Source organism: Eleutherodactylus coqui, chromosome 1, assembly GCF_035609145.1.
Source record: "Eleutherodactylus coqui strain aEleCoq1 chromosome 1, aEleCoq1.hap1, whole genome shotgun sequence".
In the NCBI taxonomy this organism is placed as follows: Eukaryota; Metazoa; Chordata; class Amphibia; order Anura; family Eleutherodactylidae; genus Eleutherodactylus; species Eleutherodactylus coqui.
This window is the reverse complement of record NC_089837.1, coordinates 537,672,258-537,960,615: the sequence shown is the minus strand read 5'-3', so window position 1 is coordinate 537,960,615 and position 288,358 is coordinate 537,672,258. Positions and strand designations below refer to the sequence as shown.

The 288,358-nt window shown below is 48.5% G+C and overlaps 3 protein-coding genes and 1 long non-coding RNA gene across 13 annotated transcripts in view; all 4 read left to right on the top strand.

Annotated features, from left to right (window-relative positions):
• LOC136592449 (zinc finger protein 773-like) overlaps positions 1-70,033 on the top strand; it is a 107,929-nt gene extending 37,896 nt beyond the window's left edge. Inside the window, exons 4-9 of the mRNA XM_066588601.1 lie at positions 27,494-27,617; positions 40,021-40,112; positions 40,196-40,271; positions 40,367-40,458; positions 40,609-40,705; positions 66,699-70,033. Of these exons, the coding sequence (XP_066444698.1) occupies positions 27,494-27,617; positions 40,021-40,112; positions 40,196-40,271; positions 40,367-40,458; positions 40,609-40,705; positions 66,699-67,555 (1,338 nt within the window). The 3' untranslated portion in view covers positions 67,556-70,033. The remainder of the gene's footprint in view (positions 1-27,493; positions 27,618-40,020; positions 40,113-40,195; positions 40,272-40,366; positions 40,459-40,608; positions 40,706-66,698) is intronic.
• Positions 70,034-78,975: 8,942 nt separating this feature from the next.
• Positions 78,976-84,483, top strand: LOC136592428 (uncharacterized). Of its 2 annotated transcripts, XR_010788098.1 has the most exons (3): positions 78,976-79,735; positions 82,106-82,150; positions 83,128-84,483. XR_010788098.1 is itself a non-coding variant. In XM_066588600.1 (2 exons), exons 1-2 carry the CDS (start codon positions 79,495-79,497, stop codon positions 83,068-83,070), a joined length of 1,206 nt encoding a protein of 401 aa, XP_066444697.1. In that variant the 5' UTR covers positions 78,976-79,494; the 3' UTR covers positions 83,071-84,483. The 2 variants fall into 2 exon arrangements, 1 of the variants encoding a protein (XP_066444697.1); XM_066588600.1 differs by having other exon boundaries at positions 82,106-84,483.
• Positions 84,484-140,976: 56,493 nt separating this feature from the next.
• On the top strand, positions 140,977-239,129 carry LOC136592316 (zinc finger protein 585B-like). 9 transcript variants are annotated; one of them, XM_066588591.1, is made up of 7 exons: positions 140,977-141,091; positions 177,644-177,766; positions 177,838-177,945; positions 178,017-178,128; positions 183,124-183,215; positions 183,760-183,856; positions 237,294-239,129. In XM_066588591.1, exons 2-7 carry the CDS (start codon positions 177,695-177,697, stop codon positions 238,286-238,288), a joined length of 1,476 nt encoding a protein of 491 aa, XP_066444688.1. In that variant the 5' UTR covers positions 140,977-141,091; positions 177,644-177,694; the 3' UTR covers positions 238,289-239,129. The 9 variants fall into 9 exon arrangements, with proteins under 9 accessions (XP_066444688.1, XP_066444687.1, XP_066444689.1 ...); XM_066588590.1 differs by having other exon boundaries at positions 183,082-183,215; XM_066588592.1 differs by lacking the exons at positions 140,977-141,091; positions 177,644-177,766 and having other exon boundaries at positions 177,917-177,945; positions 178,017-178,556; positions 183,082-183,215.
• Positions 239,130-244,330: 5,201 nt separating this feature from the next.
• LOC136592476 (uncharacterized) lies at positions 244,331-268,886 on the top strand. The gene is made up of 2 exons (XR_010788100.1): positions 244,331-244,569; positions 268,173-268,886. It is a non-coding gene; the product is annotated as an uncharacterized lncRNA (long non-coding RNA).
• Positions 268,887-288,358: the final 19,472 nt, after the last annotated feature.

The window sequence follows — 288,358 nt, the reverse complement described above, 5'->3', positions numbered from 1 at the left end:
CCTCAAAGGCCTGCAGTTAGCCTCCAACACCAACCAGTGGGGTTCTACTGGCCACTTTGCCACTGGACACCCGTACATGCACCAGTCCATCCGTAAACACCCCCAGCATGGCTTTTGGTTGCCTCATGCACCACCCGCCATCTTGACTGCACAGTCAATATGAACCAAACAAGTTCACCAACTTGCCTCACAGACTTCCTCTGCCTGATCCTCTGTTGCCCTCCAAGGCAACTGCAATTCTTCAGCCTCCTGGCCCTTTAACTGTTGCTTAAGCAGCAACCGCACACTCGGCCTACTAGCCCCCTTAAATGCCGCTCGAGCAGCAACCACACACTTGGCCTCCTGGCCCTTTAAATGCTGCATGCAGCAGCACTGCTTCCAGCAGACATCCACTTCAGGTGCGCCACTCTGGATCGTGCTCGCATCCTCCACCATATGTGGCAAGTTGGGGTCTGCTTGCCACAGGATCACCCAATTTGGGATACCGGATTGGTCACCTTATACAAAATATGCTCCAGAGATGTGGATTCTCTTTAGTTCTGGCTCCTGACAGCCTTTATTTTACAGCACACAACAACAAAATTATATACAGTCCACAAAAGCATGGGGTTCACAACCCACAGGGTTCTTCCACTAACCCCTCCTTGGGCTTCTGGAGGGCATCTCTTCCTCCTTCAGACCAGGTGACAAACCCAACAGGTCCACACTGGACCTCTGCTTACAGCCTGTCCTGCACTGTATAGCTGTAACTTCCCCCCTGCTTTCTGAAAATTTTGTACTTTCAATAAAAATATACAAATCGTGTTTATCTACTTTTACCACCTAAATGAAGTACACCATGTGTCGAGAAAACAATGTCAAAATGACTTGGATATGCAAATCTCGTAAAGAGTTATTCTCTGTTAAAGGAACACATGCTAGGTTTCCAAAATTTGGCTTGGTCCTTAAGGGGTTCATATGCAAACCAGAAGATCTCCCTTGCCTGTAACCATGGCCCTCAGACAAGCTGGCATCTTTACAAATGGGGATTTCCCATAAAATTAATAATAAACAAAGAGGGCAAAAAATATATAGTTCGTAATATGGAGTTGGGAAAAGAGGTCCTCAAAAATTGGGATGTCTCTGGGGACCTGGACCTGGGGGTCTTCCGGGGTTCCAGGCCTCCGGAAAAAGCCTATGGTGGTAACAACTGAAGAAAAGATAATTGATGATGTTTATCTTCTCCCTTTTGTTACTTCAGAACTCTTATTAAAAATATACGAGGCTGCTGGACTTTGAGAGCCTATCCCCCCCCCCCCCCCCGCGACTGAGGGCAGGTGCTATGCATTATGTGTCTTCACACTGTTTTCTTTCAAAATATGTTTATTAGTTTTCAGAAACAGAAACAACATTGCATTGTTGAATATAACCAACAAAGTGGAATAATTTGACTAATGTTAAACCGGCAGGAGGCGCGGGAGGCCACCGGAAGGGATCCCAGCTGAAAATATTAATCAGGGGGTATGGAACACATAATCCATGTGAAAATTACTAACCTCGGGGTGTGGTCAACCCGACCCCAATTCTCCGTCTCCCAATACTCGGGGGTATCCCCTTTTCTGCCGTCACGGTTGGTTATTGCTGGGCTTTCCGATGTCCCCCACGCCCCCACTGTCTACAGTGAAACTATTTAAGCATTTCCAAATTATAAGAAAGTAGCAATGCAGGTTTTATGTATGTACTATCAGTTACAAATATAAACTAAAATTATAGTCCTAGGGAAAATACCAGGACGAACGGGGGGGGGGGGGAGCGGATAGAGGCATGGTAGGGGGAAGAGCAAGAAGGGAAGGGGGGAGAAGAGGGGGGAAGGAGAGTAGGGGGGGGAGAGTGGGTATGGTCTTCCACCACCTCTTTACAACATTATGCATGTAAGCGCGACAGGGGGTCAGGCCCATAGGCAGGTTGTGCCCGAGCTAGGTTCTCTTTTCTACCTCGGGTCCCCCAGTACATTAGTGTTCATAATGAGCCATTAGTCAGCCATGTGCAGAAGAAGGGAGATCCCTTAAAGTCTATTCAGACAGTCCAAATATCGCCTGTGGTCGCTCGTGTGACGCCGAGCTCCGAGTCTGAACTCCTAAGTTCTTCCATGTGTTTGGTATGTTCCATTACCTCTATCCAAGTCGATCTGCGGAGCTCGCCCCTTTGTCTCCAATGTTGTGAGATGATGAGGCGCATAGCCACAATAAAATGTCTTAAGAGACCTTTTTTGATTCTCGATATAGTGCCTGGCAACATGGAGAGAAGGGCTATTTCGGGGTCTAGACAAGGTTAGACCTGCACATTTTATTGTATAACTCGGCAAAGCGAGGCTATCAATGGACAGGACCACCAAATGTGTAACATGGAACCCACCTCCAGACCGCATCTCCAGCATTCCTCCGGCACGTCAGGAAAGATTCTAATAATCTAATAGTTAAGTTCCTGGGCTTTGGTTGATATGGACATCTTGTGAGAAAGCTTATATGCTTTGTTCCAGAGCTCTTCGGAGAACTGCTTCCCGATTGTCTCCTCCCACCTCGTCTCCCACTGCGCACGCGAATCCTTCTGCCTACCATCGAGCAACAATCCATACAGCAGAGATACCGCGTGGGTTGGGGGGTTAGGTGCTGTACATATTTCCTCAAACGGGGTTAGGTTTGAGTTTAGCTGCCTGGGAACCCTAAGCGAGCTTAAGTAGTTCCTAATTTGTAAATATTGCATCCAAGCTTCCGGTTTAATTCTATCATTTCCTATGATATAGTTCAGTGGGCGCATGCCTCCCGGTTCCCACACCTCTCATGTAAGAGGTTTAGGATTATCCGGGAGAATGGACAGTGTCTTTGCCGTTAATGTGGCCGTGAGTTGGGGGTTTCCCATTAGAGGCGTCGGGGCCGGGTACACCCACTATCTTACTGTTTCTGGTGACTCGCCTCCACGCTCTTATTAGGTGTAATGCCAGGAAGGACGCCCCCCAACCCCTCCAATCTACATTTCCTGGGATCCAGAAGGCTCCCTCCAAGTTCAGGTTATTTTGTTCTAGTTCCAGTGTCACCCATGTTTTTTTATCTGAATGGTGGAATATGTCTAATATGCATTTTCCTATCGCTGCCTTATGATAGAGTTCGAGAACCGGTAGGCCCGTTCCTCCGGATGACCTAGAGCGGGTTAAGGTCTTGTAGCTAATTCTGGGTTTTTGGTTCTTCCATACAAATTTTACTAACGCCTTTTGTAGTATGTTGAAGAAGCTCCTGGGGATATTATATGGCGTGGTCTGGAAGACGTACAAGATCCTGGGCAACAGATTCATTTTAAGGGAGCTGATCCTTCCAAACCACGATAAGTACAAATTAGACCAGCCTCCCATTTCTATTTCGAATAATGATAATAACGGTCTATAATTTAGATTAAAGATGTCTTGTGGATCAGCCGGGATGTGTATGCCCAGATATTTTATTGCGTCATTCCTCCAAGTGTATGGGAGAGACCCGCTCATCTGATTAGCCTCAGGAGTTGACAAGGATTAGGATTTCAGATTTTTGGGGATTGATTTCGAAATTACTGAGATTCCCGTATCTAGTGAGTTCCCTTTTAATCTCTGGAATCGAGGTGCTAGGACTCGAGACGTACAGTAGTAAGTCATCCGCAAAGATGGATAGTTTGTGCTCTCTGCCCCCCCCCCCCCCCACTAACCCCCGGATATCTGGGTTTCTCCTCAGGGCTTCCGCCAGAGGCTCCATCGCAAGTATGTATAAGAGAGGGGACAGCCCTGCCTAGTGCCATTCCATATCTCGAGGGGTGCTGACAGGAGGCTGTTAACCCTGATCCGTGCAGAGGGGGAGCTGTAAAGGGACATTATCCAGGAAAGGACCCTCGGGCCAAGACCCACCCCCCTCAGTACTGATTCCAGGAAGGTCCATTTCACCCTATCAAAGTCCTTCTCCGCATCCAACGCTAAAAGGCACAGTGGGGTATCGAAGTGCCGTGCTTTATTGATTAAGGAGATAGTTTTGATAGTATTGTCGCTGGCTTCCCTACCAGGGACAAACCCGACTTGGTCTACGTGTATAAGGGACAGGATGAGGGGGTTTAATCTGTTTGCCAAGATTTTTGAGAACATTTTTAGGTCACTGTTTATGAGGGAGATGGGTCTGTAGCTTTTGCATGACCGAGGGTCCTTCCCTGGCTTCAAAATTACCGCAATATTGGCCTGCAAGGCCTGGGGAGGGAATGGGCACCCCTGAGATACTGCGTTAAACGCGGCCAACATGCTTTCTGCTAACTGGTCCCCAAAAGTTTTATAGAATCTCGGTGTGAAGCCATCAGGGCCAGGGCTTTTCCCCAGTTTCAGGTCTCGTATGACCTGGGATAGTTCCCCGGGAGAAAGGTCCGCCTCGAGGGATTCCACCTCTGCTTGAGAAATAGTTCTGTGTATGTTTTGTTGTAGATATTGTGCTGTTTGTTCCCTGTGAGTGGGCTCCTCCGATTCTTCAGGGCTAGGGATATTGTAAAGATCGGAGTAATAAGCCCTGAAAACTTCCAATATCTCACTCGGTGCATGGACCTCGCTCCCGGAGGAATACCAGATGGACATGATATTCGTCTGGGGGACTCGGGGGCTTAGATCCCTTGCAAGCCACCTCCCGCTCTTGTTACCATACTCATAGCAGCCCGCCCTGAATCTGTGTCTGATGTGAAGGGTGTTCTGGTCCAGTATGGCTAGGATTTTATGTCTGATGTCTATAATTTCTGCTAATAGTATCTCTGACTTCTGGGCTTTATTGACCGTCTCGCGAGTCTCTAGTTCCAGAAACAACTGCTTAAGATTGTGAGATCTTTCTTTTTTAAGCCTCGCTCCGTGGGCCATGAACACCCCTCTCAAGGTACATTTTAGGGCCTCCCACTTAATTGGTGCAGGGGTCGGGTCGGTTGCATGGGCCTCCAGAAAAGCCTATTGTCCTTTTTATGTCGGCTAGGCATGGTGGATCCTTGAGGAGATTGTCATTAAGTTTCCAATTAAACCCTCTATAGTCCTGTCTAGTGGGTTTAAGTTCCCCTAGTATAGGGGCATGATCTGACCAAATGAAATGTCCTATAGAACATTTAGGGGACCCATCTAGGAGCTTATGCGATACAAAGATATAGTCAATTCTGCTGTATGTATTGTATACCCGTGAGTGGCAGCTATAATTCCTGTCGGCCGGGTGAAGAGATCTCCACAGGTCGACTAGGTGTAAACTCACCAGCATCTTCTTAAGTCTGCGGATGGTCGAGTGGGAGATCGAGGAACGCCCTGAGGAGGTATCTAGGAGTGGGTCCAAGGGAACATTAAAGTTGCCACCGGCCACGATCATCGAGTTCTCTGCAAAGTCTGACAGTCTCCGAAGAGCTCTGGAGCTGAAGGACACCTGCCCCTGGTTAGGGAAATAAAAATTAGCGAGGGTGTACATGTCGTTTTGCAGTTTTAGTTTTTAGGAATATATATCTCCCTTCGTCGTCTATTTCTGTTTCTAGGGCTTGAGGTTTTAATGATCTATGGAATGCTATGGAGACCCCTCCTACTTTGCGGTCTGGATGAGGGGCATGGTACCAGTATGGGTAGTATCGGTTGTGGCAACTGGGGGTATTTGCAGTAGTGAAATGGGTTTCCTGAAAGAAAATTATCATTACTCTCTTCTTATGCAGGCTGTGTAGAATTTGATTTCTCTTACTAGGGCTGTTTAGGCCTCTAGCGTTGTAGGAACTCACTGTTAATGACGCCATCTTGCTTAATTAGGGGGGACATCGCCGGAACCCACGGGTAGTAGACCCCTGGAGTTGGCGGAGGAAGACCGTGAGCGGGTAGAGGACGGGGGAAGAGGAAGAAAGGGAAGACGTAGAGGGTGAGAGAGAAAAAAGATGGGCGAAACAAATGCAACATGTTGAGGGAGGTCTTAGGCCAAGAAGGCCCCGCCTCCTGTGTGAATTCACGTAGCAAGTAAGGCTACGGATATAACTATTTTTAGTGCAGCGACTCGTGCTGCAGGCCTAGGTTGGGGGAGCCTGTACCAGGGCATGGCTTACAGCGCCCCCCCAAACCCCGACTTCTAAGTCTGAACCCGTCTTAGGGTTTTGTTTCAATATGGCGTCCACAGACAACGACGAGATAATTCCGTCGATAGCAGTTAGGTAGATGGTGTAAGAGGTAGGGCCCTCAGGGTATTTGGAATCTCCTATCCTCTAATCAATGCTTCCCTGAGGGGCCGACCAGGTGCCAGGCTTCTTTTGGGGGCAGCCGGTCCGGGGCCCTGACTTTTGGCCAGTCGGGTAATGCAATCATAGGGAGTTGAAATTTGGCTAGGAACCTCGGAAGGTCCCCAAGGCCCCTGAAGATAGCTGTGTTTCCGTCTCTTCCTGCTTGCAGCTGAAAGAGGTATCCCCAATGGTATGGGATGTTTTTCTCTTTAAGGGCGATCAGCACTGGTCGCAGGGCTCTCCTTAGTTGAAGTGTCCTTCTTGACAAGTCCTGTAGTACCAGAAGAGGGCTGTCTTTGTAGGTAATCGGGCCCGTCTCCCTGATTTTCCATAAGAGTTCCTCCTTCTCTTTGTAGAAGTGGATCCTACATATGACATCCCGTGGCCTAGCCGGGTCTGCACTTTTAGGGCTTAGGGCTCTGTGGATCCTATCTAACTCAACCAGGTTGTCTTCTTGTCTGTTGAGTTTATCGCCGAAGCTCTTGATTGCCCACTGTTCTAAGCGTACCGATTCTACTTCCTCGCTTAGGCCACGAATACGGATGTTATTTCTTCTATTACGATTTTCTATGTCGTCCAGATAAGTATGCTGGCAATCTGCGAGGAGTGGTCTAGCAGGATGTTATGATGTTCAGTGAGCTGTGACTGGAGTTCGGTCTGAGCTTCTTCTGTGTCAGCGACTCTATGGCCAATATGCTTTATTTCAGTTTGTAGTGCTTCTACGGCTTGCATTTGTGAGCTCGTCGCTTTTGTAAGTAAGGCGTCTATTTCACTTCTAGTGGGGATGCTTTTTAGGTGGGCTTTCCAATCCCATGCATCGTTGTCTTCCTCGTCGTCCTCATCTGTGCATGATGTGGAGGTAGGACATACATATGCTTGTGGGTTATGCCCCCTTGTGGGTTTTGTTGCGGCGTAGTTCAAGGTATTTCTAGGGCTCCCGCGCTGGATAACTCTTCGGCCGTCGCTAGGTAGGGTTTCTTGTGGGGACTTCTCTCCGCGGTCTGCTTGTGGTGGGGATCGGGGGTGAACCTCTTCTTCTAGGTCCTGCATATCATGAGGTGCGTGCTCTTTCCCCTCCCCCACCTTTGAGATCGTGCACTTGCCTCCCCGCTCTGTGTCTGTACTTGCTGCCTGCTGGAGAGCCCTCTATAGCCTGGTAGCCATCCCTGTCCCTTTGTCAGCCAGGCTGTGGGCCGCTTTCTGCCCTGAAGGATCTGGGGGAATTTGCCTCTAATGCTCCTGACAGGGAGCTTATTCTTTATTATGGCGCCGGTGGTGGTGGGCGGAGCCTGACTCAGCTGGCTTCTTGCTGGTTTAGGCTGCCTTTGTGGCTGTAGGCTGAGTACCTCCGGTCCCTGGTGTCTGCCGAGCTGCTGTGGGTGGCCTGAGGTGAGCTGGACTGCCGAGCGGTCGCTCCTGTAGCTCCGGCGCCGAGCGGAGATGAAGCTCCTCCCCCTTTCCGGAGCGGCAGCGCCATCTTGGATGCCTCCTGAGCCGTCGGCCGCCGCAGGATATGGTCTAGAAAAGCGTCCAGGGGCCCCATATCTTCTCCTGTGGGTGCCTCCTTGTCTCCTGACTTCTTCAGACGGCCCATAGTAGGTATTTGGTGTCCGTGGGTGCCGGTTGAAGCGTTGATTATTCGGGGTCTAGTGGGAGCCTTCAGCCTATGCTTCCTATCTCCTCGTGCCCTAGGCCATGCCCCCTCGTCTTCACACTGTTTTATTTGTTTTTCTTTGGGTTCAATTGTTCAATGTTGTTGTATGCTCTAAATGCGATAATTGTGCCTGCCCCACACTTTACATCAGTATACCCAGTAGGTAAGTGGCAATAAATATTTTTTCCTTCGATTCAAGGAGCCTTAATTTGCCCTTTAGGAGAAGAGCCATTTGGAGGGAGGTGTTGAAGTTTGGAAGGGATATAGTGTGTATACAGGAGTCGCATTTCAAAGCCTGTGCACCTCCCATCATGAAACATGCTAATTTTTCTACATTCACAACCAATGCAGATAAGAAAAAGGCTGGAGTAATTATTGCCATAAGGGAAACGTTGAGTTTCACTGTCGAAAACCAAATTTTAGACCCTAAAGGCCGCTATTTTAGCTTAGCATGCACCATTAACTCATTCCCTGTGATTTTAGCAAATATTTATGCCCTGAACACCAAACAAAATCATGGAAAACGTGCAGAGGCTTTCCAGAGGCGATGTGATTGTTTGCGGGGTTTTCAACATCACCCATGATGGCGAGTTAGATAACACAGGTACTAGCAATAGACATCTGCCTTCCCTCGGCCCTTGGCTACAAAAGGAAGCACTCTGACACTTTTGCTGTAATTTTCCTTTTACTCGGCCCACTACAGGTCTTTCTCTAGGATAGACTTATGTCTTGTTAATAGATCATTACTTACTGCTATATCGGTCTCTAAGCTAGGAACAGCCCCGTGGTCCGATCACGCTTCCTGTGTACCTCCCTTTCACTGGGTCCCCAATTCCAACGTCCCAAAACCTTGAAGATGAATACATTTCTTTTGAAAATTCCCAAATACAGATATATATCTAAGGCAAAATTAAAAATTATTTTAAGTGGAATGCTATTCCCGGATCAAACCCTACCTGGCAGGTCTGGTTGGGTCTCTCATTATGAGAAGCATATTCATCAATTAGGGGCAAGATTTAAAAAGGAGAAGTCAATTGAAAATGACGATCTCGAACAAAATCCAAACAGCAAAAATGACCTGAGAAGAACCCCCTCAGATCATGCACATAAACAACTTTTCCATCTCAGGGGAAAACTGCACCAGTCCCTCTTTAGCGAGTATGAAGGGGAGCTAACTAAGCTCAAGACAAATATGTACGCAACAGTGGGTAAACCATTAAAAATGCTAGCTAGACAAGTGTAGAAGAGAGACTCAAAAACTAAGATTCCTTATCTGTGGGACCCCAGGTAACAGGATTACCTAGGGTCCCACAGAGCTTCAGAGCTTACTATAATAACCTTTTATAATTAAAAAAAAGACCCTAATATCCCACATCCAACACCAGAAAACTTGGAGGACTTCTTCCGCCAGATTCCTTTACAGACTATATCTAAAGAAAACAATAAGTTGTTGGAGGCCCCTTTTTCATCAACGGAGTTAGACTCGGTAATAAAATCTTTGAAACCCCTAAAGGCCCCTGGTCCTGCAGGGTTTGCAAATGAATATTTTAAAACCTTCACAGAACAACTATCGCCACTCCTACTAGAAACATTAAATTTAGATGCAGAAATGGGGTAACTGCTAGAGGTGTGTCTACTAGCCGCAGTGGTAACCTTTTCAAAACCCGGGAAAAGAAACAACCTCCCCGAGTAATTTTCGCATAATCTCCCTGTTAAATTCGGACGCTAAAATGTATGTTAAATTATTAGCCAATCGCCTTCTGACTATTCTCCCTGGGGTTGTTCATTCTGACCCAAGTTGGATTTAGAAAGGGCAGACAAGCTAATAATAGAAATCTGATGGATTAATTGCAGCAAGAACTAGTTTCATACAAATCTCAGTACTTATCTTGGTTGAGTAAAATCACAATTGATAAGGTGATGACACTCCCTAAGCTTCGGTATGTTTTTAGATCGCTCTAGGTTGTGATACCTATCAAATTGCAGAGACAAGTTACCAATTTCATTTGGGAGGGAAAGAGACCCAGAATAGCACTAAATATTCTAGCTCTGAGAATGGGTAAGGGCGGAGTTGGGGCGCCAAAAATAGAAGCGTATCAAAAGGCTGCTATCCTAAATCAGAAAAGACGTTGGTCGTCTTCAGTTAGAGATATGGACTGGTTGATAATCGAGGAAGGTTTGATAAAAAGGAGATCCTTGGGGGCGTTATTATGAGCCCATATTCTTGGAAAAGTTTCCACTTTCAATATTAAATATGCTATTGTTCAATAGTTTTTATTGAAAAGTATATTTGACATGTTATCACTCGAAACACAACATGGATTGAGAATAACTTGACATGCTAAATGTCAAGGGAAGGGGGTAAACTAGGAAAGGGGATAGGTAGAGGTTAGAGGATCCAATCGATTCTACATATATCTTGTTAGTTATAGATTCAAGTGCATTTATCCTAAAATTATTTCTGAAACTTGAGGTTATGTGCATCACCGGAATCAATCCACGTTTATTCATCATGATTGATTCAAGTGGCTCACCCAAATGGTCCTAAGGCTTAAAGTTATCTAATTGAAAATGATCCATCCAGGGCCCCCAGGTCTCCGTGAACTGCTCCACTTTATTATTCCTATATGCAAATATTTTTTCGCATATACAGTGTTCCCATAACAGTTGAGTAATGTCTGTTAGCATGGGAATACGGTTCGTTTGCCAATTCCTTGCTATCAGTAATTTGAGTTACTAACTTCCTAATTTTGGTTGGGATGTCTCTTGCACCTATCAAAAGAATTGCCAATTCTGGCAAGGAGGGAATTTCGCAAACCAAATGTTCTTTTAAAAAGAACTCCTGCCATGTTGCTTGTATTATAGGACAAACTCCAGAAGATGTGCAGAAGAGATCCCCACCCCCACATCCTTTCCGGCTTCTATCAGAGATATCCAGAAATAAATTAGAGAGCCTGACAGGAGATCTATACCATCTTGTGAGCATCTTACTGTGGACTTCCATTAGAGTAGCACACGAAGAGGGCTTTTTTTGCCCACCTGTGTGCTGTATTCCACTGCTCCATTGGAAAGGAATGTCCCAGTTCCTTTTCCCAATTCAAAAGAAAATCTTGTATATAATCTTGAGTTTTAATTTGTAAGGTGGTAAGGGGAGGGTCAAATAAGAGCCTATAAAGATATAGTGGTAATGAAAGTTTCAAAGTTGGGAGAGACATCCACACTCTAGAAATCTGGGAATATAGGAGGAAATCTCTATTCAAAAGGCCATATTCTGATTGTAAATCTTTTAAGATTTTCATCACTTCACCGTTAGCTAGGTCCGACAATAAATTGATACCTCTGATTTTCCAGCTGGATGTGTATAGGTTATCCAACCAAAACTCCAGAATATTTAATGGAATAGGAACACATTTCCTACAGGCATGGTCTTTGGATGCCTGTAGTAAAAGCCGCCAGGTGTTTATTGCTATTTGAATCGTAGCATTCTTCGAGGGCACTACATTGGGGTCCAAACTAGTTGCTAACAAATTATGAAGCAATTGGGTTTTTTTGCCTAGTGCACATTGCTCTAGATTTTTTGGCCAACTGATCCTTGGTTGTGGGACGCACCATGCTCTTATCTGTGAAATAATATTCCCTTTATAATATGCTTATATGCTTCAATGTTAAAGACTCCCATACCACCGTGTCTTCTGGATGGATGCCGCTACTCTTGGGCTCTTGTTTCCCCAGATAAATGACATTAGTTGCTTTTGTAGGCTTTTAAGTAACCTGGGGGGACATTTAGTTGTAATAGTGCGAAATCAATATAAAATTTTGGGAAGGCTCATCATCTTATAGAGGACGATTCTCCCAGTCCAGGAGAATTCTATCTTGTTGTAATTTATTAAGACAGTCCCTTATTTTGTCTGTTAGAGGGGAGTAATGTTAAGATTTATTATGTCTTTTACTGGGTATGTAACTGTTATTCCCAGGTATTGGGTTCCCAGTGACTCCCATCCATATGGGAATTCTTTCTTAATTTGGGACTGGAGTTTAGCAGAAATGTTTGCAGTTAATATTTTAGATTTTGTTGGGTTTATTTTGTAATATGAAATCTTGCCGAAATGTGTTAAGAGCTCAGATGCTGCCCTAAGGGACTTCAGGGGAGAAGTTAGCATTAGAATTATATCGTCAGCAAATAAGCTGATTTTATGCTGTCTGGAAGATAGAGGGACACCTCTGATGTTACTCTCCATACGAATTGCTTCAGCTAAAGCTCCATGGTCAATAAAAATAAAGTGGGGGACAGGGGGCATCCCTGTCTAGTCCCATTTGTGATTTCAAATGAGCTGGACATGACTCCATTTAATAAAATTTTTGCAGATGGGGATCCATACAGCACTTCGATAGCCCCCAGGATTTCTTCATCAAACCCCAGCCTCCTCAGTACCGAATGCATATCCCCAGTGGATTCTGTCGAATGCCTTCTCCGCGTCCAAAGTGCGGAGCAGACAAGGCATTTGAGAGGCCTCCACTGCCCCCATCACATCCAGCAATCTTCTGGTAGCGCCCGATGTTTGCCTCCATTTAACAAAACCCATTTGGTCGCTGTGGATAAGGTCAGGGGTAATTTCTAGTAGTCATAAATCCCAAATTTTTGCATAGAGTTTAGTATCATTATTAAGTAGTGATATCAGTCTGAAATTAGCAGGGGAAGCTGTGTCTTTGCCGGGTTTAGGTATTTGTTGCTATGTTAGCTTAAAGCATTTCTGGGGGGGGGGGGGGGTATCCTTTTTACATAGCTTCAGTGAGTAGATTTGTCATGTGGGAGGCTAACTAGGTCTTAAAGATTTTGAAATACTCAGAGAATCTATCCGGATCCGGAGCTTTGTCGTTTATGAAGTTAATAATGACATGTAGGGTTCCTTGTAGAGAGATCTGAGCATTTAATTTTTCCAGTTGTTTTTTTGTTTCATTTTGCAAGCTGAATGGAGGAGATAAACTGGTTTATCTCAGGTTTGCTGGGCTGCAGAAGGGAGAGATCCCCATTCAAATTGTACAGTGATTTGTATAATTTTCTAAATATCTCCACTATTTCTTTCGGGTTAGAGGTCTTCCTACCCGAGGTTGTATCAATCATGAAGGGAATCCTGGTTTTGGATCTTTTTTGGTTTACTCTATTAGCCATCAGTTGGGTGAATTTGTTATTACCAATATAAAAGGAAGACTTTAAGCTTTTTAAGTTTTTCTCATGTCTGTGTATGAGGATATTGCATACTTTGAGTCTCATGTCTACAAGTGTATTATGCAGGGTAGTAGATGGTGCGTCTTGTAGATCTTTCTCTACACTCGCTAGCTCTAATGAGGTATGTTTAAGCAGTTTATCTGTTTTTCTTTTATAAATGGATCATCACCCCTCTAATGACAGTTTTATGCACATTCCAGAGAACAAATCGGCACATTCCTCGGGAGTCATTAAATTTAAAGTATTCCTTTAATGCTTCTCTGACTTTCATTTGGAATTTTGGCTCCTTCATTAAGAAGGTATTATTTTTCCAGTTTCCAAATGTGGGAGCCTATGGGCCAAGTTTCAATTGAAGTGTGATTGGGGCATGGGCACGTCTGACCATGACGTTTCTCCAGTTCTTGCTTCTTGTACTCTTTTGAGGACCAGGAAATCCACCAGGAACATGTCGATTCTAGAGAACGATTTATGACGAAAAGAGTAGAAAGTGTATTCTTTGGAATTGACATTCAGGCATCTAAAGGTATCAAACAACTCTGCTCTATGCATCCAAGAAAACAAAGTCGGGCCCCCTCCCCCTGCCCAGGAAACTCGTATTCAAAGTTTCATCTGCTATTGCATTAAAATCCCCAAAGGGACAAAAGGTTTCAATAATGACTTATGAAAAACCCTATGAACCCTATGTAGCTGGCAAATCAAGTTCATAAACAAGTGGATTTACTACCAGCGTGATGACAAAGGGACCCACATAACGCGGAACCTTCAAAGTGAGATTTCTAGAAGACAGATATACCTTCTGTCCCATCCTGTAATGTTCAGATACTGACAGACTCCTCCCACTACGCAACTACCCATTTCTCCCAGGTTCTTCTGTACTACTTTCCATACCCCCTGCAGCGCATCTGTGGCCACATCAGCTGCAGGACAGGCCGACTGAGTAGAAATAGCTGTAAGAAAGCGAGGATGCTGATCATGTACGCAAAGGAATGGAGATACCTCAGTGGAAGAACAAGTACGGTTGTTTAGTGCAAACTCTGCCAACGGCAGGAATTCTGCCCACTGATGAGCCTTCTCGCTAGCAAAGAACCGTAAATATTGCACTAAATCCTGGTTCTTCTGCTCTGTCTGACCATTAGTTTGCGGGTGGAATGCTGACGAGAAGGAAAGCAACGTTCTCAGGTTTCTACAGAAGGCTCGCCAAAATTGCGCAACAAACTGAACACCACGATCAGATACAATGTTCTCAGGAACCCCATGTAGACGAATGATTTCTTTTACAACAATCTTAATGATAAAATTCTATCGCAGAAGGTAGCTTCTTTAACGCCACGAAATGTGGCATCTTTGAGAAATAGTCTACAACAAATAGGATAGTGGTGAACTTCTGAGACTCAGGTAGATCGGTGATAAAATCTACCGATCAATGCAACCACGGATGAAAAGGCATCGGTAACAGTCTCAGAGGCCCCTCCGGACGACGTCGCTGACAGGGCATCCCTTAACAAAGTCGCGGATCTCCAGAGACATGCCTGGCCACCAGTAGTGTCTAGTACAAAGATACAGAGTCCCCTGAACCCCCGGATGGCCTGCGAGAACAGATGAGTGAGACTCAGTATATACGGTAATGGGATGCCATAACCCCTCAAGATGGTGACGCCACTCTTCTAGAGACCACTTCATAGCCAATAACCCATGATTATCCACATCGTAGTTACGTTCCGCTGAACTGAACTTCCACGAGAAGAATGCACATGGACTATACCCAGGTCTCCCACTGACTTTGTGAGACAATACAGCCCCCGCCCCCTACCTCTGATGCATTGACCTCAATGAAGAACGGTCACCGTGCGTCAGGCTGTACTAGCACCGGGGCAGCAGTAAACACCCTTTTGAGATGGCTAACCGCTTCTAGGACCTCAGGCGGGCATCTTACCCAGTCGTCACCCTTCTTGGTAAGATCGGTCAGGGGTTGAGCAATAACAGAATAATTCTTAATGAATCTGTGGTAGAAATTTGCGAAACCTAAAAACCACTGGAGAGCTTTCAGGTTATCTGGTCTGACCCATTGGGAGATTGCTGCCACTTTATCAGACTCCATTTGAATCTCTGTAGGTGAAATCACATAACCAAGGAAAGACACTTGTTTAGTACCAAAAATGCATTTCTCCAACTTGACAAAAAGTTGGTACTCACGCAAACGGGTCAGAACCAGCCTCAGGTGCCGCACATTTGAGTCTGTCTGGGGAGTACACCAGAATGTCATCGAGATATATGACCAAAAATACCCCAGGAAGTCGTGGAAAACCGCGTTCATAAATCCCTGGAACTCAGCGGGGGCCTGCCAGATTCTCTAGCCTTACGGGCCTGACAGCGTCAGAAAGACCCAACAAGAACACATCTTTAAGGGCGCTATCATTCCAAGAGGTTTCATCTGCATACAGTCTAAATTTAGAGCAATAGTCCTCTACCCGCTGCTGCCCCTGACGTAGAGACATGAGATGAGATACCGCCAACCCCGCACGGTCCGGCTCATCAAAAATAAAGAATATATATTAAAAAAAATACCTCCAAGTTCCTGAAAAAGCAAATCAACTGACTGCAAAATTTAGCTCCTCTTCCCTGAAAATATCTCAGGAAGAGGACACTTGGGCTCGGGAATAGAAGCGGCGGTAGAAACATGCACTAACTCCCGCTACTCCTGGGCCACCGTATGACCAGACAGGTCTTGGATCACGACCACTAAATCCTGCAACTGACTTGCGAGGGTGCTCATGGCCTCCATTGTAGAGCAATTTTAAGGGCCAGTTATTATGTTACAGTATACTATCCTTGATAAGCCAGCCCGGGTGCCCTAGATCTCACCCACAAACCCTGTCCCTGCCTGCTTGCCTCCAATCCTGGTTAACCCCAGGTGGGAAACTGGGCGTTGGTCCCTACTGTCACTAGAGACTGAAAAGAAACGCTGGCATACCTGGATAGAAAGGGTAGAATACCAACAGTAAAGGCAGATGAAAATAGCTAACACGAACAATACTAAGCAGAGCTGAGGCAGATGGAAAAACCTGGCGGACAATAGCAAAGTATAGCAAACAACATGACAGAGGCAGGAGACCAACAGAGGCAGACTAGCTAGCACACTTAGGGAAACCAGTAACTGGCAGTGATTGCAAGTCTCTGCCCGACCTTTAAACAAAAACCTCCGCGCAGGGGCGGAGAGAGGGAGACAGCCAACTCCCAACAGAACATAATAAAAGGGAGCTCGTGCACGGCAGCTGCACTCACAGGTGCACGCGTGTACGGTGCCACGCGCCACCAACACCACGCCGGCCGGGCACCCGCGCCCCCGGCAGCCAGACAACAAGCCAGGGGAACGTACCCCAACAGCGGGACCTCGCACACCACTGCCCCGGGAGGACCAGCAACTGCCCCATGGTAACAGATTGGTGACACTTTCTTGCTTGCCAGCATGGTAGTTTGTGAGAAGTCAGAATAATAATAATATTTATTTGTATAGCGCCAACTTATTCCGCAGCGCTTTCTAGCATGGGATAAATGCAAACAATACAACAATTACAATGTGAGGTACAATCAATTTGAAACAATTAGGTTGGGGGTGGTACAGGAGGTACAAGGGGGAAGCGAGGCATGGGCAACACAGGCAGTAGGGGATTTCATGTGGAAATCAGTTTTTAAAAAGCAAACTGGGTGGGGCGGTAAGGAGGTGCAGAGGTATAGGTTGTATGTGGAAGGTGTGAGGAGGCATAGGGAGGGGCAGGGACTAGGTCACGGGATTTGGTATGCTTCCCTGAAGAGGTGTGTTTTTAAGGCACGTCTGAAATTTTGTGCATTTGGAATTGTCCAGATGCCTTGGGGTAAAGCATTCCAGTGAATGGGTGCTGCTCTAGTGAAGTCCTGGAGACGAGCATGTGAGGATTATATTAGAGAGGTGTTTAGTCTGAGTGTGTTAGCGGATCGGAGTGAGCAGGCTGGGTGATGTATGGACAGGAGGAAGGCAATGTATGGTGGCGCGGCACCATGCAAAGCTTTGTGGGTGGGGTTGAGGAGTTTAAATTTAGTTCTGCAGTGTATGGGCAGCCAGTGCAGCAACTGGCATAGTGCAGAGGCGTCTGAGTAATGGCTGGATAGAAAAATGAATCTAGCTGCCGCATTTAGTATGGATTGGAGTGGACCGAGTATGGTGCGGGGAAGACCGATGAGTAGCGAGTTGCAGTAGCTAAGTCGGGAGTGGATGAGGACGACCACGAGTGTTTATAGTGTGTCCGCGGTGAGGAATGGCCATGTTTTAGCAATATTTCTGAGGTGCATGTGACATGTTTGGGCCATAGATTGGATTTGGGGAGTAAAGGAGAGGTCAGAGTCCAATGTGACCCCAAGGCAGCGGCATGCGGTCTGGGGCTTATGATGGTGCCAGACACTGGAATTGAAATGTTGAAGGGAGGTCGATTGGAAGGCGGAAAGACTAGGTCAGTTTCAGAGAGGTTAAGCTTAAAGGGGTTGTCCCGCGAAAGCAAGTGGGGTTATACACTTCTGTATGGCCATATTAATGCACTTTGTAATATACATCGTGCATTAAATATGAGCCATACAGAATTTATACACTTACCTGCTCCGGTGCTGGCGTCCTCGTCGACATGGCGCCGACTAACGCGGTCTTCTTCCTTTAGACGCGTTTCCGCTGTGCGGTCTTCTGCTTTGTTCAATGGAGCCGCTCCGGCGTGCTCGCACCGCCGAGGTCTTCTGCGCATGCGCAGACCAGCTCTCCGGCGCGAGCACGCCGGAGCGGCTCCATTGAACAAAGCAGAAGACCGCACAGCGCAAGCACGTCTAAAGGAAGGAGAAGACCGCGTCAGTCGGCGCTATGGCGACGAGGATGCCAGCACCGGAGCAGGTAAGTGTATAACTTCTGTATGGCTCATATTTAATGCACGATGTATATTACAAAGTGCATTAATATGGCCATACAGAAGTGTATAACCCCACTTGCTTCCGCGGGACAACCCCTTTAAGAAAAAGAGAGGACATAGTATTAAAGACAGCAGACACGCAGTCGGCGATATTTTGGAGGAATGGTCCAGAGATCTCACGAGAGGAGGTGTATAGTTGGGTGTCATCAGCATAGAGGCTGAAGGCTGAATTGGAGGCTGAATTTGTGGATGGTTTGTCCAATTGGGGCTGTATAGATAGAGCAGAGAGGGGACCAAGGACCAAGCCCTGGGGGACCCCAACAGTAAGAGGAAGTGGAGAGTAGATAGGGCCAGCAAATGAGACACTAAAAGAGTGGTCAAAGAGGTAGGAGAAGAACCAGGACAGAGCAGTGTCCTTTAGACCAATAGAGTGGAGCATAGTGAGAAGGACGTCATGGGCGACAGTGTCAAATGCAGCAGACAGATCAAGGAGAATTAGTAGGGAGTAGTCACCCCTTGACTTTGCCGCCATCAGGTCATTTGATACTTTTGTGAGGGCACTTTTGGTCGAGTGTAGAGAGTGTAAACCAGACTGAAAGGGGTCAAGGAGTGCGATGTCAGAGAGAAAGCGTGTAAGGTGGGAGTAGACAAGGCGTTCTAGTAATTTAGAGATGGAGAGGTTTGACACTGGTCGGTAGTTGGCAGCAACAGTCGGGTCCAGGGTTGGTTTTTTAAGCAGAAGAGGATATGATGAAGTGTTTAAATGAGGAGGGGAAAGTGCCAGAGGTTAGGGAGAGGTTGCAAATTGTGGTGAGGTGAGTAATGAGAGCTAGGGAAAGGGATCAGAGGAGGGTGGTGTGGTAGTGTTCAGCTGCCAGGTTAGGGCAGGAGAGGAAAGAGATAGGGGACAGGGAGGACTGAATGGTCTCAGCAAACTGTTGGGTTCGGACAGACTAGAGATTTCTAAAGGAGCGATTGATAGGAGGGTCAGGAGAGATGCTAGGATGTCTGATGGAGAAAGAAAGGAGGTTGTGATCTGAGAGTGGAAGGGGGAAGTTAGTAAAGTTAAAGGCAGAGCAAAGATGGAGGAAGATTAAATCGAGAGTGTTCCCACTCACAGAGATGGCGGAGTCAGAGATTAGTGATAGGACGAGAGAGAAGGTAAACCTTAAAAGCCAGGAGGCAGTTGAGGAGCTGGGGTCTTTAGTAGGAATGTTGAAATCGCTAAAGATGAGGGTTTGAATTTTATAGGATAGTAATTGGGGGAGCCAGGCCATGAGGTGGTCTTGGAAGAGGCAGGTGGGACCGGATGGCCGGTAAATAACTGTGATGTGCAGGGGCAGTGGGTGGGCTTCGAATGACTGGAAGGTAAGCAAGGGAGCTGAGGGAATGACTTGGAAGGTACATTTGGGCGAGATGATGATGCCTACTCCTCCGTCGTGCCTGTCATCTGATCTGGGGGTGTGAAAAAACTGCAGGCCATCATAGGACAATGCATCGGGGGAGGTGGAATCGGACTACTGTATCCAGGTTTCGGTGAGGGCAAGCAGGTTAAAGTATTTGGTGGTGAAGAGGTCATGGATAGTTGGGAATTTGTTGCATGCGGGTTGGAATTCCAAAGGGCACATTTGAATGGGGCATTTTGGCAGAGAGCAGTACATCGCGGGCCTGGGTTTGGGGATATGTCTCCTGCGACTAGGAGTAGCAAGGTAGCGAGGGTAAGCACGTGGTTAGGGGATTTGTGCGGGTGGTCACGGTGTTTCTTGGTGGTATGGGGGGTTGGAGGCGTCTAAGAAAGTTCAAAAGTGCATGGGAGCCATGCATGGGTGAGGAGAGGAGGAAGGGGCTGATGTGGATGGAGTGAGTTCAGGCTGGGCGTTGAAAGAAAGTGTTAAGTCTTGATTGAAGGACAGTGATGGAGATCAGTGCAAAGAGGAGAGTATTATCCTCTAGACTATGAATGGTTGTGGATTTTACCTGTCTCCTGCTCTTTCGAACTGCGCTGTAAAACTGCATCATTCAACAGCATAAGACACTTATTTCTGTACACTTAGTACTGGACACATCAGGCGAGGCAGCGCCATTCAAGGCAAAGAGGCTATAACTGGCAAGAGTACAATTATATGTTTCCAAATGGTTGGGGAGCTCTTTAAGGTTCCTTGATATCTTTACTAGGTCATCTTCAATGTGGTGGAAGTGCACTCTGGCTATCACCTCCCTGGGAATATTTTCTGGAATATTTTTAGGTTTAGGGAGTCTATGAATTCTATCCAGGATGTGCTTCTCTGGTTTAGAATTTGGTAAGAGAGATATTATGAGTTCTTGCATGAATTTATTGAGCTCTTCTGGTCTCACTGCTTCCAGAATCCCTCTGAACTTAATATTATCACACCTTTTGTAGTCTTCCAAATCAGCCATTTTTTGTTTAAGAAGTTCGAAGTCTTCCTTCAACTTGTAATGTGCATTTATCAGCTCATTGTGCGAGACTGTTATTTCACAGGTCTTGTTCTCTAAATGATCCATTCTGTCACCTAAATTCACTATGGTAGAGCTGACTCTGGTGTTAGGTTCTGTGAGGTCATTTTTCAGACAGCCTCTGAGTGCTAGCATTATGTCTCTTAGCTTCGCTTCTAGTGTGACTGAAGCTATTATGTGAGGGTTCTTCCCTTCTGGGTCTGCTTTTTTTCTGGGCTGGATCTAGGGAATACTGTAGAAGTGCCCTCATCTTCCTGTGCTGATTGAGTGAGAGAAGATGGCGTTGTGCTGCCTGACCCCTCCCCTTCTTCAGTGTGCTTGTAGAGGCCATCTTTCCTCTCCCCTGCTCTTGATGATCTGTGGCTGTCAGCTCCTATGAGGGTGCCTGTGACCGCGTCCACACCCGGCCACTGCCTCCTCCATCTCCTGCTCCTCTGCTGTGCCGCGCGCTAAGAAGAACTCAGTCAGACGTCTGGGACCTGGTTTGGTCTGCCTCCGCCGTGACATTGCTGGGTACAGTCGCTTTTGTGAAGAGTTGCAGCCTTCTGGAGTCACTGTAAGTTGCTTGGGGTGGTTTTCAGAAGCAGAGCCCCTCAGTAGACGTCCGCCATCAGTGCCGTCCAGGCCACGCCCCCCCCCCCCCCCATTTTAAATATTCTGTGACGTCCCCCACAGTACGGGCTTCTCTGAATGCATGGAAATACCTGATCAAAAATCTTGGCCCATTCCCTCAATTAAATAGTCCTCTCATCCCCATAGAAATACTGGAGTTCTTCATTAAGGATCTGAGTCTGAGTTCTTGGAAATCAAGAGGGTTACATCATTTAGATGATATCGTAGAAGGCGAGGCTATAATACCCTTTGAGGTTCTCAGGGAAATATTCAACTTTCCAGAAGGTGAAAGCCTAAGATACTACAGGATTAGATCTTTCCTCCTCTCAACAACTGTTAGTAGAATCACAATCCCCATAATAGTCTCTAAGTTTCTGAAAGCAGACTTTCCAATAAGCAAATCCCAGATAGGAGCGGTGTATGACTGTCTGACTGATAACTATTTAATGAGCAAAAAAATCCATATCCTAAACTGGGAAAAAGACCTGAAAGCAGTCATAGACGAGGGAATTTGGGAAGCAGCATTTAAACTCTCGACAACATCAACTAGAGGCTATGGAATTCTCGAGGTCTATATTAGGAATTTTACTACGTGGACCCCTCAAACTAATAATTTTAAAAAATACCTTTTATTAGAATTAAATGAAAAAACCGGCGGCATGTCAGTCCTGGTGGTGGGCTGACAGCAGGACTGACATGCCGCCGTTTTTTTCATTTATTTTCTTTCAGTCATCATAGGCTCTAACTTGAATACCTTATTACTAGGCATCCTTATAGGCAGCATAGGTTTATCTTTACAACCATGCTTTTCAGTTTTGGAGTGCTTGAAATAGCAGTTTAGGGAGCTTATTGAACGGCGCAATTCTGTAATCGGAATATATCATTCCGGCTAGACTCCATCTAGGAGAATAGAATTGTTCTAAATTCCACACTAGTTCCGGCTAGTGTTGGTGTGGGATTTTCAAAATAATAGCCTCATTGGAATATATATTTCTCTGATTACGACCATAGGCTAACAACTTGGTCGTATCTGTCAGACCAAAACAGATCTTTTTTTCTGTTTGCATGTATCCTATGTCCTTTTATTGCTAAGGTCATTTTGGATACTGGGAGGCTAAATAACCAACTCTCTATCCTAACTAAGCCACCACAAAGTCTACCCCTGGGAATTGATATACCGAACCCCTGAAGAACCCACGGTGTGGAGGAAACGCGTTGGGTTATGTAATATATTTGGTCTCGCACATGTCATGGTTTTATCACCAAAATGACACCTGCGTAACAAATCGTGATACATTTCAGACAAATTTGTCACTTTTGAAGACCAAGCTGGATTGACCTTTTTAAGCCAGCGCACTTGGTCTTTATCTGTTGATTTGAGTGGCATCAACTGAGTCTAGATTTTTTTCTTACTTATCTAGTTAATGTGTGTTTGTTCTTCCTCTTTTTAATTAATTCTAATAAAAGGTATTTTTTAAAATTATTAGTTTGAGGGGTCCACGTAGTAAATTTCTCGACACTAGCCAGTTGGACTAACGCTGCCTCTGTAAGTTCGAGGTCTATATTAAAATTGTTACAAGATGGTATTTAACTTCGGTGTCTCTCAATAATAAGAGGCCTATGCGAGTGCGACGACTGCTGGAGGGGTTGCAGCTGTAAGTACTCCCTGCTTCACATTTTCTGGGAATGCCCATGTTTATCTACCTATTGAAAATAACTATTTCTCATGATTCAAAAAATTTGAAGTCTTAATATCACCAATTGTCCTGAGATCGCCCTCCTTCTTTTACACCTGGAAGGGATACACGACCCACTTAGGTGATATATTATATTTAATGTCTGCATCTTTCCTAACAATAGAAAAACGTGCAGCCTCTGAGAATAGAAGACCTCTGTGATTTACTGACCTCGCACATCAATGGAAGAATTGATGGCAACTCGATCTAATAATTTGCCGAAATATCAAAAAAATGGGGAACATTTGGCTTTCAAAATACAGCCAATAGTCCTATGGAGAGCAAATTGTGGTTATTCTTGTTCATTTGTTGTTTATGTAATGTTGATGATTCTGTAATAAAAAGAAAAACCTTTTTTGGACACAATTTAAACAATATCTCGTATCTACCATGTAACTGGCATTTGCATGCCTGAAGCACTTGTGTTCTTCATGATTTGTCCTGAACAAAATAAAAATGTTCTAAAGAAAAGTGACACTTCGATACAATATACTGCACTACGTAAGTGCAGTTTATTATTTAAGAGATCGGACAATCAAAGCTTCAAGTCCCCTTGTAGGACGAAAAAAATGGTGTTGAATGTTTTCATATGTAAAACACCATTCCCCTCTTCCTCCTAAAAATATAAATGACCTGCACTATAAAACTTATTTATCCCATACACTAATCACCATAAAAATAAAAAAAATCCCAGAATTGTTTTTGATCAAAAAGTCATTTGCACCCCAAAATGGTATTAATGAAAACATCAACAATCAACGATCCTGCAAATATGAAGCCCTTACACACCTCCAGTGACAGAAAAGTAAAATGGTTATGGCTCACTGAATATAATGATGCAAGAATTTTTTCTTCTATGAAAAAAATGCTTTTATTGGGCTCAAGTAGTAAAATCTTAAAAATAAAGTCTATATAAATCTGGTATCACCGTAAGCATACTGGCCCACAGAATAAGGTTGACATGTCAATTATACCGCATGGTGAATGACCTAAGGATAAATATAAAGCAATGTCCACCTCAATTCCCATAATATGCAATGTAAAGCTATCAAAAAGTTGTCTGTATCCTAAAAAGGGAACCGATGAAAGTTTCAGTTCATCTTGAAAAAACAAGTCCTAACGCAGCACCGCAAATGGAAAAATAAAAAGTTACAGCTCTTGGAATATGGCGATGGAAGATTCCTTTACTGAGCAAAAGTAGTAAACTATTTAAAAACGCCTCCATAAATTTGGTATCGCTGTAATCGTACTGACCCGCAAAATAAAGGGAACATGTTATTTATACCGTGCGGTAAAAATGAAGTCTGCGCCACAACAGAATTGCTTTGTTCTCATTCCTCCTTTCCTGATTTCCTCTGCACAGCTTATATACTAACCTTGTTATAAACTGACCTGTCTGTAAGACTCCAAACAAAACTACCACCACTTATACCCATAGAAGATGTCCCTAAAGAGTGTAGTTTCCAAACTGGATTCCACTGTTTTGGGTACTATAGAGGCTCTGCAAATGTGACGTGGTATCCAAAAATTATTTCAGCAAAATTTGCATTCGTCCCCTTCTGAACTCCACCATGCACCCAAACAAGAGTTTACATCGACCTGTGAGACATTTCTGTATTTGGAGGAAATTGGGTAACAGATTTTGTGATGCTTTTTCACTTATGGCCCTTGGGAAAATAAAGACAATGAGGACTAATCTATGTGTTTTTATTCTAGCCCAATACTAACAAATACTGCCAAACACTGTGGTGAGAGAACACTCACTTCACCCCTTGATATATTTCTGAGGGGTCTGGTTTCCAAGATCAGAGTCACTGTGGGGGAATTTCAGTAGCTCTGCAGTTGTAACATGGTGGCCAAAAATTATTCCAGCAAAATCTGAGTACCAAAAGCCAAATGACGCTCTTTCCCTTGTGAACCCCGCCAGTGCCAAAATGGCAGATAATATCCACCTATGGGGCATTTCTCTTCTTGGACAAAAATTGGATAGCAAATCGTGGGGTGATTTATTTTTTATCTGTTGTTGCCCTTTGTGAAAATTGAACATTTGAGCCAAACCTATATGTTTTAGGAACAAATGTAAAGTCCTGTGGGGGTCAAATCACTCAATATACCGCTTTATGAAATCCTTGAGGGGTATAGTTTACAAAATGGCGTCTTTTGAGGGCTGTTTCTTATGTCTAGGCAGCTTAAAACCTCTGCAAGCCTCAAATGGTTCCTGGAAAATGTCCCAATAAAATGGAGGCCCCCAAATCCACAAGGCGCTCCTTCATTTCTGAGGTCTGAGCCATACTACACACTGGAGTCACATGTGGATATATACTATAGTCCTATGTAGAAAAAAAAAACATTCCCTCCAACATACAGTCCCATGTAAATAACATCACTCCCCTCCCTGCATACAAGTGTACCATGTTTCCCCGAAAATAAGACAGTGTCTTATATTAATTTTTGCTCAAAAAGATTTAAGTTTTTTACATATATAGCTGCCTGGACACTATTTAAATTGACTTTTTTTAAATTAACTGTAAGCAACACTTAATTTTGGAGTAGGGCTTATATTTCAAGCATCCTCAAAAATCCTGGAAAATTATGCTATGTCTTATTTTCAGGGAAACAGGTACACGGTCTCTCCACCTCCTTCCACAATATCATTTCCCCATCCGCAGCTTATTGCTGTTGTAGACACTGGAGCCCGGTGCACAGCGCATCTGATAGTAAGGTAAAACAGCTGATTGCTGCTGACACTGCGTGCCCCAGCTGCTGTGGCAATCATTCATCCAAGGAAAGGTAGAAGTAAGATGAAAGTTAGTGGAGAAGATGTGGAGCCACTCATAGATGGCCTAGTAAGAAATTCCAACAAATGCATCCTTCGGTGTAATTCGCACCAATTACTCTGCATGAATAAATGTGGATCATTCTGTGCAGAACAAACATATTAATATTTAGTCTCAAACTAGTAACTAGATCCAATAATGGCAGACTGTGACAACAGCAAGTGCGCTACAGCTGGAATAGTAGGTCTCTCTATCCGTTTAGTCTGCACCTCTCGGACACTTTATGGATCTCCATGCAGTCCTGTTTTGTACGGCTTCTCTCAGTTCGGTTGTTTGCCTGTTGGTGTTGGCTTTGATAGTAGCAAGCCAGCACATTCTTTGGCGGCCCAGTCTTCTCTTGCCGCTGACCACTTTTTAGTATAATTGATGTTTCTAATAAATTAGCTTGCACTATGTGGCCGAAGTATGAGAGTCTCTGTTTTATAATGTTGCCCTCCAATGAAAGCTTTGGTTTCATGCAGTCTGGGACTGTTTTGTTTTGTGATCTTGATGGTCCAAGGAATTCATAGGAGCAGCACCAATTTTTTAAAGGCATCAATCTTCCTCCGGTCCGTATACTTCAGTGTCCAACTTTTGCAGGTGTAAGTTGTGATTGGGAAGATAATTGCATTGACGATCCGGCATTTCGTTGCAATGCTTATGTCTTTGTTTTTGCAGATACACGTATCATTGCGCTCCGCCCTAGCGTTATTTGTTTCATTTCGGGTCCCGATTCTCCATTGTGGTTGATTTTCGATCAGAGGAAGTCTTGAACTGTTATGATTTGTTCATTTTTGGTTTTGATTTTTCCTGTGCCGTTTCCCGCTGTTGTCTTGATCTTAGTTGTCTTGATAATCAAAAGTGCAGGCCGCTTCTTCACATCCTTCTGTAATGTTTTAGTATCAGTTGTCTAAGATCTTCCTGATTTTCTGCCAGCATTGTTGTATCGTCTGCAAATCCTGGATTGTTGATGTTTCCTCCACCGATCTTGACTTTGATGCTGGATTCATCTAAATTGCATTGCCTCAAGATCGCCTCTGCATAGAGGTTGAACAATGCAGAGCCTTGGCGTACGCCTTTACCGATTCTGAACCATTCCACGTTACCGTTGGAGGTCCCGACGTGGCCTCTTGGTTCGCATATAACAACTGTATGAGTTGCCCTAGATTTCCTGGGACTCCCTTATGTCTTATGGAACCTTTACACAGGCCAACAGTTGTCTAAACATTTGCACAAGTGCTGACATCACTGCTAAAGTTCTCAGCACTTGTGCAAAGTGTTTACACAGACTTGCCGCTGGATTGTGGGCTTCGTATTCGCTTCTCCCTAAGCGCTTCACCCCCTGTAGGAAGCGCTAAGCGTGGAGCGTTTACACAGGATGAGAAGCCCGCTATCCAACAATGTTCAAACGGAAAGACAAGTGAGCGATTTTAAATTTATTTTTTTCTTCGCATTCACTCTGATTTTCACTCAAATTTGTTTGTTTGAACGATTGTTGAGCGATAATCGTTACTTGCAAGTGGGCCTTTATGCATGGCCACAGCTTGTCATGCTCAGTGCATTTGCAGGTTTTGCTGTATTTGATAAAGCATACGTACGCCTCCTTCTGGTAAACCGGGCCTTTTTCATAATCCATTGGAGATATACAAGTCATACTACAACAGAAATGTGGAATAACCCACTAAATTATGGTCTGCTCTGTCGCCGAGTGTGCGCTAATTACACTATGGAAGCCAGGATAGAGCAACAATTCCATGCTTAACCCTGAATTTCTTGAGTTTGTATCTGTTTATCAGGTTCCCATAAGGTGTCAGGATGTCACAGTCTATTTCTCCTTGGAGGAGTGGGAGTACTTAGAGGGGCACCGAGATCTGTACAAAGACATCATGATGGAAGAGCACCGGCCTCTTATAATATCAGGTAAGAAAACACACAGACACACACACAGGCGAATGCACACAGCCAGAGACAGACACACACAGATAGACACACACACACAGGCAAACATACAGACACATATACACAGACAAAAACAGACCCACACACATATACACAGACAGACATACATACAGACACCTATACACACACACAGACTCATAAACACGCAAACAGAGACAGACAGACAGACACACATATACACACAGACAGAAACAGAGACACACATGGATAGACAGACAGACATTTACAGACAGATATGGACAAACAGACGGACAGACAGTCACAGACAGATACACAGAAACACACAGGCAGAGAGACACAGATAGACAAACCCAGACTGACAAACAGACAACCAGACTGACAAAGACAGACACACACAGATAGATAGAAACACACACAAACCACAGACAGACACACACACATACACACAGATAAATATATACAGACAAAGAAAACACACAGACGCATATACACACACAGACACCTATACATAGACAGACAGACACACTTACATACACAGACAGAAACACACACAGATGGACAGACACACACAGACAGATACAGACACATACATACATTGACAGAGAGAAACAGACAAACCCAGACAGACAGACATACACACAGACACGCATATACACACACAGACAGACACAAATACCCAGACAGACAGACACACAGACAGAGTGAGACAGGCAGATGCAGACAAACAGACACATACAGGCAGACACACAAAGACAGTAGAAGCAGAAAGCAAAAATGGCAAGAGAACGCAAAATAAATTTACTATCAGAGGTATACATACCTATAATCAATACTATAACCACATTAAATAATGCAAGGTTCTTGGTATATATTTTGATCAAATTACATTGGCCCATGTACCAACGTCCAGGTGACCAAGCTCAGATGGGTCCTAACTAGAGATGAGCGAGCACCAAAATGCTCGGGTGCTCGTTACTCGAGTCAAACTTCCCGCGATGCTCGACGGTTCGTTTCGAGTAACGAACCCCATTGAAGTCAATGGGCGGCTCAAGCATTTTTGTATATCGCCGATGCTCGCTAAGGTTTTCATTTGTGAAAATCTGGGAAATTTAAGAAAGTGATGGGACCGACACAGAAACGGATAGGGCAGGCGAGGGGCTACATGTTGGTCTGCATCTCAAGGTCCCAGGTCCCACTATTAAGCCACAATAGCGGCAAGAGTGCCCCCCCCAACAATTTTTACTTCTGACAAACCCTCATTAGCAAGGCATACCTTAGCTAAGCACCACACTACCTCCAACAAAGCGCAAGCACTGCCTGCGGGACACTCCACTGCCACTTCTCCTGGGTTACATGGTGCCCAACCCCCCCGCACGACCCAGTGTCCACAGCGCACACCAAAGTGTCCCTGCGCAGCCTTCAGCTGCCCTCATGCCACACGCTGGCCTCATAGCCACACCACCCTCATGTCTATTTATAAGTGTGTCTGCTATGAGGAGGAACTGCAGGCACACACTGCAGAGGGTTGGCAGGGCCAGGCAGTGACCCTCTTTAAAAGGGGCGGGGCGATAGCCCACAATGTTGTACAGAAGCAATGAGAACTCCAATCCTGTGCCACCTCCGTCAGGAGCTGCAAACGTGGGCATAGCAATGGGGAATCCATGTGCCACACAGTATTCATTCTGTCAAGGTGTCGCATAGCTCAATCCACACTGCAAGGGGAAAGCCGTCAGCGCTCTGCCCCCTACCCAAGTCAGTCAGTGCCTTTGTGCCAGACAGGTTAAACACCACGATGGGAACTAAGTGGGAACCAACAGCATAGGTGGGTCCTAGGAAGCCCAAGACATGAACAAAAAATTGATCTGAGCGGCCAAACATGGCAGACTTGCACCGCGCCCACTGCATAGGCCTCGGCCCCCAGCTTCAACAATCCTAGGCAGGAAGTGGACTTTCACTGCACCCAGGACATAGGCCTCTGCACAAACCCTCAGCAATAGCGTGCCTACAGCGGACTCCAATGCTAGCGTAGCTGTGCACGTCTCATTTGCGCTGTATTGCTCCTGTAGTTTGTCCCAATGCAGTGCCCCGGATAGTGGAGCTAATGTCAGATTAAATACAGCTGGGCTTCGGCCCACACTGCATGCCCCAGTCAGACCGGGGTTCTTTATAAGTAGACACAGGCAGGTACAACTCCGTGTGGACCGACAGCATGGGTGGGTCCCAGGAAGCCACCGGCGTTACATAAATAAATCCCATTGCATTGCCCAGCTGTTACGATCGTATGGGCAGGCAAAGCACGGGACCCACACGATCGTGACCAAAGGGGACGCACACGGGTATCACCAGGGTCACATGGGACTCACACCGGTTTCAGGCAACTGACCCTGTGCTACAAGGGAGGATGACAGTGGCCCTACCTAAGCGGGGACATTGCCCCAATAAGGGCAGCCCAGCGGTCTTCGGATCTGGGCCCTAGCTGATCCTAGGAGCCACGCACCAGAACAGGATGCATTCACATGCCACATGACAGACCCAGAATACACTGCATACAACATGCAACCACTAGTAACAGATAGGAAGCTGAATATAAATACCAGGTATTAGTTGACATGTCGTACAAGATGTTGAAAGCTAGCAGGCCACTTCACGGCTCCTGGTTATACTGCTAGTCCCTACACTAACCAGGAGTCCAGCAGAACCGGACACCGTTCACACCGCACGCTGCAACAGGACATTACATAGATTGCCGGTCACACAGCAAACTAACACAAAACAGAATGACAGAATTTAAACGTACAAACGGACATGAACCAGATCACACTGCAAACCTCACCAGACAAGCATTCATGACTGCTCACCTGAGGGGCCATACAGACTGACCAGGGCTGGGTTTATATGTGAGCACAGATCCAGGGGATTGGCTAGCAGAAAGTTCAACACCCAGCCAGCTCAATCATTAACCCTGAGAGTGCTGTGCTGCTGGAATCACAATAGTACAACATGTCTCAGCAGCACACGTAACACCAGCACAGCTGAGGTAACGTCAGATTAAATGCAGGTGGGCTTCGGCCCACACTGCATGCCCCAGTCTGACCGGTGTTTTTAATACATAGACACAGGCAGATACAAATCCCTAATGTGAAGTCCGTGTGGACCCAAAGCATGGGTGGCTCTCTGGAACCCACCGGCGGTACATAAATTTATCCCATTGCAGTGCCCTGCTCAGCAGAGCTAACGTCACATACAATACAGGTGTGCTTCGGCCCACAGTGCATGCCCCAGTCAGACTGGTAATATGTACCTTAACAGTAACCGCGTTGATGGGAATGTGGTGGCGACTGCAGACCTAGTAGCTTGGTTTTATTTAGTTGGTTTTCGGAATGTGGCCAGGATTAAGTGGGCCATGGGGGGGGGGGCTCTCTTGTTGTGTCGTTAAAGGTGAAATTCTTGGACTGCCACCAGACGGACCAATGCAAAGGTATTTGCCAAGAATGTTTTCATTATTGGAGGAGGAGGGGGATGTTTTTGAGGCACTACGTGCCCTCTCCACGTGTCCGTGGTTATATGGACCTTAACAGTAACCGCGTTGGTGGGAAATGGCCTCGCCACCATCATGTCTTTGGGAAGCCTCCGTTTCCACACCCCAGTGACATAGCATTAGCAGCGGTATAGGCAGAGCCCAGAATTAGTAACATTTCAGCGGTAGCATTAGGGACAGACCCCAGTAACATATCACTAGCAGCAGTATAGGGGGAGCACATTTTTAGTTCCATTTCAGTAATAGTAGCACTCAAGACAGTCCCCAGTAACAATTCCAAAGCAGCAGTATAGGGGGAGCACAGTCTTAGTTCCATTTCAGTAATAGTAGCACTCAAGACAGGCCCCAGTAACAATTCCGAAGCAGCAGTATAGGGGGAGCACAGTCTTAGTTCCATTTCAGTAATAGTAGCAGTCTAGACAGACCCCAGTAACAATTCCAAAGCAGCAGTATAGGGGGAGCACAGTCTTAGTTCCATTTCAGTAATAGTAGCACTCAAGACAGGCCCCAGTAACAATTCCGAAGCAGCAGTATAGGGGGAGCACAGTCTTAGTTCCATTTCAGTAATAGTAGCAGTCTAGACAGACCCCAGTAACAATTCCGAAGCAGCAGTATAGGGGGAGCACAGTATTAGTTCCATTTCAGTAGTAGTAGCAGTCAAGACAGGCCACAGTAACATTCCCCTTGCAGCAGTTTAGGGAGATAACAGTCTCTTTTTTACATTTCAGTAGTTGCAGTATAGACAAGGCCCCAGTTACATTTATGTAGCAAAAGTGTAGGCCAACCCCACACACCTTGCAGTACCATGAGTGCAGGCGAAGCCCATAAAAATTACTAGGATTACACTGTAGGTGAGGGCCCAAATAAATTGGTGTACCAACAGTACTAATGTACCTCAGAAAAATTGCCCATGCCCAACCAAGAGGGCAGGTGAAACTTGTTAATCACTTAGCTTACTGTGGCTTAATTTGTAACTAGGCCTGGAGGCAGCCCAGTTAAAATAAAAATTGGTTCAGGTGCAAATTTCAACGCTTTAATGAGAATTGAAACGTATAAACATTGTTTACAAAAGTCATATGACTGAGCCTTGTGGGCCAAAGAAAAATTGCCCGTTCGGCGTGATTACGTGAGGTTTCAGGAGGAGGAGGATGAATATAATACACAGATTGATGAAGCTAAAAGGTCCCCGTTTTTTATGGTGATAGAGAACGATGCTTCCATCCGCGGGTGCAGCCTACGTATTGTTTAGGTACCGCTGCTGTCCGCTGGTGGAGAAGAGAAGTCTGGGCGAATCCAGGCTTTGTTCATCCTTTCAGCGTGTATAGCCGGAGGAGGAGGAGGATCCTGAAAGTGATCTTCCTAGTGAGGACAGCCATGTGTTGCATTGGTACCCTCAGCAGTGGGCCCTGCTGTCTCTTCCCCCTCCTCCTCATGCTCCTCCCCCTCCTCCTCCAAAACGCGCTGAGATAGACATGAGGGTGCTCTGACTATCCAGCGACATACTGTCTTCCCCCGCAAAGTGTCTGCCTTTATGCTTTGCAGGGAACTTCTCAAGAGGCATAGCAGAGGAATGGTGACGCTAATGATTGCAGCATCGCCGCTCACCATCTGGGTAGACTCCTCAAAGTTTCCAAGGACCTGGCAGATGTCTGCCAACCAGGCCCACTCTTCTGTAAAGAATTGAGGAGGCTGACTCCCACTACGCCGCCTATGTTGGAGTTGGTATTCCACTATAGCTCTACGCTGCTCATAGAGCCTGGCCAACATGTGGAGCGTAGAGTTCCACCTTGTGGGCACGTCGCACAGCAGTCGGTGCACTGGTAGATTAAACCAATGTTGCAGGGTCCGCAGGGTGGCAGCGTCCTTGGTGGACTTGCGGAAATGTGCGCTGACCCGGCGCACCTTTCCGAGCAGGTCTGACAAGCGTGGGTAGCTTTTCAGAAACCGCTGAACCACCAAATTAAAGACGTGGGCCAGGCATGGCACGTGCGTGAGGCTGCCGAGCTGCAGAGCCGCCACCAGGTTACGGCCGTTGTCACACACGACCATGCCCGGTTGGAGGCTCAGCAGCGAAAGCCAGCGGTTGGTCTGCTCTGTCAGACCCTGCAGCAGTTCGTGGGCCGTGTGCCTCTTCTCTCCTAAGCTGAGTAGTTTCAGCACGGCCTGCTGACGCTTGCCCACCGCTGTACTGCCACGCCGCGTGACACCGACTGCTGGCGTCGTGCTGCTGCTGCTGACACATCTTGATTGCAAGACAGAGGTTGCGTAGGAGGAGGAGCAGGGATACCAGCACCGATCTGGGGCCCGCAATTCTGGGGGTGGGTAGGACGTGAGCGGTCCCAGGCTCTGACTCTGTCCCAGCCTCCACTAAATTCACCCAATGTGCCGTCAGGGAGATGTAGTGGCCCTGCCCGCCTGTGCTTGTCCACGTGTCCGTAGTTAAGTGGACCTTGGCAGTAACCGCGTTGGTGAGGGCGCGTACAATGTTGCGGGAGACGTGGTTGTGCAGGGCTGGGACGGCACATCGGGAAAAGTAGTGGCGACTGGGAACAGAGTAGCGCGGGGCCGCCGCCGCCATCATGTTTTTGAAAGCCTCCGTTTCCACAAGCCTATACGGCAGCATCTCCAGGCTGATCAATTTGGCTATGTGCACGTTTAACGCTTGAGCGTGCGGGTGTGTGGCGGCATACTTGCGCTTGCGCTCAAACAGTTGCGCTAGCGACGGCTGGACGCTGCGCTGAAAGACATTGCTGGATGGGGCCGAGGACAGCGGAGGTGAGGGTGTGGGTGCAGGCCGGGAGACGGTCGTGCCTGTGTCCTGAGAGGGGGGTTGGATCTCAGTGGCAGGTTGGGGCACACGGGTGAGGCAGTGGTGCAAACCGGAGGCGGTGAACGGCCTTCGTCCCACCTGATAGACAACTGTGTCTCATCGTCATCATCCTCCTCACCCACTGAAAGCTCTTGAGAAGTCCCCAGCCTCATCCCCCGGACCCTGGGAACTTTCCAAAGGTTGGGCATCGGTCACGACAAACTCCTCAGGTGGGAGAGGAACGATTGCTGCCCAATCTGGGCAGGGGCCCGAGAACAGTTCCTGGGAGTCTGCCTGCTCCTCAGAATGTGTCATTTTCATGGAGTGAGGAGGCTGGGAGGAAGGAGGAGCAGCAGCCAGAGGATTCAGAGTTGCAGCTGTGGACGGCGGAGAAGACTGGGTGGTCGATAGATTGCTGGATGCCCTTTCTGTCATCCACGACAGGACCTGCTCACACTGCTCAGTTTCTAATAAAGGTCTACCGCGTGGACCCATTAATTGTGAGATGAATCTGGGGACGCCAGAAACGTGCCTCTCTCCTAATCCCGCAGCAGTCGGCTGCGATACACCTGGACCAGGAGCTCGGCCTGTGCCCACACCCTGACTTGGGCCTCCGCATCCTCGCCCCTGTCCTCTAGGCCTACCCCTACCCCTCAGCATGGTGTATTACGAGTAGAGCAGAAACAGAACGCTGTAATTAAATGTGCCGCTTATTGGCCTGTGGTTGGAGGCTGACTTTGCTTACGAAGCACACAGCAGAGCCAGGAAACAATTATGCGCAAGCCTGTAGTGAGACCTAGGTGCGTATGACTGAGCTACTGGAATTCACAGCGCAGAACCAGTCAAGTGGCCAAAGGCCAGTGGCAGACCTTAAGTATTTAGCTTCAATTGTTTAAAATGGTGAGGTGAAAAACCAGACAGACACCGTATGCAGCGTATATATGTATACTGTTTCCCTCTGGCGGGATGACGGCGATCATGTAACGGACACAGCAGAGCCAGGATCAATTATGCGCAAGCCTGCTGTAACGCTTAGCTGGGTATTAATTAGCGACTACTACCCCCAGCAGACACGCAGTAAACTGAAGACGGTCACAGGCAGCCCAAATATAGTATTTTTCCCCAATTTTTTTGAAAAAGCCCACTGCCTATATAGCCAGTATACCTCTTTCCCTGTACCACTGTCCCTGCCTCACCAGTACTGCCCCTATACTCTGTAAAATGACTGCAGACTGAGGCCGCTATGGTCTGCACGCCCGATATATTAAAAAAAAAAAAAATTGTGCAACACTACTAAAAGCAGCCTCAACAGTACTGCACACGGTCAGATGTGGCCCTAAGAAGGACCGTTGGGGTTCTTGAAGACTAAAATAACACCTAACACTCTCCCTATAGCAGCTACAGCAAGACAGCACTTTCCCTGATCTCTCTCAGCGTGCATCTGTGGCGAGCCGCGGGAGGGGCCGATTTATATACTCGGGTGACACCTGATCTCCCCAGCCACTCACTGCAGGGGGGTGGGATAGGGCTGGAACGTCACAGGAGGAAGTTGTAATGCCTTCCCTGTGTTTCTATTGGCCAGAAAAGCGCGCAAATTTCTCAGGGAAGGAAATGTAATGGAGTCGAGCACCGCGTGGTGCTCATCTCGAGTAACGAGCATCTCGAACACCCTAATTCTCGAACGAGCACGCTCGCTCATCTCTAGTCCTAATGCTAATACCAGGTGGTAAATCTCAACCTGAGCGAGCATTGCCTTTAGCGAGTATCTCCCCCGCTCGAGACTGCAGGTTCGGGTGCCGGCAGCGGGCACGGAGCTGCGGGGAGGAACGGAGGGAAGATCTCTCTCTCCCTCCCCCCCCCCCCCCCCCCCGCTCCCTCCTGCTGACAGCCGCTACTCACCGCTCCCCCGCGCTGGCACCCGAACCTTCTGTCTCGAGCGGGGGAGATGCTCGCTAAAGGCAATGCTCGAGCAATTGCCTTTAGCGAGTATACTCGCTCATCTCTAGTTAGGACCCATCTGAGAGCGCGGTCACCTGGGCATTGGTAGATGGGCCAATGTAATTTGATCAAATTATATACGAAGAACTTTGCATTATTTAATGTGGTTAGAGTATTGATTATAGATATGTGTACCTCTGATACTAAATTTATTTTGCGTGCTGTTGTCATTTTTGGTTTCTGCATGGTCACAGAACAGGAGACCCCACGGACACGATGATAATGGTGGATCATACCTGTACATAGCCTTGTGTGCCGCAGCGTGCTAAGGCAGCAGATATGCAGTCCTAAGCTGTCTCTCATGAACAGAAGGTTGCAAGTTCAATCCCTGCCTGGTTCAGGTAGCCGACTCAGCCTTCCATCCTTCCGAGGGCGGTAAAATGAGTACCCAGCTTGGTGGGAGGTATTAAATAAATTACCTGAAAGCGCTGCAGAATACGTTGGTGCTTTACAAGTAACAAGATTTATTTATTTTTATTTTTACTGGTATGAGAAGGCTCAAAGGCAGAATTGGAGAGTTTTCTGCAAGAACTAAACATTAATACTTATAATTTGAAGTTCATCACCTTCCAACATCGGTAGGTTCATAAAAGAGTATTTAGACCTGCAAATTAGAGTAGTTACAGATAGATGTGTAACACATATTACAGTTGTTACTTGCCTAGTAGTGAGAATGTAATTTATGTAACTGAGTGTCCATGCAAGAAACAATATATAAGAAGGACTTCTAGATTTTTGGAAAAAAGGGTTGCAGAGCATATTTATAATATTAGGGCGTTTGATAATCCCAGTTTTTTTTACACCATTTTAAAGATCACCATTAAAGGGAATTAAGGTTTTTAGCTATCCATGCTCCATATGGAGGGGAATTTGTAGACAAAATGTTGAGAATGGGTTTAGAAGATATGAGTTTGAATCTCAGGCCCCAAAGGTACTTAAAGGAGATGTCCCGAGGCAGCAAGTGGGGTTATACACTTCTGTATGGCCATAATAATGCACTTTGTAATGTACATTGTGCATTAATTATGAGCCATACAGAAGTTATAAGAAGTTTTATACTTACCTGCTCCGTTGCTAGCGTCCTCGTCTCCATGGTGCCGACTAATTTTTGGCCTCCGATGGCCAAATTAGCCGCGCTTGCGCAGTCCGGGTCTTCAGCTTTCTTCTATGGAGCCGCTCGTGCCAGAGAGGGGCTCCGTGTAGCTCCGCCCCGTCACGTGCCGATTCCAGCCAATCAGGAGGCTGGAATCGGCAGTGGACCGCACAGAAGAGCTGCGGTCCACGAAGGTAGAAGATCCCGGCGGCCATCTTCAGCGGTAAGTATTGAAGTCACCGGACCGCCGGGATTCAGGTAAGCGCTGTGCGGGTGGTTTTTTTAACCCCTGCATCGGGGTTGTCTCGCGCCGAACGGGGGGGGGGGTTAAAAAAAAAAAAACCCGTTTCGGCGCGGGACATCTCCTTTAAAGAGTACTCGCATTTTCTGCTTCATAGATTATAAGTGCTTTGTGGGGCCATCTTCAGCTGCCGGAAGAAGCCGAAAATAACTGACAGAGCAAGAGCGTTCTGAAGGGAAAAATACTACTATTTTTCAATATTCATTTAGAAATATTTGTTTTTTATGAGTTTTCTTTTTCAGGCTGATTTTTTTTATTATTATTACTTTTTTTCCAATTATGTCAAGGAGTTAGATATGTTTATTTGCAGTATATGTGCGCATATGTTTACATATTTGACATGCATATTTCCTCATAGTTTAGCTCTGACTAAACTTGTATATAGCATCTAAAAACACTATCTGCTCCTTACATGAACTCCAACCCCCAATCGTTCTTATTTAAAAGGTCTAAGAATTCCTTTAACCCTTTCCAATCCACTGTCTGACGACATTCTGATTGAAGGCTGTACACAGCTCCATTGTCAGAAGACGTCCGGCAGGGTATTCTTACTGTATATTACTGGCCGCTCTGTTGTCCGGGGGCCTCTCCAGCATGTCCCATACCGCAGTACTGGCTCTAACCAGCAGACGGCGACATTGTATAATGGCAGAAAGCGAAAGCCCCCTAGGAAACTCTGAATCCAAAATTGGATTGCAAAGGGTTAACGCTACATGTGAACCTTCACAAATATTTAAAATGTTCTCTATATATCTAATATGAAATTACTGACTTTGAAAACCACAATGTATAAGTTAGGTAGCTGGAGGCAAAGCTGGTACCAATTGCAGTCTCTCTAGTTTGTAGATAAAAATCATTCCCATAGTTAAAGTAATTATTTGTTAGTATTCTGTGAATAGCTTTAATCTTCTGCTGACTGTTAGGCATCCGTGGATCCAGAAACAGGTTTTTATAAGGCGTATTAGTATACAGTGAGCTTACATGTATATTTCTATAAAGTTTTCACAAGATTTCTATGCCAATTCCTGAGCCTGAGGCATCCTGGTATTCACCCTTTAACCCCACCAATGAGGATGTGGACTTGGCTACTCCGTTAAACAGATACATTTGGTTACATACAAACTCCAACTATCAGCATCCTTGAGGATATCTAATCCTTCCACATGTCTCGTCTTAAAACTCTCATTTAAAATCACTTCTTAAAGCGGTTGTTGTTTTTTGCTGTACCTACCGAACAGAAAAAGAATTTGAAGCAAAATACATTCTCGCTGTCAAGGAAGTGAGAGGAAAATTGTTTTATTTGGTGGAATGGAAGAGTATGGGGGGAATTCTCGAAAAGAATTCCTAGGAACCTTTTCAAAAACAGGGAAGCATTGTTCTTTTCAGATCAAAAAGGAGGCTTATGGGGGCACTGTTACAATCTGCGTCAGGGACCACTGTTTCGAGCCCTCCGGTGGCTGCGACATGCAGACTTCTCTTCTCCTTCACAAACGCCAAGCTTCAATATCTGCTTTAGCTATGAATCTGATCTGGAGGGCAAGCGCTTGGCTGCATTCTTATAGAGCCAGTGTGCACTTCACTAATACCCCCCCCCCCCCCCCCCCATCAATAGCGTGTTACCCATGGATAACTTCTGTCTGCTGCCTTTCTTGACCTCTGGCCTGCCCATCCGTACTGAAGCTGTTCTCCATGACCCGATCTTTGGCATTATTCCATTGCTGAAATGCTCCATCTACCTCAACCCAGACTGTCTGACTGTATTCACACTGTCTGATACTGTACCTAGGCTTAAAGTAGTGTCAGCTTCCAGAATACTGAAACCACTTCCTTAGTAACATTCTGGGGACCCCACTGCGAAGCCTACTTCCCAACTGGTGGGATTAAAGGGTGGGAAGGGTTACAACAATTGTCTCCTCTGGATTTGGCTCAAAACCAAACTAATCCGTGACCAATCTACATCTGCTGATCCTGATAATATCTTATTCTTCTAGGAAGCCTCCAATCCTGGCTTCATGTAGATGTGTCACATACCACCTAACATTGTACAGATAAGTACCCCTTTGTAGCACTAGGATTCCTTAATGGCAGCACCCCCTGCAGGATTATGCAGAAATTGTTTAGAATGTTTGAAGCATTGCTTTGGCCTCCAAATTGGAGGCTTATAGGTCTGACAGATCTTGTGCGGACACCACGGGACACTTCAGGGCTCTTGTGGAAGCTGGGCCTCACAGGTCGGAACTGTTTAATCAGTTGACGCCTGTTGCCTAATAGGTCCATGCATCTTACTGCAAAGGAGCATGGGGGTTCTCCATCTCTTTAAAGGAGCTGTCCACTAACTGGACCAAACCACTTCAGTAGGGCAGGCTGAACTGAAATATACTTACTCCTCCATGGCTACTGGATCCAGTGCTGTATCCCCGCTGTTGTCTCAGAGATTGTTGGGACCGATGTGAGCTCCTTGATGCCAGGAGCACGGGAACATGACTCATTGGCTGGAGTAGTCACCTGATTCCCTGTGACATCATCTCTCATAACAATCACTGGGACGCAGCGCAGCTGCAGAACTGGATCCTGGTAGCCACAAAGGGCCAAGTATATTTCAGTTTATTATTTTAGTATAACCTGCTATATGGCTCATGTATCTATCACTGTACCCCTCCACAGATGGATTCAGGAGGAGAAACCCACCAGAGAGATGTCCCCATCCTTCGTATTTCCAGGACTGTCCAGAGGAAGATGTCCCGGAGAACCAGCAGGTAGATGGTGCTGAGGTCTTACCAGAATCTGACCATAAAACGATGGAACCAAAGAACATGTTACATCCTTCTTCTCTGTTTAGGGTGATAATTTGATGGAGATTAAGGTTGAGGTTAAAGATGAAGCAGAAGAGCCGGATAGAAGGGCTGATCAGCAGTGTAAGGAGGGGAGACGGTCATTGGGGTCACCTAGATGCTCCCATCATCTGTTCACCACATGCTTATATCTATTACATTACTGCGTGTCTCTACAGATGGACTTATGGAAAGAAACCCACCAGAGAGATGTCCCAGCTGTCTGTATTCCCAGGGCTGTCCAGAGGAAGATGTCCTGGAGACCCAGCAGGTAGATGGTGCTGAGCCCTGTAGTACGGCTATGTAGGGGTGGGGAGCCCTTTGGTCCCACAGTCATAGACTTTGGCAGTCTCTTGGGTGATTTGTTAGACTTTCCGTCTCTCCACCATATTGTACTTAATTGTTCCATATGACACATCAGGGTGAAGATGTGACGGATATTAAAGTGGAGGTAGAAGAAGAGAGGATGAGGGTTGATCACCCGTGGAAGAGTGAAGTGGAGGAGGAAGTTCCTACAGGTATGCAATTATTAACTTGATGGTTTCTTAACCCCCTTATTCACCATTAGAGATGAGCGAGCACACTCGTCTGAGCTTGATGCTCGTTTGAGTATTAGGGTACTCGAGACGAACACCACGCGGTACTCGAGTCAATTGCATTTCCTTCCCCGCGTGCTTAGCGCCATTTTCTAGCCAATAAACATGCGGTGAAGGCATTACCACTTCCTGCTGTGACGTGCCAGGGTAAGGGTCTAGGAAGTGGACGCGGGCGAAGTGAATCACAGCCGGCTGCTGAGGGATTAGGAGAGAGCAAGTTTCTGGCCTCCCCAGCTTCATATGACATTTTGTGGGTCCGTGTGGTAGACCTTTATTACAAACAGAGCAGTGCGAGCGGGTCCTGACGTGAATGGCAGAAAATGCGTCCAGCAATGTATCGACCACCCCGTCTCCTACGCAGTCCACTACTCTCAGCCTAGGGACTGCAACCCTGAATCCTCTGGCTGCTCCTGCTTCCTCCTAGCCTCCTCAGTTTAATGAAAATGACATATTCTGAGCAGGCAGACTCCCAGGAACTGTTTTCAGGTCCCTGCACTGTGTGGGAAAAAACTGTTCCTCTCTCACCTGAGGAGTTTGTCGTGACCAATGCCCAACCTTTGGAAAGTTCCCAGAGTCCGGGTGATGAGGCTGGGAACTTCCGGCAACTGTCTCAAGAGCTTATAGTAAGGGCAGTAAGTCCGAGGGAGGAGCGCACAGAGGATTTGGAGGAAGAGTTGCTGGACGATCGGGTGACTGACCTCGCCTGGTTTGCTAAGGCTACTGAGGACAGGGCAGCAGCAGTACAGGTTGGAAGAGGCAGTGGAGTGGCCAGGGGTAGAGGCAGGGCCAGAGCGAAGAATCCCCCAACTGTTTCCCAAAGCACCCCCTTGTGGCAAGCGTCTGTGTCACACCAAGATCAGCCGGGGAGCCATCACTACCAGCCTGACCACCACCAGCATGCGCAGGCATATGATAGCCAAGCACCCCACAAGGTGGGACGAAGGCCATTCACCGCCTCCGGGTCACACCACTGTCTTTTCCCCCTGTGCCTCAACCTGGCACACAGATCCAATCCCCCTCCCAGGACGCTGGCACAAGCGTCTCCCACCCTTACCCACACCCTCACCTCCACCGTCCTCCATTCCATCCAGCAATGTCTCTCAGCACAGCGTTCAGCTGTCGCTGACACAAACGTTGGAGCGAAAGCGGAAATACACCGTCTCCCACCCGCATGCACAAGCTTTAAACGTGCACATTGCCAAATTAATCTACCTGGAGATGCTGCAGTACAGGCTTGTGGAAACGGAGGCCTTCAAAAACATGATGGTGGCGGCGGTCCCACGCTGCTCGGTCCCCAGTTGTCACTATTTTTCCCGATGTGCCTTCCCAGCCCTACACCAGCACGTCTCCCGCAACATTATACGTGCCCTCACCAATGCGGTTACGGGGAAGGTCCACTTCACCACGGACACGTGGACAAGTACTGGCGGGCAGGACCACTATATCTCCCTGACAGCACATTGGGTGAACTTGGCGGAGGTTGGGACCGAGTCAAAGCCTGGGACCGCTCACGTCCTACCCACCCCCAGAATTGCGGGCCCCAGCTCGGTGCTGGTATCTGCGGCGGTGTATGCTTCCTCCACTAAACCACCGTCCTCCTCCTCTTCCTCCTCCTACGCAACCTCTGTCTCGCAATCAAGATGTGTCAGCAGCAGCACGTCGCCAGCAGTCGGTGTCACGCGGCGTGGCAGCACAGTGGTTGGCAAGCGTCAGCAAGCCATGCTGAAACTAATCAGCTTAGGTGACAAGAGGCACACGGCCCCTGAGCTGTTGCACGGTATGACAGAGCAGACCGACCTCTGGCTTTCGCCGCTGAGCCTCCAACCGGGCATAGTCGTGTGTGACAACGGCCGTAACCTGGTGGCAGCTCGGCAGCCTCACACACGTGCGATGCCTGGCCCACGTCTTTAATCTTGTGGTTCAGCGGTTTCTGAAAAACTACCCCCACTTGTCTGACCCGCTCGGAAAGGTGCGCCACGTCTGCGCACATTTTCGCAAGTCCACCAAGGACGCTGCCACCCTGAGGACCCTGCAACGTCTGTTTCAGCTGCCAGAGCACCGACTGCTGTGCGACGTGCCCACACGCTGGAATTCTACGGTGCACATATTGGCCAGGCTGTACGAGCAGCGTAGAGCAATAGTGGAATACCAGCTGCAACATGGGTGGCAGAGGGGTAGTCAGCCTGCGCAATTCTTTCATGAGGAGTGGGCATGGATGACGGATATCTGCCAGGTTCTTGGAAACTTTGAGAAGTCTACCCAGATGGTGAGCGGCGATGCGGCCCTAATTAGCATTACCATCCTACTACTGTGCCTGCTGAGAAGTTCGCTGCTAAGCATAAAGGCCGATGCTTTGTGGTTGGAACAGGAGACGGGGGATGACAGTATGTCGCTTGCTAGCCCACCCCCATGTCTATATCTCAGTGCGTTTTGGAGGAGGGGGAGGAGGAGGGGGAAGAGACAGCTGGCCACACTACAGAGGGTACCTATGCTGCTTGCCTCTCATCTGTTCGGCGTGTATGGGCTGAAGAGGCGGTAGATCCTGAAAGTCATCCTCCTAGTGAGGACAGCTATGCGTTGCGTACTGATACCCTGGCACACATGGCTGACTTCATGTTAGGCTGCCTTTCCTGTGACCCTTGCGTTAGATGCATACTGGGTGTACACCCTTCTAGACCCACGGTATAAGGAGAACTTTTCCACTCTCATTCCCGAAGAGGAAAGGGGTATGAGAGTGATGCAATACCACAGGACCCTGGTGGAAAAAGTGATGCAAAACTTCCCATCTGACAGCGCTAGTGGCAGAAGACGCAGTTCCGAGGGCCAACTAGCAGGGGAGGCGCTGGGATCGGGCAGCATGTCCAGAGCATGCAGGGCCTTTGCCAGCTTTATGGCTCCCCAGCAAGACTGTGTCACCACTCCCCAGTCAAGGCTGAGTCGGAGGAAGCACTGTAAAAAGATGGTGAGGGAGAACGTAGCCGATCGTACCACTATCCTCCATGATGCCTCTGCTCCATACAACTTTTGGGTGTCAAAGCTGGACACGTGGCATGAACTTGTGCTGTACACCCTGGAAGTGCTGGCCTGCCCTGCCGCTAGTGTCTTGTCAGAGAGGGTGTTTAGTGCAGCTGGGGAAATCATCACAGATAAGCGTACCCGCCTGTCAACTGCCAGTGCCGACATGCTTACACTCATAAAGATGAACAAAGGCTGGATTTCCCCAGACTTTTCTTCTCCACCAACGGAAAGCAGCGGAACCTAATGATTCTTTTCACTGCAACAGGAGAAAAATGCATCCTCTATCACCACAAAAAAAGGGGGAATTAGCTTCGTCAATCACTCTCGAATATTATTACTCCTACTCCTCCTCCTAAAACAGCATGTCATCACGCTGAACTGCCAATTTTTCTGTGGCCCAAAAGGCCCTGTTTAAAAGGTTTTTTTTTCAACTTTTCAAAGTTTCAAAAGTATTTATACTTTAACAGAAACCTATTTTTTTTCACAGGGCTGTCTCCAGGCTCTGTTACAAATTAAGCAACAGCGAGCTGTATCTTTAAAAAATGTTTATGGGTTTCACCTGCCCTCGCGGTTGAGCAATTTTTCAGGGGTACACTTGTACTCTTGGTACACCAATTTTTCAGGCCCTTGCTTATACTATTATCTAACTATTTTTTCCGTCCTTCGCCTACAGTCTTGGTAACCAAATTTTTTCAGGTGTTTGCCTACGCTCTTGCTACAGAAATATTACAGGGGTCCGCCTGTACACTTGGTACTGAAAGGTTTGAGGGGTTCACAGAAATGTTACACGGGTTAGCCTATACTCTTGCTACAGAAATGTTACTGGGGTCTGCCTATACTCTTGCTACAGAAATGTTACAGGGGTCCTGATCCCAAATGTACGATTTCCACCAAGCCTGGACCTGGTCCATTTTCAGTAGTGAAAAATTAATGAAGTAACTAGCCTCTACCACCTGATAGAGAATTTCCGCCTGCTGACTTTGGCCCAATTCAAAGCTAGGTTTAATCCCTCTCCCTCCGAAAACTACCGGGTTAATCAAGTTTTTCATTTTATGAGCTCACTCCAGCTAGCTCGGGTTCTCCCGGATATAACCATCTTTGAGAGATTATGCTTACGAGACCCTATGAAAAAGGGCATTTCTGGTTTATAGTATCCTGAATGACCCGACAGGAGATGGCAAACTACCTTATATGGAAAAATGGGAGAAAGACCTGGATATTAATATGTCAATAGAAAGATGGGCCATTGTTGCGAAACAATATCTAAAGGCAGTCACCAGGCAACTTTAATGGAAACCTCCTCAAAAATTTTGCATCGGACCCATTTAGTACCGGCAAGACTACATAAAATTTATCCAACCTCTTCACCCTTGTGTTTTAGTGGGTGTGCAGAAGAAGGATCCCAATTACACATTTGGCGGACCTGCCCGGTAGTGGCTAGGCTCTGGTCACAAGTACACAGGTTACTACACAGACTATTTATAGGCACACTTCAAAAATCCCCCTCAGTGTTTCTCCTAGGTGACCGCCAACCAGGAGTTAGATATTGAGCACATAGATTAATTCAAATCATTTGTATGGCAGCTAGAATTCATATTGTGGCCAGATGGAAACAACAGAACCTATCCTTCCAGGATGTGATGAATAGAATTTCGCAGATTGCATTATATGAGAGATTGCATGCCATAGGGTCAGACTCGCTAGAAAGCTTCGGGAAAGTTTGGGGACCTTGGATAAAACTGGTAAACATTCCGGGATTCCGACATATTCTCCAATCGACCTAAATTATTAGAGTACCCTAATTATGATAAAGATACGTCGAGTGAAGTAAACCAATCAGTTTTACGAGAAAATGTTTTATAACATAAGACGACAATGTGTGAATCTGGTTAAATTTTTATTGTTATAAGTGATAAAGTTAAATACAGTGAATATTCAAATCCCTGGATAAAATAAATAAAACCTGAAACTAATAAGAAGGCGATCACAAGAGAATAACTATTTCTGAACTATATGTACAGGTGTTTTGTTACCATATTGAATGCAAATTCAAATGTTGTGCCCCCTGCGAGGGGATCCATGCTGTAAAAAAAAGATATACGTATCACTAAATGCTTCTTTAATAAAAGTTATTTGAAACTAAATGTTACAGGGGTCCGTCTATACTCTTGCTACATAAATGTTACAGGGGTCTGCCTATACTTTTGCTACAGAAATGTTACAGGGGTCCGCCTATACTTTTGCTACAGAAATGTTACAGGGGTCCGCCTATACACTTGCTACTGAAAGGTTTGAGGGGTTCACCTCTTGCAACAGAAAAGTTTCAGTGGTCTGCCTATACTGTGGGTGCACAAAGGTTTCCCATTGTGGTGTTCAGCTGCCTGACACATACACAGACTGAAGTGTGTGGGGACACATGGATTTCCCGTAGCTATTTAACTCACGGCACCTTGGGTCACACAAGGTGGAGGCTGGGACCGAGCCTGACCCAGGGCCCGCTAACGTACTTCCCACACAGAGTATTGTGGGTCCTACTTCGGTCATGGTTTCTCGGACTTATTATGCCACCTCTTCCTCCTGCTTGGGGTCTGGGGTACAGTGGTGGGCAACATGTATTTTCTGCCGTGTTACCACAGTTATCTGAGACAGTGGTTTGGGCCAAACAAAAGGAGTGTTACTGCATTAATGTGATGTTCACACCTGCACTAGCATCCGAGTCTGCTTGAGGCCCACGATTACTGAGGGTTTGGGCAGAGGCCAAGGTCCTGGGGAGGAAGAGTCAACTGTTCCAGGTTGGCCTGCGGAACTTTTGTGGTTCATCCAGTCTTTGGAGTGATGAAAGCAATCGTAACTGATTTAAAGGGACGTTCACAGCTGTACTAGCATCCGAGTCCGCTTTAGGGTGTGAGCTGAGGTCCTTGGCGGGGTGAAACTGCCTTGTTTGGGTTCTCTGATTTCTTTATATGTAATACCGTCTTTGAGTTTCATGGGCTCACCTATGCTGTGGGTGCACAAATACTTCCCATTGCGTTGTTTTACCTGTCTGGCAGAAATACACTGACTGACTTGGCTAGGGAGCAGATGGCTTTTCCATTGCGGTGTTTTACCTATCTGGCACAAATACACTGAGTGACTAGGGCCGATGTGTGGACTGAGGTCCTGGGCAGGGTGAAACTCTGCCATCTTTGGGCACTCTCTTTTCTTCCAGTTTAATTTTGTCCCTGGGTTAGAGGGGCTCGCGTATACTGTGGGTGCACAAAGGCTTCCCCATTGCATTAAGCTATATGATACATACAAAGAATGAATTGGGCAGAAATGTGGGCCGAGGCAGAGTTGCTTGGCGGGGTGAAACTCTGCAATGTTTGGGCATTCTGATTTCTTCATCTGTAATACTTTCCTTGGGTTCCAGGGGCTCGCCTATGCTGTGGGTGCACAAAGACCCATTGCGTTGTCTTACCTCTCTGGCACAAATACACTGAATGACTAGGGCAGAAATGTGGGCCGAGGCCCTTGGCGGGGTGAAACTCTGCCATGTTTGGGCACTCTGTTTTCCTCATGTGTAATACCATCTTTTAGTTTGTTGGGCTCGCCTATGCTGTGGGTGCACAAAGACTTCCCATTGCATTGTTTTACCTGTCTGGCACAAATACACTGACTGACTAGGGCAGAAATGTGGGCCGGGGCCGAGGCCTTTGGCGGGGTGAAACTCTGCCGTGTTTGGCACTCTGATTTCCTCATGTGTTATACCATCTTTGTGCACCGACGGCTTAGGCGAGCCCAAGGAACTCAAAGACTTCCCATTGCGGTGTTCAGCTATCTGATGCCTACACAGAATGAATTGTGTGGGGACACATGGATTTCCCATTGCTATGTAACTCGCGGCACCTTGGGTCACACAAGGTGGAGGCTGGGACTGAGCCTGACCCAGGGCCCGCTCACGTGCTTCCCACACAGAGTATTGCTGCATTGTGGAGATGTGTAGAAGTGCTGGCACCTGAGTCCCCTTTATGCCCACGTTTGCGGCTCCTGACAATTTTGTGACGGAGGTGGTACGGGATTGGAATGATGATCGTACGTCAGTTTATCATCAATTCTCAACAGCATTGTGGGCTATCGCCCGCACTTTGACCCATTCCCGCTGCAGGGCGTAAGTTTACGTCCTGGGAGCGGGGTACTTCCCGCAACAGGGCGTAAACTTACGTCCTGGAGATAGCGCGGGATCACATATGATCCAGCGCTGTCCCGCAGCGGGAGCCGGCTGTCAGTCACAGCCGGCGTCTCGCTGCAACAGCGGGGGGACATCGGAGATGCGCCCGCCACTGTTAACCCCTTCCCTGCCGCGATCTAAGTAGATCGCGGCAGGGAAAGAGTTCACAGAGGGAGTGCGGCTCCCTCTGTGTCTCCGGCCGGAACTCGCGATGTCATCGCGAGAGCCCGGCCTGTCACCATGGCAACAGGACGCCAGACACTGGCGTCCTGTATTGCCTATGCCTGAGATCGCTGTATGAGCGATAAGGCATGGGAGAGCAGTAGCTCTGCCATGCTTTATGACAGCGATCATCAAGGCAGTGGTTAAAGTCCCTCAGAGGGACACAAACAGTGTAAAAAAAAGAAAGATTTAAAAAATGAATTAAAAAAATGTAAAAAAAAAGAGAGTAAAAAAACAATTTTTTATGCTTTTTCTCAGATTAGCATAAAAAAAGTTAAAAAAAAATAAAACCCCACATATTTGGTATTGTCGCGTCCGTAACGATGCGTACAATAAGTTGCACATGCTTTTGACTGTGCACGGAAAAAACGCTTAAAAAAAAGCTAAAAAACTGAGGCAAAATGCTCATTTTTAGCATTTTGCCTCACTAAAAACGCAATAAAAGTGATCAAAAAAGCCGTATGTACGCCAAAATGGTACCAATAAAATCCACAGCTCGTCTCGCAAAAAATAAGCCCTCATAGAGCTCTGTACATCAAAAAATAAAAAAGTTACGGGACTTTGAATGCAGCAATTTAGAATAGAAAAAAGATTTCCAAAAAAAAGGGTTTTTATTGCAGAAAAGTGGGAAAACCTAAAAAAAATGTTAGAATTTTGGTATCGTTGTAACCGTACTGGTCTGTAGAAAAAATGGAAAGTCTCATTTATGCTGCATGATTAACGGTGTAAAAAAAAATGTAAAAAATCTATGGCAGAATTGATGCGTTTTCTCTCTCTGCTATCATTAAAAAAAAAAAAAAAATTTTACAATATAGTCTATGTACCCAAAAATGACGCCGATAAAAACTACAGTTCGCCACGCAAAAAACAAGCCCTCATACGGCCGCGTCGACGGAAAAATAAAAAAGTTATGGCTTTTGATAAACGGAGAAGAAAATCCGCCAAAAATTGTTGTGTCCTTAAGCCCAAAATAGGCCATGTCATGAAGGGGTTAAAAGAGGGTCGCTGCCTTGCCCTGCCAACCCTCGGCAGTATGTGCCTCTGGTTCCTCCTCATCCACTACGCTCTTAGAAATAGACATGAGGGTGTTGTGGCTATGAAGCGAGCGTGTGACATGAGGCCAGCTGAACCAGCGCAGGGAAAATTTTGTGTGCGCTGTGGATGCAGGGTCCTGCGGAGGGTTGGACAGCAATGCCAGCATGTAACCCAGGCAAAGAGGCAGCGGTATCACCCGCAGGCAGTGATTGTTCTTGGTTGCAAGTAGTGTGGTGCTTAGCTAAGATGTGCCAGTGTGTGTGCCTTGCTAATGAGGGTTTGTCCCAAGTAAATTGCTAGGGGGGTGACTGCCAGGCTCTTGCTCCCATTTTGGCTTAATAGTGAGACCTGGGAGCCTATGATGCAGCCATGCATGCTGCCCCTGCCATTCCCTATCTGTTTCTGTGGTGTTTTCATGACTTTCTGATGTTTTCTGGTGTTTCACAAGTCATCACCTATTTGGAGCATCGGTCCCATACAAAAATGCTTGAGTCCCCCATTGACTTCAATGGGGTTCATTACTCGAAACGTGCTCTCGAGCATTACAAAAAGTTCGACTCGAGCAACGAGCACCCGAGCATGTTGGTGCTCGCTCATCTCTAGTCACCATCCATACATGTTTTTACTGCAGTCACTAAGGGTTTTAAAAGGCTAGTCCACTGTAAAAACATGGTGACCTGGTCTAAGGCTGCCATTTAAGTCCAAGACTGAAAAAAGCCATGGCTGATAACCAGGCTTCAGCTCTAATGACTTGGAGTGAAGAAACCTCCAATTCTCCGCAGGAAACTTCTTGCATGCTTTGGTCACCATCGACTGCTGCATGTAAGTAGATTACAAGGGGAAGAGGCCTCCCATCACCAATTGGCTCCCTATGATGTGATTGCGGGGTGGCATTAGGCTGCCAGACTAAGGCCTCCTAATCTGCCATACAAGCCAACCTGTTAGACCTTGCAGTGTAGTTATAAGAGCGATCCAGTAATTGCATCTTCAAGCCCTCTTTAGGGACAAAGCATATGCATGTGTGTGTAGATAGATAAAGGGTTAAGGTTTGGTTGCTCCTTAGCACTCCATTGTATTAACAGGCGGTGATACACTTTATCAGAGGGAGCCGTGAATGTATAGACATCCTCTCCCGGCTGTTCTTTGGATCATTATATTAGGCTTGGTATTGGTTATTGGGGCTAAGCAGCGGTGATGAACAGCGGCACCAATTTATGACATCTAAGAATACTCTAACCACTTCAGTACTGATAGCAGCGAGCTCTGACACTGTACATGCCAGGCTGATGCTATATACTGACAACATGTGGCCTAATCCAAGCTATGTAATAATGTTAGGACTCCTTTGCCTGTGAATGCAGTACGACGTTACTGGGAACCTATAGATGGCCCTTACTGGTAAACTGGAGGCAAACTGTCTAAAATCTTCTTATACTATTCCGTGGTTAGGACAGTGAAGGCATCTGATTCCCCAGCTGATGCTTCTCTTATTGGAATGCCCCTACCACAATACCCATTGTTGAGTGTCTCAGACTCTTATTCAGACGCTTATCTCTGACCGGTTTGTTCTCTGATTGTGGCTGTCACCATAGGGGATCAGTCAGTGCAGCTCGTACATGAAGGACATGGATGGCATTGTGCAGTAAGTCATTTTGAAGGAAAAAGTTAAATAAATATCTTTTTGAGATAGTCAGCGGTAATAAAATTGCATTTTGGTAACTTTATATTGAGGTTTTATTTGGTTGAACCGTTAAAAATCCTCAGCAATAACATCAGAGAAGAAAACTCCTTGTTCTGGATTTAAAGAGCTTCTAAACTTTTATGTTTTTCCATAAATCATTAGTACAATTTACTCCTGAGGTAATGCTATCCACATAACATGTCCCTAGTTGGACATGATGGCTAAAAGTCCATGGGACGTTTCGTACCCGGGGGATAATTATCAGGGGGTGTCCTCTTTCGGGAAATAACTAATTTGCAAATAAACTCAAAGAACAAATGTTTCTCAGCGGGTCCCAATCTACATCAAGATGTTAACAAGTGAAGGGTCTGCACAACCAGAACATCATAGGAAATGGATAGAAGGTGAAAGCCCCGGGAAGTAAGTCAGAGCCTTCCCTGCCATAAACCATGTTTCCTACCACGCAGCCAGCCATGTGCTCATGAAACTACAGAACTCCATATTGGCTCAGATTAGTCCCATCCATGTTTGTATGTCCAGAACGGTAGATATCTGCTCTGGATCTTATCCGGAGATTCCTGAGATGTAACAGAAGTAAAATTAAGAACTGTTACTTCTCTCTTTTTTGCATGTAATTAGTCATCTGTCTCTGACGTCACCTGAAAGAGGGTTATGGGGGTCTGGATGGGATCCTTACAGAGGCCTAATACCAAGAAATAGTGCCTGACGCTAGGTATACAGCCCGGACATGTCCAGGTTTCAGTAGATCTCCCAGGATTGATTAGTAAGAGGTCTCTTACTTTTTGCTATACGGGCTATCTTATGTCCCATTTCTTTGTGTTTTTTGTACTTTTTATAAGCTCTGCACTATTCCTACTATTAGCTTAAATCTTTAGTAATTTTCTTCTTTGTATGTTCTAAAGAATCTGTAGCTTTTCATGGTGTTTAACCCTTTACGTCCCGGAGAGCAGTGTGTTTAGGACTCATTACCCGTTCTGATGAGTAGTGGCACCACATCTGAGTTGTGGACTGTGCACTGTGTAATTTATGCTGCATTTATATCCAGGAAATCCAGGATTGAGTGGAAATACACTAAATGGTTGTCTGCCTTATAGTTGGCAATCCTCCAATCTTTGAGAAGGAATAAAGAAAAACAAACTTACTAACATATCCATTAGAGGTTCTGCACTGTTTCACTTGTCTGGAAAGCTGTTTCCAGTTCAGAAACACCTTTTCTTCAGCAACCCACATATATAAAATGGCCAAGATGAGAGTTATTTGACTTCAAACTGCACAGACATCTGTCTAGGATGATTTAGTGATCTTGCATTGAGCAGGAGTTTGGACCCGATGACCTGGAGGTCCCTGCCATCTCCACCATTCTAGGATTCTATGGACCCGATGACCTGGAGGTCTCTTCCATCTCCACTATTCTAGGATTCTACAGCCCTGATGAGCACAGAGGTCCTATCCATCATCACCATTCTAGGATTCTACGGACCCGATGACTGCATAGGTCCCTTCCATCTCCACCATTCTAGCATTCTACAGACCCGATGACCCCAGAGGTCCCTTCCATCTCCACCATTCTAGGATTCTATGGACCTAATGACTGCAAAGGTCTCTTCCATCTCAAACATTTTAAGATTCCACGGACCTGATGGCCCCAAAGGTCCCTTCCATCTCCATCATTCTAGGATTCTGTATACCCGATGACCCCTGAGGTCCATTCCATCTTCACCATTCTAGGATTCTACGGACCTGAAGACCACAGAGGTCCCTTTCAAATCAACTATTCTAGGATTGTACTGATTTGATGACCCCAGAGGCCCTTTCCACCATTCTTGGATTCTATGGACCTGATAACCCTAGAACTCCCTTCCATCTTCACCATTCTAGGATTCTATGGACCCAATGACTGCAAAGGTCCCTTCCGCCTCCACCATTCTAGGATTCTGTGGACCCGATGACCCCAGGGGTCCCTTCCATCTCCACCATTCTAGGATTCAATGAACCCGAAGACCCCAGAGGCCCCTTTCATCTCAATTATTCTAGGATTCTACGGACCTGATGACCCCAGAAGTCCCTTCCATATCCACCATTCTAGGATTCTATGGACCTGATGACGCCGGAGGTCTATTCCATATCCACCATTCTAGGATTCTATAGACCCCATAACCCCAGAGATCCCTTCCATCTCCACCATTCTAGGATTCTATAGACCCAATGACTCAAGAGATCCTTACCATCTCCACCATTCTAGAATTCTATGGACCCGATGGCCCCAGAGGTCCCTTTTATCTCAACTATTCTAGGATTCTACGAACCTGATGACCCCAGAGGTCCCTTCCATCTCCACCATTCTAGGATTCTATGGACCCAATGACCCCAGAGATCCCTACCATCTCCACCATTCTAGGATCCTGTGGACCCGATGACTGTAAAGGTCCCTTCCATCTCCACCATTCTAGGATTCAATGAACCCGATGACCCCAGAGGTCCCTTCCTTCCTCACCATTCTAGGATTCTATGGACCCGATGACTCCAGAGGTCCCTTCTATCTCTACCATTGTAGGATTCTATGGACCCGATGACTGCAAAGGTCCCTTTCATCTCCACCATTCCAGGATTCTATTGACCCAATGGCCCCAGAGGTCCCTTTCCTCTCAACTATTCTAGGATTCTACGGACCAAATGACCCCAGAGGTGCCTTCCATCTCCAACATTCTAGGATTCTACAGACCCGATGACCCCAGAGGTCCCTTTCATCTCAACTATTCTAGGATTCTACAGACCTGATGACCCCAGAGGTCCCTTCCATATCCAGCATTCTCAGATTCTATGGACCCGATAACTCCAGAAGTCCCTTCCATCTCCACCATTCTAGGATTCTATGGACCCGATGACTGCAAAGGTCCCTTCTATCTCCACCATTCTAGGATTCGACAGCCCCGATGACCCCAGAGGTCCTGTCCATCATCCCCATTCTATGATTCTACGGACCTGATGACCCCAGAGGTCCCTTCCATCTCCACCATTCTAGGATTCTATGGACCGGATGACTGCAAAGGTCTCTTCCATCTCCAATATTTTAGGATTCCACTGACCTGATGGTCCCAAAGGTCCCTTCTAGAGATGAGCAAGCATACTCGTCCGAGCTTGATGCTCGTTCGATATTATGGTACTCGAGATGCTCGTTACTCGAGGTGAGCACCACGCGGTGCTCTAGTCAATTCCATTTCCTTCCCTGAAAGTTTTGCGCCATTTTCTGGCCAATAGACATGCAGGGAAGGCATTACAACTTCCTCCTGTGACGTGCCAGCCCTATCCCACCCACCTGCAGTGAGTGGCTGGTGAGATCAAGTGACCGCCGAGTATATAAAGTGGGCCCGCCCGCGGCTCGCCTCAGACACACGCTGGCATAGATTAGCGAAGGTGTGGCTACTGCTATACGGAGAGTGTTAGGCTACTGTTTGCGTCTGCAAGAACCCCAACGGTCCTTCTTAGGGCCACATCTGACCTAGTGCATTACTGTTGTGGCTGCTGGTAGCAGTTTTGCACATTTTTTTTTTATATCGGGCGTGCAGGCTATAGCGTTCTCAGGCTGCAGTCTGTACTACATAGTATAGGGAGAGTGGTGGTGAGGCCGGGACAGTGGTAGTGTAGAATCCTGTCTACAAGAACCCCAACGGTCCTTCTTAGGGCTACCTGTGACTGTGTGCATTTAACTCCGTGGCTGCTGGGAGTTGTAGTACCTCACTTTTGCACAGCTAGGCCTGCTTGCAGGCTTGTGTATAATTTTTTTTTCTGGCAGCAGTTTGCGTAACCTAAGAGCTGTCTGCCTCCAACTGCACGCCAATAAATCAAAAAATTTTTACACCGCTCTGTGTGTGCTGTCAACTGCACGCATAGCGTACGGTGACAGCCCCCGATAGAGGGAAAGTCAGATACACGCTATATAGCCTGCATTGCACTTAAAAAAAAACAAAAAACTTCTTACGGCTACCTGTGACTGTGTGCATTTCACTGCATGGCCTGTGGGAGTTGAGGTGCATCACTATTGCATATTGCACAGCTAGGCCTTCTTGCAGCCTTCCGTATAATTTTATTTCTGGCGGCAGTTTGCATAATGTAAGTGCTGTCTGCCTCCAACTGCATGCCAACAAATCAAAAATTTTATACACCGCTCTGTGTGTGCCGTCAACTGCACGCACAGCGTGTCAGATACACGCTATATAGCCTGCATTGCATTTCAAAAAATTTGGGGGGGGGGGGGAGAATCCTTCTTACGGTTACCTGTGACTGTGTGCATTTCACTGCGAGGCCTGTGGGAGTTTAGGTGCATCACTATTGCATGTTGCACAGCTAGGCCTGCTTGCAGCCTTCCGTAGAATTGTATTTCTGGCTGCAGTTTGCGTAATGTAAGCGCTGTCTGCCTCCAACTGCACACCAATAAATCAAAAAATTTTTACACCGCTCAGTGTCTGCTCTATTCTTAATCCACCATGCTGAGGGGTAGGGCTAGAGGATGTGGATGTGGGCGAGGACGCGGAGTTCCAAGTGAGGGTGTGGGCAAAGGCCGAGTTCCTGGTCCAGGTGCATCGCAGCCGGCTGCTGCGGGATTAGGAGAGAGGCAAGTTTCTGGGGTCCCCAGCTTCATATCACAATTTTTGGGTCCACGTCGTAGACCTTTATTACAAAATGAGCAGTGTGAGCAGGTCCTGTCGTGGATGGCAGAAAGTGCATCCAGCAATGTATCAACCACCCAGTCTTCTACGCCGTTCACTGCTGCAACTCTGAATCCTCTCGCTGCTGCTCTTCCTTCCTCCCAGCCTCCTCACTCCATGAAAATGACACATTCTGATGAGCAGGCAGACTCCCAGGAACTGTTCTCGGGCCCCTGCCCTGATTGCAAAAAATGGTTCCTCTCCCACCTGAGGAGTTTGTCGTGACCGATGCCCAACCTTTGGAAAGTTCCCGGGGCCCGGGTGATGAGGCTGGGAACTTCCGGCAACTGTCTCAAGAGCTTTCAGTGGGTGAGGAGGACGATGAATATGAGACACAGTTGTCTATTAGTGAGGCAGTAGTAAGGGCAGTAAGTCCGAGGGAGGAGTGCACAGAGGATTCGGAGGAAGAGCCGCTGGACGATGAGGTGACTGACCCCACCTGGTTTGATAAGCCAACTGAGGACAGGTCTTCAGAGGGGGAGGCAATTGCAGCCACAGGACAGGTTGGAAGAGGCAGTGGGGTGGCCAGGGGTAGAGGCAGGGCCAGAGCAAATAATCCCCCAACTGTTTCCCAAAGCACCCCCTCGCGCCAAGCCACCATGCAGAGGCCAAGGTGCTCAAAGGTGTGGCAATTTTTCACTGAGAGCGCGGACGACCGACGAACAGTGGTGTGCAACCTTTGTCGCTCCAAGATCACCCTTTTGGTATTTTAAAGAAAATGGACCGTTTCGGAACTTGGGACCCAACTAAGGAAGGCCATGAGGCGAGGGTATAAAAAGTTCAGCCATTCATCGGATGGCACCCCTATAATTGGTCTGAGGACCACTAAATGAATTGTAAATCAACAGGTGCAAGTTCCACTAGTGTGGGGGGGGGGGACCTCTGTTTAATGGCTCTGGGAGTAGATTTTTGGGACCAATCTTTGGTGACATAGTGAGGGATAGCCTCCTGACGCCGGGAAGGTTCAATTTCTTCAAAGGAGGAGGTGGTGCTTATGTTGCTATCTTTGTTTATATGTAGATTGGTTTGGAAGCTCCACATATAGAGAATTTTGTCTTCTCTTAGTATTGCAGTGATTGGCGATAATTTCTTGCATTCTGGCATGGTGATTTGTGAAAAGTTAGAATATAGTTTGATATTTACAAATGGTTGGGGAAGCTCTTTATGATTCCTTAATATTTTCCTTAAATCATCTTTTATATGGTAGAAATGCGCTCTGGCTATCACATCCCTGGGGATATTTTCTGGAATGTTCCTAGGTTTAGGAAGACTATGGATTCTATTCAGGATGTGCTCTTCTGGTTAAGAATTTGGTAGAAGGGGTTTCATTAGGTTTTGTACAAATTTATTGAGCTCCTCTGACCTCACAGCTTCTGGTATCCCCCTAAATTAAATATTATTACGCCTATTGTGGTATTCCAGATCCGCCATTTTTCATTTGAGCAACTCAAAATCTTCCTCTAATTTATAATGGGTGCTTATTAGCTCATTGTGCGAGCTTGTAATTTCTCTGGTCTTGTTTTCTAGGTGATCCACTTTATCACCTAGGTTTGTTATAGCAGAAATGACTCTGTGATGTCATATTTCAAAGAGCCTCTAAGTGCTAGGACCATGTCTCTTATGAAGACCTGAGAGGCTGCTTGGCTGGTGCACTCAATGTTAAGTATGGGGTCTGTAGTGTCTCCTGCTGCACTTATAATGTGAGAAGATGGGTTATGTGTGCTTTCTTCCCTTCTGGGTCTTCTTTTTTCTGGGCTAATTCTTGTGGAGACTGTGGGATTTTCCCCATTTCCCTGTGCTGACTGAGGGGTGTTGAGCTTCCTGGCCTCTCCCCCTTCTTCTTTGTGCTGAGCGAGGCCATCTTCCCTTTCTCCTGCTCCTGAGAGTTTGCACCTGTCAGCTCCTGTGGGGGCGGCTGTGTGTGCTGACTGTGTTGCCTATGTTGGGAAGGCGAGGGGTAGGGGGAAGCCCACTTACCACTTCTTCTAGGAGCAGGGACCCCCCCCCTCCACCTCTATCTCCTCACCGCATTAATCTCTGCCTGCGGTGTCCTCCATTGCCTGCTCCTTCACCTCTGCTGTGCCACGCGCCAGGAAGAAATCAGTCAAGCACTTGGGACCCCATCTCGTCTGCCTCCTTCGTGTCATCGCTGGATACCGCTGCTCTCCCAGCACCTTTTAAGCTGTAGTGCAGTCCTCTGGTGTTGCTTGGGGTAGATTATAATAGCAAAGCTTCTTAGCAAATGTCCGCCATCAATGCCATCCAAACCACACACCCCGCAATGAAGTAATTATTGTAGGGGACTTTAATTACCCGGGTATAATATGGGAAGATGAAACCTGCAAATCTCACCAGGGTGATAAGTTCTTTAGAGCAATTAAAGACAACTACATTTTCCAACTTGTGCAGGAGCCGACTAGAGGAAGGCCCACCCTGGACTTAGCATTAACAAACAAACCGGACCGAATCATGGGGGTCCAAATTGAGGGACACTTGGGAAATAGTGACCGCAATCTAATTAATTTCCAGCTTTCATTCAATAAGAAACCTTATCAGGGAGCGACAAAAAAACTAAACTTTAGTAAAGCAAAATTTGATCAGCTCAGAACTACTATCGGTAACATTAATTGGGACAGCGTCCTCAAGAATAAAAGCACAAACGACAAATGGGAGAAGTTTAAAAACATCCTAATTACCTCATGTGAGCAGTTCATACCCTTTAAAAATAAAAGAACTACAAGTAGAAGGAAAGCAATGTGGCTTGACAAGACTGTAAGGGCAATAAATGAAAAAAAAAAGCGTTTAAACTACTAAAACAAGAAGGCAGCAAAGAAGCGCTAAAATCACACAGGGAAAAAAAAACTAAATATGTAAAAAAAAAGATCAAATTGCTAAAGAAGAGGCAGAAAGACTAATCGCCAAAGATGAAATATAAAGCAATAATAAAACGTAACTATTCTTCAATTATATTAACAGCAGATATTCAGTAAGACAGGTTTGGGGTTAACAGACACCGGGCAAGAAATATTACCTGGCTGCAGACCAGCCGTATAAGTCACAGAAACAGACCAACAGGGGGAGACAGGCCTACTGGTAAGGTAACAGAAAGCATCCCAACGTACTCTAGAAGGTGATCAGTCTCCGCCTGGTTGGTCCGCCTCCAGTGACTTTTGTCACGGCTGCTTGTCGGTCCACAACCCCGAGTCCCATCTGTGGTGCCAGCTGTTATAAATTGGTACTGAATGTACCCAATGAATATCTGCCCCCTTCTGAATGACAGTTCGGCTGAATGACACTTCCTTTATTGTAACAGGCTGAATGAGGTTATATAGATGGTATGCATAGCTCATACAAGCCTGTCGCTAATTAGTTATTGCCTTTATATGGGTTTCTTCCTCCCGGAGCTTGACCTCATCATCTTGGAATCCTGGACAAGTGACGCGCCATCTTGAGTATACTGTTTGAAGCACGGTTGGAGGGAGAGCGAGTTAGTCAGCATTCCAGCAGGCAGCGTTTGTTAGCAAGTGTAGAAAAAGCACATATTGCAATAGGCATTTTACATAGATAATTACAATCTATTACTGGCGCATTGACAATGTGGTTCCAACATACAAAAAGGGGTCAAGAGGAGAACCTTAGAACTACAGGCCAGTAAGTCTCACTTCAATAATTGGAAAAATATTTGAAGGGTTTATGAGAGATGCCATCCTAGAATACCTCAAGGAAAACAACAGTATAACCCCTCATCCGCAAGGGTTCATGAGCTGTCGATCATGTCAGACCAATCTGATCCGCTTCTACGATGAAGTAAGTTCTAGGCTGGACCTAGGAGAATCTATTGATCTCATATATCTGGATTTCTCTAAAGCATCTGACACTGTGCCGCATAATAAGCTGATATATAAAATGAGACAGCTCAGTCAGGGCGAAAACATGTGTATCTGGGTAAATAACTGGCTCGGAAATAGAGAGAGCAGAAGGGGGTAATAAATGGATCGTATTCTGATTGGGCCACCATTGTTAGTGGGGGCCACAGGGTTCAGTATTAGACCTCATCCTGTTCAATATATTTATTAACACCTTCCTGCTTCAGGATGTACATTTACGCCCTGGAGCATCAGGGTATGTATGCAGAGAGGTCGCGGGGCGACCTCTCTGCATACAGCCAGGCGTCAGCTGTTTATTACAGCTCACACCCGTGGGCAATAGCCGTGATCACTATTAACCCTTTAAATGCCAGCATTTAAATCCCCCAAACATCTCGAGGGTCCCGCACCTCCCCCCCCCCCCCCCTGCGTGCGGTGAGAGCAGGGGAGCCGTGCATGTGTCATGTCAGCCAGGGGCCTTCTGAAAGGCCCCAGGGCTGCCTTGAGAGACTGCCTATCAAGCCATCCCCGTGGAGTGGCTTGATAGGCTGTCTGTGAAATTGCAGTATGACGTAATGCTGCAGCATTACGTCATACTGCAGGAGCAATCAAAGCATCGCATATTGTAGTCCCCCAGGGGGACTTTAAAGTAAAGTAAAAAAACAAGATCAATAAAGTTTTTTTAGTTGTAAAAAAAAAAAGTAATAAAAGTTTAAATCACCCCCCCCTTTTGCCCTATCTATAATTTAAAAAAATCTAAATAATAAAATAAAAGTACATATCTGGTATCGCTGCTTCCGTAAAAGTCTGCTCTATCAAAGTAGCACATTATTTACCAGGCACGGTGAACGTCGTCCGAAAAAAATAAATAACGCCAGAAATGAACTTTTTCAGTCACCCTGTCTCCCAGAAAAAACGCAATAAAAGGCAATCAAAAACTCTTATGTATTCCAAATTAGTACTAATGGAAACTTCAGGACATCCTGCAAAAAATGAGCCCTTTTTTAACTACATCGACGGAAAAATTAAAAAGTTATTGCGCGCACAAAATGACGGCAGAAAATAAATGAAAAAAATTAAATGTCTTTGAAAAAAAAACTATACAAGTTTGGTATCGTAGTAATCGTACTGACCCATAGAATAAAAATTATCATGTCGTTTTTGTTGCAGTTTGTGCGCCGTAGAAACACGACGCACTCAAAGATGGCGGAATGTCATTTTTTTTTTTCATTTTACTCCACTTAGAATTTTTTTTACGTTTTTCAGTACATTATATGGTACTTTAAATAGCACCATTGAAAACTACAACTCGTCCCGCAAAAAACAGGCCCTCAAACAGCGACGTCGATGGATAAATAAAGTAGTTACGATTATTTTAATGGGGGGAGGAAAAAACAAAAATGGAAAAAAAAGGGGGCCGCGTCATTAAGGGGTTAATGACCTGATAGAGGGACTGCACAGTAAAATATTAATATTTGCAGATGATTCGAAATTATATAAGATAATTAATGTAACGGAGGACAATATGCGGCTACAAAAGGACCTAGATAAGCCGGGGGCTTGGGGGGGAAATGGGAAATTAATTTCAATGTTGATAAATGTAAGGTTATGCACATGGACAGGAGAAATGGATGTCACCAATATACACCAAATGGGGTAGAGCTAGGGAAAAGTGACATGGAACCTATCCTAGGTAGACCTAGGGGTACTACTGGATTATAGATTTAACTGGAGTAACCAATGCCAGTCAGCTTCTGCCAAAGAAATAAAGTCTTGGTATGCAATAAATAAGGGATAGGGGCGAGGGACGAGAACATTATTCTCCCACTATATAAGAGCGCTTGTCAGGCCTCACATGGAATACTGTGTACAGTGCTTGACTGCTCAGGAAAGATGTTGCAACACTTGAGGGGGTTCAAGGGATTCAAAGAAGGGCGACTAAGTGAATAAACGGAATGAGAGGACTGGAATACCCAGAGAGGAGATCAAAGTTGGAATTATCTACCCTGGAAAAAAAGAAGGTTAAGGGGCGACCCAATACCTCTGTATAAATACATAAGGAAACGATACAAGGATCTCTCCCATGATCTGTTTATACCCAGGACTGCGACGGTAACAAGAGGGCATCCGCTATGTCTAGAAGAAAGCAGTTTCATCACCAACACAGAAGGGGTTCTTTACTATAAGAGCAGTGAGACTGTGGAACTCTCTGCCTGAGGACGTGGTGATGTCAAAAGCCATAGAGGAGTTTAAGAGCGGACTAGATGCCTTCCTAGAGAGCTATGATATTACAGGATTTAGACATTAGGTGATCAGCGGGGTTGTTGATCTCAAATGACTGATCCAGGAATTACTCTGGCTGCCATTGTGGAGTCAGGAAGGAGTCGAAACAGGTTGAACTAGATAGACATTGTCTTCATTCAGCCTAACATACTGTTACCCTTTTCTCCCTCCTTGAGGCTAAAAATTCATCATATTTCTAGGCTTTGTCCTAGGCTGTGCCTTGACAAGCCTCTCATACAATGTTTTTTTCTGACAATTTGCAAAGGAAGTTGCCAGCAAGTGCATGTCCAGGGAGCTTTGAGTGCTTAAGACCATGTCCTGCCACTGGGTATACACTCGAGTGTAAAATTTCCCTACAGTCTTTTCCTTCTCTTATGTCATGTCTGTCAATGTTGCTGACTGCTCAAGTAACCTTGTCTCAGCCCATACTTTGAGAGTCACAACAAAGAAGGGGCAGTCTTATCAAACTGCTCCAGCATCATAGTCTTGAGCGCTACATGCCAGGGCATCAATGCTATCTCAGTGATTTTAGCCATTTCAGGTCCCACCTTTTGCTTCTATCAAATTCTCACCAAATTATAGGTAGATTGGATAGTATGCATCATTCTAGCAAATGGAACAGAATGTTGTTCATGTTCAGGCAATTGATGGCACATTATCAGCTGATCATTGGGCTTCCAGGGGGCATATTCAGTAATGTAGTGTACTTGAGGGCAAGATTGACCCCCTGGAAGGACAGGTGCGATAACTGCTTGAAAGTCAGACAACAAGCGGCATCTGACATTCCAGTCACTAGGTGCTTTTGTGAAAAAAGTTTCCACTTCAGCTGCATCCTGCATCTCCCTCTTCCTTCTGCCCCTTGCACTTCACCGTCTTCCTGCAGTCCAGGGTTGACTGAGGGAGGGTATTGTGTGTCTCCTGGTTATCACAGGATCTAGTTCTGGAGCTTTTGGGTTTGTGTGTGTAAGGCCCCACAAAAGGGGCATGCTTGTCTGCAGCCAGGGTTTTGTTGCCCACAATGTTCACGTCTACCCCCCTGGTTCATTTGTTACTGCAGTATATTGAGAAGGTGGGGCACTCCATTACCAGGGAGATCAGAGAGTCCGTGTTAGTCTCTTTAGTCAGAAGCTGTGTGGACATTCCATTGTAGTGTTCATTCTTCATACCTTTTCCACATTCATACTCCTTATATCCGCTGTACATCACTTCTTCTGCCACATTCTTCAATTTAGTTGACATGTCTGTGATTCCAGAGTCACTAAGCCACTCTTGTTCATTCTGAATTCTTTCTCATCTGCACACATCCAGACAGCCTTCAGACCCCATTCCAGCTCTTTTTAACATTTTCTGACATTCTCTGACTGCTTTGTTACCTTCTCTTTTCTTAACTAACTCTTGCTGTTTTCCAAGCAATACCCTGTCCACCATTTCATAGAATCATAGAATGGTAGAGTTGAAAGGAACCTTGGGGTCATCTGGTCCAACCCCCTGCTCAGTGCAGGATCACTAAATCATCCCAGACAGATATTTGTCCGGCCTCTGAAGACTTCCATTGAAGGAGAACTCCCCACTTCCCGTGGCAACCTGTTCCACTCATTGATTACCCTCACTGTCTAATATTTAATCTGTGTATCCTCCCTTTCAGTTTCATCCCATTGCTTCTAGTCTTTCTTTGTGCAAATGAGAATAGGGCTGATCCCTCTGCACTGTGACAGCCCAGATAGACAGCTATTAAGTCTCCTCTCAGCCTTCTCTTCTGTAAGCTAAACATTTCCAGATCCTTTAACAGTTCCTCATAGGACCTGATTTGTAGGCCACTCACACTCTTGGTAACTCTTCTCTGAACTTCCGCCAGTTTGTTGGTCTTTTTTAAAGTGGGGTGCCCAGAACTGGCTACAGTATTCCAGATGAGGTCTGACTAAGGAAGAGTAGAGGGGGATAATTACCTCATGTGATCTAGACTCTATGCTTCTCTTAATACATCCCAGAATTGTGTTTGCCTTTTTGGCTGCTGCGTCACATTGTTGACTCATGTTCAGTCTATGATCTATTAGTATACGCAAGTCTTTTTTCACATGTGCTACAGCTTAGCCCAATTCCTCCCATTCTGTATGTGCTTTTTTCATGTAGGACTTTGCATTACTCTTTGTTAAGTACCATTCTGTTAGTTGCTGCCAACTGTTCAAGCTTTTCTAGATGTTTTTGAATTCTCTCTCTCTTCCCATATGAGTTCCCATATCATTGAGCAGTCAGCGACCAATCTTTATGCCATGGTCCTGTATTTAGCAGTCCATTTGATCAACTGTAAAACAGGCGACAAAGCTGTAAAATGTTAAGAAATCAGTGACCTGTCCTTATGGCACAATCCTGTCATAAAAAAAGAAAAAAAAAAACTGTCCGTTTGGCCAACCATAGGACAGACGACACAGCTCTAAAGCTTACAAATTGTGGACAATCTAATTTAAACAGCAATATACACCATTATTCTTATTTGGCTTTTGTGATAGGATCACACACTCTAGATTCCAGTTCACCATTTAACACACAAAATGACTACACACACTAAAGGCACAGCACTGCATATAAAATCATTTGAACAATCAATGCTCTACTTTCCCCTTTTTGTCATTGCCACACTCAAACATAGTAACACACACCAATCTACCATTTAGCATTCTCTCTTACCACACGACATCTGTCTGGTTCTTGGACCTGGGCATTGTATCACGACAGTTGTGACCTTCCTTAGCAGCGTTCAGGGAACCCCAATATATTCAGAGAGGGATGGACAAAAGTTGTAAGAATAATCTTCTTTTCGTTATTGGAGCTCCTTAGTCTGTTGTTCCAGAAAGGAGAGAAGATACCACCAGGGATCACTGTCTTTAGAAGAGATCCTCAGAGTCCCTATTCGGGAACCAATTTACTCTTATGATATGCCTCAGGTAACCAAATTATTTTAAATAGGTTAATTTGAGCTCAGAGTAGCCAATAGATGATACGCCAGATAGTGTGTAAGACCATCTACCTTTAATAATATCAGGAAAAGGTCTATATAGTAATTTAAACAAAGGAAGGTATGACCTTCAGATACATTACAACCTTTTTGTGTACTGATAGATCATTCTCATGGGGAATGTTTTTTATTTAAACAGAAGTGGGAAGGAGATTAGCAGACATGCTCAGTAGAGATTTTGCCACTTGGCACAATTAGCAACAGACTGTTGAATTTTCTCTTTTGGTCTTTCTTGTTCATCCTGTTTACTTTCAGAGGTCTCTAGATAAGCAAAGAAAATAAATTAACACACTCTTTGTGTATGGGGGATGGTTGCTGACCCAAGCAAGTTCAAAGAGTAAAACACAACACCAACTCGAGGTGAGATACAATTTCCTTCAGACTCCTCCATCTTAGACCTACACAGCCGAACAACTGAAAATACGCATACAAAATGGAGAACATCTCCATCATCTCCCACAGGGGGCACACACAAAATTTTTGCTAATCAGTCGGCTAATCATGATGAATAACTCTGCTCCCAATCAATACGTATTATATAGAATAGTGTTTCTCAACTCCAGTCCTCAGGGCCCCCCGGCAGGTCATGTTTCTGTCAGGATACCTGTTTATTATTCATTGAGATGTTATAATAGTCATTTAGAATATGGACAATGCTTGTGCAGTAGCGTGGTGTGAAGCAGATTGTAAATGTTCCCATACATGCACAGTCTTCAGATATTCTGAGCATATATGGAGGTGCAGTGACAACACGTACATGTGCAGCTAGCCCTGAAGGACCCTGGAGACTATGCTAGTGATTTGTTCTATCACAGGTGATGGTTTGATTATTTTTTAGCAGTACATTTTGATTGGCTGTAACTTTGTCTACACCCACTGTTTGTTATATAATTGTGTCTTTTATCTGTATACACTGCTTGAAAAAATCTATACCTTGCTATCTGTGGTGTACGGTTTTAGCCTGGAATAAAGATGGCCATCTTGGAAATGCTGACATCCTTCTGCCTGCTTTTGTTGTGGATGGATTGGCTCCCTTGCATGCTTTTATTTTGGAGAGTTGTTTTTTTTTTAACTTTCATGGTGATCCAATCTCTCAGATCCATGATTATTAGGAAGCAGGTATTCCACACTAATTACCGTACATATAGAGACAGCTCAGTGATGGTTACCTGGACCAGAGGCCTCTTCTTTGGGTCTACCTTTCTGGTATTTGCTAGGAGCCTTATTTTCCTTAGTTGAATGCTGGAATCCTTTTTGTAGTCTTGGAAACCTTTATCCCAGGTTCTAACTGATAACATTACTCAATATATTCCAGTACATCCTAAAGATACTTTATAAGATTCAGATCTGGTGACTTCGGCCATTAGGTTATATACAGGCTCATTGTCCTGTCCACAAGTTCAGCCTTAGATGTGTTCTTTTGTGTCATGGCACATTATCTTGATAAAGGTAGGTGGTGGTCATAATTAGTTTGTATTAAAGTGATGTTCAATTAGTATTGAAGGATCAAATGTTCCGGCACAGGATGGACCTGACTGCAAGAGAAGGTTGTACTTCCAAATTGTTCAGTTTTATCCACTCATGTAATAAAAGTGGTTACTGAGTGTTGGTCCGAATCCTGAATGTTGTCAGTGATAGATGCTACAGTGTTGTACTAAGCTTTATAAGGCTGGAGTCAGTCAGGAAGTGTTTGGTGTTTTTTCTTCAGTTTTTTTTAACCAAAGCTTGGAGTAGATTCATAAGAAAGACACATCTGGCCTTAGCTCAAAATGCAGGTGTATTTCAAGCTAAATAGTTATGTTATAAATTAATCTACTTTGGGATTAGAGAATAAAACGAGAAATTAATTTTTTTTCTCAACAGAAAATCCCAGTGGGACCTCTGAGGGAAACTGTATGTTATCGGTTAATAATGAAATAGAAGATGAAGATATCGTGCAGCGCTCTACAGGAGAAAACCTCATTACCCTTAATGTACCTCCAGGACATCACAGTACAGATCCATCATATAATCCCTCCCAGAAAGGAGCTAAAAGATATCAGTGCGGTGAATGTGGAAAGCAATTTACACAAAGCTCAAATCTTTTTGCACACAGAAGAATTCACACTGGAGAAAAGCCATTTTCATGTTCCGAGTGTGGGAAATGCTTTACAAATAAATCAGATGTCGTTGCACATAAGAGAATTCACACAGGAGAGAAGCCATATTCATGTTCAGAATGTGGAAAAAGTTTTACATCAAAATCAAATCTTGTTATACATCAGAGAAGTCACACAGGGGAAAAGCCGTATTCATGTTCACTATGTGGAAAGTGCTTCACTCGTAAATCAGGCCTTGATCAACATGAGAGAAGACACACAGGGGAGAAGCAGTATTCATGTTCAGCATGTGGGAAGTGCTTTACAGATAAGCCAAATCTTGTTAAACATGAGAGAATTCACACAGGAGAGAAACCATTTTCATGTTCTGAATGTGGAAAATGTTTTACAAATAAATCACATCTTGTTATACATGAGAGAAGTCACACAGGGGAGAAGCCGTTTTCATGTTTAGAATGTGGGAAGTGTTACATAGATAAATCAAATCTTGTTATACATCGGAGAAGTCACACAGGAGAGAAGCCGTATTCATGTTCAGAATGTGGGAAAGGTTTTACAAATAAATCAACTCTTCTTAAACATGAGAGAAGTCACACAGTGGGGAAGCCGTTTACATGTTAAGTTTTTGGGAAATACTCTAAAGTTAATCAGATCTTGTGACAAATTGAAAAAAACACAGGTACTACATATATACTGGTATAACCAAGTGCAATCTGTGCTACACACCTGAAAACAGTAAGCCTAAAAAAGAAGAGATAGTCTATCATATAAGCAGTTAAATAGAAATAGGACTAGTATAGAAAATATATGCAAATACATTTTTTATTGAAATACACCAAAGGAAATAGTGGTAAAAGCACAAACATTGAAAGAAATATTACAAAGTTGTGTGTGTGTGACAATATATATAACTACCGACTGCACAATGCAAATGCAGAGAAATATATGCAAGAATTACAATCCAAAAAAGGGTGGCAAATAATAGTAATAACACTAAGAGCCAGCACACCTGAGCATAATTTAATACCGTATTACATGCACGTTATACGCTGTGAATGGAGTTAATGAAGGTATATTGTTTTGCATTGATCCATTCACATGTGGGTATACTCATACATATAATATGTGCATAAAAAACGCATCATGATCTCTTTTACAACATAAATAGAGCCTTATATTTCTCTGTGGGTGCGTAATAAACGCAGATATATGCCGACTCACGCAGCAGTAAAATGCTGCATTGCACAAAGCGTTTTACCACATGCTCGTGTGAGCCGGCTTAGAAAAGTCAATATCTTATAGAACATCAAATAGCATCCATTGAAATCATAAATATTTTACCGCTCACAAAAAGAGTGAGGCGGGAATATAACCCACACGTATCTCCACCTGTCAGGCCGTCCTCGGGGAATCAGATCATGTTATGTTTTCTTTTTATAAAGACCATAACAGTATAATAATTAAAGGGGTTGTCCCGCGAAAGCAAGTGGGGTTATACACTTCTGTATGGCCATATTAATGCACTTTGTAATGTACATTGTGCATTAATTATGAGCCATACAGAAGTTATTCACTTACCTGTTCCGTTGCTAGCGTCCTCGTCTCCATGGTGCCGTCTAATTTCAGCGTCTAATCGCCTGATTAGACGCGCTTGCGCAGTCCGGTCTTCTCCCTGGTGAATGGGGCCGCTCGTGCCGGAGAGCTGGTCCTCGTAGCTCTGCCCCGTCACGTGTGCCGATTCCAGCCAATCAGGAGGCTGGAATCGGCAATGGACCGCACAGAGCCCACGGTGCACGATGGGAGAAGACCCACGGTGCATCGTGGGTGAAGATCCCAGCGGCCATCTTAGTAAGGTAAGGAAGAAGTCGCCGCAGCGCGGGGATTCGGGTAAGTACTAAACGTTTTTTTTTTTTAACACATGCATTGGGGTTTGTCTCGCGCCGAATGGGGGCCTATTGAATAAAAAAAAAAACCGTTTCGGCGCGGGACAACCCCTTTAACCCAACAAAGAAGGAAAGAGAAAACACAAGCCCACTGACATAATTCAGAAAAAGTACGCCCTCTCCGAGCTTCCTCCAGGTCCACCCCTTCCACTAGGTTACATCTTATTTATATTTCTCCGAAGATTCCGTGACCATGTGCAAAACTTATCAAATTCATATGGGATGTATTCCAAGAGAATGAACTGTTCTAAGCTGCAAGTTGACTACCCAAGTGAGGGGATTCATATTGGGGATTGCTCTGGGAAAAAGAGATTTAAGTATTGGCTTACTGATCTTCTTCCATAGAATAGAAATATCACTGAATATACGCATCAGACCTGAGAAAAAAACAAGCAAACATAGTAGATCTGAGACATCACCAAACACGCACAAGACAGCTGAAAGATTGCTGAGCGCACACGGGAGACCGCAGGTATTGCTGAGCGCACACGCAGGAGACTGGAGGTATCGCTGAGCACACACGCAGGAGACTGGAGGTATCGCTGAGCACACACGCAGGAGACTGGAGGTATCGCTGAGCAGTGCACAGGCTTCGATGGTTTGTTAAGGACTTAACAAAACGTTTTTACAAACACTTCAAAATATTGTCCCAGTATCTCACAAGTTTTGGTTAGCATTGTAAAAGATGGAATGAGTCACCCTAATCCCTTCTACATTTGGGTCATCAGATCTAACTATCAGAGAATCCGATTTTGTTACACATCACACAAGTGACAAGCCATATTCATGTTCGGAATATGGGGAATATTTTACAACTGAATCAAATCTTATTACACATCAGATTCGCACAGCTGAAAAGTTGTATCCGTGAACATTATGTCAATATGTTCTAGCAGGTTCGATGATGAATATGGGAATTACTTTACAGATAAATCATCGATCGTTACGCGGAAGAGAATTAACTCAGGAGAGAAGTCATTTTCCTGATCACAATGTCGGACATATTACTGTATATTGAGGTAAAACAGTTTGTACACCATGATTTGTATTTTTATAAAATTTAACCTCAAATTGATTAAAATGAATCTTGATATGAAACAAAGTTTAAGAATTTTTGAGCTTAAACATATCCCCCAGTGATGTGAGGATTGCCTGGGACATTCTGAAGGTATATCTTCTAAAGGTGACCATAAACATTAGATGTATGTTTAATTATGTAACATTTATGGGTGCCTCACAACTTGCTCCCTATGAAATATGTTGCATATGATAAACATTGGGCAATTAGATTTTAACAATTGCTTCTCTAAAGGCCCATTTAGACACAATGATTATCACTCAAAATTCGCTCAAGAGCAATCTTTTGAGCGTTACTCCTTGTGTGCATTTACACAGCATGATTATCGCTCAAAATTCACTCAAACAGCAGTTTCAGTGAGAGTTTTGAGCGTTCACTTTGCATAGGCTCTTAAATAGCTAATTAACTACTTAAGAGCTTATTAGTGTGTAAATGAAGGTTCCCACTGTATACAGAAGATAGCAGGAACACTGTCTTCTGTATACAGCTGCTATGTTCTTGAAGCGCTCAGCTGGTATACAGCTGAGCACTCCGAGCGGGGTATGCAGAAGACAGCTGGAGCGCTGTCTTCTGTATACAGCCGCTGTATCCAGCTGAGTGCTCTGGGCGGGGTATGTAGAACATAGCTGGAGCGCTGTCTTCTGTATACACCTGCTGTGCTCTCAGAGCGTTCAGCCAATATACAGCTGAACACTCCGAGCAGGGTATGTAGAAGACAGCTGTCTTCTGTATACAGCATCTTTTGTTCTCAGAGCTTCCAGCTGGTATCCTGCTGGGAAGTCCCAGCTGAAAGGATACCAGCTGGGACTTTGGCTTAGCTTTGTTAAATAAGGACATGGTATAATCTGTCAAATGTTGTTCATCAGAGGTTGTCTACCTAATTTTAGGACATTCTGAGGACCAGATGTTTTTTTATTTATTATATGTAAAACCATAGAATTTAAAAAGGGTGCACTTAGTTTTTTTTTCCTGGATGAATGCAAGAGCAGAAAACTAGTGGCTTGACGCAGCACTCCACACTTGAATAATCTGTTCAATTATATAGAAATTTTTCCAATTAATAAAACAGACAATCAGCATTCTAAAACACGTTTGGGTGCAAAACCCCTTCATCAGTTCAGCTGGATTAAATACTATCTCACAGAATGGACTTATTAAAAGAAATTATTTTTAAAGTACCGTATATACCGGCATATAAGGCGACGGGGCGTATAAGACGACCCCCCAACTGTCACCTTATACGCCGGTATTCAGTGGAGAAAAAAAAAAAATTTTTATTACTCACCTCCCCCGGCGTCCTGTCGCGCTCCGGCAGGATGTCGCTCGCTCCGGCAGGCTGTCGCTCGCTCCTCGTCCCCGCTGCAGCATAGCTTTCTGAATGTGGGGCTTGAAATCCCCGCTTCCAGAAAGCTAATACACACGCCGGCAGCCATGACATCATTGAATGGCTGTGATTGGCTAAAGCACACGTGGCTTCAGCCAATCACACTATTCAATGACATCATTGAATGGGTGTGATTGCTAACACGTGCGCCTTCAGCCAATCACAGCCATTCAATGATGTCATTGAATAGTGTGATTGGCTGAAGCCACGTGTGCTTTAGCCAATCACAGCCATTCAATGCTGTCATGGCTGCCGGCGTGTGTATTAGCTTTCTGGAAGCGGGGATTTCAAGCCCCGCATTCAGAAAGCTATGCTGCGGCGGGGACGAGGAGCGAGCGACAGCCTGCCGGAGCGAGCGACATCCTGCCGGAGCGCGACAGGACGCCGTGGGAGGTGAGTAATAAATTTATTTTTTTTTACACTTTTTTTTTTTTGTATTACCGGCGCATAAGACGACCCCCGACTGCAGAGCAGATTTTTCGGGGTTCAAAAGTCGTCTTATACGCCGGTATATACGGTATATTAAAACCATGCACACATAGGTCACAAGCTCCGTGGAGCATAGACAAACCTAGACAACACTCTCACAAATAGTCAAGAAAAAAAGAAATCTCTCATCGATGTATGGACCCTATGGTTCTAAATGGGACCAATATCACAACTGAAATATGGAGGAAGCGCCAGAGAAAAGATGGATTCCAAAAATCAACAAATAAAATTGTAATTCAAAAAAGAAAAACATATATATAAAAATATTTAAAAAATTCCTTTTATCTCACCTGGTACAGACTCCTGGTGTATAATACCAGTTGTCTCACCTTTGTAAGAGTCCCTGTGGTTCTGTGTCCGATGTTATACACTTTTCAAGAAGACAGCTGCTGGAAATTTTCAGGGGTTCACCAAAATGAATGTACCCCCATATATGATACAAAAAAAGAACATTAGTTTAGTAAAGGTTTCCTGCGCTCACAGAACCCACTTTTCCCACAGATAGCACAATGCATGCACTTTCGAGCGGAGAAAACTTACTTTGGAGGAGGGGGTTATGATATCCACTATTCCCCCTTCTGTTTCCAATATGTCCACCAAGAATTATCCTCAGTCAGGGGATATTTTCTCTTTTTTTCTTTATTGCATATAAGTTGTTTGTTACAATCCAAATAAAACAATGGCAGCGCGTTTCGGTATCCAGTGGTACCCTTATCAAGCCATATACATGTTAAAACAATACATATATAGAGAGAGATTTACCTGTTAGTAACCCGGTGTCGCTCATTCTGGCTCCCGTAATGAGAGGGAGTGGTTAGCTATCGGCGCGTCATCATCGTCATCACGTGTGACGCTAAATACGTCATCATGTTAAGGCGTATGTCATTATCGTCATTGTGTGTGACGCTAAATACATCATCATGTTAGGGCGTATGTCATTACGTTGCGTGGTTCCCATGGTTACTGGGAGCATCAATCCGTCTCTGCATCATCCCGTTCCTCTAGAAACGGCCTTTCTTAAGCGTGTGCGTTTCATTATGGAACGCAACATCATATCACATGATGGCGCGTCATCCCGCTACATTCAACATGTGATCCCATCTTTTCGCCGGATACAGGTGTATTCTCTATATCTCCTTTTTAATAAAAATTACCTCCTTACAAGAAAAATTTCAAACTATACTACACGTGATGTTAGTTAAGTGGTTCGCACATAACTTATTATAAGCATATATTTTGCTTTATCATGTTAATCCACTGATAAAAACACTATATAGTTATAAGGAATCAAACTGTGGATTTTCATATAATTTACACTGAACTCCCTCCCTTCCCATTAATATTACATAGCTCTTAATGTTTAAATAAATAGAGATGTGAATAGAATACAATAGTATATTAAATTTTCTCTAGAATTTCATTTAAACCCCCTGCTTTTAAAGCCCTAATCTAAAAATCCAATACATTTCCCTATTTTTTAAAACTGAAAATAACCCTCTCTATTGGTGTCATTTTTAATAATGTAAAATCTTTGTTATGATATTTTTTTTAATGTTTAGACACGCTATGATTAATAAATCCATTCTTAATATTTGTCCGGTGTTTGTTCAGTCTTGTCCTCAAAGCGTTAATAGTGCGGCCCACATATTTGAGTCCGCAAGGGCATTCTATTAAATAAATTAAATAAGTCGTGCTACAATTCAAAAAAAATTTTAAAACAAGGTGCCCGACCTTCTCCCATATCTATTTCTTTCCTGCCGTGCATTATATTTTTGCAACATTTGCACTTAGAAATCCCACATCTATATGATCCTCGTAAAGGTTTTTTTACCAAAAAGTTCCCTTTCTCATTTATTCTTGGTGGTTTTATGGCATTGGAGTGTGGACGAGAAGGGGCCAAATCATCATTTATAGTCTTGTTTCTTCTGAAAGTAATAATGGGGTTTGATGATAAAGTGGTCTTCAAAAAGGGGTCCTCCTTAACAATATTCCAGTGTTTTTTTATAATAGTTTTTATTTCTTTATGTTGAGAATTAAATTTCGTTATAAACCTAGATTCATTTGATTGGTTTCTCTTTTTTTCTTCCAATTATACTGTTTTAGTTGTATTCTGAAGTGCTTTTTGGTATGCAGCCTCTATAAGGTGTAGAGGGTACTGTTTTTTTCTTTAAAGTGTTTTTTTTTTTAAATTAAAGCCTGTTCTTTATATGTCTCTATGTCTGTACAATTTCGTTTGATTCGGGCAAATTGACCATAGGGAATGTTGGTCTTCCAGCTCCTTGTGTGGCAACTTTTAAAATTTACATAACTATTAGTATCAGTTTGTTTTTTTTAAATGTTTGGGTATTGATTTTTCCTTCCCTAATATTTATTTCCACATCTAAAAAAATGGCCTTAAAAGGATCATATTCTCCTATAAACTCCAAACCCCAATTATTCATATTTAATTCTTGTATAAAATTCATTAGTCCCTTTTCCTCTCCTTTCCATATTAAAAAAACATCATCTATGTATCTACAGTAAAATTTTATGTTGGGTGTTAAAATATTTTTCTCAAAACCCCCCATAAATAAATTGGCGTAAGCCGGGGCAAATCTTGTGCCCATAGCGGTCCCTTTTCTTTGGATGTAAAATTGATTTTTATATATAAAATAATTATTATTTAAAATGAACTGTATTCCATCTAAAATAAAAAATTTTTGTCTCTTGCATTTCTATATCGGTCAATAAAAATTGTTTTACTGACTCTCTTCCTTTCTTGTGGGGGATATTCAAATAAAGTGATTTTACATCGAGCGTACAAAGGATACAATCTTCCTCCAACTCTATCAAGTTTAATAGATTTTAAAAAATGCCCCGTATCTTTTATATAGGCTGGAAGTTTGACCACTAGCCTTTGTTATATGTGGTCTATGTACTCTGACAGTGCACTAGTTATTGATCCTACTCCCGCTATTATTGGACGCTCTGGTGGCAATAATCGGTTCTTATGCACCTTTGGTAAAAAATTAAAATAGGGGACCTCGGGTTGGTGTACTAATATAAAATTCCTCTCTTTTTTACTTAAACAATTTTGTTCCAGAGCTTTATTAACCATAATACACAATGATTTTGAAATCTGGTTAGTTGCATTGTGGTCTAGTTTGCCATAGTATTCCTCGTCATTCAGAATTCGTAGGGCTTCCTTCTCATAATAGTCTGTGTCCATGACTATGCCACCCCCTTTGTTTGCCTTTTTGATGATAATATTCTTATTTTCTGCCAGAGTCTTCAAGGTGTTTTTTTGTTGTTTCAGTTCAAAATTTACATGCCTATGCTGTGTTTCACATAATTTAGTAACACCGCATAGTACTTTCTGATAAAAAGTTTCTAAAAAATTCCCTTTACTTTCTATGGGATAAAATATACTTTTTACAGTTTTAAAAAATAGGGAAATGTATTGGATTTTTAGATTAGGGCTTTAAAAGCAGGGGGTTTAAATGAAATTCTAGAGAAAATTTAATATAATATTGTATTCTATTCACATCTCTATTTATTTAAACATTAAGAGCTATGTAATATTAATGGGAAGGGAGGGAGTTCAGTGTAAATTATATGAAAATCCACAGTTTGATTCCTTATAACTATATAGTGTTTTTATCAGTGGATTAACATGATAAAGCAAAATATATGATTATAATAAGTTATGTGCGAACCACTTAACTAACATCACGTGTAGTATAGTTTGAAATTTTTCTTGTAAGGAGGTAATTTTTATTAAAAAGGAGATATAGAGAATACACCTGTATCCGGCGAAAAGATGGGATCACATGTTGAATGTAGCGGGATGACGCGCCATCATGTGATATGATGTTGCGTTCCATAATGAAACGCACACGCTTAAGAAAGGCCGTTTCTAGAGGAACGGGATGACGCAGAGACGGATTGATGCTCCCAGCAACCATGGGAACCACGCAACGTAATGACATACGCCCTAACATGATGATGTATTTAGCGTCACACACAATGACGATAATGACATACGCCTTAACATGATGACGTATTTAGCGTCACACGTGATGACGATGATGACGCGCCGATAGCTAACCACTCCCTCTCATTACGGGAGCCAGAATGAGCGACACCGGGTTACTAACAGGTAAATCTCTCTCTATATATGTATTGTTTTAACATGTATATGGCTTGATAAGGGTACCACTGGATACCGAAACGCGCTGCCATTGTTTTATTTGGATTGTAACGAACAACTTATATGAAATAAAGAGAAAATATCCCCTGACTGAGGATAATTCTTGGTGGACATATTGTAAACAGGAGGGGGAATAGTGGATATCATAACCCCCTCCCCCAAAGTAAGTTTTCTCCACTTGAAAGTGCATGCATTGTGCTATCTGTGGGGAAAAAGGGTTCTGTGAGCGCAGGAAACCTTTACTAAACTAATGTTCTTTTTAATATCACAACTGACACTCTTGTGTATGGTCTCAGGTTGATAGACTCACAAAGTGATGCCTGAAAGCTCGAAATGTTAAGCTCTACTCGCTCTACCAACTTAAAGGGGTTGTCTCGAGGAAGCAGAGAAATTGTTTTTTTGCCCAGTCCCCCTAATTAAGCATACATTACTAAGCCCCCCTGTAAATGACTTTTCTAGCTGGTTTGTACTTACAGTTCCAGCGTTTCAGCAACTTATAAAAAGTTTCCCCAAGATGACCGCCTGCTCTTTTCCCATTGCTTGCTGTAGCCCGACGTGCGCGCTCCCGAGACGCTACCAGCTGTGTCTCCCTGACGCCCCGCAGCCGCCGACCGGACCCCGGGATTGAACGCGGCCGACCAGTCACCCACCGCCAGGCAGCAGGTAACCGGCGCTAGGCCCCGGCTCCCCCGCAATAGGCCCCGGCTCCCCCGCGCTAGCCCCGGCTCCCCAGCGCTACGCCCCGGCTCCCCAGCGGTAGGCCCCAGGGCCCAGCGGTAGGCCCCGGGGCCACAGCGGTAGGCTCCGGGGCCACAGCGGTAGGCCCGGGGCCAAAGCGGCAGTCAGTCACGCGTCACCCCCGTCAGTCCGTCACCCATCACTTACCTGGGCGGCTGGGCTGGGCTGGGCGGCTCTGCTGGGCGGCTCTGCACCTTCCTCTAAGAGAGGATGGTAGCAGAATGGCCGCTCCAGCGCGCTCCCGAGAAGATACAGCTCGTCTGCGCATGCGCAGAAGAGCTGTAGCGGCGAGCACACTGAAGCGACTCGTGCTCAGAGCAGAAGACCGGACTGCGCAAGCGCGTCTAAAAAACCGAGCCGCCAGCGAATTTAGACGGAACCATGGAGATGAGGACGCTAGCAACGGAGCAGGTAAGTGAATAACTTCTGTATGGCTCATAATTAATGCACGATGTATATTACAAAGTGCATTAATGTGGCCATACAGAAGTGTATAACCCCACTTGCTGCCGCGGGACAACCCCTTTAAGCTTGTACCCTATCTGTGCATGGTTTTAATATACTTTGGATTAAATACTAAAACTAAACAATAAAATCCTCCCTGTTTTCTGCCCACAGCTCTTATCCCTTTATGCCCTGTCCTGTACTCTTCAGATGCCAATTTTTTCTTCCTGTGTTTTCCCATCTTGTTCTTTCCACTTGCTTCATCTAGTTGCTGAACAAGCCTTACGGCTGCTTTCGCCGCTGCCACCTATTACTCCACTGTTGTTCATTCGCCCCTCCCTCTCTGGACACCCTTCCTATCCCCTTTGTAGTGTCTTGTTTTCCCCACATACGTTTATCATCTACCTGCAGCCGTATGTTAAATCTGTCCAGCAGTGGTTCTTTTTTTCTTGCTGTTCTGCATCTCTTTTTCATGTCTTCCACCATCCCATTTTTCTTTCACTCTAGGAACCCCAGTATCATCCTTCACAGGGAGGACCTCTCCCTGTTCAGGTCTCTAACTGATAAGTTCACTTACATTTTCATCCTCTATGTGTGTGTATGTGTATATGTATACAAGGATCTGATCTTCCTCCGTCTCTGCTCTGCCTTCCACTTCACTAACTCCCCTCTTCCGCTATCATAACCTCCTCTCCTTCTCTGTCAAGCTCCCTAACATCTCTCCAGACCCACGTACCATACTTACAGGAACCTTCAGGTCGTTCACACCCAGGAGAGTCCCTACAGTCCTCTCTGTCTCCTATCGCTCTCCTCTCCTGCCCCAACCTGGCTGCTGCACATTACAACACCGCTCTCAAACATACACTGGATGAAGCCGCATCTAGATAGCAGCAAAGCTTACTGGCGAAGATGCTGAGGACTGGAGGGGAGGGGTCAGGAAGAAAGGAAGTGACCAGGGGTTAGGGGTGGAGTTAGCAGGGTTAGAGGAAGAAGAAGGAAGAGGAAGATCATTCTGGACCGGGAGAAGAAGAGTGAAGACGGACCCAGAACAGCTGAAGAATGGAGGAGCTAATGCGGATGATCAAGGACGTGGTGGCCAGCCAGGGCACAAGCTGGCTCGTGAAGATGGCTGAAGACCTTTCGGGGACGACAGCGGCGGAAGAAGGAGCGAGCACCAGCCAGCCGGTTTTGCCCAGCAGCGAGGAGCCACGTGGAAGACCAACCCGGAGAAGAAACCCGCCAGCGCGACTGAGCCCCAGCCCGGTGGCGAAGAGAGGCGGACGTAACAGCAGCCCAAGACCGGAGCGACTCGGAGGGAACAGCGCCGTGCGGTCTCAGCGCGGTAGGGAGGAGGTGGAACCAGCAGAACGCATGGGAGTCGGTGAGCCAGAGGTAGCGGAGAGGACAACACTTACCCGTGGAGGTACGGCAGCGTCCAGGTCGGGTAAGTCCAGCACGGGAGGAGGTATCCCCGCGGCTGACGGCAGTACAAGGAGCGAGGTCCCAAGGAGCGAGGTCCCGGAGCGCACGCCACGTGCAGCAGCAGGCGCGCGTAGGGTTCCGCGCACAGGATATAGATCCGGCCGCGGAGATGCAGCGACCGTTAGGAGGGAGATGCCAGAGAGTGCATCTCCCTCATCGTGCGCCGCGAGTAGCGGGGGGGAGAGTGGGGGGGGAGGGAGGGGAACCGAAAAAGGCCAGTCAAACAGAGGGCAGAATATTCGCCACCAGCACTTAGGGGGGGATAGGGGGGGGGCAGCGACCAGAATAGAGGAGGTGGACGATTTTCGCGCTACAGCGCGGAAGGGGCGATCATTTCATCGCTCAAAAGCAGCGACAGTTCGCACCACAGCGCGGTATGGGGCGGGCGCCGGGAGCGAAAAATCAGCGTATTTTCGCCCACCAGCGCGGAGCAGGCCGGCAGACAGCGAAGAAGAGGCGGCGAATTTTCGCGCCATAGCGCGGGGGGGCCGGGGGCCTCCAACTGTGTCTTCAGTCAGGCGCAGGGAGTTCAGGGTTTCATCCAGCAGCAGTGTAGAGAGGGACTCCCCGGAGCATTGCGCAGCGCGCAATAGCTTAAGCCGCCCCCATCATAGCAGCGGTAGAGTTATAGGGCAGGATAGGTGCAGGCAGTTAGAGGGGGCAAGTAGCAGGCGTACAGCTAGGGCGCGCGAGGAGCGCAGCTGCTCATCATCTTCAGCAGGAGGAGAGGAGACGAGGAGGAGCAGATTCGTACGGGGTGATCAGGCAGAAGCGGTGACTTGGAGGGAAGGGCAGAGCAACCGAGAGGTGGAGATGCAGGTCATGAGGAATTTGTTTTCACGGTCACCGGCTTCTTCTGCAGATATCAGACAAGGAGAGCGCGGGAGCAGACCGGGTAACAGGATGTCAGCCTGCGGGGCTACAATGTCAAGGAGCCCGAGGAGCCGGCGTGTCCCCCAAGAAAGTGGCACGGCACGATACGCACGGGAGTACCAACAAACATCACTGCCCGCCCCTAACGTTCCCTTGGCTATGCCGGAGGTCAACGAGGCGGGTGAGTCGTTTCAGTTAAATAAAGTTTGGGATAATGTGTCCGGCACGAGCCGGAAGGATGAATTTATGGTGGCTCTCAGAGCCTTGGTGGATAAATATGATATGGATAAAGGGCTTCTAGTGTCCTATGATAAACCGGGGAGGGCGGCCTCGCCCGAGGTTGGTGGTCCAGCACAAGGACAAAGGTGCCTGCCCTCGGTGGCAGGGGTGAGTGAGGGTCTGAAATTAGCAGACTCGCTGTTTTGTGGAGTAGCCCCGTTGGATGCGGGGCTGGAGAACGAAGTGGTATCAAAAATTATAAATGGTAACTATGTGGATATATGGTCGCTGTTATCAGTCGAACACGTGTCAGTTGACAGGGAAAGGTTCACTGAACGTGGGAGCGAGAAAAAACCCAAAGTAGCCAAAACATTTGGGAATTGGCTACAGGCCTTTTTGATTTTGGCTCATGTAGTGTGCAAGCAGCAGCCGCAGAAGGGCCCGGAATTGCTCGTGTACATCAACACGATCCACAGTGCATATAAGTTGCACGGGGGATCGGCTTGGTGGCGATACGACGAAGATTTTCGTCGCAGAATTTCGGGTTCACAGCAGATCAGTTGGGCGTCAAAGGCGACAGACGTTTGGATCCAGTTGATCCTGGCGCAGAAACCCGTAAAACATAGCTTTCAAGGATCGGCCGCAGGAGCCAGCGGACAGCAGGCTGCTGCGGCCCCAAAACCGTCCGGTTCTTGCTGGGCCTTCAACGAAGGCCACTGCCGTTTTTACGCATCGTGCAAATTTCGGCACGAATGCTCGGTCTGCGGAGGTTCGCACACGGCGTTGCGTTGTTTCCGACGCCAACGAGCGACGGGAGTTCCCGGCACAGGGGCGAACGCCGGTGAGCGTCCAGTACCTGGAGCCGTGGCTCGACCGGTACCCACGGAGACTGGAAGCAAACCTGCTTAGAGCGGGGTTTGCTGAAGGTTTCTTTATCCCGCATTCCCCAGTTTCGTCGGCGTCTTTTTGCCAGAATTTAAAGTCCGCTCGCGATAATAAGCAGTTGGTGATGGAGAAGTTGCTGAAGGAGGTAGAATTGGGTCGAATGGCGGGCCCATTTCGGGAACCGCCTTTCGTGAACTTGCGGGTTTCCCCTTTGGGACTGGTACCGAAGAAGGAAGCTGGCAAGTTCAGACTTATCCATCACCTATCCTATCCGTCGGGTGAATCAGTCAACGACGGAATATCAAAAGAGCAAGCGGCGGTGTCATATGCGTCTTTCGACTGCGCGGTTGCATTAGTTAGACAGGCAGGTAAAGGCGCTTGGTTGGCAAAGGCCGATATTGAATCGGCTTTCCGGCTCCTGCCGGTGCATCCGCAGTGTTTTCATCTGCTGGGATGCAGCATCGAGGACCAGTTTTTTGTTGACATGTGCCTACCGATGGGTTGCTCTATCTCCTGTTATTATTTTGAGGTTTTTAGTTCATTCTTGGAATGGATGTTAAGAGTGGAGACGGGCATCTCATCGGTATCGCATTATTTGGATGATTTTCTTTTTGTTGGTCAGGCAAATTCGACGGCCTGCGAGTTTTTACTTTCGTCGTTTCGTAGTTTGATGAGAAAAGCCGGGGTCCCCTTGTCGGATGAGAAGACGGTTGGCCCCGCATCGAGGCTCGGTTTTTTAGGCATAGAAATCGACACGGAGGAAATGACTTTCCACTTGCCGGATGAAAAAGTGGCGCGTTTGCGCCAAGTCGTGGAGTTGGTGGGCAGTTCTCGGAAGGTTACACTGCACCAACTTCAAGTATTGTTAGGGTTGTTGAATTTCGCGTGCAGGGTCATTCCGATGGGGCGAGCCTTTTCCCGGCGGTTGTCACTAGCAACGAAAGGGGTAAAGGAACCCCATCATTTTGTCAGGGTGACAAAAGGGATGAGATCAGACCTGCACATATGGAGAGTTTTTCTGAGTTCATTTAACGGTCAAGTAATATGTCTGGAGGAGGAGAAGCAGAACGAAGAGATCGGCTTGGTATCGGATGCAGCTGGTTCTTATGGATTCGGAGTAATATTGGGTGATCAATGGTGTTGTGCTGCATGGCCGGATACATGGATTGAAAGAAAATGGATAAAGAACACAGCGTTATTGGAGATTTTCCCTTTGGTGGTGGCAATGGAAATATGGGGCCAGAGGTTGGCCAACGGTAATATTTGCTTTTGGTCAGATAATCAATCGGTGGTGCAAATGGTCAACAAGCAATCGTCATCCTCAACGTTGGTGCTGGCAGCATTACGCCATTTGATCTTACGGTGTTTACAGCACAATGTTAAGTTTAAAGCGAGACATGTACCAGGATATTTGAATGCTACTGCTGATGCTCTTTCTCGTTTTCAGATGTCACATTTCAGGGAGCTGCACCCGACGGCGGAGGTCGAGGGGGTATGTTGCCCTGCTTTCTTGTGGGAAGTGATAGAGGAGAGCTGTTAGCTCTCGTTAAAGCGTCAGTAACAAGTACCACATGGAACCGATATAACAAAGTATGGAAAGAATGGTTAGCAGCGGCGGGTGGAATTTTTCCAACAGAAGAAAGAGCAAGGGCGGTGACATTAGATGTCCTGTCCGCGATGCGTAAAAGCGGGTCTTCAGCGGATGCGGCGAAAAAACGACTATCGGCCATAGCATTTTTGTTGCGCTTACACGGGACAAGAGACGTGACGAAGGACTTCGTTTTTGGGCAAATAATAAAAGGGTGGAAGAAGGACAGGGTGACCAAGGACGGCAGGCGCCCTATCACGTTCGAGTTATTAAATGCTATTCTCAACGTGGTGGAGTCGGTCTGCACGGATGCTTCCGAAGCAGAGCTTTTTCGCGCGGCTTTTTCCATCGCCTTTTTTGCCGCATTACGCATCGGGGAGTTAGTATCGGCGTGCAAGTCAAAGCCCGGGGGGCTGTTTTTCTCAGACGTGGTAATTGACAAAGACTGTATTAAGATAGGTGTCAGAAGATCAAAGACAGACATATACGGGATGGGAGAATGGATTAGAGTGGGAAAATTGGGGACAAAGTGGTGCCCGGTGTTACTGGTAAAGGAGTTCGCCAAGAGACACTGTGGGACTGGTCCGTTTTTGTGCCATGCGTCGGGTTTTCCCCTAACTAAATACCAATTTACGGCGGTCATGCGGAATAGCATTAGAATGCTAGGCCTTAACCCCTCGGAATTCGGATCACATTCGTTTAGGATCGGAGCTGCGACGTCCGCTTTTGCGTGTGGCATGGGTATCGAGGGGGTTAAGAAGGTGGGTCGTTGGAAATCAGATGCTTATCGGTCATATGTTCGGCCAAATCTGAGAGTTCTATAATATTGTTTATGGTGTTGCGATTTCTGCTTTGGTTTTGTTCTTTTATTTTATCCACAGTGTCGGATTGGACAGTATGGGTGGTGGGCCACTCCTATGTATACTGGGCGGAAAAGAGAGCCAGAAATAGGCCCATTGGCGTGAATTTAGGCCTTAATGTGCCAGTGCGTTGGCTTGGTATTAGAGGATTACAATGGCCCAGGCTGCTCCAGGAGGTTTTAAAAATCAGCAGCTGGAAGAATGACAGAGTGATATTAGTTATTCACGCTGGTGGAAATGACCTTGGGAAGATAAAGGTGGCGGAGTTGATAGCATTGATGAAAGCGGACATTTTTCGTTTCAAGGAATTTTTTAAGAGGGTCATAATTGTTTGGTCAGACATCGTGGCCAGAAGAATTTGGAGAGAAGCAAGAGATAATGAAGCCATCGAGAGAGTAAGGAAGACCGTCAATTTTAGGATATCAAAGCATGTGCGAGCGTTAGGTGGGATAGCAATACGTCATTGGGAGCTGGAGAGAAGAGAGCGCGGGATGATGCGAGGTGACGGAGTGCATCTTAGCGACATAGGGCTAGATACCTTTTTATCTAGGTTGCAGGATGGGGTAGAGTCGGCTCTTTTGCTGGCATGTGGGGGGCGGAGTGCAGCATAGTAATATGCTGCATCCTTCGTGGCGGAATTTGAGGACTTCCATGCCAGCAAGAAATGGAAGGGCTTTTTCAGGCCGAGAGGGGCCTTCTTACGCCTCAGTTTTACGACGTTAGAATCGGACATTTTTATTTTTTGGCATGGAAGGAGAAAAATAGAGGATTCGTTAAAAGGTTTTATACAGTTTAATAAAGGCTGTGGCCTACCCACAATATGCCAGCATATAGTCGTATGGTGTCTTTGTTTAATGGGGAACGGGGGTTAATGGGTAAGTCCCTCCAGTCTAGATAGCAGCAAAGCTTACTGGCGAAGATGCTGAGGACTGGAGGGGAGGGGTCAGGAAGAAAGGAAGTGACCAGGGGTTAGGGGTGGAGTTAGCAGGGTTAGAGGAAGAAGAAGGAAGAGGAAGATCATTCTGGACCGGGAGAAGAAGAGTGAAGACGCCCGCCCACCCGCCCTCTGAGCTGAGGGGGGGGGATGAAGAGAATTATTAGAGGGGTGATGGGATTAATGTTACAGGAAGTTGTCACAGCCGGTAGGCGGAATTTGAGGACTTCCATGCCAGCAAGAAATGGAAGGGCTTTTTCAGGCCGAGAGGGGCCTTCTTACGCCTCAGTTTTACGACGTTAGAATCGGACATTTTTATTTTTTGGCATGGAAGGAGAAAAATAGAGGATTCGTTAAAAGGTTTTATACAGTTTAATAAAGGCTGTGGCCTACCCACAATATGCCAGCATATAGTCGTATGGTGTCTTTGTTTAATGGGGAACGGGGGTTAATGGGTAAGTCCCTCCAGTCCCTCTTGACCCAAGCCATCCGATGCAGACTGCAACAACCCTGGCTCATGCCTCAAGCGCGTTTCATCTGGCGGTGCTCGAGAAGGGCTGAACGGCTCTGGAGAAAGTCGAAAATGTCCGTGGACTTTCTCCACTACAAATGCATGCCCAGAACCTACAACCTCGCCCTCCACCACACCAAACAAGTCTACTGCACCTGTTGTCTCCTCACTATCGCACAACCCTAAACGGCTCTTTGATACTTTTCACTCCCTTCTCAGCCCTGAACCGCAGCCCCCAGTGACGGATCTCAGTGCTGAAGAGCTGTCTGCGTACTTCAAAAAGAAACTTGATGACATCCATCAGGAAATAACTTCCCAATTCCTCCGGTCCCTCTCCCTAGTGGTTATCTCCCATCTCACCACTATTTTCAACCTCTCTCTGACCTCTGGCATCTTTCCCTCTTCTTTCAAACACGCCATCATATCCCCACTGCTAAAGAAGCCGACTCTGGACGTGACTGATGCTGCCAACCACCGACCCATCTCTAATCTCCCCTTCATCTCCAAACTATTGGAATGCCTGGTTTACTTCCGCCTTGTAAGCTATCTATCACAGAACTCTCTCCTCGACCCCCTACAGTTTGGCTTACGACCCCTAAACTCGGCAGAAACTGCCCTTACAAAGGTGTCAAATGAACTCTTGACAGCCAAATTGAGGGGCGATTACTCCCTACTGATCCTTCTCGATCTCTCTGCAGCATTCGATACTGTTGATCACAAACTCCTCTTCAGTATGCTTCGCTCCATCGGCCTAAAGGACACTGCTCTCTCCTGGTTCTCCTACCTATCTGCCCGCTCCTTCAGCATCTCCATTACTGGCTCTACCTCCCCTCCTCCTTGCTGTTGGGGTCCCCCAGGGCTCGGTCCTCTGCCCCCTCCTTTTCTCCATCTACACAGCCCCTATTGGACAGACCATCAGAAGTTTTGTCATCCAATACCACCTGTTTGCTGATGACACCCAGCTATACACCTCTTCCCGTGAAATCTCTGCACATTTCCTCCAAAACATCACCGACTGTCTGTCCGCTGTCTCTAACACCATGTCCTCTCTCTACCTAAAACTAAAGCTCTCTAAAACTGACCTACTGGTATTTCTACGCTCTACTAACCGCCCTCATCCTGACATCTCCATCTCAGTGTGTGGTGCCACCATAACTCCTAGACAACATGCCCGCTGCCTTGGGGTCATATTCGACTCTGATCTATCATTTACCCCCTACATCCTATAACCCTCTGTTATCAGTATGTAAATCAATGTTTCTCATAATTACCATTCTATACAAATGTTCTGGTATCCCATTGAATGATTAAAAGGGTTGTCCTGCCGCCCAAAGGGATTTTTAATTCCATTAATGCCCTGTAGAGTAACAGCATCATACAATCCAGCATCACACATAAAAATCCATATTCTGCTCACCTTGTTATTCATTATCTTTTCCTTGTAAACTGACCTGAAAAGTCATTCAAAGATGGCGCCACTGAGGTAGTTCCCATGATGCACTGCTCTCTCTCCTCCTCAGCGTGCGCGCTCCTGATGATGCCAGTCACATGACCTTTTCCTTGTCTCCCTTGTCTTCTTGAGTGGATTTGTCTTTTGACATTTTATTAATCCCGGTTATAATTTTAGATAACTTGTGAATAAAGAGTACACATTGGCATGATCTATCTGTGTTCTCATATATGGAGGTGTTAAAGTGTGGTAATGTCCACCTAATGTCCTATGGGCTATTGGATGGGTCATGCAGCTCTAGATTTGGAGTGGTGGTTTTTGGTGAGGTAGTGTCGGGGAGTCATGGATGCAGCTGGCTAATGACACTGGAACTATGGTGCTGGTGCGCGATTAGTGCATGCGCAATGATGAGTGACGGGGGCCATTTTTTGTAGCCGCGACTTGGGTAGTTTTATTCTCTAGTGGCTAGAGGTGCAGGCATTGGCGCATGCGCAGTCTGCATAGATGAACGCCAGGCATGACAGGTATGATTACACACCTTGCTCTATGACTCTCCTCATTGATGATTGATCCCAGCTGCCACCGGACCCATGGCCCCTCAGGATAGGTTCGTGTCATGGTGTAGGTGTGGTTTATGTCAGATCTATGTATGTGATTGGTGGTGGGTTTAATATATATTGTAGCTCTCAGCCAGTATTGTATATGCTTGACAAAGACCATGCTAACAGTTGAAACGTTGCTGTGCTGTGGAGCTTATGCTCAGAATAAATGCTTTGATCAGATGATCTTTGTGTGAGTATAGATTGAATTGAATACCTCAACTGCTGCTTTGGCTCTGCGTTATATGGACTGTTAAACTTTGGATCCTGCTATACGGATCTCTGGCCAGAGCGTGCAGTACTGTGTGAAGAGCCTGCTCTCCCTGACTGGGATTTGACTGTGGTGCCGCTGTATTATTGGTGAAAGGAAGACCAGCGTCATTATGGGAGACGCACGCTGTGATGGGGAGAGCGATATCAGGCTATGAGTGATGGCTGACATCGCTCTCTCCATCCGTGCTGTGACAGCTATAGCAGGAGATTCCTTCATCTCCCCGGCATGTCCCCTCATCACTGGACACTGACAAGCCTATGTGTCGGAACCCCCAGAATCCCGCCGGCGGCAAATAGTCTATGTGACAGAACCCTCCCCTAGCAACAAGTCTATGTGACACCACCCTACACCAACAAGTCTATGTGACAGAACCCCCACCCCGGCAAATGACAAATCTCTGTGACAGCATTCCACCCAGCGACAGGTCGATGTGACAGCACCCCACAGTGACAAGTCTATGTGACAGAACCCCAACGCCGGCGACAAGTCTATGTGACTGAATTCCCCCCAGTGAAAAGCCTATCTTGCAGAATCTTCCCCCAGCGACAAGCCTATGTGGCAGCACCCCAAAGTGACAAGTTTATGTAACAGAACCCCCACCCTCGGCAGCAAGTCTACGTCACAGAACCCCCACCCCCAGCAACAAGTCTATGTGACAGAACCCCCAGAATCCCGCCAGCGGCAAGTCTATGTGACAGAAACCCCAGAATCCCGCCAGCAACAAGTCTATGTGGCACCACCCTACAGCGACAAGTCTATGTGACAGAACCCCCACCCCAGCAAATGACAAATTTATGTGACAGCATTCCACCCAGCGACAGGTTTATGTGACAGCACCCCACAGTGACAAGTCTATGCAACAGAACCCCCACCCCCGGCAACAAGTCTACGTGACAGAACCCCCACCCCCAGCGACAAGTCTATGTGACAGAATCCCCTCCCGTGGCGACAAGTCTATGTGACAGAACACCCGGCGACAAGTATAATGTGACAGAACCCCCACCCCTGCTGACAAATCTGTGACAGAACCCCAGAAACTCCCAACCACAGTGACAAGTCTATGTGAAAGCACCCCACAACGACAAGTCTATGTGACAGAAACCCCCCAGCGTCAAGTCTATGTGACAGCACCCCCCAGCAACAAGTCTATGTGACAGCACCCCACAATGACAAGTCTATGTGGCAGCAACCCACAGCGACAAGTCTATGTAACAGAACCCCGCAACGACAAGTCTATGTGACAGAAACCCCCCAGCGTCAAGTCTATGTGACAGCACACCCCCCCCCCTCCCAGTTACAAGTCTATGCGAGAGAATCCCACAGCGACAAGTCTATGTGACAGAACCCCCAGGTGAAATGTCTATGTGACAGCACTCCACAGCGACAAGTCTATGTGACAGAACCCCCTTCAGCAACAAGTCTATGTGACAGCACTCCACAGCGACAAGTCTATGTGACAGAACCCCCTTCAGCGACAAGTCTATGTGACAGAACCCCCATCCCGGTGACAAGTCTATGTGACAGCACCCCCAAGCAAAAAGTCTTTCTATGTGACAGCACCCCATCAGCGAAAAGGCAAAGTGACAGACCCTCCCCCCAGCAACAAATCTATGTGACAGCATTCCACCCAGCGACAGGTCTATGTGACAGAACCCCCAGCAACAAGTCTATGTGACACCACCCTACAGCGACAAGTCTATGTGACAGAACCCCCACCCCGGCAAATGACAAATTTATGTGACAGCATTCCACCCAGCCACAGGTCTATGTGACAGCACCCCACAGTGACAAGTCTATGTAACAGAACCCCCGCCCCCGGCAACAAGTCTATGTAACAGAACCCCCACCCCCGGCAACAAGTCTATGTGACAGAACCCACACCCCCAGCGACAAGTCTATGTGACAGAACCCCCACCTCTGGCGACAAATCTATGTGACAGAACCCCCGGCGACAAGTATAATGTGACAGAACCCCCACCCCTCCTGACAAATCTGTGACAGAAACCCCAGAAACCCCCAACCACAGCGACAAGTCTATGTGACAGAAACCTCCCAGTGACAAGTCTATGTGACAGCACCCCACAGCGACAAGTCTATGTGACAGCACCCCACAATGACAAGTCTATGTGACAGCACACCCCACAGCGACAAGTCTATGTGACAGCACACCCCACAGCGACAAGTCTATGTGACACAAACCCCAGAACAACCCCACCACCCCCCTGGTGACAAGTCTATGTAACAGAGTCCCACAGCGACAAGTCTATGTGACAGAAACCCCTCCCCCAGTGACAAGTCTATGTGACAGCAACCCACAGCGACAAGTCTATGTGACACAAACTCCCGAACCCCCCACCACCCCTGGTGACAAGTCTATAAAATAAAATCTTGTTACTTGTATAGCACCAACTTATCCCGCAGCGCTTTCAGGTCATTATTATTTATTATCCCCCCCACCAAGCTGGGTTCTCATTTTACCGACCTCAGAAGGCTGAGTCAACCTTGAGCTGGCTACCTGATTCATGTGGGGATTGAACTTACAAACTTTCGGTTGTGGGCAAGAGCTTTCACTCTGCACCACATGAGGCTCTATAAGTCTATGTAACAGAACCCCCCTGGCGACAAGTCTATGTGACAGAACTTCCCTAGGCAACAAGTCTATGTGACAGCACTCCACAGCAGCAAGTCTATGTGACAGAACCCCCATCCTGGTGACAAGTCTATGTGACAGCACTCCCTAGCAAAAAGTCTTTCTATGTGACAGCACCCCATCAGCGAAAAGTCTAAGTGACAGACCCTCCCCCCGGCAACAAATCTATGTGACATCATTACACCCAGCGACAGGTCTATGTGACAGCACCCCACAGTGACAAGTCTATGTGACAGAGCCCCCACCTCCGGCGACAAGTCTATGTGACAGCACCCCCCTAGCAAAAAGTTTTTCCATGTGACAGCATCCCATCAGCGAAACGTCTAAGTGACCTACCCTCCCCCCGGCAACAAATCTATGTGACAGCATTCCACCCAGCGACAGGTCTATGTGACAGAAACCCCACAGTGACAAGTCTGTGTGACACAAACCCCAGAACCCCCCCAGCAACAAGTCTATGTGACAGAACCCATCCCAGTGACAAGTCTATGTAACATTATCCCACAGCGACAAGTCTATGTGACACAAACCCCAGAACCCCCCCAGCAACAAGTCTATGTGACAGAATCCCACAGCGACAAGACTATGTGACAGAACCCCCCCCCCCCCCCCCAGCAACAAGTCAATGTGATAGAACCCCCCTGGCGACATGTCTATGTGAGAGAACCCCCCTAGCAAAAGGTCTTTCTATGTGACAGCACCCCATCAGCGAAAAGTCTAAGTGACAGAACCCCCGGCGACAAGTCTTTGTGACAGAACCCCCACTCCCGGTGACAAGTATATGTGACAGAAACTGCAACCCCGTGACAAGTCTATGTGACAGAAGCCCTAGAAACCCCCCCAGCAACAAGTCTATGTGACAGAACCTCCCCAGCGATACAGTGTCAAAGGCTTTAGAGAAGTCCAGATATACGAGATCAATAGACTCTCCCAGGTCCAGCCTAGAACTTACTTCATCGTAGAAGCTGATCAGATTGGTCTGACATGATCGACCCTTCATGAACCCATGCTGGTGAGGAGTTATTCCGTTGTTCTCCTTGAGGTATTCCAGGATGGCGTCTCTCAGAAACCCCTCGAATATTTTTCCAACTACTGAAGTAAGACTTACCGACCTGTAGTTACCAGACTCACTTTTGGTCCCCTTTTTGTAAATTGGACCACGTTACAATCCCGGTCTTGATAGTATTCACAAATATTCGATATAGCGGCCTAGCTATCACATCACTTAGTTCCTTTGGTATCCTTGGGTGTATTCCATCTGGGCCTGGTGATTTATCGATTTTAATCTTCTTTAACCTGTTCCGCACCTCCTCCTACGTTATGTATGAGATATTTTGTGAGGGGTTAATTTTATTCCCCTGCATCTCATCTGGCATTTCCTTTTCGTTTGTGAAAACGCTTGAAAAGAAACTATTTAGTAGATTTGCCTTCCCTCCATCATCTACAATGATTTCTCCTGCAGTATTTGTTACAGGGCCAGCGCTCTCCCTGCAAATCCTTTTACTATGTTAACCCCTTCATGACATGGCCTATTTTGGGCTTAAGGACGCAACGTTTTTTGGCGGATTTTCTTCTCCATTTTTCAAAAGCCATAACTTTTTTATTTTTCCGTCGACGCGGCCGTATGAGGGCTTGTTTTTTGCGTGGCGAACTGTAGTTTTTATCGGTGCCATTTTTGGGTACATTGACTATATTGTAAAACTTTTATTATTTTTTTTTAGGATAGCATGGAGAGAAAATGCATCAGTTCTGCCATAGATTTTTTTTTTTTTTTTTTACAGCGTTAATCATGCAGCATAAATGACACAATCCATTTTTTCTGTGGGTTGGTACAGTTACAACAATACCAAAATTCTTACATTTTTTTTAGGTTTTTCCATTTTTCTGCAATAAAAACCCTTTTTTGGAAATCTTTTTTTGCATTCGCTGCATTCAAAGTCCTGTAACTTTTTTATTTTTCTATGTACGGAGCTCTGTGAGGGCTTATTTTTTGCGAGAAGAGCTGTAGTTTTAATTGTTACCATTTTGCGGTACATATGGCTTTTTGATCACTTTTATTGCTAAAAATTAGCATTTTGCCTCAGTTTTTAAGCGTTTTTTTTAAATGCTTTTTTCCGTGCACCGTCAAAAGCATGTGCAACTTATTGTATGCATCGTTACAGACCCGACAATACCAAATATGTGTTTTTGTTTTTTTTATGCTAATATGAGGAAAAGCATAAAAAGGTTTTTTTTTTACTTTTTTTTTTACATTTTTCTTTTTTATTCATTTTTTAAATCTTTTTTTTACACAATGTGAGTCCCTCTGAGGGACTTGCAGCACAGCACTCATGATCGCTGTGATAAGGTATGGCAGGGCTACTGCCCTGCCATGCCTTATCGCTTAAACAGCGATCATAGGCTATGGCACTACAAGATGCCAGTCTCTGGTGTCCTGTTGCCATGACAACAGGCTGGGCTCTCTGCGATTATATCACGAGAGCCCTATGATGTCACACTGTTAACCCCTTCCCTGCCGCGATATATGTAGATTGCGCCAGGGAAGGGGTTAACAGTGGGGGGCGCATCTCCGATGCACCCCCGCTGTTGCAGCGGGAGGCCGGCTGTGACTGACAGCGGCTCCCGCTGCGGGATAGCGCGAGTTCATAAGTGATCTCTCGCTATCCCCAGGATGTAAGTTTACACCCTGTTGACGGAAGTACACCGCTGCCAGGACGTCAATTTGTCGCCCTGGAGCATTAAGGGGTTAATATAGTTGAAAAATAGCTTCGGGTTGTTTTTGCTCTCTTTGGCGATCAGTCTTTCCGCCTCCTCCTTAGCAGTTTTGATCTTATCTTTGCATATTTTGTTTTTTCCCTGTATGATTTTAGCGCTTCTTCGCTGCCTTCTTGAACGCTTTTTTTTTTTCATTTATTGCCCCCTTACCGTCTTGTCGAGCCACAATGGTTTCCTTTTACTCTAAGTTCTTTTATTTATAAAGGGAATGAACTGCTCACATGAGGTGATTAGGATGTTTTTAAACTCCTCCCATTTGTCGTCTGTACTGATATTTTTGAGGATGTTGTCCCAATTAATGTTACCGATAGTAGTTCTAAGCTGATCAAATTTTGCTTTACTAAAGTTTAGTTTCTTTGTCGCTCCCTGATAAGGCTTCTTATTGAATGACAGCTGGAAGTTAATTATATTGTGGTCGCTGTTCCCCAAGTGCTCCTCAACCTGTCCCCTCTTTTTTCGATCCGGTTTGTTAGTTAGTACTAAGTCCAGAATGGCCCTCCCTCTTCTTGGTTCCCGCACAAGTTGGGTAAGATAGTTACCTTCAATTACTCTCAAGAACTTATCACCCTTGTGAGATTTGCAGGTTTCGTTTTCCCATATTATATCTGTTATCTGTTATATGTTACTATGTTACTATGTATCTCTGTACTGACCCCTGATATATCCATACATAGTTATTAGAGAGCCCCTTGTTATAGTCCTGGGTATAATAGATGATGGAGAGATGTCTGTACTGACTGTGATATATCTATACATAGTTGTTAGAGCGCCCCCTTGTTACAGTCCTCGGTATAATAGATGATGGGAGAGATCTCTGTACTGACCCCTGATATATCTATACATAGTTATTAGAGCGCCCCCTTGTTACAGTCCAGGGTATAACAGATAATGGGAGGGATCTCTGTACTGACCCCTGATATATCCATACATAGTTATTAGAGTGCCCCCTTGTTACAGTCCAGGGTATAACAGATAATGGGAGGGATCTCTGTACTGACCCCTGATATATTATACATAGTTATTAGAGCGCCCCCTTGTTACAGTCCTGGGTATAATGGATGATGGGAGAGATCTCTGTACTGACCCCTGATATATTATACATAGTTATTAGAGCGCCCCCTTGTTACAGTCCTGCGTATAATAGATGATGGGAGAGATCTCTGTACTGACCCCTGATATATCTATACATAGTTATTAGAGCGCCCCCTTGTTACAGTCCTGCGTATAATAGATGATGGGAGAGATCTCTGTACTGACCCCTGATATATCTATACATAGTTATTAGAGCGCCCCCTTGTTACAGTCCTGGGTATAATAGATGATGGGAGAGATCTTTGTAGCTCTATTTTATTAGAAAAATCAAAAACATAACAAAACAAGCCTTTTGGACAAAGCCAAGAAAACAACAGAAATGTCCAAGACAACATAAACAGGTTTGCTTCAAACTGTATCCATCGGACCTCCAGTATGCGCCCACTTCAGACATCCTTGTAAGCCAGATCTTTTCCGGTTACAGACCTTTTGTTCGGACTCCAGGTGTTCTTCAGGTATTTACCGTTAGTCCAGAAACAGAATGGAAAAGGATTAGAGATGAGCGAGCATACTTGTCCGAGCTTGATGCTCGCTCGAGTATTAGGGTACTCGAGATGCTCGTTACTCGAGGCGAGCACCACTCGATGTTCGAGTCAATAATATTTCCTTCCCTGAAAGTTTTGCGCCATTTTCTGGTCAATAGAAACGCAGGGAAGGCATTACAACTTCCCCCTGTGACGTTCCAGCCCTATCCCACCCCCCTGCAGTGAGTGGCTGGCGAGATCAAGTGACCCCCGAGTATTTAAAGTGGGGCCGCCCGCGTCTCGCCACAGTCACACACTGGGAGAGATCAGGGACAGTGCTGCTGCTGCTATAGAGAAAGTGTTAGTGTAGGATCCTGTGTACAAGAACCCCAACGGTCCTTCTTAGGGCCACATCTGACCGTGTGCATTAGTGTTGTGGCTGCTGGTAGCAGTTTTGCAAATTTTTCTTTTTTTTTGTATATTGGGCGTGCAGCCCCATTACATCTTTAGCGTTCTCAGGCTGCAGTCTGTACTACATAGTATAGGGACAGCGTTGCTGAGATAGGGAGAGTGGTAGTGTAGGATCCTGTGTACAAGAAACCCAACGGTCCTTCTTAGGGCTACCTGCGACCGTGTGCATTTTACAGGTTGTCTGATGGGAGTTGTGGTCCATCACTATTGCACAGCTGGGCCAGTTTGCAGCCTTCCGTATAAATTTTTTCTGGCTGCAGTAGCATTACATAACCGCTGTCAGCCTCCAACTGTACGACAATAATTCCAAAATTTTTTACACCGCTCTGTGTCTGCCGTCAACTTCACGCACAGCGCACGGCGACAGCCCCTGATAGAGGGAAAGTCATATACACGTTATATAGCTGGTATTCTTTTTCAAAAATTTTTTTAAATAAAAGCTCTTTCTTACGGCTACCTGTGACCGTGTGCATTATACAGGTTTTCTGAGGGGAGCTGTAGTCCATCACTATTGCACTTAGGCCTGTTTGCGGCCTTCCTGACAATTTTTTCCTGCCAGGAGTTTGCCTTACTATACCGCTCTCAGCGACAAAGACTACACACATAATTCCAAGATTATTTACACCGGCCTGTGTCTGCAGTGAATTAGAGACGCACAGTATACGGCCAACACAGCTACTTATAGAGGGAAAGTGATATACACACTATATAGCCTGTATTCTTTGACCAAAAAAAAGAAAAAGCTCCTTCTTAGGGTAACCGCTGACCGTTTAAATTTTACTGGGTGTCTGGTGGGAGTTTTAGTCCATCACTATTGCACTTAGGCCTGTTTGCGGCCTTCCTGACTATTTTTTTTCTGCCTGGAGTTTGCCTTATTATACCGGCCAGTGTTTGCAGTGAATTTGACGCACAGCATACGGCCAACACAGGTACTTATGGAGGGAAAGTGATATACACAGTATATAGCCTGTCTTCTTTTTTGAAAAAAACCCAAAAAGCTCCTTCGTTGGGCTACCTCTGACCGTCTGCATTTTACTGGGTGCCTGGTGGGAGTTTTGGTGCATCACTATTGCATTGCTAGGCCTGTTTGCGGCCTTCCTTCCATTTTTTCCAGCCTGGAGTTAGCGTTACGATTCCGCTCTTTGCGTGAAAGTGTACGCATATAATTCCATAATTATTTACAGCGGTCTGTCTCTGCTCTATTCGTAATCCACCATGCTGAGGGGTAGGGGTCGAGGATGTGGACGCGGGCGAGGATGCGGAGTTCCAAGTGAGGGTGTGGGCACAGGCCGAGTTCCTGGTCCAGGTGTATCCCAGCCGGCTGCTGCAGGATTAGGAGAGAGGCAAGTTTCTGGGGTCCCCAGCTTCATATCATAATTTATGGGTCCACGTGGTAGACCTTTATTGCAAACAGAGCAGTGTGAGCAGGTCCTGTCGTGGATGGCAGAAAATGCATCCAGCAATGTATCGGGCACTGAGTCTTCTATGCAGTCCACTGCTAAAAATCTGAATCCTCTGGCTGCTGCTCCTCCTTCCTCACAGCCTATACTGCTGCTACAAAAATGGTACTGGGGTCTGCATATGCTTCTGCTACATAAATGTTACAGAGGTCTGCTGATACTGCTGCTACAGAAATGTTACAGGGGTCTGCGTATACTGCTGCTACAGAAATGTTACTGGGGTCTGCCTATACTTCCACTACAGAAATGTTACAGGGGTCTGCCTATACTGCAGCTACAAAAATGTTACAGGGGTCTGCCTATACTGCTGCTACAGAAATGTTCCTGGGGTCTGTTTATACCTTTGCTACAGGAATGTTACAGCAGTCTGTCTATACTATGGGTGCACTAAGTCTTCCCATCGCGGTGTTTTACCTATGTGGCACAAATAATACAGTGACTGACTAGGCCAGAATTGCTGACCGGGGCCAAGTTGCTTGGCGGGGCAAAACTCTCCCATGGTTTGGCACTCCGATTTCTTCCTGTGTAATACCATCTTTGTGCACTTACAGCATAGGCTAGGCCAAGGAACTCAAAGACTGCCCCTTCCAGTGTTAAACTATCTATGTTGCGACACATGGATTTCCCATTGCTATGTAACTCAGGGCACCTTGGGTCACAAAGGTGGAGGCTTGGAACCGAGCCTGACCCTGGGCCCGCTAATGCGCTTCCCACACAGACTATTGCGGGTCCTAGTCATGGTGTCTTGGGCTTGTAATGCCACCTCCTCCTCCTGCTTGGGGTCAGGGGATCAGCACTGGGCATCATGTATTTTCTCCCGTGTTACCACAGTTATCTGAGACACTGGTTTGGGCCAAAGGAGAGGAACGTAACTGCATTAATGAGACCTTCACAGCTGTACTAGCATCGTAGTCTGCTTTATGCCCACGATTGCTGAGGGGGTGTGCAGAGGCCTATGTCCTCGGCACAGTGAAAGTCTGGCATGTTTGGGCACTATCATTTCTTCATGTTTATTACTGTCTTTGGGTTCCTTCGGCTCGCCTACGCTGTGGGTGCACAAAGACCTCCCATAGCAGTGATTTACCTGTCCCCTGACTTGGGTAGGGTGCATAGTGCAGATGGCTTTCCCCTTGCGTTGTCGATGAGCTATCCGACACCTAGACAGAATGAATACTGTGTGGACACATGGACTTCCCATTGCTATGTCAGTCGCGGCACCTTGGGTCTCACAAGGTGTTTGCCAGGACCGAGCTTGGCCAAGGGCCCGCTCACATCCTTCTCACACAGGCTACAGCTGGTCCTGGTCCTGGTTTCTTGGCCTTGTAAGGCCACCTCCTCCTCTTGCTTGGGGTCAGGTGGTCAGCAATGCGCATCATGTATTTTTTCTCGTGTTACCACAGTTAACTGGGAAACTTGTTTGGGCCAAAGGAGAGGAGCGTAACTGCATTAATGTTACTGGGTTCTGCCTATACTTCAGCTGCAGAAATGTTACAGGGGTCTGCCTATACTTCAGCTGCTACACAAATGTTACAGGGGTCTGCCTATACTGCTGCTACACAAATGTTACAGGGGTCTGCCTATACTTCAGCTGCAGAAATATTACCGGGGGCTGCCTATACTTCAGCTGCAGAAATGTTACAGGGGTCTGCCTATACTACTGCTACACAAATGTTACAGGGGTCTGCCTATACTGCTGCTACACAAATGTTACTGGGTTCTGTCTATACTGTTACTACTGAAATATTACTGGGGTCTCCCTAGACTTCTGCAACATAACTGTTACTGGGGTCAGCTTATTCCTCTGCTACAGGAATATTACAGGGGTCTGTGTATACTATGGGTGCACTAAGTTTTCCCATCGTGGTGTTCTACCTATCTGGCCCAAAAAAAACACTGACTGACTAGGGCATGGAGTGTGGGCCGAGGCCAACATGTATTTTCTTTCACGTTACCACAGCTATTCGGGGAACTGCAATGGGATTTCTTTATGTACCTTCTCTGGGTTCCTGGGACCCACCCATGCTGTGGGTGCACACAGACTTCCCATAGCGGAGTTGTACCTGCCTGGCACTTTTAAAGAAAACCAGACTGACTAGGGCATGGAGTGTGGGCCGAAGCCAACATGCATTTTCTCTCACGTTACCACAGCTATCTGGGGCACTACATTGGGACAAACAAGAGGAGCGATACAGCGCTAATGAGACGTTCACAGCTACGCTAGCATCGGAGTCCGCTCTATGCCCGCGATTGCTGAGGGTTTGTGCAGAGGCCTATGTACTCGGCGCAGTGAAAGTCTGCCATGTTTGGGCACTCTGATTTCTTTATGTGTACTGTCTTTAAGTTCCTTGGACCCACCCATGCTGTGGGTGCACACAGACTTTCCATAGAGATGCTTTATCTGTCTGTCCTCAAAAGACTGACAGACTCGGGTAGGGTGCAGAGGGCAGATGGTTTACCCCTTGCGTTGTCGATGAGGTATCTGACACCCAAACAGAATAAGTAGTGAGTGGACACATAGATTCCCCATTGCTATGTCACTCGCAGCACCTTGGGCCACACAAGGTGTTTGCTGGGACAGAGGCTGGCCAAGGGCCTGCTCACATCCTTTCAGCACAGATTACAGCAGGTCCTGGTCATGGTTTCTTGGCCTTGTGAGGCCACCTCCTCCTCCTGCTTGGGGTCAGGGGGTCAGTATTGCACATCATGTATTTTCTCTCGTGTTACCACAGTTATCTGAGAAACTCGTTTGGGCCACAGGAGAGGAGCATAACTGCATTAATGAGAGCTTCACAGGTATACTAGCATCGAAGTCCGCTTCCTGCCTACGATTGCTGAAGCTGTTGGCCGAGGCCTATGTCCCGGGGGAACTGCAACGGCGCCAGGTTGGGCCTGTGGAACTTTTTCCTGGCTAATGCAGTCTTTGGAGCGGTGAAAGAAAACGTAACGGATTTAATGAGACCTTCACAGGTGTACTAGCATCGAAGTCCGCTTCATGCCTACGATTGTTGAAGCTGTGGCCAGAGGCCTATGTCCTCGGCACAGTGTAAGTCTGCCATGTTTGGCCACTCTGATTTCTTTATTGTTCATGTCTTGAGTTGCCTAGGACCCACCTATGCTGTTGGTGCACACAGACTTCCCATCGCGGTGTTTGACCTTTCTGGCACAAAGACACTGACTGACTTGTGTAGGGGGCAGAGTGCAGATGGCTTTCCCCCTGCAGTGTCGATTGAGCTATCTGACACCTAGACAGAATGAATACTGTGTGGGCACATGGATTCCCCATAGCTATGTAACTCATGCCCACGTTTGCAGCTCCTGACGGAGTTTGGCACTTTATTGGAATGAAGATCGAACGTCAATTTCTCATCGATTCTGTACAGCATTGTGGGCTATCGCCCCGCCCCTTTTAAAGAGGGTCGCTGCCTAGCCCTGCCAACCCTCTGCAGTGTGTGCCTCTGGTTCCTCCTCATGGCAGACGCACTTATAAATAGACATGAGGGTGGTGTGGCTATGCAGCCAGCGTGTGGCATGAGGGCAGCTGAAGGCTGCTCAGGGACACTTTTGTGTGCGCTGCGGACGCAGGGTCGTGCGGGGGGGGGGGGGGGAGGGGGGGGTTGGGCAGCATGTAACCCAGGAGAAGAGGCAGTGGTGTGACCCGCAGGCAGTGCTTGTGCTTGGTTGGAGGTAGTGTGGTGCTTAGCTAAGGTGTGCCTTGCTAATGAGGGTTTGTCCGAAGTAAAAATTGTTAGGGGGGGGGCTCACTCTTGCCGCTATTGTGGCTTAATAGTGGGACCTGGGAACCTGAGATGCAGCCCAGCATGTTGCCCATCACCTGCCCTATCCGTATCTGTGTCGTTTCCATCACTTTTGAAGATTTGCACAAATGAAAACCTTAGCGAGCATCAGCGATATACAAAAATGCTCGAGTCGCCCATTGACTTCAATGGGGTTCATTACTCGAAACTAACCCTCGAGCATCGCGGAAAGTTCGACTCGAGCAACGAGCACATTTTGGTGCTCGCTCATCTCTAAAAAGGATGCAATTACTAAGAAGGTCATACTTCACCAAGACCGATGCTGCACAAAGATTCTTTACAGAAACTGTAGCAGGAGCTGCACCGACCCATCTCTCTTACACCGTGAATATATACATAATTTGTGATCATTATACTCTCCAGAATACACTTTACCATACATAATATGTCCTTTTTTTCCCTCTCTCCTCCCCCTTTCCCGCTCTCTCCCCATGTGGCCTAAATATAAAACCTAAAAACAAAACCATATCTCAAAAAGAAAACATAACCCAAATACCCACATACAGACATAATGCACAGAAATATAATCCTTTTTCTCTCTTTTTTTTTTAATTATTTTTTCCTTTTTTTTTAAATTTATCTTATTTTTTAAATTTTTTTAACTTTCTTCTTCTTAATTTATACTAATACCATATCTCATACCCTACATACCACACACCTTATACCATTTAGAAACTCAAGTTCAGTGCCTACAAGCCCTCTTTTCTTCCTCTATTTAATAAAACAAAAAGCTATCAAGTGAACAGAAAAAATTAGCCCATCACCGGGTAAGGAGACCCCGGGCTTGGGCACTCCAAAAGAAAGACCCCTCCATAGGCAAGAGGCCCTGAGTGCATCCAACCTGTTGTACTCCAAAGAACGCACCTTCACCAGGTCACCGAGGATGTCCCTACACACCACATCCACAGGGAGGATTTTTTGACGCGTCGAAACTAAACACCGCGCGTGCCACGTGTAGTACCTGTGAGGGCATGTGTATATATTGCGATATGTTTTTATATCTTTATACCTGAGTGCAAATTCTATGCAAATGCCAATACAAAAAAACTTAATATGTATTCTTAAAAAATCAAATCAGATATGTCAAGGCTTTTGCAAGGCAGATAAGGATGTGTCTTGGAAGTCACAAAGAGGAACAAGATACGACGGTGATATGTTTTGGCAGTTTTCCCAGGCAGGAACTTGCGACATCTTGCTCAAAGGACTGAGGAGAAAAGCAAAAGTGCCTGATGTGGATAAGGACATGTGATTGATGCAGCTGCTTGTTTGATCAATATTGCTCTGAACAGTATAACGGTCATATATGGTTATAATATATATATATCTGGACCAATGAGATGCTATATGCTTTGTGATGCAACAGGAGGGTATAAAGCCCTGTGTAAGCCAGTAAAGTTACCGCCATTACTCCCGTACAGGGAAGCATGTGTGTGGTGTTTTTCCTTTACCGTCGACCACGGGACATTAGGATGGGCTTTAATTGATACTGTACTGATTGATTACCTTGACAGTACCTAACCACTAGACTAACTAGATATAATGTGCACCTGTCCCTTCCACCCAGATCTCTAAATGCCCCATAGGCCCACTCAGGATAGGAGAGGACAGCCAGCCTAGGCCAACTGATGGAAGCCCCTACCCTTCTGTAGACCTCTGTATTAAAGGTACACTAAAGTAAGAAATGCTCCATAGTCTCCACTACAGAGCCGCACTCCTCCCAGAGACAGTTCCTTTATTCCACCTTTCTGTACTTCCAGTTATCCCTCACATACAACTTACCATGGAAGGATTCCAGGCCAAATCCCAAAACTTCAATGGGACCCTTACTAAATTTAACAAAACTAACCCTACCTCTAGGTCCTGACCTGGGCAGTCCCTGAGGGCCAGTGGCTTTTGGAAGCGGGTGACCAGAACCCTATTGTCAAGGAACCAAACTGAGTCCTAATCTCCTCAGCCCCCAAGCCCCAGCAACGGATAACCTTCAGAACCGACGCAACGTAAGCCGGGAGATGTCCATGGGTTGAATGAAAATCTTTCACATGCCCTCCTGTCTCCCCTTCCTGGAACAAAGGCTGAAACCATGCCTTAGAGGAGACTACCCACAAAGGAGCCCTTCCTGTATTCCAGAAGTTTGCTATATTGGTTTTAATAAAGGTATTCACTAGGAATACCACGGGGTTGACCATACACAACCCCCCTAGTCTCCTTGTGTGGTATGTGACCTCCCGCTTTACTAGGTTCAGTCAGTTTCCCCACAACAGCTGGAAGAACAGACTATAGACTCGTGTCCAGAGAGGCTCCGGCAAGATACATACACTGCCCAAGTAGATTAACAACGGGAGCAGGAAAGTCTTGATAAGGCTAACCCTTTCTCTCAGGGACAAAGACCATCCCTTCCACTGGTCAACCTTCTGACTGGCATCTTTCAGTTTACCGTCCCAATTTCTCCCTGGGTAATCACCCTGGCCAAATTGGATGCCTAAAACTTTTGCAAATTCTTGAGGCTCCGGGAGAGTGTCCAGGAGACTGAAATCAGGATCTCCTCCCCCCAGCCAGAGACTTTCACACTTGTCCCAATTGACTCGGGATCTGGAAGCCTCCGAATACCTAACCACGTCCGACATCACCCATTCTGCCTCCTCCTTGGACGGAACAAAGACAGTGACATCGTCAGCATAGGCCACCGCCCTAAATGCAGACTCTGGCCCCTCCAGGCCCATCCTGACCTCCACCAATGGCCTGCCACTCAACTGCTGTAAAAAGGGTCAATTGTGAACACATATAGCAACTGGCTCAAAGGACAACCCTGGCAGACACCGGACCCCACCCCAAAGGGGTGCCTGACCCAACTGTTCACCAGCGAGAAACTCTCAGCCCCTGCATACAAAGCTTTAAGCCAATCAATAAACCCCATTGGTAAACCGTATCTCAGAAGGACTGACTAGAGGTACTCATGGTCAACCCTATCAAAGGCCTTGGCCTGATCCAAGGACAGCAAGAACCCTTTCCAAATACCGGCCCTACCCTGTTCCACAGCCTCCCGGACACCCAGTACAGCACCCAGTACAGCACTAAAAGTACTTTGGCCAGGAACAGAGCAGTGCTGGTCCCCAGAAAATAGTTCGGGTGCAAAATGCACCAACCTGTTAAAAATTATTTTTGCAAGAACCTTCCGGTCCATATTGAGAAGCGCTATGGGACGCCAATTCTCAATCCAGGATGGATCTTTATCCTTTGACAAAATGATCAGGGCTGACCTTCCCATTGACTCTGGCAGAATGCTCGAGGATAGACATTCATTAAATATCTCAGTCAACAGGGGAGCCAACAGCTCCTTAAAGGTCTTATAAAACTCGGATGTTAGGCCATCCGGACCTGGCGTTTTCTTGATCGCAAGCCCATCAAAGGCCAGTCTCACTTCTTCTTCCCTGATCGGTTCTGTCAAAATGTCAAGCGACGACGCCACCCTCTGCTCAGGGATGGTATCAGTCAGGAAAGAAGACATCTTGACCCGATCTAGATCTTTTCTTGCCAAAAGGTGTGAGTAGAAAGATCTGATGACCTCCAGGATCCCTGAACTGGACCTTTTCAGAGATCCTGTACTATCAACCAGACCCATTACCAACCTACTATTCACTGATAACTTACAGTTTCTGTAAGGGTCTGGCGAGCGGAATTTCCCGAAATCCCTCTCAAAAACTAAAGCTGTGTGCCTATCATACTGACATCCCTTCAGCAAGGCTTTCACCCTGGAGGCTTGATATAAACGGTACTGGGTCAAACTTCTGAGGTTTGAGAGCTCACGGAAATATTTTGCAACCCGTTTCTTGAAGGTCTCCCACCACTCTGACTTACTGTTACAAAGGCCCATCCGTGGAAGCTGGCTCTGCAGAAAATCCTCAAAGGACTGTCTTATTTCCACCTCCTCCAGGAGTGCCGAATTTAACTTCCATAAACCTCTTCCCATCCGAGGGGTTTCTGAAACATTCAGAGAAAACATAATTAAACAGTGATTGGAGAATTCCACCTCCACCACCAGAACTGGTGAGGAGACAGCCTCCTCCTTTAAATAAAACCTATCTATTCTAGATCTACAACTACCTCGATAATAAGTGAACCCCATGTCGCCTGTGGTGTGCTGAACGTGGACATCCACCAGGCGAGCCTCAATCACTATATTATTCAAAGCGACGCTGTCGTAAGCCAACTTGTCTCTGGCACCTCCCCTATCACAGAGCCTCGAGACATTATTGAAGTCCCCGCCAAAGATCACCAGTCGACTCGTAAAAAGAAAGGGCTTGATCCTTATGAAGAGGTTCTTCCTCTCGTTCTTGCTCTGAGGACCATAAATATTTATGAGCCGAAGCTCTTGACCTGTCATGAGGACGTCCGAGACCAAGCACCTCCCCATTTCCACCTCAATTACCCGTCTGCATTCAACCTTTGCGGTTTTAAAAAGAACCGCCACCCCGCTATATGGCTCGGCCGCAAGAGACCAATAGGAAGGCCCATATGTCCACTCCCTCTTTGCTTTATGGATACTGGTCAGGTCTGTTAGCCTGGTATCTTGCACAAACAAAATATCAGCTTCATTCCAGGTGAAAAAATCAAAGGCCATAAAGCAAGCCATATCAGAATTAATGCTAGCGACATTAATGGTCACCAACGTCAACGGGGTGAGTGCTGCCATCAAGGGTGATTGAGTTGGACAGCTCTCTTCTTTACATTACCCGATTCTCCACAAGAATTGCTCCTCGTCCTCTCTCGCCAGTCGCCTGACCTCTTCCTCCAAATTGCTGCCCCTTATGTCCTCAGGGGTTGTTACTGGCCCTTGGGAAACAGGGACCAGCGTCATCCTACTGGATTCTCTCCCTTCCCCTGCCTCCTTTCGGGACATCTACTGTCTGGTTTTACTCACTCTTCCACCTTTTTCCATCACCAGACCCCGGCCCCCCTACTTCCGTCCACCCCCTCTCCAGCTGAGGCCCCGCTGCCCCGGGGTACCACAGACGGATCAGGAGCAACATTAACACGGGCACACTGAGGACAGCGACTAAAGGGGTCTCCTAGGACACCACACAGGTGGCAGCGAATGTCCATACACGAGGCGGCATGGTGACCCTCTCCCCCACACAATGTACACATCAGTTTGGTACATGCCGCACTGAAATGTGACAGACCTTCGGCTGCCCCTTGTAAAAGGCCAGGATCCTATCTCTTCCCAAGAAAGCAGAGGAGGGAATGTGGGTGACAGAATTTCCGGACCGCCTCAATTTCACCAGGAAAGTGCAGGTTCCAGACCAGATGCCGTACTCGTCACTGTTCTTTGTGGGGTTGCCCTGCACCTCCCCGTAGCGAGATATCCAGCTCATGATGTCAATGAACGACAGTGACTCATTACGGGTTAAAACGGTCACTGACTTCACCGTGTCCTGGCGGGACATGGGAATCACCTCAAAATCCCGCCAGTTGGGCCTAGTCTGAACCAGCTCATAATTTGACCAGAAAACTTCAAGACCGTCTGACCGAACAAAGCTGATATCAAACTCCGAGGTGCCAAAAGGATGGATCAGGGCAAAGATGTCATATGCCCTGAAGCCCATATTCAGCAGGAGCTCAACCACCTTCCCCCATTTTGTGCATGTATCTCTGCTACCTATATGCCGAAGACGAACTACATTCCTTCTGGCCCCCGGTGGGCCGCTTGTTGGGAGCGACCAATTTCCTCTATTCTCTCGGAAGGCCCCAAGTCCATGACGTTGGATGCAGAATTCGAGGTTAATCTGCTCACCCTCTATATTGGCCGTCCTTTCTCCCCGCCTCTGGGCCTCCAAGAGATGTCGCTGTAAACTTCTCTTCCCCAGCCCCATGGGGAAAAGGACTCTCTGCCCCCTAGTAACTGCTCCAGCATAACTTTTCGGGCCAGCCACCACCAGGAGGGGAGATGGATCAGACACAGCCCCCACCGCACCCCCCACCACTGCAACATCAGCCCTGGCCTGTTTCTGGGCACCAGTCCTATTATCTGTAGATAATGCAGCATCTCCACCAAAACCATCTGAAGACACAGCACCACCAATCATAATGCCAGATGGGGGGGGGGGGGGAGCAGTCATCCGCACAGCATCCCTTTCTGGACAAACTGCCCACCCATCCCTAGACTCCTGCTTTTGTACCTCGGCGGAGGTGGTGACCAGGTTTTGAGCCTCCCCCCCACAATCTGGGATCAACTACACCCTGCATGGACCCCTCTCACACCTGGAGACGCCACTATAGCTGTCTCATCCTCCTTACTGTCAGACACTGAGGTTACTGCTAACTCCTTCCCAGAGAGGTTCCTCATGCTGTCCAATCTCTCTTGGTTGCTCGGTCTTTCTGTAAATCCACCAGCATTCTGTAAAATGTACTCTTTTCTTGTGGAATGAAGCTTGATGGCCTCTCTCACCTTCCCCATCTCTTCTGATATAGTGACACGGTCCTTTCTCCTTGTAGCAGTCTCGGCCCGAGCCTTTAATGATTTCAGCTCCATCTGCAGCTTTTTAAGCTTCTGACCGCATGCCTCAAATTCATTTGTACATAGACGAATTCTGGTACTATACTTGTTGGTGGTCTCCCCGTCGGGCGCTCACCCCACCCCTTGTACTGGATAAGGGAATCGCCACCATCCCGTCCTTGGGAAGACTCACCTTTCTTTCCAGGATGGCCTGCACTCTCCATGGAGTCTTGCTGCATCAGCCTCTGGGATCTTCTAAGTCTCTCTCCTCCTGAGACCAGTAACACACCGTCATTCCCCGCTGGTCTCACCCGGGGAACGGTGGAGGATGTGCTAGGTTGCACACTCATGGAGGCCCTCTCACCTCTCCAGGGAGAGGGAAAGGGCTCCAGACACGTCTGCTCAGTAGCTCCGCTCTGCTCAGACTGCAAGGCTCCACCTACTCCCAACCTACTCCAGCCCCCTTGTTACAGTCCTGAGTAGAATAGATGATGGGAGAGATCTCTGTACTGACCCCTGATGTATCTTTACAAAGTTATTAGAGCGCCCCCTTGTTATCGCTTCTCAGCCATCTTTTACTAAACTAAAAAACCCCAGTTTTGATAGCCTCTCTGGGTATTGTAGTCCACCCATTCCATTTTTTATTTTAGTTGCCCGTCTTTGTGCCCTCTCAAGCTCTGATATATCCTTTCATCTCGGTGTTCATCAGTGGTTTCCCATTTAGTGTGTAATGGCGACATGCATTTCCTTTGCCCATGTGTAAAACTTTACATTTATTGGAGTTAACCCCTTAATGACACGGCCTATTTTGGGCTTAAGGACGCAACGGTTTTTGGCGGATTTTCATCTCCATTTTTCAAAAGACATAACTTTTTTAATTTTTGTGCTGTCGCGGCCGTATTAGGACTTTTTTTGTGTGACGAATTGTAGTTTTTGATGGTGCTTTTTTTGGGTACATATACTATAAAACTTGTAAAACTTTTATAATTTTTTTTATCATAACAGGGAGAGAAAATACATCATTTCTGCCATAAATTTTTTGTTTTTTTTTTACAGCGTTAATCATGCAGCATACCAGAATTCTTATATTTTTTAGGTTTTTCCACTTCTGCAATAAAAACCCTTTTTTTGGAAGTTTTTTTTCCCTATATCGCTGCATTCAAAGTCCTGTAACTTTTTACTTTTCTATGTATGGAGCTCTGTGAGGGCTTATTTTTTGCGAGAGCTGTAGTTTTTATTGGTACCATTTTGCAGCCTTTTTGATCACTTTTGTTGCATTTTTTGGGAGGCAAAATGCAAAAAATTTGCATTTTGCCTCTATTTTTTAACCTTTTTTGCCGTACAAAATAAAAAGCATGTTCAACTTTTTGTACACATCGTTACGGATACGTCAATACCAAATATGTGCCATTTTACTATTTTTTTACTTTTTTTCACTTTTTAAAAATTTTTTGTACACTTTTACTAGCTTTTTTTTACACCATCTATGTCCCTCTGAATTAAAGCACAGCACTGATGATCGCTGTGATGAGGCATGGCAGGACAGAAGTCCTGCCATGCCTTATTGCTTATACAGCGATCCCAGGCACTGGCAACACAGGACGCCAGTATCTGGCATCCTGTTGCCAATGCAACAGGCCAGGCTCTCTGCAATTATATCGCGAAAGCCCGGCAACTTCACAGAGGGTTAACAGTGGGGGCGCATCTCTAATGCACCCCCGCTGCTGCAAGGGGAGGCCGGCTATCACTGACAGACGGTTCCCGCTGCAGGATAGCGCAAGATCGATCATGATCTCGCGCTATTCCTATGACATAAGGGTACGTCATTTTGCGGGAGGTACCCTGCTCCCATGACATACCCTTACGTCATGGGGGGGAAGGGGTTAAAGCTCATTTGCTCCAGTTTTCAGTATTAATCTTTTTACTATTTATATAGTTGAACAGTTTAGGGTTAGTTTTACTCTCTTTGCAGTAAGTCTCGCTGTCTCCATCTTTGCTGCTTTTATCAGATTTCTACATATATTTCTTTTTCTTTATAGATTTTTATAGATTCTTAATTGTCTTCTTGTTTTGGTAGTTTAAACGCTTTCTATTTATTGTTTATTGCCCCCTTTTAAATCTTTATTAAGGCCGCCTGCAGACGGTCAGGTCGGATCTGGCTGCGAGAATTCTCGCAACGGGACCCGACCCGAGCGTCTGCAGAGAGCAGCGCGTACTCACCTGCTCCCGTACTCACCTGCTCCCATACTCACCTGCTCGCAGAGCCCTGCACAGAAATAAAGCATGCTGTGATTTGTTTGCCGCGCGAGATTTTGCGCAGCCAAATCGCAGCCGTCTGCATAGGATTGTGTTTGTTAGCGCAATCCTATGGCAGCTTCTAGGGGTGGAAATTCCACAGGAAATCCCGCCGCGGAATTTCTGCCCGTCTGCAGGCGGCCTAAGCCATATTGTTTTTCTCCTATTACTAACCCATTTTGTGGATTGTGTATCTTTTTGTTTTAGTGCTGTGCTGTTTAATTCATTTCTATTTTTTTAATTTGTGGTTTTATCCTCATTCATTAAGAAACGGTTCTTTTATTCCATATTAGAGTATTGTTTTCATTTTAATTTTGGCTTTAGTTCGGACATGTGCCTAATGGTTGTATTTTTATTCTTTGTTCTGCATACCGTATTACTCACTCTTTCATTTACTGTTAATATCTTTGTTTTGCTACAAATATTTTTTAGTTCACTGTCTAATTTTATATTGTTGTGTCTATACCTCATACTTTTTATTTATCTATGTATATAAAGACGAAAGCCCTCGCTGACTCACTGACTGACTCGCCACTAATTTTCTCACTTCCCGATGTCATAGAAACATGAAATTTGGCACGAGCATTAATTATGTCATAAATAGGAAAAGCTAATGGGTCCCAACTTGATTATTCAAGTCTAAGCGCAAAAGCATTAGCGCCCAAATTTTACGTACGGAATCTAATTCTCTCACTTCCTTTATATAAAGGAAACGTTGCATGGTTACCTCCACGTGGTGTTTCCTGGGTAAGGCTGCATTCCCACGAACGTATATCGGCTCGGTTTTCACGCCGAGCCGATATACGTCGTCCTCATGTGCAGGGGGGGGGGGAGGATGGAAGAGCCAGGAGCAGGAACTGAGCTCCCGCCCCCTCTCTGCCTCCTCTCCACCCCTCTGCACTATTTGCAATGAAAGGAGGTGGGGCGGGGCTAAGTTATGAGAATTAGCCCCGCCCCCGTTCCACCTCTCCCTATTGCAAATAGTGCAGAGGGGTGGAGAGGAGGCAGAGAGGGGGCGGGAGCTCAGTTCCTGCTCCTGGCTCTTCCATCCTCCCCCCCTGCACATGAGGACGACGTATATCGGCTCGAAGTGAAACCCGAGCCGATATACGTTTGTGGGAATGCACTCTAACACAAAGAACCATGCAAAATGGTGAACATATGTTTTTCCGGTATCTCTAAAGTAACGACGACTTCAGAAGATTTTCCGTGTGAACACCAGATAAACACCAGTACCAAATTAACTCGGGCGAAGCCGGGTATATCAGCTAGTATATATATATATATATATGTATATATATTTTTTTTGTTTGTTTGTTTGTTTTTTTTTTCTTCTTTCTACCCGTCTCCTTCACTAAACAGTCATTATAAAAGTTAAAACTTAGTTTTTATAATGACTGTTTCTGCAACCCCTGAATGAAATTGCTTTTTTTCACTTGCATGTGTTAAAGGTTTACAATGCAGAATTCACATGGACGTATTCAGATATCCTCCTCATGTGTATATAGGGTCCATTTAGATAGGACGAATGCCGGGCAAACAACGCCCTACACTTGTCCCTGCACATACTCATTCCTGTGGTCTTGCACTGGAGCTAGTATCGTTGGCTCGCTCACAGAGTGGCCAGCAGGGGGCTTGGGCGACTGCAGAAGATTTCAGTTCTCACTCACCCCCGCCCCTCTCTATTCAGTTAACAAAGTGGCTGTTCAATACTGACCGCTGCTATTTTCACTGAACAATCATCTTTCAGGATTGAATGCAGCATAAACGATGAACGATGAGTTTAACTATGACAGTGCAGTGTAATTAGTAGCCGTTCAATATTGAACAGCCACTATGTTAACTGAATGGAGAGGGGCGGGGGGGGGGAGAGCGAGAACTGAAATCTGCTCCTGCAGCCGCCCTGCTGTGAGCCGGTGATACTAGTTCCTGCAGCAGCATTGCAGCGAGTACATGCGGGGTGACGAGCGTCGGGCATCATTTGCATGACATTCATCCCATCTAAATGGGGCTTAAGAGAAAGAAAGGGGTAAAATGGTTATACAGGAAGTTACAAATCTAAATGGACTTCACCTGCCCTCAGCAATCACTGCATATATTCTGAATGTCCTTATCTGACAGGGTCACTCCAAACAAAATCCATATTGTTACATAAATAGTAAAGGCTCCAAGAATAGAAACAGCCGTGCCATTTATTGCTTAATGCCCCAATGGGAACAAGCCAGAGATACAATTCGAAGTTCCTGGGTCCAAATACAAAATTTGTAAAAAGGGTTCTGCACCTACCATGTGCCATTTATAATGCTGGCGACTGTTTTGTGGCAGAGGCTTTATGGCTAGCTTGGGCACCAAGACCTGAGTGTAGCTGCTACTTCTGCACTCTCTATAGCTACATCGCTGGTACAGTCAGCTTGATGATATTGTGGGAAAGAACTGTTTATTGCTGTAATTATATATATATTAATTTGATAGATTGTTTCTATAATTATTCTTCACAATATTGTGAAATAATACACCAAACATGATACAAAATGAGAACATTACATTAAAGGGGTTGTCCCGCGAAAGCAAGTGGGGTTATACACTTCTGTATGGCCATATAAATGCACCTTGTAATATACATTGTGCATTAAATATTGGCCATAGAGAAGTTATACACTTACCCCCTCCGGTGTTGGCGTCCCCCTCTCCATGGCGCCGACCAAAGCCTTCTTCTGCCTGGATTAGGCGCGCTTGCGCAGTCTGCTTCTTCTGTCCTGCTGAAGGGGCTGCTCCGGCGTGCTCGCGCCGCAGAGGTCTTCTGCGCATGCGCAGACCAGCTGTGCGGCGCGAGCACGCCGGAGCGGCCCCATTCGACGGGACAGAGAGGCAGACTGCGCAAGCGCGTCTAATCCAGGCAGAAGAAGGCTTTGGTCGGCGCCATGGAGAGGGGGACGCCAACACCGGAGGGGGTAAGTATATAACTTCTGTATGGCCAATATTTAATGCACGATGTATATTACAAGGTGCATTTATCTGGCCATACAGAAGTGCTTAACCCCACTTGCTTTCGCGGGACAACCCCTTTAATACATAACAGTGAACTATCCATATTACTATATGCTACATATACTAAACTACCATACAATGTTATGGAATGACATTAAAACATAGGCTGTGCAGTATGTCAGCGGCTTACCTGCAATGCTGGATACCTAGGTATTCAACAAAGTCCGATGAAGGTGAAGTGTGGATAACCTGCCCGTTATTACACTCTTGTTAGTACACCTTTTTATGAAGATAACAATAGGGAGAGTTAACCCCTTAGTGACCAAGCCTGTTTGCGCCTTAAAGGGGTTTTCCCGCGAAACAAAGTGGGTCTATACACTTCTGTATGGCCATATTAATGCACTTTGTAATGTACATTGTGCATTAATTATGAGCCATACAGAAGTTATAAGAAATTTTTCACTTACTTGTTCCGTTGCTAGTGTCCTCGTTTCCATGGAGCCGCCTAATTTTCAGCGTCTAATCGCCAAATTAGATGCGCTTGCGCAGTCCGGGTCTTCTTCTTTTCTCAATGGGGCTCCGTGTAGCTCCGTGTAGCTCTGCCCCGTCACGTGCCGATTCCAGCCAATCAGGAGGCTGGAATCGGCAATGGACCGCACAGAAGCCCTGCGGTCCACCGAGGGAGAAGATCCCGGCGGCCATCTTCACCGGGTAAGTAAGAAGTCACCGGAGCGCGGGGATTCAGGTAAGCGCTGTCCTGTGTTCTTGTTTAACCCCTGCATCGGGGTTGTCTCGCGCCGAACGGGGGGGCTGTTGAAAAAAAAAACAACCCGTTTCGGCGCGGGACAACCCCTTGCAAATCTGACATGTCACTTTAACATGGAAAAACACCAGAAAATTCTGATTGCAATAGTCTGTATTTGCATAACTAGATATATTGGCTGCAATCTTGATCGAAAAGCATACTGTATATGGATGTCAGTTGTTATATCTTGTACACTATTATTGAAAAATCTTACTAATAAAAAGATTTAAAAAAAAAAAAAAAAAAGAAAAACACCAGAAAGGTTTTGCATATCCAAGCAATTCTGACATTGTTTTTTCGCCACATGTTGTACTTCATTTAGACGGAAAAAAAAGACCGATAGAATTTGTGTTTATTTATTAAAAGCGCCAAAATTGGGAAAATTTTGAAAAAAATCGTCATTTTTTCACATTTCCAACTGCAATATCTCAAATATGTGCAAACATAATATAGAAATTTTTGCTAAGATATATATTTCCATCCGTTTACTTTATTTTGGGTGCATATTGGAAAAACTTTTTTTTTTTTTTAACCATTTAGGAGACGTACAAATTTAACATTACTTTTCAGCATTTTGAGGAAAACTTTGTTTTCCTATACCAAGCCAAGATTCCAAAGGTTCATAGGAGTCAAAATGATAGATACCCCCACAAGTGACCCCATTTTAAAAACTACACCCCTTATCGTATTCACTGAGGGGTGTCATTAGTATTTTAACCCCACAGGTTTTTTTCAGGAGTCAATGCAATTTAGAAGAGAAAAACTAAAATTTCATATTTTTGCAAATATGTCATTTTAAAGACAGGACTTTTTTCTATAATACACATGAAAATGAGGATTTGCACCCCCAAAATGTATACCCCTGTTTGTCCTGTGCTCAGAAACATACCCATTGTGGCCCTAGTATTACGTCTGTATACACAAAGGAGCAACCGGTGGCTTTCGGAACAGAAATTTTGCTTGAAGGAGATTTAGACCCTATTGCACACTTGTAGAGCCATTGAGTGACCAAAACGATGGAGAACCCCCAAAAGTGACCCTATTTTGAAAAGTAAACCCCTTAACGAATTTATCTAAGGATACGATGACTTTTTTGACTTCACAGTTTTTGAATGAATCTAAGCCAAGCCGAAGGAAAAAAATTACGATTTTCACTTTTTGGGTAATTCTGTCATTTTAAAAGCAGTTTTTTTGTACAGCACATAAATGAATGAAGACTCGCATCCCAAAATGGATCCCCCTGTTTGTCCCGTGCTCAGAAACATACCCATTGTGGCCCTAATCTTACGTCTGGATGCACAATGGGGCCCAAAATGAAAGGAGCAACCGGTGGCTTTCGGAACAGAAATTTTGCTTGAAGGAGATTTAGTCCCCATTGCCCACTTGTAGAGCCATTGAGTGACCAAAACGATGGAGAACCCCCACAAATGACCCCATTTTGAAAAGTAGACCCCTTAACGAATTTATCTAGGGGTACGATGACTTTTTTGACTTCACAGTTTTTGAATGAATCTAAGCCAAGCAGAAGGAAAAAAATATGATTTTCATTTTTTTGGCAATTGTGTCAATTTAAAGACAGGTTTTTTTGTACAGTGTACATAGGAATGAAGACGTTCACCCCAAAATGGATACCCCCGTTTGTTCTGTGTTCAGAAACATACCCATTGTGGCCCTAATCTACTTACAGGACACATGGCAAAGCCTATAATGGAAGGAACACCCGTTGGATTTCAGGGTACAACTGAATAAATTCCAGGCCGCATTGCCCACTTGTAAAGCCATTGAGCGGCCAAAGCGACAGAGAACCCCCACAAATGACCCCATTTTGAAAACTAGACCCCTTAACAAATTCATCTAGGGGTGTACTGCATGTTTTGACCCCACAGTATTTGAATGAATCTAAGCAAAGCAAAAGGAAAAAATTACGATTTTCATTTTTTGTCAATTTTGTCAATTTAAAAACAGTTTTTTTGTACAGTGTACATAGGAATGAAGACTTTCACCCCAAAATGGATACCCCCGTTTGTCCCGAGTTCAGAAACATACCCATTGTGGCCCTACTCTACTTACAGGACGTATGGCTAGGCCCATAATGGAGGGAATGCCCGCTGGATTTCAGGGCAGAACTGAATAAATTCCAGGCCCCATTGCCCACTTATACAGAAAAAAAATTGACTTCCTAAAAATAATCCCCCCCCCCCACATTTTTTGGCATTCCCTAAATATTAGATAAAAGTAATAATATAAACTGCGTTTTATGTCCGAAGACAGGGGTAATTACGGAGGCTGGTTGGGATGGGCACATGGGGCAAGAAAACCGGGTATCCCCCCTCCTTTCTCGCTTTTTTGGGGGTATTTCGTGACCTCAGCGGCAGGGATGGGGTGTAAAAAGTGGCGCTGTGAGGCTTTGTAATCTTGCTGCGGCGCGACTGTCTCACACAGAAGGCGCTAAACAAGCTGCTCCTGGAACTGCATGAAGGCGAGCGTTCCCGGGGCTTCTTGTAAATTACGGATTACAGGTAGCGATCCAAATAACGCCGGGCTCTCATGGCCGTATGCAGAATCCGCTTACGGAGGCCCGCAGCGGATCCCAGCTGTGACCCTGCGTACGGCCACGTAATGTACTGCGCATAACTGCCTACTCACACAGGCGGTCATGCGCAGTACACTGTTTTTTGTTTATATTTGCCGTGCCGTCGCTTAAAGGGGATGTCTCGCGGCAGCAAGTGGGGTTCAGCACTTCTGTATGGCCACATTAATGCACTTTGTAATGTACATCGTGCATTAAATATGAGCCATACAGAAGTTATTCACTTACCTGTTCCGTTGCTAGCGTCCTCGTCTCCATGGTTCCGTCTAAAATCGCCGGCGGCTTGCTTTTTTAGACACGCTTGCGCAGTCCTTTCTTCTGGTCTGAGCACGAGCCGCTTCAGCGTGCTCGCTGCTACAGCTCTTCTGCGCATGCGCAGACGAGCTGTAACTTCTCGGGAGCGCGCTGGAGCGGCCATTCTGTACCATCCTCTGTTAGAGGAAGGTGCAGAGCTGCCCAGCTGTCCGGAGAAGCCGCCCAGCTGTCCCGCCGTCCAGGTAAGTGATGGGCCGGGGGGGCTGCCGCTGCCACTGCGACAGGGGCGGGCTGCGCCGGGGGGCCGCTGCGATGGGGGGGGGGCCTGCCACTGTGATGGGGGGGCTGCCGCTGCGATGGGGGGGCTGTCACTGCGATGGGGGGGCTGCCGCTGCGCCGGGGGCGGGCTGCGCCGGAGGGGCTGCCGCTGTGATGGGGGGGGCTGCCGCTGCGATGGGGGGGGGCTGCCGCTGCGATGGGGGGGCTGTCGCTGCGATGGGGGGCTGCCGCTGCGATGGGGGGGCTGCCGCTGCGATGGGGGGGCTGCCGCTGCGATGGGGGGGCTGTCGCTGCGATGGGGGGGGCTGCCGCTGCGATGGGGGGGCTGTCGCTGCGATGGGGGGGGGGCTGTCGCTGCGATGGGGGGGCTGCCGCTGCGATGGGGGGGGCTGCCGCTGTGCCGGGGGGGGGGGGGCTGCGCCGATTACCTGCTGCCTGGCGGTGGGTGACTGGTCGGCCGTGTTCACTCCAGGGGTCCGGTCGGCGGCTGCGTGGCGTCTGGTTGTCAGGGAGACGCAGCTGGTAGCGTCTCAGGAGCCCGCACGTCGGGCTACAGCAAGCGATGGGAAAAGAGCTGGCGGCCATCTTGGGAAAATTTTTATAAGTTGCTGAAACGCTGGAACGGTAAGTAGAAACCAGCTAGAAAAGTCATTTACGGAGGGGCTTAGTAATGTTTGCTTAATTAGGGGGACTGGGCAAAAAAAAAAAATCCACTCCTGCCTCGAGACATCTCCTTTAAAGATGACCCGGGTACCCGCAGCCCGTATACAATGTGTTTGCACATAGAGCACAATGGGCTCTAGGTTGCGGATATCCGCGGTAAAATATAGTATACCGTGTCCTGTTTCTGCGAGTGGATTCCGTAATTCCGACCCGCTAATTGGGGGGAATTGTGTAATCCAATGCATGTGATTGATCCGTGGATTACCGCTGATCAAGTGCATGCAGAACCCATAATTTCTCTCCGGTCATGCGTGACCGGCTTAATGTTATATCGCTAATTTATCACGTGACCGGGGACCACTCAACGAGGCCACCGGTCACTGCTCCAGGCTCTCGGGCACCGTTGGTCGCTGGGAGCAAGGAGATTTAAAATTTCCTGGGCTCCCCAGCTCCTGCGAATGTGTCCGGTGTTTTGCCGGCGGTCGCATGCGCAGAATCCGGGAAAGTTCACGGAAGATCGCGTTGGGGTGCAAATATGAAGGCCTCCGTTAAAAAGTTTCATCTCCTCTCACCGATTGCATCAGTGAGGAGAGATGAACCTTCACCTTTTTTTTACTTTTACGTGATCGCCATTATCCATTGGATAACGGCGAACACGTGATCAGGAACCGCTCACCGCGGCTCTCCGTGAAATCTCCAGGCTCTCGACTAAGTTTTGTAGCCAGGAGCAGAGAGATTTTAAAATACGCTGGCAATCCACAGCTTTTGCGCATGCGTCCGCCACTTTGGCGATGGGCATGTGCGCAGAAGCTGGGGTAAGGTCCACGGATCAACATCCCACCAGGAAACAAATCCGGGACCTTGGGTACGTAATTTCATCCCCTCTTACGGATACGATCCGTAAGGTGAGATGAAACTTTAAGTTTTTAAAGTTTTTTTAACTTTTAACTGTTTTTTTTTTTTTTTTACTTTTTAACTTTCCATGATCAGTGTTATCAGTGTCCCCGCTGACCTACAGGAGCCAGGAGCCAGGAGATTTTACATTTCCTGGGCCGCCAGGCCTTCTGCGCATGCGGCTGACGTAATGCCGCCTGGCGCGCATGCGCAGAAGACCGGCTTCTGGGCCCGGAGCATCGGGAGAGCGGGGAGCAGTGCAGCGGACCTGGGTGAGTAATTTCAGCTGCCCTGATGGATCCGATCCATCAGGGCAGCTGAATCTTTAATTTTTTTAACTTTTATGCGATCGGCGCTATCGATTGGATAGCGCCGATTGCATTGCCGGGGAAGGGGGGGGGGTGTCCCCGCAGCCTGGGATGACAGCTCCATGCTGTCGGCTACCTGCGGACACCGACAGCATGGAGCTGTCACGTCCAGAGCCTGAGGGCCTTTATTCTCTGCAGGACACGTTTTTACGTCCTCAGAGAATAAAGCCCACTTCGGGAGGACGTAAAAAGACTATGGGCTGGTCGTTAAGGGGTTAATCCACACTCCAAAACTCCATACCGGAAATTCATCAGTTTTTTTTAAATACACGGACCGCCAGAATCGCAAGTGAGGCACTGTAATGCTGCCAGCCCTCGGCTCTATTGGCTTTTCTTATTATTTGTTAAAGGGGCTGTCCCACTGTGACACATTAATGTAATGACTTCTGCATGGCCATTACACAGCACTTTGTAATATACATTGTGCATTGTATATGAGCCATACAGAAGATATATACTTACCTACAGGGGTGCCCCGCCAGTGTTGGCAATTCCATTGTTCTATGATCCGACTATTGCATTCTCCTATCTTCTGCATTTATTGGGCATGCGCAGATTTGGTCCCAGGTCTGGGGACGAGCCTTTAAATCTTCGTGCATGCACAGTAGCGCTGCTCAAGCCGTGCATGCATGTCTGTTACTTTGCACATGCACAGAAGTACCTACAGGCTTGGGAACATGCGGTGATCCGGCAGGAGGGTGAAGCCAATCTGGCAGGAGGGTGAGTATAACACTTGGGGGGGCAGTTTGGGGGTGCTGTCACATAAAACTTGGCAGAGGGGGAGTGCTGCCACATAAAACTTGGGGGGCATTTTGGGGGTGCTGCCGCATAACACTTGGCGGAGGGGCTGTTCACATAACACTTGGCAGGGGGGTGTTCTGACACATAGACTTGTCGCCAGGGTGTGTGTGCTGTCACATAGACTTGTCACGGGGGGAATTCTGTCACATAGACTTATCGCTGCCGGGTGCTGTCACATAGACTTGTCACTGGGGAGGGGTGCTGTCACATAGACTTGTCACTGGGGAGGGGGCTGTCACATAGACTTGTCGCTGGTGGGGGATTTCTGTCAAATAGACTTGTCGCTGGGGGGGTGGCTGTCACATAGACTTGTCGTCCGGGGGGATTTCTGTCACATAGACTTGTCACTAGGGGGGGTGCTGTTGCATAGACTTATCGCTGCCAGGTGCTGTCACATAGACTTGTCACTGGTGGGGGATTTCTGTTAAATAGACTTGTCGCTGGGGGGTGCTGTCACATAGACTTGTCCTGGGGGATTTCTGTCACATAGACTTGTCACTAGGGGGGTGCTATTGCATAGACTTATTGCTGCCGGGTGCTGTCACATAGACTTGTCACTGGTGGGGGATTTCTGTTAAATAGACTTGTCGCTGGGGGGTTGCTGTCACAAAGACTTGTCGCTGGGGGGTGCTGTTACATAGACTTGTCGTCCGGGGGGATTTCTGTCACATAGACTTGTCACTAGAGGGGTGCTGTTGCATAGACTTGTTGCTGTGGGGTGCTGTTACATACACTTGTCACCAGAAAGACTTCTGACACATAGACTTGTCACCGGGGGGTGGGTTGCTGTCAGATAGACTTGTCACTGGGGTGGTGCTTTCACATAGACTTGTTGCTTGGGGGTTTCTGTCACATAGACTTGTTGCTGGGGGGTGCTGTCACATAGACCTGTTGGCAGGGGTGTATGTGCTGTCACATAGATTTGTCACTTGGGGGGTTTGGGGGTTGTTCTGTCACATAGACTTGTCACTGTGAGGTACTGTCGCAATGACTTGTTGCTTGGGGAAGGGATATCTATCACATAGACTTGTCGCTGGAAGGGATTTCTGTTACATAGAGTTGTTGCTGCGGGGATACTGTTACAATGACTTCTCAGTGTGGGGTGCTGTCACATAGACTTGTCACCGGGGGGGGGGGGGGGGCTGTCACATAGACTTGTCGCTGGCGGGGTATTTTATGTCAAATAGACTTGTCACTGGGGGGTTGCTGTCACAATGACTTGTTGCTGGGGGATTTCTGTCACATAGACTTGTCGTCCGGGGGATTTCTGTCACAAAGACCTGTGACTGGGGGGGGGGGGGGGTGGTCACATAGAGTTGTTGCTGCGGAGATGCTGTTACAATGACTTCGCAGCGCGGGGTGCTGTCACATAGACTTGTCACTTCTGGATTGGGGGTGTGCTGTCACATAGACTTGTCGCTGTGGGATGCTGTCACATAGACTTGTCACTGAGGGGTTGCTGTCACATAGACTTGTTGCCGGGGGGATTTCTGTCACAAAGGCTTGTCGTCAAGGTAAAAGAGGGAGTGTTGTCACAGTAATTTGTTACGCTAGGGGGTGGACAGGGGGCTGTCACAGTAATTTATCACAAGCAGTGTAATCCTGTCTGTACAGGGGGGGGAGGAGGTGAGCTATGACTATTGTGAATGGTGGCTCCTGTGTTATCTATATATTGGTGTCTCCTCTCAGTGTAATCCTGCCTGTGCAGGGAGGGGAGGAGGTGAGCTGTGACTATTGTGAATGGTGGGCCCTGTGTTATCTATATACAGGTGTCTCCTCTCAGTGTAATCCTGCCTGTGCAGGGAGGGGAGGAGGGGAGCTGTGACTATTGTGAATGGTGGCTCCTGCGTTATCTATATATAGGTGTCTCCTCTCAGTGTAATCCTGCCTGTGCAGGGAGGGGAGGAGGTGAGCTGTGACTATTGTAAATGGTGGGCCCTGTGTTATCTATATATTGGTGTCTCCTCTCAGTGTAATCCTGCCTGTGCAGGGAGGTGAGGAGGTGAGCTGTGACTATTGTGAATGGTGGGTCCTGTGTTATCTATATATAGGTGTCACTGTACTTGTGAGGGGAGGGGCAGAGGGGTGGTGTCACTGTTTTTGTGGCAGGGTGTGCTGTCACTCTACTTGTGGGGGGAGAGTGGCGGTGCCGTCACTGTACACTTGGGGGGAGGTGCTGTCACTGTACATGTGGGGGGAGGGTTGGGGTGCTGTCACTGTACATGTGGGGGGAGGGGCAGTACTGTCACTGTACGTGTGGGGGGAGTGGCGGTGCTGTCACTGTACATGTGGGGGGAGGGGCAGTGCTGTCACTAAACATGTGGGGGGAGGGGCAGTGCTGTCATTGTACATTTGGTAGGAGGGGCGGTGCTGTCACTGTACATGTGGGGGGTGTCAGGGCTCGGGGTCCAGGAAACTGGAAGTCCCTGAAAATACCCGCAACCCCTGTCCCTGCCTACTTGCCCCCCTGGGCTAAGCCCCAGGGCGACAACTGGGTGACAGTCCCTACGCTCCCTACCCTATTTTGGGGGTTCTCCCCTCAGGCGAGTTATCACGAAACCCACTTTCTGGTATTCTGTGCCAGAGGTGTGGGGTCGGAGGTCAAAATAAAGCTTGCAGCCTTCTCTGAACACAAAAAACTGACTTCTCTCCCCGGAAAAGAAGTCAGGAGGTGTTGCTCGGGGTTCAGAAACCGTACCAGGAGTGGCAGGGAGCTGCATCATATTAGAAGCCCCTCGCTGCTCCTGATGCTGCAGGCGAGCAGTCAGGTCCTGGACCAGGTCCGTCAGAATCTGTACCTGGTTGGCTAAGGCCGCCACAGCCTCCATAGCGGGGTTCAAGGTTGCTGGTCGGATGTAGGGATCTGACTTCCGTTCGGCCAGTGTTACTGTCAGGGCTCGGGGTCCAGGAAACTGGAAGTCCCTGACAATACCCGCAACCCCTGTCCCTGCCTACTTGCCCCCCTGGACTAAGCCCCAGGGCGACAACTGGGCGACGGTCCCTACACTCACTAAGGAAGGGGGACACTGGGACTAACAAACAGACAGACACTGGAACAAACAACAGCAAGGAGCGTCAGACAATCCGGGTCAGCAATGAGAGGGTACGCGGTACAAGAGGGTCAGGCAAAGGCAACCTCAGGTCAAAAGGCAGAGGGTCAGTATCAGGAGTCAGGAGTCAGGAGTCAGGAGTCAGGAGTCAGGAGTCAGGAGTCAGGAGTCAGGTGTCAGGTGTCAGGTGTCAGGTGTCAGGTGTCAGGTGTCAGGAGTCAGGAGTCAGGAGTCAGGAATACGCAGTACGCTGGTGTAGCAGGAAATCCAAACTAACAGTGGCACTGGTTAGCAGACACCAGCAGGTTTAAATGCTGTCAGAGCTCCCGCCCCAGCAGCTGATTGGGGCGGGGAGCCTGACAGCAGCTGAGAGCACCCAGCAGCACTGGGGAACCCGCCCCAAGCCCTGCAGGAGGCAGGAGAGGAGACACATGTCTGGTTGCCATGATACTTAGGACGCGACGCGGGGCAACACCCACCGCGTCCCTGGCAACCCGGCGGCGAGGTGGAGCTCGGCGGCCAGGGGAGGTGACGAGGACCAGGGCCCCCCTGCACCGCACAGCAGCCGCACGTGTGACAGAACCGGCGGTGTGGGCATGACGGACCCGCGAACCGCCAGTCCTTACAGGGGGAGGGTTGAGGTGCTGTCACTGTACGTGTGGGGGAAGGGACAGTGCTTTCACTGTACATGTGGGGGGAGGGGCAGTGGTGTGACTGTACATGTGGGGGGAGGGGCAGTGCTGTCACTAAACATGTGGGGGGAGGGGCTGTGCTGTCACTGTACATGTGGGGGAGGGGCAGTGCTGTCACTGTACATGTGGGGGAGGGGCAGTGCTGTCACTGTACATGTGGGGGAGGGGCAGTGCTGTCACTGTGCATGTGGGGGGAGGGGCGGTGCTGTCACTGTACATGTGGGGGGAGGGGCGGTGCTGTCACTGTACATGTGTGTGGGAGGGGCAGTGCTGTCACTAAACATGTGGGAGGAGGGGCGGTGCTGTCACTGTACATGTGTATGGGAGCATGTTTGGTGTTACTTTCACTTTTAATTACTTTCAATGGTAGAGCATCACAATCTCCTGCTAGAGCTGTGACAGCTGCAGCAGGAGATTCATTTATCTCCCCGGCATGTCCCCTCATCACTGGACACTGGGACATCATTGTCACATCCCTGTCAGTGTCCAGTGATAAGGGGACATGCCGGGGAGATGAAGGAAATTCTAGCAGGAGATCGCACTGCTCTCCCATTGCTGTGAATGGGGCCAGCGCGGCTGCAGTGAGATCATGGGACCCACACGGATGGAGAGATCGATGTCAGCCATCACTCACAGCCCGACATCGCTCTCCCCAGCACAGCCTGACATCGCTCTCCCCATCACAGCATGCGTCTCCCATAATGACGCCAGTCTTCTAGTCATGTGAACGGCGTCATCGGGAGCGCGCATGCTGAGGAGGAGAGAGAGCAGTGCATCATGGGAACTGCCTCGCGGCGCCATCTTTGAATGACTTTTCAGGTCAGTTTACAAGGAGAAGATAAGGAATAACACGGTGAGCAGTGAGCTGGAAATATGGTTTTCTCCAGCAGGCTTTAGGGTATTCTGTAGCTTCCTAATTGTGTAAACAAACAGTATGTGCACTCTGGCCAAATTAGACGTAAGGTATCAGTCTCATGTCCAAAATGGCTCTGAACAGAAACGCCAGGATGCCTCATTTATTGAAACACATAATACCTGCCCTTTATGGGCGTTTAACAGATTACATCAGTAACATATATATATTCTTATTCGCTGGGTTATATAGAATTCCCCGCCTCCCCCTCCCCACACCTCTCTCAAGTCCAGTGTACATAGGAGCCTTTGTCTTAACAACATGCGGTCAAAACTGAAAGTATCTCTTTGTTGGAGAAGTTTCTGTGTGGGGGATGGGAAAGGGCTGGAAAAACACCCAGTATTGAATACAGGTATACATGTAGTACTAGGACTTTTAACTCTTAGAGGCTGCTTGTGGAACTTATGTATTAAGCTAACATTATACCACACATCTTTCACCATGCCATTGTCCTGCAACTACCATGATGAGATTGTGTGGCCATTAACCTCCACAGAGTTAAACGTCATTACAGTAGCGTAATACATTTGGTTTATACAAATCAATAGACATTTTATACTAACTAATTATCATGTCTACTACAATCCCCCCTTGAAATGTCTATTCTCTAACTTTCCCTAGTAATTCCACAATCCTCTGCGGGTGATCCTCCTTGGGGTCCCAAATCTAGGCAGGCCCATCGAGCATACCAAGGTAAGCTCTCTAAGCCAACCACGGGTTCTTCACAGCCCTTGCGACTGGACCACAGCTAGCCTGGGTACCCCGTAGTCACCGACTCGTAATTCCAAGGAGGGTGGTCTAACCCTATAACTGGAGCGCGTTGTAGGTTGGTTTTAGAGTCTTCAAGGGGGTGTAGGACTTGTCCACTCCGTCTGGGGATGCATCCAGTAAACTCATTGTAGGAGCGGCTTTTTCAACAGCAGTTTCACAGGTCTTTTTGACACAGGGGACAACACAGCAAGCTAAAATAGAAAAGATAATCAGTACACATAGAACAGCAATGCCTATCTGGACCAAAATTTTCTGCCACCCGCTCATCCATGAAAAGTACTGGTCCCAAGGGTCAGTTATCCCTGAGTTTCTTTTTAATTCTTCCGATAGTGCGGTCAACTTTTTAATGGCAACTGTGACTTTACCCGTGGGTCCTGTATTGTCTGGGATGTAGGTACAACAAGTCTCCCTTATCATCTTACAGACACCCCCCTTCTCAGCTAAAATCATGTCTAAAGCCATTCTATTTTGAAAAGTCATAGTCAAGGCAGGTCCTAATTGGTCAGCTAGTCCGTGTAAGGCATCTCTGGTGTAATTTATAAATCGCTGCTGATTGTAATAAATATAATTAATCCAGTCAACGTTTTTATTTACCGTAATGATTGGGAAAATGGACTCGAATCCAGCTTTAACTTGGTCCCTAGCTTTATACTCATCAGGTACCCCCCTTGGCTGTCCTATGGCGTCAATGTACACGTGTAAATCGAAACTACCGCCAGGAGCCTCTCTTCTCACTCTATGGTAACTATTGGGGGTAACCTCATTATCCTCAACATTATCTGACAGGATGTGGAGGGGCATAAGGGCTTTTGCTAAGGCACACTCCCCTGTCCAATTACCTTCCAGATGGGTCCTCAACCTCATGTCTCCACAAAGCCAGTAAACGTCTCCTAAGGACTGGACCTGATTCTGCGTCCATTCCCCTCCCAGTGTACTGTAGGAGGAGCAATACCCGTTGGTAAAGTTCCCCAAAAATCTCCCCCCCCCCCCTTGTCTGTTTGCATAGCAGGTGTAGTTTTCGGGGTAGATTGTAATACTCTCCCCGGGGCGAGGCACTTGGGTGATTATGGGGTATTCCCTTTTCCACTTCTCACAGCACTACCACACACGTAACAGTTAGACTTGTTGCTCTTGTTGGCGTTGTACCTCATCCACTCTAACCAGAGATTCTGGTCAGAGTAGCCAGTCTCTACTGTCATGACGTCTTCAAAGGTAGGGTCAGCTATGGCCATCATGTTCATCAACGTCTTTATTTTGGGGCACAGGGGGTTAAATATAGGCACGGGACTAGGAGAAGGCCTACATTCGAGAGCATCTACCATATCCCTTATTTTAAACTTCCCTAAGGGATCTGTCCTCCCGTACCGGTATGTCCCCAAACAATAAGTCCCCTCGTCTCCCGGGCTTGGATTTTCTATGGTTAGTGTAAGAACCATATTAAAGCCAAGCAGCATACTAAGTTCAACCTTCCGATTCCCACTATCCTTATTATTCTTAAGGAGGGTCATACGACTAATTAGGGATTTCCCGCTCTTATCTTTCTTATTTAAGGCACTTCGCGGTTTGTAGGACCAGTCTGTTCCTGTGTTCCATCCCACTGATCCCCAATAGCGACAGTCTTCTCCCCAGACGTTATCAGTGACACAAATATATTGAATTCCCCGGATGTACAAGTCATATAGCCAGCTGGACCGGGCTGAATCCGGCCCATGGTGGGGTTTTGTTTCTAGACACGGGACCACAGTACAATAGTCGAAGGAATATGTGGCCACCTGAGTGTTGGATGAGTTATACCAAAAGGTAACAGTACCCTCATATTCCTCCGACCAAGGATTCCAGTTGCCACCCTCCTCTCTCGTGATTACTGCTCGAGACCCACCTCCCACTCTGACGAGTCGCAACCACAATAATGTCCACAGCATGACTAGACCTGGTCTCCCAGATCTGGAGCTTTCTTACAGTGGGAAGCGTGGATCCAGGTGGGTCTTCCGGCTAGTTTCACAGCTGTGGCAGTAGTCAGAAGCACCTGGTAGGGACCATCAAATCGAGGCTCGAGGGAGTGCTTCCTGAGGAACTTCTTGACATACACCCAATCCCCAGGCTTCAAGGTATGGGTCCCGGTGTCCAATTCTGGATCTGGAATGGAAGAGAACACCTGTGCATGGACCTTGGTTAGTTCTTTGGCAAGGGAAGTCACATACTTAGTCAACACATCAGATTGCAGTTGTAACTGTTGGGTGTAGTAACAACCAAACCTTGGGGCTGACCCAAACAGGATCTCATAGGGGGATAGTGCGTGATCCCCCCTGGGTGTATATCTCACACTAAATAGGGCTATTGGGAGACAGTCTGTCCAGGGTAGCCCTGTTTCCTGCGTCATTTTGAGCATTTTGCTCTTTAGTGTGCCATTAAGTCTCTCTACCTTTCCACTACTCTGGGGGTGGTAAGGTGTGTGGAACAGCAGACTGCTACCAAGGGCCTGCCAAATTTCTTTGGTGACGTTGGCAGTGAACGCTGGACCTTGGTCACTTTCGATGACCTCTGGGATTCCGAACCTGCAAACGAGTTCTGAGAGTAGTTTCTTAGCAGTAGTCCTTGCAGTCATATTGCTCACTGCGTATGCTTCTGGCCAGCCGGAGAAGACATCTACCACTACTAGGGCGTATTCGTATTGCCCACTCTTTGGCATTTGGATGTGGTCAATCTGGATCCGTTGAAAGGGATACACGGGTCTAGCGAGGTGTTTTGCAGGAACCTTCTCCATACGCCCTGGGTTACATTCTGCAGAAGTAATGCACGATTTACAGTATCGGTCAGTCAGAACTGAGATTCCAGGGGCCACGTAGTACTTCTGAATAAGGGCGTTCATCAGCATTTTGGATAAGTGCGTGGGTCCATGAGCCCATTGTACCACTGCCGGGTACAAAGATCTTGGAAGACAGGGTTTCCTTGAGATTTGATACAGCCCTCTTCTGTCTTTGGTAGCCCCCTTATCTTCCCAGATTTTCAGCTCTTCTTGCGTAACTCTCACCTGTGCTTCTGAGAGACTTCTTACATCTGGGGTGGTAGACACTTCTGGTCCCGTCTGAGCGACCATTTCCATTGGCTGATCCTCCACCCGAGTCTCACTTCCTTTGTCTGGACCTGCTGCTGCTTCTTTAGCTGCCTTGTCAGCTAGATAGTTCCCTCTAGCTTCTGGTGAATTTAACTTTCCGTGAGCCTTGACCTTTAGCACAGCCACTTGGGTAGGTAGAAGTAGCGCATCCATCAGTTCTCCGATAGTCTCATGATGTTTCACTGGAGTACCAGCTGTCGTCAGGAATCCCCTGGTTTTCCATATTAGTCCAAAGTCGTGTGCCACTCCAAGACCATACCTGGAGTCCGTGTAGATATTTGCAGTCTTCCCTTTGGCCAATTTACAGGCTGAAATCAGGGCTTGCAGTTCTGCTTCTTGTGCAGACATCGTTGGAGGCAATCTCTGAGCTTGGAGGATGGTGTCTTCCGTAGTGATTGCATACCCCGTGTGAAACCTTCCCTTGCTGTCCGCGTACCTGGAACCGTCAATAAAAATTGTAAGTTTGGGATTCTGCAGTGGGGTATCTAGGACAGTAGGTAGGTGTGAGGTTTGTTGTTTCATGAGCTCAAAGCAATCATGTTCGGGCACCCCCGGATCATTTATTTCTTTTTCCTCTTCTGACTCTACACCCCCCTCAGGAAGTGGGAGGAGAGTGGAGGGGTTAAGTATATGGCATCGGCGTAGAGTCACATTATCCGGCAGGAGGAGCGAACATTGCAGTCTGAGGTGTCTTGCTGCTGAAAGATGTTTTGGTTGCGTTTGATTGAGGAGCTTGGACAATCAAAGGGTGTCCCAAAACAAGGTCCGAAGTTTTGTCCAACAGGACCTGAGCAGCAAAAACAGCGCTTAGGCAGGAGGGCCCTCCACGGGCTACTGTGTCTAGCTGTGCAGAGTAGTAGCCAACTGGCCTCATTCTGGGGCTGTGAGATTGGGCAAGGACACCCGTCGCATGTCCCTGCCGTTCGCTGACAAAAAGGTGGAAGTCCTTGTTATAGTCCGGCAGGCCCAATGCAGGGGCTGTGGAGATGGCTGTCTTCAAAAGATAGAAACTTTCAAGCGCCTCGGGTCCTAGAAGAAATGGATCCGTCTTTAAAGCATCATACAGAGGTTGCATCAGTAGAGAGGCTTCTGGGATCCATGATCTGCAGTAGGAGATTAGGCCAAGGAAAGCCTGTAACGCCCGCGCGGAGTTTGGCACTTGTATCCTCTGGACTGCCAGTATCCGTTCGTGGGTGAGGTGCCTGGCCCCCTGCGTGATGCAGTGACCAAGGAAAACCACCGAAGGGGAGCACCACTGGAGCTTGGATAGAGATGCTTTGCAACCTTGGTCGGCCAGGAAGTAAAGCAGGCTTTCCGACGCCGCTTCAGCTGTGGGGAGGTCATCGGCGCACAGCAAGAAGTCATCAACATATTGTAGGAGAACCACCGTAGTGTGTTCAGATTGCCATGGTGCGAGGATAGACGCAATGGCTTTCGCGAACTGACTTGGAGAATTCTGGGCCCCCTGAGGCATCACGGTCCATGTATATTGCCGGCCATCATGGGTGAAGGCGAAGAGAAATTGGCAGGATGGGTCCAACGGGATGCTGAAGAAGGCATTTGCAAGATCCACGACTGTGAAGTATGTGGCGGTGGGCGGTACCCCCGCCAACAGGGTATGTGGATTAGGCACAAGAGGTGTGTCCAAAATGGTGGCCTCGTTCACTGCTCGGAGGTCCTGCACCATACGGTATTTCACCGGCATCCCCTTGGGTGTCTTCTTCTTTACTGGAAACAATGGGGTGTTGCAGGGAGATTCACAGGGTATGAGTGCCCCATTTTCCAAGAGTGCCTTCACTTGCCCTGCGATAGCCTGTGAGACAGCAAGCTTAAGTGGATATTGCGGCCGACCTGGGAGGCTGGCTCCAGGTTTCAGTTTAACTACCACAGGGGGCACTCGGAGTTTACCGATGTCTTCCGGGCCTTTGGACCACAGTTTATCTGAAATTCGCTGGAGGACATCGGCCGGCACTGTATTAGGGTTTTCCGTACTGACTGCAAGGAGTAAAGGTTCTGATGCCAGAATCATCGTATCTTCTTCCGACAAAGGGGATGACACCTTTATTCCTCCATCCTCGGTATAGGTGATGGTGGCTTGCAACTTGGATAGCAGGTCTGCTCCCAGCAGGTTCAGCGGAGATGTCTTGTGGATCACAAACCGTGCTAACACATTAGGGAGAGAGACAATCTGTAGGGGTTTTGAAAGGCGGTGAGAGGTAGGACGTCCTTCTATGCCCATGGTCAAGATTTCGACATTGTCCAGCAGGGTCTTGAAAGGGAAATCAGCTTCCTTAATCACACTTCTGGCTGCACCTGTTTCCAGGAGGAAGGTAGTGGGACGGCCTGCAACGGAGAGGGTAACTTGGGCTTGTGGACCCGGCAGATCAATGTTGGTATCCCGCTGAGACATGGCCATAATGGACGCAGGCTTGCCACTGTCCTATTGTAGAAGGTCAGTGGCTGGAGGAGGTGGGGGAGGAAGTTGCTCTCTGGTACTTTGGCCGGAACGTCGCCTTCTTGGGGCGCGGCAGTCACGGCGGAGATGTCCAGGGCGACCACAATTGTAACATGTACGCAGGTCTGGTTGTCCAGGCTGTGGCACCCGAAACCTCTGCAGGGATGGGTCCTCTGACAGCATTGCCAGTGAGTGTCCTTTTCCTTCTAGTCCCTTTGCTACCAGTAACAGCATATCCATGGACAGCGTCTTGTATTCCGGACGAGATGTGATGAGACCTTTCCGTATGGGTTCACGAAGTCCCGACACAAAGGCAGATGAAAGCATTTGGGCATGCGCTTTGGTTTGCGTGGAGAAGCCTAGGTCATTAAATAACTGAATCAGGCGAGTGTGGTACTTCTCCACAGATTTCCCCTTTTCCTGGGTGACGTCTTGGATGGTGGTCGCTTGATCTGCAAGACGAACCTGGGCCCACACCTTGATCTGTTCACAGAACTGAATACCGGATTCATATGTAATGTCGCTCTCCACCTTCAGTGGGTCCAGGTGCTTTTCAATCACTGGCCAGTAGGTGTCTCCTGCTTTAACTTCAGTAAGGGCCTGGAGGTCCTTCCAGGTAGCACTAAAATTCTTCTGAATTTGCACCAGTCTCCGGTAAAAAGGCATCGGCTGTCTCTCCGGGTCAGGGAGACTGGTGTTAAGGGTGGATGCTTGAGTAGGAGTAAAAGAAACGTACAACACAGGAGCATAAGCTGGAGGCCGGACTCCTGCGGACTTGGGAGGCTGTTGGCTGTGGGCTAAACATGCGGGCCCTGGCATCCGGGCCCGCTGGTCACCATTTGCGTTAATGAAGTGTTCAAGGTGGTCCTGCGCACTTCGGATATCTCTCTGTACTCCTTGGAACTCCCCCAGGAGGCTACGGGTTACATTAGCACTAGAGGGGGATGGATCTGCCCATGGATGGAGTCCGTAGCCAGGGGCAAGGCTCGGGCAACCATCTTCCCCTAACATCATGAGGGGAAGGCTGCCAGAATTGAACTGGTTAGCTGGTTCAACAGTGCCTTCTAGGGATAGAAGCACAGCACTGGATGGCACATGAAAAAAGCCATCTGCATGCAACACTGGATACAGGGACGTCAGAGAATTAGGATTCCCGAGTGTAGCAAGATGGCCGCCGGAGGAGGAAGGGGCAGGGCCTGGGGCGGCAGCACTTCCAGGTGAGGCAAAATGGCCGCTGGAGGAAGGGGCGGGGCCAGGTGAGGCAAGATGGCCACCAGAGGAAGGGGCGGGGCCAGGTGAGGCAAGATGGCCGCTGGAGGAGGAAGGGGCAGGGCCAGGGGCGGCAGCACTTCCAGGTGAGGCAAGATGGCTGCTGGAGGAGGAAGGGGTGGGGCCAGGTCCTGTCCCGGATGGGGAGGGACCGGAAGTGATGTTACCGACACTAGAAGTGGGCACAAAGGAGGAAGTAACATCACGGTAGGGGCGGGGCGCCCCACAATTACTGCAGACCTCACGCCATGTGGGATTTTGAACATTACAAACAAGGCAAGTCCAGCAGGGATGGCCGCCATCATAGGGAGGGGGTGTAGTGGACACAAAGGCATTACATTGTTCATGATACAAGTAATACACATCCCCCCCCCCTCCTTCACCTCCTTCTCCACCCAATTCTGCTCGTGTATCCCTTTTGCTACCCTATACCACGCCTCAGCAGACTGCAGCACCCCCCTGTCTGCCAGAGCCCCCTTTTTGTCCCTCAAAACTTTCCTCCATTGTTCTGGCTGTAATCTACCACCCCTAATCTTCTCCTATCCTGCAACTTTCCTGATCCTCTCCCATTGTTCAGCAAACTCTGCTCCCTCCCTTTTCAGCAACCAAATCACAAGCTCTATGGCCCTTGTCCTTGCTCACTTTGTTCCCCATTCTCTAAACAACCTGCGTCTATGCCTAACCTTCTCAATCTGCTCAACTCTATTCTACCTACCAAGTCTATCCTATCCGAAGTTTCTGGACACAGTAGTGTTCCTCTTGTAAAATCTGCTTTCTTCAAATCCTTCCAATATAACCCCTCTTTCCCACTCAGATCACAATGCACATTAATTCTATAACACCGAACAGACGGTACAGACGGGATTACTGGAGAATACCCACAACGGCTCAAGGTATATGGCTCACCTACCTTTGCAACAGCCCACTCTCCACTAGTAATCCCCAACAGCACTCCCTGCACACAGTTTGGACAGGACATTTAGCTATACACAGAGACTGACGATTATATTCAGTGACCAAAGACCTCAACAATATCCGGAGACGTCAGCCGTCACAAAGCACGGCTATAATTCCCACGTATCCCTCCCTTTGTACAAGAGCATATACCGTGCTCAATCATACAAATGAATACGCGTATTTTAAATTTACCTGCCCGCTCTCCAAGCGTATTAGAGCAAACGTGCCCTATTACCTAGGGGAGGGCGGCCCTTGGGTGTTGCACCCTCAAAGCGTATAGGAACACAGACTATGTCCGGCTATACACTCAAGTCCGCCCCTCTACACACAAAAGGTTAATCCTCACAGAATTTGTCTCTTGGTCTTAGATACACAGTCTTTAACCGTCTCAGACACAACAGCCACAGCATACAGAATACGCCTAGACAGGTAACATGGTGGTTTTCGGGTAGACAGAACTAGAGTTATTACCTGCCTTTCAGTGAAGGTCTAGTCTGGATAAGATACAGGCAGATTAACAGTTAGAAATCAGCTTGACACAGGTAGATAAAGCAATCTTACCGTGTTCTGTAGATTTTTGGGCCCCTGAGTTCCGCGTGTTATCTGCCGGTCTCTATACGTTCCAGACTCTGACTTCACAGATCCACCTGCCCACCCAGGGATGCCAATTGAGCTGGAAATATGGTTTTCTCCAGCAGGCTTTAGGGTATTCTGTAGCTTCCTGGTTGTGTAAAAAAAACAGTATGCGCACACTGGCCAAATTAGACGTAAGGTATCAGTCTCATGTCCAAAATGGCTCTGAACAGAAAAGCCCAGGAAGCCTCATTTATTGAAACACATAATACCTGCCCTTTATGGGCGTTTAACAGATTACATCAGTAACATATATATATTCTTATTCGCTGGGTTATATAGAATTCCCCGCCTCCCCCTCCCACACCTCTCTCAAGTCCAGTGTACATAGGAGCCTTTGTCTTAACAACATGCGGTTAAAACTGAAAGTATCTCTTTGTTGGAGAAGTTTCTGTGTGGGGGATGGGAAAGGGCTGGAAAAACACCCAGTATTGAATACAGGTATACATGTAGTACTAGGACTTTTAACTCTTAGAGGCTGCTTGTGGAACTTATGTATTAAGCTAACATTATACCACACATCTTTCACCATGCCATTGTCCAGCAACTACCATGATGAGATTGTGTGGCCATTAACCTCCACAGAGTTAAAAGTCATTACAGTAGCGTAATACATTTGGTTTATACAAAGACATTTTATACTAACTAATTATCATGTCTACTACAGCAGCATATGGATTTTTATGTGTGATGCTGGATTGTATGATGCTGTTACTCTACAGGGCATTAATAGGAAAAAAAATCCCTTTGGGCGGCAGAACAACCCCTTTAATCATTCAATGGGATACCATAATATTTGTATAGTATGGTAATTATGAGAAACATCGATTTACATACTGATCACAGAGGGTCATTCGCACAGAAAATGTCGTCTTTCTTGAACAAACGGAGAAATCTCGTGTAGTATTTTACGTCTTTACTTGGTTTCTACACTGTTTTCTGTTTGGTGGCCGGAACAGCAGCTTCTAGTCCCTCTCATGAGGCAGTTTCCAATGGCCTTGGATCGCCCTGGGGTCCGGTGGGATGGGGGGAGTGTTAGGGAGGGGGTAGGTGAAGTGGATATGTTTGTTACAAGAGACTGACCAGGAGCCGTTTTGCCTTATGGTCGGGGTTCCCTGCCCCTTGCTGGCTCTCCGTTCACCGCTAGTCTGCCCAGGATTCCCCTCAGTTCCTCTTTTAGGTGCCATTCTGTATACCTAAAGGGGATTATTATTGTGGATATTTCCGCCCCTGAGAAGTGGGAGGTGAGAAATCCCTTCCATTTTTCAGTGTGTTTTTCACCACTATCCTTGTGCCTCTCTACGTCTTTTCTTTCCAAGCTCATTATGTGAGTTGGGCCACCACTTCTGCCACCTTGTAGAGCGTCTGTGAGAGACAGTGTTGTAGGATTGTACATTTGGCAGCTGGGAGGAACGTATGTACGAAGGGTGGGATGGGTGGTTCAGTCATGCCTGTCATCTCTTGCTGTTCGGTATGAAACAGTAGGGGGAGCCTCTTTACACCTATTTGTATCTTCCATTTATATAGGATGTATTGTGTGGGGGAAATTATCTAGGACCCCATTATTGTATGGTATCACCTTTAAATTCTACAGTCTCAGATATTCATTTTCTCAGCCACAAACACAACATTAACAGATATGCCCCTTAGACATTGCAATAACTCAGAATAACTAACAAAGTAATAAAACCCCACCTGGTGACTAGTCAGGAGATGGGTGAAGTACAGATATAAGATTGATAAGAGAGAGAGAGCTACAGATTGATAACCAATAAATTTACCTTAAAATAAAGCCATAAAAAGTAAACACACAAATAGCTGAATCATTATGAAATGTTAGATGTTTAGACACGTATAAGGAAATAACAGAATGGCTGAAGGATGGAAAATGTTAGGTATCATGATGGACTTTGATTGAACATGTGGCATTATTGAATGATGTAAACTAAATATGTAATGTTTGGCTCAGAATCAACGTCACTTTAATTATATGATAGGTCTATAAAAGACCTCTTGTAATGTCAATAAAATCGAAGTAGATGAATTGTACACTCAATGCAGCTGTGCATATTGTCTCTCTTCCTACCGATCGGTATTACTTAAACAATGATGAGTACTCATTACAATTTGGACGCCGGATGACATACTAAACGGAGTTTTTCCCTAACAAACTTGGTGCCGAAAGCCCTTATCAAGGCAGAGATCTTTCCCCTTGGACCCCGGACCTAGCAGTGAGGAGCAAGGATACCAGGAAACCACAGATTTAAAAACAGCGCTGAAACAAGGTAAGAGATTTTTATCTTACCATACAATCTGTGCTTTTCTGTAAATTCTCCTCTTTCCGTCCGGAGCCGAGTGGGTAAGTGTTTTTATCTCTTTTAAAAGCCTGATTTTCAAAGAACCTGTAAAAGGGATCTGGTATGTCATTTTGGCGGGTGAGAATGTTGCGTCCCATGTTTTATGTTTTATAATGATTCCCCTCAGCATATACTAGAGCGCTGCTAAGCTTACTACTGTACTTTGTCCTCTTAATTTGGGTGTGTATGATTACGGAATCCTGTAGACAGGAAAAGCGCTTTGTTACAAAGATCCCCTTTAAACTGCGCCTTGGGAAATAAAATAGCAAAAAGGCTATTTTATATAGACTATATATATATATTTATATATATTTTGGTTGGAGAAACACCCTTCTTAGGTAAAGGGTAGGAATTAAGGCCAGAGGAATAGAAAGCGGGAGGAAGTACAGGCAAAAATGCTCTCACTTCCCTGAATAGCTTACATGGCCATATGCCATGCTCAAAGTCTGTGCCAAGGAGGCCACATTTCAGGCGCTTGACCAGTCGGTCAGGATTTGTTGCCGTAGCTGGGATGTTAAACAGGCCTCTCTCCATACCTCGCTCTCTACATGTTTGTGTAGTGTGTTCCAGTTTTGAGTGTGCTTGGTCTTTAAGTCGTCGCTTTGTATGACTTTTTTCCAGTGTGTAAAGACTTTGTGTGTACCTGGCTCATTGGATTTGCCTCTAATGGTTTTCTGTATTGTTTATAGTGATGGTGCCGTATGCATCTGCTCAGTGAAGGTCGCATTGGCCTCTCTTGTTATGTTAGCTGACCTGCTCTTACAGAAGGAAAGGGCCTGTTTCATTTGTGAGAATTGTGTTGGAGGTAGGTTGAATTAATGTTGTAGTTCTAGTTGGGTGAGCCATCTTCGCTCTGTCATGCATGAAGTGGACAATATGGTTTGGGCCATTCACGTGCCATGTCTTGTATACCTTGTCCTCCTGTCCCCTGCAGAAGTATGGGTGACCTATCAGGGGCACATTCCTAGATATGAAGAAGGGGAGGCCGTAGGATCCCTCCATGTAATTATGGTGTCTCTTAGTAGCTGGGATTTCTTTATGCCTGCTGGGAGGGTTGCATAGCCTGTATGCAGGCAAGGTCCCAGTGTGCCGCTAAGTTGGATTCAATTTCTCTGCAGGAATACACAACAGTCTTCTTTATCTAGCCTATGTGGCGGGTTAGGCAAGCTACATCGTAACTTCTTATATTTGGAAAATGTATTCCTTCCTTAAGTTCCTCACCTTTGTCCAGCATTAGCTTCTTGAGTGAGATGCGGGGTGTTCTGCCTGCCCAGATAAATTTAGTGAATTCCGAGTGTAAGTGGGTCACGTCTCGGTGTTTGAACAGTAGGGGGATCGTTCACATTGGATATACTAGTTTTGAAAAGCTCTAATACAGGAAAGCAATACGTCATTAGTCACGAGGTTTAATCTCATTGGGTTAGAAAAACATTAAGAATGGTGCTTTGTTGAACAATCAGCGCAGCGAGAATAAATATGTGAAATGTCCTTCAAATGACTATTCTCTCTTGTGCGTTTGGATGATCGCAGCGTCTTATCAGCACGATTTGCTCTTTTCCCAAAGCTCAGGACATGGGGGAGTTTTTTCTGATAGCGGCTGTACCAGGCAAATGTTCTCGGATGAATAGAAAGAAATAAACAAATCATTAGACATTGCACCGAATATCCTGCTGTAAAGTTATTTTTGCAAATTTATTGTTTCACTACACACAAGCTTATTTACATCTTATAATGCTCCATTTTGTATCTAGCGGCCATTTTGAGACAGATTCTTCCATTTTATGGACCTGTACCTTCTCACTGTGATGTGAGAAATACCTGTGATGCCCCTTCATAAAAGGGAGGGGGGAGGGCTGCTCCTTATCTCCTCCCTTGGATTCCTTAGTCCAGCCAGAGATATTGATAGTCTATTCTAGTTGCGTTTCCTGTAAATCACGTGTTCACATAGCGACATACACCTGGGGTGTAAACATATGTTAACCCCTTAACGACTGCCCCATCAGGAAACTACGTCCTCAGAAAGTGGGCTTTAATCCTAGAGGACGTAGTTTTATGCATTCTCTTAGGATTAATGCCCACTTGCCTGAGGACGTGACAGCTCTATGCTATCGGTGCCCGCAGGTAGCCGACAGCATGGAGCTGTCATCCCAGGATGTGGGCAGTCCAATGGATAGCGCCGATCGCAAAAAAGTAAAGAAAACTGTGTAAAAAGTTAGATATTCAGCTGCCCTGCTGGATCGGATCCATCAGGGCAGCTAAAAATCCTCACCCGCCTTCTCCCCGCTGCCGGCTGAAGATGTGGTCCTCCCGGACCCGCCGCCGGCCTTCTGCGCATGCGCGCCAGACGATGACATCACGCGCACGCGCAGAAGCCCGGGTGTCCCCGGCAAATTTAAAAACTCCTGGCTCCCGGCTCCTGAAGGTAGCCGGGAACCAGGAGGTGTTACCGGGGACCGCTATCGCCGCTATCCATTGGATAGCGACAATCGTGAAAAAGTTAAAGAAAGTTAAAAAAAAGTAAAGTTTCACCTCCCCTCATGGATCGGATCCATGAGGGGAGGTGAAAATACTCACCTCGGGTCCTCTGCGATGTCCCGGGACACGAAGTGCCCGTCTGCGCATGCGCGCCTGATGATTGACATCGGACGCGTGCACAGAGGGGCTCGAGCCCCGGGAAATTTAAAATCCCTCTGCTCTGGGCTGCCATGTGTAGCTCGGAGCAGAGGGATGTCACTGGGGACATGATCACTGTCATCCAATGGATGACAGTGATCATGTAAAGTAAAAAAAAGTGTAAAAAGTAAAAAAAAAAGGGTAAAAAGTAAAAAAAAAAGTAAAAAGTTTTAAAAAGTTAAAAAAGCTTGCGTTTCATCTCCCCCCACGGATCATATCTGTGAGGGAGGATGAAATGACGCACCTAAGGCCCGCGGGTTTGTCTGCGGACCTTACCCCAGCTTCTGCGCACGCCGCCGTCGCCACAATGGCAGGCGCATGCGCAAAAGCTGTGATAATTTAAAATCTCCCTGCTCCTGGCTATAAAACTCAGCCAAGAGCCTGGAGATTTCACGGAGAGCCGCGGTGAGCGGTTCCTGATCACATGATCACAGCTATCCAATGGATAATGTCGATCACGTAAAAGTAAAAAAAGGGCGAAGGTTCATCTCCCCTCACCGATGCGATCGATGAAAGGAGATGAAACTTTTTACCGGAGGCCTCCGTATTTGCACCCCGACGCGATCTTCCTCCGTGAACTTTCCCGGATTCTGCACACGCGACTGCCGGCAAAACACCGGACACATGCGCAGGAGTCGGGGAGCCCAGGAAACTTAAAATCACCGTTGGTCGCCGAGAGCCTGGAGCGGTGACGGGTGGCCTCGTTGAGCGGTCGCCGGTCACGTGAAAAAAAGGTAGCGATCTAACTTTGGCCGGTCTCACATGACCGGATAGGAATTACGGATTCCGCATGCATCTGATCCGTGGTAATACGCAGATCAATCGCATTGGATTACACAATTGCGCTCACATTAGCGGGTTGGAATTACGTAATCCACTCGCAGAAAAGAGAACGCAGCAGGTTCTATTTTACCGCGGATATCTGCAACATAAAGCCCATTGTGCTCCATGGTCGTGGATATACCCGCAGCCCATATGCAACTACGTTGTAAACGGGCTGCGGGTACCCGTGTCATCGCTAAGCGACGGTGCGGGAAATGCAAACAAAAAAAATGACCGCCCGTGTGAGTAGGAAGTTATGCGCAGTACATTACGCGGCCGTATGCCGGGTCACAGCCGAGCTCACAGCTGGGATCCGCTGCGGGCCCCCGCAAGCGGATTCCACCTACGGCTGCGTGAGCCCGGCGTTATTCAGACCGCTACCTGTAATACGCAATTTACAAGAAGCCCCGGGAACGCTCGCCTTCATGCAGTTCCAGGAGTACCTTGTTGAGCGCCTTCTGTGTGAGACCGCCGCACCTCATCGAGCTTACGGAGACTCACGGAACGCCACTTTTTACACCCCATACCCGCCACTGAGGTCAAGAAATGACCCCCAAAAAGCATGAGAGGAGGGGGGATACCGGTTTTATTGCCCCATGTACCCATCCCAACCAGCCTCCGTAATTACCCCTGTCTTTGGAAATACTACACAGTTCACATTATTACTTTTATCTAAGATTTAGGGAACGCAAAAAGGGCGCGGAGGGGTAGGGGTGTGTGTGTGTGTGTGTGTGTGTGGGGGGATATTTTTTAAGGTGTCAATTTTTATTCCGTACAAGTGGGCAATGGGGCCTGGGATTTATTCAGTTGTGCCCTGCAATCCAACGGGTGTTCCCTCCATTCTGGGCCTAGCCATGTGTCCTGTAAGTAGATTAGGGCCACAATGGGTATGTTTTTGAACACGGGACAAACGGGGGGATCCATTTTGGGGTGAAAGTCTTCATTCCTATGTACACTGTACAAAAAGACCAGTTTTTAAATTGACAAAATTGCCAAAAAAATGAAAATCGTTATTTTTTCCTTCTGCTTTGCTTAGATTTATTCAAATACTGTGGGGTCAAAATACGCAGTACACCCCTAGATGAACACGTTAAGGGGTCTAGTTTTTAAAATGGGGTCATTTGTGGGGGTTCTTTATCGTTTTGGATGCTCAATGGCTCTATAAGTGGGCAATGGGGCCTGGAATTTATTCCGTTGTACCCTGAAATCCAATGGGTGCTTCTTCTATTATAGGCCTAGCCATGTGTCCTTTAAGTAGACTAGGGCCACAAGGGTTATGGTTCTGAACACAGGACAAACGGGGGGATCCATTTTGGGGTGAACGTCTTCATTCCTATGTACACTGTACAAAAAAAACTGTTTTTAAATTGATACAACTGCCAAAAAAATGAAAATTGTAATTTTTTTCCTACTGCTTTGCTTAGATTTATTCCAAAATTGTAGAGTAAAAATACACAGTACACCCCTAGATGAATTCGTTCAGGGTTCTAGTTTTCAAAATGGGGTCATTTGTGGGGGTTCTCTGTCGTTTTGGCCGCTCAAGGGCTTTACAAGTGGGCAATGGGGACTAAATCACCTTCATGCTAAATTTCTGTTCTGAAAGCCACCGACTACTCCTTTCATTTTGGGCCCCGTTGTGCATCGAGACAAAAGATTAGGGCCACAATGGGTATGTCTCTGAACACGGGAGAAATGGGGGTATCTATTTTTGGGTGCAAGTCTTCATTCATGTGTGTGCTGTACAAAGAAAGCAGTTTTTAAAATGACAGAATTGCCAAAAAAACGAAAATCACAATTTTTTCCTTTTGCTTTGCGTGAATTCATTCAAAAACTATGAGGTCAAAATACGCAGTACACCCCTAGATAAATTCGTTAAGGGGTCTAGTTTTCAAAATTGGGTCATTTGTGGGGGTTCTCTTTGGTTTTGGCCGCTCAAGAGCTCTACAAAGGTGCTATGGGGCCTAAAACGCCTTCAAGGAAAATTTATATAAAGACACCGACTACTCCTTTCATTTTGGATCCCGTTGTGCATCCAGACATGAGATTAGGGCCACAATGGGTATGTCTCTGAACACGGGAGAAACGGGGGTATCCATTTTGGGGTGTAAATCCTCATTTTCTTGGGCACTATAGGAAAAAAATATGTCTTTAAAATGACATATTTGCAAAAATATGAAATTTTATTTTTTCTCCTCTAAATTTAATTAATTCCTGAAAAAAAACTGTGGGGTCAAAATACCCCTGACACCCCTCAGTGAATACATTAAGGGGTGTGGTTTTTAAAATGGGGTCATTTGGGGGGGGGGTATCTATTATTCTGACACTAATGAGCCTTTGCAAACTTGGCTTGGTGCAGGAAAACAAAGTGTTCCTCAAAATGCTGAAAAGTAATGTTAAATTTGTACGTCCTCTAAATGGTTAAAAAAACACAAACGTTTTTCAAATGTGCATCCAGAATAAAGTAAACAGATGGAAATATATATCTTATCAAAAATTTGTACAGTATGTTCGGACATATTTGAGATATTACAGTTGAAAATGTGAAAAAATGACAATTTTTTCAAAATTTTCCCAATTTTGGTACTTTTAATAAATATACACAAATTCTATTGGTCTCTTTTTACAACCAAAATGAAGTACAACATGTGGGAAAAAACATGTCAGAATCACTTGGATATGTAAAGCCTTTACGGAGTTATGCTACGTTGAACGATGCATGTCAGATTTCCAAAATTTGGCTCCGTCACTAAGGCGCAAACAGGCTTCGTCACTAAGGGGTTAATCATCAGCGTCGTTACATACTAGGCCAATCAGGAGTTGTTGTGATGTTGGGCGCGGTATGCATGTAATTGGTGCGTCACATTCAGTATAACTGTAGTGTACTTGCTTACAATAAACCAGAAGGGTATGGGGGTCACGGGGAGCATCCGTGAGTCCAAATATGAAGCTTCTCATCATAACCGATCTGGAGCAGACCAGTGAAATCCACACATCTACAGGATTACTTGGTTTCTCCTGCTGGGAACAATCACACAGAGCTGATACTGGGGAGCCAACAAGCAAAACCCAGAAACACGGAGGAAGACGAGGCATGGCTAACAGCCAGAAGGACAGTCCTCCCTCCAGCAGAGGGCGCTGCACAACCCACAAGAACTGCCTACAAAGAGGAACATCTTCCCCTCCTCTTCAGGCTTGAATCCCGCCCACCCAGTCACATGACAATGAGGTCATCACAGGTCCTGCAGCTCTAGGAGTGCATACAGAGCTGAAGCGGATCAGCTGTTCTCTCTGTTATCAGCCAGTGTCAAAGCATATATATATATATATATATACGCACACACACAACAGTACGGTAAGCTGACATCGGGGGCTGTTCTCTCTGTTATCAGCCGGTATTAGAGGATATATATATACAGCAGTACAGTAAGCTGACATCAGGGGTTGTTCTCTCTGTTATCAGCCAGTATCAGAGGACATAAATATATACACACACACAGCAGTACAGTAAGCTTACATCAGGGTATCAGGGTTGTTCTCTGTTATCAGCCGGTATCAGACGATTATTTTTATAGATATATATATATACATATACACATACACACACAGCAGTACGGTAATCTGACGTCGGGGGTTGTTCTCTCTGTTATCAGCCGGTATCAGAGTATGTGTGTATGTGTATATGTATATATATATACACATACAGCAGTACAGTAGGCTGACATCAGGGGTTGTTCTCTCTGTTATCAGGCGGTATTAGAGGATATATATATATGCAGCAGTACAGTTAGCTGACATCTGGTGATGTACGGTGGTGTGTAGTGTGTGAGCTGGGTGATGTACGGACAGGAGGAGGTGATGTACGGTGGTGTGTAGTGTGCGGGCTGGGTGATGTACGGACAGGAGGAGGTGATGTACGGTGGTGTGTAGTGTGCGGGCTGGGAGATGTATGGACAGGAGGAGGTGATGTACAGTGGTGTGTAGTGTGCGGGCTGGGTGATGTACGGACAGGAGGAGGTGATGTACGGTGGTGTGTAGTGTGCGGGCTGGGTGATGTACGGTGGTGTGTAGTGTGCGGGCTGGGTGATGTACGGTGGTGTGTAGTGTGCGGGCTGGGTGATGTACGGACAGGAGGAGGTGATGTACGGTGGTGTGTAGTGTGCGGGCTGGGTGATGTACAGACAGGAGGAGGTGATGTACGCTGGTGTGTAGTGTGCGGGCTGGGTGATGTACGGTGGTGTGTAGTGTGCGGGCTGGGTGATGTACGGTGGTGTGTAGTGTGCGGGCTGGGTGATGTATGGACAGGAGGAGGTGATGTACGGTGGTGTGTAGTGTGTGGGCTGGGTGATGTACAGACAGGAGGAGGTGATGTACGGTGGTGTGTAGTGTGCGGGCTGGGTGATGTACGGTGGTGTGTAGTGTGTGGGCTGGGTGATGTACGGACAGGAGGAGGTGATGTACGGTGGTGTGTAGTGTGTGGGCTGGGTGATGTACGGACAGGAGGAGGTGATGTACGGCGGTGTGTAGTGTGCGGGCTGGGTGATGTACGGACAGGAGGAGGTGATGTACGGTGGTGTGTAGTGTGCGGGCTGGGTGATGTACGGTGGTGTGTAGTGTGCGGGCTGGGTGATGTACGGACAGGAGGAGGTGATGTACGGTGGTGTGTAGTGTGTGGGCTGGGTGATGTACGGACAGGAGGAGGTGATGTACGGTGGTGTGTAGTGTGCGGGCTGGGTGATGTACGGTGGTGTGTAGTGTGTGGGCTGGGTGATGTACGGTGGTGTGTAATGTGCGGGCTGGGTGATGTACGGACAGGAGGAGGTGATGTACGGTGGTGTGTAGTGTAGGCGCTGGGTGATGTACGGTGGTGTGTAGTGTGCGGGCTGGGTGATGTACGGACAGGAGGAGGTGATGTACGGTGGTGTGTAGTGTGCGGGCTGGGTGATGTACGGACAGGAGGAGGTGATGTACGGTGGTGTGTAGTGTGCGGGCTGGGTGATGTACGGTGGTGTGTAGTGTAGGCGCTGGGTGATGTACGGTGGTGTGTAGTGTGCGGGCTGGGTGATGTACGGACAGGAGGAGGTGATGTACGGTGGTGTGTAGTGTGCGGGCTGGGTGATGTACGGTGGTGTGTAGTGTGTGGGCTGGGTGATGTACGGACAGGAGGAGGTGATGTATGGTGGTGTGTAGTGTGCGGGCTGGGTGATGTACGGACAGGAGGAGGTGATGTACGGTGGTGTGTAGTGTGCGGGCTGGGTGATGTACGGACAGGAGAAGGTGATGTACGGTGGTGTGTAGTGTGTGGGCTGGGTGATGTACGGTGGTGTGTAGTGTGCGGGCTGGGTGATGTACGGACAGGAGGAGGTGATGTACGGTGGTGTGTAGTGTGCGGGCTGGGTGATGTACGGACAGGAGGAGGTGATGTACGGTGGTGTGTAGTGTGTGGGCTGGGTGATGTACGGTGGTGTGTAGTGTGGGGGCTGGGTGATGTACGGACAGGAGGAGGTGATGTACGGTGGTGTGTAGTATGCGGGCTGGGTGATATACGGTGGTGTGTAGTGTGCGGGCTGGGTGATGTATGGACAGGAGGAGGTGATGTACGGTGGTGTGTAGTGTGCGGGCTGGGTGATGTACGGACAGGAGGAGGTGATGTACGGTGGAGTGTAGTGTGCGGTCTGGGTGATGTACGGACAGGAGGAGGTGATGTACGGTGGTGTGTAGTGTGCGGGCTGGGTGATGTATGGACAGGAGGAGGTGATGTACGGTGGTGTGTAGTGTGCGGGCTGGGTGATGTACGGACAGGAGGAGGTGATGTACGGTGGAGTGTAGTGTGCGGTCTGGGTGATGTACGGACAGGAGGAGGTGATGTACGGTGGTGGGTAGTGTGTGGGCTGGGTGATGTACGGTGGTGTGTAGTGTGCGGGCTGGGTGATGTACGGACAGGAGGAGGTGATGTACGGTGGTGTGTAGTATGCGGGCTGGGTGATATACGGTGGTGTGTAGTGTGCGGGCTGGGTGATGTATGGACAGGAGGAGGTGATGTACGGTGGTGTGTAGTGTGCGGGCTGGGTGATGTACGGTGGTGTGTAGTGTGCGGGCTGGGTGATGTAGGGACAGGAGGAGGTGATGTACGGTGGTGTGTAGTGTGCGGGCTGGGTGATGTACGGTGGTGTGTAGTGTGTGGGCTGGGTGATGTACGGACAGGAGGAGGTGATGTACGGTGGTGTGTAGTGTGCGGGCTGGGTGATGTACGGTGGTGTGTAGTGTGTGGGCTGGGTGATGTATAGACAGGAGGAGGTGATGTACGGTGGTGTGTAGTGTGCGGGCTGGGTGATGTACGGACAGGAGGAGGTGATGTACGGGGGTGTGGAGTGTGCGGGCTGGGTGATGTAGGGACAGGAGGAGGTGATGTACGGTGGTGTGTAGTGTGCGGGCTGGGTGATGTACGGTGGTGTGTAGTGTGCGGGCTGGGTGATGTACGGACAGGAGGAGGTGATGTACGGGGGTGTGGAGTGTGCGGGCTGGGTGATGTAGGGACAGGAGGAGGTGATGTACGGTGGTGTGTAGTGTGCGGGCTGGGTGATGTACGGTGGTGTGTAGTGGGCGGGCTGGGTGATGTACGGACAGGAGGAGGTGATGTACGGTGGTGTGTAGTGTGCGGGCTGGGTGATGTACGGTGGTGTGTAGTGTGCGGGCTGGGTGATGTACGGACAGGAGGAGGTGATGTACGGGGGTGTGGAGTGTGCGGGCTGGGTGATGTAGGGACAGGAGGAGGTGATGTACGGTGTTGTGTAGTGCGCGGGCTGGGTGATGTACGGACAGGAGGAGGTGATGTACGGTGGTGTGTAGTGTGTGGGCTGGGTGATGTACGGACAGGAGGAGGTGATGTACGGTGGTGTGTAGTGTGCGGGCTGGGTGATGTATGGACAGGAGGAGGTGATGTACGGTGGTGGGTAGTGTGCGGGCTGGGTGATGTACGGTGGTGTGTAGTGGGCGGGCTGGGTGATGTACGGACAGGAGGAGGTGATGTACGGTGGTGTGTAGTGTGCGGGCTGGGTGATGTACAGACAGGAGGAGGTGATATACGGCGGTGTGTAGTGTGTGGGCTGAGTGATGTACGGACAGGAGGAGGGGATGTATGGTGGTGTGGAGTGTGTGAGCTGGGTGATGTACAGACAGGAGGAGGTGATGTACGGTGGTGTGTAGTGTGCGGGCTGGGTGATGTACGGACAGGAGGAGGTGATGTACGGTGGTGTGTAGTGTGCGGGCTGGGTGATGTACGGACAGGAGGAGGTGATGTACGGTGGTGTGTAGTGTGTGGGCTGGGTGATATACGGACAGGAGGAGGTGATGTACGGTGGTGTGTAGTGTGTGGGCTGGGTGATGTACGGTGGTGTGTAGTGTGCGGGCTGGGTGATGTACGGACAGGAGGAGGTGATGTACGGTGGTGTGTAGTGTGCGGGCTGGGTGATGTACGGTGGTGTGTAGTGTGCGGGCTGGGTGATGTACGGACAGGAGGAGGTGATGTACGGTGGTGTGTAGTGTGCGGGCTGGGTGATGTACGGTGGTGTGTAGTGTGCGGGCTGGGTGATGTATGGACAGGAGGAGGTGATGTACGGTGGTGTGTAGTGTGTGGGCTGGGTGATGTACAGACAGGAGGAGGTGATATACGGTGGTGTGTAGTGTGCGGGCTGGGTGATGTACGGTGGTGTGTAGTGTGTGGGCTGGGTGATGTACGTACAGGAGGAGGTGATGTACGGTGGTGTGTAGTGTGCGGGCTGGGTGATGTACGGTGGTGTGTAGTGTGTGGGCTGGGTGATGTACGGACAGGAGGAGGTGATGTACGGTGGTGTGTAGTGTAGGCGCTGGGTGATGTACGGTGGTGTGTAGTGTGCGGGCTGGGTGATGTACGGACAGGAGGAGGTGATGTACGGTGGTGTGTAGTGTGCGGGCTGGGTGATGTACAGACAGGAGGAGGTGATGTACGGTGGTGTGTAGTGTGCGGGCTGGATGATGTACGGTGGTGTGTAGTGTAGGCGCTGGGTGATGTACGGTGGTGTGTAGTGTGCGGGCTGGGTGATGTACGGACAGGAGGAGGTGATGTACAGTGGTGTGTAGTGTGTGGGCTGGGTGATGCACGGACAGGAGGAGGTGATGTACAGTGGTGTGTAGTGTGTGGGCTGGGTGATGCACGGACAGGAGGAGGTGATGTACAGTGGTGTGTAGTGTGTGGGCTGGGTGATGTACGGTGGTGTGTAGTGTGCGGGCTGGGTGATGTACGGACAGGAGGAGGTGATGTACAGTGGTGTGTAGTGTGTGGGCTGGGTGATGTACGGACAGGAGGAGGTGATGTACGGTGGTGTGTAGTGTGTGGGCTGGGTGATGTACGGTGGTGTGTAGTGTGCGGGCTGGGTGATGTACGGACAGGAGGAGGTGATGTACGGTGGTGTGTAGTGTGCGGGCTGGGTGATGTACGGTGGTGTGTAGTGTGCGGGCTGGGTGATGTACGGACAGGAGGAGGTGATGTACGGTGGTGTGTAGTGTGTGGGCTGGGTGATGTACGGACAGGAGGAGGTGATGTATGGTGGTGTGTAGTGTGCGGGCTGGGTGATGTACGGACAGGAGGAGGTGATGTACGGTGGTGTGTAGTGTGCGGGCTGGGTGATGTACAGACAGGAGGAGGTGATGTACGGTGGTGTGTAGTGTGCGGGCTGGGTGATGTACGGTGGTGTGTAGTGTAGGCGCTGGGTGATGTACGGTGGTGTGTAGTGTGCGGGCTGGGTGATGTACGGACAGGAGGAGGTGATGTACGGTGGTGTGTAGTGTGCGGGCTGGGTGATGTACGGTGGTGTGTAGTGTGTGGGCTGGGTGATGTACGGACAGGAGGAGGTGATGTATGGTGGTGTGTAGTGTGCGGGCTGGGTGATGTACGGACAGGAGGAGGTGATGTACGGTGGTGTGTAGTGTGCGGGCTGGGTGATGTACGGACAGGAGGAGGTGATGTACGGTGGTGTGTAGTATGCAGGCTGGGTGATATACGGTGGTGTGTAGTGTGCGGGCTGGGTGATGTACGGTGGTGTGTAGTGTGCGGGCTGGGTGATGTAGGGACAGGAGGAGGTGATGTACGGTGGTGTGTAGTGTGCGGGCTGGGTGATGTACGGTGGTGTGTAGTGTGTGGGCTGGGTGATGTATAGACAGGAGGAGGTGATGTACGGTGGTGTGTAGTGTGCGGGCTGGGTGATGTACGGACAGGAGGAGGTGATGTACGGGGGTGTGGAGTGTGCGGGATGGGTGATGTAGGGACAGGAGGAGGTGATGTACGGTGGTGTGTAGTGTGCGGGCTGGGTGATGTACGGTGGTGTGTAGTGTGCGGGCTGGGTGATGTACGGACAGGAGGAGGTGATGTACGGTGGTGTGTAGTGTGTGGGCTGGGTGATGTACGGACAGGAGGAGGTGATGTACGGTGGTGTGTAGTGTGCGGGCTGGGTGATGTACGGACAGGAGGAGGTGATGTACGGTGGTGTGTAGTGTGCGGGCTGGGTGATGTATGGACAGGAGGAGGTGATGTACGGTGGTGGGTAGTGTGCGGGCTGGGTGATGTACGGTGGTGTGTAGTGGGCGGGCTGGGTGATGTACGGACAGGAGGAGGTGATGTACGGTGGTGTGTAGTGTGCGGGCTGGGTGATGTACAGACAGGAGGAGGTGATATACGGCGGTGTGTAGTGTGTGGGCTGGGTGATGTACGGACAGGAGGAGGGGATGTATGGTGGTGTGGAGTGTATGAGCTGGGTGATGTACAGACAGGAGGAGGTGATGTACGGTGGTGTGTAGTGTGCGGGCTGGGTGATGTACGGACAGGAGGAGGTGATGTACGGTGGTGTGTAGTGTGCGGGCTGGGTGATGTACGGACAGGAGGAGGTGATGTACGGTGGTGTGTAGTGTGCGGGCTGGGTGATGTACGGTGGTGTGTAGTGTGCGGGCTGGGTGATGTACGGTGGTGTATAGTGTGTGGGCTGGGTGATGTACGGACAGGAGGAGGTGATGTACGGTGGTGTGTAGTGTGTGGGCTGGGTGATGTACGGTGGTGTGTAGTGTGCGGGCTGGGTGATGTACGGACAGGAGGAGGTGATGTACGGTGGTGTGTAGTGTGCGGGCTGGGTGATGTACAGACAGGAGGAGGTGATATACGGTGGTGTGTAGTGTGCGGGCTGGGTGATGTACGGTGGTGTGTAGTGTGTGGGCTGGGTGATGTATGGACAGGAGGAGGTGATGTACGGTGGTGTGTAGTGTGTGGGCTGGGTGATGTACAGACAGGAGGAGGTGATATACGGTGGTGTGTAGTGTGCGGGCTGGGTGATGTACGGTGGTGTGTAGTGTGTGGGCTGGGTGATGTACGGACAGGAGGAGGTGATGTACGGTGGTGTGTAGTGTGCGGGCTGGGTGATGTACGGTGGTGTGTAGTGTGTGGGCTGGGTGATGTACGGACAGGAGGAGGTGATGTACGGTGGTGTGTAGTGTAGGCGCTGGGTGATGTACGGTGGTGTGTAGTGTGCGGGCTGGGTGATGTACGGACAGGAGGAGGTGATGTACAGTGGTGTGTAGTGTGTGGGCTGGGTGATGCACGGACAGGAGGAGGTGATGTACAGTGGTGTGTAGTGTGTGGGCTGGGTGATGTACGGTGGTGTGTAGTGTGCGGGCTGGGTGATGTACGGACAGGAGGAGGTGATGTACAGTGGTGTGTAGTGTGTGGGCTGGGTGATGTACGGACAGGAGGAGGTGATGTACGGTGGTGTGTAGTGTGCGGGCTGGGTGATGTACGGTGGTGTGTAGTGTGCGGGCTGGGTGATGTACGGACAGGAGGAGGTGATGTACGGTGGTGTGTAGTGTGCGGGCTGGGTGATGTACGGTGGTGTGTAGTGTGCGGGCTGGGTGATGTACGGACAGGAGGAGGTGATGTACGGTGGTGTGTAGTGTGTGGGCTGGGTGATGTACGGACAGGAGGAGGTGATGTATGGTGGTGTGTAGTGTGCGGGCTGGGTGATGTACGGACAGGAGGAGGTGATGTACGGTGGTGTGTAGTGTGCGGGCTGGGTGATGTACGGACAGGAGAAGGTGATGTACGGTGGTGTGTAGTGTGTGGGCTGGGTGATGTACGGTGGTGTGTAGTGTGCGAGCTGGGTGATGTACGGACAGGAGGAGGTGATGTACGGTGGTGTGTAGTGTGTGGGCTGGGTGATGTACGGTGGTGTGTGGTGTGCGGGCTGGGTGATGTACGGACAGGAGGAGGTGATGTACGGTGGTGTGTAGTATGCAGGCTGGGTGATATACGGTGGTGTGTAGTGTGCGGGCTGGGTGATGTATGGACAGGAGGAGGTGATGTACGGTGGTGTGTAGTGTGCGGGCTGGGTGATGTACGGTGGTGTGTAGTGTGCGGGCTGGGTGATGTACGGACAGGAGGAGGTGATGTACAGACAGGAGGAGGTGATGTATGGTGGTGTGTAGTGTGCGGGCTGGGTGATGTACGGACAGGAGGAGGTGATGTACGGTGGTGTGTAGTATGCGGGCTGGGTGATATACGGTGGTGTGTAGTGTGCGGGCTGGGTGATGTATGGACAGGAGGAGGTGATGTACAGTGGTGTGTAGTGTGCGGGCTGGGTGATGTACGGTGGTGTGTAGTGTGCGGGCTGGGTGATGTAGGGACAGGAGGAGGTGATGTACGGTGGTGTGTAGTGTGCGGGCTGGGTGATGTACGGTGGTGTGTAGTGTGCGGGCTGGGTGATGTACGGACAGGAGGAGGTGATGTACGGTGGTGTGTAGTGTGTGGGCTGGGTGATGTACGGACAGGAGGAGGTGATGTACGGTGGTGTGTAGTGTGCGGGCTGGGTGATGTACGGACAGGAGGAGGTGATGTACGGTGGTGTGTAGTGTGCGGGCTGGGTGATGTATGGACAGGAGGAGGTGATGTACGGTGGTGGGTAGTGTGCGGGCTGGGTGATGTACGGTGGTGTGTAGTGGGCGGGCTGGGTGATGTACGGACAGGAGGAGGTGATGTACAGTGGTGTGTAGTGTGTGGGCTGGGTGATGTACGGCGGTATGTAGTGTGCGGGCTGGGTGATGTACGGACAGGAGGAGGTGATGTACGGTGGTGTGTAGTATGCGGGCTGGGTGATGTACGGTGGTGTGTAGTGTGCGGGCTGGGTGATGTACAGACAGGAGGAGGTGATGTACGGTGGTGTGTAGTGTGCGGGCTGGGTGATGTACGGTGGTGTGTAGTGTGCGGGCTGGGTGATGTACGGACAGGAGGAGGTGATGTACGGTGGTGTGTAGTGTGCGGGCTGGGTGATGTACGGCGGTGTGTAGTGTGCGGGCTGGGTGATGTACAGACAGGAGGAGGTGTTGTACTGTGGTGTGTAGTGTGCGGGCTGGGTGATGTACGGCGGTGTGTAGTGTAGGCGCTGGGTGATGTACGGCGGTGTGTAGTGGGCGGGCTGGGTGATGTACGGACAGGAGGAGGTGATGTACGGTGGTGTGTAGTGTGCGGGCTGGGTGATGTACGGACAGGAGGAGGTGATGTACGGTGGTGTGGAGTGTGCGGGCTGGGTGATGTACAGACAGGAGGAGGTGATGTACGGTGGTGTGTAGTATGCGGGCTGGGTGATGTACGGCGGTGTGTAGTGTGCGGGCTGGGTGATGTACAGACAGGAGGAGGTGATGTACGGTGGTGTGTAGTATGCGGGCTGGGTGATGTACGGCGGTGTGCAGTGTGCGGGCTGGGTGATGTACGGACAGGAGGAGGTGGTGTACGATGGTGTGTAGTGTGCGGGCTGAGTGATGTACGGACAGGAGGAGGTGATGTACGGTGGTGTGTAGTGTGCGGGCTGGGTGATGTACGATGGTGTGTAGTGTGCGGGCTGGGTGATGTACGGTGGTGTGTAGTGTGCGGGCTGGGTGATGTACGGTGGTGTGTAGTGTGCGGGCTGGGTGATGTACGGACAAGAGGAGGTGATGTACGGTGGTGTGTAGTGTGCGGGCTGGGTGATGTACGGTGGTGTGTAGTGTGCGGGCTGGGTGATGTACGGTGGTGTGGAGTGTGCGGGCTGGGTGATGTACGGACAGGAGGAGGTGATGTACGGTGGTGTGTAGTGTGTGGGCTGGGTGATGTACAGACAGGAGGAGGTGATGTACGGTGGTGTGTAGTGTGCGGGCTGGGTGATGTACGGACAGGAGGAGGTGATGTACGGTGGTGTGTAGTGTGCGGGCTGGGTGATGTACAGACAGGAGGAGATGATGTACGGTGGTGTGTAGTATGCGGGCTGGGCGATGTACGGTGGTGTGGAGTGTGCGGGCTGGGTGATGTACGGACAGGAGGAGGTGATGTACGGTGGTGTGTAGTGTGCGGGCTGGGTGATGTACGGCGGTGTGTAGTGTGCGGGCTGGGTGATGTACAGACAGGAGGAGGTGTTGTACTGTGGTGTGTAGTGTGCGGGCTGGGTGATGTACGGCGGTGTGTAGTGTAGGCGCTGGGTGATGTACGGCGGTGTGTAGTGGGCGGGCTGGGTGATGTACGGACAGGAGGAGGTGATGTACGGTGGTGTGTAGTGTGCGGGCTGGGTGATGTACGGACAGGAGGAGGTGTTGTACTGTGGTGTGTAGTGTGCGGGCTGGGTGATGTACGGCGGTGTGTAGTGTAGGCGCTGGGTGATGTACGGCGGTGTGTAGTGGGCGGGCTGGGTGATGTACGGACAGGAGGAGGTGATGTACGGTGGTGTGTAGTGTGCGGGCTGGGTGATGTACGGACAGGAGGAGGTGATGTACGGTGGTGTGGAGTGTGCGGGCTGGGTGATGTACAGACAGGAGGAGGTGATGTACGGTGGTGTGTAGTATGCGGGCTGGGTGATGTACGGCGGTGTGTAGTGTGCGGGCTGGGTGATGTACAGACAGGAGGAGGTGATGTACGGTGGTGTGTAGTATGCGGGCTGGGTGATGTACGGCGGTGTGCAGTGTGCGGGCTGGGTGATGTACGGACAGGAGGAGGTGGTGTACGATGGTGTGTAGTGTGCGGGCTGGGTGATGTACAGACAGGAGGAGGTGATGTACGGTGGTGTGGAGTGTGCGGGCTGAGTGATGTACGGACAGGAGGAGGTGATGTACGGTGGTGTGTAGTGTGCGGGCTGGGTGATGTACGATGGTGTGTAGTGTGCGGGCTGGGTGATGTACGGTGGTGTGTAGTGTAGGCGCTGGGTGATGTACGGTGGTGTGTAGTGTGCGGGCTGGGTGATGTACGGACAAGAGGAGGTGATGTACGGTGGTGTGTAGTGTGCGGGCTGGGTGATGTACGGTGGTGTGTAGTGTGCGGGCTGGGTGATGTACGGTGGTGTGGAGTGTGCGGGCTGGGTGATGTACGGACAGGAGGAGGTGATGTACGGTGGTGTGTAGTGTGTGGGCTGGGTGATGTACAGACAGGAGGAGGTGATGTACGGTTGTGTGTAGTGTGCGGGCTGGGTGATGTACGGACAGGAGGAGGTGATGTACGGTGGTGTGTAGTGTGCGGGCTGGGTGATGTACAGACAGGAGGAGATGATGTACGGTGGTGTGTAGTATGCGGGCTGGGTGATGTACGGTGGTGTGGAGTGTGCGGGCTGGGTGATGTACGGACAGGAGGAGGTGATGTACGGTGGTGTGTAGTATGCGGGCTGGGTGATGTACGGCGGTGTGCAGTGTGCGGGCTGGGTGATGTACGGGGGTGTGGAGTGTGTGGGCTGGGTGATGTACGGACAGGAGGAGGTGATGTACGGTGGTGTGTAGTGTGCGGGCTGGGTGATGTATGGTGGTGTGTAGTGTAGGCGCTGGGTGATGTACGGTGGTGTGTAGTGTGCGGGCTGGGTGATGTACGGTGGTGTGTAGTGTGCGGGCTGGGTGATGTACGGACAGGAGGAGGTGATGTACGGTAGTGTGTAGTGGGCGGGCTGGGTGATGTACGGACAGGAGGAGGTGATGTACGGTGGTGTGTAGTGTGTGGGCTGGGTGATGTACGGTGGTGTGTAGTGTGCGGGCTGGGTGATGTACGGTGGTGTGTAGTGTGCGGGCTGGGTGATGTATGGACAGGAGGAGGTGATGTACGGAGGTGTGTAGTGTGTGGGCTGGGTGATGTATGGTGGTGTGTAGTGTGCTGGCTGGGTGATGTACGGTGGTGTGTAGTGTGCGGGCTGGGTGATGTACGGTGGTGTGTAGTGTGCGGGCTGGGTGATGTACGGTGGTGTGTAGTGTGCGGGCTGGGTGATGTACGGTGGTGTGTAGTGTGCGGGCTGGGTGATGTACGGACAGGAGGAGGTGTACGGTGGTGTGTAGTGTGCGGGCTGGGTGATGTACGGACAGGAGGAGGTGATGTACGGTGGTGTGTAGTGTGTGGGCTGGGTGATGTACAGTGGTGTGTAGTGTGCGGGCTGGGTGATGTACGTTGGTGTGTAGTGTAGGCGCTGGGTGATGTACGGTGGTGTGCAGTGTACGGGCTGGGTGATGTACGGTGGTATGTAGTGTGCGGGCTGGGTGATGTACGGACAGGAGGAGGTGATGTACGGTGGTGTGTAGTGTGTGGGCTGGGTGATGTACGGACAGGAGGAGGTGATGTATGGTGGTGTGTAGTGTGTGGGCTGGGTGATGTACGGACAGGAGGAGGTGATGTACGGTGGTGTGTAGTGTGCGGGCTGGGTGATGGTACGGACTGGAGGAGGTGATGTACGGTGGTGTGTAGTGTGCGGGCTGGGTGATGTATGGACAGGAGGAGGTGATGTACGGTGGTGTGTAGTGTGTGGGCTGGGTGATGTACTGACAGGAGGAGGTGATGTACGGTGGTGTGTAGTGTGCGGGCTGGGTGATGTACTGACAGGAGGAGGTGATGTACGGTGGTGTGTAGTGTGCGGGCTGGGTGATGTACTGACAGGAGGAGGTGATGTACGGTGGTGTGTAGTGTGCGGGCTGGGTGATGTACTGACAGGAGGAGGTGATGTACGGTGGTGTGTAGTGTGCGGGCTGGGTGATGTATGGACAGGAGGAGGTGATGTACGGCGGTGTGTAGTGTGCGGGCTGGGTGATGTACTGACAGGAGGAGGTGATGTACGGTGGTGTGTAGTGTGTGGGCTGGGTGATGTACTGACAGGAGGAGGTGATGTACGGTGGTGTGTAGTGTGCGGGCTGGGTGATGTACTGACAGGAGGAGGTGATGTACGGTGGTGTGTAGTGTGCGGGCTGGGTGATGTATGGACAGGAGGAGGTGATGTACGGCGGTGTGTAGTGTGCGGGCTGGGTGATGTACTGACAGGAGGAGGTGATGTACGGTGGTGTGTAGTGTGCGGGCTGGGTGATGTACGGTGGTGTGTAGTGTGCGGGCTGGGTGATATATGGACAGGAGGAAGTGATGTACGGTGGTGTGTAGTGTGCGGGCTGGGTGATGTACGGTGGTGTGTAGTGTGCGGGCTGGGTGATGTACGGACAGGAGGAGGTGATGTACGGTGGTGTGTAGTGTGCGGGCTGGGTGATGTACGGACAGGAGGAGGTGATGTACGGTGGTGTGTAGTATGCGGGCTGGGTGATGTACGGCGGTGTGCAGTGTGCGGGCTGGGTGATGTACGGGGGTGTGGAGTGTGTGGGCTGGGTGATGTACGGACAGGAGGAGGTGATGTACGGTGGTGTGTAGTGTGCGGGCTGGGTGATGTATGGTGGTGTGTAGTGTAGGCGCTGGGTGATGTACGGTGGTGTGTAGTGTGCGGGCTGGGTGATGTACGGTGGTGTGTAGTGTGCGGGCTGGGTGATGTACGGACAGGAGGAGGTGATGTACGGTAGTGTGTAGTGGGCGGGCTGGGTGATGTACGGACAGGAGGAGGTGATGTACGGTGGTGTGTAGTGTGTGGGCTGGGTGATGTACGGTGGTGTGTGGGCTGGGTGATGTACGGTGGTGTGTAGTGTGCGGGCTGGGTGATGTACGGTGGTGTGTAGTGTGCGGGCTGGGTGATGTATGGACAGGAGGAGGTGATGTACGGAGGTGTGTAGTGTGTGGGCTGGGTGATGTACGGTGGTGTGTAGTGTGCTGGCTGGGTGATGTACGGTGGTGTGTAGTGTGCGGGCTGGGTGATGTACGGTGGTGTGTAGTGTGCGGGCTGGGTGATGTACGGTGGTGTGTAGTGTGCGGGCTGGGTGATGTACGGTGGTGTGTAGTGTGCGGGCTGGGTGATGTACGGACAGGAGGAGGTGATGTACGGTGGTGTGTAGTGTGCGGGCTGGGTGATGTATGGACAGGAGGAGGTGATGTACGGTGGTGTGTAGTGTGTGGGCTGGGTGATGTACGGTGGTGTGTAGTGTGCGGGCTGGGTGATGTACGTTGGTGTGTAGTGTAGGCGCTGGGTGATGTACGGTGGTGTGCAGTGTACGGGCTGGGTGATGTACGGTGGTATGTAGTGTGCGGGCTGGGTGATGTACGGACAGGAGGAGGTGATGTACGGTGGTGTGTAGTGTGTGGGCTGGGTGATGTACGGACAGGAGGAGGTGATGTACGGTGGTATGTAGTGTGCGGGCTGGGTGATGGTACGGACTGGAGGAGGTGATGTACGGTGGTGTGTAGTGTGCGGGCTGGGTGATGTATGGACAGGAGGAGGTGATGTACGGCGGTGTGTAGTGTGCGGGCTGGGTGATGTACTGACAGGAGGAGGTGATGTACGGTGGTGTGTAGTGTGCGGGCTGGGTGATGTACGGTGGTGTGTAGTGTGCGGGCTGGGTGATATATGGACAGGAGGAGGTGATGTACGGTGGTGTGTAGTGTGCGGGCTGGGTGATGTACGGACAGGAGGAGGTGATGTACGGTGGTGGGTAGTGTGCGGGCTAGGTGATGTACGGCCCTGTGTAGTGTGCGGGCTGGGTGATGTACGGTGGTGTGTAGTGTAGGCGCTGGGTGATGTACGGTGGTGTGTAGTGTGCGGGCTGGGTGATGTACGGTGGTGTGTAGTGTAGGCGCTGGGTGATGTACGGTGGTGTGTAGTGTGCGGGCTGGGTGATGTACGGTGGTGTGTAGTGTGCGGGCTGGGTGATGTACGGACAGGAGGAGGTGATGTACGGTGGTGTGTAGTGTGCGGGTGGGTGATGTACGGCGGTGTGTAGTGTGCGGGCTGGGTGATGTACGGTGGTGTGTAGTGTGGGGGGTGGGTGATGTACGGTCTTGTGTAGTGTGCGGGCTGGGTGATGTACGGACAGGAGGAGGTGATGTACGGTGGTGTGTAGTGTGTGGGCTGGGTGATGTACGGTGGTGTGTAGTGTAGCCGCTGGGTGATGTACGGTGGTGTGTAGTGTGCGGGCTGGGTGATGTACGGTGGTGTGTAGTGTGCGGGCTGGGTGATGTACGGACAGGAGGAGGTGATGTACGGTGGTGTGTAGTGTGCGGGCTGGGTGATGTACGGTGGTGTGTAGTGTGCGGGCTGGGTGATGTATGGACAGGAGGAGGTGATGCACGCTGGTGTGTAGTGTGTGGGCTGGGTGATGTACGGACAGGAGGAGGTGATGTACGGTGGTGTGTAGTGTGCGGGCTGGGTGATGTACGGACAGGAGGAGGTGATGTACGGTGATGTGTAGTGTGCGGGCTGGGTGATGTACGATGGTGTGTAGTGTGCGGGCTGGGTGATGTACAATGGTGTGTAGTATGCGGGCTGGGTGATGTACGGTGGTGTGTAGTGTGCGGGCTGGGTGATGTACGGTGGTGTGTAGTGTGCGGGCTGGGTGATGTATGGACAGGAGGAGGTGATGTACGCTGGTGTGTAGTGTGCGGGCTGGGTGATGTACGGACAGGAGGAGGTGATGTACGGTGGTGTGTAGTGTGCGGGCTGGGTGATGTACGATGGTGTGTAGTATGCGGGCTGGGTGATGTACGGTGGTGTGTAGTGTGCGGGCTGGGTGATGTATGGACAGGAGGAGGTGATGTACGCTGGTGTGTAGTGTGCGGGCTGGGTGATGTACGGACAGGAGGAGGTGATGTACGGTGGTGTGTAGTATGCGGGCTGGGTGATGTACGGTGGTGTGTAGTGTGCGGGCTGGGTGATGTACGGACAGGAGGCGGTGCTGTACGCTGGTGTGTAGTGTGCGGGCTGGGTGATGTATGGACAGGAGGAGGTGATGTACGCTGGTGTGTAGTGTGCGGGCTGGGTGATGTATGGACAGGAGGAGGTGATGTACGCTGGTGTGTAGTGTGCGGGCTGGGTGATGTACGGACAGGAGGAGGTGATGTACGGTGGTGGGTAGTGTGTGGGCTGGGTGATGTACGGACAGGAGGAGGTGATGTACGGTGGTGTGTAGTGTGCGGGCTGGGTGATGTACGGACAGGAGGAGGTGATGTACGGTGATGTGTAGTGTGCGGGCTGGGTGATGTACGATGGTGTGTAGTGTGCGGGCTGGGTGATGTACAATGGTGTGTAGTATGCGGGCTGGGTGATGTACGGTGGTGTGTAGTGTGCGGGCTGGGTGATGTATGGACAGGAGGAGGTGATGTACGCTGGTGTGTAGTGTGCGGGCTGGGTGATGTACGGACAGGAGGAGGTGATGTACGGTGGTGTGTAGTGTGCGGGCTGGGTGATGTACGATGGTGTGTAGTATGCGGGCTGGGTGATGTACGGTGGTGTGTAGTGTGCGGGCTGGGTGATGTATGGACAGGAGGAGGTGATGTACGCTGGTGTGTAGTGTTCGGGCTGGGTGATGTACGGTTGTGTGTAGTATGCGGGCTGGGTGATGTACGGTGGTGTGTAGTGTGCGGGCTGGGTGATGTACGGACAGGAGGCGGTGCTGTACGCTGGTGTGTAGTGTGCGGGCTGGGTGATGTATGGACAGGAGGAGGTGATGTACGCTGGTGTGTAGTGTGCGGGCTGGGTGATGTACGGACCGGAGGCGGTGATGTACGGTGTAGTGTGTAGTGTGCGGGCTGGGTGATGTACGGACAGGAGGAGGTGATGTACGGTGATGTGTAGTGTGCGGGCTGGGTGATGTACGGACAGGAGGAGGTGATGTACGGTGGTGTGTAGTGTGCGGGCTGGGTGATGTACGGACAGGAGGAGGTGATGTACGGTGGTGTGTAGTGTGCGGGCTGGGTGATGTACGGTGGTGTGTAGTGTGCGGGCTGGATGATGTATGGACAGGAGGAGGTGATGTACGGTGATGTGTAGTGTGCGGGCTGTGTGATGTACGGTGGTGTGTAGTGTGCGGGCTGGGTGATGTACGGACAGGAGGAGGTGATGTACGGTGATGTGTAGTGTGCGGGCTGGGTGATGTACGGACAGGAGGAGGTGATGTACGGTGGTGTGTAGTGTGCGGGCTGGGTGATGTACGGACAGGAGGAGGTGATGTACGGTGGTGGGTAGTGTGCGGGCTGGGTGATGTACAGTGGTGTGTAGTGTGTGGGCTGGGTGATGTACGGACAGGAGGAGGTGATGTACGGTGGTGGGTAGTGTGCGGGCTGGGTGATGTACGGCGGTGTGTAGTGTGCGGGCTGGGTGATGTACGGACAGGAGGAGGTGATGTACGGTGGTGGGTAGTGTGCGGGCTGGGTGATGTACGGCGGTGTGTAGTGTGCGGGCTGGGTGATGTACGGACAGGAGGAGGTGATGTACGGTGGTGGGTAGTGTGTGGGCTGGGTGATGTACGGACAGGATGAGGTGATGTACGGTGGTGTGTAGTGTGCGGGCTGGGTGATGTACGGACAGGAGGCGGTGATGTACGGTGTGGTGTGTAGTGTGCGGGCTGGGTGATGTACAGTGGTGTGTAGTGTGTGGGCTGGGTGATGTACGGACAGGAGGAGGTGATGTACGGTAGTGTGTAGTGTGCGGGCTGGGTGATGTACGGTGGTGTGGAGTGTGCGGGCTGGGTGATGTACGAACAGGAGGAGGTGATGTACGGTGGTGTGTAGTGTGTGGGCTGGGTGATGTACAGACAGGAGGAGGTGATGTACGGTGGTGTGTAGTGTGCGGGCTGGGTGATGTACGGACAGGAGGAGGTGATGTATGGTGGTGTGTAGTGTGCGGGCTGGGTGATGTACAGACAGGAGGAGTTGATGTACGGTGGTGTGTAGTGTGTGGGCTGGGTGATGTACGGCGGTGTGTAGTGTGCGGGCTGGGTGATGTACAGACAGTAGGAGGTGATGTACAGTGGTGTGTAGTGTGCGGGCTGGGTGATGTACGGACAGGAGGAGGTGATGTACAGTGGTGTGTAGTGTGCGGGCTGGGTGATGTACAGACAGGAGGAGGTGATGTACGGTGGTGTGCAGTGTGCGGGCTGGGTGATGTACAGACAGGAGGAGTTGATGTACGGTGGTGTGTAGTGTGTGGGCTGGGTGATGTACGGCGGTGTGTAGTGTGCGGGCTGGGTGATGTACAGACAGTAGGAGGTGATGTACAGTGGTGTGTAGTGTGCGGGCTGGGTGATGTACGATGGTGTGTAGTATGCGGGCTGGGTGATGTACGGTGGTGTGTAGTGTGCGGGCTGGGTGATGTATGGACAGGAGGAGGTGATGTACGCTGGTGTGTAGTGTGCGGGCTGGGTGATGTACGGACAGGAGGAGGTGATGTACGGTGGTGTGTAGTATGCGGGCTGGGTGATGTACGGTGGTGTGTAGTGTGCGGGCTGGGTGATGTACGGACAGGAGGCGGTGCTGTACGCTGGTGTGTAGTGTGCGGGCTGGGTGATGTATGGAAAGGAGGAGGTGATGTACGGTGGTGTGTAGTGTGCGGGCTGGGTGATGTACGGACAGGAGGAGGTGATGTACGGTGGTGTGTAGTATGCGGGCTGGGTGATGTACGGTGGTGTGTAGTGTGCGGGCTGGGTGATGTACGGACAGGAGGCGGTGATGTACGGTGTGGTGTGTAGTGTGCGGGCTGGGTGATGTACATACAGGAGGAGGTGATGTACGGTGGTGTGTAGTGTGCGGGCTGGGTGATGTACATACAGGAGGAGGTGATGTACGGTGGTGTGTAGTGTGCGGGCTGGGTGATGTACGGACAGGAGGAGGTGATGTACGGTGGTGGGTAGTGTGTGGGCTGGGTGATGTACGGACAGGAGGAGGTGATGTACGGTGGTGTGTAGTGTGCGGGCTGGGTGATGTACGGACAGGAGGAGGTGATGTACGGTGATGTGTAGTGTGCGGGCTGGGTGATGTACGATGGTGTGTAGTGTGCGGGCTGGGTGATGTACAATGGTGTGTAGTATGCGGGCTGGGTGATGTACGGTGGTGTGTAGTGTGCGGGCTGGGTGATGTATGGACAGGAGGAGGTGATGTACGGTGGTGTGTAGTGTGCGGGCTGGGTGATGTACGGACAGGAGGAGGTGATGTACGGTGGTGTGTAGTGTGCGGGCTGGGTGATGTACGATGGTGTGTAGTATGCGGGCTGGGTGATGTACGGTGGTGTGTAGTGTGCGGGCTGGGTGATGTATGGACAGGAGGAGGTGATGTACGCTGGTGTGTAGTGTGCGGGCTGGGTGATGTACGGACAGGAGGAGGTGATGTACGGTGATGTGTAGTGTGCGGGCTGGGTGATGTACGGACAGGAGGAGGTGATGTACGGTGGTGTGTAGTGTGCGGGCTGGGTGATGTACGGACAGGAGGAGGTGATGTACGGTGGTGTGTAGTGTGCGGGCTGGGTGATGTACGGTGGTGTGTAGTGTGCGGGCTGGATGATGTATGGACAGGAGGAGGTGATGTACGGTGATGTGTAGTGTGCGGGCTGTGTGATGTACGGTGGTGTGTAGTGTGCGGGCTGGGTGATGTACGGACAGGAGGAGGTGATGTATGGTGGTGTGTAGTGTGCGGGCTGGGTGATGTACGGACAGGAGGAGGTGATGTACGGTGGTGGGTAGTGTGCGGGCTGGGTGATGTACAGTGGTGTGTAGTGTGTGGGCTGGGTGATGTACGGACAGGAGGAGGTGATGTACGGTGGTGGGTAGTGTGCGGGCTGGGTGATGTACGGCGGTGTGTAGTGTGCGGGCTGGGTGATGTACGGACAGGAGGAGGTGATGTACGGTGGTGGGTAGTGTGCGGGCTGGGTGATGTACGGCGGTGTGTAGTGTGCGGGCTGGGTGATGTACGGACAGGAGGAGGTGATGTACGGTGGTGGGTAGTGTGTGGGCTGGGTGATGTACGGACAGGATGAGGTGATGTACGGTGGTGTGTAGTGTGCGGGCTGGGTGATGTACGGACAGGAGGCGGTGATGTACGGTGTGGTGTGTAGTGTGCGGGCTGGGTGATGTACGGTGGTGTGTAGTGTGTGGGCTGGGTGATGTACAGTGGTGTGTAGTGTGTGGGCTGGGTGATGTACAGACAGGAGGAGGTGATGTACGGTGGTGTGTAGTGTGCGGGCTGGGTGATGTACGGACAGGAGGAGGTGATGTACGGTGGTGTGTAGTGTGTGGGCTGGGTGATGTACAGACAGGAGGAGGTGATGTACGGTGGTGTGTAGTGTGCGGGCTGGGTGATATATGGACCGGAGGAGGTGATGTACGGCGGTGTGTAGTGTGTGGGCTGGGTGATGTACGGTGGTGTGTAGTGTGCGGGCTGGGTGATGTATGGACAGGAGGAGGTGATGTACAGTGGTGTGTAGTGTGCGGGCTGTGTGATGTACAGACAGGAGGAGGTGATGTACGGTGGTGTGTAGTGTGCGGGCTGTGTGATGTACAGACAGGAGGAGGTGGTGTACGATGGTGTGTAGTGTGCGGGCTGGGTGATGTACAGTGGTGTGTAGTGTGCGGGCTGTGTGATGTACAGACAGGAGGAGGTGATGTACGGTGCTGTGTAGTGTGCGGGCTGGGTGATGTACGGACAGGAGGAGGTGATGTACGGTGGTGTGTAGTGTGCGGGCTGGGTGATGTACAGACAGGAGGAGGTGATGTACGGTAGTGTGTAGTGTACGGGCTGGGTGATGTACGGTGGTGTGTAGTGTGCGGGCTGGGTGATGTACGAACAGGAGGAGGTGATGTACGGTGGTGTGTAGTGTGCGGGCTGGGTGATGTACAGTGGTGTGTAGTGTGTGGGCTGGGTGATGTACGGACAGGAGGAGGTGATGTACGGTGGTGTGTAGTGTGTGGGCTGGGTGATGTACAGACAGGAGGAGGTGATGTACGGTGGTGTGTAGTGTGCGGGCTGGGTGATGTACGGACAGGAGGAGGTGATGTATGGTGGTGTGTAGTGTGCGGGCTGGGTGATGTACGAACAGGAGGAGGTGATGTACGGTGGTGTGTAGTGTGCGGGCTGGGTGATGTACAGACAGGAGGAGGTGATGTACGGTGGTGTGTAGTGTGTGGGCTGGGTGATGTACGGCGGTGTGTAGTGTGCGGGCTGGGTGATGTACAGACAGTAGGAGGTGATGTACAGTGGTGTGTAGTGTGCGGGCTGGGTGATGTACGGACAGGAGGAGGTGATGTACGGTGGTGTGTAGTGTGCGGGCTGGGTGATGTACGGACAGGAGGAGGTGATGTACGGTGGTGTGTAGTGTGCGGCTGGGTGATGTACGGACAGGAGGAGGTGATGTACGGTGGTGTGTAGTGTGCTGGCTGGGTGATGTACGGACAGGAGGAGGTGATGTACGATGGTGTGTAGTGTGCGGGCTGGGTGATGTACGGTGGTGTGTAGTGTGCGGGCTGGGTAATGTACGGTGGTGTGTAGTGTGTGGGCTGGGTGATGTACAGACAGGAGGAGGTGATGTACGGTGGTGTGTAGTGTGCGGGCTGGGTAATGTACGGTGGTGTGTAGTGTGCGGGCTGGGTGATGTACGGACAGGAGGAGGTGATGTACGGTGGTGTGTAGTGTGCGGGCTGGGTGATGTACAGACAGGAGGAGGTGATGTACGGTGGTGTGTAGTGTGTGGGCTGGGTGATGTACGGACAGGAGGAGGTGATGTATGGTGGTGGGTAGTGTGCGGGCTGGGTGATGTACAGACAGGAGGAGGTGATGTACGGTGGTGTGTAGTGTGCGGGCTGGGTGATGTACGGTGGTGTGTAGTGTGCGGGCTGGGTGATGTACGGACAGGAGGAGGTGATGTACAGTGATGTGTAGTGTGCGGGCTGGGTGATGTACGGTGGTGTGTAGTGTGCGGGCTGGGTGATGTACGGACAGGAGGAGGTGATGTACGGTGGTGTGTAGTGTGCGGGCTGGGTGATGTACGGACAGGAGGAGGTGATGTACGGTGGTGTGTAGTGTGCGGGCTGGGTGATGTACGGACAGGAGGAGGTGATGTACGGTGGTGGGTAGTGTGCGGGCTGGGTGATGTACGGCGGTGTGTAGTGTAGGCGCTGGGTGATGTACGGCGGTGTGTAGTGTAGGCGCTGGGTGATGTACGGTGGTGTGTAGTGTGTGGGCTGGGTGATGTACGGTGGTATGTAGTGTAGGCGCTGGGTGATGTACGGTGGTGTGTAGTGTAGGCGCTGGGTGATGTACGGACAGGAGGAGGTGATGTACGGTGGTGTGTAGTGGGCGGGCTGGGTGATGTACGGACAGGATGAGGTGATGTACGGTGGTGTGTAGTGTGTGGGCTGGGTGATGTACGGACAGGAGGAGGTAATGTACGGCGGTGTGTAGTGTAGGCGCTGGGTGATGTACGGTGGTGTGTAGTGTGCGGGCTGGGTGATATATGGACAGGAGGAAGTGATGTACGGTGGTGTGTAGTGTGCGGGCTGGGTGATGTACGGACAGGAGGAGGTGATGTACGGTGGTGTGTAGTGTGCGGGCTGGGTGATATATGGACAGGAGGAAGTGATGTACGGTGGTGTGTAGTGTGTGGGCTGGGTGATGTATGGTGGTGTGTAGTGTGCGGGCTGGGTGATGTACATACAGGAGGAGGTGATGTACGGTGGTGTGTAGTGTGCGGGCTGGGTGATATATGGACAGGAGGAAGTGATGTACGGTGGTGTGTAGTGTGCGGGCTGGGTGATGTATGGACAGCAGGAGCTTATGTACGGTGGTGTGTGGTGTGTGGGCTGGGTGATGTATGGACAGGAGGAGGTGATGTACGGTGGTGTGTAGTGTGCGGGCTGGGTGATGTACGGACAGGAGGAAGTAATGTACGGCGGTGTGTAGTGTAGGCGCTGGGTGATGTACGGTGGTGTGTAGTGTGCGGGCTGGGTGATGTACGGTGGTGTGTAGTGTGCGGGCTGGGTGATGTACGGTGTTGTGTAGTGTGCGGGCTGGGTGATGTACGGACAGGAGGAGGTGATGTACGATGGTGTGTAGTGTGCGGGCTGGGTGATGTACGATGGTGTGCAGTGTACGGGCTGGGTGATGTACGGTGGTGTGTAGTGTACGGGCTGGGTGATGTACGGACAGGAGGAGGTGATGTACGGTGGTGTGTAGTGTGTGAGCTGGGTGATGTACGGACAGGAGGAGGTGATGTCTGGTGGTGTGTAGTGTGCGGGCTGGGTGATGTACGGACAGGAGGAGGTGATGTACAGTGATGTGTAGTGTGCGGGCTGGGTGATGTACGGTGGTGTGTAGTGTGCGGGCTGGGTGATGTACGGACAGGAGGAGTTGATGTACGCTGGTGTGTAGTGTGCGGGCTGGGTGATGTACAGACAGGAGGAGGTGTTGTACGGTGGTGTGTAGTGTGCGGGCTGTGTGATGTACAGACAGGAGGAGGTGGTGTACGATGGTGTGTAGTGTGCGGGCTGGGTGATGTATGGACAGGAGGAGGTGATGTACAGTGGTGTGTAGTGTGCGGGCTGTGTGATGTACAGACAGGAGGAGGTGATGTACGGTGGTGTGTAGTGTGCGGGCTGTGTGATGTACAGACAGGAGGAGGTGGTGTACGATGGTGTGTAGTGTGCGGGCTGGGTGATGTACAGTGGTGTGTAGTGTGCGGGCTGTGTGATGTACAGACAGGAGGAGGTGATGTACGGTGCTGTGTAGTGTGCGGGCTGGGTGATGTACGGACAGGAGGAGGTGATGTACGGTGGTGTGTAGTGTGCGGGCTGTGTGATGTACAGACAGGAGGAGGTGGTGTACGATGGTGTGTAGTGTGCGGGCTGGGTGATATACGGACAGGAGGAGGTGATGTACGGTGCTGTGTAGTGTGCGGGCTGTGTGATGTACAGACAGGAGGAGGTGGTGTACGATGGTGTGTAGTGTGCGGGCTGGGTGATATATGGACCGGAGGAGGTGATGTACGGTGCTGTGTAGTGTGCGGGCTGGGTGATGTACAGTGGTGTGTAGTGTGCGGGCTGTGTGATGTACAGACAGGAGGAGGTGATGTACGGTGGTGTGTAGTGTGCGGGCTGGGTGATGTACGGACAGGAGGAGGTGTTGTACGGTGGTGGGTAGTGTGCGGGCTGGGTGATGTACGGTGGTGTGTAGTGTGCGGGCTGGGTGATGTACGGACAGGAGGAGGTGATGTACGGTGGGGTGTAGTGTGCGGGCTGAGTGATGTACGGACAGGAGGAGGTGATGTACGGTGGTGTGTAGTGTGCGGGCTGGGTGATGTATATACAGGAGGAGGTGATGTACAGTGGTGTGCAGTGTGCGGGCTGGGTGATGTACGGACAGGAGGAGCTGATGTACGATGGTGGGTAGTGTGCGGGCTGGGTGATGTACGGACAGGAGGAGGTGATGTACGGTGGTGGGTAGTGTGTGGGCTGGGTGATGTACGGACAGGATGAGGTGATGTACGGTGGTGTGTAGTGTGCGGGCTGGGTGATGTACGGACAGGAGGCGGTGATGTATGGTGGTGTGTAGTGTAGGCGCTATGTACGGTGGTGTGCAGTGTGGGCGCTGGGTGATGTACGGTGGTGTGTAGTGTGCGGGCTGGGTGATGTACGGTGGTGTGTAGTGTGTGGGCTGGGTGATGTACAGTGGTGTGTAGTGTGTGGGCTGGGTGATGTACGGACAGGAGGAGGTGATGTACGGTAGTGTGTAGTGTGCGGGCTGGGTGATGTACGGTGGTGTGGAGTGTGCGGGCTGGGTGATGTACAGTGGTGTGTAGTGTGTGGGCTGGGTGATGTACGGACAGGAGGAGGTGGTGTACGGTGGTGTGTAGTGTGTGGGCTGGGTGATGTACAGACAGGAGGAGGTGATGTACGGTGGTGTGTAGTGTGCGGGCTGGGTGATGTACGGACAGGAGGAGGTGATGTATGGTGGTGTGTAGTGTGCGGGCTGGGTGATGTACGAACAGGAGGAGGTGATGTACGGTGGTGTGTAGTGTGCGGGCTGGGTGATGTACGGACAGGAGGAGGTGATGTATGGTGGTGTGTAGTGTGCGGGCTGGGTGATGTACAGTGGTGTGTAGTGTGTGGGCTGGGTGATGTACAGACAGTAGGAGGTGATGTACAGTGGTGTGCAGTGTGCGGGCTGGGTGATGTATGGACAGGAGGAGGTGATGTACGGTGGTGGGTAGTGTGCGGGCTGGGTGATGTATGGACAGGAGGAGGTGATGTACGGTGGTGGGTAGTGTGGGGGCTGGGTGATGTACGGACAGGAGGAGGTGATGTACGGACAGGAGGAGGTGATGTACGGTGGTGTGTAGTGTGCGGGCTGGGTGATGTATGGACAGGAGGAGGTGATGTACGGTGGTGGGTAGTGTGCGGGCTGGGTGATGTACGGACAGGAGGAGGTGATGTACGGTGGTGTGTAGTGTGCGGGCTGGGTGATGTACGGACAGGAGGAGGTGATGTACGGTGGTGTGTAATGTGCGGGCTGGGTGATGTACGGACAGGAGGAGGTGATGTACGGTGGTGTGTAGTGTGCGGGCTGGGTGATGTACGGTGGTGTGTAGTGTGCGGGCTGGGTGATGTACGGTGGTGTGTAGTGTGCGGGCTGGGTAATGTACGGTGGTGTGTAGTGTGTGGGCTGGGTGATGTACAGACAGGAGGAGGTGATGTACGGTAGTGTGTGGTGTGCGGGCTGGGTGATGTACGGACAGGAGGAGGTGATGTACGGTGGTGTGTAGTGTGCGGGCTGGGTGATGTACGGTGGTGTGTAGTGTGTGGGCTGGGTGATGTACGGACAGGAGGAGGTGATGTATGGTGGTGGGTAGTGTGCGGGCTGGGTGATGTACAGACAGGAGGAGGTGATGTACGGTGGTGTGTAGTGTGCGGGCTGGGTGATGTACGGACAGGAGGAGGTGATGTACAGTGATGTGTAGTGTGCGGGCTGGGTGATGTACGGTGGTGTGTAGTGTGCGGGCTGGGTGATGTACGGACAGGAGGAGGTGATGTACGGTGGTGTGTAGTGTGCGGGCTGGGTGATGTACGGACAGGAGGAGGTGATGTACGGTGGTGTGTAGTGTGCGGGCTGGGTGATGTACGGACAGGAGGAGGTGATGTACGGTGGTGTGTAGTGTAGGCGCTGGGTGATGTACGGCGGTGTGTAGTGTAGGCGCTGGGTGATGTACGGCGGTGTGTAGTGTAGGCGCTGGGTGATGTACGGCGGTGTGTAGTGTAGGCGCTGGGTGATGTACAGTGGTGTGTAGTGTGTGGGCTGGGTGATGTACGGCGGTGTGTAGTGTAGGCGCTGGGTGATGTACGGTGGTGTGTAGTGGGCGGGCTGGGTGATGTACGGACAGGATGAGGTGATGTACGGTGGTGTGTAGTGTGTGGGCTGGGTGATGTACGGTGGTGTGTAGTGTGCGGGCTGGGTGATGTACAGTGGTGTGTAGTATGCGGACTGTGTGATGTACGGACAGGAGGAGGTGATGTACGGTGGTGTGTAATTTGCGGGCTGGGTGATGTACGGTGGTGTGTAGTGTGTGGGCTGGGTGATGTGCAGACAGGAGGAGGTGTTGTACGGTGGTGTGTAGTGTGCGGGCTGGGTGATGTACGGTGGTGTGTAGTGTACGGGCTGGGTGATGTACGGTGGTGTGTAGTGTACGGGCTGGGTGATGTACGGACAGGAGGAGGTGATGTACGGTGGTGTGTAGTGTGCGGGCTGGGTGATGTACGGACAGGAGGAGGTGATGTACGGTGGTGTGTAGTGTGTGGGCTGGGTGATGTACGGTGGTGTGTAGTGTGTGAGCTTGGTGATGTACGGACAGGAGGAGGTGATGTACGGTGATGTGTAGTGTACGGGCTGGGTGATGTACGGACAGGAGGAGGTGATGTACGGTGGTGTGTAGTGTGCGGGCTGGGTGATGTACGGACAGGAGGAGGTGATGTACAGTGATGTGTAGTGTGCGGGCTGGGTGATGTACGGTGGTGTGTAGTGTGCGGGCTGGGTGATGTATGGAGAAGAAGAGGTGATGTACGGTGGTGTGTAGTGTGCGGGCTGGGTGATGTACGGTGCTGTGTAGTGTGTGGGCTGCGTGATGTACGGACAGGAGGAGGTGATATACGGTGGTGTGTAGTGTGCGGGCTGGGTGATGTACGGTGCTGTGTAGTGTGTGGGCTGCGTGGGGTACAGACAGGAGGAGGTGATATACGGTGGTGTGTAGTGTGCGGGCTGGGTGATGTACGGACAGGAGGAGGTGATGTACGATGGTGTGTAGTGTGCGGGCTGGGTGATGTACAGACAGCAGGAGGTGATGTACGGTGATGTGTAGTGTGCTGGCTGGGTGATGTACGATGGTGTGTAGTGTGCGGGCTGGGTGATGTACAATGGTGTGTAGTATGCGGGCTGGGTGATGTACGGTGGTGTGTAGTATGCGGGCTGGGTGATGTATGGACAGGAGGAGGTGATGTACGCTGGTGTGTAGTGTGCGGGCTGGGTGATGTACGGACAGGAGGAGGTGATGTACGGTGGTGTGTAGTGTGCGGGCTGGGTGATGTACGGTGGTGTGTAGTGTGCGGGCTGGGTGATGTACGGACAGGAGGCGGTGCTGTACGCTGGTGTGTAGTGTGCGGGCTGGGTGATGTATGGACAGGAGGAGGTGATGTACGCTGGTGTGTAGTGTGCGGGCTGGGTGATGTACGGACAGGAGGAGGTGATGTACGATGGTGTGTAGTGTGCGGGCTGGGTGATGTACGGTGGTGTGTAGTGTGCGGGCTGGGTGATGTACGGACAGGAGGAGGTGATGTACGGTGGTGTGTAGTGTGCGGCTGGGTGATGTACGGACAGGAGGAGGTGATGTACGGTGGTGTGTAGTGTGCTGGCTGGGTGATGTACGGACAGGAGGAGGTGATGTACGATGGTGTGTAGTGTGCGGGCTGGGTGATGTACGGTGGTGTGTAGTGTGCGGGCTGGGTAATGTACGGTGGTGTGTAGTGTGTGGGCTGGGTGATGTACAGACAGGAGGAGGTGATGTACGGTGGTGTGTAGTGTGCGGGCTGGGTGATGTACGGACAGGAGGAGGTGATGTACGGTGGTGTGTAGTGTGTGGGCTGGGTGATGTACGGACAGGAGGAGGTGATGTACGGTGGTGTGTAGTGTGCGGGCTGGGTGATGTACGGACAGGAGGAGGTGATGTATGGTGGTGTGTAGTGTGCGGGCTGGGTGATGTACAGACAGGAGGAGGTGATGTACGGTAGTGTGTGGTGTGCGGGCTGGGTGATGTACGGACAGGAGGAGGTGATGTATGGTGGTGTGTAGTGTGCGGGCTGGGTGATGTACAGACAGGAGGAGGTGATGTACGGTAGTGTGTGGTGTGCGGGCTGGGTGATGTACGGACAGGAGGAGGTGATGTACGGTGGTGTGTAGTGTGCGGGCTGGGTGATGTACGGTGGTGTGTAGTGTGTGGGCTGGGTGATGTACGGACAGGAGGAGGTGATGTATGGTGGTGGGTAGTGTGCGGGCTGGGTGATGTACAGACAGGAGGAGGTGATGTACGGTGGTGTGTAGTGTGCGGGCTGGGTGATGTACGGACAGGAGGAGGTGATGTACAGTGATGTGTAGTGTGCGGGCTGGGTGATGTACGGTGGTGTGTAGTGTGCGGGCTGGGTGATGTACGGACAGGAGGAGGTGATGTACGGTGGTGTGTAGTGTGCGGGCTGGGTGATGTACGGACAGGAGGAGGTGATGTACGGTGGTGGGTAGTGTGCGGGCTGGGTGATGTACGGCGGTGTGTAGTGTAGGCGCTGGGTGATGTACGGCGGTGTGTAGTGTAGGCGCTGGGTGATGTACGGCGGTGTGTAGTGTAGGCGCTGGGTGATGTACGGTGGTGTGTAGTGTGTGGGCTGGGTGATGTACGGCGGTGTGTAGTGTAGGCGCTGGGTGATGGACGGTGGTGTGTAGTGGGCGGGCTGGGTGATGTACGGACAGGATGAGGTGATGTACGGTGGTGTGTAGTGTGTGGGCTGGGTGATGTACAGTGGTGTGTAGTATGCGGACTGTGTGATGTACGGACAGGAGGAGGTGATGTACGGTGGTGTGTAATTTGCGGGCTGGGTGATGTACAGTGGTGTGCAGTGTGTGGGCTGGGTGATGTGCAGACAGGAGGAGGTGTTGTACGGTGGTGTGTAGTGTGCGGGCTGGGTGATGTACGGTGGTGTGTAGTGTACGGGCTGGGTGATGTACGGTGGTGTGTAGTGTACGGGCTGGGTGATGTACGGACAGGAGGAGGTGATGTACGGTGGTGTGTAGTGTGCGGGCTGGGTGATGTACGGACAGGAGGAGGTGATGTACGGTGGTGTGTAGGGTGCGGGCTGGGTGATGTACGGACAGGAGAAGGTGATGTACGGTGGTGTGTAGTGTGTGGGCTGGGTGATGTACGGTGATGTACGGTGGTGTGTAGTGTGCGGGCTGGGTGATGTACGGACAGGAGGAGGTGATGTACGGTGGTGTGTAGTGTGTGAGCTGGGTGATGTACGGACAGGAGGAGGTGATGTACGGTGGTGTGTAGTGTGCGGGCTGGGTGATGTACGGACAGGAGGAGGTGATGTACAGTGATGTGTAGTGTGCGGGCTGGGTGATGTACGGTGGTGTGTAGTGTGCGGGCTGGGTGATGTATGGAGAAGAAGAGGTGATGTACGGTGGTGTGTAGTGTGCCGGCTGGGTGATGTACGGTGCTGTGTAGTGTGTGGGCTGCGTGATGTACGGACAGGAGGAGGTGATATACGGTGGTGTGTAGAGTGCGGGCTGGGTGATGTACGGTGCTGTGTAGTGTGTGGGCTGCGTGATGTACAGACAGGAGGAGGTGATATACGGTGGTGTGTAGTGTGCGGGCTGGGTGATGTACGGACAGGAGGAGGTGATGTACGATGGTGTGTAGTGTGCGGGCTGGGTGATGTACAGACAGCAGGAGGTGATGTACGGTGATGTGTAGTGTGCGGGCTGGGTGATGTACGATGGTGTGTAGTGTGCGGGCTGGGTGATGTACAATGGTGTGTAGTATGCGGGCTGGGTGATGTACGGTGGTGTGTAGTGTGCGGGCTGGGTGATGTATGGACAGGAGGAGGTGATGTACGGTGCTGTGTAGTGTGCGGGCTGGGTGATGTACGATGGTGTGTAGTGTGCGGGCTGGGTGATATATGGACAGGAGGAGGTGATGTACGGTGCTGTGTAGTGTGCGGGCTGGGTGATGTACGGTGGTGTGTAGTGTGCGGGCTGGGTGATGTACGGACAGGAGGAGGTGATGTACGGTGGTGTGTAGTGTGCGGGCTGGGTGATGTACGGACAGGAGGAGGTGATGTACGCTGGTGTGTAGTGTGCGGGCTGGGTGATGTACGGACAGGAGGAGGTGATGTACGGTGGTGTGTAGTGTGCGGGCTGGGTGATGTACGGTGGTGTGTAGTGTGCGGGCTGGGTGATGTATGGACAGGAGGAGGTGATGTACGCTGGTGTGTAGTGTGCGGGCTGGGTGATGTACGGACAGGAGGCGGTGATGTACGGTGTGGTGTGTAGTGTGCGGGCTGGGTGATGTACGGACAGGAGGAGGTGATGTACGGTGGTGTGTTGTGTGCGGGCTGGGTGATGTACGATGGTGTGTAGTGTGCGGGCTGTGTGATATATGGACAGGAGGAGGTGATGTACGGTGCTGTGTAGTGTGCGGGCTGGGTGATGTACGGTGGTGTGTAGTGTGCGGGCTGGGTGATGTACGGACAGGAGGAGGTGATGTACGGTGGTGTGTAGTGTGCGGGCTGGGTGATGTACGGACAGGAGGAGGTGATGTACGCTGGTGTGTAGTGTGCGGGCTGGGTGATGTACGGACAGGAGGAGGTGATGTACGGTGGTGTGTAGTGTGCGGGCTGGGTGATGTACGGACAGGAGGCGATGCTGTACGCTGGTGTGTAGTGTGCGGGCTGGGTGATGTATGGACAGGAGGAGGTGATGTACGCTGGTGTGTAGTGTGCGGGCTGGGTGATGTACGGACAGGAGGCGGTGATGTACGGTGTGGTGTGTAGTGTGCGGGCTGGGTGATGTACGGACAGGAGGAGGTGATGTACGGTGATGTGTAGTGTGCGGGCTGGGTGATGTATGGAGAAGAGGAGGTGATGTACGTTGGTGTGTAGTGTGCGGGCTGGGTGATGTACGGACAGGAGGAGGTGATGTACGGTGGTGTGTAGTGTGCGGGCTGGGTGATGTACGGTGGTGTGTAGTGTGCGGGCTGGATGATGTATGGACAGGAGGAGGTGATGTACGGTGATGTGTAGTGTGCGGGCTGTGTGATGTACGGTGGTGTGTAGTGTGCGGGCTGGGTGATGTACGGACAGGAGGAGGTGATGTATGGTGGTGTGTAGTGTGCGGGCTGGGTGATGTACGGACAGGAGGAGGTGATGTACGGTGGTGGGTAGTGTGCGGGCTGGGTGATGTATAGTGGTGTGTAGTGTGCGGGCTGGGTGATGTACGGACAGGAGGAGGTGATGTACGGTGGTGGGTAGTGTGTGGGCTGGGTGATGTACGGACAGGATGAGGTGATGTACGGTGGTGTGTAGTGTGCGGGCTGGGTGATGTACGGCGGTGTGTAGTGTGCGGGCTGGGTGATGTACGGACAGGAGGAGGTGATGTACGGTGGTGGGTAGTGTGTGGGCTGGGTGATGTACGGACAGGATGAGGTGATGTACGGTGGTGTGTAGTGTGCGGGCTGGGTGATGTATGGACAGGAGGCGGTGATGTACGGTGTGGTGTGTAGTGTGCGGGCTGGGTGATGTACGGTGGTGTGTAGTGTGTGGGCTGGGTGATGTACAGTGGTGTGTAGTGTGTGGGCTGGGTGATGTACGGACAGGAGGAGGTGATGTACGGTAGTGTGTAGTGTGCGGGCTGGGTGATGTACGGTGGTGTGGAGTGTGCGGGCTGGGTGATGTACGAACAGGAGGAGGTGATGTACGGTGGTGTGTAGTGTGCGGGCTGGGTGATGTACAGTGGTGTGTAGTGTGTGGGCTGTGTGATGTATGGACAGGAGGAGGTGGTGTGTAGTGTGTGGGCTGGGTGATGTACAGACAGGAGGAGGTGATGTACGGTGGTGTGTAGTGTGCGGGCTGGGTGATGTACGGACAGGAGGAGGTGATGTATGGTGGTGTGTAGTGTGCGGGCTGGGTGATGTACAGACAGGAGGAGTTGATGTACGGTGGTGTGTAGTGTGTGGGCTGGGTGATGTACGAACAGGAGGAGGTGATGTACGGTGGTGTGTACTGTGCGGGCTGGGTGATGTACAGACAGGAGGAGGTTATGTACGGTGGTGTGTGGTGTGTGGGCTGGGTGATATATGGACAGGAGGAGGTGATGTACGGTGGTGTGTAGTGTGTGGGCTGGGTGATGTACGGACAGGAGGAGGTGATGTACGGTGGTGTGCAGTGTGCGGGCTGGGTGATGTACAGACAGGAGGAGGTTATGTACGGTGGTGTGTAGTGTGCGGGCTGGGTGATGTACGGTGGTGTGGCGTGTGCGGGGTGGGTGATGTACGGACAGGAGGAGGTGATGTACGGCGGTGTGTAGTGTAGGCGCTGGGTGATGTACGGTGGTGTGTAGTGTGCGGGCTGGGTGATGTACGGTGTTGTGTAGTGTGCGGGCTGGGTGATGTACGGACAGGAGGAGGTGATGTACGATGGTGTGCAGTGTACGGGCTGGGTGATGTACGGTGGTGTGTAGTGTACGGGCTGGGTGATGTACGGACAGGAGGAGGTGATGTACGGTGGTGTGTAGTGTGTGAGCTGGGTGATGTACGGACAGGAGGAGGTGATGTCTGGTGGTGTGTAGTGTGTGGGCTGGGTGATGTACGGTGGTGTGTAGTGTGCGGGCTGGGTGATATACGGACAGGAGGAGTTGATGTACGCTGGTGTGTAGTGTGCGGGCTGGGTGATGTACGGACAGGAGGAGGTGATGTACGGTGGTGTGTAGTGTGCGGGCTGGGTGATGTACAGACAGGAGGAGGTGTTGTACGGTGGTGTGTAGTGTGCGGGCTGTGTGATGTACAGACAGGAGGAGGTGATGTACGGTAGTGTGTAGTGTGCGGGCTGGGTGATGTACGGTGGTGTGGAGTGTGCGGGCTGTGTGATGTACAGACAGGAGGAGGTGGTGTATGATGGTGTGTAGTGTGCGGGCTGGGTGATGTACAGTGGTGTGTAGTGTGCGGGCTGTGTGATGTACAGACAGGAGGAGGTGATGTACGGTGCTGTGTAGTGTGCGGGCTGTGTGATGTACAGACAGGAGGAGGTGATGTACGGTGGTGTGTAGTGTGCGGGCTGGGTGATGTACGGACAGGAGGAGGTGATGTACGGTGGTGTGTAGTGTGCGGGCTGGGTGATGTACGGACAGGAGGAGGTGATGTACGGTGGTGTGTAGTGTGCGGGCTGGGTGATGTACGGTGGTGAGTAGTGTGCGGGCTGGGTGATGTACGGTGCTGAGTAGTGTGCGGGCTGGGTGATGTACGGTGGTGTGTAGTGTGCGGGCTGGGTGATGTACGGTGGTGTGTAGTGTGCGGGCTGGGTGATGTACGGACAGCAGGAGGTGATGTACAGAGGATTGGTACCCTGCAGAGCCTTGTCGCTGATGAGTTTGCAGTGACCGGCATGGGGCAGAGGTATCTGATAGGCAGATGATTCTGGCTGCCGCATTTAGTATGGAGGGGATATTCTGGTGTACGGAGGCCGATCAGTAGCGCGCTGCGGTAGTTGAGTCAGGAGTGGATGAGGGCGACAACGAGTGTCCTTAGCGTGTCCATGGTGATGAACGGACAGATTTTAGCAATATTCTTGAGGTGCAGGTGACATGTTTGGGCCACAGGTTGGATGTGGGGTGTAAAGGAGAGGTCAGAGTCTAATGTGACCCCAAGGCAGCGGGCGTGCTATCTGGGGGTTATGGTGGTGCCAGATACCGATATGGAGATGTTGGGGTAGGTTGGCTGGTTGAGGGCAGAAAGACAAGGGTGTCAGTTTTGAGAGGTTAAGTCTGAGGAAGAGGGAGGACATGGTGTTAGAGACAGCGAACAGTCAGTAGGGATTTGGAGGAAAAGTGCAGAGAGGTTGTATTGGAGGCGAAACCTGCGGATTGTTTGTCCAATTGGGGCTGTGTAGCTAGAGAAAAGAATCCCAGAACCATAGAGTGTTCGAGATGGAAGGGACCACCTTGTGCAGGATCACTAGCTCATCCCAGACAGATGTCTGTCCGCCTCTGAAGACTTCCATTGAAGGAGAACTCACCACCTCCCATGGCAACCTGTTCCACTCATTGATCCCCTCACTGTCTAATATCTAATCTGTGTCTCCTCCCTTTCAGTTTCATCCCTTCTAGTCTTTCCTTGTACAGATGAGAATAGGGCTGATCCCTCTGCACTGACAGCCCTTCAGATATTTGTAGACAGCTATTAAAGGAGATGTCCCGCGCCGAAACGGGTTTTTTTTTTTTTAACCCCCCCCCCCGTTCGGCGCGAGACAACCCCGATGCAGGGGTTAAAAAAACCACCCGCACAGCGCTTACCTGAATCCCGGCGGTCCGGTGACTTCAATACTTACCGCTGAAGATGGCCGCCGGGATCTTCTACCTTCGTGGACCGCAGCTCTTCTGTGCGGTCCACTGCCGATTCCAGCCTCCTGATTGGCTGGAATCGGCACGTGACGGGGCGGAGCTACACGGAGCCCCTCTCTGGCACGAGCGGCTCCATAGAAGAAAGCTGAAGACCCGGACTGCGCAAGCGCGGCTAATTTGGCCATCGGAGGCCAAAAATTAGTCGGCTCCATGGAGACGAGGACGCCAGCAACGGAGCAGGTAAGTATAAAACTTTTTATAACTTCTGTATGGCTCATAATTAATGCACAATGTATATTACAAAGTGCATTATTATGGCCATACAGAAGTGTATAGACCCACTTGCTGCCTCGGGACATCTCCTTTAAGTCTCCTCTCAGCCTTCTCTTCTGCTAAACATTCCCAGATCCTTTACCCGTTCCTCATAGGACATGATTTGCAGACCGCTCACCATCTTGGTAACTCTTCTCTGAACTTGCTCCAGTCTGTGGATGTCTTTTTTAAAGTGGGGTGCCCAGAACAGGACACAGTATTCCAGATGAGGTCTGACTAAGGAAGAGTAGAGGGGATAATGACCTCACGGGATCTAGACTCTGTGCTTCTCTTCATACATCCCAGAATTGTGTTTGCCTTTTTGGCTGCGGCATCACATTGTTGACTCATGTTCAGTCTATGATCTATTAGTATACCCAAGTCTTTTTCACATGTGCTGCTGCTTAGCCCAATTTCTCCCATTCTGTATGTGCTTTCTTCATTTTTCTTGCCCAGATGTAGGACTTTGCATTTCTCCTTGTTAAACACCATTCTGTTAGTCGCCGCCCACTGTGCAAGCTTTTCTAGATCTTTCTGAATCCTCTCTCTCTCTCCCCTAGTGTTGGCTATCCCTCCTAGCTTTGCGTCGTCGGCACATTTGCTCACTTTCCCCTCACTTCCCTCCCCCAGATCATATATAACAATGTTGACCAACACTGGGCCCAGGACAGAGCCTTGTGGTCCCCACTTGATACATTCTTCCACTTGGATGTGCAGCCATTTATGACCACTCTTTGAGTACGATCACTCAGCCAGTTGTGAATCCACCTAACAGTTGCCTTGTCAATCCCAGATTTGGTCATTTATTTCAATAAGTCTGGTATGAGATACTTTGTCAGATGCTTTACTAAAGCCAAGATATACTATATCCACCGCATTTCCCTGATCAACCCAGTCGGGGATTCTGTCATAGAAGGAAATTAGATTCATCTGCCATCATAGAAGGGGGCCAACAGTGAGGAGAAGAGGAGGGGGCCAAGGACTGAGCTGTGGAGGACCCTAACAGCAAGGGGGGAAAGGAGGGGAGGGGGCCAAGGACTGAGCTGTGGAGGACCCTAACAGCAAGGGGGGAAAGGAGGGGAGGGGGCCAAGGACTGAGCTGTGGAGGACCCTAACAGCGAGGGGGGAAAGGAGGGGAGGGGGCCAAGGACTGAGCCCTGCGGGACACCAACAGGAGCACAGAGGAAATAGAACCAGAGAAGGAGAAACTGAAAGAGCGATTGGAGAGGTGGGAGAAGAACCAGGAGAGAAGAGTGTCCTTTAGACCAATAGAGTCCTACATAGGAAGGAGGAGGTCATGGGCGACAGTGTCAAATGCAGCGAAGAGATGGAAGAGGATTAGTAGGGAGTAGTCACCTATAGACTTTGCCATTATCTGGTCATTTGATACTTTTGTGAGGGCGGTTTCAGTGAAGTGGAGGGTGCAGAAGCCGGACTGGAGGGGGTCGAGGAGCGAGTTGTCAGAGAGAAAGCGTGTGAGGCGGGGGTAGACCAGGCGTTCTAGTAATTTGGAGATAAAGGGGAGGCTGGAGACGGGTCGGTAGTTGGCAGCATCAGTCGGGTCAAAGTGTTAGTTTTTTTTAGCAGCAGGGATATAATGAAGTGTTTGTATGAGGGGAAGGTGCCGGAGGTCAGGAGAGGTGGCAGATGGTGAAGTGGGTAATGACATCCAAAGAGAGGCAGCGGAGGAGGCGCGAGGGGAGAGAGTTGCTGGCACAGGTGAAGGGGCAAGTGATGGATGTCACTAATGATCTTCTCCTTTCCCCATAGAGACGCCTGCGGTACTACATCCCCATCATCCATCTCCTGAATGACCCCAAGATGGACGGCACGGAGATGAGCGGAAGGATATTAGCCGTCACCTGGGAGATCATCTACCTGCTGACCGGAGAGGTGAACTTCCCTCCATTCCTCCCATCTGTCTTGTATTTGTGCCATCCCTGAGCGTCTCCCTCCATCCACAGGAGTACACAGCAGTGAAGAAGACAGCGACTCCCATCATCCATCCTCACAAACTGATCCAGAAGCTTCTAGAACTCACCAACAAGATGACGGAGCTGCTGACAGGAGAGGTGACTGCGGGGAATGTGGGGGGACATTCTAGCGGGGGGCTCTGGCTGATGACTGGATATTGTGTTGTCAGGTTCCTATAAGGTGTCAGGATGTGGCCGTCTATTTCTCCATGGAGGAGTGGGAGTATGTAGAGGGCCGGCGGGATGTGTACGCGGCCGCCATGCTGGAGGCGGGGTCACCAGGTAAGAGGAGTGGGAGTATGTAGAGGGCCGGCGGGATGTGTACGGGGCCGCCATGCTGGAGGTGGGGTCACCAGGTAAGAGGAGTGGGAGGATGTAGAGGGATGTGTACGCGGCCGCCATGCTGGAGGCGGGGTCACCAGGTAAGAGGAGTGGGAGTATGTAGAGGGCCGGCGGGATGTGTACGCGGCCGCCATGCTGGAGGCGGGGTCACCAGGTAAGAGGAGTGGGAGTATGTAGAGGGCCGGCGGGATGTGTACGCGGCCGCCATGCTGGAGGCGGGGTCACCAGGTAAGAGGAGTGGGAGTATGTAGAGGGATGTGTACGGGGCCGCCATGCTGGAGGCGGGGTCACCAGGTAAGATGAGTGGGAGTATGTAGAGGGCCGGCGGGATGTGTACGCGGCCGCCATGCTGGAGGCGGGGTCACCAGGTGAGAGGAGTGGGAGTATGTAGAGGGATGTGTACGCGGCCGCCATGCTGGAGGCGGGGTCACCAGGTGAGAGGAGTGGGAGTATGTAGAGGGATGTGTACGCGGCCGCCATGCTGGAGGCGGGGTCACCAGGTAAGAGGAGTGGGAGTATGTAGAGGGATGTGTACGGGGCCGCCATGCTGGAGGCTGGGTCACCAGGTAAGAGGAGTGGGAGTATGTAGAGGGATGTGTACGGGGCCGCCATGCTGGAGGCGGGGTCACCAGGTAAGAGGAGTGGGAGTATGTAGAGGGATGTGTACGGGGCCGCCATGCTGGAGGCGGGGTCACCAGGTAAGAGGAGTGGGAGTATGTAGAGGGCCGGCAGGATGTGTACGCGGCCGCCATGCTGGAGGCGGGGTCACCAGGTAAGAGGAGTGGGAGTATGTAGAGGGATGTGTACGCGGCCGCCATGCTGGAGGCGGGGTCACCAGGTAAGAGGAGTGGGAGTATGTAGAGGGATGTGTACGGGGCCGCCATGCTGGAGGCGGGGTCACCAGGTAAGAGGAGTGGGAGTATGTAGAGGGATGTGTACGGGGCCGCCATGCTGGAGGTGGGGTCACCAGGTAAGGGGAGTGGGAGTATGTAGAGGGATGTGTACGGGGCCGCCATGCTGGAGGCGGGGTCACCAGGTAAGAGGAGTGGGAGTATGTAGAGGGCCGGCAGGATGTGTACGCGGCCGCCATGCTGGAGGCGGGGTCACCAGGTAAGAGGAGTGGGAGTATGTAGAGGGATGTGTACGCGGCCGCCATGCTGGAGGCGGGGTCACCAGGTAAGAGGAGTGGGAGGATGTAGAGGGATGTGTTCGCGGCCGCCATGCTGGAGGCGGGGCCACCAGGTAAGAGGAGTGGGAGGATGTAGAGGGTCGGCGGGATGTGTACGCGGCCTCCATGCTGGAGGCGGGGTCACCAGGTAAGAGGAGTGGGAGGATGTAGAGGAATGTGTACGCGGCCGCCATGCTGGAGGCGGGGTCACCAGGTAAGAGGAGTGGGAGGATGTAGAGGGATCTGTACGGGGCCGCCATGCTGGAGGCGGGGTCACCAGGTAAGAGGAGTGGGAGTATGTAGAGGGATGTGTACGGGGCCGCCATGCTGGAGGTGGGGTCACCAGGTAAGGGGAGTGGGAGTATGTAGAGGGATGTGTACGGGGCCGCCATGCTGGAGGCGGGGTCACCAGGTAAGAGGAGTGGGAGTATGTAGAGGGCCGGCAGGATGTGTACGCGGCCGCCATGCTGGAGGCGGGGTCACCAGGTAAGAGGAGTGGGAGTATGTAGAGGGATGTGTACGCGGCCGCCATGCTGGAGGCGGGGTCACCAGGTAAGAGGAGTGGGAGGATGTAGAGGGATGTGTTCGCGGCCGCCATGCTGGAGGCGGGGCCACCAGGTAAGAGGAGTGGGAGGATGTAGAGGGTCGGCGGGATGTGTACGCGGCCTCCATGCTGGAGGCGGGGTCACCAGGTAAGAGGAGTGGGAGGATGTAGAGGGATGTGTACGCGGCCGCCATGCTGGAGGCGGGGTCACCAGGTAAGAGGAGTGGGAGTATGTAGAGGGCCGGCGGGATGTGTACGCGGCCTCCATGCTGGAGGCGGGGTCACCAGGTAAGAGGAGTGGGAGGATGTAGAGGAATGTGTACGCGGCCGCCATGCTGGAGGCGGGGTCACCAGGTAAGAGGAGTGGCAGGATGTAGAGGGATGTGTACGCGGCCGCCATGCTGGAGGCGGGGTCACTAGGTAAGAGGAGTGGGAGTATGTAGAGGGCTGGCGGGATGTGTGCGTGGCCGCCATGATGGAGGCGGGGTCAACAGGTAAGAGGAGTGGGAGGATGTAGAGGGCTGGCGAGATGTGTACATGGCCGCCATAATTGAGGAGCACTGGCCTCTCGCATCACCGGGTAAGAGGAGACATATATACAATCAGTAAAGGGATCCTGTTCCTCCCAACTGCACCACAAAGTAAGTTATGTGGTCGGGTGGGGATGGATTTTTCTATTCTGCCCGATCACCCAATCCCGCGCTGTCGCCCGCTGAAATTTAAAAGCAGCTCTTAATTCTGACCCTCTTCTTGTCATGCCTGCCCCCTCCCAAGACTCCGAAGTTTGTGCCACGTGTGGACTTCAGCAGGTGACGGCAGAGGCTAAACTAGAAGCTCTTGGGCCATGATGCACAATCTGTAACTGGGCCCCCTACCTGCCATGTGCTGTTTGTAATATTGATGTCGTCTTATGTGATGGAGGGGCTCCAGGGCCCGGTAGTGACTGCTACTACTGCAGCCCCTATAGTTGCCCCCTGGCTGACGGCATAAGATAAGGAGAGTGGGTGAGTACTAAAATACATCTGGCTCCTCTTCATCATACTTGGTGGTTCCTGTAATGGCTGGAATGCCTCACATTTTAATGGCCTCAGAATAGAATCGTTTCACCCCTCCGTTGGCGCTCAAACTCAGGAACTCCATGCAGCGGCTCTTCCTGCTGAGCTCTTCAGCCCCTGGACGGCTCCCCTGCTGGTCCTTGTTCCTGCTTTTGTTTCCCTGATCGGCTCCTCCTATTCTTGCATGATTATTGTGTTCCTCCATACTGCAGACTGATGTACCCAGCATGCGGGATAAACAATATATTATGGTAAATCTGAGTTTTAGAGACATGTTTTTTTATTAAGAATATGGGGAAATGTGGGTGGGGGACGGGGAGGGCTTACACTTTTACTCCCTTTTGTTCTAATAAGGCTTGTTCCTTTAGTGCTCAAAGGGGACTTGAGCTTGTGATCGTATGCACAGGCAGGATTACACTGAGAGGTGATGCCTATATACAGATATAAAAGGATTCCCTATTCACAATAGTCACAGCTCACCTCCTCCCCTCCCTGTACAGACAGGATTACACTGAGAGGAGACATAGATAGATAGATAGATAGATAGATAGATAGATAGATAGATAGATAGATAGATAGATAACACAGGACCACCATTCACAATAGTCACAGCTCCCCTCCTCCCCTCCATGCACAGGCAGGATTACACTGAGAGGTGATGCCTATATACAGATATAAAAGGATTCCCCATTCACAATAGTCACAGCTCACCTCCTCCCCTCCCTGCACATTCACCACTAAGCCTAATAATAGTTTGACACTTCCTGTTTTGTAGGGTAAACTTCCCAGCTGTCATCTCATTATCATCACAGGCAGGATTACACTGAGGAGACACCTATATATACAGATAACACAGGATCCACCATTCTCAATAGTCACAGCTCCCCTCCTCCCCTCCCTGTACAGACAGGATTACACTGAAAGGAGACACCTATATATAGATAACACAGGAGCCACCATTCACAATAGTCACAGCTCACCTCCTCCCCTCCCTGTACAGACAGGATTAAACTAAGAGGTGATATCTATATACAGAAAACACAGAATTCCCCATTTACAATAGTCACCGCTCACCTCCTCCCCTTCCTGCACAGGTCACAGAACATGTCTAGAACAGTCTCCCATGCAAGTCAATGGGCCCGCTTCTCTCGATTGTGTGACTGGCCCATGAAGCAGCTGTAAAGTAGATCTTCTAAATTCTCTATATGCATATCAGGCAAAATGGCCACCCCCGTAGTCACGTAGCGGCAAGGCGAACGCCCCCCATAGTTATTGCCTACGTTTTTTATTCTGCTGGGGTGGCCATCATCCCTGTCAATCTGAACATTAAAAATAGATAAGAAAAATCTACTATTTCTCTATCTGGGTTTCTGTTGGGGATTTGGTCACTTTAAGGCTGAGGTTAGCAGATTGGTGGCTACTTTCCACGGGGGAAGGATTGCAGTTGGTCGAATAGAGAGCTGGAGGAAGAGGTAAGAAGACGGTTCAAGAGGTGGAGCGGTAGCTGGTGGATGCATGGTGTAACTGTCCTAAGAGGCCCGTGAATCGAGGAGCATGGGGGGTGGATGTTCCTGTTTCCATACGACGGGGGAGGCCGTCTGTCCTGATACTCCTATGGTATCTGCAGTTCAGGTTTCTACCCCAAAGCATAGTTACACAGCAGCACTCAATAAAAAGGCCAAGCGTCTTACGACAATCCAAGCCACAGGGATGTCACGCCTCAGCCGGCTGGATCCAAGCCTAGTCCATAAAGTAAGAGGCGCATCAGCGGCAGATCTTTGCATAAAAGGGAACTGTAATCCATTATGGTTCCAATAGCATACATAAATGGAATTCCCAGCAGTACAGCAGGGGCGACGTGTCAATCCATGCCGGACCTTTCTCAAGCTTAATGGCGCCTCTTACTTTATGGACTATCAGGTTTCTACCCCAGATGACCCGTCTAAATACATAAATGTCCTTGGCTCCTCCATCTGAGGAAGGAATGGAAGCGGAGTCTCTGTAAGAGGCAGCGGCTCCAGGCCGGGAATGTCCGTACGGGACTGGCTGTATTATCAGGAGATTGTTGGTGAGGAGCAGAAGATTGTTACTTAGTCCTGATGCACTGAGACGTGTCTGATATGTAGATCTACAGGAGCTCACGTATCCATCACTGTGTGGCTCCACAGATGGAGCCGGGAGGAGAAACCCACCAGAGAGATGTCCCCATCCTTCGTATTCCCAGGACTGTCCAGAGGAAGATGTTCCGGAGAACCAGCAGGTAGTACGGCTATATAGGGGCGGAGAGCTCTGTGCTCCTGTTTTATATTGGGAGGGGGGGGAAGGGTGGAGCTTTTACTCCTGCTCTATATGGGGGTGGAGCTTTTACTCCTGCTGTATATAGGGGTGGGTGGGGCTTTGTTCTCCATATCGGGTGAGAACTCAACACTTTACTCTTGCTCTATAAAGGAGGGTGGAGCTCTGTGCTCCTTCTCTATATAAGGGGTGGGGCTCTGTGCTCCTTCTATATATAAGGGGTGGAGCTCTGTGCTCCTTCTCTATATAAGGGGTGGAGCTCTGTGCTCCTTCTATATATAAGGGGCGGGGCTCTGTGCTCCTCTATATAAGGGGTGGAGCTCTGTGCTCCTATATATAAGGGGTGGAGCTCTGTGCTCCTTCTATATATAAGGGGTGGAGCTCTGTGCTCCTATATAAGGGGTGGAGCTCTGTGCTCCTATATATAAGGGGTGGAGCTCTGTGCTCCTCTATATAAGGGGTGGAGCTCTGTGCTATATTTTACTTAATTATCCCATATGACACATCAGGGTGAAGATGTGATGGATATTAAAGTGGAGGTAGAAGAAGAGAGGATAAGGGGCGATCACCTGTGGAAGAGTGAAGTGGAGGAGCATGTTCCCACAGGTAGGTAATAGCTGGGAGGTTCCTTAAGGTTTGGTTGCTCCTTAGCACTCCATTGTATTAACAGGCGGTGATACACTTTATCAGAGGGAGCCGTGAATGTATAGACATCCTCTCCCGGCTGTTCTTTGGATCATTATATTAGGCTTGGTATTGGTTTTTGGGGCTAAGCAGCGGTGATGAACAGCGGCACCAATTTATGACATCTAAGAATACTCTAACCACTTCAGTACTGATAGCAGCGAGCTCTGACACTGTACATGCCCGGGGTACATGTGGGGATCTGAGGTTTACCATTTAAAGTGAAACTGTTAGCTCAAACCTGCAGGCATGATGTTCTAGAGCAGATGGTGCTTAACGGGAACGAGCATGATGATCCTTCTGCAGGCTTGGTGTTCTAGAGCAGATGGTGCTTAAAGGGAACCCGCATGAGGATCCTTCTGCAGGCATGATGTTCTAGAGCAGATGGTGCTTAAAAGGAACCCGCATGAGGATCCTTCTGCAGGCTTGGTGTTCTAGAGCAGATGGTGCTTAACGGGAACGAGCATGATGATCCTTCTGCAGGCATGGTGTTCTAGAGCAGATGGTGCTTAAAGGGAACCCGCATGAGGATCCTTCTGCAGGCTTGGTGTTCTAAAGCAGATGGTGCTTAACGGGAACGAGCATGATGATCCTTCTGCAGGCATGGTGTTCTAGAGCAGATGGTGCTTAACGGGAACCAGCATGATGATCCTTCTGCAGGCTTGGTGTTCTAGAGCAGATGGTGCTTAACGGGAACCAGCATGATGATCCTTCTGCAGGCATGATGTTCTAGAGCAGATGGTGCTTAAAGGGAACCCGCATGAGGATCCTTCTGCAGGCTTGGTGTTCTAGAGCTGATGGTACTTAATGGGAACCCGCATGAGGATCCTTCTGCAGGCATGGTGTTCTAGAGCAGATGGTGCTTAACAGGAACCAGCATGATGATCCTTCTGCAGGCATGATGTTCTAGAGCAGATGGTGCTTAAAGGGAACCCGCATGAGGATCCTTCTGCAGGCTTGGTGTTCTAGAGCTGATGGTACTTAATGGGAACCCGCATGAGGATCCTTCTGCAGGCATGGTGTTCTAGAGCAGATGGTGCTTAACGGGAACCAGCATGATGATCCTTCTGCAGGCATGATGTTCTAGAGCAGATGGTGCTTAAAGGGAACCCGCATGAGGATCCTTCTGCAGGCTTGGTGTTCTAGAGCAGATGGTGCTTAACGGGAACGAGCATGATGATCCTTCTGCAGGCATGGTGTTCTAGAGCAGATGGTGCTTAAAGGGAACCCGCATGAGGATCCTTCTGCAGGCTTGGTGTTCTAAAGCAGATGGTGCTTAACGGGAACGAGCATGATGATCCTTCTGCAGGCATGGTGTTCTAGAGCAGATGGTGCTTAAAGGGAACCCGCATGAGGATCCTTCTGCAGGCTTGGTGTTCTAAAGCAGATGGTGCTTAACGGGAACGAGCATGATGATCCTTCTGCAGGCATGGTGTTCTAGAGCAGATGGTGCTTAACGGGAACCAGCATGATGATCCTTCTGCAGGCTTGGTGTTCTAGAGCAGATGGTGCTTAACGGGAACCAGCATGGTGATCCTTCTGCAGGCATGATGTTCTAGAGCAGATGGTGCTTAAAGGGAACCCGCATGAGGATCCTTCTGCAGGCTTGGTGTTCTAGAGCTGATGGTACTTAATGGGAACCCGCATGAGGATCCTTCTGCAGGCTTGGTGTTCTAGAGCAGATGGTGCTTAACGGGAACCAGCATGATGATCCTTCTGCAGGCATGGTGTTCTAGAGCAGATGGTGCTTAAAGGGAACCCGCATGAGGATCCTTCTGCAGGCTTGGTGTTCTAAAGCAGATGGTGCTTAACGGGAACGAGCATGATGATCCTTCTGCAGGCATGGTGTTCTAGAGCAGATGGTGCTTAACGGGAACCAGCATGATGATCCTTCTGCAGGCTTGGTGTTCTAGAGCAGATGGTGCTTAACGGGAACCAGCATGGTGATCCTTCTGCAGGCATGATGTTCTAGAGCAGATGGTGCTTAAAGGGAACCCGCATGAGGATCCTTCTGCAGGCTTGGTGTTCTAGAGCTGATGGTACTTAATGGGAACCCGCATGAGGATCCTTCTGCAGGCTTGGTGTTCTAGAGCAGATGGTGCTTAACGGGAACCAGCATGATGATCCTTCTGCAGGCATGGTGTTCTAGAGCAGATGGTGCTTAAAGGGAACCCGCATGAGGATCCTTCTGCAGGCTTGGTGTTCTAGAGCAGATGGTGCTTAAAGGGAATCCGCATGAGGATCCTTCTGCAGGCTTGGTGTTCTAGAGCAGATGGTGCTTAAAGGGAACCCGCATGAGGATCCTTCTGCAGGCTTGGTGTTCTAGAGCAGATGGTGCTTAAAGGGAACCCGCATGAGGATCCTTCTGCAGGCTTGGTGTTCTAAAGCAGATGGTGCTTAAAGGGAACCCGCATGAGGATCCTTCTGCAGGCTTGGTGTTCTAGAGCTGATGGTACTTAATGGGAACCCGCATGAGGATCCTTCTGCAGGCTTGGTGTTCTAGAGCAGATGGTGCTTAACGGGAACCAGCATGATGATCCTTCTGCAGGCATGGTGTTCTAGAGCAGATGGTGCTTAAAGGGAACCCGCATGAGGATCCTTCTGCAGGCTTGGTGTTCTAGAGCTGATGGTACTTAATGGGAACCCGCATGATGATCCTTCTGCAGGCATGGTGTTCTAGAGCAGATGGTGCTTAAAGGGAACCCGCATGAGGATCCTTCTGCAGGCTTGGTGTTCTAGAGCAGATGGTGCTTAACGGGAACCCGCATGAGGATCCTTCTGCAGGCATGGTGTTCTAGAGCAGATGGTGCTTAAAGGGAACCCGCATGAGAATCCTTCTGCAGGCTTGGTGTTCTAAAGCAGAGGGTGCTTAACGGGAACGAGCATGATGATCCTTCTGCAGGCATGGTGTTCTAGAGCAGATGGTGCTTAACGGGAACCAGCATGATGATCCTTCTGCAGGCTTGGTGTTCTAGAGCAGATGGTGCTTAACGGGAACCAGCATGGTGATCCTTCTGCAGGCATGATGTTCTAGAGCAGATGGTGCTTAAAGGGAACCCGCATGAGGATCCTTCTGCAGGCTTGGTGTTCTAGAGCTGATGGTACTTAATGGGAACCCGCATGAGGATCCTTCTGCAGGCATGGTGTTCTAGAGCAGATGGTGCTTAACGGGAACCAGCATGATGATCCTTCTGCAGGCATGATGTTCTAGAGCAGATGGTGCTTAAAGGGAACCCGCATGAGGATCCTTCTGCAGGCTTGGTGTTCTAGAGCAGATGGTGCTTAACGGGAACCAGCATGATGATCCTTCTGCAGGCATGATGTTCTAGAGCAGATGGTGCTTAAAGGGAACCCGCATGAGGATCCTTCTGCAGGCTTGGTGTTCTAGAGCAGATGGTGCTTAAAGGGAACCCGCATGAGGATCCTTCTGCAGGCTTGGTGTTCTAGAGCAGATGGTGCTTAAAGGGAACCCGCATGAGGATCCTTCTGCAGGCTTGGTGTTCTAGAGCAGATGGTGCTTAAAGGGAATCCGCATGAGGATCCTTCTGCAGGCTTGGTGTTCTAGAGCAGATGGTGCTTAAAGGGAACCCGCATGAGGATCCTTCTGCAGGCTTGGTGTTCTAGAGCAGATGGTGCTTAAAGGGAACCCGCATGAGGATCCTTCTGCAGGCATGATGTTCTAAAGCAGATGGTGCTTAAAGGGAACCCGCATGAGGATCCTTCTGCAGGCTTGGTGTTCTAGAGCTGATGGTACTTAATGGGAACCCGCATGAGGATCCTTCTGCAGGCTTGGTGTTCTAGAGCAGATGGTGCTTAACGGGAACCAGCATGATGATCCTTCTGCAGGCATGGTGTTCTAGAGCAGATGGTGCTTAAAGGGAACCCGCATGAGGATCCTTCTGCAGGCTTGTTGTTCTAGAGCTGATGGTACTTAATGGGAACCCGCATGATGATCCTTCTGCAGGCATGGTGTTCTAGAGCAGATGGTGCTTAAAGGGAACCCGCATGAGGATCCTTCTGCAGGCTTGGTGTTCTAGAGCAGATGGTGCTTAACTGGAACCCGCATGAGGATCCTTCTGCAGGCATGGTGTTCTAGAGCAGATGGTGCTTAAAGGGAACCCGCATGAGAATCCTTCTGCAGGCTTGGTGTTCTAAAGCAGATGGTGCTTAACGGGAACGAGCATGATGATCCTTCTGCAGGCATGGTGTTCTAGAGCAGATGGTGCTTAACGGGAACCAGCATGATGATCCTTCTGCAGGCTTGGTGTTCTAGAGCAGATGGTGCTTAACGGGAACCAGCATGGTGATCCTTCTGCAGGCATGATGTTCTAGAGCAGATGGTGCTTAAAGGGAACCCGCATGAGGATCCTTCTGCAGGCTTGGTGTTCTAGAGCTGATGGTACTTAATGGGAACCCGCATGAGGATCCTTCTGCAGGCATGGTGTTCTAGAGCAGATGGTGCTTAACGGGAACCAGCATGATGATCCTTCTGCAGGCATGATGTTCTAGAGCAGATGGTGCTTAAAGGGAACCCGCATGAGGATCCTTCTGCAGGCTTGGTGTTCTAGAGCAGATGGTGCTTAACGGGAACCAGCATGATGATCCTTCTGCAGGCATGATGTTCTAGAGCAGATGGTGCTTAAAGGGAACCCGCATGAGGATCCTTCTGCAGGCTTGGTGTTCTAGAGCAGATGGTGCTTAAAGGGAACCCGCATGAGGATCCTTCTGCAGGCTTGGTGTTGTAGAGCAGATGGTGCTTAAAGGGAACCCGCATGAGGATCCTTCTGCAGGCTTGGTGTTCTAGAGCAGATGGTGCTTAAAGGGAACCCGCATGAGGATCCTTCTGCAGGCATGATGTTCTAAAGCAGATGGTGCTTAAAGGGAACCCGCATGAGGATCCTTCTGCAGGCTTGGTGTTCTAGAGCAGATGGTGCTTAACGGGAACCAGCATGATGATCCTTCTGCAGGCATGGTGTTCTAGAGCAGATGGTGCTTAAAGGGAACCCGCATGAGGATCCTTCTGCAGGCTTGGTGTTCTAGAGCTGATGGTACTTAATGGGAACCCGCATGATGATCCTTCTGCAGGCATGGTGTTCTAGAGCAGATGGTGCTTAAAGGGAACCCGCATGAGGATCCTTCTGCAGGCTTGGTGTTCTAGAGCAGATGGTGCTTAACGGGAACCCGCATGAGGATCCTTCTGCAGGCTTGGTGTTCTAGAGCAGGGGGCGCCCAGCAGAACCATATATAGATTTATGGGGAAAGATTCAGTAGAATTTTATTCATTTACAGCTCTGCTCATTCTGAGGTGAACAGTCCAAGGGGCGGAGCCATCAGTAACTGCCAGACTTCAGTACATGTACAGTCATACACAGCTGGATTCAGTAAGGACAGATACACAGATGGCCCCCTGGACTGTGTATTTTTTATTTTTTGTACAAATGAAAGCCCCCCGGGACATGTTTTACCGCTTAGGCGGCATCCTCATTGGGTTTGGGCTCAAACGCTATTATTGAGCTGGTAATGGCAAGTTACTGCACTGCTACAAGATCTAGGGGAACCTACCTGGGAGTTCTAACCGCTTCCAATAAAGGTTATATTGTCTTACAGCTCTGACTCTGTACATACCTCGGTGAGTCCTAACTGATGCCTGTGAATGCTGTGCGACGCTAGTGAGAACCTATAGGCGGCCCCCTTGCTGGGGACTTGGAGACAAAGGATATGTGCTTTGTTATTTTCCCTTACGCCCATGACGGCCGCCCTGAGCGAGCCCACCCCCTCTCCGGACAGAAAACTGGAAGCTCCCAGATCTCTGCTCTTTCAAGGATTCCTCCGGATCTCTAAGGCCGGCATCACACCAATGTATTTTCGCATGCAATCCGCAGTGAATAGAACCGATTGATTTCATTTAATTTGTGCAAAAAAAACCAAAAATCACACTACGCTCTATGTTCCTGGGCTTTGGCGCAGGGAAAGAACACATTTTTAACAAATCACACTAATTGCCTTTTCCAGTGAATTGGAGCATAGTGGCCTTTTTTGTTTACAGTACAGTAAAACGCGCGTGCGAACACACGGTAAGTGCACTTGGCCCGTGTGACAGCAGTCTAAAGATCTGGATTGCAGGGCTTCGCTCTCAACTCGATGGCGTGAGAGGTTGCTTGTCCTGGTGTAACACTTGGAAAGCCTGGAATCCTCCTCTTATCGTGAAGGTAGTCCCTGTGTTGGTGCCCCTGAACTGAAGGTTTGCTGTATGTGACCTCCTGTTCCATCTGGCGCTTACATCAGCGGATGGAGGTCAGGTATGTACTGATCTGGGTGACTCCTAGCATTACCACTGGGCATTCTAAGGGGATCTCCAGCCAGTCCTTAGTGGAATAACCTTGCATAAGTAAGGCATTGGATTCCACCTACCTTAACCCCACAAGAACAGATATTATAAGGGTGAATATCTAAATGCTCGGTATCCAGGCTAAGCCTTGGTCTGCAGCTGAGCAGCCTCGGTGCTTGTGGTCTGCGGCTGAGCAGCCTCGGCGCTTGTGGTCTGCAGCTGAGCAGCCTTGGTGCTTGTGGTCTGCGGCTGAGCAGCCTCAGCGCTTGTGGTCTGCGGCTGAGCAGCCTCAGCGCTTGTGGTCTGCGGCTGAGCAGCCTCTTGGCTGATGGCTTGTACCATTTGCATATGGTCTCTGTCTAGCCTGTTGTATAGTGTATGCCTTTTGGGCTTGTTCTGACCTCTATAGCCTCTGGGCTTTTTGCTTAGTGGGCTGAGCTGCTGGCCTGCGGGCTTCAGTAGAAAGTTCAGTAAATTAAATCTCTTTACTCATCCTACACTTTTCAGTAAGGTCCTTAGTAAAGAATACATTTGGAAGGCTGAGGTAAGACTATTCTAATGATTGCATAAGAACAGGATGGGGAGCAGCTTGGTGGGATGATACATATGATTGGATACAAGGCTTGAAGGGTACAACTTATTTATAAGAAACAGACCTAATAAGGGGAGGTGTTGTGTTGTATGTTAGGAGAACATTCATCTCCACAGAGAGTCAAGCTTCAGAGCTGGGAGTTCTGTAGGAACTGTTTGGGTGAGAATACAAGGAGAGAACAACAGAAAGGACACCATTGTAGGCATTTACTATAGGCCAACGGGACAAGCAGAAGATATGGAGGAACTCTTTCTACATCAGATGGCCAAGCTCTCAAAGAAGCCCAACATAGTGATCATGGGAGATTTTACCCATCCAGACATTTGTTGGGAATCTCTCAGGTAAAAGTTATGGATCCAACAGATTCTTATCCGCTCTTGGTGACAACTTTATCTTCCAGAAGGTAGAAGAGAAAACAAGGAGATCTGCTATCTTGGACCTAATTCTTACCAACAGGGAGGAAATGGTTGAGGCAGTAAGGGTGGCTGGGACCTTAGGAGGCAGTGATCATGATATCCTTGGGTGTTGGATAACAAGGGGAGGAAGACCTGAGAAGACTCAGACCGCAAGGGTGGATTTCAGAGAGGCAGATTTCACTGAACTCAGAAAGAGGAAGAATCCAATGGCTGGATGTTCTTAAGGACAGAAATGTCCAAGAAGGTCGGGAAATATTGTGGAATGAGATTCTCAAAGCACAATCATTACCAATGCCTAAAAGATGGAAGAATGGATGGATGAACACAGAACTTGTACACATGTTAAAAACGAAGAAAAATATGTTTATCAAATGGAAAGAAACTGTAGGACAAGTGTCAGAGAAGCTAAAGCTAATAATCAATTGAGACAACAGAGTCTAAAAGCAATAAAAATGGATTTGGGGATCAAAAGCAAAAGAAAAGTCAAAGATGCTTAGGGTTACCAGGTAACCCACATTAAGGATGGCTTGCTCCTCACCTAGATACTCCGATGCCTATCACAGCTGTTATCATAGAAGTGTGAGTATTCTCTTATCCTGGGGGGCTACCATTGGAATTAACTGACTACCACTCAGAGCGGGACATTCCTTACTTGTTAAGGAGAGATTGGCAGGGTGTACCTTCACCCTTGTGAATGCATACCTACCAAACTCTAACTAGTTGGCTGCCCTAGAAGACGTGCTAGCATAGTTAGCTGAGTTTTCGGCGGCTACCCTGTCAGCAGGAGATTTGCACCTAGCACCAGATCTCCTTTTCAGATGTCTTGAGGGGGTGATCCCACTTGGCCTTCTCCTATCTCCGTTGTGTTAAATACCTCCTGCAGCCACATCAGTTAATGGATGTTTGGCGGGAGGACTACACTTATTATTCCTCAGTTTATAATGTCTCTCTTAGATCTACTTCTCTACTATTAATTCCATCACATATGCAGATACAATTTGGCATTCCCCTCCCCCGCACCCTTCAGAGACCGGAGTGTATTCGCCCCTCGGCCCCTGAATACAATACTTGGAGTCTGGCCTGCTAAGTGTCACTGGAGTCAGCAAGCGCCGTGGACAGACCTATTTTAGAGGCCTTAAAATCAATGCCTTCTAGTAAGGCTTCTGGTCCAGGGAGCCTATAGGAAGTACCCAGAGATGCTCCTCAGCCCATGGACTTCAGCACTGAACTCCATTGCCGGGGGATGCCCCCCCCTCTTGAGATAACGAGTGCCCAGATTACAGTTATACAGAAACAAGGCAGAGACCCCTCTCTTTGCTCGAATTATCGTCCAATCTCCCTACTAAATGTAGACCTCAAACTGTTTCTGAAGGTGCCAGTAATGCGCCTTTTGCTACTGCTACCAGAGTTGGCACTGTGATCCGGCCGGGTTTGTTCCCTTTAGAGAGACACCCGCGACAACACAAAAGTGCTGAATTCAATAGACTATGCTAAAACAAGATGTATCCGTTTTTGCCTACTATCCACCGATGCTAAGAAGGCTTTTAACCAGGGGTTTGACCTTCTCTTTGCAGTACTAAGGCATATCGGCCTCTGCCCAGTCATGAGGACTTGGATACAGTCCCTGTTTTGGGCCCTCACTGCTTCTACTCAAGTCAATGGTATCTTCTCAGCCCTGTTCTCCATAGGTAATGATACCCCCCTACTCTTTGCCTTATCCCTGAAGCCTTTTTATTAAGGACTATTAGAGCCAATTCAAGCATTACTGGCCTTCAGATGACAAAACAGGAAGTCCAAATAGGGACTTATGCAGACAACCCTTCCTAGCTTAATGAAAGAATTTAGAGATCTGCCAACATTTCTGAATTTTAAAATAAATTTCCAGAAATCTGAGGCATTAAAAGTATCCCTACCCCAAACAGTGCGGGGCCCTCTCCTCCTGATTCCAGTTGAAGTGGTCCCAGGATGCCATGAAATATTTTGGCTTCCGGATCCCTAGGGACATAGAGGAGCTGTATACATCCAACGATGTCACAATTCTCCAGAATGTACGAGATTACTTTACTCGCTGGTCCAAGGGCCTGTACACATGGTTCAGGCACTGTGCTGTCTATAAAATGAATGTCTTACTCCACATTTTATGGAAGCCTCCCGATTAAAATCCCAGGAAGCTTTTTAAGGCACAGTTAACTCACTCAATTCTCTTCCTATCTAAATCTCATGGAGGGGGGGGGGGGGGATTCCCTCCATTGAACATGTCTTTACCCTCTCCTTCCTGGGTACCTGTCCCATCCCACCTATACTACAATCATACCCCACAATTGGACGTACGCTTTCCCCATACAGGTGCCTGTTCCCTCGGAGGGATACATCACCCTCTACTGCCTTCCCTATGTTGGGAAACCCCAAATTCCTTGCAAGCCTCTCCACCGTAATGTTTCAAACTTGGTGCTTCGCTTGTGAATACCCCCTGTACGTTTTCTATCCGGTTTGGACTGGCTGTCTGGGAGGAGTTGTCTGCCCTGGCCCCCGCGGGTTTGGGGAAGCACACAGCACATTTCCTGAGTTTCTTCCCACCAGCGAGAGATTTCTGCAGACCACTCATGGCATTTGAGAAAGCCTGTTTGGGATCAGACCCCAAGACTTTTAAGACTTTAACAGGTAAGTATCCGCTAAGAGTCCCTAAGTACCAGCCGCCCCTCTCCTGCAAAACTAAACCATGAGATCCAATGACTCAAATAAATGCAGAGAAAGACAGCAACTCATTGAGACCACGAGGACTAATTATCCCCAACCCTCTTGTGTCTGATTCCAAATTGGTTGTATATTAGGTGGTTACGAGCTCAGACAGAAGCAGACACCAATCTCTTGTAGTATCACCATTCTCTAATTATATTGCCAAGATGACGCAACAACAGAAATCTACACCCTTAACCCTTACCAATCCACTATTTGACGTCTTCCAACATTCGGATTGAAGCCTGTACAGCTCCGATGTCGGAAGATGTCCGGCTGGGTATTCTTATGGTATATTACTGGCCGCTCTGTTGACAGGAGCCTCTCCGGCATGTGTCACATACTGCAGTACTGGCTCTAGCCAGCAGATGACGCCATTGCATAATGGCAGAAAGCGAAAAACCCCTAGGAAACGCTGATTCCAAAATTGGATTGCAAAGGGTTAATGTTCTTGATGGGTTACTATTTTAATGACTAACGTATGTTTATGCCTTATGGTGTGTGTTACTATTAAGTGTTTTTTAGTTGTTTTTTTTCCCCCAGTAAGAGAAGCCACATATTTTGTAGATATGATACCTTTTGATAGCTAGCAGAAATACATGATGTTACAGCGAGCTTTCGGCTGGTTATCGACCCTTCATCAGGCTTCTTTTTAAGAAAAAGAAGCAGCAAAACTTAGCAGAGACAATGAAACTGATACCAAATGGTGGCTCGTCTAAGGAATGCGAAGGACGGGCCAGAACAGCTCCTTATCAGAATTTAGGCCTCTTTCCCATGAGAAAGGCGTGTAGGAGGTAAATACAAGACTCTTGCACATACAAGCATACAATATTGAACAAGTTAACCATTTAGCTGCTGCTATTTGATGATGATTATCCGTTCAGTCTCATCCGACCTTCGGTCGCTCTATGGATCAATGTTCTCCACACATTCCTGTCTTTCACGGCTTCTTTCAGTTCGGTGATTGACATGTTGGCGGTCGCCTTCATTGTATCTCGCCACCTTGTTCTTTGTCGTCCTGATCTTCTCTTCTCACTGCCCTTGCCAAGCATCAGTCCTGTGTCCAGTGAGTTCGCGGGCATCACGTGGCCACAAAGGGAGCCGCTGTTTGATGATTTTGCCCTCTAGTGATATTTTCGGTTAGGCGCGATCTAGCTCTACATTGTTCGTTGTCATGGCGGTCCGGTATCCGCACCATTCTCCTCCAGCACCAGAGCTCAAACGCTTTTCCTTCTGTCCGTCTTCCTGAGCGTCCAGCTCTCGCAGCCATACGTCATTATGGGAGAGACAGTTGTATTGACCAGTCTGGTGGTTGTTGCAATGCTAGTATCCTTGCTTTTCCAGATCTTTTCCATTCCTTGCATTGCATTCCCACCAGGTGTAATCCGTTTATTGATCTCAGGTCCAGATTGGCCGATGCAATCGATTGTGGATCCGAGGAAGATGAGATCTCGGACCGACTCGACTTCTTCTTGTTAATCTTTGTTCCCTGTACCGTTGCCCACCGCAGTCATGACTTTCGTCTTCTTGCTGTTGAGGTGCAGTCCCATGCATTCGCTTCCCTTCTGCACTCGTTGGATAAGGTATTCCAGGTCCTTTCACTTTCCCCAAGCAGGGTGGTGTCATCTGCAGATCCGAGGTTGCTGACGTTTCTGCTCCGATTTTTACTCTGATTTCTGATTCGTCCCGATTGCGTCGCCTCCAATCCGTGTTTCCGTGTTGTTGTAAAGCGACCTTATAAGCTGTTGAATATGTTCTGGGACAGCCATGTGCTTCAGACACTTCCAAAGCTTGTCATGTTCTACGCAGTCCCATGCCTTTCTGTAGTTGATGAATCACATGTACACGTCCTGACGATACCCCCGGGTCTTCTCCATGATCCAGCGCTGGTTTGTGGTTTGATCACTGGTGCCACGTCCTTTGCAGAAGCCAGCTTGAACGTCTGTCAGTTCCCATTCAACAATTGTCGCAATGCATTTTTGTATGATCTTTAAAAAAATCGGAACATACTTGAGCATCACTTTTTTTTTTCTTTCTTTGGAAGTGTGATGAAGACAGATGTTGTCCAGTTTTTGGGCCATGATTGGAACTCCAAGGACTGCTGCTTTTTTTTTTTACTTTTTATTATTTATTTATTTTTTCATTGCCCAGTCTAAGGGACTCACAAGCGTGACAGCAATCTAAGCAAAATATTCATTGTAAGGACTGTGGATGTGGAACCACTGAGTCGACCTACCGGGTAGGTGATGATCAATGGTTGACAGCCGACCTCAGCGTGGGAGGTGAGATACCGGATGTGTGAACTACGTACGCAGATGAAACTAGGAAAAGTATCTTGCCCTGAACTAATAAACAGGAGAGGGAAACCCCACTACCCCCATAGCATCCCCAGCAGTAACAGTACCCACCACAATAACATCCCCGGGAGCAACAGTGCTCCCTCGTACCCTAAAAGCATGCGCAGCAGCAACGGTGCCCCCCTCCCCCCAAAGCATGCCCAGCAGCAACGGTGCCCCCCCAAAAGCATGCCCAGCAGCAACAGTGCCCCCTCGTACCCTAAAAGCATGCCCAGCAGCAACGGTGCCCCCCTCCCCCAAAAGCATGCCCAGCAGCAACGGTGCCCCCCTCTCCGAATAGCATGTCTAGCAGCAATTGTGCCCCCCATAACGTCCCCAGCAGCAACAGTGCCCCTCTAATAGTATTCCCCAGCAACAATAGTACTCACCACAATAACATCCCCAGGAGCAACAGTGCCCCCTCCCCCCAATATATAGCAGAAATTTGGGAGCACGGATATAGAGTGAAACAAATCTTCCCCTTTATTATGTTAAGTGCTTTACATCATCAGGTGCTCGGAGTACACGTTTGAGCTCAAGCAGAGCCTCGTTCACCTCCTACAAAACGTCACTACCTGCTCATTTAAATATAAAATCAATTAAAAACAGCTAATTATTAACCCTTAATGAACTGGTGCATCAATGCTGTAATGTTCTTGAACGGATTGTCATCGCAATTTTCATCCACCGTGATGAGCCGCGTGGTATGCACGATGTATTGCTGACCTTGTGGTTATATACATCGTTGGATAGGTAAACTGATGGTTTTTTCTACTACCTTTAGCAGAGAATTTCTTTTTATTTTTTCCTTTCTGGTTTTCATTTTACATACAGTAAACTTTGGTCAGAATTCGCAGAGTGTTTTCGTATTCTTACAAGATAACACAAGTAATGTGACCTTTAAGCATGTATTTTCTACTAGGTTCATGACCTTGTACCATTCTTTGCTGCGTATAGAGGACAGTTCATTGCCTGGGGTCATCGGGCATTTTAAGCTCAGACCGAAATGGTTGTAGCATTTGAACTGATCTTATATCCTTCATTGCAACACGAGATTTAACCGAAACTATCTTGTTTGATAGAACTCAACAATTAAATGACAGGACAACTGACACATTGGGATACCTAAGCGGATAGAGGTGCGAACCAGGGTGAGGGGGGGGGGGACTCTGTCTTCTGGTGGTTGGGGTTCAAAAGTGATCTGTATTCCGAAGAGTTCTGAAACTCCCGCCAGTGAAACCATGTCTTCGTGAATTTTTCCTGAGAGCCTCTGAGTGTAGCCGTGAGGTCCTCCATTTCCATAATCCCCAGTATCTTGTTGAACCACATTGTCACCGAAGGCGGTGTGGTCTGTCGCCAGAGACTTGGTGCACAGGATCTCGCCGCACAAACCAGATGGCAAACCACGGATTTATTGTAGGGGGATCTCGTGTTGCAATAGGAAGAAAGCGGGCGTTTTGGGAATAGATGGTGTGTAAATTTGGAGGTAATTCGCCACACCTCCACCCAGAAGCTCGCCAGCACTGGACAGTCCCAGAAAATGTGTGAGAGTCCCCTGTTTGGTGCCACATCTCCAACATAGAGGGGAGACCGATGGAAAAATTTTTGTGTAGTCGGGAGGGCACCTTGTACCATCGTGACAATAGTTTATAGCCAGATTCCTTAGTTCTACTGGATATGGATGTGGAGTGTGTAAGTGTGACAATTTTTTCCCTTTCCCTCGGGGAGAGGGTGATTTCGAGGTCGTCTTCCCATTTCTGGAGAAAGTCCGGGGGTTGATATCCGGGTTGGGAGTTGAGTATGTCATATATTAGTGATGGGGTATGTCTGGAGGGGCCTTCTGTGCTGCATATTAACTCAAATTGGGTTTTCGGTCGGGTGAAAGTGCTAGGAAGTGTCTTAATTGAATTGTCTCCCAGAACGGTATGGGGGTAGGATCTCGGGTCCCTGCGAGGGACTCCATCGTCAGCCATTGGTCATCCAATACAAACTGAGCAGCCAGAAATCTGCCTTGTTGGAACCAGAGGCGGAATATTTTGCTCTCGTTTCCCGGGGGGAACGCTGGGTTAACCAAAACTGGGAACATAAGTGATGGTTTGGGTGCAATTTCCGTCCTAGTGAGTACTTTGATTGCTGTCGCCATTGTTGGGCCAATTGTGGGGTGTTGGGCCAATTCCGGAGGGGTCGGTTCCTGTATCCAGAGGAGTAACTGCAGAGATATGGGCGAGGCGGCTTGTTCTATGATGATCCATTGTTTCAAGGCTTCATGTCTGTGCCAATCAACAATGTGTGCCAAATGAACCGCTTGGTGGTTTTGTGGGAAGCTTGGGAGACGCATTCCCCCTTCTGCCTTGGGTCTTGTTAAGGTGTTACGGGGTATGCGGGTTGGTTTACTCGCCCAGACAAATTTGGTCATGAGAGAGAGTAGGTGATGAAAAAATTGTCTGGGTATGCGGATGGGGAGCGCCTGAAGTATGTAGAGCACTCTGGGGAGGATATTCATTTTGAATATTGCGCATCTCCTGAACCAGGAAAAAAGGCCCTTCGTCCACGAGTTCAGGTCTGTCCTGCTTTTGCTCAGGAGTGTTGGGAAGTTAGCTGTGTACAAGTCACTAGTCTCTGGGGTGAGGTTAATGCCAAGATACTGAATTTGTCTTTCAGTCCAGGGGAAATGGAATGAGCTCTAAGTTCATTAACTAGGGATTGAGGGAGGGATATATTGAGGGCTGCAGATTTGTGGTAGTTGATTTTAAAATTTGAGAGGTCGGAGTACTGTTTGATTTCGAATAACAGGTTAGGAAGTGAGATTCGGGGGTTGGTTATAAAGAATAAAAGGTCGTCTGCGTATGCTGAGATCTTGTACTCATTGTTATTTAGTTTAATTCCAGTCACGTTTGGGTTTTCGCGAATATGGCACAGGAGAGGTTCCAAACAGAGGATGAAAATGAAAGGTGATAGTGGGCACCCTTGTCTTGTACCGTTCGCGATGGTGAAGGGAAATGAGATCTGACCGTTAACTCTAACATACGCCCTGGGGGATGAGTAGAGGCTTGTAATCCATTGCATCATCTTAGGGCCCAGACCCCAATGGGACATAGTGGCAAATAGAAAATCCCAGTCTACCATGTCAAACGCTTTATCTGCGTCTGTAGACAGTAGGGCGACGGGAATGGCTGATTTTTTTTAGGTTGGTGGATCAGGTTGATAGCTTTTGTCGTGTTGTCTCTTGCTTCTCTAAGTGGAACACATCCAACCTGGTCCCCGTTGATTGTGCGTTGCAGGAGAGGGGAAATCCTGTTTGCCAGTATTTTTGCGACCAGCTTCAGATCTACATTTAGTAGAGAGATGGGGCGGTAACTCTGGCATTGCGACGGGTCTTTACCTTCTTTAGGGATTACCACGATGTGGGCCGCTAGGGTGTCTTTGGGCATTTCTTTTTCTTTGGTGAGGGAGTTAAAGGCTCGTAAAAAGTGCAGGGGTCAAGGTCTCCGAGTATTTTTTGTAATATGACAGGGTAAGGCAATCAGGGCCTGGGGATTTTCCTGCGTGGGTTTCTGATAGGGCGGCTGTTAATTCGTCCTGTGTGATTGGGGCTTCCATTATTTCTGTAATCTCTTGTGGGAACATTTGGATTTTCGATTGTCGGAGGTAGTCTAGTTTTTTTGCTTTCCGTGCGGTCCTGTCGTGTTCTGATATCGAAGGTGTTAAGTTGTAGAGGGTTTGGTAATAGTCACGAAATGCTTCAGTTATCTGTTGCGGTAAGTGCAAGGTGTTGCCGGGAGGCGGAGGAGATGTGGGGGATGTAAGTTTTAGCTCTAGTTGTGCGGAGGGCTCGGGTACGGCTGGGTTTGTTTCCGAACTCGTAAAAGTGACGCCTACATTTTGCAAGGGTCCCCTTCGCCTGGGCCAGGCAGAGCGCCCCCACACGTTCCCTAAGTTGTACTAGTTCTGCCCTGATGGTATTATCCTGGTTGGCTTTGTGTAGTAATTAGAGTACCTGGATGCGGTCTAGCAGCCCCCGAAGTAGTGCTGCTCTTTCTTTTTTGAGGCGGGAACCCAGCCCAATACGGACTCCCCGGATTACACATTTATGGGCCTCCCAAACTGTCAGCGGGTTGGTGTCTTGGGTATAATTGTTCTCAAAGTATTTTTCCAGGGCCCTTTGTATCTCCCCTGATGTCTCTGATCCTTGGATGAGAGACTCATTGAGTCGCCAATGCCAGGTTCTGTCATGGATTGTGGGGAGAGACAGGGATAAAGTAATGTGTGTGTGGTCAGATAAGGTGATGTTGTCAATTTCCGCAGACCTCACCATGGGGAAGGTCGAGTGGTGCAACAAGAAGTAGTCTATCCTTGAGTATGAGTTGTGTGGGGCAGAGAAGTATGTATAATCTCTGGTGTTGGGGTGTAAGACCCTCCAGATATCTGTTGATGTTTATGAAGTGTCTTCCTGATCCTCCGGAGTGCAGCTAGTGTAAGGCAGCTACTTCCCCTGGATTGGTCTATGTGCGGGTCGAGGGGTATGTTGAAATCTCCTCCCAGTATCAGGGTGCCCCCCTTGAATTCCTCCAGGGTCCTTTCTAGAAAGGTCACCTGGTTGGAATTGAAGAAGTACATAGTGGCCAAGGTGACTGGAGTACTGGCAAGCTTACCTTTGAAGAAGATGCTTCTTCCCTCTGGGTCGGATCTCATTGCCGAGTGTTCCCATGGGATTGAGCTGGCAATCCGGGATCGAGACTCCTCTTGACTTGGAATTCGTACTGTGGTAGGCGCGGGGGAATCTGGCGTCTGAAAGTCTAGGCGTTGCTCTTGCGCAGAAGTGGGTCTCCTGTATGAAGGCTACCTGCGCCCTTTTCCAGAGGAGATGGAGAATGGAGGACCTCTTTTTGGGGATGTTGAGGCCCTGTACATTAAAGGGGTTGTCCCGCGAAAGCAAGTGGGGTTATACACTTCTGTATGGCCATATAAATGCATTTTGTAATATACATCGTGCATTAAATATTGGCCATACAGAAGTTATACACTTACCCCCTCTGGTGCTGGCGTCCCCGTCTCCATGGCGCCGACCGAAGCCTTCTTCTGCCTGGATTAGACACGCTTGCGCAGTCTGCCCTCTTCTGTCCCGCTCCGGCGTGCTCGCGCCGCAGAGGTCTTCTGCGCATGCGCAGAAGACCTCTGCGGCGCGAGCACACGGGAGGGGCCCCTTCAGCGGGACAGAAGAAGCAGACTGCGCAAGCGCGTCTAATCCAGGCAGAAGAAGGCTTCGGTCGGCGCCATGGAGACGGGGACGCCAACACCAGAGGGAGTAAGTATATAACTTCTGTATGGCCAATATTTAATGCACGATGTATATTACAAAGTGCATTTATATGGCCATACAGAAGTGCTGAACCCCACTTGCTTTCGCGGGACAACCCCTTTAAGAGAGACAGCAGTAAGATTTGAGGAGTCTGGAGGCATTTTCCCTGTTCTGTGGTCTGAAGGCCGGGGATTATTAGTACAGAGGTTGAGTCCGGAGAAGGATCTGGGGTGGGAAAGGTGAGGACAGGGAGCTATGAAACACAAGGGATGTACTCACAGGGGGGTAGACGGAAAAACAGAAAACTATATGATATTACAATATCAATCAGAGAGCCTGTGTCCCCACAAAAAAAGGGGGGGGGGGAATGAGGTCTCTGACACCCTACTGGGGGAAACGTAGAAAGGCACAGAAAAGTGAACAGTTACAGGTCTCGTAGCCGCGGCGCCAAAGGGTCTTGGGAGCCGGGTGCTATCGGTTCTGGTCTGAGGAAGCGTCCGCGAGCCGTCTTGCTGTAACTTGTATGTCTTGAACCTGTTAAAGACAAGTTGTCGTGGCTAGAGGGGGGGGAGGGAACGGAAAGATAGAGGGAAGAGAGAGAGTCAGATGAGCAGGCACAAGTAAGAGGGGAGAGAAGATGAGTCTTTCTATTCTGTTCCTCCATTTTGGGAAAACGGGTGAGATTCTGAGTCTCGGACGAAGCTGAGGGAGGGTCCTGGTCTTGTGTGGCACACCATGGAAAATGGCAACTGGGTAGCGTCCTGGATGTTGGGACCCTTTAGTGGGAACAATGCTTCGTCTTGGTCTCGGAGCAACCGTGTGGTGGGGTTGAAACTGAGGCGCAACTATTGGATCATGGAGAATCCCAGTCTCTCACGTTAGGAGGGGTCATTTCTGTGGGCATGGTCCAGTCCGATATCGGGATCGGTGGTACATCTAGGAACTTGAATACTCCTTCTAAGTCCGTCGGGGAGCGAACCGTATGGAGACTGTGTTTTCGCAGAATCAGATGAAAGGGGTGACTCCATTGTATGTTGCGCCCGCCTTGCCTGCAGCCTCTAGCAGAGGTCGAATCAGTGTCCGACTGTTGAGAGTCAGTCTGGACACATCGGGTAAGATGGTTCTTTCCGCCCGTTGTATCTGATCGGGCCGTGTTCCCAGGCCATACGTAGAATTTCTTCTTTCTGTCTGTAAAAGTGTACCCGACATATCACGTCTCTCGGAGAGTTCGGGTTCCGGGCTCTGCCGCCTTGCAGGCGTTGGACTCTGTCTAGTTCGATCGTCTTGTTGTCAGGGCGTTGTAGCAGCTTATTAAAGATAGTGGTCACGTGGTCGTATAGGTCTTCTGGTGGGATATCTTTGGAGAGGCTTCTCAATTTGAGGTTGTTGCAGCGGCCTCTGTTTTCGGTATCATCAAGGTGGAAGGTTAAGTCTCTGATTTGTCTCTGCTGCTTTTCAACCGTGAGCGCCAATTGTTGGAAGTCTGTTTCTGGTGCCCTCTCGTTTTGCTCCAGGGGAAGTGACCCGTTCAGTTAGATCCTGTACCGAATGGGTGACTATGTTGATTGCCGTCACATGTTTTTCTTCTATGTGTCTGAGTTGCGGCTCGAGGTCTATATTGGTGGGCAGGGCTCGGATCATCACCCACATAGCCTGCAACATCTGGGAGTCATCTAGTGGTGGGGTATAGATATCAGGGGGTTCTCCCAGAAAGTGTGCTACTGGAGCATTGGTGTCTGAAGCAGATGGATAAGAGCAGTGGGACCTTGCCATAGGCGTTGTAGTGGAGAAGGTGGGGGATGTAGGTCCTCTAGCTTCTTGACTTTCTGTGACCCGTGTACTGCCTTCAGGCAGATGCTGAGCTGTCACCTGACTGCTGTGGCTGCTGCTCGTAGGGGTTCTGGGGAGGTTCCTTGTAGTAACTGAGTTCAAGTGTCCTTTTTGGGGGATCATTGTGGGGGTCTGGGGGTGTTGGTGTACCCCCTTTTTTTTTTTTTTTTTAGGGCTCTGTCCCCCTCACTGCCCCGTGCCTGCTGTTGGTCCCCTGGTGGTAGGGGCAGGGCTCCCAAGACTCCTGTATGAGGGGGTGTCTGATCTTTGCAGAGGTCTGGCGCCATAGTGCGGCAGCTGTGCGAGGTGTCCTCCGTCCCCCTTTCCCCCGGTTGCCGGCATCCCACTGAGCCCTCTGCCTGTTGTGGGTCGCCCCCCCGGTGCCATGCGTCTCTCAGGGTCTTGGAGTGTGGCGCTTGCGTCTCCGCTCTCGGCGGGCGCCCTCTCCACGTGGAGATCCAGCGCCATGTTGGGTGTGCACAGCGGGACGTCGGCGCCCCTTCTGTCTCCCGCGTACCTGCTCTCCGGTGTCTCTCCCGCCTGCTTCCGGGCCCCTTCATCAGCAGCCTGTCTGCTTGAGCGCAGGAGCAGGGTGCCTGGGTTCTCTGTGCAGGCTGGCGCCTGTTCCGTGCGGTGTCCCGGCGCCATGCTGTAGGTGCTGTGCGGGGTGTCAGGCACGCTCAAACCTGTTAGATAGCGGCTCAGCGAGTGAGTCTCTCTTTCTTCTTCCCCCTCTCCTCATGCCGGTAAGATGAATGGAATGCTCTTTTTGGCTGCGGAGCGCCGGACACTGCGACTTGACTCCCCCGTGCCTAGGCCACGCCACAGCAGAGAACTTCTCCCGATTTTATGTCAAGATAAAATCACCAATAAAATTCTGGAGAACGGCACTAGTAGCTAAAAAACAAAAGCTAGGAAATATTCTACTAACATCACTAATACCCCGTTGGCATACAAAGGATTTGTCAAATGTGGCAATCCTAGATGTAACACCTGTCATCTAGCGAAAAAATGCAGTATATTTAAGAATAGCTCTAATACTAAAGAATTTGACATGAAGAACTACATTAATTGCGATTCGATGAATGTGGATTATGGAATTCCTGTACTGTGTGATAAACACTATGTGGGGTGTACAATAAGAAGGCTAAGAAGCCGTACAGCGGGCATGTGAGACCTATTAGTACTGGTCATTCGGGAGTTCAACACCTTTTAGAAGAACACAAAGGAAATATTGGTATCCTAATTAATTCTGGCATTAAAAGGGTAAACAATAAAGGAAAACCGACCGTTTCTGGATATTAATAGGCATGAGTGAGTATACTCCCTAAAGCACTGCTCGCTCGAGTAATGTGCCTTAGCCGAGTATCTCCCTGCTCGTCCCTGAAGATTCGGGGTCCGCCGCAGGTGACAGGTGAGTTGTGGCGGGGAGCAGGGGGGAGAGAGGGAGAGAGAGATCTCCCCTCCGTTCCTCCCCGCTCTCCCCCGCAGCTCCCCGCCCCGCGGCGGCCCCCGAATCTTTCGGGACGAGCGGGGAGATACTCGGCTAAGGCACATTACTCGAGCGAGCAGTGCCTTAGCGGATATACTCGCTCATCCCTAGATATTAACATTAGATATGAGATTCCCAAAAGGTTTAAACAGCAAACAGATCTATTCTATATGAACTATTTCTGTTGTTCTTACGAGGTGTCGAATTATTGCTGAACCCTTTGTATAACTATTCCAATGATCCATATTTATTCTGCAGTATGATGGACGGTGTCACTGATAGAATGAACTTCTACAAACTAGATCTAATATAAATACGTATTATACAATTACCGATTTAGAGAATGACCTTCATCCATTATAATTCTGTATTTCTGTAGCTTGAATTGTAATGATATGTATATTCTATTCCTTTGTACAATTATTTCATACTGATGGATTCTATGGGAATCTATGGCATAATATGGCTGTTGTAGAGGAACATTACAGCATTGATGCACCAGTTCATTAAGGGTTAATAATTAGCTGTTTTTAATTGATTTTATATTTTAATGAGCAGGTAGTGACGTTTTGTAGGAGGTGAACGAGGCTCTGCTTGAGCTCAAACGCGTACTCCGAGCACCTGAACATAATAAAGGGGAAGATTTGTTTCACTATATATCCGTGCTCCCAAATTTCTGCTATATATTAGGGGGGGGGGGGCACTGTTGCTGCTGAGAATGCTATTGGAGGGGAACTTTTGTTCCTGGGCATGCTATTGGGGGGGGCACTTTTGTTCCTGGGCATGCTATTGGGGGGACACTTTTGCTGCTGGGCATGCTATTGGGGGGGGCACTTTTGCTGCTGGGCATGCTATTGGGGGGGCACTTTTGCTGCTGGGCATGCTTTTGGAGGGGTGGGCACTGTTGTTCCTGGGCATGCTATTGGGGGGACACTTTTGCTGCTGGGCATGCTATTGGGGGGACACTTTTGCTGCTGGGCATGCTATTGGGGGGGCACTTTTGCTGCTGGGCATGCTATTGGGGGGGGCACTTTTGCTGCTGGGCATGCTTTTGGAGGGGTGGGCACTGTTGTTCCTGGGCATGCTATTGGGGGGACACTTTTGCTGCTGGGCATGCTATTGGGGGGACACTTTTGCTGCTGGGCATGCTATTGGGGGGGCACTTTTGCTGCTGGGCATGCTATTGGGGGGGCACTTTTGCTGCTGGGCATGCTTTTGGAGGGGTGGGCACTGTTGTTCCTGGGCATGCTATTGGGGGGGCACTTTTGCTGCTGGGCATGCTATTGGGGGGGCACTTTTGCTGCTGGGCATGCTTTTGGAGGGGTAGGCACTGTTGTTCCTGGGGATGCTATGGTGGGGGGCACTGTTGCTCCTGGGGATGCTATGGGGGGGAGGGGGCACTGTTTCTGCTGGGGACGCTATGGGGGGCACAGTTAGGAGGGGAGTGCTGACCACATGGGGGTACCTTCAACCCTCATGTGGTGTAGAGAATGGAGGCTGAAGAATCCTGATGCCCCTATCCCAGGGGCCTTCATTGAGAGTGAGATCTGAGGGGAGAGAAGAGTCCGCCATGCAGAGATCTAATTGCTGAATCAAATGAGTGTTTGCGGAGTGATCCTAGCCCCATCCTCCTCCAGAGGGTTCCCCTTCTCTGAGCAGTACCTTACAGATAACAGGAACTGCAGGAGCGGTGTCATCCTTTGTCTTCTCCCTGACCTCAGTCTACTGTCCGTGCAGCTCATTACACACCAGTGCAGGCAGCTGTCAAATTACAAGTGAAGCTTTTCCAGCCCTTGTCCATTCCCGGGGACTGAGGTACTAAAGTTGATGTGCGTGTGTAGACTTCCTTCATTTCTTCACCAAGGATCATCCCAGTGTGTAAGGAACAGTCTACCACACGTGTACAGGTAACCGCTGTCCCAGTGCTACTCGGGCCGAGACTGCGTGTGTCCCACCGGGAGAAATCCGGTAAGGGCCACCGTGACAAGTGCCAACTCTTCCCCAACAGCTCCTCACTGCGAGCCTCATGTATAGATGTCCGCTGGGACGCTGAAAAAAAAGAAATGGCCTTAGATAAGGAATCTCTAAGAAAAAAAAACTTAAGGTAGAAAAGGCTCTCAAACAGGATCTTGTAGAGAACTGAGAAGATGAAGGGCGTTCCTGCCTTTAAAGACCTCTGGGGGTTTCTAAGGATGGAGGCGCCCTTCTCTGTCAGCAGTGAGGTGCAGTTACCTGTCCTCAGAGGATGGAGGCGCCCTTCTCTGTCAGCAGTGAGTTGTAGTTACCTGTCCTCAGGATGGAGGCGCCCTTCTCTGTCAGCAGTGAGTTGTAGTTACCTGTCCTCAGGATGGAGGCGCCCTTCTCTGTCAGCAGTGAGTTGTAGTTACCTGCTCTCAGAGGATGGAGGCGCCCTTCTCTGTCAGCAGTGAGTTGTAGTTACCTGTCCTCAGAATGGAGGCGCCCTTCTCTGTCAGCAGTGAGTTGTAGTTACCTGTCCTCAGGATGGAGGCGCCCTTCTCTGTCAGCAGTGAGTTGTAGTTACCTGTCCTCAGGATGGAGGCGCCCTTCTCTGTCAGCAGTGAGGTGCAGTTACCTGTCCTCAGAGGATGGAGGCGCCCTTCTCTGTCAGCAGTGAGTTGTAGTTACCTGTCCTCAGGATGGAGGCGCCCTTCTCTGTCAGCAGTGAGTTGTAGTTACCTGTCCTCAGGATGGAGGCGCCCTTCTCTGTCAGCAGTGAGTTGTAGTTACCTGTCCTCAGGATGGAGGCGCCCTTCTCTGTCAGCAGTGAGTTGTAGTTACCTGCTCTCAGAGGATGGAGGCGCCCTTCTCTGTCAGCAGTGAGTTGTAGTTACCTGTCCTCAGGATGGAGGCGCCCTTCTCTGTCAGCAGTGAGTTGTAGTTACCTGTCCTCAGGATGGAGGCGCCCTTCTCTGTCAGCAGTGAGTTGTAGTTACCTGTCCTCAGGATGGAGGCGCCCTTCTCTGTCAGCAGTGAGGTGCAGTTACCTGTCCTCAGGATGGAGGCGCCCTTCTCTGTCAGCAGTGAGGTGCAGTTACCTGTCCTCAGGATGGAGGCGCCCTTCTCTGTCAGCAGTGAGTTGTAGTTACCTGTCCTCAGGATGGAGGCGCCCTTCTCTGTCAGCAGTGAGGTGCAGTTACCTGTCCTCAGGATGGAGGCGCCCTTCTCTGTCAGCAGTGAGGTGCAGTTACCTGTCCTCAGGATGGAGGCGCCCTTCTCTGTCAGCAGTGAGTTGTAGTTACCTGCTCTCAGAGGATGGAGGCGCCCTTCTCTGTCAGCAGTGAGTTGTAGTTACCTGTCCTCAGAATGGAGGCGCCCTTCTCTGTCAGCAGTGAGTTGAAGTTACCTGTCCTCAGAATGGAGGCGCCCTTCTCTGTCAGCAGTGAGTTGTAGTTACCTGTCCTCAGGATGGAGGCGCCCTTCTCTGTCAGCAGTGAGGTGCAGTTACCTGTCCTCAGGATGGAGGCGCCCTTCTCTGTCAGCAGTGAGGTGCAGTTACCTGTCCTCAGGATGGAGGCGCCCTTCTCTGTCAGCAGTGAGTTGTAGTTACCTGTCCTCAGGATGGAGGCGCCCTTCTCTGTCAGCAGTAAATTGTAGTTACCTGCTCTCAGAGGATGGAGGCGCCCTTCTCTGTCAGCAGTGAGTTGTAGTTACCTGTCCTCAGGATGGAGGCGCCCTTCTCTGTCAGCAGTGAGTTGTAGTTACCTGTCCTCAGGATGGAGGCGCCCTTCTCTGTCAGCAGTGAGTTGTAGTTACCTGTCCTCAGGATGGAGGCGCCCTTCTCTGTCAGCAGTGAGGTGCAGTTACCTGTCCTCAGGATGGAGGCGCCCTTCTCTGTCAGCAGTGAGTTGTAGTTACCTGTCCTCAGGATGGAGGCGCCCTTCTCTGTCAGCAGTGAGGTGCAGTTACCTGTCCTCAGGATGGAGGCGCCCTTCTCTGTCAGCAGTGAGGTGCAGTTACCTGTCCTCAGGATGGAGGCGCCCTTCTCTGTCAGCAGTGAGTTGTAGTTACCTGCTCTCAGAGGATGGAGGCGCCCTTCTCTGTCAGCAGTGAGGTGCAGTTACCTGTCCTCAGAATGGAGGCGCCCTTCTCTGTCAGCAGTGAGTTGAAGTTACCTGTCCTCAGAATGGAGGCGCCCTTCTCTGTCAGCAGTGAGTTGTAGTTACCTGTCCTCAGAGGATGGAGGCGCCCTTCTCTGTCAGCAATGAGGTGCAGCTACCTGTCCTCAGGATGGAGGCGCCCTTCTCTGTCAGCAGTGAGGTGCAGTTACCTGTCCTCAGAATGGAGGCGCCCTTCTCTGTCAGCAGTGAGGTGCAGTTACCTGTCCTCAGAGGATGGAGGCACCCTTCTCTGTCAGCAGTGAGTTGTAGTTACCTGTCCTCAGGATGGAGGCGCCCTTCTCTGTCAGCAGTGAGTTGTAGTTACCTGTCCTCAGGATGGAGGCGCCCTTCTCTGTCAGCAGTGAGGTGCAGTTACCTGTCCTCAGGATGGAGGCGCCCTTCTCTGTCAGCAGTGAGGTGCAGTTACCTGTCCTCAGGATGGAGGCGCCCTTCTCTGTCAGCAGTGAGTTGTAGTTACCTGTCCTCAGGATGGAGGCGCCCTTCTCTGTCAGCAGTGAGGTGCACTTACCTGTCCTCAGAATGGAGGCGCCCTTCTCTGTCAGCAGTGAGATGCACTTACCTGTCCTCAGGATGGAGGCGCCCTTCTCTGTCAGCAGTGAGTTGTAGTTACCTGCTCTCAGAGGATGGAGGCGCCCTTCTCTGTCAGCAGTGAGTTGTAGTTACCTGTCCTCAGAATGGAGGCGCCCTTCTCTGTCAGCAGTGAGTTGTAGTTACCTGTCCTCAGGATGGAGGCGCCCTTCTCTGTCAGCAGTGAGTTGTAGTTACCTGTCCTCAGGATGGAGGCGCCCTTCTCTGTCAGCAGTGAGGTGCAGTTACCTGTCCTCAGGATGGAGGCGCCCTTCTCTGTCAGCAGTGAGGTGCAGTTACCTGTCCTCAGGATGGAGGCGCCCTTCTCTGTCAGCAGTGAGTTGTAGTTACCTGTCCTCAGAATGGAGGCGCCCTTCTCTGTCAGCAGTGAGTTGCAGTTACCTGTCCTCAGGATGGAGGCGCCCTTCTCTGTCAGCAGTGAGTTGTAGTTACCTGCTCTCAGAGGATGGAGGCGCCCTTCTCTGTCAGCAGTGAGTTGTAGTTACCTGTCCTCAGAGGATGGAGGCGCCCTTCTCTGTCAGCAGTGAGTTGTAGTTACCTGTCCTCAGAATGGAGGCGCCCTTCTCTGTCAGCAGTGAGTTGCAGTTACCTGTCCTCAGGATGGAGGCGCCCTTCTCTGTCAGCAGTGAGTTGCAGTTACCTGTCCTCAGGATGGAGGCGCCCTTCTCTGTCAGCAGTGAGGTGCAGTTACCTGTCCTCAGGATGGAGGCGCCCTTCTCTGTCAGCAGTGAGTTGTAGTTACCTGCTCTCAGAGGATGGAGGCGCCCTTCTCTGTCAGCAGTGAGTTGTAGTTACCTGTCCTCAGAGGATGGAGGCGCCCTTCTCTGTCAGCAGTGAGGTGTAGTTACCTGTCCTCAGGATGGAGGCGCCCTTCTCTATCAGCAGTGAGTTGTAGTTACCTGTCCTCAGGATGGAGGCGCCCTTCTCTATCAGCAGTGAGTTGTAGTTACCTGCTCTCAGAGGATGGAGGCGCCCTTCTCTGTCAGCAGTGAGTTGTAGTTACCTGTCCTCAGGATGGAGGCGCCCTTCTCTATCAGCAGTGAGTTGTACTTACCTGTCCTCAGGATGGAGGCGCCCTTCTCTGTCAGCAGTGAGGTGCAGTTACCTGTCCTCAGGATGGAGGCGCCCTTCTCTGTCAGCAGTGAGGTGCAGTTACCTGTCCTCAGGATGGAGGCGCCCTTCTCTGTCAGCAGTGAGGTGTAGTTACCTGCTCTCAGAGGATGGAGGCGCCCTTCTCTGTCAGCAGTGAGTTGTAGTTACCTGTCCTCAGCATAGAGGCTCCCTTCTCTGTCAGCAGTGAGTTGTAGTTACCTGTCCTCAGGATGGAGGCGCCCTTCTCTGTCAGCAGTAAATTGTAGTTACCTGCTCTCAGAGGATGGAGGCGCCCTTCTCTGTCAGCAGTGAGTTGTAGTTACCTGTCCTCAGGATGGAGGCGCCCTTCTCTGTTAGCAGTGAGGTGCAGTTACCTGTCCTCAGGATGGAGGCGCCCTTCTCTGTCAGCAGTGAGTTGTAGTTACCTGTCCTCAGGATGGAGGCGCCTTTCTCTGTCAGCAGTGAATTGTAGTTACCTGCTCTCAGAGGATGGAGGCGCCCTTCTCTGTCAGCAGTGAGTTGTAGTTACCTGTCCTCAGGATGGAGGCGCCCTTCTCTGTCAGCAGTGAATTGTAGTTACCTGCTCTCAGAGGATGGAGGCGCCCTTCTCTGTCAGCAGTGAGGTGCAGTTACCTGTCCTCAGGATGGAGGCGCCCTTCTCTGTCAGCAGTGAGTTGTAGTTACCTGCTCTCAGAGGATGGAGGCGCCCTTCTCTGTCAGCAGTGAGTTGTAGTTACCTGTCCTCAGGATGGAGGCGCCCTTCTCTGTCAGCAGTGAGTTGTAGTTACCTGTCCTCAGAGGATGGAGGCGCCCTTCTCTGTCAGCAGTGAGTTGTAGTTACCTGTCCTCAGGATGGAGGCGCCCTTCTCTGTCAGCAGTGAGTTGTAGTTACCTGTCCTCAGGATGGAGGCGCCCTTCTCTGTCAGCAGTGAGTTGTAGTTACCTGTCCTCAGGATGGAGGCGCCCTTCTCTGTCAGCAGTGAGTTGTAGTTACCTGTCCTCAGGATGGAGGCGCCCTTCTCTGTCAGCAGTGAGTTGTAGTTACCTGTCCTCAGAGGATCGAGGCGCCCTTCTCTGTCAGCAGTGAGTTGTAGTTACCTGTCCTCAGAGGATGGAGGCGCCCTTCTCTGTCAGCAGTGAGTTGTAGTTACCTGTCCTCAGGATGGAGGCGCCCTTCTCTGTCAGCAGTGAGTTGTAGTTACCTGTCCTCAGGATGGAGGCGCCCTTCTCTGTCAGCAGTGAGTTGTAGTTACCTGTCCTCAGGATGGAGGCGCCCTTCTCTGTCAGCAGTGAGTTGCAGTTACCTGTCCTCAGGATGGAGGCGCCCTTCTCTGTCAGCAGTGAGTTGCAGTTACCTGTCCTTAGAATGGAGGCGCCCTTCTCTGTCAGCAGTGAGGTGCAGTTACCTGTCCTCAGGATGGAGGCGCCCTTCTCTGTCAGCAGTGAGTTGTAGTTACCTGTCCTCAGAATGGAGGCGCCCTTCTCTGTCAGCAGTGAGTTGTAGTTACCTGTCCTCAGAATGGAGACGCCCTTCTCTGTCAGCAGTGAGTTGTAGTTACCTGCTCTCAGAGGATGGAGGCGCCCTTCTCTGTCAGCAGTGAGTTGCAGTTACCTGTCCTCAGGATGGTGGCGCCCTTCTCTGTCAGCAGTGAGTTGTAGTTACCTGTCCTCAGGATGGAGGCGCCCTTCTCTGTCAGCAGTGAGGTGCAGTTACCTGTCCTCAGGATGGAGGCGCCCTTCTCTGTCAGCAGTGAGGTGCAGTTACCTGTCCTCAGGATGGAGGCGCCCTTCTCTGTCAGCAGTGAGTTGTAGTTACCTGTCCTCAGGATGGAGGCGCCCTTCTCTGTCAGCAGTGAGTTGTAGTTACCTGTCCTCAGGATGGAGGCGCCCTTCTCTGTCAGCAGTGAGGTGCAGTTACCTGTCCTCAGGATGGAGGCGCCCTTCTCTGTCAGCAGTGAGTTGCAGTTACCTGTCCTCAGGATGGAGGCGCCCTTCTCTGTCAGCAGTGAGTTGTAGTTACCTGTCCTCAGGATGGAGGCGCCCTTCTCTGTCAGCAGTGAGTTGTAGTTACCTGTCCTCAGGATGGAGGCGCCCTTCTCTGTCAGCAGTGAGTTGCAGTTACCTGTCCTCAGAATGGAGGCGCCCTTCTCTGTCAGCAGTGAGTTGCAGTTACCTGTCCTCAGGATGGAGGCGCCCTTCTCTGTCAGCAGTGAGTTGTAGTTACCTGTCCTCAGAATGGAGGCGCCCTTCTCTGTCAGCAGTGAGTTGCAGTTACCTGTCCTCAGGATGGAGGCGCCCTTCTCTGTCAGCAGTGAGTTGTAGTTACCTGCTCTCAGAGGATGGAGGCGCCCTTCTCTGTCAGCAGTGAGTTGTAGTTACCTGTCCTCAGAGGATGGAGGCGCCCTTCTCTGTCAGCAGTGAGTTGTAGTTACCTGTCCTCAGAATGGAGGCGCCCTTCTCTGTCAGCAGTGAGTTGCAGTTACCTGTCCTCAGGATGGAGGCGCCCTTCTCTGTCAGCAGTGAGTTGCAGTTACCTGTCCTCAGGATGGAGGCGCCCTTCTCTGTCAGCAGTGAGGTGCAGTTACCTGTCCTCAGGATGGAGGCGCCCTTCTCTGTCAGCAGTGAGTTGTAGTTACCTGCTCTCAGAGGATGGAGGCGCCCTTCTCTGTCAGCAGTGAGTTGTAGTTACCTGTCCTCAGAGGATGGAGGCGCCCTTCTCTGTCAGCAGTGAGTTGTAGTTACCTGTCCTCAGGATGGAGGCGCCCTTCTCTATCAGCAGTGAGTTGTAGTTACCTGCTCTCAGAGGATGGAGGCGCCCTTCTCTGTCAGCAGTGAGTTGTAGTTACCTGTCCTCAGAATGGAGGCGCCCTTCTCTGTCAGCAGTGAGGTGTAGTTACCTGTCCTCAGGATGGAGGCGCCCTTCTCTGTCAGCAGTGAGGTGTAGTTACCTGTCCTCAGGATGGAGGCGCCCTTCTCTGTCAGCAGTGAGTAGTAGTTACCTGTCCTCTGGATGGAGGCGCCCTTCTCTGTCAGCAGTGAGGTGCAGTTACCTGTCCTCAGGATGGAGGCGCCCTTCTCTGTCAGCAGTGAGTTGTAGTTACCTGTCCTCAGAATGGAGGCGCCCTTCTCTGTCAGCAGTGAGGTGCACTTACCTGCTCTCAGAGGATGGAGGCGCCCTTCTCTGTCAGCAGTGAGTTGTAGTTACCTGTCCTCAGGATTGAGGCGCCCTTCTCTGTCAGCAGTGAGTTGTAGTTACCTGTCCTCAGGATGGAGGCGCCCTTCTCTGTCAGCAGTGAGGTGCAGTTACCTGCTCTCAGAGGATGGAGGCGCCCTTCTCTGTCAGCAGTGAGTTGTAGTTACCTGTCCTCAGAATGGAGGCGCCCTTCTCTGTCAGCAGTGAGTTGTAGTTACCTGTCCTCAGGATGGAGGCGCCCTTCTCTGTCAGCAGTGAGTTGTAGTTACCTGTCCTCAGGATGGAGGCGCCCTTCTCTGTCAGCAGTGAGGTGCAGTTACCTGTCCTCAGGATGGAGGCGCCCTTCTCTGTCAGCAGTGAGGTGCAGTTACCTGTCCTCAGGATGGAGGCGCCCTTCTCTGTCAGCAGTGAGGTGCAGTTACCTGTCCTCAGGATGGAGGCGCCCTTCTCTGTCAGCAGTGAGGTGCAGTTACCTGTCCTCAGGATGGAGGCGCCCTTCTCTGTCAGCAGTGAGGTGTAGTTACCTGCTCTCAGAGGATGGAGGCGCCCTTCTCTGTCAGCAGTGAGTTGCAGTTACCTGTCCTCAGAATGGAGGCGCCCTTCTCTGTCAGCAGTGAGGTGTAGTTACCTGTCCTCAGGATGGAGGCGCCCTTCTCTGTCAGCAGTGAGTTGTAGTTACCTGTCCTCTGGATGGAGGCGCCCTTCTCTGTCAGCAGTGAGTTGCAGTTACCTGTCCTCAGAATGGAGGCGCCCTTCTCTGTCAGCAGTGAGGTGTAGTTACCTGTCCTCAGGATGGAGGCGCCCTTCTCTGTCAGCAGTGAGTTGTAGTTACCTGTCCTCAGGATGGAGGCGCCCTTCTCTGTCAGCAGTGAGTTGTAGTTACCTGTCCTCAGGATGGAGGCGCCCTTCTCTGTCAGCAGTGAGGTGCAGTTACCTGTCCTCAGGATGGAGGCGCCCTTCTCTGTCAGCAGTGAGGTGTAGTTACCTGTCCTCAGGATGGAGGCGCCCTTCTCTGTCAGCAGTGAGTTGTAGTTACCTTCTCTCAGAGGATGGAGGCGCCCTTCTCTGTCAGCAGTGAGGTGCAGTTACCTGTCCTCAGGATGGAGGCGCCCTTCTCTGTCAGCAGTGAGGTGCAGTTACCTGTCCTCAGGATGGAGGCGCCCTTCTCTGTCAGCAGTGAGGTGCAGTTACCTGTCCTCAGGATGGAGGCGCCCTTCTCTGTCAGCAGTGAGGTGCAGTTACCTGTCCTCAGGATGGAGGCGCCCTTCTCTGTCAGCAGTGAGGTGCAGTTACCTGTCCTCAGGATGGAGGCGCCCTTCTCTGTCAGCAGTGAGGTGCAGTTACCTGCTCTCAGAGGATGGAGGCGCCCTTCTCTGTCAGCAGTGAGGTGCAGTTACCTGCTCTCAGAGGATGGAGGCGCCCTTCTCTGTCAGCAGTGAGTTGTAGTTACCTGTCCTCAGAATGGAGGCGCCCTTCTCTGTCAGCAGTGAGTTGTAGTTACCTGTCCTCAGGATGGAGGCGGCCTTCTCTGTCAGCAGTGAGTTGTAGTTACCTGTCCTCAGGATGGAGGCGCCCTTCTCTGTCAGCAGTGAGGTGCAGTTACCTGTCCTCAGGATGGAGGCGCCCTTCTCTGTCAGCAGTGAGGTGCAGTTACCTGTCCTCAGGATGGAGGCGCCCTTCTCTGTCAGCAGTGAGGTGCAGTTACCTGTCCTCAGGATGGAGGCGCCCTTCTCTGTCAGCAGTGAGTTGTAGTTACCTGTCCTCAGGATGGAGGCGCCCTTCTCTGTCAGCAGTGAGTTGTAGTTACCTGTCCTCAGAGGATGGAGGCGCCCTTCTCTGTCAGCAGTGAGGTGCAGTTACCTGTCCTCAGGATGGAGGCGCCCTTCTCTGTCAGCAGTGAGGTGCAGTTACCTGTCCTCAGGATGGAGGCGCCCTTCTCTGTCAGCAGTGAGTTGTAGTTACCTGCTCTCAGAGGATGGAGGCGCCCTTCTCTGTCAGCAGTGAGGTGCAGTTACCTGCTCTCAGAGGATGGAGGCGCCCTTCTCTGTCAGCAGTGAGGTGCAGTTACCTGCTCTCAGAGGATGGAGGCGCCCTTCTCTGTCAGCAGTGAGTTGTAGTTACCTGTCCTCAGGATGGAGGCGCCCTTCTCTGTCAGCAGTGAGTTGTAGTTACCTGTCCTCAGAATGGAGGCGCCCTTCTCTGTCAGCAGTGAGTTGTAGTTACCTGTCCTCAGGATGGAGGCGCCCTTCTCTGTCAGCAGTGAGTTGTAGTTACCTGTCCTCAGAGGATGGAGGCGCCCTTCTCTGTCAGCAGTGAGTTGTAGTTACCTGTCCTCAGGATGGAGGCGCCCTTCTCTGTCAGCAGTGAGGTGCAGTTACCTGTCCTCAGGATGGAGGCGCCCTTCTCTGTCAGCAGTGAGTTGTAGTTACCTGCTCTCAGAGGATGGAGGCGCCCTTCTCTGTCAGCAGTGAGGTGCAGTTACCTGCTCTCAGAGGATGGAGGCGCCCTTCTCTGTCAGCAGTGAGGTGCAGTTACCTGCTCTCAGAGGATGGAGGCGCCCTTCTCTGTCAGCAGTGAGTTGTAGTTACCTGTCCTCAGGATGGAGGCGCCCTTCTCTGTCAGCAGTGAGTTGTAGTTACCTGTCCTCAGGATGGAGGCGCCCTTCTCTGTCAGCAGTGAGGTGCAGTTACCTGTCCTCAGAATGGAGGCGCCCTTCTCTGTCAGCAGTGAGTTGTAGTTACCTGTCCTCAGGATGGAGGCGCCCTTCTCTGTCAGCAGTGAGTTGTAGTTACCTGTCCTCAGAGGATGGAGGCGCCCTTCTCTGTCAGCAGTGAGTTGTAGTTACCTGTCCTCAGGATGGAGGCGCCCTTCTCTGTCAGCAGTGAGGTGCAGTTACCTGTCCTCAGAGGATGGAGGCGCCCTTCTCTGTCAGCAGTGAGTTGTAGTTACCTGTCCTCAGGATGGAGGCGCCCTTCTCTGTCAGCAGTGAGGTGCAGTTACCTGTCCTCAGAGGATGGAGGCGCCCTTCTCTGTCAGCAGTGAGGTGCAGTTACCTGTCCTCAGGATGGAGGCGCCCTTCTCTATCAGCAGTGAGGTGCAGTTACCTGCTCTCAGAGGATGGAGGCGCCCTTCTCTGTCAGCAGTGAGTTGTAGTTACCTGCTCTCAGAGGATGGAGGCGCCCTTCTCTGTCAGCAGTGAGGTGCAGTTACCTGCTCTCAGAGGATGGAGGCGCCCTTCTCTGTCAGCAGTGAGGTGCAGTTACCTGTCCTCAGGATGGAGGCGCCCTTCTCTGTCAGCAGTGAGTTGTAGTTACCTGCTCTCAGAGGATGGAGGCGCCCTTCTCTGTCAGCAGTGAGGTGCAGTTACCTGCTCTCAGAGGATGGAGGCGCCCTTCTCTGTCAGCAGTGAGGTGTAGTTACCTGTCCTCAGAATGGAGGCCCCCTTCTCTGTCAGCAGTGAGTTGTAGTTACCTGCTCTCAGAGGATGGAGGCGCCCTTCTCTGTCAGCAGTGAGTTGTAGTTACCTGCTCTCAGAGGATGGAGGCGCCCTTCTCTGTCAGCAGTGAGGTGCAGTTACCTGTCCTCAGGATGGAGGCGCCCTTCTCTGTCAGCAGTGAGGTGCAGTTACCTGTCCTCAGGATGGAGGCGCCCTTCTCTGTCAGCAGTGAGGTGCAGTTACCTGTCCTCAGGATGGAGGCGCCCTTCTCTGTCAGCAGTGAGGTGTAGTTACCTGTCCTCAGGATGGAGGCGCCCTTCTCTGTCAGCAGTGAGGTGCAGTTACCTGTCCTCAGGATGGAGGCGCCCTTCTCTGTCAGCAGTGAGGTGCAGTTACCTGCTCTCAGAGGATGGAGGCGCCCTTCTCTGTCAGCAGTGAGGTGTGATGGCTCTGTTCAGGTTTCAGTGGATCTCCTTGCTGGATCTCTCGTCAGGCTAATTTGTAAAAGCTCTCTTAATATTCCTTTTATTTTCATTACTAATTTGTCTGAATTGTAGATCATTATCTTGTTTTTGTATTAAGGGGTGCAGGTCTTGTAGGCGCTACAGCAGCCACAGCCTGAAGAACGGTGTGGACATGGTGACTTCTTCTCGTTTAATGGTGTGGTGACCCTGTGTATTTTGGATTTGTGGTCTCTTAGGGTGTGATTTATGTTCAATTTGCATACTGAAAGGAGGATGAGAAACGAGTGTGTTTGTGCAGTTACATAAACTTGTCGCTGTGTGGGGGTGCTGTCACATGGACTTGTCGCCACGGGAGGGGATTCTGTCACATGGACTTGCCGCGGGGAGGGGGGGTTGGTGCTGTCACAAAGCCTTGTTGCGGGGGTAGGGGGGGGGGGGACTGTCACATAGACTTGTCATTGTGGGGGTGCTGTGACATAGACTTGTCGCGTGTGTGTATGTGCAGTCACATAGACTTGTCACTGTGGGGGGGGGGGGGCGCTGTCGTCGCACAGACTTGCCGCTGTGGGGGGGGGGCGCTGTCGTCGCACAGACTTGTCGCTGTGGGCGGGGGGGGGGGGGGGCGCTGTCGTCGCACAGACTTGTCGCTGTGGGGGGGGGGGGCGCTGTCGTCGCACAGACTTGTCGCTGTGGGGGGGGGCTGTCGTCGCACAGACTTGTCGCTGTGGGGGGGGGGGGCGCTGTCGTCGCACAGACTTGTCGCTGTGGGGGGGGGGCGCTGTCGTCGCACAGACTTGTCGCTGTGGGGGGGGGGCGCTGTCGTCGCACAGACTTGTCGCTGTGGGGGGGCGGGCGCTGTCGTCGCACAGACTTGTCGCTGTGGGGGGGGGGCGCTGTCGTCGCACAGACTTGTCGCTGTGGGGGTGGGGGGTGGGCGCTGTCGTCACACAGACTTGTCGCTGTGGGGGGGGGCGCGCTGTTGTCGCACAGACTTGTCGCTGTGGGGGGGGGCGCTGTCGTCGCACAGACTTGTCGCTGTGGGGGGGGGGCGCTGTCGTTGCACAGACTTGTCGCTGTGGGGGGGGGGGCGCTGTCGTCGCACAGACTTGTCGTGGGGGGGGGCGCTGTCGTCGCACAGACTTGTCGCTGTGGGGGGGGGGCGCTGTCGTCGCACAGACTTGTCGCTGTGGGGGGGGGGCGCTGTCGTCGCACAGACTTGTCGCTGTGGGGGGGGGGCGCGCTGTCGTCGCACAGACTTGTCGCTGTGGGGGGGGGGCGCTGTCGTCGCACAGACTTGTCGCTGTGGGGGGGGGGCGCTGTCGTCGCACAGACTTGTCGCTTGGTGAAGAGGGGAAGGGGAGGTTGTCAGTACTTTACACAATGCTTGTGCAGGGAGGAAAGGAGGTGAGCTGTGTCTGTTGTGAATGGTGGGTCCTGTTTTATCCATATTTAGGTGCTGTCATTGTACCTGTGGGGGGGGGGGCACTGTGGGGGGGCGCACTGTGTGGGCAGGAATGTTTGGTGTTACTTTCACTTTGAGTTACTTTCAATGGCAGAGGATCGCAATCTTCAGCCATCGAAAGTAATGATAAAGATTACAATCTCCTGCTACTGCTGTGACAGGTGAAGCAGAAGATTCCTTCATCTCCTGGCATGTCCCCTCATCACTGGACACTGGGACATCATTGTCACAGTGTCCAGGGAACAGGCCGGGCGGCTGCTGGCTCCATTAAAAGCAATGTGCGTCTCCCACAATGACGCCGGTCTTTAAGTCATGTGACCGGTGTTATTGGGAGCACACACATTGAGGAGAGAAAGAGCAAGGCATCATGGGAACGCCCCGTGCGGCGCCATTTTTGAATGATTTTACAGGTCAGCTTTCCTAGGAGAGAAAAGGAGTAAAAAGATTAGCACAGTGTTTTTTATGTGTAAAGCTGTATTTTATGATGCTTTTACTTTACAGGGCATTAATGACTTTGGGCAGCGGGACAACCCCTTTAAGTCTCATCTCAACCTTCTCTTCTGCAAGCTAAATACTCCCAGATCCTTTAACCGTTCCTCATAGGACATGATTTGCAGACCGCTCACCATCTTGGTAACTCTTCTCTGAACTTGCTACCGTTTGTCAATGTCTTTTTTAAAGTGGGGTGCCCAGAACTGGACCCAGTATTCCAGATGAGGTCTGACTAAGGAAGAGTAGAGGGGGATAATGACCTCACGTGATCTAGACTCTATGCTTCTCTTAATACATCCCCGAATTGGGTTTGTTATTTTGGCTGCTGCATCACATTGTTGACTCATGTTCAGTCTGTGATCTATTAGTATACCCAAGTCGCTGTAAGCCAGAAGATTGCTAGGTTTAGTAATTTAGTAAGTTTTACACTGGCTGTGTTTCCACAAAAATAAACCCTAGCTAGATTGCATTAAAAAAAAAGCAATACATCGGTCCAGAACCTCCCGATGCTCTCCTGAGCTCATTGTACTTGCTTCAGTCTTTGGCCACCGACAGAAGATCGCTTCCTGGTTACAGAATTCCTAAATCCCGCCTCTAGGAAGTGATGGCTCTGATTGGCTGAGCACCATTCAAGGACCAATGCGATGGCTTTTCATTGGTTCATCGAGCACTACATTGACTTGCTGACCAGCGCTTGAGAACTAGTCACAACCATTGCATTTTGGGGGCGGGAATTATGAATTGGCTGAGCCATGGCATTGATTGGCCAATTCCTAAATTTTTCCTCCAACGCGATGGTTGTGATTGTCTGACCAGAGCTGGAGAATCAATTAATGCAGTGCTTGATGAACCAATCACAGCCATCGCATTGGCTCATCGAGTGCTGTATTGATTGGTTCCTGAGCGCTGCTCAGACAATCGGAGCCATCACTTGCTGGAAGTGAGATTTATGGATCCCGTAACCAGGAAGTGATCTTCTGTCGGCAGCCGAGGACTGAAGCAGGTACGCTGGAGCTCCGGAGAGCAGCAGTATGTGTTCAGAATGTACAAGGAGGAAAAATGTCCAGTGTACCTGCAGAAGCCGAGCAATGGAAGCCTGTTACCCAAAGAAGCAAGAGGATCAGGAACCGCTACTAGGTACTCACGCAGGAGAACCACAAGGAGATACAGCAAGAAATCACTTTATGCACAAAGAACCCTGTAGTAAAAACATTGAATCCTCCTGAATGGAAAAAAAGTGTTGTTATGAAGAGGAGGAGAGTGGTGGTTGTAGGGGATTCCCTAATGAGAGGAACAGGAGCCGCTGTCTGCAGACCCGATGACCTCACGAGAGGTGTTCTATCTTCCAGGTACACAAATCACAGATGTGTCTGATAGGCTGTCAAGACTTTTCAGTCCTACAGAACACCACCCATTCCTACTAATACATGCAGGGACAAATGAAACTCCAAAAAAGGACATGGCAACTATCTGCAGAGACTTTGAAGACCTCAGAAGAAGGTGAAGGAACTAGGAGATCGGGTGGTCTTCTCATCCATCCTGCTAGTGGATGGCCATGGAATAAGAAGATGGAGCAGGATTCTAGAGGTGAACAACTGGCTACGTCAATGGTGCCATAAGCAAAGATTTGGATTCCTAGACCACGAAGTGAATTACCTATATGATGGACTGCTTGATAGACGGGTTGCACCTTACAGACAGGTAAGCATATATTTGGCTACACTTATCAGGAGAGCTTTAAACTAGAACAATATGGGAAGGGAAGTGAAAGGCCAGGTAAAAATGTATATAACCTTGTAGAAGTGCAAAAAAGAACAAAGACAAGAAATTCGGAAGGCAAGTAGAGGAGCAAGAGACCCCGATCACAAACTAACATGTTTCTACACAAATGCACAGAGGATGGGAAACAAGGAGAATTGGAGCTCTTAACACAGGAAGAGAAATGATGTCATAGGCATCACGGAAACTTGGTGGGATGATACACATGATTGGATACAAGGCTTGAAGGATACAATGTATTTATAAGATACAGACCTAATAAAAGGGGAGGAGGTGTTGTGTTGTATGTTAGGAGAACATTCATCTCCACAGAGATTCAAGCTTCACAGCTGGGAGTTCTGTAGAAACTGTTTGGGTAAGGCCGCCTGCACATGGGCGGAAATCCAGCGGGATTTCCGCCGCTGAAAGTCTGCATAGGAGTGCATTACAATACGCACTCCTATGCAGACGGCCGCCGGCTCCGGTCTGCGCATGCGTCGGCTGCACCGCAGCTGGCACATGAAAGAGCTGGGGCCGCCAGGCGCGGGTGAGCACGCGCTCGTCTCTCCAGGCTCTCGGGTCGGGTCCCGCGGCGAGAATTCTCGCTGCCGGATCCGACCCGCTCGTCTGCAGGCGGCCTAAGAATACAAGGAGAGAACAACAGAAAGGACACCATTGTAGGCATTTACTATAGGCTGCCGGGACAATAACATTCTATGAGAGATTCAGTGCATTTCACCCTATCATAAACCTGACATTAGACTACTCGTATGCAGAAATCAACTTTTTGGACAAGACCATAAAAATTTTAAACCACTCAATACAGTCGCGTCGATACCGAAAACCAATTGATCGGCCCACATACCTCAGATGGGACAGTTTCCATCCCAGACACATCCAAAAGTGTATTGTCTACACCCAGGCCATCAGATACAACTGCATCTGCTCCAATCTACCAGACCGAGAGGGACATCTATACAATCTTAAAAGGAAATTTTTGAATCAGGGCTACAGTCTCCTCTCAATTGATGACCAAATCACCAGAGCCACCAGGAGCCCCGGGAATCGTCAGAGCCACCAGGGGCCCCGGGAATCGGCAGAGCCACCAGGGGCCCCGGGAATCAACCACTCCAATACACAGAAAAGGAAGGAAATGGTTGTGTACCTCCTAGTAGTGACCTACAATTCCTAGCTAGAGGTACTAAGGAAAACCACAAAGAAACTCCATCGTACCTACACAAGGAGGATCATCTGACCACCATATTCCCGGACCCTCAACGTCCAAGTCTGAGGAGCCTAATAATAATCATGAGTGTATTGTCCTCCGATACACAAATAGGAACTTATCCCTGTAATGTAAGGAGCTGTAAGACCTGCTGACATGTACGGACCGCGGACAGGATGCATAACCCCAACACACAGCAGGACTATAAGATCCATGTAATGTAAGGAGCTGTAAGACCTGCTGAACCACCAAATTAAAGATGTGGGCCAGGCATGGCACATGCGTGAGGCTGCCGAGCTGCAGAGCCACCACCAGGTTACGGCCGTTGTCACACACGACCATGCCCGTTGGAGGCTCAGCGGCAAAAGCCAGCGGTCGGTCTGCTCTGTCAGACCCTGCAACAGTTCGTGGGCCGTACGCCTCTTCTCTCCTAAGCTGATTAGTTTCAGCACGGCCTGCTGACGCCCACTGCGCCGCGCGACACCGACTGCTGGTGACGTGCTGCTGACACATCTTAATTGCGAGGTAGAGGTTGCAGAGGAGGAGGAGGGGGAAGGTTTAGTGGAGGGGGCATACACCGCCGCAGATACCAGCACCGAGCTGGGGCCCGCTATTCTGGGGGTGGGTAGGATGTGAGCGGTCCCAGGCTCTGACTCTGTCCCAGCCTCCACTAAATTTACCAAATGTGCCGTCAGGGAGATATAGTGGCCCTGCCCGCCTGTGCTTGTCCACATGTCCGTTGTTAAGTGGACCTTCCCAGTAACCGCGTTGGTGAGGGCCCGTACAATGTTGCAGGAGATGTGGTCGTGCAGGGCTGGGACGGCACTTCGTGAAAAATAGTGGCGACTGGGGACCGAGTAGGGACCTAAGAAGGACTGTTGGGGTTCTTGAAGCCTAAAATACTCCTAACACTCTCCCTATAGCAGCTCCACCAAGATACCACTTTCCCTCCTCTATGTCAGAATGCATCTGTGGCGAGCCGTGGGAGGGGCCGATTTATATACTCGGGTGACACCTGATCTCGCCAGCCACTCACTGCAGGGGGGTGGTATAGGGCTTGAACGTCGCAGGGGGAAGTTGTAATGCCTTCCCTGTCTTTCAATTGGCCAGAAAAGCGCGCTAACATCTCAGAGATGAAAGTGAAAGTAACCCGAACATCGCGTGGTACTCGTTACGAGTAACGAGCATCTCGAACACGCTAATACTCGAACACGCTAATACTCGGACGAGTACGTTCGCTCATCTCTAGTGGTAACATACTACTGAGTGGTTTAATTACTAGCAGCCAGGAGGATTGCTGTCTCTCCCGAATATCAGGAGTAAATGACAAATTAGTACCTAATGGAGTGATTGAGCCAAGGCATAGTCTCTCCGGCCAGTAGATTCAGTCGAGACCTCTCTACACCGTTCAGCAAGCCGCATAAACCTACACAGACTCCCATCTGGATGCTATTAAGCACCCACAACCTAGGAATAATCTATGGCGCCTCTTTACCGCCAGCACACTATTCTGCTATATCGGGGGTGTTTATTCCTATTGTGTCACCAGGATAATTGAAACGGCCTGTCTGATAGAGAAGCACTGACTGACCTCACCGTACAGGGTGGCTATTCGGAGGCTAGCTTTCATTAGATTACTCGTTCCATGTGTTGTATGTTAGGTGCGCCCTATGGTGGGTTATGCTTTAGGGATTTACTATTAAACGTTATATGTTATTGAGTCTAAACTGTGAAGGGCTCCAATGTTTCATCTGGCCCTCTCGCCATGATTCTAGCTGCCTTGCTCCCATACTTGAACAAGCGAGCCTCTTTCTGCATATATGACAATTGTTCCCGTTTTTGTAACCAGGTTTCGTAGGATTCTTTCGCCGTTACCCATTTCTGTTTATGTTGTTCCTTTGGCCTATCCTGAAACTGAGTGTATCCGTCCTGCAGCTGCGTGCTGAAGCCATTTATGTTGTCAGTGAGATTACATATGCAATTAGCCTACCTCTGATAATGGCTTTAGCCGTGTCCCAAAGTAATTGGGGGTTGTTGGAGTGTATTGTCAGACATGTATTGCAACCACCAGCCTCGTAGTGACGAGCGGAAAGTACCATCCTCAATTAGAAATAAAGGGAATCTCCAAGTGTAGTCTGTGCCCCTGGGGGTCTTGTCATACAGTGATAACGGTACTGGGGCATGGTCTGGAATCAGCACGTCCCCTATGTCAATTGTATCTAGGCTTTGTAGTGTGAGTTCTCGTCCCTCGGGTTCCGCTCTCACCAAACATCTCTGAGTTGAGATACATTGATAACATTTTGTAGGCCAGAGTCTCGGTGTCTAGGCGTCCTGCCCTTAATGCTACGTCAGTCTTCGATTGTCTGAACCACTGAATTGAAGTCACCCCCTACCATGTTATAAAGTCATTGTATCGTTAATATCTTGTCGGACAGGTCTGTAAAAATAGTTTGTTATTAATATTAGGTCCATATACATTGTATATACTAAATTCTTCTAACCACATAACCCTGCCGCTAGAATCCTGCCACTGCTCCTGTCCGTTAGACCCAAACCCCTTTTAATGAGTTCATTACTCTCGCCTTTGAGTGGACTGCTGGCGACTCGTACACCTCCCCTACCCATAAGCTTCGCATGGGGTAATAGTCAGCTTCTGCCAGATGTGTTTTAGGTGGCGTATAATTAATGTCCGTTTTTGTGGCGATCCGAGTCCCTTCACATTCCATGAGATGATTTACCTATCTATATATTATGCTTTGTGAATATTAAATATCACCAGTAGTTCCACCGCCTAATATCTAAGTGTCCCTTCCGTCGCGCTTAGTGCGGCATAGAGATTTAACCCCTTAGTGAAGGCCCTATAGTGTTTTTTTTACGTCCTGCTGTTGCAGGACGTGTATGGAGGGAGGTAGCGCCGCTATCTCCTCCATACAGCACAAGCGTCAGCTGTTTATTACAGCTGACACCCGCGGGTAATAGCCGTGACCGGCCGTTAGGCTATTAACCCTTTAAATACTGCTGTCAATTCTGACCGGCATTTAAATCCCTCGAACAATGTTTGGGGGTCCCGTACAGCCCCCCGCGAGGGAGCTGTGCAGGTGTCATGGCAGCCGGGGGCCTTCTGAAAAGCCCCAGTGTTGCCTTAGCAGACTCCCTATCAAGCCATCCCCGTGGGGTGGCTTGATATACTGCCTGTCAAAAAGCAGTATGACATAATGCTATAGCATTACGTCATACTACAGGAGCGATCAAAGCATCTCTGGTTGTGGTCCCCCAGGGGGACTAAAGGAAAGTGTAAAAATAAGATCAATAAAGTTTTAGTAATTATTAAAAAAAAAAAAGTAATAGAAGACCTTTTGCCATATTTGCAATAAAAAATCTAAATAATAACGCAAAAATACGTGTTTGGTATCACTGCATCCATAAAAGTCCGATCTATCAAAGTAATGTATTATTTACCCTGCATGGTGAATGTGGTCCAAAAAAAAAATAAAGAACGCCCCAAATGCACTTTTTTGGTCACCCAATCCCCGAGAAAAAATGTCAATTGAATTTAAAAATGGTACCTATGGAAACGTCAGGACATACCGCAAAAAAGCAGCCCTCACACAGCTATGTCGACAGAAAAATAAAAAAGTTTTTGTGCGCAGAAAATGGACACAGAAAATAATTTTAAAATATTAAATATCTTTAAAAAAAAATACAAGTAGTACAGCAAAGAAAGACTCTACAAGTTTGGTGTTGCAGGAATCGTAACGACCCATAGAATAAAGTTATCAGGTCATTTTTGTTGCAGTTTGTGCGCCGTAGAAACAGGACGCACCGAAAGATGGTGGAATGTCGTTTTTTTTTAATGCTGCAGGGTTCCTGCGGCACTGCTCCTTAGGTGTAGCAGAAGGGCCCGGGGTGTCTTCTTGCCAGCTCCTTTCGTCTCATGTTGTGGGGCAGGTGGGGGGGTATGCTCTCCTCGTCGATTCGGTGAGCTTCTGGACATAAGACTGCTGCCATCTTTTTGGAATATCTCCAGTGTAGCCGGATACAAAAGTCTAAACTTTTGCTGCTTTGTATACAATGCTGTGCAAATTGGCGAGAATGCCTTCCTGTTGGGTTGGACCTCAGAGGAATAGTCAGCAAAAATCAATGTTCTCTGCCCGTCGATCTCCAGCACATTTTTGCAACCCTTTAAGTTTCATAAAATTTGGTCTTCTTTATCTGTGTAGTCTGGATATCGCACAGTTGTTGGTCTGGCGCATCAGGGCAGGAGTATCTGGTGCGGTCCGGTTGTCAGCCCCCAGTCGGTGCACTCACTCAATTTTACAGTTATGGGAAATCCCAAGAGCATTAGGGATCGTGATCTCGCACAACTGACGTAAGTCTTTCTGTAAATTGGTTTCTGGAACCCCAATGATGCGTAGGTTGTTCCGTCTGGATCTGTTTTCTAGATCTTCCAAACGGTCCCAAAAATGTGTCCCAATTTTTGTGCATTAATTTTTCTACACATTTGGATGTAGAGTTGTGCTAGGAGGACAAGATTTCCATCTCGTACTCTATGGACTCTATACGGGTACCATGTTGGGCCCCCGTATCTTGCAATTCACGTAGTGAGCTGCTACTGTAATCGCTGAAGTCTCTTGAATGTCAGGGGAGATTAATTTTTCCACCTCTATTGCCAAAGTTTTGTAATCCATGACTGTTTCACTCATTATGAGGTTATCAGGTTAAGATGTTGTGAGAGATGTAGAAGGGGCAGCCGGCAGGGGCAATCTTTAGGCACTGTCTCCTTATCTGGTATTGACTTTATAGATGCTTTTGTATTCGCTTCTGCTTGCTTTCCTTTAGTGCGACCCATCTTGATGACAAAGTCCTCCATATATTGAAGTGATCGAGTGTGCATATATATATATATATATATATATATATATATATATATATATATATACACTACCGTTCAAAAGTTTGGGGTCACATTGAAATGTCCTTATTTTTGAAGGAAAAGCACTGTACTTTTCAATGAAGATAACTTTAAACTAGTCCTAACTTTAAACAAATGCACTCTATACATTGCTAATGTGGTAAATGACTATTCTAGCTGCAAATGTCTGTTTTTTTGTGCAATATCTACAAAGGTGTATAGAGGCCCATTTCCAGCAACTATCACTCCAGTGTTCTAATGGTACAATGTGTTTGCTCATTGGCTCAGAAGGCTAATTGATGATTAGAAAACCCTTGTGCAATCATGTTCACACATCTGAAAACAGTCTAGCTCGTTACAGAAGCTACAAAACTGACCTTCCTGTGAGCAGATTGAGTTTCTGGAGCATCACATTTGTGGGGTCAATTAAACGCTCAAAATGGCCAGAAAAAGAGAACTTTCATCTGAAACTCAACAGTCTATTCTTGTTCTTAGAAATGAAGGCTATTCCATGCGAGAAATTGCTAAGAAATTGAAGATTTCCTACAACGGTGTGTACTACTCCCTTCAGAGGACAGCACAAACAGGCTCTAACCAGAGTAGAAAAAGAAGTGGGAGGCCGCGTTGCACAACTAAGCAAGAAGATAAGCACATTAGAGTCTCTAGTTTGAGAAACAGACGCCTCACAGGTACCCAACTGGCATCTTCATTAAATAGTACCCGCAAAACACCAGTGTCAACATCTACAGTGAAGAGGCGGCTGCGGGATTTTGGGCTTCAGGGCAGAGTGGCAAAGAAAAAGCCATATCTGAGACTGGCCAATAAAAGAAAAAGATTAAGATGGGCAAAAGAACACAGACATTGGACAGAGGAAGACTGGAAAAAAGTGTTGTGGACGGATGAATCCAAGTTTGAGGTGTTTGGATCACAAAGAAGAACGTTTGTGAGACGCAGAACAAATGAAAAGATGCTGGAAGAATGCCTGACGCCATCTGTTAAGCATGGTGGAGGTAATGTGATGGTCTGGGGTTGCTTTGGTGCTGGTAAGGTGGGAGATTTGTACAGGGTAAAAGGGATTCTGAATAAGGAAGGCTATCACTCCATTTTGCAACGCCATGCCATACCCAGTGGACAGCGCTTGATTGGAACCAATTTCATCCTACAACAGGACAATGACCCTAAACACACCTCCAAATTGTGCAAGAACTACTTACAGCAGAAGCAGGCAGCTGGTATTCTATCGGTAATGGAGTGGCCAGCGCAGTCACCAGATCTGAACCCCATTGAGCTGTTGTGGGAGCAGCTTGACCGTATGGTACGCCAGAAGTGCCCATCCAACCAATCCAACTTGTGGGAGATGCTTCTAGAAGCGTGGGGTGCAATTTCACAAGCTTACCTCAACAAATTAACAGCTAGAATGTCAAAGGTGTGCAATGCTGGAATTGCTGCAAAAGGAGGATTCTTTGACGAAAGCAAAGTTTGATGTAAAAACAATGTTATTTCAGATACAAATCATTATTTCTAACCTTGTCAATGTCTTGGCTCTATTGTCTATTCATTTCACAACGCATGGTGGTGAATAAGTGGGACTTTTCATGGAAAACACAAAATTGTTTGGGTGACCCCAAACTTTTGAACGGTAGTGTGTGTATATATATATATATATATATATATATATATATATATTCATTTATTCAGGGAAATTCTGTGTACAGCACCAATCAGGCCCACCCCAATGCCCCGTTGCGGCGGTAAGGAAAAAACACCACACACGGAGGTCTGGTATAGTTCCTCACATGGGGAGTAACTGCGCACTTTATTATAGATTACATGGGGCTTTATACCCCTTATCACGTCATTAGAAGTGTGTAACTGTCTTGTTGGCTCAAATCACCACTTAACCATATATATGATGTCCGCAGTTCCGCCTGAGGCAGTGTTAGTCATATACACAGTTAAACAGTCGTTATCTTGATAAGGCATTTCTGTGAAAACAGCCAAGCACGGGGTCTTCTCTCGGCCTTGCAAAGCCTTGGCATAATATCTGATATGATTTTTAAGGCTACATATTAAGTTTGTTTGCATTATAGCATTGCGTACAGGTATAAAAGCATAAAAACACATGGCAATATATGCATATACCCTCACATATATACACACTTGTACTGCTGTTCACCCGGTAGACGGATGTTAGAAGGTTTAGTTTGAGCCTGGATTTAGGAAGGTGTCCCACCTCCACTGCTCCTTACCAGCCCAAAAGTGGCAAAAGAAAAGGAGTTTACAGTTTACTCCCAGCTGGTCATATATTAACCCGTTAACGACCGGGCCATAGCCTTTTTACGTCCTCCCGAAGTGGGCTTTATTCTCTGAGGACGTAAAAACGTGTGTCCTGCAGAGAATAAAGCGCCTCGGGCTCTGGACGTGACAGCTCCATGCTGTCGGTGTCCGCAGGTAGCCGACAGCATGGAGCTGTCATCCCGGGCTGCGGGGACCCCCCCCCCCCCGGCATTGCGATCGGCGCTATGCAATGGATAGCGCCGATCGCAAAAAAGTAAATAAAAGTACAAAAAAAGTTAAAGATTCAGCTGCCCTGATGGATCGGATCCATCGGAGCAGCTGAAAATACTCACCCAGGTCCGGCACACTGCTCCCCGCTCTCCTGCCGCTCCGGGCCCGCTCTCCTGCCGCTCCGCTTCTGCGCATGCGCGCCAGGCGGCATTACGTCAGCCGAATGCGCAGAAGGCCCGGCGGCGCGGGAGATTTAAAATCTCCTGGCCCCCGGCTCCTGTAGGTAGCCGGGAGGCAGGAGATGTCAGCGGGGACCGCGGTGAGCGGTCCCCCCCGGTACCGCGATCGTCGTTATCCAATGGATAGCGGCGATCGCGAAAAAGTTAAAAAAAAAGTTTTTAAAAAGTCAGTTTCACCTCCCCTCATGGATCCGATCCATGAGGGGAGGTGAAAATACTCACCCCCAGTCCTCAGCGGTGTCCCGATGTCCCGGGACCCGAATCCCCGTCTGCGCATGCGCGCCCGATGATTTAAAATCCCTCTGCTCCTAGCTGCCATGTGTAGCTAGGAGCAGAGAGATTATACCGGGGACATGATCACTGTCATCCATTGGACAGTGATCATGTAAAGTGAGAAAAAAGTGTAAAAAAGTTAAAAAAAAAAAAAAAAGTTAAAAAAAGTTTAAAAAGCGTACGTTTCATCTCCCCTCACAGATCATATCTGTAAGGGAGGATGAAAGTACGTACCTAAGGCCCCCAGATTTATGCGCGGACCTTACCACAGCTTCTGCGCACGCGCCCATCGCCAAAATGGCGGACGCATGCGCAAAAGCTGTGGATTGCCAGGATGATTTAAATTCTCCCTGCTCCTGGCTACAAAACGTAGCCAAGAGCATGGAGATTTAATGGGCGTCCGCAGTGAGCGGTTCCTGGTCACGTGTTCGCCATTATCCAATGGATAATGGCGATCACATAAAAGTAAAAAAAAAATTTGAAGCTTCATCTCCCCTCACCGATGCGATCGGTGAGAGGAGATGAAACTTTTTAACGGAGGCCTGCGTATTTGAACTCCGACGCGATCTTCCTCCGTGGACCTTCCCGAATTCTGCACATGCGACTGCCGGCAAAAAGCCAGACACATGCGCAGGAGTCGGGGAGCCCAGGAAACTTAAAATCTCCTTGCTCCCAGCGACCAACAGCCGCTGAGAGCCTGGAGCAGTGACGGGTGGCCTCGTTGAGCGGTCCCCGGTCACGTGATAAAAAGGTAGCGATCTACCTTTGGCCGGTCTCACATGACCGGATAGGAATGACGGATTCCACTTGCGTCTGATCCGCGGTAATACGCAGATCAATCGCATTGGATTACACAATTCCGCTCACATTAGCGGGTTGGAATTACGTAATCCACTCGCAGAAAAGAGAACGCAGCAGGTTCTATTTTACCGCAGCTATCCGCAGCATGGAGCCCATTGTGCTCCATGGTCGCGGATATACCCGCAGCCCATACGCAACTACCTTGTATACGGACTGCGGGTACCCGCGTCATCGCTAAGCGACGGTGCGGGAAATACAAACAAAAAAAAGGTGTACTGCGCATGACCGCCTGTGTGAGTAGGCAGTTATGCGCAGTACATTACGTGGCCGTACGCAGGGTCACAGCCGGGCTCACAGCTGGGATCCGCTGCGGGCCCCCACAAGCGGATTCCACCTATGGCTGCGTGAGCCCGGCGTTATTCAGACCGCTACCTGTAATACGCAATTTACAAGAAGCCCCGGGAACGCTCGCCTTCATGCAGTTCCAGGAGCACCTTGTTGAGCGCCTTCTGTGTGAGACCACCGCACCTCAGCAAGATTACGGAGACTCACGGAACACCACTTTTTACACCCCATCCCCGCTACTGAGGTAAAAAAAAGCCCCTCAAAATACAGGAGAGGAGGGGGGATACCGGTTTTATTGCCCCATGGGCCCATTCCAACCAGCCTCCATAATTACCCCTGTCTTCGGAAATACTACACAGTTCACATTATTACTTTTATCTAAGATTTGCGAATGCCAAAAAGGGCGCGGAGTGTGTGGGGGGGGGGGGGGGGAAATTTTTAGGGAGTCAACTTTTATTCCGTACAAATAAGCAATGGGGCCTGGGATTTATTCAGTTGTGCCCTAAAGTCCAACAGGTGATCCGTCCTTTATAGGCCTTGCCATGCGTCCTGTAAGTAGATTAGGGCCACAATGGGTATGTTTCTGAACTCGGGACAAACGGGGGTATCCATTTTGGGGTGAACATCTTCATTCCTATGTACACTGTACAAAAAAACTATTTTTAAATTTAAAAAATTGCCAAAAAAATTAAAAATCGTTACTTTTTCCTTCTGCTTTGCTTAGATTCATTCAAATACTGTGGGGTCAAAATACGCAGTACACCCCTAGATAAATTCGTTAAGGGGTCTAGTTTTCAAAATGGGGTCATTTGAGGGGGTTCTTTATAGTTTTGGCCGCTCAATGGCTCTATAAGTGGGCAATGGGGCCTGAAATTTATTCAGTGGTACCCTGAAATCCAACGGGTGTTCCCTCCTTTATAGGCCTTGCCATGGGTCCTGTAAGTCTATTAGGGCCACAATGGGTATGTTTCTGAACACGGGACAAACAGGGGTATCCATTTTGGGATGAAAGCCTTCATTTATATGTGTGCTGTACAAGAAAAACTGTTTTTAAATTGACACAATAACCCAAAAAATGAAAATCGTAATTTTTTCCTACTTCTTTGCTTAGATCTATTCAAAAATTGTAGGGTTAAAATACACAGTACACCCCTAAATAAATTTGATAAGGGGTCTAGTTTTCAAAATGGGGTCATTTGTGGGGGTTCTCTATGGTTTTGGTCGCTCAAGAACTCTACAAGTGGGCAATGGCGCCTAAAAGGACTTCAAGCAAAATCTATGTTCTGAAAGCCACCGGTTGCTCCTTTCATTTTGGGCCCCGTTGTGCATGCGGACATAATATTAGGGCCACAATGGGTATGTTTCTGAACACAGTACAAACAGGGGTATTCATTTTGGGGTGTAAGTCTTCATTCATGTGTACGCTGTACAAAAAAAGCTGTTTTTAAAATGACAGAATTGCCAAAAAAACTAAAATCCTAATTTTTTCCTTTTGCTTTGCTTGAATTTATTCAAAAACTGTGGGGTCAAAATATGCAGTACACCCCTAGATAAATTCGTTAAGGAGTTTAGTTTTCAAAATGGCGTCATTTGTGGGGGTTCTATATGGTTTTGGGCGCTCAAGAACTCTACAAGTGGGCAATGGTGCCTAAAAGGACTTCAAGCAAAATTTGTGTTCCGAAAGCCACCGGTCGCTCCTTTCATTTTGGGCCCTGTTGTGCATCCAGACATAAGATTAGGGCCACAATGGGTATGTCTCTGAACACGGGACAAATGGGGGTATCTATTTTGGGGTGCAAGGCTTCCTTCATGTGTGTGCTGTACAAAAAAAGCGTTTTTTAAAATGACAGAATTGCTGAAAAAACGAAAATCGCAATTTTTTCCTTTTGCTTGGTTTGAATTCATTCAAAAATTGTGGGGTCAAAATATGCAGTACACCCCTAGGTAAATTCCTTAAGGGGTTTAGTTTTCAAAATGGGGTCATTTGTGAGGGTTTTCTATGGTTTTGGGCGCTCAAGAACTCTACATGTGTGCTATGGGGCCTAAAAGGACTTCAAGCAAAATTTCTGTTTTGAAAGACACTGACTACTCCTTTCATTTTGGGCCCCGTTGTGGACTCAGATATAACAATAGGGCCACAATGGGTATATTTCTGAACACGGGAGAAATAGGGGTATCCATTTTGGGGTGTAAATCCTGATTTTCATGTAAACTATAGGAAAAAAATATGTCTTTAAAATGACATATTTGCAAAAATATGAAATTTTACTTTTTCTCCTCTAAATTGAATTAATTCCTGAAAAAAAACTGTGGGGTCAAAATACTCATGACCCCCTCAGTGAATACACTAAGGGGTGTAGTTTTTAAAATGGGGTCATTTGGGGGGGTATCTATTATTCTGACACTCATGAGCCTTTCCAATCTTGGCTTGGTATAGGAAAACAAAGTGTTCCTCAAAATGCTAAAAAGTAATGTTAAATTTGTACGTCTCCTAAATAGTTAAAAAAAAAACCGAAAGTTTTTCCAATGTGCGCCCAAAATAAAGTAAACGGGTAGAAATATAAATCTTAGCAAAAATTTCTATATTATGTTTGCACATATTTAAGATATTGCAGTTGGAAATGTGAAAAAATGACGATTTTTTCAAAATTTTCCCAATTTTGGCGATTTTAATAAATAAACACAAATTCTATCGGTCTATTTTTTCCGCCTAAATGAAGTACAACATGTGGGAGAAAAACAATGTCAGAATCGCTTGGATATGCAAAACCTTTCTGGTGTTTTTCCATGTTAAAGTGACACATGTCAGATTTGCAAAATTTGGCCTGGTCATTAAGGCGCAAACAGGCTTGGTCACTAAGGGGTTAACTGCTCTTCGTCCTTCTCTTGTTATATTGTCAAGCCAGAGGGTTACTGGGCTGCAGTTCTGCACCTTCTATTTTTTATTTAACACCCCTGGTGATTTTTCCTCCTGTGAGAAAAGCCGCCAACACGTGCAGCAAGATGGCCGCTGCTTCCACAAGTGGGAGGGGTATATGTGCTCCCTTTCTCTAGTTCCCCCGGAGGCATATATCTATATTACACTCAAGTTCAGCACTAACAATCAATGAGATTGAATCAGACAAGCCAAACAACCGATAAGGTTGCTGGAATTGCTCCATAGTGCCGAACTTAAGTGTAATATAAATATATGCCCCACGGAGTGCTTACCCTGTATAAGGGTGTCTTTATAAAGTCTCCCACCATGGTGGATGTTCAGTAGGGAGGCGCTGACAGATCCCGGAGCTGTCCCTGACAGGTGCAGCTGATATCATTAGTGCTGCTGTCCTCACACACACCGATGCGCGGTCGGCCCCGCTGTCCCAACAGAGCGTGCGCAGGGGGATGCAGTGTAGTCATCAGCTGTGGAGTGGTGAGTTACTGGAGCGGAGGTAGTGGAGCTTGTCTTCCATGCTGCTCACTCCATGGTGCCGGAACCGGAAATCTATACTCTTATTTTTGAGGACATTGTCCTAGTCAATAAGGTTAAGGGCATGCTCTATAGCATCCACTCATTCATTTATGGAGTGCTTGAAGGTAACAGATTCTTGTTCAAATGTATATTTTTTCTTTTACTTTTGGGGTGATCCAATCTCCCAGATCCATGATAATTCGGAAGCAGGCATTCTACATGATTTACTGTGTATACAGAGACAGCTCAGTGATGGTTACCTGCACCAGAGGCCACTTCATTAGATCCATCTTTTTAGTACTTGCTAGGACCTACTAAGTTCTAAGTGGACTACAATATAACCAAGTCATGAAACCCTTTATTTCAGACTCTGAAATCCTCACTGTAAGATGTAGATATGGTGACTGCAGCCGTTAGGCTATACAGACCTTTTTACCGTGTCCATGAGTTTAGATGTGCGTTTTGTCTCATGGCACGGTAGTCATTATTAGATTGTTTATAACAATATTAAGTAGTATTACATGGGTTTTCCAGTTGTAAAGTATTGATAGCCTATTCTTAGGATAAGTCATCAATAGTAGATCGGCAAGGAGCCTCGGCAACAGTCAACCCACCAATCAGCTGTTAGCCAGGCTGGTACACTTGTGTACTGAACTGAATTCTGCAGGAATCGGACAGCTTCATTCTTACTGTAGTGACTAGGCTTGCTTTTGCAAGCCAAGTTCCTATTGAAAGGAATGAGAACTATATCAGCAATGCCAAGCCTGGCCACTATAGTAAGAACAGAGCTGTTTGCTTTCTGCAGATATCAACTCAGCGCACTAGCATGCCAGCCTGGAAAATAGCTGATTGGTCCCAGTCAATGGACTCCCCCCCCCCCCCCCCCAATCTACTAGCGATTCTTTATTCTGGGATAGGCCAGGCAATCAGTATGAATATTCTCTTATTCTTCAGAAGAAGATCATGAAGCCAATGTATGGTAAAAAGGACATGCTTTTCTTTATTCAATTCGTGCCATTTCATGTCCACTTTAAAATACAGCCAGAGGACCAATTTTGGCTCTGTGTTATCTCCTTCTGAAGAATAAGAGAATATTCATGCTGTTTGTATTGCCGTTTGGGTCTGGACGGTGAAGCTGCAGGTGTCTACCCACTGAAGGTGGAGAGGATCATTGCTGGAGCTCAGATGTGTAGCAGGTTTCAGACGGCAAGTTATATTTATATGTTCTTTCAGGCCATCAGTAGTTTACAACTGGACAGTCCATTTAAAATGATGCCCAATTCTTATTGAAGGGCTCGTACTGCCAGAGGATGGTCCTAATTACAAGACAAGGTTGTATTTCTCAGATAGTTGACTCATATCTAGAGATGAGCGAGCACCCAAATGCTCGGGTTCGCGTTATTCGAGTCGAGCTTTTTGTAAAATTCAAGAGCTCTACTCGAGTAACGAACCCCATTGACTACAATGGGAGACTCGAGCATTTTTGTATGTGGGATGCCGGGTCCCGAGCTTTTTTCTTTTTTCTTGGTTCGTTCTCTCAAATGACGCGCGCTGTGTCGTGGCAGGGAGGAGCCAAAAGCTGGGGCGGGGTCGATCATGATTTGATGCTCGTTCGAGTAACTAGCACCATTGAGTATGCTAATACTCGAATGAGCATCAAGCTCGACAGAGTACGTTCGCTCAACTCTACTCATATCAAGTCAACATTTATTTAAATCACACAGCAAGTGTTTTGGACAGGGTTTTGATGATTCATTTTGTTTTGCCAACCTCAGAAGTGGATTCAGAAGGATTAGGAAACAAATTAAGGACTTCTACTTCTCCTTCCTGTTAAATCCACTTTTGGCTTTAGCTCAAAAAGATATGTAAAAAGAAATACATTTGTTTCCAGCGCAATAACAATGTTATAAATTTATCTACATTGTGATTTTTTTAATTTTTTTTTCCCACAGAAAATCCTGGAGAAAGCTCCGAAGGAAATTTCATGTTATCTGTGAATTATAAAGTAGAAGATGAAGATATCGTGCAGCGCTCTTCAGGAGAAAACCTCATTACCCTTAATGTACCTCCAGGACTTCACAGTACAGATCCATCATATAATCCCCCTAATCGTGAGGACTCTTCTCCTGACCAATCACAAAGTGTTACAGCAAGTCTGGGTCAGAACGGGGGAAAAAGGTATCAATGTACTGAATGTGGAAAACAATTTACAAGAAGCTCAGGTCTTTTTACACACAGAAGAATTCACACAGGAGAGAAGCCGTATTCATGTTCAGAATGTGGGAAAGGTTTTACAAAAAAATCAGATGTTGTTGCACATCAGAGAATTCACACAGGAGAGAAGCCATATTCTTGTTCAGAATGTGGAAAATGTTTCACATCAAAATCAAATCTTGTTATACATCAGAGAAATCACACGGGAGAGAAGCCGTATTTATGTTCACTATGTGCAAAATGCTTTACTCGTAAATCAGGCCTTGATCTACATGTGAGAAGACACACGGGGGCAAAGCAGTATTCATGTTCAGTATATGGAAAATGCTTTACTCATAAATTAGGTCTTGCTCAACATGAGAGAAGAAACTTGGGAGAAAAGCTGTATTCATGTTCAGTGTGTGGGAAATGCTTTACAGGTAAACCAAATCTTGTTAAACATCAGAGAATACACACAGGAGAGAAGCCATTTTCATGTTCAGAATGTGGGAAATGTTTTACAAATAAATCACATCTTGTTATACATCAGAGAATTCACACAGGGGAGAAGCCATTTTCATGTTTAGAATGTGGGAAATGTTTTACAGATAAATCAAATCTTGTTAGACATCAAAGAAGTCACACAGGAGAGAGGCCATATTCATGTTCAGAATGTGGGAAATGTTTTATGCAGAAATCACATCTTGTTACACATGGGAGAAGTCATACAGGGGAAAAGCCATTTACAAGTTGACTGTTTGGGAAATTTGGGAATCAGATCTTGTGGCAAAAAGCAGGCACCACATATAACTGAGTGCAATTTGTGACATCCTTCTTAAAAAGATAGGCGTAAAAAAAGATGTGGGATCTCATATAAGCAGAATTAAATGTAAATATAACAAGTACAGAAAATATATTTATAAAAATAACTCTTTATTGACATGCATAAAGTAAATAGCGGTAAAACATGCAAAAAATATTACGACGTATTGTGTATGATAATGTAACTACCCACCGCACAATACAAATACAGAGAACAACTAGTTTAGGAAGTGTATGCAAAAAATACAGTCCAGAAGGATGCCAAACAATCATAAGCAAGCCAATATCCAGAACTATAGAACATTAGACATATCTTTTTGTTTTCTATGGATGCTAACTAGTGGCAAAAAGAGAGGAGGGGATAGAACCCACGCTAATTGCCACCTGTTGAAGGTTTCCTCAGGGGTCATGAGATCTTAACCATCTGAGTGTCAGATGTTGAAAAATCAGATCTATTGATCTATATCAGAGAATTCACACAGGAGAGAAGCCAAATGTCATAATGTGTTATACAGCCCATTCATACAGCTGAAAAGTTGTATCCGTGAACATTATGTCAATATGTTCTAGCAGGTTCGATGATGAATATGGGAATTACTTTACAGATAAATCATCGATCGTTACGCGGAAGAGAATTAACTCAGGAGAGAAGTCATTTTCCTGATCACAATGTCGGACATATTACTGTATATTGAGGTAAAACAGTTTGTACACCATGATTTGTATTTTTATAAAATTTAACCTCAAATTGATTAAAATGAATCTTGATATGAAACAAAGTTTAAGAATTTTTGAGCTTAAACATATCCCCCAGTGATGTGAGGATTGCCTGGGACATTCTGAAGGTATATCTTCTAAAGGATTATGTAACATTTATGGGTGCCTCACAACTCTCCCCCATGTCAGATATTGAATGAGACAAGGGTTCAGCAGCTCCCTTTAACTTGCCGAAACCTTTTGTTCTTGAGGAGATAAGCCACAGTCTGGCAGCAGCTTTCTGCATTCAGAAACACATGCACATTTGGCCGAGATTGCATGTGCATGAAGGTTGACATAGCATGTGTATAAACATTTGTGCCTTGTACACAGCATCTATGGTCTGACCACTTCCTCTTTTCCACCTCCTAGATCATGCCCCCTATTTCCTATAGTTCTTTTAAATGTTTAACCCCTTAGTGACCACACTTTTTTGCTTTTTTTCCATTTTTGTTTTTTCCTCCCCCTTTTTAAAAAAATCATAACTCCTTTATTTATCCATCGCCGTCGCTGTATGAGGGCTCGTTGTTGTTTGCGGGACGAGTTGTATTTTTCAATGGTGCTATTTAATGTGCTGAAAAACTTTTACGAAATTCTAAGTGGAGATAATTGGAAAAACAAAACACATTCCGCCATCTTTCAGTACGTTTTGTTTCTACGGCGCACAAACTGCAACAAAAAGGACATGATAACTTCATTCTACGGGTCAGTACGATTACTACGATACCAAACTTGTAGAGTTTTTTTTTTGCTGTTCTACTTATATATTTTTTTTAAAGATATTTAATTTAAAAAAAAATAATTTTCTGTCTCCATCTTCGGCGCACAATAATAATCTTATTTTCCCATCACTATAGTTGTGTCAGGGCTCATTTTGTGCAGTACGTCCTGCGGTTTCCGTTGGTATTTTGGAATACATTGATTACTTTTTGGTCGCTTTTTATTAGACTTTTTTCTTGGCAACAGTGTGACCAAAAAAACGCATTTCTGTCATTTTTTTTTTACGACGTTTACCGCGCACAGTAAATAATGCATTACTTTGATGCAACAGACTTTTACGAATGCAGCAATACCAAATATGTATTTTTGTTTTATTATTTAGATTTTTTTATTGTAAATATGGCAGAAGGGTTTTTTTAATTTTTTTAACCACAAATGGGGTTGCAGACAGCACCACCTTAACCCAATAAGGGACCGACCGGTAAGTTGCAATCGCCACAAGGAAATTAGATCCAAATAATTTTCAAAGTAATCAAAGTATAAGAGAAAAGTATGGCAGCTAACCAGGGGCAGATAAATGATGCAGAGCTTTATTCCTCCTCAAGTCACAGATACATGACGTTTCGACACAAAGTCTTTTCCAAATGCAATGAAAGCCATGGTACAACAGGGTATATATGCAGACAAACAGCCAATCAGTTGTTAATTGCAAATTAGTACCTCATGTGGAGGGTTCAGAATCAATACATGGACACCTGTGGGCACTTCTGGCATCAGGCGTCGTCATGGAGAAAGTCATGTGATAGAACGTCCTGATGTCACGACGTACCACACATAGGGGCCTCATACAGCGTGTCTACACTGTCACGTGAACACACGTCATCGAATGCGCCACATGTGCGCATCAGAGTCAGCGCTTCCAAATAGGGCGCATAAATTAATCGCAAACTTGCGAAAAAGGGCTTGCGTGTCAGAATGTGCGTTCCAAAGCGGGACGCATAAATACTACGTATTCAATGCGCAAGAAGATCGAAAAATTAATTAATTAATGCATGGACTCTTGTTGACACTTTCAGCCTTTTTTCGATCTTCTTTCGCATTGAATACGTAGTATTTATGCGTCCCGCTTTGGAACGCACATTCTGACACGCAGGCCCTTTTTCGCAAGTTTGCGATTAATTTATGCGCCCTATTTGGAAGCGCTGACTCTGATGCGCACATGTGGCGCATTCGATGACGTGTGTTCACGTGACAGTGTAGACACGCTGTATGAGGCCCCTATGTGTGGTACGTCGTGACATCAGGACGTTCTATCACATGACTTTCTCCATGACGACGCCTGATGCCAGAAGTGTCCACAGGTATCCATGCATTGATTCAAACCCTCCACATGAGGTACTAATTTGCAATTAACAACTGATTGGCTGTTTGTCTGCATATATACCCTGTTGTACCTTGGCTTTCATTGCATTTGGAAAAGACTTGGTGTCGAACCATCATGTATCTGTGACTTGAGGAGGAATAAAGCTCTGCATCATTTATCTGCCCCTGGTTTGCTGCCATACTTTTCTCTTATTTTTTTTAACTACTATTCCTTTTTTTAAAAAATAATTAATAAAACTTTTTATTCTTATTTTTACTTTTTCTTTCAGTCCTCCTGGGGGACCACAACTAGCGATGCTTAGATCGCTTATGCAGTATGATGTAATGCCACAGCATTACATCATACTGCATTCTGACAGGCAGCCTATCAAGCCACCCCTCAGGGATGGCTTGATAGGCATTCTGCTATGACAGCCCTGGGGCCTCTCCCAATCTCACAAGGGGGGCGTACGAGACCCCCAAATTTGTCAGATTTGACAGCGGCATTTAAAAGTTAACGGTCCCAATCAGCCGGGCGGCTGAACAGGCGGTTGCCCGCAGGTGTCAGCTGTAATAAACAGCTGACACCTGCAAACTATAGAAGAAGATGGCAGTGCCATCTCCCGCCATACACGTCCTGCAAAGGCAGGTCGTAAAAAGACATAAGCATTGCAACGAAATACTGGATAGTCAACACAATCATCTCCCCAAACAGAGACTCTCATACTTCGGCCACATAGTGCAAGCTAATTTATTAGAAACATCAATTATACTAAAAAGTGGTCAGCGGCAAGAGAAGACTGGGCCGCCAAAGAATGTGCTGGCTTGCTACTATCAAAGCCGACACCATCAGGCAAACGACCGAACTGAGAGAAGTCGTACAAAACAGGACTGCATGGAGATCCATAAAGCGCCCGAGTCACCCTGATTGAATGGATATAGACAGACTACAGATATAAATTGATGGTTTTTTAATGTGATTTTTATCTTGTACATATATTTTTAGGAACTGTAGAATAGGAGGAGGAGAGGAAGCGGTCAGCCTCAAGATGGTGCATAAAAACCAGCAATGTTTTCACATGTGTAATGTCTGTGCCTTTTTTTTCCCCAAGTAATTTTTGATTTGATTTTCAGAACATACATGAATGTCACACATTTGATATCAATTATTACAATTGCAACAAAGCTATTCAGATCATAAGCAATCCAGTTCGGGATCTAATGGGAAATTAAAGTCGCCCCCTAGCACTACCACCCCCTCTGCAAAATCTGCCAACCTGCCCAGAATGGCTCTTCCCAAGAGCGTGACCTGGCCATGGCAGAGAGTGGCAGCTAGTCCTGAAGGCTCCTGCTATCGGAGGCGCCGACAGCCTGCAGTGCGGCAACACTCACCCCTAAGGAAACCAGGATGGGCAGCAGCAAGAAGGGCTACAGCGAGCGGCGCTCAGGAGTCCATTCCCAGACCCCCATGGGTAGGGGGCTAGACGCTTTCCTCCTCAGTGGACAGTGGCCAGGATTCGGCTGCGGAGGAGCAGAAGATGGCACCGAAGGGAGTTGGGGCTGCAGGGACTCGGCGCTTCTCCAGAGCATAGCGGTGGTCCTGTCTGCACCTTCACCAGGGCAATCACAGGAGACGTCCACCACTTGGGAGAAAGGGTCTCCACAACTGAAGGCGATCTTGCATCACTCGCTGATAGAGTGGAGTACTATGAGTCTGCCCTAGCCAATATGTCCCACCAGTTACACTTCCTAATGGACTCTCTCTAGATGACATGGGGAACAGAGGCCACAGAAATAACATACGCATCAGAGGTCTCCCTGAGGATATAGAGCCCCCTCAGTTAAAAGGCGACAGTGCGAAACATCTTCAACGATCTACGAGGGGTCTCGCCTGAAGCTGCCTTAAAGCTAAATAGATATCATAGGGCTCTTGGCCCCCACTCTTGTGACTCAGACTGACCGCACGACGTAGTCTGCAGGGTCCATAAATTCTAACTGCAGGAAGCCATAATGAGAGGAGCCCGTGAGCGTCAAGAAATAACACATGGGGGTTTGGGCTTCAAATATTGCCTGACTTATCCAGACTCACACTACCTAATGAAGGGCTCTTCGCCCTCTGCTCGAGGAGCTTCGCCGCTGGAATATGGCCTACAGCTGGGGGTTCCCCTTTCATGTACTGGTCAGCCATAGAGCGACTGTGAGGGAGTTGAGATACCCAGAAGATGTCCCTGCCTTTTGTGAAGTGCTTGACCTCCCCGTGCCTGACATAATAGGTTGGCCAATCCTGCCCTAGCTACCTGCAAATGATCCTTTTCAACAGCTGTACAGGGGCCCCAAAAGAAGAAGACGCGGAGAGGGATGAGGCAGGGCACCTTTGCAACATGGCTCCCTACATAACTGATCGACAAAGGTTGAACTTTGACCACTCATTGCGCTGCAAGTTCGATATGCTGCTAGCATTATGTTTCAGATGTTAATCAGAAAATGGTTTCACATTAGTTTACATGATGGCCATTGTTGCAGCGCACGGACTGGAGGCGCCTCTGAGGCAAACACTCCACTCGTGGAAAGCACGTTCCAGACAGGGGCTCGGGGCTGACCATAGGTGGATCAACGGGCAGTTTATAGTTTTTGTTACCTCCCACATTTCTCTTATTTTTCGGACACAGGCGTCTTCCCCACTAGCGGGGGGAGGCGGGTGTGCCCTGAATATCTGGCGGCTTCTGTCCTTTTGGTATCTCTATTTGCTTCGGAGTGAACTCCATTTCAGTGTTTGTTTTTTGTGTCTATTTTTATTTATTCCCCCCCCTTCTCAACCCCCGCCCCCTTTTTTTCCCTCTCTCTCCCTCTTTCTCTTACAATAACTCTACCTGTCCTTGCTCCTTCCATTCTTGCCTCTCTTGCACAGGGTGGGACTCAGACGACTATCGATTCTCGGTGGAGGCCCCTGCTCCTTGTCCCTAGGAGTCTGCTTTTACTTATCTCTGGTTCCCCTCCCTTCCCTCTCTTTCTGTCACCCTTGCCGGACATCATCCGTGGTCTCCTCTGTGCTGCTGCGGCCGTCTCTAGCTATGGCTAAATTGAATTTCTGCTCCCTGAATGTCCGGGGCCTCAATGTGGTGCAAAAAAGAAGTCAGATGCTGTACCAAATGCATAAATTGAAATCTCATGTCTTATTCTGCAGGAGACGCACCTGCGGGCCAGGCACGTTTCGGCTTTCAAAAACTGACATTTCGCGGCATGGTACCACAGCACGAACCTAGAAACCAAGTCAAGAGGAGTATCAATAGCGATACAGAGCAGTACCACACGAGGTGTTGGACGCAGTAACCGATCCAGAGGGGCTGTTTGTCTTCCTGAAGGTCCAGATGTGTGGTAAGCTCCTCACTCTCGCGACGTGGTAGCTTCCCACAAGTGGGAAGAGCCATTCTGGGCAGGTTGGCAGATTTTGCAGAGGGGGTGGTAGTGCTAGGGGGCGACTTTAATTTCCCATTAGATCCCGAACTGGATTGCTCGTCGGGGTGGGCATCAGTCTCGGCTTCGCAGCTCCGTCTGTTCCACAGGGCCTTAAACAGCTCCAATTGGTAGATGTCTGGAGAGTGACCCATTTCTTAGAGCGGGACTACTCCTATTTCTCCCCGGCGCACCAGTCACACAGCCACATTGACCTCATAGTCATGAGCCATCACACTCTAACATGGAACTCGGAGGCATCTATTGGGTCAGCACTCTGGTCAGACCATGCCCCAGTTGTGCTCACTTTGATGGTCCCGGGTGCCGCAGAGAGGCCATGGTCATGGAGGTTGAACAATAATCTTTTGAAAGATCCGTTGTGCTGTGCAGACTTGCATAGCACCATTGAAAATTTCCTTACTGACCACTCTGCTGACACAACATCTAAGCTGGTCCAGTTGGAAGCACTTAAATGTGTCCTGGGGGCGGTCTTTTATCAAGCACAGGATGTGCCTAAAACGTGAGAAAGCAGCCAAAATTATTTCTCTACTGGCCAAATTAGCAAACTTGCAGAAAGCGTTTGGCCAGTTGGGAACCCTATCCACATAGAATGAGCTGCTGAAAACAAGAGAAGAACTAAGACACCTCCTTGACCAAAAATACCTGTGGTTTAGGGACAGTATGAAACTCTACTCCTGTGAATGTGCTAATAAATGCTGATGCTCACTTGCACGCTTTCTCCGGAATAAATCTAACCTTACATACGTACCCCACATAGCAGATAGTATGGGCCAAAAGAGGCAGGACCCTAGGGAAATCATAGAAGGTTTCAGGGCCTATTACCATGGCCTCTATAATATACACGGCCAGTTGGCCGATATGACCCCCGCCTGACGGAAAATCAGGATCGATGACTACATCCAGAGAGTGGCCCTCCGGAGTATCCCAGGAGAGACTAGAGTCCTTGAACTTGGAGTTCACAGCTGAGGAAATCAGCAAGGCTATTAAGTCTTGGTCGACGAGGAAGGCCCCTGGTGCAGACGGGTTTGCCCCCTGGTTTTTTGAACAATTTCGGGAAACTCTCACTCCAATCCTCTGGAGAAAAGTATTTGAGCTATATGAGGGGGCATCGCGTTGCATAGTGGAGGCCCCCCACAGTTGGAGCTGCTGTCGATTTATACCTGGCACGTTCGCCACTGTTATCCCACGTCATTGGCGGAGCAACACTGCTCCCTCGACCTTGGAATTGGTCCAGGAACTAAATCAGCTAATGTACATGAAGGAACTGGTTGATAAAGGTTCCGAGTGTTCGAGTGGGCGTGGCTGGGTGCTGTGGAACACGTACCGCGACTCGCCTGAGTTTCAGGCTGTGGTGGGAAGGTAGGAGGGTGGGCGCCGAGAGGAGGCATTGAGACGGAGCCATGACACAGATGACATGGAGCAGATAATAGGGCAATTACAGGCAGGAAGTACCAGGGAGGTTTCTCTTTCCACCTTCCCTGAGTGACTCCCCCTCTCCTGGTTGTTTTCCTTTATCCTTTTTTTGTTTGTTTGTTTTTCCCTCATCTTTTCCCAACTACCCTATTTTCTCTTTGACTACTCTGATGTTGGTCTCTAGTTCTATTCTTACGGTTTAAGCAATTTTAAAAAAACGGAACTCTTATGGCAAGCATGCGGAAGTGTTGGATCTGAGGACCCGGTGTCATGTTATAGTATTCTCTATACGGCTGCTAAGTAGGCTCCAGAGGGACTCTTAGCAGATGTTCTAGTGGTTTTGATTGTTGGAACACTCCCCTTCTCTAAATTCTTAAGCTTATATTGCGGTCCTGCGTGACCTGCTATAAACCGAGCGTCCCATTCCTTACTTATTTTCCTTTTTATTTTTTTGTTTCGAATGTGTGTTTAAATTTGAAATCTCAATAAAAAGATATTAAACATAAGTTTATCTCAAATAAATTAGTACTAGAGATGAGCGAGCACACTGGTCGGAGCTTGATGCTCGCTCGAGTATTAGGGTAATCGAGATGCTCGTTACTCGAGACGAACACCATGCGGTACTCAAGTCAATTCCATTTCCTTCCCCGCATGTTTAGCGCCATTTTCTAGCCAATAGACATGCAGGGAAGGTATTACCACTTCCTCCTGTGACGTGCCAGCCCTATCCCACCCCCCTGCAGTGAGTGGCTGGTGAGATCAAGTGACCACCGAGTATTTAAAGCGGTCCCGCCAGCGGCTCGCCTGAGACACACACTGGCAGAGATTAGGGAGAGTGCTGCTGCTCATTCAGGGATAGTGTTAGCGTCTTCAAGAATCCCAATGGTCCTTCTTAGGGCTACATCTGACTGTGTGCATTACTCTTGTGGCTGGCTGGGAGCAGTAGTGCACAAATTTTTTTCCCATCTCGGGCTGTGCAGGCTATTACAGCTATAACATTCTCAGTCTGCAGTCTATTCCCTATACAGAGTATAGGGAAAGTGTTAGCAGAGGTGCTGTCTTCAAGAACCCCATCGGTCCTTCTTAGGGCTACATCTCACCGTGTGCATTTTACTTGGTGCCTGCTGGGAGTTGTAGTGCTACCATTTTAGTATAACTGAGCTAGGCCTGTTTGCAGCCTTTCAGTGATACTTTTTTCTGGCTGCAGTGTCGTAATATACCGCTCTCACCGTGAAACTGCACTCAAATTATTCCTAGCCTGCTGCGATCTACCTCATTTATACCGTTCTCTGTCTGCAGTGAATTAGACAGAGGTCTCACCGCTAAACAGTACTGTAATATTACCGGGGCCACTGCAAAGTATTTCAGCTCAGCCGCTGTGCAGAGCATCTCACAATACCCTTTCCTTGGTGCAGTTGAGATCGCCGCAGTTACCAGCACTATCCACTGGCTTTAGAGTCTTCTCCCACTCCATACAGCCTCTCTTATCTATAAGTCTCTGTGAGCAGTAAATTACCCCTAGGTATCAGCGTAAGACAGCGGGTTCTTTTTTTCAAGCCACAGCATAGAGCCTCCGCTATCTACAAGTCTCTGTGTGCGGTGAATTAGCCACAGTTGTCAGTGCTGTACAGTGGGGTAATTTATTTGGGCCCTGCTCTATTCTTAATCCGCCATGATGAGGAGTAGGGGTAAGGGTCGAGGACGTGGAGGTCTAAGTGAGGGTGTGGGCACAGGTCGAGTTCCTAGTCCAGGTGTATCCCAGCCGGCTGCTGCGGGATTAGGAGAGACGCAAGTTTCTGGGGTCCCCAGCTTCATATCACAATTTATGGGCCCACGTGGTAGACCTTTATTACAAACAGAGCAGTGTGAGCAGGTCCTGTCGTGGATGGCAGAAAGTGCATCCAGCAATGTATCGACCACCCAGTCTTCTACGCAGTCCACTACTCCCGGCTTAGGGGCTGCTACTCTGAATCCTCTGGCTGCTGCTCCTTCCTCCCAGCCTCCACATTCCATGAAAATGACATATTCTGATGAGCAGGCAGACTCCCAGGAACTGTTCTCGGGTACCTGACATGAGTGGGAAAAACTGGTTCCTCTCTCACCTGAGGAGTTTGTCGTGGCCGAAGCCCAACCTTTGGAAAGTTCCCGGGGTCCGGGTGATGAGGCTGGGGACTTCCGGGAACTGTCTCAAGAGCTTTTTGTGGGTGAGGAGGAGGATGATGATGACGATGAGACACAGTTGTCTGTCAGTGAGGTGGTAGTAAGGGTAGTAAGTCCGAGGGAGGAGCGCACAGAGGATTTGGAGGAAGAGCAGCTGGACTATGAAGTGACTGACCCCACCTGGTTTGCTAAGCCTACTGAGTACAGGGCTTCAAAGGGGGAGGCAAGTGCAGCAGCAGCATAGCTTGAACAGGCAGTGGAGTGGCCAGGGGGAGAGGCAGGGCCAGAGCGAAGAATCCCCCAACTGTTTCCCAAACCACCCCCTCGCGGCAAGCCTCCGTGCAGAGGGCTAGGTGTTCAAAGGTGTGGAAGTTTTTCAGTGAGAGCGCAGACGACCGATGAGCAGTGGCGTGCAACCTGTGTTGCACCAAGATCAGCCGGGGAGCCACCACTACCAGCCTCACCACCACCAGCATGTGATGCCAAGCACCCCACAAGGTGAGACGAAGGCCGTTCACCGCCTGCAGGTCACACCACTGCCTCTTCCCCTGTGCCCCAACCTGCCACACAGATCCAATCCCCCTCCCAGGACACAGGCACGAGCGCCTCCCGGCCTGCACCCACACCCTCACCTCCACTGTCCTCCACCCCATTCAGCAGTCTCTCAGTGCTGAGTTCAGCTGTCGCTAACACAAGCGTTGGAGCAAAAGCGCATGTACGCTGCCACACACACACAGGCACAAGCATTAAATGTGCACATTGCCAAATTAATCAACCTGGAGATGCTGCCGTACAGGCTTGTGGAAATGGAGGCTTTCAAGAAACATGATGGCGGCGGCGGTCCCCAGTCGCCACTATTTTTCCCGGTTTGCCGTCCCCGCCCTACACCAGCATGTCTCTTGCAACATTATACATGCCCTCACCAACGCGGTTACTGGGAAGGTCCACTTAACAACTGACACTTTGACAAACACAGGCGGGCAGGGCCACTATATCTTCCTGACAGCACATTGGGTGAATTTGGTGGAGGCTGGGACAGAGTCAGAGCCTGGGACCGCTCACATCCTACCCACCCCCAGAATAGCGGGTCCTACCTCGGTGCTGGTATCTGCGGTGGTTTATGCCACCTCCTCTAAACCCTCCCCCTCCTCCTCCTACGCAACATCTACCTCGCAATTAAAAAGTGTGAGCAGCACTTCGCCAGCAATCGGTATCGCGCGGCAGCACAGCGGAAGGCAAGCGTCAGCAGGCCGTGCTGAAACTAATCAGCATAGGTGAAAAGAGGCACACGGCCCCCAACCCGGCATGGTTGTGTGTGACAATGGCTGTAACCTGGTGGCAGCTCTGCAGCTCGGCAGCCTCACACGCGTGCCATGCCTGGCCCACGTCTTCAATTTGGTGGTTCAGCAGTTTCTGAAAAACTACCCTCACTTGTCTGACCTGCTCGGCAAGTTGCGCCGCGTCTGCGCACGTTTCTGCAAGTCCACCACAGACGCTGCCACCCTGAGGACCATGCAACATCAGTTTAATCTGCCAGAGCACCGACTGCTATGCAACGTGCCCACACAGTGGAATTCTATGCTGCACATGTTGGCCAGGCTGTATGAGCAGCGTAGAGCTATAGTGGAATACCAACTCCAACATGGGCGGTGTAGTGGTAGTCAGCCTCCTCAATTCTTTACCGAGGAGTGGGCCTGGATGGCAGATATCTGCCAGGTCCTTGGAAACTTTGAGGAGTCTACCCAGATGGTGAGCGGCGATGCTGCAATCATTAGCATTACCATCCCACTGCTATTCCTGCTGAGAAGTTCGCTGCAAAGCATAAAGGCTGCTGCTTTGCGGTTGGAACATGAGACGGGGGATGAGAGTATGTCGCTTGATAGCTAGAGCACCCTCATGTCTATATCTCAGCATGTTTTAGAGGAGGGGGAGGAGCAGAAGGAGAGAGGGAAGAGACAGCTGGGCACACTGCAGAGGGTACCCATGCTGCTTGCCTCTCTTCTGTTCAGCGTGTATGGCCTGTGGAGGAGGAGGAGGATCCTGAAAGTCATCTTCCTAGTGAGGACAGCCATGTCTTGCGTACTGGTACCCTGGCACACATGGCTGACTTCATGTTAGGCTGCCTTTATCATGACCCTCGCGTTAGACGCATTCTGGCCAACACTAGGATTACTGGGTGTACACCCTTCTCGACCCATGGTAAAAGGAGAACCTTTCTACTCTCATTTCCAAAGAGGAAAGGGGTACGAGAGTGATGCAATGCCACAGGGCCCTGGTGGAAAAAGTGATTCTAAACTTCCCATCTGACAGTGCTAGTGGCAGAAGGCGCAGTTCCGAGGGCCAAGTAGCAGGGGAGGCGTGGAGATCAGGCAGCATGTTTAACGCAGGCAGCAGAACACTCTCCAAGGCCTTTGCCAGCTTTATGGCTCCCCAGCAAGACTGTGTCACCACTCCCCAGTCAAGGCTGAGTCGGAGGGAGCACTGTAAAAAGATGGTGAGGGAGTATGTAGCCGATCGTACCACCATCCTCCGTGACGCCTCTGCTCCATACAACTATTGTGTGTCAAAGCTGGACACGTGGCACGAACTTGCGCTGTACGCCCTGGAGGTGCTGGCTTGCCCTGCTGCTAGCGTCTTGTCAGAGAGGGTGTTTAGTGCTGCTGGTAAATCATCACGGATAAGCGTACCCGCCTGTCAACTACCAGTGCCAACATGCTTACATTCATAAAGATGAACAAAGGCTGGATTTCCCCAGACTTCTCTTCTCCACCGGCGGAGAGCAGCGGAACCTAATGATTCTTTTTGCTGCAACCGCAGAAAAAAAGCATTCTCTATCACCGGAAAAAAGGGGGAATTTGCTTTGTCAATCTCTCTCTGATATTAGTCCTCCTACTCCTACTCCACCTCCTGAAACATCATGTCATCACGCTGAACTGCCAATTTTTCTGCGGCCCAAAAGGCTCTGCTTACCATTTTTTTCCCCAATTTTTCAAAGTTTAAAAAGTATTGATACTTTAACATAAACCAATTTTTTTTAACAGGGCTGCCTCCAGGCTCTGTTACAAATTAAGCAACAGCAAGCTGTATCTTTAAAATATATTTATGAGTTTCACCTGCACTCTCAGTTGAGCAATTTTTCAGGGGTACATTTGTACTCTTGGTACATTAATTTTTCTGGCCCTCGTCTATACTGTTATCTAACTAATTTTTTTGGCCTTCGCCTACACTCATGGTACACCAATGTTTCAGGGGTTCGCCTATAGTCTTGCAACAGAAATTTTATTGGGGTCTTCCTAAACTTCAGCTACAGAAATGTTACTGGGGTCTGCCTATACCTTTGCTACAGAAATGTTACTGGGGTCTGCCTATACTTCTGCTACATAAATGTTACTGGGGTCTGTCTATACTGTTACTGCAGAAATGTTACAGGGGTCTGTCTATACTGTTACTACATAAATGTTACTGGGGTCTGCCTATACTGTTACTACATAAATGTTACTGGGGTCCGCCTATACTTGTGCTACAGAAATGTTACAGGTGTCTGCTTATACCTTTGCTACAGAAATGTTACTGGAGTCTGTCTATACTTCTGCTACATAAATGTTACTGGGGTCTGCCTATACTTCTGCTACAGAAATGTTACAGGGGTCTGTCTATAATGTTACTACAGAAATGTTACTGGGGTCTGCCTATACCTCTGCTACAGAAATGTTACTGGGGTCTGCCTATACTTCTTCTACATAAATGTTACAGAGGTCTGCCTATACTTCTACTACAGAAATGTACAGGGGTCTGTCTATACTGTTACTACAGAAATGTTACTGGGGTATGCCTATACCTCTGCTACAGAAATGTTACTGGGGTCTGCCTATACTTCTTCTACATAAATGTTACAGAGGTCTGCCTATACTTCTGCTACAGAAATGTTACAGGGGTCTGTCTATACTGTTACTACATAAATGTTACTGGGGTCTGCCTATACTGTTACTACATAAATGTTACTGGGGTCTGCCTATACTTGTGCTACAGAAATGTTACAGGTGTCTGCTTATACCTTTGCTACAGAAATGTTACTGGAGTCTGTCTATACTTCTGCTACATAAATGTTACTGGGGTCTGCCTATACTTCTGCTACAGAAATGTTACTCAAGTGTGTCTATACTGTTACTACAGAAATTTTACTGGGGTCTGCCTATACTTGTGCTACAGAAATGTTACAGGTGTCTGCTTATACCTTTGCTACAGAAATGTTACTGGAGTCTGTCTATACTTCTGCTACATAAATGTTACTGGGGTCTGCCTATACTTCTGCTACAGAAATGTTACTCAAGTGTGTCTATACTGTTACTACAGAAATTTTACTGGGGTCTGCCTATACTTGTGCTACAGAAATGTTACAGGGGTCTGCCTATATCTTTGCTACAGAAATGTTACTGGGGTCTGCCTATACTGTTACTACAGAAATGTTACTGGGGTCTGTCTATACTGTTACTATAGAAATGTTACTGGGGTCTGCCTATACTTCTGCTACAGAAATGTTACAGGGGTCTGTCTATAATGTTACTACAGAAATGTTACTGGGGTCTGCCTATACCTCTGCTACAGAAATGTTACTGGGGTCTGCCTATACTTCTTCTACATAAATGTTACAGAGGTCTGCCTATACTTCTGCTACAGAAATGTTACAGGGGTCTGTCTATACTGTTACTACAGAAATGTTACTGGGGTCTGTCTATACGGTTACTATAGAAATGTTACTGGGGTCTGCCTATACCTCTGCTACAGAAATGTTACAGGGGTCTGCCTATACTTCTGCTACAGAAATGTTACTGGGGTCTGTCTATACCTCTGCTACACAAATGTTACAGCGGGCTGCCTACACTTCTGCTACAGAAATGTTACAGGGGTCTGTCTATACTGTTACTACAGAAATGTTACTGGGGTCTGCCTATACCTCTGCTACAGAAATGTTACTGGGGTCTGCCTATACCTCTGCTGCAGAAATGTTACTGGGGGCTGTCTATACTGTTACTACAGAAATGCTACTGGGGTCTGTCTATACTGTTACTACAGAAATGTTACAGGGGTCTGCATATACTTCTGCTACAGAAATGTTACTGGGGTCTGTTTATACCTTTGCTACAGGAATGTTACAGGGGTCTGTCTATACTATGGGTGCACTAAGTCTTCCCATCGCAGTGTTTTACCTATCTGGCACAAATACACTGACTGACTAGGGCATGAATTGTAGGCAGAGGCCAAGGTCATTGGTGGGGTGAAGCTCTCCCATGGTTGGACACTCTGATTTCTTCTTGTGTAATACCATCTTTGTGCACTGACAGCATAGGCGAGCCCAAGGAACTCAAAGACTTCCCCTTGCAGTGTTGAGCTATCTGTGTGGGGACACATGGATTTCCCATTGCTATGTAACTCAGGGCACCTTTGGTCACACAAGGTGGAGGCTGGGACCGAGCCTGACCCTGGGCCTGCTCACATACTTCCCACACAGATTACAGCAGGTCCTGGTCATGGTTTCTTGGCCTTGTAAGGCCACGTCCTCCTCCTGGGTTCATGGGATCAGCACTGGGCAACGTGCATTTTCTCCCGTATTATCACAGTTATCTGAGACACTGGTTTGGGGCAAACAAGAGGAGCGTCACTGCATTCATGAAACATTCACAGCTGTACCAGCATCGGAGTTTGCTCTATGCCAGCGATTGCTGAGGGTTTGTGCAGAGGCCTATGTCCTCGGCGCAGTGAAAGTCTGGCATGTTTGGGCACTCTGATTTCTTTATGTGTACTGTCTTTGGGTTCCTTGGACTCACCGATACTGTGGGTGCACACAGACTTCCCATAGCGGTGTTTTACCTGTCTGGCACAAATACACTGACTGACTTGGGTAGGGTGCAGAGTGCAGATGGCTTTCCCCTTGCGTTGTTGATTGAGCTATCCGACACCTACACAGAATGAGTAGTGTGTGGACACATGGATTCCCCATTGCTATGTCACTCGTAGCACCTTGGGCCACACAAGGTGTTTGCTGGGACAGAGGCTGGCCAAGGGCCCGCTCACATACTTCCCACACAGAGTATTGCTGCATTGTGGAGATGTGTAGAAGTGCTGGCACCTGAGTCCCCTTTATGCCCACGTTTGCGGCTCCTGACAATTTTGCGACGGAGGTGCCATGGGATTGGAATGATGATCGTACGTCAATTTATCATCGATTCTCAACAGCATTGTGGGCTATCGCCCCCCTTTTTAAAGAGGGTCGCTACCTGGCCCTGCCAACCCTCTGCAGTGTGTGCTTCCGGTTCCTCCTCATGGCAGACGCACTTATAAATAGACATGAGGGTGGTGTGGCTATGCAGCCAGCGTGTGGCATGAGGGCAGCTGAAGGCTGCGCAGGGACACTTTGGTGTGCGCTGTGGACGCAGGGTCGTGCGGGGGGGTTGGGCAGCATGTAACCCAGGAGAAGAGGCAGCGGTGTCACCCGCAGGCAGTGATTGTCCTTGGTTGCAGGTAGTGTGGTGCTTAGCTAAGGTGTGCCTTGCTAATGAGGGTTTGACTGAAGTAAAAACTGTTGGGGGGGGGTAGACTCGTGCCCCCATTGTGGCTTAATAGTGGGACTTAGGAGCCTCAGATGCAGCCATGCATGCTGACCCTGCCCTTATGTATCTGTTTCTGTGGTGTTTTTATGACTTTCGGATGTTTTCCAGAGTTTCACAAGTCATCAGCTATGCAGAGCATCGGTTCCATACAAAAATGCTTGAGTCACCCATTGACTTTAATGGGGTTCGTTACTCGAAACGAGCTCTCGAGCATCGCGAAAAGTTCAACTTGAGCAGCGAGCACCCGAGCATTTTGGTGCTTGCTCATCTCTAATAACCATGTCAAACTGCTAATATATACTGCCTCCAAGGTTTCCATGTAGAGTTAAAGCAGTTCAGGTTGTTTTTAGATTCAGTATACATTTTTTCGTAAGCATACTGGTCTGCTAAGGTGTCCAATAGATCTTTAATACTTGGAGGACAGCTTGATCTCCACTTTTTAGCTATTATACGTTTCGCTGTCAACAAGAAATGCTTATCCACTTCTGATATAGTCTGAGTATAAGGTCACACTCATGCAGAAAAAGCGCTAATTGTGAGCTGCTTTTCATATATAAACCTGTTATTTTTGGGGTGAGACCAAACACCTCCCTCCAGAAAATTTGGACCAACAGGCATTCCCAAAAAATGCAAAATAATGTTCCCTCCTGGCCACAATTTCTCCAGCGGTCTTTACTCTGAAGGGGGAAGCTTCTAGCTAGTTTGGCAGGGTGTAATACCATCTTGTTAGTATCTCGCAGTGAGTCTGCAATAAACTCATGGAGAGGGTGGATTTATTGGCCCACTCAAAGGGTTTCAACCACTGAGGTTGATAAAACTGCCACCTTACACCTCTTTCCCAGTTCACCAGATGAACTCTCTTCGAAGCTCCCATATCCCCTCATAAAACATTATAAAATGTCCTTGTTTTAGACCCTTGGCCAGTGTTATAAGTGGTAAGGAGGCATCTCAGACCTTCAGAGACCTCATCTGATTCTTTTTTTTAAGGATTGAATTTGATAATATAATAATAATGGTTATCTCCCAGTGCAAAGCTCTCTCCAATCTTATTAAATGTAAGTATTTCCTCCCCTTCCAGGATATCCGAATTGTTTTTAATTCCTCGTGTCCCCCCCCCCCCCCCCCCCCCATCTACCAACGTTCCAATCTTGAATAAAGTATGTAAGAATCTCTAGTGGGAGTTCAAGGGATTGCAGTCTATGGGACTTTGTGTAGGTATGTAGCGTTGCGAGCATAGGTGGAGACGTGTCATGGACACTTACAAAGAAGATCTCTCCGGGTCCAGAGTCCCGATCATGCATGCCTTAAGGAGGGAGTTCAATGACCTATTTTTGTTCATCTGTTTTCCCATAAGACTCCATGTTGGTGTCCTGGAGTCCCGTAACCAAGTCATAGTTTGGTTTAGAATAGTCGCTTGATAATATGAATGCAAATTTGGAACTCCCATCCCACCTTGTTTAGGATGTTGGTATAGGATCTGAGCTGCCACGCTAGGCCTCCTATTATTCCAGATATATCTCATTAGTTGTTTTTGGAATCCTTCTATAGTTTCTTGAGGAATTGGGTAGGTTAGGGTGTGGAAACATATGCTCAAGTTGGCAGCACACTCAGATAGAAGCAAGTATTATTTTTCTGTTTTTTAATCCTGCAAATGGCTTAAAAGTAATTGGCAGGTTATTTTATGAGAATTATTCAAGCTATTGTCAGACATTCTTGTTATCGTTATGTTTCTATCATACATATATATGTTCAAAATCTGCATTACTTTGCAGTAATTCGTCCGTGACCTTGGAGTTATCAGCACCACTTCTGCTTCCTCTTGTCTATGCCTATGCATATTTTAAGTGTCAGTCTTCACTGCAGCTCTAGCATTCTATTACTGAATTCAGAAGCTCCGGATAAGCAGTGTTAGAGATTTGTCTAGACCAAATAGAGCTCTAGTGCATTTACTTGGAGCAAGATATAATAAGTGAGCTTTGTCAGTATGATATTGTTTTTTTTAATAAATCTTGTAATATATATTCAAACTTCAGAGCTAACTGTTTTAATCAATTGATGCCAGTAATATAATGTTACTAAATGGCTGGGACACAGTTAATAACTGATGAGCTATTAAGCATAATTTAGGTTTCTTTAATTTCTGTTAATTAGTCCCAAACTGGGCCATTGTAATCTGGCAGAATGAAGCGGCCCAGTGAACCGCTACTGATAGTGAGCCATTAGTGGCCCATAACTGAACAACCCCTTTGGTGCTCCTTGCTCCCAGTTCTTCTTGACCGTCAGGACTACTGGTCATACACAGGATCCTTGTGCAACTCTATGTGCAGTAACGTAGTATGTGAGGCTGAAAGGAGACAATGTCCATCTACTTCAGCCTGTTTCTGTCCCCTCCTCCACCCCATTGTTGCTCCAGAGAAAGGCAAAAAACCCATGCTCCGCTTCTTCGGAGGAAAAAATTCCTTTCCGACTCCATAATGGTAGTTAGAATAATCCCTGGATCAATGTTTGAGTTCCCACCTGACTCCAAGACCCGGATCAGCAACCCCGCTGGTCACCTAATGTCTATATCCTGTAATATCATAGATAGACATCTAGTCCCTCTTAAACTCCTCTATGGATCCTGCCATCACCACGTCCTCAGGCAGAGAGTTCCACAGTCTCACTGCTCTTACAGTAAAGAACCCCCTTCTGTGTTGGTGATGAAACCTGCTTTCCTCTAGACGTAGCGGATGCCCTCTTGTTACCGTCGCAGTCCTGGGTATAAACAGCTCATGGCAGAGATCCTTGTATCGTCCCCTCATGGATTTATACAGAGTTATTTGGTCGCCCCTTAACCGTCTTTTTTCCGGGGTGAATAATCCCAGTTTTGGTGCCTCTCTGGGTATCCAGCCCTCCCATTCCGTTTATTAGTTTAGTTGCCCTTATTTGTACCCCCTTCAGTACTGTAACATCTTTCTTGAGCAGCGGAGTCCAGAACTGTGCGCAGTATTCCATGTGAGGCCTGACAAGTCCACATGGGATGGTGAATTTGTTGCGGGAAAGCCGTCAGAAGCTGGCATTGCGGCGTGGATTCACCGGCCGCATCATGTCCATTCTTTTTTTTCTGCTGCAGCAGGTTTTGAAGCAGCGCTTTCTGGGCGGAAATCTTGCGTTTTTTCGCTGCAGCCAAATGGTGAGATTTGTGCCGGGAATACACCGTGTGAGAACCCAGCCTTAATGTTCCCAAGAGGAATTCGGAGCTGATCAAATTTTGCTTTACTGAAGTTTAGTTGTTTTTTTTTTTGTCGCACCCTGATAAGGCTTCCTATTGAATGACCGCTGGAATAAATTACATTGTTGTCTAGCAAGGGGATTTTGTGGCAGCGGGGAGCAGCAAGTGATCTTCGTTAATAGGTGTCGGCCAACAATTTTCAGTAACAATTCCAGGATGAGGACGACCGCCTGCAGCTACGGCTCGACTGCCCCTTTCCTTCGCATGGCTGCTAAATGTTTTGGCCATCTTTGTTTATATGCTGAGGAGAATCTACCTCCCCTCTATGTGTATATACTGAGAGGAATCTACCTCACCTCTATGTGTATATACTGAGGAGAATCTACCTCACCTCTATGTGTATATACTGAGAGGAATCTACCTCACTTCTGTGTATATACTGAGGAGAATCTACCTCCCCTCTATGTGTATATACTGAGAGGAATCTACCTCACTTCTGTGTATATACTGAGGAGAATCTACCTCACCTCTATGTGTATATACTGAGGAGAATCTACCTCACCTCTATATGTATATACTGAGGAGAATCTACCTCACCTCTCTGTGTATATACTGAGGAGAATCTACCTCACCTCTATGTGTATATACTGAGGAGAATCTACCTCACCTCTATGTGTATATACTGAGGGGAATCTACCTCCCCTCTATGTGTATATACTGAGGAGAATCTACCTCCTCTCTATGTGTATATACTGAGGAGAATCTACCTCACCTCTATGTGTATATACTGAGGAGAATCTACCTCCCCTCTGTGTGTATATACTGAGGAGAATCTACCTCACCTCTGTGTGTATATACTGAGGAGAATCTACCTCACCTCTATGTGTATATACTGAGGGGAATCTACCTCCCCTCTATGTGTATATACTGAGGAGAATCTACCTCACCTCTGTGTATATACTGAGGAGAATCTACCTCACCTCTATGTGTATATACTGAGGAGAATCTACCTCCCCTCTATGTGTATATACTGAGGAGAATCTACCTCACCTCTGTGTGTATATACTGAGGAGAATCTACCTCACCTCTATGTGTATATACTGAGGAGAATCTACCTTCCCTCCATGTGTATATACTGAGGAGAATCTACCTCACCTCCATGTGTATACACTGAGTAGCATCTACCTCACCTCTGTGTGTATATACTGAGGAGAATCTACCTCACCTCTATGTGTTCATACTGAGAAGAATCTACATCACCTCTGTGTGTATATAATGAGGAGAATCTACCTCCCCTCTATGTGTATATACTGAGGAGAATCTACCTCCCCTCTATGTGTATATACTGAGGAGAAGCTACCTCCCCTCTATGTGTATATATACTGAGGAGAATCTACCTCCCCTCTATGTGTATATACTGAGGAGAATCTACATCACTTCTGTGTGTATATACTGAGGAGAATCTACCTCACCTCTATGTGTATATACTGAGGAGAATCTACCTCACCTCTATGTGTATATACTGAGGAGAATCTACATCACTTCTGTGTGTATATACTGAGGAGAATCTACCTCACCTCTATGTGTATATACTGAGGAGAATCTACCTCCCCTCTATGTGTATATACTGAGGAGAATCTACATCACTTCTGTGTGTATATACTGAGGAGAATCTACCTCCCCTCTATGTGTATATACTGAGGAGAATCTACCTCACCTCTATGTGTATATACTGAGATGGGTACTCACGGGAGAATGACTCCCCCGCATGCACAGTGGCGTTTTGATGCTTAGATGGGTAGTCACGTGAAAATGACTCCCCTGCTTGTGCGGTGGCGTTTTTATGCGAGTATTGGTACGGGCAGTGTTGTGATTGGTCGCCTTTTTGCACATGCGCAATATATATGAGGGGACGCCTCGTAGTAGACTGGAGCTAGATAGCTTCTTGTGGCATAACAATTCCTGTGCATGCGCCTTCTTGATGCGAGTACTGGTATGGGCATGGCTGTGATTGGATGCTGGCTTGCTCATGCACAACAGACATGAGGGGACGCTGGATCAAAGCATTACATAAAACTATGGAGTAGTTATCTGAATATCATACACCTGCTCATCACTAAATCCTGATGGCGATAATCTGTGCTGCGCGTTTCCGGACCAATGGCAGTCTGGTTTGTGTGTTTGCCTTTTGTCTTTTCTATTGGTGTATGTCTTTTTTCTATTCATGTATTGTTACCATTAGCTGCTTGCTTGAAAAAAAAGACCTAATAAAGGTCTAAACGTTGCAGCCTGTATATAGCTGACGAATAAAGATTTATACTTTTTCAAGAAACTCGTGAGTGCTGGTCCATCCGTTGGATTTTCCTGAAGTTATGAAGATGGGGTCTTTGCGTCTGGACCCATTGTAAGGATTTAGAGAGGGGTGGGGAGGTGTGGTTGATCTCTGGGAAAACCATAATCCCTCATTTTGGACATATTTCCGCAGGCAACACTGCAATTGGAAATAAATTTCCCGGCATTTTTCAGGCAATGATGTTATCTATTCAGCGATATTAGACAGGACACGTAAATTATAACAAAGTACACGGATACACCATTTGGGGTTTATTCTGGGGCCCGTACTGAAATTTCCTTCATTTGGCTTGCCTGATTCCAAAAATATAATTCAACCTTTGCATGACTAATAAAACTTATTAAGAGATTTTCCCTCTGGAAACCTTCCGAGGTGTTACACCTCACTGGTAGAGGGGTTAAATAGCATCCCCTTGTCAGTGCCTTAACTCTAATGCCATCTGAACAAAACCCCTCCTAAGTCCATATGGTTATCAAAGGCCTGGCAGTTGTGCAGGATGGGGGGGGGGGGAGGCATCAAGGGGGACTTTTCTAGTGTCCTGAATGACAGCTGATGACATTGCACCAAAATTATTATACCACACGTCCCCTTTTTAAAATGGATCTAGTAGGTTGATCCCCCAGATCACCCACCAAGCCCATTTCAGCTGCCCCCCCTTCCTTCATGGGACAACTGTGAGGGTTATGAACATATTAATTTATATATGTATGTATCTTTGATACACGTTTCCGGAGGCTTTAGGCCTAAATTGTACACTCTATTCTGTGTCTTATGAAAAGCTCTGATAAATGCTTGTACATTTAGGTCAGTACATAATTACATTAAGTAGAGGTGTAATCTTAAATGTCCATCATGTCTCCAAGATCTTGTTAATCTCGTTACAATGATCAAAGGATAATGGAATGCTTCGATCATTAACTGCTGTCTAGGGCATGTGATTAAAAGGTAGATTGTGATAAAGAATCAAGGTACTAGACAGTCAGTCTACATTCCAACAAAAGAAGCCATGTTTATTGAGAAAACGCAATTATTCACCACCTTAGTACTTTGACCTCAGTATAACAGATTGAACTTTGTAACACTAGCCTTTGCACTGATACGCCTACTGATACGCCTACTGATACTCCTTCTATTTTTTGTATAAGAAATGACAATGTACAGAATAAACACAGATTGCTTCTAGACACAGGCCTGATCTGTGTTTCATTGCTTTCTCACGGCGGCCGCCATAACCACCTCTGATTTGGAGCCTCACAGCATATTGACGGAACATTGAATTCCATAACAGTAATTGGTGCCCAGAACATGGGGCTTGAAGGAACAAGAGGACCACCTGCACCTCAAACCCCCCCGGACCCAGATGGGATAAGGAGCCACTCGGAACCACGGATTTACAAAAACTGCGCAGTAAGGTAAGGCTTTATCTTGCCACAATCTATCCGTGCTTCTTGGCTGCTCCTTTCCTGTCCGAGAGGTAAGAAGTGCATGCCTCTTATAAATCTTCAAGCTTTTTTTTTTTTTTTAAGAATTCATATGGTGGGCTGAATATGCTGTGCAGGTGTTCTTTAACTGTTATTGTCTTTATTTGTTACTTTGCATGGTCAGTGTACAGAATATGAAACCCTCTTGCCGATCTCTGGAAGGCATGGTATAAATTGTACCAGGGAAGCCTAAAATTTTGAGGGGATAAAATCCCTGATGGGAGCCTCTTATAGGTATAAGAGAAGTAGTTGAGACGGGGGAAAAATAAGCAGGGTTGGGAGGTACCGACACTTGCAGACAAGTGAGGAAGTACTGACACTTAAAAAAAAAAAAAAAAAAAAGTAGTAACTGACATTCAAATGTTTTTGTCTTTATGTGTGCCTGTTTATGCACGAGTGAGTGATTGATGAGTTGACCTGATCGACGGAACCTGACCTCCGGGGTGCAAATATAAATCTCTGTGTCCCGTGTTAACAGGAACCTGATCAGTGACGCTGAAAGGAGTCCCTAACAAGGCCACGATTCTGGACAGGGCCCCCTGCAGTTCCGTTTGTATATTTCAACGGTCAGGGGATTGTTTTATGTGTATGAAAGGATAAAATAATAAGCCTCTTGGTGTACATAAACCGCCAGCCATGGGCAATACTGCTGGTAAAGAGGATAAGGTATGGAAGACAGCTAAAGAAATTGTACAAGAAAGAGAAGGCAGAGCTGCAGTTGGTAGAGGATGTGATAAATTGTTTAAGCACATAGGATATAAAGGGACAGGAGTATTAGATCTCCAGCAGTGGGAAAGGTTTTCAGACAGTCATGCTGGGTGGGCAAAAGATAATGGATTACAGGAAATGTTGAATAGTTGGAAAAAGGCAAGTAGAGATATAGAAGATGCAGGATATCAGAGAAAAGAATTCAAAGGACAGATATATTATGCTCCCCCATTGCCAGGTCAGTTCCCTCTTCCACCTCCACCCCCTCCTTCATCTCAATTCCAACAGTCTCCCCCACCCTATGCCAAGCCATCCACTCCAAGGTCAAACACTGGACAGGAGGGATGGACCTGCTGGCATTGTGGACAACAAAACCCGGATTGGAGAGAGAGCTGCCCTGCTTGCGGAGCTCCTCGGCACAAACCGGTTATGCCTATGCTCACTAGATCCAAGGCTAGTGAGTGGAAGCATGGAGAAGAGGACAAGGAGGAGATGCAGGGAGCGGAGAGTGGTTTAGGAGCTGATGTAACACAGGGGGAAGGCAGAAGGAGCCAATATGATATGACCTCACAAAAAGTTAAATATAGACCATGGACACCTCAAGAGCATATGTCACTTATACAGCAATTACCAGACCCCATGACCAGACCTATGCCTTTCTTTAGACAGATAGCACAAATACAAGACACATACTCTGCAACATCAGCTGATCTGGGTCCTTTGATTATGTTAAAAACAGGGGAGGCAGTGGGAACTATAATTTTAAATTATGTGAAAGACCATTGTGGCACAGATTGGGATAAAATTAAACATAGAGAATTAAAAAGTGGTAAGATATTTTTAATTGGTCTAGAACGTTGGGCAAAAGAAAAATTAAAAGAATCCTCCCTGTCTCTTTCTAATGTCACACAAGAGAAGGATGAAAGTGTAGAGCAATTTTATGCCCGCCTTCAACAACGTTGGTCAGATCTGGGGTATAGGGGCATACAAGAATTGGGTGACCATGTACTTAGCATGGCCTTTGTAGAGGGGTTGCGAGAACCCTTGAGGTCTAAACTCATGGATAACAAGCCTGAGTGGAGACAATATGAAGCAGCAGGCCTGGTGCAAGCAGCCAAGGGCATTGAACTAAATTTAAAAATCAAAAAAGGACATAGCTCTGTTATGATAGCACAATACAGCACAGGAGAGAACAAAATAAAACGGGGCACCCATCCCAAACATAACCTTAAGTGCCATTTCTGTCGTAAGCCTGGGCACTTTAAACGGGAGTGTAGAAAATTCCTCCAGCAGAGGGGTAGTGAACAACCCACAAAAGCACGAGTCGCCAAGGGAGAAATAGAAAACCAAGATTGAATAGTCGGCGACCCTCTGCCCTTCTTCCCCATGAGCAATGTAAAAGAGGGTGTGGCCATTTTTCTTAAAGGGGAAGTACTCAATAAGGAAATTCCTTTCCTTGTTGATACAGGGGCAGCAACCTCAGTCATCCAAAGCCACCTAATTCCTCCAGCATACCGGCAAAATACAGCTCAAACTGTTGTAGGTCTTGAAGGAGTTCCTAAGAAACTTCAGGAAACAGACCCTCTCCCCATAAAATTCAGAGACCAGACAGTGTTAACAAAACTATTGGTGAGTGATGATATTCCACTGTCAGTTATGGGCACAGACATACTCTCTGCCCTGTCAGCTTCCATTCAGTTTACTGAAGAAGGAACAGTACAGATTGATTTTGCAAAAACAAACGCAGAACAATTTTGCCAGATGGTGGCTTCTCTAGATGATCCACAGCCAATTTTCCTCTTAACTACAGAAGAGGAAATAATATTACAGGAAGTTCCACAGGAACTCTGGGCCAAGTCCAAAACAGATATTGGTCATATGAATGTGACACCCATGGTAGTCACACTAAAACCAGGATGCGTAGCCCCCCAAGTAAAACAATATCCATTGGGTAGGGCCCAAGAGGATTCTATAGGCCCACAAATTACAGACTTAATTCAAATGGGGGCACTACGGGAAATAACATCACCAGCCAATACTCCCCTCTTCCCAGTTAAAAAGAAAACACAAAAGGGACAACCAGATGTTTATCGCATGGTACATGATTTCGGGAAATTAATAAAGTAACTGTACTCGACACCCTAGTAGTGCCAAATCCACATACGCTTTTAGCACAAGTCCCGCCCACTGCGACATTTTTTTACAGTGATAGATCTTGCAAATGCGTTTTTCAGTGTACCGATCCATCCGGATTGCCAGTACCTTTTTGCTTTTACCTTCAAGGGTAAACAATACGCTTGGACCGTCCTGCCACAAGGTGCGCAGAATTCTCCAAACATGTACACCCAGGCACTCCAGTCTGTTTTGCAGGCCTGGACTCCGCCTGATGGAACTGTGCTGTTGCAATATGTTGATGACCTTCTGCTTTGTGCTGAGGATCTGAAAACATGTCAATCTGCATCCATTTCTCTTCTAAAATTTTTAGCAGAAAATGGCTGCAAGGCTTCAAAGGAAAAATTACAGCTTTGTAAACAAAAGGTTGTGTTTCTAGGCCATTGCCTAGCTCAAGGAACCAAACATCTCACAGAAGAACGAAAAGCTGCAGTTCAAGCCATTTCTGTACCTTCTTCCGCTGCCAAACTCCGCACCTTTTTGGGGCTTGTCTCATACTGCCGTCCTTGGATCCGTTGTGCCTCATCCCTGATGCAACCACTCTATGATTGTCTTCCAAGTGTTCCTTTCTCTCTCACTCCTGAAGCAACTGACAATTTTCATACACTAAAACTCTCTATTCTCAGTTCTCCAGCACTGGGAATTCCTAATTACACTCTACATTTCACTCTCTTCTGCACTGAACTTTCTGGTCATGCGACGGCAGTGTTGACACAAAAACATGGAGGATGTCCACTGCCACTTGGGTATTACTCCATGAGATTGGATCCGGTGGCCCGAGGAGCCCCCTCCTGTGTCCGTGCGGTAGCAGCAGTACAAGCAATGGTTGACAAATCTTCTGAGTTGGTCCTGGACTACCCCCTAGTGGTTCTCACCCCCCATGACATCCAGAGTATACTCACTCAAGTACAACCTAAACACCTGTCTCTAGCTCGTCAAATAAGGTTACAATGTGCCTTGCTCATGCCTCCTAACATCTCCTTCCAACGGTGCACTACCTTGAACCCGGCTACTCTTCTTCCAATCGAGTATCCCGATTCAAATGGGGGGGTGGGGGATTTGGGTACTGCAGATCAGTTATTTTTAAATTCTGTACAGCATGATTCTGATTTATTTGATTCAAAACACCAGCATGATTGTCTAGAATTGATGCAGCAAGAAACTGCAGGTTTTGAATCAGTTACTGAAACGCCTATTGACAATGCACATTTTGAGCTTTTTGTAGATGGTTCACGGTACCAAGGTGAGGATGGCCGATTCCATACCGGGTATGCAGTAGTCACACAACATGATGTCCTAAAAGCAGAAGCTCTGCCTCCGCATGTCTCAGCACAAGAAGCGGAATTGAAGGCCCTCACTGAGGCGTGTAGAGTGGCAGAAGGTAAAACAGCAAACGTTTACACTGATTCCAGGTATGCATTTGGCATAGCTCATGATTACGGCCCAATATGGAAGGCCAGACAATTTTTAACTTCTGTAGGACAACCCATTAAGAATGGTGCAGCAGTACAGAACCTTATGAAAGCCCTACTCCTACCGGATAAAGTAGCAATCCTAAAGGTGAAAGCTCATACTAAAGCCAACACTGCAGAAGCAAAAGGCAACGCCCTCGCAGACTTCACAGCAAAGGCAGCGGCCCTCAAACCATGGAAGAAAGAAGAAAAGAAGATACTGACCGCACAAGTCAGAGACTATGATTTGGACTTTGATAAAAATATGGACATTGATGTACTAAAGACATTACAGTCACAAGCCAGCAAAGAAGAAAAAGATAAATGGACTAATATGGGAGCAGTAGAACAGGGTGGCGTATGGCAAACAGTCAGTAGAACTTGCCTACCACGATCCCTGTACCCCATGATGGCCCAGCTGATCCATGGAAAGACTCACCTATCGAAGGCAGCTATGCTACTGACGCTTGAGAGAGAATAGGTGGCCCCTGGGTTCTCTGTAACTGCTGCATCATTTGTCCAATCTTGTATGATCTGTGCCGTGAGCAACCCAGGACAGAAAGTAAAGGTCCCGCAAAAACACTTGCCTAGGCCACTCTACCCATTTCAGAGATTGCAAATTGACTATATTCAGCTCCCACGTGTGGGGAAATATGAATATGTGCTTGTTGTTGTTGATATCTTCTCAGGTTGGGTTGAGGCCTACACCATCACCAAGGCAACTGCTCAGGCAACAGCAAAGAAGCTCATGAATGAGGTAGTCTGCAGGTATGGGGTACCAGAGGTAATCGAGTCAGACAGGGGTTTTAAATTCAATAGATTTAGAAGTAATGAAAAATAAGATGGCACGGGAAGGAAGAGATGTGTCTAATCTGGTCAATATTCAGGCACAATGGATGCCCTCCATATTCCTCCCCCAACATCTTGCATTAGGATATAATAAGGATGTATTAACGCTTTTTAATCTGAGTTTTGGGGTTCAAAATGATTTGTTTGTAAATATGAGTAAATTCATAAACTATACACAATGTAGTCTGCAATATGTATATATGATTCACGAGAAGGATAAAGCACAGTCAGATTTGATGACAAAGAATGAAAAATTGTGGAGAAATATTTTCAAGAATGTAATTCCAGTAGCATCCTGGATACGGCCCCGGGCTGATAGTGTAGAATGCTCTGATGAATATTGCACTGGAGAAATGACTTTTTATGATGTAAAGGACACAAGCCTGAGTTTGTAGTACTACCTGTGGTGTTCGGACCGCCTCTATATGCTTTCCAATATTGGTTGCCCACGTTCACAGGTACGATGATTGATAGTGAAAATAAAACCCATGGCATAGAGAACTGTGAAGAAACACTGGATGGCCTAGTATGCGGACGGAGTACAGCCGCATATGAGCCATGTTTCCTGCAGCCTTCAGTCAGCATATGTGATTGGACGGTGCTACCTGCGTCTTTCCATATGCTGATAGAAGTTGGCCCCCAATATATATGCTTTGTTACCAACCAAACTAAAACCACCAGTATGTATAATCTCACCACTCCATTTTCTGGATGTTTACAGAACATATCGGTGATACATTGGTTTACAGAAACTTACACCTTTTTGCCAGATGCTGAAGCTGCAATAAAGTATTACTGGCACCCAGATGCTATCCCTATGTCAAATCTGACTATATCCTTGGGTAGAATCGTAAGACTAATGAAAGACACTGAACACCTTCAAAAGCATTTGGATGTTACTAACCTCTCCCTTATGGAATTAGAAAAACAAACTATATGGGTAGGAGATAAGTTGGTCAGCATAGGTAATAAAATCCAGATAGACACCGAATATAACTGGTATGATATTTTTACTGGATGGTCACCTACAGCAGGAAAGATGATGGATTTTATGTTTCACCCATTACTAATACTGTTTCTTTTGTTCATTCTTTTGAGTGTTTGCAACTTATGGACATTCTGTGGGATACGGAGACAAGCAAATTATCTGGAATCGCTCCCTCTACGATATCGTTAAAACAGTCAAAAGAGTAAAAGAGCACCAACAGTGGGGATCCAGCGAAGAGGATAGAAAGACCGGCAAGGGTGGCTTAGCACCCTTGATAGTACCACAACAAAGGCTCTTTTCAAGATGGACTGTTTCAAATGGGGGATTGTGAGGGTTATGAACATATTAATTTATATATGTATGTATCTTTGATACACGTTTCCGGAGGCTTTAGGCCTAAATTGTACACTCTATTCTGTGTCCTATGAAAAGCTCTGATAAATGCTTGTACATTTAGGTCAGTACTTAATTACATTAAGTAGAGGTGTAATCTTAAATGTCCATCATGTCTCCAAGATCTTGTTAATCTCGTTACAATGATCAAAGGATAATGGAATGCTTCGATCATTAACTGCTGTCTAGGGCATGTGATTAAAATGTAGATTGTGATAAAGAATCAAGGTACTAGACAGTCAGTCTACATTCCAACAAAAGAAGCCATGTTTATTGAGAAAACGCAATTATTCACCACCTTAGTACTTTGACCTCAGTATAACAGATTGAACTTTGTAACACTAGCCTTTGCACTGATACGCCTACTGATACTCCTATTTTTTGTATAAGAAATGACAATGTACAGAATAAACACAGATTGCTTCTAGACACAGGCCTGATCTCTGTGTTTCATTGCTTTCTCACGGCGGCCGCCATAACCACCTCTGATTTGGAGCCTCACAGCATATTGACGGAACATTGAATTCCATAACACAACCTATCGGCGATATAGACTCATAGAGTGGTAGAGTTGGAAGGGACCTCTAGCGGGTCCAACCTCCTGCTCAGTGCAGGATCACTAAATCATCCCAGACAGATATCTGTCCAGCCTTTGTTTGAACACTTCCATTGAAAGAGAACTCCCCACCTCCCGTGGCAACCTGTTCCACTCATTGATCCCCCTCACTGGCTAATATGTAATCTGTGTCTCCTCCCTTTCAGTTTCATCCCATTGCTTCTAGTCTTACCTTGTGCAGATGAGAATAGGGCTGATCCCTCTGCACTGTGACAGCCCTTCAGATATTTGTAGACAGCTATTAAGTCTCCTCTTTGCCTTCTCTTCTGCTAAACATTCCCAGATCCTTTAACCGTTCCTCATAGGACATGATTTGCAGACCGCTCACCATCTTGGTAACTTCTCTGAACTTGCTCCAGTTTGTCAATGTCTTTTTTAAAGTGGGGTGCCCAGAACTGGACCCAGTATTCCAGATGTTCTGTTTAGCAGACATAGCTAAGCTATGTAACAACCCATTTTAAGTGCTTAGTGGTTACAGCACCATCTAGCGGTGTTACAAATGTATTACAACTTGTTTTTCTACCATAAAGAGTGATGTATTATGGGTAGTTTGCAAGGCATTGTGGGAAGAAGGAACTTCCAGCCAGAGATAGAGTTCAGATTTGCCTTTACTCCCTCCTCTTCAAAATCCACCATCTTTGTAAAAGCATATCTGTTTTACCATCATTATTATCATCATCATTATCATCGATCTGTTAACCAATAAACCTGTCAGATTAAGAAGAACAGTTTGTTTATCTGGAAGACAGAAATGGTTAAGCTGAATGTCGGACTGCACACTGTGTGAACGTGTAAGAAGACAGAACAGTAAAACAGATGCTAGTCACCAGCGATAGTGGATCAGACTAGACGGAGCCGCCATCAGCCACGCGGTCTTACATACAAGATTGCAGCAGCCGCCATTTAGTCACAAGAAACACGAGTGCAGCCCCCAGTAAACGCTGCACGATCTACGCCAAGCTGAAGTCCGTTCCTACCTGGACTGAGTCTGCACAGAGACATTAAGCAGCCAGCAAACAGGCACACAATGTCTACTAGCCAGACATCCTCCTATAAGACTAGGTCACGAGCAAGCTGCTCTAGCAAGTCCTCAATAAGAGACATGGCTGTCCTCGCCCGCGCAGAAGCTGAGGCAGCAAAAGTAAGGTCCACCTTTGCAGCACAAGAGACGCAACTGAAGCTAAAGCAAGTCTGCCTGCAGCTGTCACTGGAGAAACTCACGACAGAGAAAGAAACGGCAGCCGCATTAGCCAAGGCAGAGTTCCTAGAAGCCGCAGAGTTCCCCGAATTGGAGAAACACAGCCAGGTACTCGGGTTGGACCTAGACCAAGAAGATCCAGCACAGCGCATCTCAGAATATGTCCATCGGCATCCCAAGGCAGAAGACGGCTATGATCCAGTATATCAAACAGAGCGTCAAAGACCCCACTTCGAGACACAGTACCTCGAACAGGACAGTATGCGACAAAGCGGTGCTGACCACGACTACCACCCTACTAAAAGGAAGCTACAACCCTCTCCCCGGCTTAAAGAGACAGCTTTCACATCAGAGTGGTATTTAACAGACTGCCCTAAGCCAGAAACTCCTAAAAGGTATGGTGATACACTTCACACGCAGCATAACAACAGCACACCGGGTAGTATTGGTGCTAACCAGGCTATCGTGGACTTCGCTAGGTTCTTTGCTAAACGAGAACTGGTTACGAAAGGACTTATAAAGATCACTGATCGCCCAGAGAACTACAGAGCATGGTGAGCCTCCTTCCAGAACGCCATAAGGGACTTAGGTCTCTCCTGCAGTGAGGAGTTAGATCTCTTGGTAAAGTGGCTTGGAAGCGAGTCTGCTGAACACGCCAAAAGGATCAGAGACATTAACATAAACTATCCAGGCGAAGGCCTAAAGATGGTGTGGGAAAGACTTGATGAGTGTTATGCGTCAATAGAGGCTATAGAAAATGCGTTATTTAAGAGAATTGATAATTTCCCCAAAATAGTGGGTAAGAGTTACCAGAAACTCAGGGAACTTAGTGACTTGTTAACAGAGGTACAGGTTGCTCAGGCAGAAGGAGATCTGCCAGGGCTAGCATTCCTGGACACCGCCAGGGGTGTTAATCCAATTGTCCAAAAACTCCCTTATAACTTACAGGAGAAGTGGATCACGCATGGTTCTCAGTACAAACAGGTTCATAATGTACCATTTCCCCCTTTCGGGTATTTGTAGGCTTTGTTGCTCAACAGGCAAGGATCAGAAACAATCCCAGTTTTGACTTTACATTGTCTTGTCCCACTACCCCTGGTGTCAAACCTCTTAAAACACCAGTAGTGGTCCACAAAACTAATGTTGCCTCCACAGGTTCTCCTTACAGGTCGTTTAAGCCTCATCAAGAAGAGAACAAACATGAGGATCCTACCAAACAATGCCCCTTGCACAAGAAACCACATTCTTTGCTAAAATGCAGAGCCTTCAGAGAGAAGTCTTTAGAGGATCGCAAAGAATTCCTGAAAGAAAACATCTGTTTCAGGTGCTGCACTGCAAGATCACACTTCGCCAGGAACTGTAAGGTTAGTTTGACATGCACTGAATGCGGTAGCACAGAGCACAACACGGCTCTACACCCTGGACCACCCTCTCAGGGATCATCCCAAGCAGAGGAACAGGACAGAGAGCAGATAGACACAGCAATAGTCACTTCTCAGTGTACAGAGATCTGGAAAGGACTCGCAGGAGGGAAGTCATGCTCCAAAATCTGCCTTGTCAGGGTTTATCCTGTCGGCCACCGAGATAAGGCGATCAAGGTATACACAATCCTAGATGACCAAAGCAACAGGTCTTTAGCTAAATCTACCTTCTTTGACACCTTCAACGTCGTAGGGCCTGGTTCTCCCTACTCCTTAAGGCCGTGCGCAGGTACCGTTGAAACGGCGGGGAGGAAGGCAACTGGATACATGGTAGAGTCCATAGATGGTCAGACCTGCTTGCCCCTGCCAACCATACTGGAATGCAACCACATTCCTGACAACCAGTCTGAGATACCTACACCAGAGGTAGCAGCATACCACCCTCACCTCAGACGTATAGCTCACCTGATACCGAAACTTGATCCAAAAGCCCCAATAGTCCTACTCCTTGGAAGAGACATACTACGAGTTCATAAGGCTAGGGCACAGATTAACGGTTCCCAGAATGCTCCATACGCCCAGAGACTTGACCTAGGATGGGTCATCATTGGAGACCTCTGTTTAGGAGGAGCACACAAGCCGACCTCGGTCAACAGCATGCTTACCAACGCACTTGAAAGTGGACGTCCTTCCCTATTCCAGCCATGCCACAACAGTTTCCTGATAAAAGAGTTACCACAAAGCACTCCCATGCCTTGTCCCTTCGCAGATCCCTCCTGTGAAGACCACGCCTGCGATGGTGAGCAAGATCACTTAGGGTGCACAGTCTTTCACAGGACAAGAGAGGACAACAGGGTCGCGATGTCCATAGAAGACAAGCTGTTCTTGGATATTATGGATCAAGAAATAGTAAAGGACAAGTCCAAAAGCTGGGTTGCACCTCTACTGTTCAAAACCCAGAGACGACGCCTAACTAACAACAAAGAACTCGTCTACAGACGATTTATTTCCCTCAAACACAAACTCCAGAGAACACCAGAGACAAAGAACATTTTTTCACCTTCATGGAAAGAATATTCCAGAACAACCATGCAGAAGTGGCACCCCCGCTCCAAGACTCCCAGGAGTGTTGGTACTTACCCATATTTGGCGTTTATCACCGAAAAAAAACAGGACACATAAGAGTAGTATTCGATTCGAGTGCCAGGTGTGAAGGTGTCTCGCTAAATGATGTCTTGTTGTCTGGTCCAGACCTCAACAACAGACTTCTAGAAGTACTTCTCCGCTTCCGCAGGGATTCTGTAGCATTTATGGCCAACATACAACAAATGTTCCACTGCTTCCTTGTCAAGGAAGAACATAGAAACTACTTAAGATTCTTCTGGTACCGCAACAACGACCCTAATGAGGACATCATAGAGTACCGAATGAGGGTGCACATCTTTGGAAACAGTCCTTCCCCTGCAGTTGCCATCTACAGTCTCAGACACTCAGCCCGAGAGGGTGAAGCAAAATACGGGTCTGATGTCAGGTCCTTTGTAGAAAGAGACTTCTATGTGGACGACTGCTTGAAGTCTACACCCACGAACGAGACCGCAATCAATCTCCTGAAAAGAGCTCAAGAAATGCTCGCTCAATCTAATCTGAGGTTTCACAAAATCGCCTCTAACAGCCGTGAGTTAATGGAGGCCTTCTCACCCCAAGATCATTCTAGCGATCTAAAGGACTTGGATCTTAGCACAGACTCCCTTCCCATGCAACGGAGCCTTGGTCTGCTCTGGGATTTAAAGGCGGACACATTTACCTTCCAGATCAGCAAGGAAGAAAAGCCTTTCACACGCAGAGGGGTCCTGTCTACCATAAACAGTTTATATGATCCTCTGGGATTCATGACACCCGTTACCATCCAAGGAAAAATGATGCTAAGAGACTTTACCACAGAGACGTCTGATTGGGATTAACTGCTTCCCATGGAGAAAAAAGACATGTGGACAGGTTGGAGAAAGTCTCTTGAAACTTTGTCCAGTCTTCGTGTGACACATCCATATGCTTCCGTGCCTTCAACGGAAGTCAAGATGCAAAGACTGTATATCTTCTGTGATGCATCAGTCAAGGCGATTGCTGCCATAGCATACCTAAAGACCATAGACGTCAAGGAACAATGCCATATAGGGTTTGTTATGAGCAGAGCCAAACTGGCGCCACTCCACGAGCACACTATACCCAGACTGGAACTTTGCACTGCTGTGCTTGCGGTAGAGTTGGCTGAACTTATAACGTCAGGAATGAATCTGGAAATCGAGGAAGTCGAATTTTACACGGACAGCAAGGTAGTCTTAGGATATATTCGCAACGAAACCAGACGCTTTTATGTCTATGTCAGCAATAGGGTGCTAAGGATCAGGAGGTCCACTTGTCCCAAGCAATGGCACTATGTTCCTACACACCATAATCCGGCAGACCATTCAACTAGATCTTTAGCAGCGGGTGACCTTAAGAATACAACTTGGTTTATGGGTCCTGCATTTCTGTACCGTTCAACGTCTTACAGCATTGGATCCGACTCATTCGAATTGGTAAACCCAGATACCGATGAAGAAATCCGACCATCAGTATCTGCTCTATGCACGGTGACTTTGGAACACCAACTCAAATCCCATCGTTTCAACAGATTCTCCACTTGGATGTCGCTCGTTCGTGCTATAGCCTGTTTAACCATATAGATCAGTCTTATAGGTCGACATTACCTGTGAGTCAAAGACCTTGCAAACAGCAGAGTTTCAGTAAAAAAAGCTATGCGCTCGCGAAGATTACAACAAGTCAAGCGGAGTTTAAACAATTTCCGTCCTGTGGAGGACGGAAAGAAGGAAATGAAATAGAAAGGCACTTACTCAAAAGGAGGGGGGTGTATAAAACAAGAAGCCCCCTCCTCTAAGTGCACCCCCCTCCTTTTGAGTAAGTGCCTTTCTATTTCATTTCCTTCTTTCCGTCCTCCACAGGACGGAAATTGTTTAAACTCCGCTTGACTTGTTGTAATCTTCGCGAGCGCATAGCTTTTTTTACTGAAACTCTGCTGTTTGTTTTTATTGGGGGCTCACTCTCCTGGTGAGAGTCCCCCCTTATTGTCTTTGCAGCTCTCCTCCTGTACGGAGGATAGGAGATGAAGCACGTTTGAAGTCGGTGTAGTATCCGTTGGCGCTGTCTGATCCATTGTATATAAAGACCTTGCAAGGGTTGGCATCACTGCAAACACGCCTTTACCGCTACCAATCTGGACAGAGCCAAGAGCATAATAATTCGCACTATGCAACATGAATGTTATGCTAAAGAAATAGACTACCTCAGCAAAGGCCAAACAGTCTTCAAGGATAGCGCTTTGAAGAAGCTTGATCCTGTTAGCGCAAAATTCGCTATTTCAGATATACTGTGTGTTTCAAATTTGATAATGTATAATGTACAGTCCTGGAGAGTCTTTCAAAGACCACACGTCTGACCATCATGTGTCCCAAAAGAATCTCTCCCTTTATTAAGCGCGCGTAAAACTTAAATAAGTTTCAACACAGGAAGTAAAGTAATTTAGGAATACAGTTACAGTGAGCTGATACGTCATTCTCAGAGGGAGGTATTTGGGAGGTAGCTTGTGATGTCATCCATCTGGGAGGAACTTCGGTGAGCACGCTCAGTTCATTCTTGAATTTGGTCTCATGAGAAGAACATCCTGTTTCTCCTCTCTGCTTGACCAAGATAAAGACAATCCTAGATAAGTTTTTGCCAGTTAGAACCGGTTTGACCAGTATTGGGACAATAGGCACTGCTCCTTAAATTCTTGTGGAGGTGGGGGGGCGATGTTCCCTTCCCCCAGAGGTTCAGACCGGAAACACAACATAACATCTTCACAGTTGACAAAAATACATAAAATACATATAGGATAACTCCCACAATTCCCTCCTTTGTTGTGCGTATTTTCATTCTCCTGGATAGTTTTTTTTTTTCCTATTTGTGTTCTCGGGCCTTTCCCTACCGCCTACAGGGGACCCTAGCTGTCACCTCCGCCATGGGAAATGCCACCCGCAAGGGTGAAATCCCCCCTTTCCCTATCTCCTACCTTATCCCTTCCTACTGCTAGGTGATATCCAGGATAAGGAAAATACCTCACAACACGTTACAGTTTCCCCATGGTATTCTAGGTAGATGGCTCCTGAAAGATTGATCTTTATTTCACGTTTTCTGCATAAGCCACCTTGTTCATAGTTTAGATGATATAATATGTCTTTTGTGATCGGCTTACCAAGGTGTGATTTCAGGTTATATTGTTTGTTACATGTTAACATTTGTCTGATTACACAATATGGCTGAAACATTGGTAGATTTACTGCTACCTTATTGTATCTGTTGACATTTTTCCGATCTTTGACACATTACCAGGGGCGTAACTATAGAGGATGCAGGGGATGCGGTTGCACCCGGGCCCAGGAGCCTTTTAGGGGGCCCATAAGGCCTCTCTTCTCCATATAGGGAACCCAGTACTATATGTAAGGCATTATAGTTCAGGGCCCTGTTCCAAGTGTTGCATCGGGGCCCGGGAGCTTCAAGTTACGCCTCTACACATTACATATGAAACAGTATAACCCTCTTCACAGGATGTACGTCTTCTATTACCCTTATGAGGAAGAAGAGAAATGGCAGCCCAATGACCGCAAGGGTCCTACATATAACGAAGGATATGGGCCACATTTGTCTCCTCCCTTGATAATTTTTATTCAATGTCTGAGATGAACCCAAATTAGCTTTCTTCAAGTTTCACTGAGATTGTTGTGGTTAACAGCACTTGAAAGGGTTCTTTGCATTTTGATCTGGAAACAAGGAGAATGCACATTTATGAGTGACAGATGATATAACTCCTGATGTTAGGCACTCACATGGGAGACGAGGCCCTCCTTTGTTGGCCTAGAATAAGCGTTGGCCTATTACAGCAGCATTACCAAACAAAACCTTCATAGAGACTCAACTTAGTCTTACATTTAGGCGTGGCTCTAACCAAGTAGATGACTATTAAAATGTTTACCTTTATTATTTATTATTATTTCTGCTGTATCCAAATATTCAAAATTACTTTCATAAAACATATTCTTAGGTCATATTTTTGGCGTTTAAAAATTATTTTTATTTTATTTTTTTTATTTCTCAAGCCACGCCTTCAAATAACATGAAAAGAGGTCTATGCAAACCAACAACTCCAAACACCTACCTGTGGTAGCTGTATGCTATCATTTTGCAGTCACTGATACAGATTGTCTGGCTCGCACCGAGAAGGTACCTTGACCAATTGGCCTGGATTGTAACGGGCGCATATTATGCATCCCTGTACAAACCCTATTGCAGCAGTGTTGAACCCTGGGGTAAGCCAAGCAGAAGACACTATACCACACATTACCTCCTTGGATGAATGGGTTAGCTCATAGATCAGATGTGACATCATGGAGTACAGCGTGCAGGGGAGGCACAGGCTTTTACCTTTCTGCCAGACCCCAGTAGCATTCCGCTCGCTTTTCCACTCCTCCTTTTTCTTCTTTTGAGGCCTGTTCCTGTAATTCAAGCAACAGAGAAATATCTACACCTGTTTCAGGTGCAAGCAGGTTACCAGCCGTTACCTCATTCAAGGGAAGTCAGGCTGCTGCGGTGCCTGCTCTCTGGTTCCTTCCAGCCTCAGTGGTTGTCTCTTTGGCATAAACCTGGACTCTGATGATAAGTCACCTGTGCGGAAAGAGCTAAAACCTTGTAGAACAAAGACACTGCTTCTGAGTTCTGGATTGGCGTACTCAAGGACCCCATGAAACTTCCACTGTGCCACAAAAGATGTGAAATCGTGTACGATTCCCAATGTGTACCTTAGGTCGGTGCAGACACAAACAGTGTTACCTGCAGCCAGCTTACATATTTCAGTGAGCGCCATCACCTCTATTTCCTGAGTAACTGAGTGTCTCAGGAGGAAAAGAGTGGTTTTTGTATAATTACCTCTTTCTGTCGGTTACCATTGCATAGCCTGTTTTGCTTGTCCATTTCCACAATATTTGGAACCATCTATGGGAAAAACTCTATCATGGCAGTTACAACATTATTGTTAGGACCCCTAGTTTCTCTTTTCATTTGTGTTTCTACAATCATGTGCTTGCTATTGAATGTCATGGTCTGCGCCTGCTGCTCCTCCTCTCAACCTTCTGACTTGATTGCGATATGTGAGGGTGCTAGCAGGGCAGTCTCATACTTAGCTAGTCTGGAAGCTGAAAGATGCTTAGTTTGCACTCTATACAGTATTTTATGACCCCTTGAGGGAGCATGATGTTATGGGGCCCCACACCATCTCTGGTACCTGCACAAAAACATACTGCAAACAGGATAGGAAAAATTGTTATTACAATCTGCAACCATGACAACTGCACCAATGATGGTTAACTACTGGTTTACTAAGGGACTGGTATCCCTGATAGCATTTGGGATAGACTCAATTTCTGGCATCAAAAATTTACTTTTCTTTTTTTTCCAATGTAACAATCTTCACGTAAAATACTGTTAATTGAAAATGAGATACTCTCTAAAATAGAACTTTTGTTATTAATTTGACTAAAGTACTTATCGGGTGTTTCAAGTACACAATTACCTCATTTTAGTATCAATTCAATAATATTCAAATTAACACAACTCAATATTTCTAAATTCTCCACATACTCCTAGAACCTATATATATATATACACTGTGGCAATCCTGGACTATTATCTCACACAACTACCCTCAGAAATAAAATTAGATGCCCCTCCTTTGGTCACCTATATTTGTTCAAGTGAGAGACTTAACATGGAGTCTAAGAGTGACCTTCCCTCTATACATCACCACAATATACATATCTATACCAACATCCACTTAACCCCTTGAGTGGCACGCCCGGAAAATTTCCAGGACGAGCTCCACTGCTCATAGCGATACAGCCCGGAAGATTTCCAGGCTATGTATCACTATGGGAGCTGCAGAGCACAATGCCACAAGCTGTACACTGTGCTCTGCCTGCACAGACCCGCACAGAGCAGTGCAAGGGCTTTGAAAAAACAGCAGAAGATATTGCCGATATGTAATCTCCTGCTTTGTTTACAGGTTGCCATAGAGACCATCGGCTTGTCAGAAGCAAGCCGATGGTCTCTGTGGCAGGGAGAGCTGGTTGTTAGCTTTCAGAGGACAGCTAGGTACTAGCTCTTACAGCAGAGATCAGAGAAAACCTCCGATCTCTGCTGTGTTAACTCTTTACATGCTGCAGTCTATGTGACTGCAGCATGTAAAGGGCTGTCACTGCAGCATGTAAAGGGCTGTCACCATCAGACCCCCGCGGTTTTTACATATTTTGTCCAGCATAGGCTATCCAATGACAAACACAATACAACTTATGCCCATTTCTACCCACATACTTATATTCACCACTCCAGATAGCAGCCATTATCACCGTTCATTGTTAAACCTTCTACCTTTCCTTAACTCATTGACTTGCTTTTTCCTTCACCCATTTTTGTGTGTCCAGTTGTGTTTACAAACATCATCTCACTGAATTTGCTTGCGAGTCATACTTGATTTTTCCCACAACTCACGACACAGGTCTGGCTTATCGCACTAATAAGCACTTACAATTTCGCCCCTGCCCATCTTGTCATAATTGGAAAAATCCTTAATTAATTGAGATTCTCTACTCCCGCACCTCATGGCACAGATCTGTACTTTTGGCACCACATTGTGGAACCTCAACAGTCCGTTCGGCCAGCCATAATCGGAGGAGACTTCTCTGGCTAGCCCACATCTTTACTCCAAGCCAAAATTCCCTTGAGTTGATGTATGCCAACATGGCAAATACAAGCATTCCATGTGCACCCCTCCCCCCACATAACAAAGGGAGACCTCATCAACCACATGTTGAACAATGGAGACTCTCTCACCGCATGGACACACTACTGTTTTTAACCAGCAACTTTAATCACTACTATAACCTTCAACTAAAATTGCTTACATCAACTTTCCCTTTTACTTTCTTTTAACAAGTTATACTACTTTCTTTGTTCCTTATTAACCTGCACAGTCTGTTCACACCATTCACTACTACAGAGACAATATAAACCCCCCATAGCTCACACCTTTTTACACTCAGGACATTAGTTCACAGACAACATAAAAACCACACAGTATATATACTTCATTGTTCTTTTGATACAGACTTATCATATTTCAACTCACCCGGCCTGGGGCGGATCATAGCAGAGAGGGAGAGATGGTACAGGTACAAGAATAACTTATTACCTTGTTTGAGCTCATTATCTGTCCGTCTCTGCTTCGAAGTCCCCTTGTGTCCGGATAACGATGAAATATCTTCATATCTCTGTATCTTCATTATCTCAGCAGTGCCTCCAAAGTTGTTAGCGCAAAATTCGCTATTTCAGATATACTGTGTGTTTCAAATTTGATAATGTATAATGTACAGGCCTGGAGAGCCTTTCAAAGACCACACGTCTGACCATCATGTGTCCCAAAAGAATCTCTCCCTTTATTAAGCGTGCGTAAAACTTAAATAAGTTTCAACACAGGAAGTAAAGTAATTTAGGAATACAGTTACAGTGAGCTGATAGGTCATTCTCAGAGGGAGGTATTTGGGAGGTAGCTTGTGATGTCATCCATCTGGGAGGAACTTCGGTGAGCACGCTCAGTTCATTCTTGAATTTGGTCTCATGAGAAGAACATCCTGTGTTACCATACAGCGCGGCACGGGATCCCGCGGTCGGCGCGCGTCGCTCCGGCGTCGGCTCCAGCAGCCTGGAGCCCTGTGTCGAGGTTATCCCAGCAGCTTGGGACGGCCGGTGGGCGGCGGCATGGGCGTGTCCACCCGTAGGGTGCCGCCCGCACTCCTCCGTTCGTCTTATACAGCAGTGGGTGGAGTTGCCTCCTCCCACTCTCCGCCCGGGGGCGGAACCTTGTGGTTAAGAGACTGGCAGTGATGTGAGCTCACTGCCAGTTATGGGTTCTGCTTTCAGCTAGTCAGTCTGTCTGCAGTTTACCTCAGCCAGTCCCTGGTTGTCTGTCAGCCCTGCTATCCTTTCTCAGCCTGTTTCTGTTGGTCCTGTTAGCCCCTAGTCTGGTCTGTCCCAGTCAGCACTAGTTGCTATTCGGGTCCTGTCTATCTGCCTGTGAGCTCCATCTCCAGCCCTGCTTGTACTTGTAAGTTTTGTTGGTTTGTTACACCTGCCTCTTCTGTCGGCACTCTGTCCCCTGTTAGTAGTTCCAGCTAGGCAGTCGCCAGGTCCCTAGCCAGTGCAGGGACTGCCGCCCAGTTGTCCGCCTGGGGTTAGCCAGGGCCGAGGCAAGTAGGCAGGGACAGTGGGGTGCAGGAGATCAGGGCACCCCAACTGGCGCTCGGGGGGCAGAGTGCCGTAACATAATAACTGGCCTTTAAAATACCTTTTTTTTCATGGCGGCGATCAGCGCCCTTGCAAACCAGCTGCAAGACCTGGTGCCGGTGATCCGGGATTTGTCAGCTCGCATGGTGGCCCAGGAGCAGTGGGCGTTGTCGCAGGGGCAGAACGCCTTTACCAGTCTCGAACCCAAGTGCCCTCTCCCCGAGGTGTTCTCTGGGGAGAGGAACAAGTTTTTCGTTTTTCAACAGGCGTGTCGCCTGTTTTTTCGGATGCGTCCCCGTTCTTCGGGCTCAGAGACCCAGAGGGTCGGGCTTATAATGTCCCTGCTGCGGGGCTCTGCCCAGACTTGGGCCTTTTCTATTCCCGAGGGTTCCCCCTCCCTGCAGTCGGTGGACTCCTTTTTTCAGGAACTCGGGGGCATCTTCGATGAGCCGGACCGAGTGGGGTTGGCGGTTTCACGGTTGCTGGCGCTGCATCAGGGGTCGCTTTGTGTGGAGGATTATTGCTCCAGTTTCAGACGCTATGCGGGCGACACTGCATGGAACGAGAGTGCCCTGAAGGACGTTTTTCTGCAGGGTCTCTCGGACGCGGTCAAAGAGCTGTTGATCTCCCATCCCATTCCCGGGTCCTTAAAGGAGGCCATGGAGCTAGCGGTGAAGGCAGATAGGAGGCTCAGGGCTGGGAAGCAGGACAGGCAGACCAGTAGAGTCAGGGAGGTCGTTTGTCCGGTTCCTTCCTCTTCCGTACCAGTCTCTGTTCCCGAACCTATGGAACTGGACCCGCTGGACCCCAAGGAGCGACGCCGAGTTCGGTTATTGCATCATCTCTGCCTCTACTGCGGGAAAGCTGGACATCGGGTGATAACCTGCCCCCTGAGGCCTCAGCGCCCACAGTCCGAATCGGCAGAAAGACTCCCAGTCCTAGGCGATTGCAGGGAGGGTCGCCTAGGACCACAGGTACGTCCTAGACTTCTAATACCCTGCCAGGTTAGATTCCGGAACTTCTCCCGCCTAGGGCAGGCATTTATTGATTCCGGAGCAGCCGCTAACCTGGTAAGCATGCGTCTTGTTGAGCCCCTGAGGGCGGAATTTTTGGCGCTGAAGACGCCAATTCGTTTTGCTAGCATTGATGCTACTCCTCTGGCTTCGGGCTTGGTACGATGGAGGACCCCAGTGTTACAACTCACTGTGGGGGGTCGCCATTCGGAAGGTCTATCATTCCTGGTAATGGAGAAAATGTCGGTAGACATGGTACTAGGGATGCCGTGGCTGGCGTTGCATAACCCCCAATTCGATTGGGCCACTGGGGAGCTAACCCAGTGGGGCCCGTTCTGCCATAGCCATCGCGCTTCCCATCCTCCCTGCTCAGTCGAGACCGCACTCAGTCCCCGAGGTCCCACTTACCTTCACACCCCGTCCGCCTGCCCTGCTGCTGATGTCGCCACCGATGCCCTGCAGGGGGGACGGAAGAAAGGGGTGGGGTCTCGTATGCAGTTGCGTTGTGAGGAGAGTCTGTCGGTGGTTGAGCCGTACAGGGCGGGACAGAAGGGGTACTGGTCCTCTGGAAATCGCAAAAGGAGGGGTCGCAGGGGGTTCCATAAGTCTGTGTCGAAACCTGTTGTCCCTTCGGTGATGCCCACCTCCGGTCCCCCGCCGCCCACCCCGGTCCGTGATGAAGTTGAATACGAGGCCCAGGAGATCCTGGATTCTCGCCGGGCTACAGGAACCTTACAATATTTGGGGGCCCGGAAGAGTTTTTTGGAGTATGATAGCTCAGATGACAGTGATTTTAAAGTTGGAGATGCCTCAGATTTTGAAGGCAGCGTCATTGGTAGCGAGGATGGGTCAAAAGACAGTGGTGAATGGTTGGACATTGACTCGGAAGACGACCTGAAACATGACGATATGTCAACGGTTGGCCCTGAAGGAAATGGGGCAGCCACAGACTACCGAAATCATGGACCTGAGGATCAGCCCATGGTGACCGCCCAGGTGGGTCACATTCTCGGGTTGGTACAGCGTTTTCGCAGCCGCCTCCTGGATAAGCCTGGTCGAGTTTCCGGGGGCCCGGAGGTCCCCCGTCAGAGGGGGGGTAATGTTACCATACAGCGCGGCACGGGATCCCGCGGTCGGCGCGCGTCGCTCCGGCGTCGGCTCCAGCAGCCTGGAGCCCTGTGTCGAGGTTATCCCAGCAGCTTGGGACGGCCGGTGGGCGGCGGCATGGGCGTGTCCACCCGTAGGGTGCCGCCCGCACTCCTCCGTTCGTCTTATACAGCAGTGGGTGGAGTTGCCTCCTCCCACTCTCCGCCCGGGGGCGGAACCTTGTGGTTAAGAGACTGGCAGTGATGTGAGCTCACTGCCAGGTATTGGTTCTGCTTTCAGCTAGTCAGTCTGTCTGCAGTTTACCTCAGCCAGTCCCTGGTTGTCTGTCAGCCCTGCTATCCTTTCTCAGCCTGTTTCTGTTGGTCCTGTTAGCCCCTAGTCTGGTCTGTCCCAGTCAGCACTAGTTGCTATTCGGGTCCTGTCTATCTGCCTGTGAGCTCCATCTCCAGCCCTGCTTGTACTTGTAAGTTTTGTTGGTTTGTTACACCTGCCTCTTCTGTCGGCACTCTGTCCCCTGTTAGTAGTTCCAGCTAGGCAGTCGCCAGGTCCCTAGCCAGTGCAGGGACTGCCGCCCAGTTGTCCGCCTGGGGTTAGCCAGGGCCGAGGCAAGTAGGCAGGGACAGTGGGGTGCAGGAGATCAGGGCACCCCAACTGGCGCTCGGGGGGCAGAGTGCCGTAACATCCTGTTTCTCCTCTCTGCTTGACCAAGATAAAGACAATCCTAGATAGGTTTTTGCCAGTTAGAACCGGTTTGACCAGTATTGGGACAATAGGCACTGCTCCTTAAATTCTTGTGGAGGTGGGGGGGGGCGATGTTCCCTTCCCCCAGAGGTTCAGACCGGAAACACAACATAGCATCTTCACAGTTGACAAAAATACATGAAATACATATAGGATATCTCCCACAATTCCTTCATTGACCAAGATGGGTCACTAAGAATAGGAGGTCGCCTACAAGCAGCCAAAGTGGAATTTAAGGAGAAACATCCTATGGTAATTCCCGGGCATCATCATGTCACAACTCTGCTCGTACTCATCACCAACACGTTCCCGAGCAAGGATGGGAAGGTACGCAAGTTCGAGGTCAAAGTGTGGAAGCCTGGAGAATGCAAGCTATTCCTCAGGCCAGTCACGGAACTTGTTTTGTTGTTTTCACTGGAAAGACCCAATAGTGACGTCCGTTGACGCCAGACGGGGAGTGTTCTGTTTAGCAGAAATTGAAGCTATATAACAACCCATTTTAAGTGCTTAGTGGTTACAGCACCATCTAGCTGTGTTACAAATGTATTACAACTTGTTTTTCTACCATAAAGAGTGATGTATTATGGGTAGTTTGCAAGGCATTGTGGGAAGAAGGAACTTCCAGCCAGAGATAGACAGAGTTCAGACTTGCCTTTACTCCCTCCTCTTTAAAATCCACCATCTTTGTAAAAGCATATCTGTTTTACCATCATTATTGTCATCATCATTATCATCGATCTGTTAACCAATAAACCTGTCAGATTAAGAAGAACAGTTTGTTTATTTGGAAGACAGAAATGGTTAAGCTGAATGTCAGACTGCACACTGTGTGAACGTGTAAGAAGACAGAACACCAGATGAGGTCTGACTAAGGAAGAGTAGAGGGGGATAATGACCTCATGTGATCTAGACTCTATGCTTCTCTTAATACATGCCAGAATTGTGTTTGCCTTTTTGGCTGCTGCATCACATTGTTGACTCATGTTCAGTCTATGATCTATTAGTATACCCAAGTCTTTTTCACATGTCCTTAGCTCAATTGCTTAGCCCAATTCCTCCCATTCTGTATGTATTACGGTGCTAGTGGGGTGCTTCGGTACGCACAGTGCAGTGCTTCCTGATCTACACCCACGCCACTGTCCCTTCCTGGAGATAGCCCTGATGATGGACACATCCAGGCCGCTAACTCTGACCCTATGCTTACTAGGGGGGACAGGCAGGGACCGCAGTACCTATGCAAGAGACAACTACCCAATAGCACTGACAGGAAAGGCTAATGACAAGAACCAACATGAAACAATACAAACAGAACAGAGGCAGATGGTAAGGCCTGGCTGATAACAGCGAGGTCTAGCAGACAAGCTGACAGAAGCAAGAAACAAACAGAGGAGGAGTGGAAAACCCTGGCTGATAACAGCGATGTCTAGTGGACAAGCTGACAGAAGCAGGATACCAAACGAGGCAGACTGGCTAGAAGACTGAGGGAATGGCACAAAGTACCATTGGCCAGATTACCAGCAGGTCAGAATAGCTGGACTACTCAGCGGACACTTAAAACCGAAAATAAAAGCAAAGTCTAGCGGACAGGCCTGGCAGATAACAGAAAGTAAAGCGGACAATAGCAAGTTCCAATGGACAAGAGAATGAGAATACTAATTGGACCCTCCCAAGCAGCATGAGCTGGATAGTATAGGGAGGCAGGAGGAGCCGATAGGTGGATAGACCTGTCAATCACCAGCACACTACTCAGACACATAGCAGGGTAATTAACCTGACTGGAGGCACAGGAGATGTTAATCCTGGCTCATCTGGACAGAGCAAGGTGTGCTCGCAAAATAACTATGAGCTGACAGGCGTAACAGTATGTGCTTTTTCATTTTTCTTGCCCAGGTGTAGGACTTTGCATTTCCGCTCGACCTCCTATGGACTTTCGAAGAAATAGGTGTGATTGTCTTTGATCCCCTACCCCTAGCAGGCTAGAACATGGCATGAACAAGCTGTTTAGAGAGCAGCACTTTCTTTCCTTCTGCAAACTTTTGTCTGCTCTTCTGCACCTCTAAGGAAAAGTCCAGGAAATTACAGACTATTTTCCCTCCAACCTTCAGCAGATCCTTCTCCCAGGTAAGTTCCAATATTTTGTCCCTGTCTCTGTAATTGAGCAGTTTAACTATAAAGTTACGTGGGGGGACCTCCATGCGGCGGAGCTCTAGCTGGGAAACGGTGGGCCCTTTCAATGCAGAATAAAGGTGAAAGACAGTTTAGACCACACGCCCGCTTGAAGAGCGATTCCAGGAAATCACAAGGATTCTTGCCCTCTGCTCCCACTAGCAATCCTATGAATCTGAGGTTGCATCGTCGCAGTCGATCCTCCATCTAATTTCTTCTGCAGTGCTGCGAAGCTGGAGTTAAGGATCTGCACCCAGCCGGAGAGCGGTGTAGTGGTGTCTTCTAGGTTAGAGACTCGTGCCTCGATCTCCATCATGCATTTCTTCAGTGTTTGAATGTCCGCCCTCTGCAGACTGAAGTCTAATTGCAGGGCATCAATTTTCTCTGTGAGGGCAGATCAGGATTCTGAAATTGCTTGCAGAATGTCAGCAATGGTTGGGCCTGATAGAGGAGGTGAGACTGGAGAGGTCCCCTCAGAGGATGCTCCAAGGCTGCAGGGCTCGTTAGATCGGGAGTCCGTCAAGGCACTGGGTGGGACATACTGTTGCAGCTTGTTAACTAGTTTAGCTTGTTTAGTTAGAGGCATTTCACTAGGAGGGCACAGTAGGAGATATCCTCAGGCCCAAACTTATAAAGTGTCATAGGGGGAATTCACATGCCGTTTAATCACTGATGCATCGCTGTTGGCATTTAGTCATAATATAGTAATGTAAGTGGACCACCACATCACTAGATGGCAGCCTAGTAGAGGCTGAGAAACACTGTATAGGTATATATGGAACAGTCCTTGTATGTTTTAGAGTAGAACTAGAAATACAAACAAGGCTGCATATTTTTTCATTCATTTCTGTCCCTGGTTTTATCAGGCAAGTGGTGAGGTAATGGAGTTGATGGAGTGATCAATTTTGCCCCTCTACATAGGGGTATTAAGCTTTCTTAGGGGCACTTTATCCTAGTGTATTTCTCTTTCTTTTGTCTTCCTTCACTTTTCTTCTTCTCCCTCTCTATTCCTCCACAGCCGTGGAGGCTCAGACATGGTATTATTTCTCCCCATTTTCTCGCTCTTAGATGACAGCTGGCGTGGGGAAGGAGTGTGTTCCAGATCACATCAGGGATGCCTCCTAGTACTGCGGCAGGGACTGCCCGCTGGGACATGCGTGCCAAGGGCCATCCAGGGCTTTTACACTGCCCCTACACTGTCCAAGGAGCGTCAGCCTCACTACACAGAAGGGCCTACAAATTGGAGGTCATCAGGCTGGGAGTCTGCCAGACTACCACGGTCCTGTATTGGCAGAGGGCAGGCAGCCACTTCACCCCTGTTGGGGCTTCTAATGCAGCCCCTGCTCCAATCCACCAAGCAGGGGGAACTCCAGACGGGTTCTTCTGGACGCCGGCGCCCAGTAATCGAGCCCAGTGATGTTCTGGGCCAGTAGGCCTCTGCGGGTGTCCTCCATGGAGGAGACATTAAAAGGTCTCTAGCTGTTCCCCCAAGGCTGGGGAGGTAGGCATTGAGCTTTATGGGGCTTGCCTGAGCTGGGTTTGCACAGGATTCAGCAGTTCCAGGACAGAGCTCTCTAGTGTATGTCATGTCTCTTGGTACGCTAGGCCACACCCCTGAAGATCTATCTATAATAGCCCAAAGCATCCACACTTAGCCTTTTAATAACTGTTTCATTCCATCTATAGCAGTTTTCATAAACATGACAAGAGGCAAAAAGATGGACACTAGCTCTCCTAAACTCGTTTCTTTCCATCTTGGGCTCCATCTCATCAAGATAAAATAAACTGTAATCCTACCATACCAATAACTGCAAGTCAAATATCTCATTCTCCAAAGTCTCCTAATAAAAAGATGGAAACTCCCCATGCAAACAAGAAATCTCTTCTCCAGATGGTACAACATCACTATAAATTCAGAGCATATCTCACCGGAGATCCTAAAGGCCAGGTTTTAAGATCTCAAAGAAGCAATACAGAAAGATATTAAAGAAGTGGTTTCCTCCATCCATAACGATATTATAGCTATAGACCAACAAACCTCTCACCTCGAAGAAAATATGGAGGACTTTGTCATAGCTCACAACACTGGTGGACGCATCATAACAAAGCAGAAGATAACATAGCTGCAATTAAATTGAAGCTAGTGGATCTGGAAGACAGATCAAGGAGGAACAACATCCGTTTCAGAAACCATAAATGATTCACAACTCGTGGCTTT

Bases quoted from the DNA above. Each gene is read 5' to 3' on its own strand.
- LOC136592428 (XM_066588600.1), top strand. From the start codon at position 79,495: ATGCAGGTCATGAGGAATTTGTTTTCACGGTCACCGGCTTCTTCTGCA. The intron at 79,736-82,105 runs GTGAGTCGTTTC...TCTCGTTTTCAG, and splicing joins GCCGGAGGTCAACGAGGCGG to ATGTCACATTTCAGGGAGCT.
- LOC136592316 (XM_066588590.1), top strand. From the start codon at position 177,695: ATGGACGGCACGGAGATGAGCGGAAGGATATTAGCCGTCACCTGGGAG. The intron at 177,767-177,837 runs GTGAACTTCCCT...CTCCATCCACAG, and splicing joins TCTACCTGCTGACCGGAGAG to GAGTACACAGCAGTGAAGAA. The intron at 183,857-237,293 runs GTAGGTAATAGC...TTTTTCCCACAG, and splicing joins GGAGGAGCATGTTCCCACAG to AAAATCCTGGAGAAAGCTCC.